At 46.8% G+C, this 288,358-nt stretch overlaps 2 protein-coding genes across 3 annotated transcripts in view; one reads left to right on the top strand and one right to left on the bottom strand.

The window, feature by feature from the left end:
* The window catches only part of LRRC30 (leucine rich repeat containing 30), a 9,029-nt gene extending 7,441 nt beyond the window's left edge, over window positions 1–1,588 (bottom strand). Inside the window, exon 1 of the mRNA XM_070050452.2 lies at window positions 1–1,588. This exon is cut by the window's left edge and continues 7,441 nt beyond it. The gene's annotated coding sequence lies outside the window, so the exon portion shown is untranslated.
* A 100,749-nt stretch (window positions 1,589–102,337) lies between these two features.
* LAMA1 (laminin subunit alpha 1) lies at window positions 102,338–279,340 on the top strand. 2 transcript variants are annotated; one of them, XM_051851430.3, is made up of 63 exons: window positions 102,471–102,681; window positions 138,047–138,217; window positions 138,410–138,522; window positions 169,167–169,409; window positions 170,570–170,749; window positions 175,321–175,410; window positions 176,285–176,402; window positions 177,506–177,684; window positions 178,343–178,448; window positions 180,698–180,858; window positions 181,719–181,859; window positions 183,129–183,302; window positions 184,610–184,711; window positions 185,600–185,811; window positions 186,920–187,031; window positions 191,471–191,581; window positions 198,353–198,480; window positions 200,561–200,647; window positions 201,301–201,512; window positions 207,322–207,428; window positions 207,667–207,847; window positions 208,431–208,567; window positions 209,555–209,791; window positions 210,979–211,122; window positions 211,706–211,885; window positions 213,265–213,450; window positions 214,511–214,638; window positions 215,772–215,892; window positions 216,841–216,978; window positions 220,246–220,367; window positions 222,523–222,609; window positions 222,894–223,087; window positions 224,005–224,147; window positions 227,960–228,049; window positions 229,720–229,831; window positions 231,558–231,720; window positions 233,452–233,662; window positions 233,857–233,973; window positions 234,099–234,262; window positions 236,401–236,536; window positions 237,481–237,574; window positions 239,564–239,680; window positions 242,547–242,729; window positions 243,062–243,216; window positions 244,548–244,691; window positions 245,683–245,816; window positions 246,988–247,138; window positions 248,143–248,267; window positions 256,095–256,245; window positions 257,098–257,242; window positions 258,444–258,585; window positions 260,988–261,102; window positions 261,622–261,792; window positions 264,143–264,294; window positions 265,343–265,528; window positions 266,509–266,644; window positions 269,229–269,341; window positions 271,192–271,381; window positions 271,928–272,086; window positions 272,616–272,769; window positions 274,221–274,354; window positions 277,772–277,994; window positions 278,854–279,340. In XM_051851430.3, exons 1-63 carry the CDS (start codon window positions 102,609–102,611, stop codon window positions 279,012–279,014), a joined length of 9,246 nt encoding a protein of 3,081 aa, XP_051707390.3. In that variant the 5' UTR covers window positions 102,471–102,608; the 3' UTR covers window positions 279,015–279,340. The 2 variants fall into 2 exon arrangements, with proteins under 2 accessions (XP_089161443.1, XP_051707390.3); XM_089305317.1 differs by lacking the exons at window positions 227,960–228,049; window positions 229,720–229,831; window positions 231,558–231,720; ... (25 more) ...; window positions 277,772–277,994; window positions 278,854–279,340 and adding an exon at window positions 224,300–224,748 and having other exon boundaries at window positions 102,338–102,681.
* The last annotated feature ends 9,018 nt before the right edge of the window (window positions 279,341–288,358 follow it).

Genomic DNA, 288,358 nt, shown 5'->3' with positions numbered 1-288,358 from the left:
GTCACCTGGAATCAAACTCTTAGGTGCCCCAGAATGACCCTGCTGACATTACGCTCAGGAAGAGAACCTGCACACAAGGCTGCTTCCTGTCTTTGGAATGGGAACATCGATAGCTCCAGCCCATCACCCAATGAGATGCAGAAATCACAGGACAAGTGCAACTCTACACTTGATCTTAGCCAAAAGGGTGAGAAGAGATGGGGGACAAGTGCAACTCTAAGAAAACATTGTGAGTTGGCGCCGTGGCTCAGTAGGCTAATCCTCCGCCTTGCGGCGCCGGCACACCGGATTCTAGTCCTGGTTGGGGTGCCAGATTCTCTCCCGGTTGCCCCTCTTCCAGGCCAGCTCTTTGCTGTGGCCAGGGAGTGCAGTGGAAGATGGCCCAAGTGCTTGGGCCCTGCACCCCATGGGAGACCAGGATAAGTACCTGGCTCCTGCCATCAGATCAGCATGGTGCGCCGGCCGCAGCGGCCATTGGAGGGTGAACCAACGGCAAAAGGAAGACCTTTCTCTCTATCTCTCTCTCTCACTGTCCACTCTGCCTGTCCAAAAAAAAAAAAAAGAAAACATTGTCTCTACTTTTTGCTGGCCAACATTTTACAAAATCACCTCAACAAATCCAAATTTGGCTTTTTAAAATGCTGCCTTCAGAGTGAGACCCATTGTGTTATTCTGCTGTGTGCAGTGAGGCCCATCACTTGAGCCATCTGAACCTCAGTTTTCCTCTCTGGGAAATGGGGATTTCTCTTGCAGTTTAAATAAGACGCGGCAGGTAAAGAGCTTAGCGTGGGCCCTGACACACAGTAAAATAACTCCTAAGTAGTAGTGGTGATGAGCTACTGTTATTATTATCCTACTAGGGCTGTGTGAGCTAACAAACGTGTATCTTTGTAGAAGCAAGAGGTAGGAACTGAGTTGTTCTGTGCATTTTCCTCCTGGGCCGACTCTGGAACTCCAGGCCTCAGTACTCCCTGCATCTCCTTGTTTGCCCTCCATGGAGCAGGTAACCAGTGAAGGCTCTCACAGTCCTGCTCATCTGGAACTGACCCATGAAGTGATCTTCATGCTTCATGCACTGAAGGAAAGGTGGAATAAACAGGTGCTTAGATAAAAAGTCAAGGGAGTCGTCAAATCCCAAATCGGCATTCTGAACCTTACATCTGTGTCAGAAAGCAAGGTCAGACTTCAAGAGCCGGGAGATTCTTTGTCACATCCTCAGCCCCCAGTTTCATTAAAGCTCCAATCTTCTTTAGAAAAGTTTTAAATTAGTGTAATAGTGGGGGCCAGCACCGCGGCGCAGTAGGTTAATCCTCCGCCTGCAGCACCAGCATCCCATATGGGCGCCGGTTCCAGTCCCAGCTGCTCCTTTTCTGATCCAGCTCTCTGCTGTGGTCTGGGAAAGCAGTAGAAGATGGCCCAAGTCCTGGGGCCCCTGCACCCACGTGGGTGACCCAGAAGAAGCACTTGGCTCCTGGCTTTAGATTTGCTCAGCTCCAGCCATTGCGGCCATTTGGGGAGTGAACCAGTGGGCGGAAGACCTCTCTCTCTGTCTCTCCCTCTCATTGTCTGTAACTCTACCTCTCAATAAATAAAATTTTCAAAAAAAAATATAGTGCAATAGTGTAGCTTAATCAATTGATAAATGTCTAAGAAAAAGAAAAATAGAGCAACTAAGTTCAGTCTAAGGAAGTATATAGTCTCTTGGGAAAAAAAAGTTTATTTGTTTGTTTTTGTTTGTTTATTTGCAAGACAGAGTGACAAAGTAAGAGAGAATTCCTATCCGCTGGTTCACTCCCCAAATGCTCAAAACAGCAAGGGCTGGGCCAGGCCACGGCCAGAAACCCAGAACACCATCTGAGTCTCCCACCTGGGAGGCAGGGCCCCTCGTACTTTGGCCATCATCGGCTGCCTTCTCAGGCTCATTAACAGGAAGCTGGCTCAGGAGCAGAGTAGCTGGGACTTGAACCAGGCACTCCGCTATGGGGTGTGGGTCAGCAGAGTGAGGGCTGCACACACTGTACCACAATGCACCCCCATACAGCCCCTCTCTGAGGGCCAGGCCTTTCTGATAGGAGGTCTAAACCATGCACAGTGTGTGTTTAATGTGTGTGCTGATAAATTATGATAAACAATAATCTCATTTCAGAGCTCCCCCAATCTACCTAGTACAGTTTCAATCTCACATTTGGTCTGATCTAAATGAATTCCCATCCCCCCATCGAAGAAGGGAGGCAGAGCAGCAAAGAGCCCAGACCCCAGTGTCAACAGAGATTCCACGCCCAGTTTCAAACCCTCGGTTAAGAGTTGGGTTTGCAGTGGAAAGAATGGGTCATCAAAGAAGGAGGTACCTTTCTCTGAAGGGAGGAGAGAACTTTTACTTTGACTATGACCTTGCCTAAATATGATAAGAGTCGGTGAACTCAAAAGGCTTCCATAGCCTTGGCAACTCATGACTGGAGCCTAGGGTGATTACTGATGCCATATACAAGAGTGTCAAATTGTTAAGTCAACAACAGGAGTCACTGTGCATTTACTCCTCATGTAGGATCTCTGTCCTTAGTGTGCTGTGCATTGTGATTTAATGCTATAACTAGTACTCAAACAGCATTTTTCACTTTGTGTTTCTATGGGGGTGCAAACTGTTGAAATCTTTACTTAATATATGCTAAACTGATCTTCTGTATATAAGAGAAATGAAAATGAATCTTGATGTGAATGGAAGGGGAGAGGGAACGGGAAAGGGGAGGGTTGCCGGTGGGAGGGAAGTTATGGGGGGGGAGCCATTGTAATCCATGAGCTGTACTTTGGAAATTTATATTCATTAAATAAAAGTTTAAAAAAAAAAAGAAAAAAAAGAGTTGGGTTTAGTCATTTTTTGCTTAGTCATTTGCTTAGTCATTCCTGGCTGTGTGGCCTTGGGCCCATCACCAGCCTCACTAAGCCTTTGGAATTGCTGTGATTTGGGCTTAAGCGAGATGAGGCAGGGTGACTGCCTTGCACCCTCCCAGCACACAGTGAAGTAACTGTTGAGTACCAGTGGTGATGACTTCTGTCATTATGGCTATCCTACCAGTCTTGTGACTTCAGGCAAATTTCAGCCTTGCTGAGCTTCTGTTTGCTTTGTGTTCGGAAATTAGAAATGGAACACAAGGACGGCGCTGCGGCTCACTAGGCTAATCCTCTGCCTGGGGCGCCAGTACCCTGGGTTCTAGTCCCAGTCAGGGCGCCGGATTCTGTCCCGGTTGCTCCTCTTCCAGTCCAGCTCTCTGCTGTGGCCCGCGAAGGCAGTGGAGGATGGCCCAGGTCCTTGGGCCCTGCACCCCATGGGAGACCAGGAGGAAGCACCTGGCTCCTGGCTTCAGATCGGCACAGCGCGCCAGCCATAGTGACCATTTGGGGGGTGAACCAACGGAAGGAAGACCTTTCTCTCTGTCTCTCTCTCTCACTGTCTAACTCTGCCTGTCAAAAAAAGAAAAAGAAAGAAAGAAAGAAAGAAAGAAAGAAAGAAAGAAAGAAAGAAAGAAAGAAAGAAAGAAAGAAAGAAAGAAAGAAAGAAAGAGGAACAACACTGGCCCAGAGTTGGAGCCCCGTAAGTGACACTGGATTTCATTGTCTTGGTGATTACTTGACTTTAAGTGACTGTTCTTTAGCTTAAAGAAAGGGAGTCAATGCTAAAAACGATAGAAATCCCCTGTGCATGTGAGAAAGGAATGGAAGAAAACAGAGAATAGAAACCACTTCGGGTGTCTAATATCGGGAATGAAGTTTAAAGTTGTGTTCTGTTTTGTTTTTTTCAAAGAGAGAGGTCTTCCATCAGCTGGTTTACCCCTCAAATGACCACAACAGCTGGAGCTGAGCTAATCCAAAGCCAGGAGCCTGCAGCTTTTTCTGGGTCTCCCATGTAGATGCAGGGGCAAAAGTACTTCATCCACTGCTTTCCTAGGCACATTAACAGGAAGCTGGATAAGAAGTGGAGCTGCAGGGACTCGAACAAATGCCAGTATGGGATGCCGGCACTGCAGGCAGCAGCTTTACCTACTATGCCAAAGTGCAGGCCCCTTGTGTTCTGTTTTGTTGATTTACTAATGCCATTATCATGTATAATAATGATGCTTAAATTATTTTATTATATAAAGAGTATAGTGAATGCCTATATACTTAACAGCTACCCTTAACAATTAATAATTACTTTCATCATGAATGAAGATTCCAGTCAGCACTGCTGCCAGTTATAACTTTCATGAATGAAGCTATCAAGCAGGTGAGGAGTATGAGATAGAAAATGATAGGATACGCTTGAGCTGGAAACTTCTGGCCGGTTCAGTATAATCAGGGGCGAAGCCAGGGGTGGTCACGCCACATGGCTCTGTTTATTCGCTCAATAGCATTTATGAGGCACTGGCTGGGTAGCAGGCCAGATGTCAGGTCCTAGGGATGCAAAGATGAGAAAGCCAGTTTGGAAACAGAGTAAGGTCAAGATCAAGTCCATACCCTTAGTGAATTCCTGCTGCTAAAGTCTAAACGCCTTCTTTCAGCATGAGGTTATGTGTGCGCTAACAGAAACATGCCCACTTTTTTTTTTTTTTTTTTTTTTTTGAAAGAAGCAGACAAAACAAGGGGAAGCTCTTTAAGGATCAGGCAGAGCGAAGACAGAGAAAGCGCATCCTCTCGATGTCAGGATATTGCATCTCTAAGGAGCCCTTTGGAGTTGGTTAATGACTTGGCTGCGTCTCACGGTCATGCTGCTCCACTTCTATTTGGAGCGAGTTTCACTGCTCTGGCTTCCTCCTTTCAGAAAATGCATGTCTTTGGCTTCGGATATCCAGGGGCTTAATGACGGTGATTTAGGCTCTTGCAAGACTGAATGATTAATACTGAACGGGATTTTAAAGATTACTTAAGGAAATCATTAAAAGGGCATGGAACAAAGTCGTGATGAAGTTAAAATGGCTGATGTCTAGTTAAGTCAACTCCATATCCTCATTACTGCACGTTTTCTCTGGTTGCAGATTCTCATCTCTTCTGCTCATTTCCCTGCAAGCTCTCCGGAGATCTCTGTGGTTTACCCAGCTGGGTCTGACTTGGGGGCCATTTTCTGTTGCTTGGAGTTCTTGTCTTGGGAAAGTCCCAGAGAAAGGTCGCTGTCACTGCCTGCCAGCCCAGCCAAGTTCCTAAGAGCGCAGCTTACATGGGAGACCGAGAAACGATGGATTCTCAACCACTTAGTCTGCAGATGGGATGTACAGGGCTGGCTTGCCCAGCTTTCTGCCTGGTTCCCTAGGAGGGAGAAATCCACAGAGCGTTCAGAGCTAAGCAGAGTGGGAAGGAGAACTTTTATATCCAGTTGCATTTAAACCGAAAAATACTGCAAAATCACTGAATTTAACTACATTTTAATGGATGTTTTCGTGTAAGTTTCTAGTTACCAGGTGACTGACTATGAGAGCTTGTGATAAATTTAAGTTTCATTGTAAGAAAACAAGATATTTTTTGCATAACTCAGTTCGGCTGAAAATCACACAGGCTGAATCTGCAGAGCTTTTTAAGATTCAAAAACAAAGCTAATGAAAACATTATGGGAAAGAAAGCAAAACATGTTTTTTTTTTTTTTTGAAAGGGAAAGAAAATCAACGTTTGCCATGGTTCGTGGCTCTCTAAAAATTTGTGTATTTGGGTTCAATTTGTTCTGCAGTTTAGTAAATTGGAGCAGTTTGTGTTGGCTTCGGTTCCTCTCACATCTCTGTAAATATATTTGCCCTTCAAGAAGCAAACCTGCCCTGCAGGAGGAAGTCTGGAAGGATGCTATGTCCTCTCCCTAAATCTTTGCTATCAGTTTGTAAGCAAATGCAATACCTACAATAGAGATAGTTTGTGCTCCAGAGGCTTCTGGTATTATGTGCATGGACTTGAGGCCATGCAGGAGCCCAGTCTCCATTCTCACCCATGAGATGTTTTTATGAACTCCTTTTCCAAACAAAAGGGGCTTACTGGAAGCTGACATGTGCTTCTGCCTTGAGAGGGATGTTCCCAAGGCACTTAGGGAGCCCCAGGTGATGTGTCCACTTGTGCATTTTAAAAAATAAGATGTTTGTAGACAAGGCATTTTAGTTGCAACCCACTTGTACTTCCTCTGTATCAGGTTAGAGGACATCATGTTGGCCGAGCCTTTTGGAGAGCTAGACGAGGGAACTATAGATAAGGAATGCATCTAGTTGGGGTTTGGTGGAGTTTATTTATGTGGTTCCCCATCACATCCATGAATTCCAAGTTATTCCTAGCCATTCATGTCAGGGCAGATCCCAGGGGATGGGCATTTGGTCTAGTGGTTAAGACGCTGTGTCTCATGTTGGAGTGCCTGGATTTGAGTCCTGGCTCCTCTCTCCATTCCAGCTTCCTGCTAATATGCATCCTTGGAGGCAGCAGTAGTTGGGTCCCGGCCACCCACGTGGAAGACCCGAATTGAGTTCCTGGCTCTTGGCTTTGGCCCCAGCCATACATCCCTGTGGACATTTTGGGGGTGAATTCTCTCTCTCTTTCTCTCTCTCTCTCTCCCTCCTCCCCTCCCTCCCTCCCTCTAAAATCAATAAAATAAACAACTTTTTACTTTTTTAAAAGATTTATTTATTTTATTTGAAAAGCAGAATTACAGAGAGGCAGAGGCAGAGAGAGAAAGAGAGGTCTTCCATCCGCTGACTCACTCCCCAGATGGCCACAACAGCCAGAGCTGTGCTGATCTGAAGCCAGGAGCCAGGAGCTTCTTCCAGGTCTCTTATGTGGGTGCAGGAGCCCAAGGACCTGGGCCATCTTCTACTGCTTTCCCAGGCCACAACAATGAGCCAGGAGTGGAACCGGTGCCCATATGGGATGCCGGCACTATAGGTGGCGGCTTTACCCGCTATGCCACAGCACCAGCCCCTTAAATAAATAAAGTTTAAAAAGAGAAAGAATAGATTCCAGGATAGCTTTTGCCACTCACTGTGTGTCTCAATTGGTGTCATGAGGTGAAAGAAAAAGAAAAACCAGAGGTCTTATTGGGATACAAACGCATCTTCGCCTTCCTGACACTAGAAGCCAGTCTCTGTGTTGGAAGGCTGGCTACCAGAACACCTCCAGCCAAGTACTCATTCTACTGCCGTGTGTCTCTGCTGCACTTCCCATCAAGAAGAGCTATCTATTTTCCCACACCTTGAATTGGAGCTGGTTGCGGGGGCTTGGCTTGGCCAATTTAACATTGCAGAAGTGATAAATTTGATTTTTTCTAATTGAGTCATGTATCTTTGGCCCGGGCTTACGAGGCCAGGTAGCTTCCACTCTCACCCTGTTTCTGCCATGAAGAAGTTCAGGCTAACACCCTCCCCGATGAGAGGCTGCGAGCAAAGAGATCCCACCTGACAGCCAGCACCAACCCCCAGATAAGTGAGCCAGGCCGCCTTAGCCCTTCCCGGTGAGCCACAGTGTCACGAGCTATCTCAAGTGAGAACAGCACAACCCCCCAGCTGAGCCCAACCCAACCTGCCAACTCACAGAATCCCGAACACATAGAATAGTTGTTTAAAGCCACTAAATGTGAGGATGGTTCATTATGCAGCAGATAACTTCTGTAGGCAGGCAAAGCTGTAAGCCCTGGCAAAGCTCTCAGCTCCTGGCTTTGGCCCGGCTCAGTTACGATATTTGGGTCGTGAACCAGCAAATGGGAGATCTCTGTCTGTCTGTCTCTTTGTGTCTCTCAACCTCTCAGATAAATTATTAAAAAAAGAAACCTAGAAAAAATAAGTTTAAAAAATAAACAAGTTGGAAGTTGGAATTATTCTGTCAGTGGAAAGCAAAGTAAAAAATAATCTCGCAATGCAGGGCTGGCACTGTGGTGCAGTAGGTTAAGCCACAGACTGCAGCACTGGCATCCTAGAGAATGCCACTTCAAGTCCTGGCCGCTCTACTTCCAATCCAGCCCCCTACTAAGGCACCTGAGAGAGCAGAGGAAGATGGCTCAAGTACTTGGGCCCCTGTTACACATGTGGGAGACCTGGATATAGTTCTAGGCTCTTGGCAGGCTGTTGTGGCCATTTGGGGAGTAAACCAGAGGATGGAAGATCTCTCTCTTTTTCTTCCTCTTTCTCTCTCTCTCACTCTTGCTCTCTCTCTCTCTAACTCTGCCTTTCAAATAAACAAAATAAATCTTTGAAAAAAGTCACACAGTCAGAGCAGGCATGTAGCCTAGCATTTAAAACAGTCACGTCATTAAGATATCTGTGTCTGCAGAGTGCCTTGGTTTGATTCTTGGCTCCAACTCCTGCCTCCATCTTCCTGACAATGAAACCCTGGGAGGCAGTTTGATGACTCAGCTAACTGGCTTTTCTCACCCATGTGGGAGACCTGGATTGACTTTCCAGCTCTAGGTTTAGTCTGGCCCAGCTCCAGCCTTTGTAGACTAAGAGAATGGAAGTGCAATCTCTGTCTACCCATCTCTCTCTCTCTCCCCACCCCCTCTGTGTATGTATGTTTGTGTGTGTGTGTCTCAAATGAATAAATAATTTTTATTTTTATTTTTTCTAACTTTTATTTAATGAATATAAATTTCCAAATCACAGCTCATGGATTACAATGGCTTTCCCCCCACCAATGACTTCCCTCTCACCCTCAACCCTCCCCTTTCCCTCTCCCTCCCCCCTTCCATTCACATCAAGATTCATTTTCAATTCTCTTTATATACAGAAGATCAGTTTAGCATACATTAAGTAAAGATTTCAACAGTTTGCACCCACATAGAAACACAAAGTGAAAAATACTGTTTGAGTACTAGTTATAGCATTAAATCTCAATGTACAGCACATTAAGGACAGAGATCCTACATGAGGAGTAAAGGCACAGTGACTCCTGTTGTTGACCTAACAAATCGACACTCTTGTCTATGGCATCAGCAATCACCCTAGGCTCTTGTCAAGAGTTGCCAAGGCTATGGAAGCCTTTTGAGTTCACCAACTCTGATCATATTTAGACAAGGTGGTAGTCAAAGTGGAAGTTGTCTCCTCCCTTCAGAGAAAGGTACCTCCTTCTTTGATGACCCGTTCCCTTCACTGGGATCTCACTCGTGGAGATCCCTCATTTAGGTTTTTTTTTTTTTTTTTTTTTTTTTTTTGCCAGAGTGTTTTGGCTTCCCATGCCTGTAACACTCTCATGGGCTTTTCAGCCAGATGCCTTAAGGGCTGATTCTGAGGCCAGAGTGCCATCTAGGACATCTGCCATTCTATGGCTCCACTGCGCATCTCGCCTCCCATGTTGGATCGCTCTCCCCCTTTTTGATTCTATCAGTTAGTATTTGCAGACACTAGTCTTGTTTATGTGCTCCTCTTGGCTCTTAGTCCTATCATTATGATCAATTGTGAACAGAAATTGATCACTGGGACTACTGAGATGGCATTGGTACATGCCACCTTGATGGGATTGAATTGGAATCCCCTGGTATGTTTCTAACTCTACCGTTTGAGGTAAGTCAGCTTGAGCATGTCCCGAATTGCACATCTCTTCCCTCTCTTATTCCCTCTCTTATATTTAACAGCAATCACTTTTCAGTTAAGTTTCAACACTTGAGAATAACTGTGTATTGATTACAGTATTCAACCAAAAGTATTAAGTAGAACAAACCAAAAAATACTAAGAGGGATAACGTATTAAGTTGCTCATCAACAGTCAGGGCAAGGGCTGACCAAGTCACCGTTTCTCATAGTGTTCATTTCACTTTAACAGGTTTCCTTTTTGGTGCTCAATTAGTTGTCACCGATCAGGGAGAACATATGGTATTTGTCCCTTTGGGACTGGCTTATTTCACTCAGCATAATGCTTTCCAAATTCCCAACAGGGATCACTTTTCAGTTAAAATTTAAACACCTAAGAATAATTGTGTGTTAATTACAGAGTTCAACCAATAGTACTAGAGCAAAAAAATACTAAAATGGATAAAGTATTACATTGTACATCAACAGTCAGGATAAGAGCTGATCAAGTCACCGTTTCTCATAGTGTCAATTTCACTTCAACAAGTTTCCCCTTTGGTGCTCAGTTAGTTGTTGCTGATCAGGGAGAACATATGATATTTGTCCCTTTGGGACTGGCTTAATTCACTCAGCATGATGTTTTCCAAATTCCTCCATCTTGTTGCAAATGACCGGGTTTCAGTGTTTTTGACTGCTGTATAGTATTCTATAGAGTACATGTCCCATAATTTCTTTATCCAGTCTACTGTTGATGGGCATTTGGGTTGGACCCTAGCATTCAACCCAGCCATCCCACTCCTTGGAATTTACCCAAAGGAAATTAAATTGGCAAACAAAAAAGCTGTCTGCACCTTAATGTTTATTGCAGCTCAATTCACAATAGCTAAGACCTCAAATGAATAAATAATTTTTTTTCTTTTTTTTTTTCTTTTTTTTATTTTTTTGACAGGCAGAGTGGACAGTGAGAGAGAGAGACAGAGAGAAAGGTCTTCCTTTGCCGTTGGTTCACCCTCCAATGGCTGCCGCGGCTGGCGCGCTGCGGCTGGCGCACCGCGCTGATCCGATGGCAGGAGCCAGGAGCCAGGTGCTTTTCCTGGTCTCCCATGGGGTGCAGGGCCCAAGCACTTGGGCCATCCTCCACTGCACTCCCTGGCCACAGCAGAGGGCTGGCCTGGAAGAGGGGCAACCGGGACAGAATCCGGCGCCCCGACCGGGACTAGAACCCGGTGTGCCGGCGCCGCTAGGCGGAGGATTAGCCTAGTGAGCCGCGGCGCCGGCCGAATAAATAATTTTTAAACGTTTTAAAAAGGACCATACCGGGAGGACAAGAGGATCGGAAACAAAAGCCTAAATTGGAATGAACTCTTCTGATCCCTAAAGTGAATGAAAGCTGAGGAATTACCCACGGTGTGTTTGAGAGATATAAAGCAGAAAGTACAGCCAGAGGCAGTAGTTGGATAAAATGAAAGGATTTCACTTTTGTGTCCCTAGTGCAGATTGTTTGGTACACAGAAATCGGGCTGGTGGAGCCCCACCTCCTGCTGGTGGGGCATGCATGTGTCATGTGCCTTGTCCCCACCCTCTCCTTGGGGGACCTCCCAAGCGGTTTCCATTTTCTTTCATTTTGAAGAATCTCCATTTAGGGCCCAACAGCCCCTTTTTCCTGGGAAATGCACCATCAAATTCAGGGAAGTCTTGATCAGATTCCTCCCTTATTTGTTATTTTATTTGGTGCATCAAACTTTGGCCATAAAACATGAAACCCCAGCAGAGGAAAGTACTAGAATGGGCAGAACTCTCTACTACCATCTAAACCCTTCATTTTTAGCCAAGGGGTTTGGACAGTAGAGAAACTAAGTGATGGCTCAAGGTTAAATGGTCCCTGGAGGAAAAGCTGGGTCGAGAGCCTAGTGTCTGAGAGTCTAGTCTGGCAATGTCACTCTTGATGTCACCCGATCTCCAGAATCTCACAAGTGCTACTTTTCCACATGGGGCCAGGGGGAATGAGGAAGACAGTGTACGAGGGACAGGGAGGGGATGGCAGGCAGACCCTGTCTCCGAGGTGGACAGTGCTGTTATCTCTCCATGCCACTCTCCAACTTGCTGCTGGTGGTGTCATTTCAGGTGCAACTCGAGACAAGCATCCACTTGAAAAAGGACTTGCATAAATTTATTTCTTCTATTGTTGTTTTAGCATGCTTTTTCCACAATACAACATTTTTGCTTTAAATTATAGGACTTTTTGTTTTTAAAAAAGAAAGATCAGACTTAAAATGACTCAATAGAACTCAGGTAGAGTGGGGAGTAGGGAAGAAGTCTGGGCCACATTTGTTCCCCTTGTGAACTGGAAGATTGATTTGCTGGGGGGGAGCAGGGAGCTGTACTGGAAAGTAGCACATTTCAGTGGTAAAATGTCAGGAAGTCTGGGAAGCTCAGACACAGAGCACATGACTAGCTGCATGTGGACTGTCCTTTAGACACTGCGGAAGTTGTCATTCTCGTTTATCTCATTCAATGAAAATCAGGAGGCAAGGAAGCAAAGTTAGCATCACAGGGATTGAATCAGTGAGAGTCTTCCCTTACTCTCCTTTCGTATCTGCCTGTATCTATTACTCTACACACCTGGTGTTCCTATCACTCTGTCTCTTATTCAGCCCAACACTACTGCTGTGTATAGGGCACCATGGCGTTTGCTGTTGGGGGAAGTACCAAGATACGGACACAGTCCTGAAACAGCTGCCAGGAGGAAGAGTGGAGGATGAGGAAGAGTAGGTGGAAATGGAGCTGTAATTTGAAGTGAGTAGGCTGACTTTGCAGAGCAGTGATTTTCACTAACTGATTGCACGGCTTACTATAATCCCAAGAATGACATTTTGTGGGTTTAATAGACTCAGCATTTCTATCAACTAGCTAGATTAGCCCCAATGACACAATAAAACTCTTATGCTTAGTGGAAGTCTATAAGACATTGAACCCTGGGCATTTTTCCAAAGAGTAGAATATACAGTGAAAAGAAGTAGAATAGAAAATAGATGGAGGGAGAGAGAAAGACAAAGAGGAGAGGAGAGGAGAGGAGAGGAGAGGAGAGGAGAGGAGAGGAGAGGAGAGGAGGGGAGGGGAGGGGAGAAAAGGGGAGAAGAGGGGGAGAGAAGAGAGGGAGGGGAAGAAGGAAGGAGAAGGAAAGGAGAGGAGGGGAGGGGAAGAGAGGAGAAGAAAGAGAAGGGAGGGAGAGGAGGAAAGGAGGGGGAGAGGATGAGAAGGGGAAGTGGAGCGAGGAGAGATGAAGGGAGGAGAGAGGGTAGAGAAGGGTGGGAACAAGAGAAGGAAGGAAGGAAAGTGGAAGGAAGGGAGGCAGGCAGGGGAGCAAGCCTGCAGTGTGTATGAAAAGAGCATGATGCTTGCTGATCTCCTGAGGCTAAGAGCTGAGGGGCGGGGCGGGGGAGGTTCTCGTCTTTGAGGGCCCTTGTAGGAGAGTGACAACTTCCAGAATCAAGTTGACCCGGCGCCATCTTCTTTTAGAAGAGTACTCAGGAAAGATTTTGTTTTCAGCAACTCCACAAGTATCCTTTGAAATGGGCTAACCACGGTCAAGCCTTGACAAGTTAAGCTCTGCCAAAACATTTCACAACCATCTTTTGGGAGCCAAGCAAATTATTTTTAACCAGCAGACACTAAAGGCTGGCTGTGTCATCAGACAAGCTCTGTGTTCTTCCACTGTTGATGCCAGGCTCCTAATTCCAACCAGCTGAAGTGGCTAAACATCAACAAAAAGCACACAGCGAAACCTCCCACAAACCGAGCAGACTGAGGAAGGCCACTCAGATCTCTGGTTTGCGCCTCTGAGACTCAATGCCGTGGAGTGGTGCCTGTGGAGATGCACAGCCAATGCCAAAGCCAGAGTCCACCTGAGTCCCCACATCCACTCCCAGCTCCTTATTCAGAGATGTGCTGCCCACTCCTGCCCCCTGCATACAGACCAACATTCTCAGGGCTATTTCATTTCAAGAAGAATCACTTTTCAAAGGAAAATGGATAAGGCTGTCACTGGCTGGCTGGCTTGCAGGTGTTAGTCGGTGGTTAAAAATATTCTGGTTATCAGTGCAACCTCCCTTGTGCCTCTGAGGTCACTCCCTGAAGAGAGATGGTTGCCTGCTTTCCGTGCAGCTAAGGTGGCGTTGGCAGGAGGAGGCGTTTGGCCTCATGGTTAGGATGCTGGCTAAGATCCCCGTATCCCATATGGGATGACTAGTTTCAATGCCCAGCTTTAACTCCCGACTCCAGCTTCTTGCTACTGTGGACCCTGGGGGCCACCAGGCCATGGTTCAAGTAAATAGGATTCTGCCACCCACACAGCAAGCCTGGATTGTGGCCCTGGCTCCCTACTGAAGCCTCAGCCATTTTGGGAATTGGGACAGTGAACCAGTGAATGGTGGCTCTGTGTGTTTGTGTGTGTGTGTGTGTGTGTACACACGCACCTATGTCTGACTGTTAAACAATTAAGTAGTTATTAATTTAAAAGACTATCACTTTGGGGAAGAAAAGGAGAATGGAGGTGACAAGAACTTTGTGTTGGGGCTGCGCTGTGGCACGGTAGGTTAATCTGCCTGAGGTGCCAGCATCCCATATGGGTGCCGGTTCTAGTCCCAGCTGCTCCTCTTCCAATCCAGCTCTCTGCTTTTGCCTGGGAAAGCAGTAGAAGATGGCCCAAGTCCTTGGGCCCCTGCACCCACATGGGAGACCTGGAAGAAGCACCTGGCTTCAGGCTTCGGATCGGCGCAGCGCCAGCCGTAGCAGCCATTTGGGGAGTGAACCAACAGAAGGAAGACCTTTCTCTCTGTCTCTCCCTCTCACTGTCTGTAACTCTACCTCTCAAATAAATAAATAAAATCTTAAAAAAAAAGAAAAAACATCGTGTCCCCCTGTCTCCTCACAGAATTAGAAAGAAGGCTCTTGGAATAGGTGTCATCATGACCTTGGGTGCTGGCTAGAGAACTTCTTGCAGTGGGGGAACTTGACTTTGAGGCCGGTTCCTTGGTGATAGCTGGGCGTTTTGCCTCTTGCTAAGCCTCTCTGAGGCTCAGGTTCCTCATCATAAAAATAGAGAAACCATCCCCATCTGTAGGCCATGGGTGGGCTAAGAGACAAGATCCCTGACTGTAAACCGGAATTCACCACACACATTTCAGTGACAGTCACTCATTGCTGCACTTTTTCAGAACTGATCCCCCTCCTGGCCCTTGCCACTTAGTTAGCAAACACCACAGAGCTCCCCAGTGGGACCAGGTTGGTAGAAAGCAGTGATTATGAGAAAGGGCTTTGGTGTTTGTCAGATCTGTTTCTTGACACTTGCTCAGCTATTTTCCCCCTTTGCGTATGTTGGGTGAGTTATTTGCTCTTTCTTAGCCCTGGTCTCCTCATGTGTGCAGGGCAGATGACAAAATCACCTATCTCGGGGTAAGCGTGGGGATTGAGTGACTTAGCGCAGGTGGGGCCTTAGTCAACACTTTACCCTAAAATGTTAACCAATCTTAACTGACATCAGCTAAATTCACGTAAACATTAAGTGGTAAATGTCATTTTTCTGAAAAGAATGTGTTTATTTACTTGAGAGGCAAACAGGCAGAGCTTGCATCCACTGGTTGACTTCCTGCATGCCCACACTAGAAAGCCAGTAACTCAGTGCAGGTCTCCCACGTGCTTGGCAGGGCCACGGCTACTTGAGCCATCACGTGCTGCCTTCTGGGATCCATACTGCAGGAAGCAGGAGTAGGACCTGGAGCAAGGAATTGAACATCGGGATGTTTATGTGGGATGTAGGCGTCTCACCACAAGGCTAAACACCATCTCCCGTAAATGTTAATTTGAAGTAACCTAAAAGAAGGTAAGATTTTCTTCTCAGTGGAACTAGCACAGTTGTGTTTTGCACAGTAGACAAGGTGAATGCCCGCAAAGGAGAAGTTTCTCTGGGCTGGTGAGAAGGCCAAGCAGACGGTGCCCTGGAGATGTTCTTGTGCCCCGAACTGAGCTGCTTCCAAGGCATTGCACAAAGGCTGCTGCTACTGCACGTGTTGGGAAAGTTGCAAGACCTAAGCATCACTAAGTCCCAGGAGCCCACTGTGAAGTCCCTCCCATGCTTCTCCCCACTCCACACAGAGCAGGGCTCAGAGGCCCTCGCTCAGGATAACTAGGGAATTCATGAAGCAAAATTAGGAATATAAATTGAGCTGTATTCATATCATTTAATTGGATGCATTCTTTTGCTTGAAGATGTATTATCTGGTGATTCTAATTTAAGTAGGAAGACATTCTTGTTTTTGAAGTTGGTTATTGTTGCAGTATTTTAAGATGAAGCACTATTCAGTGATTCACTATAAGTTAGTGCAACCCTAGTAGGGGGGATGGGGGTACAGATGTGGACTGTTCCATCTTGCCTATAGTCTGAATATTTTGAGCATTTGGTGCTAGGATAAGAAAGGAATCTTTGAGAAATGTTAACAGCTTGGTCATTTTTCTGGCGTGTGTGAGTGTCTGTGTGTTGGGGAGTGGGTGGCACTTTCACTTCATGTAAAAAAGGTGCTGTCATTTTTTCCTGGTGGCAATGTTAGTGTCATGTGACACTTATTAAAATGAAATGTGAGGGGCTGGCGCTGTGGCTCACTTGGCTAATCCTCCACCTGCGGTGCCAGCACCCCAGGTTCTAATCCTGGTTGGGGTGCCGGGTACTAGTCCCAGTTGCTCCTCTTCCAATCCAGCTCTCTGCTGTGGCCTGGGAGGGCAGTGGAGGATGGCCCAAGTGCTTGGGCCCTGCACCCCATGGGAGACCAGGAGAAGCACCTGGCTCCTGGCTTCGGATCGGTGCAGCACCAGCTGTAGCGGCCATTAGGGGAGTGAACCAATGGAAGGAAGACCTTTCTCTCTGTCTCTTTCTCACTGTCTCTCTCTCTCTCTCTCTCTCTCTCTCTCACTAACTCTGCCTGTCAAAAAAATTAATATTTAAATAAATAAATAAATAAAATGACATGTGAATGTGCAAGCGCAGCTCAGCTCTGCTCATCGGAAGGCTGCACCAGCTCCAGGGTGACGACGAAGCTCCGTGCCCTGCACTGCTGGCCCTTGCAGCCTTTCCATGGTCTCTTCTCTCTCACTGTCCTCACCCAGCTCTCCCACTGACCTGGCTTCCTCCCACCCCAGCACCCCAGACTCCTTGCTTTCCATCTCCCCCTCTGCCTGTGTAACTCCCACAAACTCCACACACAGGTCTCCCCTTGGACACATGTGGTCATGCTTTCCCTGACAATGAGATCTTTCCAGAGTGCCTAGCAGCTAGGTGAAGATTACTTTAGAAAGTCCTCATTGTGGGTCCGGCGCTGTGGTGTAGCGGGTAAAGCCGCTGCCTGCAGTGCCAGCATACCACGTGGGCGTCGGTTCAAGACCCAGTTGCCCCACTTCCAATTCAGCTCTCTGCTATGGCTTGGGAAGGCAATAGAAGATGGCCCCAAGTCCTTGGGCCCCTGTACCCTCGTGGGAGACCCAGAGGAAGTTCATGGCTCCTGGCTTAGGATCAGCACAGCTCCAGCCATTGTGGCCATCTGAGGAGTGAACCAGCAGATGGTTCTCTCTCTCTCTCTGCCTCTCCTTCTCTCTGTGTGTAACTGTGACTTTCAAGTAAAATAAAGAAATCTTAAAAAAAAAAAAAAAAGAAATTCCTCATTGTGACCTCTTTGGGTTTGGATGAAAAGTTGTAACACTTGGTACTGCTTACCGGATTACTCTTGGTATGTGGTTTTTATATCATGAGTTGGTGAGATTAGTGTTGATATTCTCCACAAGCTTCTTTTAAAAATAATTTAAAGGTTTTGGGATGGGAAACAGAGGCCAGAAGTCAAAATCCAGTATCCTAAAAATCTAGCCAATGGAAATGAGGGGGAAGTGCAGAAGCGCACAGTGGCAGGCCGTGCGAGGCTGGAAGTGAGATGGCTGAGGGGAGGCCCAGCAGAGCGCACCAAGGAAAAGCAGCGTCTCCACGCCCAAGTCTACTGACCTCGGATGAACATCCCTGCTGGACTGTAAATGCAGCTGCTGCATGTTCTGAGCCCCTCTTTGGCTACTGGTCTGATCTTCGCAAGACCCACGGCGGGCATGAGATCCATGTGGCCTTAGGTTGGTGCTCTCCGTCTGTGATCCCCCAGGCCCTGAGAACCCTGAGATTCTGTAAGTCTCTGCAGACAGGTAGCAAGAGGAGCCATCCTTCATTCTGTCCTCATGCGTTTCCTAGGCTTTCCTTCTCCTTGTGGAGACGATAAAATTGTGCCCACATGTTTGCTTCTAATACATCAGTATATTTGGGTTTCAACTCTGTAAACCTTCCAATTTTTCATCCAACTGAAATCTTTGTTTTTTTTTAAACCTGGTATGAGGTAAGGCTCCAACGTAGTTTTATTTGCTTATTTTCCCAATAGCTACCTGGTTATCCCAACACAACTATTAAGCAGAAAACACTTCCCCCTTGATTCAAAATGATCTGTGCTTTTAAAATCTCTTGGCAGCCCCAATCCGCATCCCAGAAAAGTTCATATAAACAAAAATTTTTGGACCTGGCCTCCTCCTCTGCCTGGTTGGTGTTTTTAGCTGGAATGGAGTGGGAGATGCTTGTCTTAACCAGGCAGGAATAGGCTGGACGAAATTTTGGGATACTCAGAGCAGACATTTTGGTGCAGTGGTTGAAACACTGCTTGAGATGTTCACATCACATATTGGAGGGTCTGGGTTCAGACCCTCTGGCTCTGCTCCCAATTCCAGCTTCCTGCTAATGCACACCCTAGAAGACAGCAAGCAATGGCTCAAATAAGTGGGTCCCTGCCACCCATGTGGGAGACCCAGATTGAGGTCCTAGCTCCGGGCTTCAGCCTGGTCCAGCTTGGGCCATTGCAGACATTTGAGAAGTATACCAGCAGATGGAAGAACTGTCTTTTCTACCTTTCAAATAAACCAATAAAATCTAAATAAAGAATATACTATATTTAAATCAATTAATGCCAGGACACTGTGCCAAAAGAAAGGAGAATAGGGCATGATGACTCAACACTTTTTGTATCTTTACTGTTCCAATGCTGGTGAGAAGCTTAGCCATGCTGGAAATATAGTGACGCCATATTACAATGTGCATGTGTGAGTTTATATATTATCTGGCTTACACATACAATTTTTACCCATGAACTACCTTTAGAATTTTATTCCCATATAAAATGTGGTTCTACCATACTACAATCTGAATGTTGGTATTCCTCCAAATTCAGTCCTGACCCACAATATGATGTATTAGGAGTGAGGCGTTTGGGAGCTGATTAGGGGATGAGGGTGGTGCGTTCATGAATGGGGTTAGTGCCCTTATAGAGGAGGCCCATAGGACCTCACTTGTCCTTTCCACCATCCAAGGACACCAAAATGGCACCATCTATGAGAACAGGCCCTTGTCAGACCTCAGATCTGCTGGAACCTTCATCTGGGACCTCCCAACCTCCAGAACTGGGAGAAATAAATGTCTATTCTTTAGAAGCAACCCAATCGAAAGGATTTTGTCACAGCAGCCTGAACAGACCAAGGCACGCAATACAGTAGCGTGATGGATGTGTTTTGGCATGGTTTGGCAAGATGGTAAGAGGCTTCTATTGACAGGGATGTGGAAGATTGAGCCAGACAACGAGTGGGGCAGAGCTTTCCCAGCAAAACCATGTCAAGATAACTTGAAGTGAGAGAATGTGTCGTGCTCTAGAAGTTGGGGAAGTCTTGGATGGCTGAGATACATGAATAACAGCAGTGGCTATCACAGAACAACCAATGTTTTCTGGCCTTCCCTCTCAGCCTGGGTCTTTCTTTGCATGTTTTGCCTAGTTCAGTCCTCACAATCCTTGTTATTCCAACAAGGAGACAGAGCAAGACGTAGAGAAATTAAGTAACCCTTCCTAGATGGCATAGACATTTACTGAAGAGTATATACTTTTCTTTTTTAAAAAAGATTTATTTTAGTTATTTGAAAGGCAGAGTTACAGAGAGAGAGAGACAGAGACAGACAGAGAGATTCCATCTGCTGGTTCACTCCCCAAATGGCTGCAATGGCTGGAGCTGGGCTGATCCAAAGCCAGGAGCCAGGAGCTTCTTCCCAGTCTCCCACATGGGTGCAGGGGCTCAAGCACTTGGGCCATCTTCCACTGCATTCCCAGGCACATTAGCAGGGAGCTGGATCAGAAGTGGAGCGGCTGGGTCTTAAACCAGCACCCATATGGTGTCTCAGGCAATGGTTTTATCCACTATGCTACAACCCCAGCCCCAAGTATTTATTATTTTTTATTTTTTTATTTATTTGAAAGTCAGAGTTACACAGAGAAGGAGAGGCAGAGAGAGAGAGACGTCTTCCATCCGCTGGTTCACTCCCCAGATGACTGCAACAGCCAGAACTGCACCAATCCAAAGCCAGGAGCCAGGAGCTTCTTCTGGGTCTCCCACGTGGGTGCAGGGGTCCAAGGACTAGGGCCATCTTCCACTGCTTTCCTAGGCCATGGCAGAGAGCTGGATCAGAAGTGGAACAGCCAGGTTTTGAACTGGGGCCCACATGGGATGCCAGCACTGCAGGCTGAGGCTTCACCTAGCACACCACAGCGCTGGCTCCCCCAAGTATTTATCTTTTAAAGATGAAATTAGTAATAAGTTTGTCAAATTCTGAAAGACACAGATCTGCCTTTGCCAGATTCTTTGTAACCAGGGGCAAGCCACTGCCTTCCTCCCCTATGGAAGGAATGTTTGGACAGGTGCTGGATTCTGTGAGTGCACATAGGATGGGTGCGGCTGCCTCTGACCACGCCAGCACACAGCTCTGCCTGCTGTGTGAAGAACAGTCCTTTCCCCTCTGACATTTCTTAGTTTCAGTCGGGGCTCCCTGCTGCTGTGGATGCCATTCCACTTGTCCCCTTCCGGTCCTGCTCAGCCGCCGGACTATTTAGCCTAAAGGCTGGCTCCATTTGCCCGGTTTTCTTACAGCTCACTTTCATCTGCCCCCTCCCCCCAGTTACTAAGCAACCCTATTGTTAGGCCACTCCCTTGACACCCTATCCAGTGGCCACTTTTTGGGATTTATACTCTGGAAACTGATACTCTAGATTCTCCCTTCTAGAAATGCAGCCTCCTTAGGCTCCCAGAACTATAACTGGCTGTCTTAACTCTGGAAATTCATTTTTCATGTAATTTTTTTGTTCCTCCCACCCCCATGTGGACCTCTGGAAACTTCCAGTCTTCACAGAGGTGCTCTTCCTTCCATGCTTCTCTCTCCAGGTTTCACCTCAGCGCTACCTGCACCACTCTGAAAGGCAGCCCCATCCCAGCCACTCCAAAGGTTTAAGGCCGCTTGAACTTCAGGAGAAATGTAGTTAGTACTGAACTTTTTACCTTCTCTCTCTATACCCAGATTTCTTCTATAAAATTATTATTAGTGTCACTCTACCAGGAAGGAAGGTCAGCATACCATGAACCATTCTCAACTCTTCCTCCATCCATTTAATCATCAAAATATTTAAGTCAGTCTTCCCTCCCTCTCCCCCTCTTCCTTCTATTCTTCCGTGTTCATTCTTTTCTTTTCATTCATTCATTCATTTCTGTCTTTCAGTCTTTTGATCGTTTTTTCTTTCTTCAACACACTGGTTCAGACATTTCCATTATCTCGTGTCTATGGCATTGCTATGGACTCCATCTAATATCCTTGCCCCTAATACTGAGACTATTCTATTCATGCTTCCCACAGCTGCCAAAGACATGTGTGTAAATCTCACAGGAATTCTGGTAAGTCCAAGAAGGTAGACACAAAGGAGAGCCTACTGTATGATTCCATTCCTAATGGAGACAAGAAGGCAGTGATCGAAAGCCAGTCAGTGACTGCCTGGGCCCAGGGTGTGGAGGAAGGAGATTGGCTATAATGCACAACTAAGAAGCATTTCTGCATCATAAAAATGTTTTGTATTGGGGCCAGCACTGTGGCGTAGCAGGTAAAGATGCCGCCTACAGTGCTGGCATCCTATACGGGCGCTGGTTCGAGTCCCAGCTGCTCCACTTCCGATCCAGCTCTCTGCTATGGCCTGAGAAAGCAGTAGAAGATGGCCCAAGTCCTTGGGCCCCTGCACCCCTGTGGGAGATCCAGAGGAAGCTCCTGGCTCCTGGCTTTGGATTGACACACTTCCGGCTGTTGCGGTCATCTGGGGAGTGAACCAGCGGATGGAAACATTCTCTTCTCTCTCTTCTCTCTCTCTCTCTCTCTCTCTCTCTGCCTCTCCTTCTCTCTGTGTGTAAATCTTTCAAATAAATAAATAAATATTTAAAAAATATTTTGTGTCATGATTGCGGTGGTGATTACATGATCATATACATTTGTCAACACTCATGGGCACTTGGTGAATTTTGCTTTATAACATTTACACTGTAGTGTATCTCAGCTGGGAAGTCTATGTATTACCTCCTTAACCAGAGATAATAATTATTTTTGCCTATGTTATTTTTACTTTAGTAATAACTGGTTTCACTGCTTGGCCTCTGTCTTACACCATTTCTTTTTTTTGCGATTTAAAAAATTTATTTTTGTTGTAAGATGTAATAATTTTCAACATTTTGCCAGTCACTTCATATGTAGATATTATATACATTCACATCCATACTACTACTTTCTCTTGAAAATGGAGATATTAATATCACACAATGTGGGGCTCATGACAGTGATCATAAAGCGAGGAAAGAAGAGCATATTGTCATCGACATGGTGCAATTCAGTAAAGCACTGTTTATAACCATATACCAAGTGGTAGGGCAGCCATATCATTTTTATGCTCTCTATATTAACTTCCATAAATAAAACAGGTAATCTTTGTCTTTCTGGGTCTGGATTATTTCACTTGGCAATAATGATCTGCAGTTTCATCCATTTTTTTTTGCACATGTCAGGATTTAATTCTCTTTTATGTAATATTCTATTGTATATATATTTTATATATACACACACTACTCTTTAGTCATCAGTTAAAGATTTATTTCTGGATTTATTTTAAAGTCAGAGTGACAGAGACAGACAGAGAAAACAGAGAGAATGAAAGAGAGAGAGAATATCTTCCATCCATTGTTCATTTCCCCAAATGGCCACCGCAGTCAGTTTTGGGCCAGGCTAAAGGCAGGAACCAAGAAATCCACCCGTATCAGTGGCAAGGACCCAGGCACTTGGGCCATCTTCCACTGTTTTCCTAGGCACATTAGCAGGCAGCTGGAATGGAAACAGGGTAGCTAGGTTTCAAACTGGCACTTCAGTATGAGATTCTGATTTCTCAAGGGGCAGCTTAACCAGCTGTGCCACAATGCCAACCCTTGTCTTTGTCTATGTTCTGTTGCTATAACAAAATATCTGAGATTGGGTACTTTATAAAAAGAAGAGATTTATTTAGCTGAGTTTGGGAGGTTAAAAGTCCAAGACTTGGTGGCGCTTTCTGTTCAGCCTCTGGCTACTGTCACAACATTGCAGAAAAGTAGAAAACGAAATTGCCCCATGCACAAAAGGCCTTGTTTCAAGACACCCACTCCGGTGAAAACCCACTCCTTCTGCAAAGCCAACATCGATCCCTTCTGAGGGTGGTGCTCCTGGGCCTCATTTTTAAAGGTTTGCCTATCTCCAAACCACCACACTAAGGACCAACTGCCAAAGGATGGCCTTTGGGGGACACACTTGACCCATATCCGATCCCCAGCAGCTGTTGTTAGGCAGCGTGCATCTGCCCCCTGCCCCCATGCCTGTCTCCAGTGTGTTCTACACCAGGTCCTCTCTAAAGCGCAGGGTTTGACATCTTCCTGAACAATTATAAAATTGTCAGCCCCGGCCCCCATGGGAATATGATGAGATTATGCGGCTCTTCTGTGGTGCTTCTACTTAGGAAGAGTTGACCTGTCAATAGCTTGGAAGTTCAGAAAATAGCTGGAAGTTGTCTCTCTTTTCCTCCAAACCCATTGAGCCTGCTCATGCATCAGGCTCCTCTCCACCCCTGGCTTCTCCTTAAAGCCTTCTCTGATTGGCCCATCTCTTGGTGATCTGTCCTTGCACCTTGAACTCTGATGGAAGTGATGGAGAAGATTCGTCCCACTAGAATTCCCATTGGGAAAGTCACTGCTTAGGTTTGAAAAGTATGCCTGGGTTGAAAATGAGACCCAAAGGAAATGAGCAAGTGACAAAAGATGACCGCCAGACTGCCTGCTCAGGATGGTGGCACCTGCCACCTGGAGAGCTCAACACACCACAGTGATTGCGATGTTTGGGGGAGGGGAGGAAGTATGTGCTAGTACAATGCAGAATGTCTCCCCACAATAGAAGGGAAAGGGATTTGCAGAAGTCCCAAAGGGAGGGGAAAAGCCAGAGGGGTTATGTGTTAATGGAAGGATGAGAAACGAGCCTCCAGTTAGCTCTGAGCCTGAGAAATGGCTTTGGTGGAAGTCGTGTCTGGACAGGAGCTTGGAGTTTCCTGAGGATCACGTGGCAGGGCTCCCCAACAACTCTACTTCCTCATCTTGGGGAAAGCTGACAGTGCTCACCGTGCTGCTGCCTGAACACAAAGGCAGCGTCTGAGTTGTCTCGGGGCACAGAGAGCACACGTGCACACAGAGGACCAGGGGATGTCATCTGGGTTACCCTGGAGCAATGCTGGGTAAGCATGTGTGTGCATGACTGGATGCGTGCTAATGTATAGTGTGTGTATACGTGTGTGTGTGCATATTGTGTGTGGCTGGACACGTGTGTGTGGTTCTATAGGTATGTGTTTATGTGCATGTGTGCTGCTGTGTGAGTATGTGTGTGTATGTGTCTTTGTGTGGGGGTATACATGTGTGTGTCTCTGTATGTGTAGAGGTGTGTGCATGGGTATATAGATTTATGTAGGTATGTCTATGTATGTCTCTGTGTTAGAGTGTTTATAAATGTTTGGTGTGAGTGCATGAGAATACATGTGCACCACCCCTCTCATAGCTCACCAGTTATATGAAGCTGCATATATGAGGGATAAGAGTCAGTGTTGGCCTCCAAGAGGAGGGACGTGCACGCAGGGAACACAAGTAAAGATCCCATCCTAACTGCAGCCCAGGATAAACAGAGGAGGGAGGGGAGAATTTCCTTCTCGGCACTTAGTGGGTTCTTTGTAACTGCATACTTGGTCACCCTTTCTGTCACTGGGCTTCTACTCAGGAGAAGCTTCTATTAGATTCGATTGGCAGCTTAAAAAATAAGATGTCATCTAAGATTGAACTTGGATCAGATTTGGAGTGCAAAGTGCCAGGGTCCCAGTGAAAGGTTGCTGACCCTTATGCTGGAACATTTATTAGGATTGCGATTTTGCAAAGGACACCCTGATGTAGAGCAGTGTTTGTTTGTTTGCTTGTTTGTTTGTTTTTTCTGGCAGGTGGAGAGCATGGCTGGGCCCCACACCTGTCCCAGGCTGACACTCCCTTGACCTCATAGCTTTAGTCTTTCCTTCTGTAGCAAATGTGTGATACAAGTGTGGAAGAACAGGATGCTTCCGAGATGGCACAAACTGCTCTATCAAGGCCAATGCCACAGCCAATGTGCCCGACATAAATAAAGCATGAGCAGCTCCAGGACAACACACGCGGGTTGAACCAAGATGAGGACAAGAGTCAGGATTTGCAAGAATATCGCAGAGTGGATGCAGCTAATGGCTTTATCACTTCTTTTTCTTTTTTAAAGATTTATTTATTTTATTTGAAAGTCACAGTTACACAGCAAGAGAGGTAAAGACAGAGAGAGGTCTTCCATCCGCTGGTTCACTCCCCAATTGGCTGCAACTACCGGAGCTGCGCCAATCCAAAGCCAGGAGCCAGGAGCTTCTTCCTGGTCTGCCATGAGGGTGCAGGGACTCAAGGACTTGGGCCATCTTCTACTGTTTTCCCAGGCCATAGCAGAGCACCAGATTGGAAGTGGAGCAGCCGGGACTCAAACTGGCGCCCACATGGGATGCCGACACTGCAGGTGGTGGCTTTTACCCGCTATACCACACCGCTGGCCCCGGCTTTATCATTTCTTGGCAAATCAGGTCTGGATGGGTGAGCAGGCAGCTGAGGAAGCAAGCAGCAATCGGGAGGAAAGCTCGTAGATGCAGAACAGTCCCACAGCCATCACAGGAGGTCTTGTTGGGGGAAACACTCTTCTGGACTGCTTGAGAAATGAATGGAGAGAAGAATAAAGCAGAAAAAGAAATGAGGTGGAGTTAACTTTGTTTTCATAGAGGAATCCTAAAATTTTGGAAAAGCTGTTTAGCAGAATAGCATCCGACCCTGTAGGTTGAGATGATGGCTGGTGCAAATGTGCAACACCTGCTTGGGGGCAAACACGGTACTTGAGAAGGCATTCAATGAAGGTGTGCTGAGTATTTTCATCTTCACTTATATTAATTTTTGTTCCTTCTTTCCTCCAAGTCCTTAATTTTCATTGATATGACTTTGGTTTATTATAATCCTGAGACCTGGAAGATGTGCTGTGGCATAGTGGGTAAGGCCACCTCCTGCAGTGCAGGCATCCCATATGGGCGCCAGTTCCAGTCCTGGATGCTCCACTTTTTTTTTTTTTTTTTTTGACAGAGTTAGACATGAGAGAGAGAGACAGAGAGAGAGGTCTTCCTTCCGTTGGTTCACTCCCCAAATGGTCGCCACGGCCGGTGCACTGCACTGAGCCAATCCAAAGCCAGGAGCCAAGTGCCTCCTCCTGGTCTCCCATGCGAGTGCAGGCACCCAAGCACTTGGCCATCCTCCACTGCCCTCTCGGGCCACAGCAGAGAGCTGAACTGGAAGAGGAGCAACCGGGACCAGAACCCTGCGCCCATATGGGATGCTGGTGCCGCAGGCGGAGGAGTAGCCAAGTGAGCCACGGCACTGGCCGATGCTCCACTTCTGATCCAGCTCTCTACTATGGCCTGGGAAAACAGTAGAAAATGGCCCAAGTCCTTGGGCCCCTGCACCCACGTCAGAGACCGGGAAGAAGCACCCGGCTCCTGGCTTCGGATCAGCTCAGCTCCGGCAGTTGTGGCCAATTGGGGAGTGAACCAGCAGATTGAAGACCTCTCTCTCTCTCTGCCTCTCCTTCTCTGTGTAACTCTGCCTTTCAAATAAATAAATAAATAAATAAATCTTTAAAAAGAAGAAAGAAATCCTGAGGCCTAATTAGAAGTGGAAGAGTGGGGCCAGCACTGTGGCTCACTTGGTTAATCCTCTGCCTGTGCTGCCAGCATCCCATATGGGTGCCAGGTTCTAGTCCTTGTTGCTCCTCTTCCAGGCCAGCTCTCTGCTGTGGCCCAGGAGTGCAGTGGAGGATGGCCCAAGTGCTTGGGCCCTGCACCCGCATGGGAGACCAGGAGAAGCACCTGGTTCCTGGCTTCAGATTGGCACAGCTCCAGTGGTGGCAGCCATTTGGTGGGTGAACCAACAGAAGGAAGACCTTTCTCTCTGTCTCTCTCTCTCTCACTGTCTGTAACTCTACTTGTCAAATAAATAAATAGAAAAAAAATTATAGTTAAAAAAAAAGAAGTGGAAGAGCAAACAGAAAAGATAGAAACACATGTAAAGCAAAATCAGTAGGGAGCATACATTTTAGACTCAATTCTAGTTAAGTTGGAACAGCGACACAATGGGTCAAAATACACGAAGGCATGGTTTTCAGATGTTTTGGATGTTGGACATCAGGCAGTGAAGGTTACTGGCTCCCGAGAAACAGGATGCGGACGAGGTGAGCCCTAGGCTTATGCTGTTTACTACCTGGAGAGAGGAAGCCTGGAGTAGCCGAGCCATCACCCTGAGCTCAGAAGACAATGCCGGGAGCAGGAGGAGGCCTAAGAGGATGGGGCTTGCAAGGGAGAGGGCCCACGAGGTGACAGCTGCAGGAGGAGAGCGTTGAGGGGCCCTCCAGTGTCCAGCTGAGCGCTAGGCCGTGTGCACATGCAAGGCCAGGAGAAGGACCTCTCAGGAGGGTGACATAGAACAAAGGCCTCGCCCCCCACAAGCCCAGCTGTAGCTTGTGATCCAGAGTGGAAGCTCTCATAACTCACATTCTACCAGGGGAGCATGGATGTGGCAGTGCCTGAGCGGTGGGAAGACTTTAAAATGAGGTCTGCTTAGACCCGCTCGATAAAACCTCAAAGCAAGTGACAAAAATCACACCTCTCTTCAAGTAATACAGTGCTTTTCCAGACAGGGCTCAAAAGCATTGTAGTAACACGAGCTACCTACCACTCAGCAGGATGACATTTATGGCACATTTATTTGTCATAGCCAGATATTGAAGACCACCCAAGTGTCTAACCACAGGCAAAGGGATAAGCAAATTGCAATGCACTCAGGGGACTAGTACTCAGCAAGAAACAGGGACAAAGTACTCATATGTGCTGTGATGTGGATAAACCATAGAACAGTTATGCTGATGAAAGACGTCAGATCAAAACAAAGCAAAAGTGCATGCTTTAGTATCCCATTTTAACATTATTATTGAGTATTCAAACTAGTCAATAGTACCGGAAAGTTGATTGTGGATTCTGGGGCCTTGGTGGCCAGAAGGCATCACCAGCACCATGAGAAAACTTTTTGGGATTTCAGAAATGTTGATTATGGTGACCATTTCCCACACACACACACACACACACACCCCACACGTGTGCGTGAGATTACTTCAAAAAGTTTTGGAAACATGACATTAAAAATATTTTGGGGAAAATTTTTGAAGTCCATGAGTAGTTTTTTTATAATACACAATTCTCATAAGCTTCTTGAAGATCCTTATATGCACGGATTTCAACTTTGCACCAAAATCAATTCATTCTTTTATTCCATTTTCTACAAACTTTTTTAATATGCTAAATATTATCATATTGTATAATTTAAACACTTTCAGTTTATTTTATTATGTCTCAGAAAAAAAATTTTTAAGATTTATTTGCTTATTTGAAAGTCAGAGTTACACGGAGAGAGAAGGAGAGGCAGAGAGAGAGAGAGAGGTCTTCCATCCACTGGTTCACTTCTCAACTGGCCAGAACAGCCGGAGCTGCACCAATCCGAAGCCAGGAGCTTCCTCAGAGTCTCCCATGTGGGTGTAGGGGCCCAAAGACCATGGCCGTCTTCTACTGCTTTCCCAGGCCACAGCAGAGAGCTGGATTGGAAGTGGAGCAGCCGGGACTGGTACCAGCGCCCAAATGGGATGCTGGCACTGCAAGATGGCAGCTTTACCTGCTATGCCACAGCGCCAGCCCCTCAGAAAAGGTTTTTAAAAACTGAATTCCCCTGCTAAATTGTTCAATTGGGAAAGCAAAACATTGCTTACAATTTTTTATAGAACCTACACATTTTCAAGCAAATACTGCTTTCATTTTCTGATTTTTCACATCAACCTTGTGGGTTCAGGAGGTGAAATGGCAGTGTTTCTGGTCTCAGGTGAGCTGGTTTGGGTTGACACAGCCAGTGGTGGTAGAAGCAGTTACAATCCTGGCTCTCTGACTACGGGGGCAGTCACAGTGGCTACTCTGCTTAGGGACAAACCTCATGGGAAACGTAATGGGGCTGTTGGAGATTCTGTTTTCAGCAGCCCAAGTTCAACCAATAAATCTTAAAGATTGGGGTCCTTTAATGGCTTATTGGATTTGAAATAAAATCAGATTACAAATGAGAGGTGAAGGGCCTGTCAATCACAAAATGCAAAGTATGCTGTGTTCCGGTCACCCTGAGTGAGTTATTGGCCGGCTTGCGGGTCCTGCTGGGTCATCACTGCAAATCCCTGGAGCTCTGGGACTGGGAGCGGGGTGATGGAGCACATGGAAGCCCCAGGGAAAGGAGGAGTTCAGAAAAGGAAGCTCTCTCGGTGAACAAGACTCTCCTTCCCTGTGACGGACGTGTGTGAGGAATGTGTCTTCTCTCCGTATTTTCCTCGGAGTTTTCCTTGGCCTGAAGTGTGTCTGGCAGCCAGTGAAGAACAGAGACAGCTCCGTCAGTTCAAGTTGGGCATCATAAGCTTTGAATACATTTTTAAAAATAAATACATAAAATCCCACGTCCTGCTTTCTGCTTCACCAGTCAGGGGTCCCGAACAAAACTTTAACTTGAGTGCCGATTTTCTTTTTTTTTTTTTTTAAAGATTTATTTATTTATTTGGAAGGAAGAGTAACAGAGAGGCAGAGAGAGAGAGTGAGAAAAAGAGAGGTCTTCCATCCGCTGGTTCACTCTCCAGATGGCCACAATGGCTGGAGTTGGGCTGATCCAAAGCCAGGAGCCAGGAGCTTCTTCCAGGTCTCCCATGTGGGCGCCATCCTCCACTGCCTTCCCAGGCCATAGCAGAGAGCTAGATTGGAAGAGGAGCAGCCGGGACTAGAACTGGCGTCCATATGGGATTCCGGCACTACAGGCAGCAGCTTTACCTGCTACACCACAGCACCTTCCATTTCATTGCATTCTTCCTGCAAGCTCCCTTTCGAATCCTGTGCAGTACTCCTCTCATCTCTCCCTGAGCCCCATTTAGCTCTCTGTCTTCTCCCTTCTCATGTTAGTTGATGTGTGTCTTGGTCTACTTTGTGTTGCTATTCTGTTATAACACAATACCACAGGTGGGTGATCAATAAAGAGAAGAAACTGACTTCTCATTCTTCTGAAGGCGTGGAAGTTCAATGTCAAGGTGCTAGCTTCTGGCAAGGGCTCTGGAAGGCAGAAGGGCAAGCACATGTGTCAAAGAGACCCAAAGAGCAAGAGGGGAATGCATTTCTAACAAGCACACCCTCGAGATAATGAACTTCCCCTTGCAACAACAATGTGAACCCACGCACGAAGGCAGGGCCCTCGTGACCTGATCACCTCTTAGTAGGTCCCGCCTCCCACCCTGTGGGGAGCAACTCGGACTAGACTAAGTTACTGGAATTAAGACTTATTCTATGCATCTGCTCTCCCACAATATGGCGCTGAGAAGGGAGAAGCAGCTTCTACACAGCTGCCTCCAGTTCAACCAATAAACTGTGGGACTTACTCCTGATTGGAGGAGAGCAGCGTACTCGGTGTGTGGGTAGCAGAGTTGGGATTGGTGGAAGAGGACTATAAAGGAGGAGAGAGACAACATGCACGAGGAACATCTAAGAGGAACATCTAAGGGGAACATCTATCTGAAGGAACACCTGTGCAGCCCCCGAGAGAGCCGGCCGGCGGTGTGCCGCTCCCCTGCGGAAGTGGGGAATGTGGCAGGGGGAACCGCCCTTCCACGGAGGTGGAAGGGTCGGTAGCCAACCTGGGAAGAACCAGCAGCAAACCCGGGGAGGGCCGAGCAGACGAAAGAACAGCGCAGGGTCCTGTGTCGTTCCTCCACGAAGACGGGGAGCGACATAATGGTGCCGTGACTCGGATATGAAGCCTAGGCAGGGTTTAGTGTCGTTCCTCCATGAAGAGGGGGAGCGACACCACCCCTGTTGCATTGAGGATTCCAGTGCCCACACGTGAACCTTGAGGGGCACCTTCAACCTGCAGCACCATCCAGGTTTTCTATTTGCTTGTCAATGTCTGTCTTCATTTAGGAACAGATCTGTTTTGTTCACTACAACTCAAGCACCTGAAGGCAGTATGCTGTTTGACTCAAGTGTATGGGTCATATAAAGCCTCTCATCTGGGCAACTGAACAGCACTGAGCAGATACAAAGAGGTGCACGGAAAAAAACAGGAAGCCAGGGGCCATTGCGGTGGTGCACAGTGGATTACAGCGCCCCTTGTGATGCCAGCATTCCATAGCAGAGTGCTGGCTCAGGCAGCTCCTTACCCCAGTCCAGCTTCCTGCTGGGAAATCAGCAGAGTATGGCCCAAGTCCTTGGGACACTGCCAATGACACAGGAGAACTGTATGGCCCTTTCTCTCTCTCTCTCTCTCTCTCTCTCTCTCTCTCTCTCTCTCTCTCTCTCATCACTCTGGCTTTCAAATAAATAAATAAACATTAAAGGGAGTGCAAGAGTTAGTATGCTCTGGTAATCAGACGGCACCTGACATGTGTCGCTACACTCTGACACTCCAGCATCCTGCTCTGAACTGCCCTCTGCTCCTTCTCACGTGGACGCTAACTGCCTCCTCATCTTCAATCACTGGCTCTCAAGACAGCTTCTCTTATAGTATCCTGGGGGAAGGTGTTCTGTTTTACAAAATACATTTAATTTCATTTTGAAAGGTTTATTTATGTATTTATTTGAAAGGCAGAGTAATGAGAGAGAGAGGGGTGACAATGAGAGAGATAGAGAAAGAGAGAGAGAGAGAGAGAGAGAGAGTTGTCTTCCACTGACTGGTTCATTCCCCAAATGCCTGCAACAACCAGGGCTGTGCCAGCCTGAAGCCAGGAGCCAGGAACTCCATCCTGGTCTCCACCTGCGTGTTAGAGGCCTAAATACTTGAGCCGTTCTTGTTCCACTGCCTTCCCAGTTGAATTAGCAGCAGATTAGAGTCCCAGCTGCTCCTCTTTCTATATAGGTCTCTGCTATGGCCTAGGAAATCAGTGGAAGTTGGCCCAGGTCCTTGGGCCCCTGCACCCACGTGGGAGACCCAGAAGAAGCTCCTGGCTCCTGGCTTCGGATCAGCGCAGCTCTCTGGTCATTGCGGCCATCTCAGGGGGAGGGGGGGGGTGAGCCAGAGGGTGGATGACCTCTCTCTCCCTCTGCCTGTGCCTCTCTATAACTCTGCTTTTAAAAGAAATAAATAAATCTTTAAAAAAAAAACAACCTAGGTCAAAGAAGAAGTCATGAAGAATCAGACAAAATTTTGAACTAAACACAAATAAGTATAATACACATCAATATTTGTGAGACATAGTTAAAACAACACTTAAAGGGAAACTTCTAGCCCGAAACAGATATATTATGAAAGAAGCATAAAATTTAATGAACTAGAAAGAGACGGGCAAAATAAATTCCGAAAGGCAAAGAAACGAACAAAGATCAGAGAAGAAATTATAAGATATTAGCAAATAATGGCTGAGATCAACATAGCCAAAAGCTGACTCCTTGAAAAGACTAATAAAGTCAAGGGAATCCGTGAAAACAAGAAAACCACCAGCAGAGTTGTCAAACTAGATGTCTTTGTCTGCATCCTCCGAGAACTGGGTGCCAAGGTGGGGTGTCTTTGTGTCCTCTGAGAACTGGGTGCCAAGGTGGGGTGTCTTTGTGTCCTCCGAGAACTGGGTGCCAAGGTGGGGTTCCCTGTGCCAGCACCTCATCAGAGGAGACACTGGGGAGAGAAACAGAGTGGAAGCTGGAAGCACAAGGTCACGGGCAGATCACAGAGAGAGACTTCCCCAGAACTGAGAGAGGGAAGGAAGGGATCTGGTGACCCCTGCAAGGCAGGTCTAAGGGACCCAGTGGGGAAGCCCCAGGCCGCAGCCACCACTCCAGGTGGCCCTCGGCTGCCGGCTGCTGAGAGGGTGCTTGCCTTAACAGCCTGGCCCGACTCCGTCACTGGTGAGAGCAGCCCGGGTGTCGGCAGCGATGGAGTTCAGAGCACAGGAAGGGCGGCGGCCTGCTGGCCAGTGGCAGCTGGGAGGGCATCCTTGGTGCAGTCCTGCTGCTACACAGACACTTGTCCACTCAGGTTCAGAAGCAGTGCACCTGTGTCCCCTGAGCCTAGAAGGATGAGCAGTGCACCTGTGTCCCCTGAGCCTAAAAGGATGAGCAGTGCACCTGTGTCCCCTGAGCCTAGAAGGATGAGCAGTGCACCTGTGGCTCCTCCTCAGGGGAAACTTAGAATACAGGGCCTGGTAGGCCAAGGCCTCCAGGGACTGAAGTTCATCTTGGAGTCATTGCTGGTGTTCAGCTGCTTGCGCTATCAATTCTCCATTCCTCTCGTCCTCAACTATCACCTCAGCCTATCTGCTGGCTTACTTGGGGCTGCGACCCAAACTCACTCCCAAGGAGACTGCACTCCTGCCAGTTCCCTCTTGTTAGTGCAGGGTTGCCCATGTATCGGTTCTCAGTTCTGACTCCATGTCCACTTGGATCGCCTGCATGCCCTCCATTGACCCTGCCCTGGCGCGTAACAGCCGCTCTCCCTCCTCTTGGCCATTAGGGGATTCCTCTACTTGCCTGTTGTCCAGAGCACCCTGGTGGCAACTCTGACCTGCACTCAATGTGAGCCTTTCTTTCTCTGTCCCCCAGTCTGAGTGGCCCACAGGTTCATGAACCTGCGCCTTGTCGCTCCCCGTCTTCGTGGAGGAACGACACAAGACCCTGCGCTGTTCTTTCGTCTGCTCGGCCCTCCCCGGGTTTGCTGCTGGTTCTTCCCGGGTTTGCTGCTGTCCCTTCCACCTCCGTGGAAGGGCAGTTCCCCCTGCCACATTCCCCACTTCCGCGGGGGAGCGGCACACCGCCGGCCGGCTCTCTCGGGGGCTGCACAGGTGTTCCCCTTAGATGTTCCCCTTAGATGTTCCTGGTGCATGCCATCTCTCTCCTCCTTTATAGTCCTCCTCCGCCAATCCTAACTCGGCTGCCCACACGCCGAGTACGCTGCTCTCCTCCAATCAGGAGCAGGATCAGCTCCTGGAGGTCATCACTCAAGTTGGCAAGAGGCAGCTGCGTAGAAGCTGTTTTCTCCTCTCCCAGCACCATATTGTGGGAGAGCAGATGCATAGAATAAGTCTTAATTCCAGTAACTTAATCCAGTCCGGGTTGCTCCCCACAGCGCCTGTATGGGATGCTGGCACTGCAGCCAGAGGTTTAGCCCACTACGCCACAGCACCAGCCCCGTGTTGTCATTTGTTCATGGGGGCTCTGAGCCACAGATGTGAATTGGATCCATATTAATTTTTTAAATATTTTATTTATTTATTTGAAAGGCAGAGTGACAGAAAGGGTGCTGAGGGGTTTAGCCAAGTGAGTGTATGAGAGAGGAGCTTTAAGGCAGCAGGAACATTCAAAGAACAGGATCACTAATTAAGGAAGCTGGTAGGGAGTGTAGGACGTGGAGTTGGAGAGGTGCTGGGAGGGCAGTGGGGGAGGCAGGAGGCAGCCTGGGGTGTAGTGGAAGGACCGTTGTAAGGACCCAGACTATGACTTTGGGTGAAATGAGAAGTGTTTTCAGATTTTTGAGCAGGGGGCAGACATTTTAAAAACCAATGTGGTTTATATCCACAATGGACTACTGTTCAGCCTTGAAATGGGTGGGATCTTGTAGTTTGTGACAACACGGATGGAACTGGAGGACATGATGTTAAATTAAGTCATCCAGGCGCCAAGGGACAAATAAATACCATGTGATCTCACTCAACAGAAGGGTGGACCTCATGGAAGAGGAGAGTATAGCAGCCACTAGAGGCTGGGAGGGGAGAGGAGCGGGAAGATAGGTTAGACAATGGCCACCAAATTGCAGTTAGATAGGAGCAATTCCCTATAGCACAGTTAGGTAAATATAGTGTACAACTTATGATATACTTCAAAATAATGAGAAAATTCAACATTTTCCAATTTACAAAAATGGTAAATATTTAAGTAGATGGAAATACTATTTATCCTGACTTGCTCATTACATATTGTATACATGTACTGAATTATAGTGTTCTTTCCTGTAAATATATAGAAATATTACATGTCAATCTAAAATGAAATTAAACAGGGGCTGGCATTGTGGTGCAGCAGATTAAGCTGCCTCTTGCAATGCCATCTTGTATCACAGTGCTGGTTTGGGTCCTGGCTGCTCCACTTCTGATCCAGCTTCCTGATAATGCACCTGGGAAAGCTGCAGAATATGTCACCCATGTGGAAGATCAGAATGGAATTCCTGGCTCCTGGTTTTGGCCTGACTCAGCCCTGGTTGTTGTAGGCACTTGGGAAATGCACCAGCAGATGGAAGTTCTATCTCTATCTCTATCTCTATCTCTATCTCTATCTCTATCTCTATCTCTATCTCTATCTCTCTCTTTCTCCATCATCCCTTTCTCTCTGTCACTCTGCTCTTTAAAGAAATAAATCTCTTTAAAAATAAAATGAAGCACATCTTATAAAAAAAGTATCACCCTGGACCCTATAAGAAAAATTGAGTCTTAAGAGCCAATGATTAAAGATGGAGAGGCAGATAGAGTCCAGGTGGGAAATGATGAATTGTGGCTCAGAGCAGGAGGCTGGAGGGTTAGGGTATGATAGGACATGGTCTGGAAAGAGTTTTAGGATAGTGTTACCTACACTTTCTAATGGATTGAAGAAAAGGTGTTTGTATAAAGCAACTGGAAAGATGGAGTTGCCAACAAATGAAACAGAAAAGCTTACAGGTGGGCCAGGTTTTGTTTGTTTTATTTGTTGTTTCTTTGTTTTTTGAGTATAGAGGTCACACCAGAAGTTCAAGACATACTAAGCTTGAATTGTCTGACGGACATGAAGTAGAGAAGTCAACCAAATAACTCAACACACAAGTGGACTTCAAAAAGTTCATGGACATAGGAGTAAAAGATAAAAATATGAACCTTATTTCTCATTATAACCTCCATCAAGTTCAAGAAACATGATAAGCAATGATATCAGTCATTTAGTCCACCCCAAAAGAAGTCTGTGTGCTGGGAATTTAATCATGTTCATGAAGTCTATTTTATTGGTGTTAACTAAAGAAAAATGGATGTTCTTAAGATTAGGGGGAAGCCAGGAGGAGACAAATAAAGACTGTCAGGTGGATACCTAATGCTTTCCAACTGAAGCTCACAAAATTGCCCTTGTTTGACGCAGGGAAGGAGCAGGAGCCTTGCCAGGACGGAGAAGAACTCTCTGGGGAAGGTTTTCCAAGTCTTTCACTGCTGAAGCTCTGCCAAAGTTTCTCAAAACATATTCATAAGCAGCAAACGCAGTGTTCTTTGCCACTCCAGAGAGTCAGCAGGAAACATGTCTTGAGCATCCCAGATGCCATGACCTTTGCCCTTGACCTGCTGCTTGAGCTTTGACCACACACGTCCACCTCTTGGTAGCCACTGCTTTGATCATGCTTTGTATCCAGGACCTTACTCGTAAAGCTACATTTTATCTCCTGCCACACTTCTTGAAAGAAATGCTTCAGGATCTCTGCCCTGCTTCTTTCAAATTTCCATGGAAATCTCAGCTCTTGTCTTAGGTGCCCTGGGGGCACTAGGATGTAGCCCTCTCAAGCAGAAGGTTTGCTCCATTTTAATTTTTCAATCAGAAGTGTGTAAGCTAAACTAACAGAGATGTCTGTGATGTTGGCTATTGTTCCAGCTGTTAATTGCTGGTCCTCTTCAACCAGTGCAAGAACAAGATTAATTTCTTCCTTGAACCAGTGGATGGAAGATCTCCCTCCCTATATCCCTCCACCCCTCCCTTTTCAAATAAATAAAATGAACTATTTTCAAAAAGAAAATGGATATGGGTGGCCTGCCACTGTGACCTGCATCTTTGACATTGCCTTGTGCCTTGTTCTTTCTAAAAATGAATTATCCATTTAAAAATGGCTGATGTCTTTGGAGCCTTGCACCCATAAGCTCTCTGCACAGCGTCAATGATCTCACCATTTTCCACCCACATTGCACTATAAATCTGATGTTTGTTCACACTCCAGTTTGAGCAGAATTCATGTCACCATGATAGTGGCTCTTTCTCAATTGATGTCTTATTCTTCTTAGTGCCTCAAACTAGATCCTGTTCAGACATGTTATAGCAGATCAGTATGAGTTCATTTTGGTGTAAAAAAATTGAAATCCATGTTTGAAGTTATTCTGCAACATATGTTTCCTATGAATCTTTCAAAGAACCCTTATATAGGTCTGGAGTTTATTAAGTCAGAGACCTTGAGGAAAGTCTCTAGCACATGAGTGACACGTCGTGGCCACCCCAGAACTCTTAACATGAGTGTGTAATTTAGCTAAGTTTAGAGTCCACCAATCTCTTTACACTTTTCCTGAGTGATGCAAGGAATCTGAAGCACTCTTAATCTGCTGACTCCTCCTTTGCACTGTGTTTTTGTGCTTCCTTGCCTTGTTTAATCCTACAGGATTCATTCACATTGTTCTGTAGTGAATACCAGCATGGAGCTATCCTTTCTCCACATCCATTCTTGCATTTCAGTCCCACATTTTGGACTCACCTTCCTTTTCTTTTTTTTTTTTTTTTAAGATTTATTTATTTTACTTGAAAGTCACAGTTATACTGAGAGGAGGAGAAGCAGAAAGAGAGATAGAGAGAGGTCTTCCATCCACTGGTTCACTCCCCAATTGGCTGCAGTGGCCGGAGCTGAGCCCATCTGAAGCCAGGAGCCAGGAGCTTCTTCCGGGTCTCCCATGTGGGTGCAGGGGCCCCAGGACCTGGGCCATCTTCTACTGCTTTCCCAGGCCATAGCAGAGAGCTGGACAGGAAGTAGAGCAGCCAGGTCTCAAACTGGCGCCTGTATGGGATGCAGGCACCAAAGGAGGCGACTTTATCTGCTACACCACAGCACTAGCCCCTCACCTTCCTTTTTGTGCGATGACACCCTTCAGAATTTCCTTAACAAATTTGGGTGACCGGAAATCTGTTTGTATTAATTTGAAAATGATTTCATTTTATACTCATCTCTAATAGGTATTTTCACCAAGAATATGGTTGTAAGTCTGCTTTTTTTAAGCACTTTGAAAATAAATCCTGTTTCAGGGACCTGGACCTCCCACTATTGCCAGTGAAAAGCAGATCTCAGATTACATGCCATTCTACTGTAGTGAATAGAGTTTTGAAAGATCTCTTCGCCTTGTTTCACTGTGATATAACTAAGCCTGGATTTCTCTTTCTTTTAGTTATGCTTAGAGACTGCTGGATTTAGTTCATCTGTGAACTGAAGCCTTTTATCCACAGCTCAAGCATTACCTTTGGCCCATTCATGTGCTGGTTTTTTTCCTCCAAGCTCTCACATCTCATAACCTCTCTGTCCTCCTTCCATTACTAGTCTCAGGTGTTGGAGTGTGGGTGATTTCTTTAGACTATCTTTCATTTTGCTAATCCTTTCTAAGTACTAGTGTGAAACTTTTCAACTTTTTTTTTAAGACTTAGTTATTTATTTGAAAGGCAGAGTTACAGAGTAAGAGAGAGACAGAGATCTTCCATCTGCTGGTTCACTTCCCAAATGGCCACAATGGCAGGAAATGGCCAAGGCCAAAGCCAGGAATCTAGAACTCCATTTGGGTCTCCCATGTAGGTGGCAGGTTCCCAGGTACTTGGGCCATCTTCCACTGCTTTCCCAGGCCATTAGCAGGGAGCTGGATGGGAAGTGCCTCAGCTGGGACTCGAACCTGCAGCCCTATGGGAAGCTACAGTCCCAGGCAGTGGCTTAACCTGCTACACCTGAATGCTGGCCCGTCAACCGTTTTATTGTCTTTTTTAAAAATAAGATTTATTTATTTATTTATTTATTTGAAAGGCAGAGTTACAGAAAGGAAGAGAGAGAGAGAGAGAGAGAGAGAGAGAGATCTTCCATCTGCTGGTTCACTTCCCAGATGGCCACAGTGGCCGAAACTGGGAGGAGCCAGGAGCGATTTCCGGGTCTCCCACATGGGTGCAAGGGCCTAAGCACTTGAGCCGTCTTCTGCTGCTTTCTCAAGCCATCAGCAGCGAGCTGGGTCAGAAGCAGAGCAGCCAGGATTAGAACTAGAGCCCATATGAAATACCGGCCCTGCGGGCAGCCTTACCTGCTATGCCACAGAGTCGGCCCCTTCTCATCTTAATCTTTCTTTTTAAGATTTATTTTATTTATTTGAAAGACAGAGTTATAGAGAGAGGTAGAGCCAGAGAGAAAGAGAGGTCTTTCATCTGCTGGTTCACTCTCCAAATACTGCAGCGGCCAGAGCTGAGCTGATCAGAAGCCAGGAGCCAGGAGCTTCTTCTGGGTCTCCCACATGGGTGCAGGGGCCCAAGGACTTGGGCCATCTTCTACTGCTTTCCCAGGCCACAGCAGAGAGCTGGATCAGAAGTGGAGCAGCAGAGACTCAAACTGGCACCCATATGCCTTGCCTGTTATATATTAATGTGGGGTGGAGCCTGGCTCAGGTAGCTGGGCCATGCGGCCACCTGGCTAAAACTGCGCCAGTTTCCTAACATTGCCAGCACGGCAGGTGGAGGCTTAACCTACCACACCACAGCACCAGCCCCTGTTGGGAAATTTGAGCCCGTTTACCCAAAGCTTTAACCCACTGTGCCGCAGCGTCAGTGCCTTATCTTAATCCTAACAGTTTTTATATTATGTCAGCAGAGGCTCATTTACAGTGATTGAAAAGAGGCTGCCTTTGGAAAACACTTCCTTTTCTCATCCTCATAGCTCAGTTTTTCAAAGCATACGTAACAAAACAAAAACAAAAACAAAAAAACAAAAAACCAGAATCAAAGAACCAAGGGCACGCTGAGGCACAGAAGGCTAGGTTGGGCTGAGTTGACCCTTGAGCCAAAATGGTGAGCTTTGCCCACCTTCTCTCTGGCTGGGACAGGAGCGTGGAAAAGGGCAGAGAAATAGCCTCAAACCACCACTGCTTCTGCTTGTCGTAGCCAGGACTCCAAAGGTAGATCCCATTCCAGAAGTTGTACACAGTACGGAGGGGAAGTTTCTTTCTTTCCTTTTTTTTTTTTTTTTTTATTTTTATTTTTTTTTTTTGACCCATCAGATTCAGTGAATGAAAACTAGTTGCTTTGAAACCCTTTTTGTTGGGTACTTATATGAGAAACTCTAGCAAGCCTGGGATTATTGGATTTCTATTTCTACTTGCAAATTTGAACAACTTTGAATGTTTCCCTCTCTGGTTCAAAGCTTGAGCTTCTCTTTGATCATTTGGTGGAGTGTGAAAAACGGGGGATTAATGCTACATGTGGACCAAGTCTCTGAGGCTTACATCCTTAAATTGACTTTGGTGATGGTTTGCCTCTAACGTGTTAAGTGAAGGCAATTAGGCTGTGAATGAATACCATTAACGCGCATTCATATTCAACTACCGCTGGAGTCTCAGGACTTGAATTCTTCTGAATTCTTCTCTGCCAAGCCTTTCCCAGTGCATTACCACATCTTTATTGATTTGATTTCTCTATGCAAGGTGTGGCTTAGTGTAATTTTAGCCTCTGGGTCTCTTTCACTGTAATTTTCAGTCTTTGGGGGGATTTTTCTTTCTCTTGTATTCTATTAACTCAGAATTATGCAGAATAATCTCCCATTTAGATGCATAAAGCAATGAGGAAAGACAGTAATGAATGCCACAAGTCTCTTCTAAGGATGGTTCAGACTTCCAGGAGGTTTTGAAAAGAAAAATTGTCCATGTGTTTCTTTCCTAGCATTTTAGCATCCCCTCTAAATGTATTGGGGGCTAACCATATGAACAAGGATACTTCAAAAGGTTCATGGAAAATGAAATTAAATATAAACTTTAATTGAGGTCTGGTACTGTGGCATAGTAGACAAAGCTACCACCTATGGAGCCGGCATCCCATAAGGATGCTGGTTCAAGTCCTAGCTGTTCCATTTCCAATCCAGCTCCCCGCTAATGAGCCTAGGAGGGCAGTAAAAGATGGCTCCTGTGCTTGAGCCCCTGCCCCTGTGTGGGAGACCTAGAGAAATCCCCTGGCTCTGGCTTCTGATTGGCCCAGCTCCAACTATTGCAGCCATTTGGGGAATGAACTAGCAGATGGTAGATCTCTCTGTCTCTCCTTCTCCCTCTGTAACTCTGCCTCTCAAATAAACAAATCTTAAAAAAAAAATTTTTTTTGAAATCCGTGCAGAGGAGGGGTCTTCAAAAAGTTCATTAAAATGCATAGTATGAAAAATATGGATTTCAAAATTATTTACACCAAAATAGTCACAAATTGTAAGTGTGTGTGTGTATAAAACTTTTATATTTAATTATTTCAGAGTCAGAGACAGAGAGACTGCCCATCTTCTGGTTCACTACCCAAATTCTGTAACAGCCAGGGCTGGGCAAGGCTGAAGCCAGGAGCCATGAACTCAACCATGTCTTCCACATGAGTGGTAGGAGACTACTTGAGCCATCACCACTTGGCCAAAAATTGGAATCAGTAGTGGAGCCAGGACTTGAACCCAGGTACTCCAATGTGGGACACGGGCATATTAACCAGTAGGTCAAATGTTTTTAATTCATTTTTCCATGAATGTCTTGAAATAGCCTCATATTAATTTCTCATGAAAATCCAGACAACATATTTTGGCCTTACCAGTAGTATATGAATATCTATAATTCTTTTAATAAGCACTGGTGATTATAGTTTTATAAGGTAAGGTGGGTGGTCTGAGGTTACTAAACTCATTTTCATCTTTTTTTCAGATTTAAGACAAACACATGTGGAACTGTAGTCTTCCGGTTACAAAAAGCATAGCTAATATATTGTTTCATTTTTTTCCTAATTGATCTTTAGAATTTCCCCTTATAGTTTTTTTATTCCGGTTATGAAAATCTGCAATACAGTGAAATTTAAACCAGAATTTGTGCTGACAATGGGACTCCTGCTGCTGGGATAAGCATTTAGTACTCTTGTTCTGTCGCTAGGGGGAGCTGTTGGTCCTTCATTGCATCATAAAGCAGCCATGGCGTCTGCGATGCTACTTTCTGATTAGGAGTGAGTGGGTCATTATCGCTTCGCATTTGGTACAGTCTTGAAAGGACTCTCTAATCATTCAGAGATGCGGGAGAGATGCACTAAAAAAGAAGTTGATAAACCCAATCAGATCCCTTGAAAGCTTCCAAGGACGGCTCCAGGCTCATCATCAAATACTGACAACTCTAACAGAGAAAGTAAAATTACAGACATTCCACACAAAAACCACATTTCATTAGAGTTGAAAGGGAGAGTAGATCAAGAGTTACATGATGAACGGCTCCTAAAAAACTGCTTATTAAAGAACAAACGGCCATGAAAATGTTGTCAATCAACCAGGTCTTACTGACTTTTCATCTTGTGAATCCCATCTAAGGAACATGGTTCTACCCAGCCCTGAAGGCAGACAGGAGGTGGAATTAGCACAGAGACCTGAGCATTTGTTAGCTCCTTTGTGTAACTGTGGTATCTCAGGCCTGGCCGGAAGCTCCGCCCCTGTTCTAGAACCCGGAGAACCCGCGAGGTCTCTCCCTTGGGGAAAAGCCAGTGTCTCTTCTGCTTCTTTTACAGGGACTGGGTGGTGACAGAGGGCAGGGAGCCAACCCTCTGAGCAGGTGCAGAGCCTCTGTTCCGCGGGAGGGAGCCCACTGCAGGGCCCAGGGAGGAAAGGCCGAGGGAGCCTGGAACCCTTCCGCGCCGTCACACGGGCCTTGCTCAAGGCACGTCCCTTCCAGATGCTGTTCCTCCACGTTGGGCTTCTGTTGATCTTCCCTCAGCTCTGCATTCCTGGCCCACCCAAAGGGTCCCCAACCTCCACATACAAGTAGGGGGGATGACGGCTAAGAAAATTCAATGAATGCATTGGTGTCCTCCCGGGTAGAGCAGGTCCCATGGTGGCCATTGTGCCCTATGGCAAGGAGGGAAGGCAGATCAGGAAGAGCGAATGGTAAGAAACCCGGCTCTAGAAAGGAAAAGAGAGCAGACGAATGGGGCTGTGGCTGCGGGACTGTGCAGGGAACAGGACCCGCACGCCCCCACCCGAGATCAGGTGGAGCAGCCCTGACTCCCAGCACCTCCGAAAGTGACTGTGTTTGCAGGCCGGGCCTTTGAAGAGGTGACTGAGGTAAGACAAAGAAGCCCTGAGGGTGAGCCTGGATAAAGGGGACACTGGGATCCAGAGACACACGGGGCCGGAAGACACGGGAGACCGCGGCTGCCTGTAGGCTGAGCACTGAGGCTCAGAAGGAACCACGTGGGAGCGCACTGTCCCTGGTGAGTCTGCACACTCTCAGAGGGACACTTGCGGGACCACCTGCTGAGCGGGACATCCAGAGGTGCTCCTCCTGTTGAGTTGGTCCCCTGGCCCGGGGGCTGCACAAGTACGGTCTGTTTTTGTCTTAGCCATCCGGGCAACCTTGCGCCATCCTTCGTTCTTTGTTCTTTATCTATGCATTCCCTCTTAAAAGTAATCAGTAGCCTTCTTCTCATACCTGTCTCTGGGGCTGCTTGTGTGATCTCCAGCCTGCTGGGAATATTTTAAAGATTTTATTTATTTATTTGAAAGGTAGAGTTACAGATGGCAAGAAGAAGAGAGAGAGAGAGAAAGGTCTTCCAGCTGCTGGTTCACTCCCCAAATGGCTGCAATAGCTGGAGCTGGGCCGATCCAAAGTCAGGAGCCAGGAGTTTCTCTGGGGCCTCCCGCTCAGGGTGCAGCAGCCCAAGCACTTGTCAGTCTTCCACTGCTTTCCCAGGCCACCGGGAGCTGGATCAGAGGAGGAGCAGCTGGGACTTGAACTGGTACCCATATGGGATGCCCTCACAGCAGATGAAGGCTTAACCTACCACACCACAGCACCAGCCCCTGTTGGGAAATTTGAGCCTGCTTACCCAAAGCCCACTTTTTCATGCCGAGCCAGTGTTTGTGTACTGTGTGAGAAGACAGGAAAGTTTACCCAAGCGGGATGCACGCACTCTGACAGCCATCTGACCACTTTGGAAGGCTGCCCAAGACTCCCTAAAAGCACCAGGCTTGTGCATCCCAGGCTTTGGGCATTCATGTTATTCCCTGCATAAGCCTGCTGTTCACCTTTGCACAGAGCCTGATGGTTCCCAGCCCTGCTCACACCTCGATCTTGCCCATAAAGCATCCCAGACTGTGAAGACCCTGATTTCTGTTGTTGAGGCCACACTGCTCGTCGGCTTCGCCACACCAGCCTGCTTCCCTTTGCAGGCTGTCCTCAGAGGAGGGCTGCCCACAGCTAGGTTGAAGGGATACAGAGAGCAGAGGTCTTGTCTCCTGTTTCCCACTGGCTTCGGGGAAGAAAATCCCCTGGAGCCCTGGGTGGACACACCTGTCCCATTTGCATGAGCACCTAGCAGAGCCAGAAGCAGAAAGCACACATGCTCAGCTCTCTAGAGCTCCCTTAGCTGCAGAGACACAGGTCAGGGCCACACGGAGTTCACAGAAAGTCGCTCACATGCGGGGAGATGCCCTGCACTGGGCAGGAGCTGCTGGCAGGAAACTCAGGATGCTTTAGGACAAGACAGCAGAACAGAACCCCAGCAACCGTTCACTGTTGTTCCTGGGAGAGCCAGGTGGGCCAGGCCAGCAGGGAGGACTCCAGGCCAGCTGGGCTGAGGGGGTGGGTCTCAGGCAGAGGACGGCAGCAGAGTGAGCAGTGACAAGGTGACGGCCACACTGCTGGCTGGTACCCGAATGGCAGCTCAGGGCCTCCAAGTGTGCGGCTGTGGCCCCCGGATTCCATGTCCACGGGGCTTTAATAAGCTCTCCGCATCCAGACATGGCCTTGGGCAGGTAGGAAAAGGTGAGTGGCTGTGAAATGCTGAAGCAAGCATTGCCCATCTGCCCAGGGGCCAGCCAGCTCCGTCTCCATGGAAGCAGCAAATGTAACCCTGGAATCTCAGGCCGCTGGCCACCGTGCCTCCTGCCGTGAACGCAGAGATGCCCTGTGCATGAGAGGGCCCTACACCCTGGACTGTCACTCCTGTAACAGGACATAGTCACCTGGGCCTGGAGAAAGGTCCCTATTGTCTCTCCTTTTGCTTTTGCCTCTCTTTTTTTCTCTCTCTCTCTTCTGTTTCTGCGTTATCTGACACTAGCACCCTGCCAACATCACAGAAACCTGTGCTGGCTGGCGCCGCGGCTCACTAGGCTAATCCTCCGCCTTGCAGCGCCAGCACACCGGGTTCTAGTCCCGGTCGGGGCACCAGATTCTGTCCCGGTTGCCTCTCTTCCAGGCCAGCTCTCTGCTGTGGCCCGGGAAGGCAGTGGAGGATGGCCAAAGTACTTGGGCCCTGCACCCCATGGGAGACCAGGAGAAGCACCTGGCTCCTGCCATCAGATCAGCGTGGTGCGCCGGCCGCGGTGGCCATTGGAGGGTGAACCAACGGCAAAGGAAGACCTTTCTCTGTGTCTCTCTCTCTCACTGTCCACTCTGCCTGTCAAAAAAAAAAAAAAAAAAAAAAAAGAAAGAAAGAAAGAAAGAAAGAAACCTGTGCTGATAAAGCCATGTCCAGGCGGGCGCAGGAGACTGCTGCCCAGGTTCCTACCGAGATGCCGAGGCCTGGCTTAAGTGCCTTGATTAGGACTAGATAAGGACAATGAGGTAATCTTTCGGGAATGCTGGACACAGTAAGGCGATGATGGAGTTGAAAGAGTCTTGAGAGTGTCTTTGATTTTTTCCATTGAAAAGCTGATGAGTCTTTCAGGAAGATTCTGGAAAGACAATGTTACAGATGCTCCCGGACTTACAATGGGTTGTGCTTAATCCATCGTAAACTGAAAATAACAAAAGCGAACAATGCTTTAAATCTATCCAAATCACCGAACATCTCAGCTCGGTGATGCAGCCCATTTTAGACCTGTGAGTGTTTCTTTCATGACCCTGGTGCTGCCACTGCTCAGCACCAGAAGGGAGGATTGGACCCCATATTGCTAAGGCAGGAGAAATCAAAGTTCAGAATTCTAGGGAGAGGCGCTGTGGCGCAATGGGTTAACGCGCTGACCTGAAGCGTCAGCATACCATATGGTCACCAGTTCTAGTCCTGGCTGCTCCTCTTCCAATCCAGCTCTCTGCTGTGGCCTGGGATAGCAGTAGAAGATGGCCCAAGTGCTTGGACCCCTGCACCCACATCGGAGACCTGGAAGAAGCTCCTGGCTCCTGGCTTTGGATCGGCGCAGCTCCAGCCGTTGTGGCCCTCTGGGGAGTAAACCAGTGGATGGAAGACCTCTCTCTCTCTCTCTCTCTCTCTACCTCTCTCTGCCTCTCCTCTCTTAGTGTAACTCTGACTTTTGAATAAATAAATAAATCTTAAAAAAAAAAAAAGCTCAGAATTCCATGTACGGCTTCTCCCAAATACATACTGCTTTCACACCATCCTGAAAGTTCAATCATAGAAGGTCAAGGACCACCTGTATTTACAACTTTTGGGCAAAAGTTTCCTGGAATGGTAAACTCAAGCCGAGGAAGACAATGGAAAAGTAGGGTCGAGTTGTTGTAGATGGTGAACTGGGTAGTGTAGATGGTGAACTGGATAATATAAACCCTCACAGTTCTCAGTGCTGTGTGGAGAAAGCCCTGGTTCAGAGACAAATGGGGCAGAACACAAGCCAGCAGGCTGGAACCTGTCCAGGCTGGCCAGGGCACTCTCACTTATCCTGAGCAGGATTTGAGGCTGCTTACCTAACCCGGATTCCTGGAAGATAGCAAGATCTTGCTGTTCAAGTTATCAAACGCTTTGCTCAACCCTCAGGGAGAATTCAGGTACACACAAAAGGCTGTGACAGAAAGTCAGATAGCAGAAGCCAGGACAGGGAGAGAATGGGAGTGGACGCTTAGCTGGGGTTTCCAGGAGACCCAGGAAGCAGCAGGGCCTTGAACGGAGCTTAAGAAAGTGAGTGGTGGATGCGGCTCGGGGTGGGGAGCATGAGAGGCCGGGGCGGTGTGGGAGATCTCACTGCCTCTCCTTCCTCCCTTCCTCCACGGCCCATCCCCAAGGGCCCTGGACGGAGCCTCAGAGGAACGCATGTCCCCAGCTAGGGGTCCCTTCCCACATGTGGTCATCACGCTGGGAAGCACCAAAGCTGAGAGAGCCAGGCTCACCTCCCAGCAGGTCTGCGCATCACAACTAATGACCTTGAACCCCGAGGCAAGCGGGTGGCTGAACACCCAGCCTGCAGCCCTCACCCTGCCGTGCATTCTGCTTCTCATTATTGCTGGGATTGAAGGGAAACTCTCACGGTCAACTCCAGAAAACACTCTAAGGGGCTTCCCCTTCCGTCTCCCCGCCATGTCTCTTAGATCCTCTCCACCCCATCTCTGTTCTGGGGCCAGCTCCTTCCTCTGTCCCTGACTGTGCCTCTGTTTGTCTCTTCTGTGCATCTTTGCTTTCTTTTTGCATAAAGCCCTTATGCCAGGCCTAATTGTCTCGTTTCAGTTGACTACACTAGATACGAATATCATATATTACAAAATCTCTGGAGAGTCCTCAGAACAGCTTGACTTTGGAGCTGAGTCCTAGGTTAATGCCTGGACTTGCACTCACCAGCTGTGCAGACTGAGGCACATTGCGTGGTGTGGTGTCTGTAGTTTTCTCACCTTATATCTGTGAGGGTGCCTGCTGATAGAGATGGGTTTCCACATGGGCCAGCACGGGGGAAAGAATGAATGCCTCAGGGCTAGCACTGTGGTGCAGTGAGTAAAGCCACCGTGTGCAGTGCCGGCATCCCATGTGGGCGCCAGTTCGAGTCCCGGCTGCTCCACTGCTGATTCAGCTCTCTGCTGTGGCCTGGGAAAACAGTAGAAGATGGCCCAAGTCCTTGGGCCCCTGCACCTGCATGAAAGACCTGGAAGAAGCTCCTGGCTCCTGTCTTTGGATTGGTGCAGCTCTGGCCATTGCATTCATTTGGGGAGTGAACCAGCAGATGGAAGACCTCTCTCTCTCTCTGCCTCTGCCTCTCTGTAACTCCTTTCAAATGGGTAAATAAATCTTTAAAAAAAAAAAAAAAAGAACGCCTCACTCACCTCTTCAGGTTTTCCAGAACAGTGGGAACTACCTCTCTGACCTACTGGGACAGGCTGTCTATGTCCAAATCCAATAGCCACCATTCAGGGCTGGGACAAGTAAGACAAGCGAGCACCTGGCACAGTTTAAGAGGGCACCAAGAGCCGGCGCCGTGGCTCAATAGGCTAATCCTCCACCTTGCGGCGCCGGCACACCGGGTTCTAGTCCCGGTCGGGGCGCCGGATTCTGTCCCGGTTGACCCTCTTCCAGGCCAGCTCTCTGCTATGGCCAGGGAGTGCAGTGGAGGATGGCCCAGGTGCTTGGGCCCTGCACCCCATGGGAGACCAGGAAAAGCACCTGGCTCCTGGCTCCTGCCATCGGATCAGCGCGGTGCGCCGGCTGCAGCGGCGGCCTTTGGAGGGTGATCCAACGGCAAAGGAAGACCTTTCTCTCTCTGTCTCTCTCTCTCACTGTCCACTCTGCCTGTCAAAAAAAAAAAAAAAAAAAAAAAAAAAAAAAAAAAAAAGAGGGCACCAAAAAAACTCCGTAATTGAGCTAGATCATCTCAATGCAATGTTTTCAAAAATCATATCCGCAAACTACAGCCTGCAGGTTGACCACCTGTTCTTATAAATCACATTATATTTCAGAACTGAGACTAGTCAGGCAAGGAGGCAATATTGTAAAGTGTGGGTTTATCTTGTCCTTTTTTAAAAGTTTGGAGGCAGGTGTTTGGCCCAGCATTAAGAGTTTGGTCAAGAGGCTGGCTGGCACCCCATATTAGATTAGATACTTAGCTCCGACTCTGAACTCCAGCTTCCTGCTGCTTTAACATGCACCCCAGGAGGCAGCACTGATGGCTTAAGTAGTTAGGCCCCACTGCCCATGTGGGAGACATGGATTGAGTTTCTGGTTCTGCCATCAGCTTGGCCCCGCCCAGCCATCCTGGGTATTTGAGAAGTGAACCAGTGAATGTGAGTGCCCTCCTTCTCTACCTCTCTCGGCCTCTCAAATGCATTTAAATTCTGGTCTTTAATCTGGTCACAGATTTTTGTGTTAATTGTGACTTTTAAAATTTTTATATTAAAATATTTTCTTTATCTTGCTGATGACATTTTTGGGCATTGCGTTACATTTTGCCACATCTCTACCACCGCTCACTTAGCTGTGTGGCCTTTGCTTTCGCATTTAAGCTCGGCTTCCTGGTGTATTTAAAGGGGATGCTAGGAACAGCACCTGTCTCACTGGGTTACTGTGAAGGTGGAATCAGCTGATGAATGCAATGCATATCAGTGTTCTTTCTTTCTTTTTTATTTTTAAAGATTTATTTATTTGAAAAGCAGAGTTACAGAGTGGCAGAAGCACACACACACACACACAGAGAGAGAGAGAGAAAGAGAAAGAGAGAGAGAGGTCTTCCATCTGCTGGTTCACTCCCTAGATGGCCGCAACAGCCGGAACTGAGCCAATCTGGAGCCAGGATCCAGGAGCTTCTTCCAGTTTTCCCACGTGGGTGCAGGGGCCCAAGCACTTGGGTCACCTTATGCTGCTTTCCTAGACCACAGCAGAGAGCTGGATTGGAAAAGGAGCAGCTGGGACTTGAACAGGTACCCACATGGTAGGCCAGCATTGTAGGCTGTGGCTTTATCCACTACGTCACTGTGGCAGCCCCGGATGTTATTTCTTCAATGCTTCTTCACAGAAAAGGACATCCAAGGCAGGTGCATCTAATCCAGAAGGTCAGCATCATCGGGCCCTGGTGTGGCCTCTCTATGCTATCTTTAGCCATCTCCTCGGGGTGACAAAGTGGCTGCTAAGCTTCCAGACAGCCTTGCTCAGCAACATGCAGAAGTAGGAGGAGGAGATGTGGTGCGTACTGTGTATTATGTGCAGGTCATCCATGTATCTTGTGTTATGTGCAGAACTTGTGTGTTATATGTGTTGTGTATGTGTTTTGTGCATGGCAGATGTGTTGTGTGCATGTGTGTGTGTGTATGCTGTGTGTGCATGTGTGTATGAGTGATGTGTACATGTGTGCACACTGGGATGGGAACAGACTGCCTTATTAGAGTCTCCTACTTATTAGGGAATTCGATCTCTCCCCAAACAGTGTCCTCCAGCCCAGCCCCGCCCAGCACTAACTGGGTCACTTGCCAAGGTCAGATTGAAGCCTGGCAGGGTAAAGCCACCTTCCCTGAGAGTATGGTGATGCCCGAGCAAAGTGAAGATTCCGCGGCTCAGGCGGGAGGCACAGGGCTGCTGGGAGGAGCTGCGTTTCCTCAGACGGGAAGGACTCCACTTCACTGTGCGTTTTCAGAATCTTCCAAAAGTCTATTGGTAGTGGCCTTCGGAGACTGATACAGGACTGCTGGAAGGTAAGGGAAGATTGCTTAGTTCGGTGTTTGATAGCTCTCAGACCTACTGGGGAGAGTGACGGGAGCAGGCATGGTAGGAGGGCAGGGGGCACATCCCTGTCTTTCCTGTCTCTCTGTTCTGTGGGGGCAGCCACGATGAACCCTGAACGCAGCACTGTTGAAGGCTCTTTGAACCTGGAAGAAGGACTGGTGGCTTCCAGGTGGAGCGACTATAGTTGGGTGGACTTGAGAGAGACAGGACACTGGGAATGCCCAAGGAGGCAGCCCAGAGAACACACAGCAGCCTGGAAGGGCAGGAATCAGTGCAGAATGTGTCTTTGCTGTGTTAATTTATTTATGTTTTTTAATTTACTTACTTGCAAGGCAGAAAAACACAGAGAGAGACAGACAAGCAGAGCTCACATTTGCTGGTTCAGTCCACAAGTTCCTGCAAAAACCAGAGCTGATCCAAGCTAAATCCGGGAGCCAGAAACTCAATCCAGGTCTCCCACATGTGTGGCAGAGGCCCAGTCACTTCTGCCTCCTGGGGTTTGCATGAGCAGGAAGCTGGAAACAGGACTGGAGCCGGGATGCAGGCATTTTAACCGGTCTTAGCTCCCAGCCTGTTATGTTATTGAATGACATTCAGCTCAGTTCAAGAAAATAAGAGAAACAAAGTTGAGTGATGAAATTCAACACAGAAGCCTGTAGGCTGAGGAGCCACGGATGCTGATGCAGTAAGTGGAACGTGTGTTTATCTGTGGACTAAGCAGGGATGGGACAGGATGGGAGGACCTAATGGACGCTCTGGGTCAGGGAGCTCATGGGAGCGAATTTGGGAGCAATTCTGTGTTCATGACGCCGAAATCACCTCTGCTGGGGAGCCCTCTCTGCCCCCACAGCTCTTCTGCCCAAGAAGTACAGGCGAGGTACACTTGAAAACATGAGTGTGAGTGTGTGTGTGTGTGTGTGTGTGTGTGTGGCTCCCACCTGCAACCCTTGCTCCCAGAACCACAGCAACACAGGGAGAGGTTGGCGGGGGTGGAAGTGGGAATGAGGGGAGGGGATGCTGTGAGTTTAAGTGGATTTGATAGCTGTGTGCCCCAAACACCTTAGTGGAGTGTGGGAGACTCTCTAGCCCTTGGATTCCTGACAGCTTTCCTGCCAATGGATTGGGAAGCCCCCACTGCGTCCATGTACTTCCTCCTCACAAGGGTTGGAGTTCTCCTCTGGTGTTCAGTGGAGTTTTTGGAGGTGAGCCTGGTAAACAGACCAAACACAGCACCATCAGAAAATGCATTGACTGAATGCTGAAACTTGGGAACACACACAGAAAAACACAGAAGCAAAGATTTAAAGGAAGAGGGGTGGGCCTTGGGCACAGCAGTTATGTGGCTTGAAGTCTCCATGTTCCATATTGGAGAGTGTGGATTCAAGTCTCAGCTCCACTTCCAACTCCAGTTTCCTGCTAATGCACACCCGGGGAGTCAGCAGATGACTTGGGTCCCTGCCACGCTGTGTGAGGCTCAGCTTGAGTTCTGGGCTCCTGGCTTCTACCTGGCCCAGCCTTGACCGTTACAGGTCTTTGAGGAGTGAACCACTGGACAAAAGATCTCTCTCCCTCTGTCTCTTTCTCTCTCTCTGTAACTCTCCTTTCAGATGAATAAATACAACTTTTAAAAAAAGTTAACAGAAAGGAATAGAAACTGTGATGGTAAATTACAAAAAAAGAAAAAAGTTAAGAGAAGGAGAATCCAAGTTCAGGGTCAGCCTGTAGGCACTAAGAGAAGTGGATACTGAGCTGTGTGTGCTCAAATTCAAGATAGGAGAAGTGGAGCACAGGTTCACACATAGAAACACATGTTCTAGTAGTTCTGTTTGAATTTTCCCAGCTGATCTAGTACTCAGATACTAGATGCCTTAGGTAGAAGAGCAAAGTCACCCATTAAATGGCCCCAGGTCACATCCATGAGGGACCTCCTACAAGACCCTGGGCAAGCTCCTCAACATTCCAGACTAAACAGCTTTAGGAACATCTTAGCCAGATCCAAGGCGGGTCCTCAGACTGGATCCGAGTTGGATTCAACCATAAAGGAAATTGAAGCACTCAAGGAAACTTGACTGGAGGAGAATGGTTCATTGAGGAGATGGGGACTGCTCATTGAAAAGGCACGTCACTGGGGTCAGTGCTGTGGTGTAGTGCGTAGCAATGCTTGCATCCTATATGGGCACTGGTTCGAGTCCCAGCTGCTCCACCTCCAATCCAGCTCCCTGCTAATGGGTTTGGGAAAGCAATAGAAGATGGTCCAAGTGCTTGGGTCCCTGCACTCATGTGGGAGACTGCGAGGAAACTCCTGCTACTGACTTCAGATGGGCCCAGCTCCAGCCCTTGTGACCATGTGGGGAGTGAACTAGGGGATGAAAGACCTTTCTCTCTCTCTATCTGTAACTCTGCCTTTCAAATAAATAAATAATAAATTACGGGACATGTACTCTATAGAATACTATACAGCAGTCAAAAACAATGAAATCCGGTCATTTGCAATAAGATGGAGGAATCTGGAAAACATTATGCTGAGTGAATTAAGCCAGTCCCAAAGGGACAAATATCATATGTTCTCCCTGATCAGTGACAACTAACTGAGTACCAAAGGGGAAACCTGTTGAAGTGAAATGGACACTATGAGAAACAGTAACTTGATCAGCTCTTGTCCTGACTGTTGATGTACAATGTAATACTTTATCCATTTTAGTATTTTTTTTTTGTTCTAGTACTATTGGTTGAACTCTGTAATTAACACACAATTATTCTTAGGTGTTTAAATTTTAACTGAAAAGTGATCCCTGTTAAATATAAGAGTGGGAATAAGAGAGGGAGGAGGCCAGCGCCACAGCTCAGTAGGCTAATCCTCCACCTTGCGGCGCCGGCACACCGGGTTCTAGTCCTGGTCGGGGCACCGGATTCTGTCCCGGTTGCCCCTCTTCCAGGCCAGCTCTCTGCTGTGGCTAGGGAGTGCAGTGGAGGATGGCCCAAGTACTTGGGCCCTGCACCCCATGGGAGACCAGGAGAAGTACCTGGCTCCTGCCATCGGATCAGCACGGTGCGCTGGTTGCAGCGCACCGGCCGCGGCGGCCATTGGAGTGTGAACCAACGGCAAAAAGGAAGACCTTTCTCTCTGTCTCTCTCTCTCACTGTCCACTCTGCCTGTCAAAAAATAAATAAATAAAAAAGAGAGAGGGAGGAGATGTACAATTTGAGACATGCTCAATTGGACTTGCCCCAAATGGTGGAGTTAGAAACGTGCCAGGGGATTCCAATACAATCCCATCAAGGTGTGGCATGTACCAATGCCATCTCACTAGTCCAAGTGGTCAATTTCAGTTCACAATTGATCACACTGATAGGTCTAAGAGTCAAAGGGATCGCACAAACAAGACTAGTGTCTGCTAATACTAACTGATGGAATCAAAAAGGGAGAGAACGATCCAACATGGGAAGCGGGATACACAGCAGACTCAGAATGGCAGATGTCCTAAATAGCACTCTGGCCTCAGAATCAGCCCTTAAGGCATTCAGATCTTGCTGAAAAGCCCATGAGAGTATTTCAGGCATGGAAAGCCAAGACACTCTGGAAAAACAAAACAAAAACAAAAACAAAAACAAAACAACTAAATGGAAGATATCTGCGAGTGAGATCCCAGTGGAAAGAATGGGGCCATCAAAGAAGGAGGTACCTTTCTCTGAAGGGAGGAGAGAACTTCCACTTTGACTATGACCCTGTCGGAATAAGATCGAAGTAGGCAAACTCAAAAGGCTTCCATAGCCTTGGCAACTCATGACTAGAGCCTAGGGAGATTACTGACGCCATAAACAAGAGTGTCAAATTGTTAAGTCAACAACAGGAGTCACTGTGTACTTACTTCTCATGTGGGATCTGTCCTTAGTGTGTTGTCCAATGTGAAGTAATGCTATAACTAGTACTGAAACAGTATTTTACACTTTGTGTTTCTGTGTGGGTGCAAACTGATGAAATCTTTACTTAATATAAACTAAATCAATCTTCTGTATATAAAGATAATTGAAAATGAATCTTGATGTGAATGGAATGGGAGAGGGAGCAGGAGATGGGAGGGGTGCTAGTGGGAGGGTGGTTATGGGTGGGGGAAGCCATTGTAATCCATAAACTGTATTTTGGAAATTTATATTTACTAAATAAAAAAAGAAATGAAGATAAATAAATAAGTAAATCTTCGAGAAGCAGGTCATAGCAGAATCATCTCTTTTGGTAAAAATATTAATGTCCACAGAAAGAATACACCCTGTATCAGCATGAAGTACATGCTTCTGTTTGTTTCTGTTTATCTGTGTTTTCTAATTCTGCTTCTCTAACAACAACAGATTGCCTTATTTAGATAAAATAATTTCCCGTAAGATATGCAGGCAGAAGACACTGTGGCAAAAAAAAAAAAAAAAAGACCTAAATGAAAGATCTCTGTGAGTGAGCTCCCAGCGGAAAGAATGGGCCATCAAAGTAGGAGGTACCTTTCTCTGAAGGGAGGAGAGAACTTCCACTTTGACTGTGGCCTTGTCTAAATAAGATCGGAGTTGGCGAACTCAAGAGTCTTCCATAGCCTTGGCAGCTCATGACAACAAGAACCTTGGGTGATTACTGACGCCATAAATAAGAGTGTCAATTGTTAAATCAACAGCAGGAGTCACTGTGCACCTGCTCCCCATGTAGGACCTCTGTCCTTAATGTGTTGTACTATGCAAATTAATGGTAAAACTACTACTCAAACAGTACTCTATACTTTGTGTGTCTGTGTGGGTCAATCTGTTGACATCTTTACTTAGTAAATACTAAATCGATCTTCTGTATATAAAGATAATTGAAAATGAATCTTGATGTGAATGGGATGGGAGAGGGAGTGGGAGATGGGAGGGTTGTGGGTGGGAGGGAGGTTATGGGGGAAAAAGCTGCTGTAATTCAAAAGTTGTACTTTGGGAATTTATATTTATTAAATAAAAGTTGAAAAAAATGAACCTTAAAAAAAAGAAACGCAGGCAGGTCCCTGCACCTGTGCGTCTGCTCTGAGACTGACTCGGAGACCTCCCCAGCCTCCTCCCTGCTCTCCCCTCACAACGCCTCCACTACTTCAGTCCAGAAATTGCTCCTGGGCTGCAATTTGAGCAGGTCACTGTACATTTCCTAAACCCCAAACAATCCAGCCGCCCTTCTCAGAGTGTGGGCTTACAAACCAGCTGATAACTATATTGTGGGGTTCCCTAGTACTACTATTCTCTTTTATTTTTGACCTCAAAGGTGAATCCCTAGTGTTAAAAATTCAGGCCATCAACTCATGACAAGAGCCTAGGGTGATTACTGATGCCATAAACAAGAGTGTCAATTGTTAAGTCAACAACAGGAGTCACTGTGCACTTACTCCCCATGTAGGAACTCTGTCCTTAATGTGTTGTACTATGTGAATTAATGCTATAACTAGTACTCAAACAGTATTTTATACTTTGTGTTTTGGTGTGGGTGCAAACTGTTGAAATCTTTACTTAATATATACTAAATTGATCTTCTGTATATAAAGAGAATTGAAAATGAATCTTGATGTGAATGGAATGGGAGAGGGAGCAGGAGATGGGATGGTTGCAGGTGGGAGGGTGGTTATGGGTGGGGGAAGCCACTGTAATCCAAAAGCTGTACTTTGGGAATTTATATTTATTAAATAAAAGTTAAAAAAAGAAAAAATTCAGGCCATCACACACATGTACACACACACGCACATACACACACGCATAAGCACACACATGCACATGCAACACACATGTGTATACATACATAACTCATATGCACACGTGTGCATATGTACACACACACACACACACATCTCTGTCAGTTGCACTGAGAGAGAACTCACCCCTGGAGCACTGGCTTGCGATCCTTCCACTCCACACACCTAAGCCACCCTCTGTTCACAGCCGTGCTGTAGATGCATATCCCCTGGTAGCTCAAATGACTTTTAAGCAGCTCCCCCATGTCCTTACCCAAGGCATCTAAGAAGTCAGTGCCTGGAAACCTACAGTTCAGCATCAGCACTAAGCCAGGGTTCACCCAGAGCACCCGGGCTTTGAAACAGTACACTACCTCCAAGGGCAACTTGGATTTGTCTTTGACCCAGAGCTGCTGGTCCCAGCGAAACACGAAACTGATGCACTTTAACTTCCCCCTGAACACACAGATGCACCTGCCCTTGCCACCCACAAGGGGCCACTTGCAGAGGGCAAGTCTTGCTCTGGTCAGCAAATGCTAGGCTGGAAAGCAGCGAGATTGTCCCAAGAAGTTGCTGGGGTCCCCTAGCCCTGTCTCGGCACAGCACGGAGTCTCATTGCCTGCAGCAAAGCCCTGGGCTGCTGGCTTCCGGGGGTGGGGGTACCTGGGTGTGGCCCCCATCACTGGGGCTCCTGAGCACCTGCCTTCTCCACCACAGAAAGGAGCTTGCTCTCTGCCCCAGCCTCCTAGCACCCTGGGGTGGGGGGAAACTGCTCCAGGAGAGCAATTACATGAGTGCCCTCATGGTGGCGATTTCTGGATGTGTCGCTGTTCCAGACCAGAATCCAGGGCAGCTGGGCCCAAGAGGCCCTGGCAGGGGGAGTACTGAGGGACCTACATGGGCCTGCTGGCCAAAGAGACCCTGGCACAAGGGGAGAGGCCCAGGCCATGGTGATCTGAGGGGGCATGGTTGGGGAGGCCAGGACCCTACCCACACCCCAACCCACACACACCCAGGGAGCTCTGAGACTTCCCTGGGCCTCCGATCACTGCAGGGCTGCAGCTCCAGAGCCTGAGTGTCCCACCCAGGGCAGCACCTGCAGGAGCAGCGGTTCCCAGCCTGAGATGGGGGCTTCCCCACCAGCACCTGATCCACTGGGTGTCTCCTGAATCCAGGTGAGCTCTGCCTGGCCTCAGTCACAGTCCCAATGTGCCCACAGTCACCCCCAGGCCACCTGACCCCAGAAAGTTCTGGAAAAGGCAAGTTGACATAAAAAGATGGGATGCACACAATCAATTACAGTGACATTGTCTTCATCTCTCCAATGTGATGAAAGCATATGACCACGTGAAACAGCGACAGGGTCCTTCCCGGGCCTCGGAAGGGACTCAGTGAGCGTAGAGCTGGGAGATGGTCCTGTTCCGGGTTAAGTCCTCCTCCACTGGGCAGGAGTAAAACATCAGAGGAAACGGGAAATGAAGCATTTTCCTCCCAGGTACATCTCTGCCCAATCCCATCTATTAAGCCCGAGCTGCAGTCTTCGGAGAGGATTCACTACCGTCTTTGAGAGAGAAAGCAGATAGTGAAAAGACACATATTCATGAATTAGAGCTTGCTTATAAAAGCCGCATCATCAAAAATGAGATTTGAGACAGATTAAAAAAGGGCAATTTATCCTCAAATGTTCCTTTGAAATTGCTGTGTGCAGAAACTGAGTGTTGATCTCCGAGGCCTTGGACTTGAAATTCCGAAGCGGGCTGTCGGTTGCCTGTTTGCTTGGGCTCCCCGACCTTTCATAGCTGAGTGGTTTATTGTGATAGGTTTTTGCTTTATGGTGTAGTTCGGTTTTCTTTTTAACTACCGCAGGGCAGCATATAGAGGATATCATATAATGGTTTCCAAGCACAATCTTGGCAAAATAGAGTCACTGCAGGTTAATTAAGAAATTTAGAAAACTCCTCCACAGAGAACTCTGTGCCCTGAGAGGAGAGGTTAGAATTAAGACAGCGGCTGTGTCATTGGGATCATTTAAAATGCCAGCTCTTCAAAAAATGGAGATAATAACATCAGCAGGGAGAAAACACTCGCTGTTGAACTGGTTTGCATGGACCGATCTTGTGAACAACAAAGAACAAGGAACTTGTTTTTCCCCAATGCAGCCTTCATTCCTGCTCTATCTGTGTTCCACTCTCAAGGCCCCAAAGATGTCCTTGTGGCTGTGCCTCTCCAGGTTGACATCAGTGACATTTTCGGATGTTTGAAAGCCCAGCACGGCCCATGTGCTTGGCACAGAGGCTTAAGTCACCGTTTGGGACATTGGCATGCCACATCGGAGCGCCTGCTTTGGGTCCCAGCTGCTCCACTTCCAAACCAGCTTCTTGCTAATGTGCAACCAGGGAGGCAATAGGTGATGGCTCAAGGATCCTTGCCGTGCATGTGAGACACCTGGATTGAGTTTCAGGCTCCTGACTTAGGTCCTGGCTGTTGTGGGCATTTGGGGAGTGAACCAGGGAATGGACCATCTTTCTCTCTGTGTGTGTCTGTCTGTCTTTCTAGATCCCTATCTGTCAAAGCGTAAGCCTTGCGTGGACTGGAGGCTCCCCACAGCTGAGGCCTGCCAGGTAAGCCTGTTTGTTCTGTGTGGACCCCCTCCAGGGCAGGCGTGGGGTACAGATGGACAGAGACGCCAGGCTCCCGGCACGAAGCTCTAAAACCTGGCATTGATGCCTCTGTCTGTGCGGCATTGTTTCTAGGGTGGTGGTCTCCTGGGCTGCACTTGCAGATTCTTCAGGCACACAGCAGGGGCAACCCTCCCTCTTGCAGGGAGCATACAGCTTACAGGGCCCTCTTCTCCGCCACAGCGCCCCCTATCTGTGGGATCCTCTCCCTCTGGACGGAACCTTCCTGTGCAGAGGTGTTGGCTGCATCTTGGCCACACTTCTCTCCCCTTGTCTCCATCAGTGCAGTTCCCTCTCTGTTCCTGGGGGCAGCTCCCTCTGTCTCTGCCTTCAGACTCTTCCAGGTGCGAACCAGGCACACCTGGTCCCTGGGGGTTCCTGGTCCCTGGGCACACCTGCAGCTCCCCAGGAAGCTGTCCAACATCTGGCTTGCTTGCCCCTCATAGCCCAGGGCCTAGGAGTTTTCCCTAGCAGCAAACAACCCAAGAGCAGAGCCCACACTTTGGCAGTGGACATGGGGGCTGGGGTCTTCTCTCTCACACTCACTGTGGCTTCCAAAGAAACCCTATTACACCCCCCCCCTTCTTCCTGTCATTCTCCTCCCTCTTAGACTAAAAGTGGATGATGGGCAGGGTTTGCCAAATGAGCTCTGGGCCAACCCTCAGTGCACTCTCTCCGGGCAGCCCAGCACCAATTTCTAGGTCATGGTCACTCATCACTCAGCTTTAGGGCCTTGCTTGAAATTCTTAGAAACAGAGAAAGTGCATTGTTCATGAAAATCCATGCTCTGTTAGGATCTGAGGGGAATTCTTCACAGTGCGAATTCCCACAATGCACATTGTTGTGTGCTAATGCCATTGAATGCAACAAATACAGCGAAGGGGAACCAGCCCTACTTCCCATCAACACGGCCATGACCCACCACGGGGCGGGCTCAGCCTTAACACAGGGTCCTCGGGAGACACTCAGCGCCCACAGCCTGCAGTGACAGAAGCAGTCTTCCGGAGGGGACAGGCTCAGCCACACCTCGTGACTTGCTCGGGTTAAGCAGCCTCTGCGTGGTGGAACTGCGATCGGAGCTCAGATCTGTGAGGTCTGGAGCTGATTGTCTCATTTGTCCTGGACTTACTATAGAAACAGCATTCACGCTAGTGCTTGCACCTGCTTTCACCCTGTCACCTACTTCTTCTAGTAACTTCCTGTGTTTTTGTCAGCTTTCTGCGGCTGTAACAACATACCCACGGCTGGGTGCATTATACAGAGAAGAGGTTTACGGAGTTCACAGTTTTGGGGGCTGGAAGTCCAAAGTCAGGCAGCCCCACCTGCTCAGCCTCTGGGGAAGGCCCCTTTGGCTGTGTCACAACATGGTGGAAGGGGGCCGGTGCTGTGATGTAGTGGGTAAAGCTGCCACCTGCAATGCCGGCATTCCATATGGGTGCCAGTTCGAGTCCCACCTGCTCTACTTCCTATCTAGCTCCCTGCTATGGCCTGGGAGAGCAGTAAAAGATGATCCAAGTCCTTGGGCCCCTGCACCTGCACGGGAGACCTGGAGGAAGCTCCTGGCTCCCGGCTTCAGATCAGCGAAACTCTGGCCGTTGCAGCCAATTGGGGAGTGAACCAGCAGATGGAAGACCTCTCTCTCTTTCTCTCTGCCTCTCCTTCTCTCTCTGTGTAACTCTAACTTTCAAATAAATAAATAAATCTTTAAAAAAATGTGGTGGAGGAGCAGGAAGAACACTGGCTTACAGAAGAGGCCCAGCGTATGGCGTGGCCTTGCTGTGTAACACCTGCTTTTCCAAGAACTCATGCAAAAGAGACCAGCGGCATTCTCTTAGGAGGGTGGGGCCCCTGGGGATCTAATCTTCCACTAGGCTCCACCTCTTAAAGGCCCCACACCTCCACACTGCCGCTGGGACCATGCTTCCAGCACATGAACCTTTAAGGGACACACTCAACCTGTATCCGAGCCACAGCACGTTGAAATGAATCAGCCAATCAACTGATGGGCCCATTACACACAGCTCCTGAACTTGGTGGTGGCATTCAAAGCCTTCAAGGCCCCTAGGATCTTGTTGGGAAGGCTGCCTAATGTCTGTGAGACAGTCAACAAGTGATGAAAGGGACAAGTGTGCAGTGGGGTCTGAAAGTGACAGGAGGGTCAGCCTCTGGGGCTGAGGGTGACATCAGGTCAAGTCAGCTGTAGACACACAGGGAGGGGGTGGGGGCAAAAATAAGTGAAGGAAGGTGGGATCTTCTACACCAGCTTCAGGTTGGCCAGCAAGGAGCAAGCAAAGGTTTGGGAGGGGCCTTGTGTTTCTCTCCCAGGGCTGCTGTGACAAAGTCCCACACACTGGGTGGCTGTCACAACAGGAATCCATCATCACATGGTCTGGAGGTCACAAGGCATCCACAGGCCCGAGCTCCCTCCAAAACCTCGGGGGAGCCCCTGGCGCCTCTTCCTCTGGGCTGCCTCCATCATTAGCGTCCCGTGGCCTGCAGCTGTGTCTTTCCAAATCGGCCTCACCGTCACGCGCTGTCCACCTCCCCTCGTGTGTCTTCTCTCCCCCTTCAGGGACCCCAGGCACATGGGGGCAGCAGCAGAGGCATGGCACACCTGTCCATCACAGACCTGGGCATGCTCCCCCGCCCCTCACAGCTCAGTGTGCCAAGTGTGAGTGTCGGCGTGGTCAGGGTCCCCTGAAGCCTGCCCTCCACCCATCTCCTCACCGCTGTCTCATGCATCCTGTGCGGCTTCCAAATCTCACAGTGAACCCTGGTTGTGGTAGGCTTCCGGCTCCCTCTTCCCTGTGACTCCCACTCCCCCCTCTGACTCCAAGCATCACCTGCCCCGCTGGGACCTCCGTCCGCCTCCACCACGGGAAGCATGAGTCTGCACGTGTTCTTCAGAGCCGCGCCAACCATTCAGCGTGGGGCGGGGCTCACTGGCTGTGATCTCTTTTTCACTCTGCCAATCACCCGCTGCAGGTTTGCTGCTCCGTAAGGCACAGGTGTTAGAATCAGTGGCTGCGCTCTCAGCCAGCTTCCCCCACCACCCCCCAGGAATTCTTAGTCTCCTTGTAGAAAAGGCTGCATTTGACAACAGACCAAACCGCGTGCATCTGGAAGAAGACACATGACCTCCCCACTTGACACACGAGGAACACGTCCTCTCCTATGTGGCAGTGGCAGAGGGTCAGAGCTTCAGCTCCTACAGGTGCTAGCAGGTGCAATCTGGCAGTCAGGAACCTGGGGTGAGAAGAGAGGCAGGTCCAGGTCTCGGGCTGGCTTCGGACAGCAGTAGGGTTGTGAGGAAGAGGGACAGAGGCCAAAGAGGGACAGAGACCAGAAAGAAGGACGGGAAATAATTCCGGTGTCTGCAAAGGAAGAGGCGCTCTTTCCACTCCTACTTTTTTCTGGCGGAAGCCCCAGAAAGACCTAGGATAGGAGGGATGTTTGGTGATTCAGAACGTTCTAAGTGTGCCTTGTGTAACGCAGAATAAGTTACACTCAGCAGAGTAATAACGCACTTGGTGAATGGTAGTCAGAGTATTGCCAAAGACAGAGGAAGTGACAGAATCACTGTGGTTTCATGCAGGAGTTCCCACTGTCACACTCAATCTCAAGTTAGAAAACCAGCTCTACCCACGCCGGCTTCTCTTGCTCTACAGATCAGCAGCGCCACCTAGTGGGGCTTGGAGCGCATCAGACCCAAATCCTCTTTCAGATGCAAGCCGGTACTCACTACATTTGTGTGTGTTCGGATACTTATTCCAGATTAGGGTGAAACTTCAGTGAGAAAGAACTCTCTGAATGGCTATAATGCCTTTCCTTTAAAAGGGTTGATGGGGTTAAGGAAGGAAATAGTGGGTGATCTTTAGCCCTTAGTAGCATTTTATCATTCAACAAATACTTTGAATGCACCAGAGTACAAGCCCTGCACACACGGGACACAGTAGAGCAAGGAATGCGATTCACATCACACACATTCTAAGAAGTTGTAGGAAGAGAACCTTGACATTATGCACTTCTCCCTGAACTCATCAGTCTGTTTCTCTTTCCTTTTGAGTGAACAGTATGTATTCTCTCTGCTCTCCCAGTGGTAGCTCGGTTTTGCTCCTCTCACCTCTCCTTGACTGTGGGTGCTCCCCTGAGAGCTGTCCTCAGCCCTCGTCCCTCTAGACCCTGGCCTCTGAGTGCCACCTGCATGGTGATGACACAGGCATCCACGTCCACTCACCTGATCACTCACCTCACCCCCAAGTGTCCAGATTGGTCATCTCACCTCAGGGGCCTGCAAGCACCTGAAACTCAACACATCTGAACCCAGTGCAGTTATTTCCATTAGAGCTGCTCCTCCTCCGATTTCCCCTTCTCTGGCTAACTGCAGATAGGCACCAGGTCGCCCACGCCGGAAATCCCAACGCAGAGCATCCTCGCTGTGTTTCTCTCCGCATCCACCACTGTTTCTATGTCATGCACAACAGTAGGACTACAGGGAGTTCAAAGGTTCAGGCCATTATTAAGATTCCAGTCATTGTATTTGCCAAGAAAAAAAATGGTGTCAAAATATGCATTGATAAATATGTGAAACCATCACCAAGCCTTATTAAGTCCAATAACTTCTGTATCTAGTAGGAGGATATTTCAAAAAGGTCATGGCAAAATGCAATTAAAATATGTTTGTTTTGGCACAAAATATTTTGAAATCCATGCAGATGAGGGGTCTTCATGATAAAGGATAAAGAAAGATAATTACAAGCCAATATTCCTTGTGAATATTCAAGGTTGAAAGGCCGAACTGACATTTAAAAAGCAATCAATCCTGTTCTTGGCGTTAGCAAAATAGAGGGAAAAAATCTGCATGACATTCTCCATACATGAAGAAAAATGATGTAATAAAATTCAAACTTTTTAAAGACAGAAATTCAAAGCAAATATAAAAGAGCTTCCTAAATCAGATAAAGGATATCCCCAAAATGCACCTTGCTGGCGGCACTATTAATAATTAATTTTCAACTTTTCCCCTGATTTCCAAAATAAGACAAGAATTTCCCTTGTTACCACTTCCATTCAACATTTTATTGGCATTCGTAGGCAATGTAATGAGCCAAGAAAGATGAATAAGAAAAATTAAAATTATCCCATGGGAAGGTCCCAATTCAAGTCCCAGCTGCTCCACTTTTATTCAGCTTCTCACTTAGGCACCTGGGAAGGCAGCAGAGAAAGGCTCAAGTACTTAGGTCCTTGCTACCCACATGGAAGATCAGAATTGAGTTTCTGGTTCCTGATTTCAACCTGGCTGTTGTGGTCATTTGAGAAGTGAGCCGGCGGATGAAGATTCTCTCTCTCTCTCTCTCTCTCTCTCCCTCATGTCTCTCTCCTCCTTCACCTCCTGTTGTTCTACCCTTAGAATAAATAAATATTTTAAAATAATAACTTGATGGAAAAGGAAGTAAAAAGCAATCCCATTTATCATAGCATCAAAAAACTGAAAAATGGGGCTGGCATTCTGGTGCAGAGAGTCAGACCGTCCGTAATACACTATTTTCATGATCAGAAGATTCCATGTTGACAAGATGTTAGTTCTCCCAGGCTGGTGTATAGATTTAACGCACCTCAAGCATAATCCAAACAAGATTTTTTGGAAGTTGGCAAGCTTTTCTAAAATTTGTTGAAAAAACATAAAGGACCTGGAATAACCAAGAAAAGAATAACAAAGTTAGAGGACATCTACTATTAGACTTACTATTAAGTTTATTAATCAATATTAGGTGTTGGTGCAATTGGCCCATATAGCAGAATAGAGTTCATTCACAGACATACACAACAAGTCCATCCGTACACGGAAATCATTAGATTTACATCAAGGGCAGATTAGCAAGTCAGTGGGTGAAGGATACACGCAGAAATTATATAGCTCTACCCATACTGACATCTGTGTCTGCCTGGATATATGTATCCATACCTATAATGAATCTTGACCTCTTACATTGTCTACAAATATGTAGCAGATCCTAAAGTTCAATGTGTAAATAAAGCAATAAATCTTCTAGAATACAACCTAAGAGTGTGTATAGGAGCTTGAGATTAGCAAAGGTCTCCTAAAGTTCAGAATCAAAAAAAATTCACTGTACAATTGGCTTGCATATATGATATGGAATCAGAGGGCTCCTATCCAGAAAAAATAAAGAACTTCCATAAATTAATAGCTAAACCTAAAAGAGGACACCTCAAAATCAATACACGCATAAAGAAGTACCAACCATGATTACTCATCAGGAAATCAAATTAAAACCACAATGCGATTTAAAAAATACTGCAATTAAAATATGTAAGAATAACAAATATTAGTGAGGATACATAGGACCTAGAACTCCTGACATGACTGATAAAGCTTAAATCAGGAAACTACTTGGCCACATCTCCTGCACTCAAACACACATCTACTTCATGACCCAGCAGTTCCACTTCTAGGTATTCACCCATGAAAACTGATGCATATGTCCACAGAAAGATGTGTATAAGAATAAGAATATCCATAATAACTTTATTCATACTGACCCAAAATCTGAAATAACCCATTTGCCTGTGAACAGGAGAATGAACAAATGAACAATGCGTACTCATACAGAAGACTGCTCCGCAGCAAGCAAGAGCAAACTCCTTATACACTCAACACAAAGCACAGACACTGTGTTGCGTGAAAGACACCTCAAAGCAAAGCAGACACAATATATGATTGTATGCATTCAAGGAAAAGCAAAATCAATCAATAGCGACGGATATCAGCAGAGTAGTCACGCCCTTTGGAGGAGGTCTTCACTGGGAGGGGTTCTCAGAATATCCGGATACTGGAAACATACGTCTTAATCAAGCCATGGTTACACAGGCTTGTAAGTATGAGAAAGAGAGAGGGAGAGAGAGAGAGAGAGAGAGAGAGAGAGAGAAACATCTTCCATCTGCTGGTTCACTTCTCAAATGACCACAACAGCCAGGACTGGGCATGTAAAAGCCAGGAGCCAAGAACTGCATCCTGATCTTCCACAAGGGTGCAGGGGCCCAAGGACTTGGACCGTCTTCTGCTGCTTTCCCTGGCACATTAGCAGGGAGCTGGATCAGAAGCAGAGCAGCTGCCGCTGGAACCATGCTCTGACACTAGATGCCAGCACTGTGAGGGGTGGCCCAACCCATTGTGCCACAGTGCAGGCCTCTCACCATAGAATTTTGTTCTGCCTTTGTTGCAAAGCATATCATAAGAAGAGAAACTAAACTAATCAGTTTTAATATTTTTTCATGATATTCTAAAAAAATTTACATACATTTAAAGAATTTTTTATCAATAATAAATTGCATTTTATTTTTTCATCATTATTTTGAATTAATACCCTCAATTTTTTAAAAATCATATTTAAGAATGTTTTAATTGGGACTGCAAAGAAAGTCAAATTTACTTCTGAAGGCCAGAACTCTTTCATTTGAACTCTTTTGATAAATGCCATTCTGAGTTATAAGCCATGAAATAACTACCTTTCTTGCGACGATTCAAAGGAATTCGTTTTGAAATCCAGAGCACAGGAAATAAGGCTGGTGTGTGCACGGTGGAGAAAGAAGGAAGAGTACGAGTGGCCAGTGACTGGGTGTGGGCCAGCAGGCCAACAGCCACTCTAAAAATGGTTCCACTATGAAGGCTCCAGCCCCCTCCCTCCCACCCCAGCACCCCAGCACCCCACACAGCCTTAGGCTCTGCCCCTGCGTTCGCCTGGTCTCTTCCTGGTTTGCATCATCATCTCTCACTCACATGCCACCCTCAACATGTCCACACCAACAGAGCCCTTCACACAAACCATCCCCTGACCCTTGCTTCTTTGAAGCCACCACTGGGCTTTCGCAGTTTGGGTAGAATTGTCGCAGGTCGGGGACAGCGGCAGGAAGCTATGAGACAGAGCAAGCTCTCTGAAATTGTCGCCCTTTCCAAGGTCAAGGGTAATATGTACACACAACAATTGCTCTTTCAGATGATGAGAAGGAAACAGCATGAAAGCCAGAGCTGGAGACCGTTTGAGAAATCAAAGGCATCAGCAGCTATGCAAAGCCCTCCTAGGGCCCCCTTGCCCCACCGGGTCCTCCTCCTAAGGTGGCTCAAGCTAAGCCCCTGGCTGTGAAGGGCCTGATAAAGCCAGTCGCGTCGTTGTCTTGAAGCACAAAGACTTTGGGCAGCTTTGCCTTGCAGTGCTTTCTTCTGCACGCACTGACAGGGGCAGGACAGGCAGGCAGCCTCCCCGGCACCTCCTTCCACTAGAAGTCAGGGGACCCTGTGCATTCCTCCTTCTTCTTCCTCTTCCTCCTTCTCTCTCCAGCCCTCGCTTTCAGATCCAAGCTGGCTCCTCCACAACACTCGCAGAAGATCGAGGAAGTGTTGCAGGCTTGGGCTGAAAATGAACTCTGCTGGGAGACGGAGCCCCCCAGAAGCGTGCTTGGTGGCTCCGTGAGACAGGGTCAGCCCCTCCCATTCTAACCGGCTCCTCCCACTCAGTTTGCCTTCACACCGTGCCCGCTTGCAAGGTGCCGCTTTGGCCATCAGATGAATACATTTAATTAAACCCCAGGCAGTGAAGGAGCTGGAGTCCCTTAAAGACCTCCGTCCCAATAAACGATGAAACACCCCTAATCCAGGAAAGCAAAGTTATTAAAGCAGGGATCATCTTATTTGCAGTATTAGCTTCAGTTCTTTCCTCACCTGACACTAAATAGCACTTTGATTAAAAGTCACTCTTGGGGGGCTGGCCTTGCGGCACAGTGAGTTAAGCTGTCACCCGTGATACCAGCATCCCTTATGGGAGGGCTGGTTCAAGTCATCGCTGCTCTGCTTCCTAGCCAGTGCCCTGGTAATGCCCTGAGAAAGCAGTGGAAGATGGTCCAAGTGCTTGGCCCCTGCCCCACACATGGGAGACTGGGTGGAGTTCCTGGTTCCTGGCTTTGGATTGGCTTAGCCCAGTCTTTGCGGCCATTTGGGTAGTGAACCAGCAGATCTCTCTCTCTCTCGCTCTCGCTCTCTCTCTCTCTCTCTGTATAGCTCTGCCTCTAAAATTAAAAAAATAATAATAATGAATAAAAGTCTTTGCTTTTCCCTAGTATATTTACAGTCATTTCAGATCACCAAGTGCCAGGGTCAGTATTTCACAGGACATCTTCGAGTTGTCTAATATGCTGCATGAGAAACTTAACCTTGAAAACAGGAATGTGAAACAATGTCTCCATCAATGTGCCGATCCCCCCTGCTGGCCACATACACACCAGAAAACCAGCAGGACCTAACTCGAGCTTTCCACCAGTCTGTCCTGGAATCTACAAAATCCTCATTCTTCCAGATCCCTCCGATTGTGTTCTTGTTGTATAAAATATCGCAGGGGAGAAGTGGCAAGCAGAGTTCAGTATTTAAATCAGCTCATCATTGGCTGTGGAAGAGGTCGCTCTCCACTCGCTCCTGCCTGCCATCGCCGGCCGGTCTCTGCCCTGCCTGCTCCATGCCCCTGAAGCTGCTCCCTGTCTGGTTTGCATTCAATGGATTCGCCCTTTAGAGGTTCCAGCAAGAGAATGAAAGGAGAGAGAGAGAAAGAGAGAGAAAGAGAGAGAGAGAGAGAGGGCGCGAGCCGCGGGGTCCTGCTTCCCGACTTCCTCCCAGGTGTGCGCCAAGGCTCTGGTGTGTTAACTCTGTCTTCCCATGACTGCACCTCCTTAACAAAACGGCCATTGTTTCGCCAGATGGGATGAGTAGCAGGAACTTACCACGCAAAAGAAAAATGAGCTAGACAGAAAAAACATATTGGGAAGCAACCAGAAGCCCATGTGGGCTAGAAGGTATCATATGCAGAGAGGCCCTGGGGAGCAACAGTGAAACAGGCAGCCTCATTGTGGAGGGCCAGAGCCAGGCAAGAGGGCTTGGCCTTCCTGGAATGTTCAATGAGATGCACCTGGCAACAGTTTGCAGGCACCATTGGAAGGGATGCCAATCACAAGACGTCGGAGGTGACGGCTGACACCTATCTTGCACAGAAACACTGGAGACAGGGTGTTGAGACAGAGACGGAGGAGCTAGCAAAAGATCCACAAGAAGTCCTGTGTTTACGAGTGGGGCAAGGTAACCAGGTTGTGGTGGAGACGCCTGTCCTGCAGTTATTCACCTTGAAATATTGCTTAGCTAAGGAACTTCGATTTCACTTGTGGTCAAAACGCCTCCCACCTACAAGGTTACGTTTCCCAGTTTCCCAGCCTCCCTTGCTGCCTGGCATGGCGTGTTCCAGCCAATGAGGTGCGAGTAAAAACGGGGGGGGGGGGGCTTGGAAGAAAGCTGATACCATAGGAGTCTGGGAGCTTTGCCTTTTGTTGTTGTCCTACCTGTGGGGAGCAACTCGGACTAGACTGTTACTGGAATTAAGACTTATTCTATGCATCTGCTCTCCCACAATATGGCACTGAGAGAGGAGGAAACAGCTTCTACACAGCTGCCTCCAGTTCAACCAATAAACAGCAGGACCTGCTCCTGATTGGAGGAGAGCAGCGTACTCGGCGTGTGGGTAGCAGAGTTGGGATTGGTGGAAGAGGACTATAAAGGAGGAGAGAGACAACATGCACCAGGAACATCTATCTGAAGGAACACCTGTGCAGCCCCCGAGAGAGCCGGCCGGCGGTGTGCCGCTCCCCTGCGGAAGTGGGGAAAGTGGCAGGGGGAACCGCCCTTCCACGGAGGTGGAAGGGTCGGTAGCCAACCCGGGAAGAACCAGCAGCAAACCCGGGGAAGGCCGAGCAGACGAAAGAACAGCGCAGGGTCCTGTGTCGTTCCTCCACAAAGAGGGGGAGCGACACTACCTGCTGCTTAGGTGGGGATGTGGACACGGAGGTGGAAGCTCCAGCAGTTGCACTGAGCCACAGAGGACCTTCAAGCAAGAAGTTCAAAGTGAGAATAACAGAGAAAGCAAGAAAGAAACATCCTAAGTTCCTGAAGACTTTCTGGAACCTCCATGGCAGTCCGAGACTAGTTAGCTTCGGAATGTTTCTGTGTGGAAAGGGAACGCTTGTGTGTCTAAGCCAGGAGCACTTTCAGTTTTCTGTTGCATGCAATTTATTTTTCTACGAACTGGTACAAGGCTGAATGGCATCGGTGACAGATAGAAATGAGAGCCCAGAAGGTGGGCTTGTCGACTGCGAAAAGGGCAAGGCAGAAATAGCAACCTGAGGGTTAAAGGCAAATAACGAGGGAAATGTCAGGGGCCTTCAAGACATTCATGGAAAATTCCTGTTCTGGAAAAAACTATGTATCAATGTCAAACATTTGCGTGCCAAAATTAACATATTTAATTCCAGGTTTTCCATGAACTTTTTTTTTTTTTTAATTTGACAGGGAGGGAGAAAGGGATGGAGGAGGGAGAGATGGAGGAGGGAGGCGAGAGAGAGAGGGAGAGGGAGAGAGAGAGAGAGAGAGAGGGAGAGGGAGAGAATCTTCCAGCTGCTGATTTACTCCCCAAATGCCCACAACAGCCAGGACTGGGCCAGGTGGAAGCCAGGAACCGACAGCTCCCATCCTCCCATGTGTGTGGCAGGAGCCCAAATACTTGAGCCATCGTTTGGTGCTTCAGGGGGACATTCACAGAAAGCTGGATCTGAAACAGAGGCAGGAGTCAAACACAGGCTGTGGTGTGTCAAGAACGGCGTGACCCACTGCACCACAACACCTCCTCCTTCACGTGAACTTGTTGAAGTACCCTCATTTTCCAGATATTCCATTAAGCATTTGTCACATTGTTGCCCTCAAGTTCTCTTTTCTTTTAAGCAGTTTTTCATCGAAGACTAAACTGAAACATTTGGGTCTCCACCCTGTCTACCCCATCTATAGGAAGTCCATGCCCTGCCATTTCTGGAACTTCTGGAAGCTTCCTTCATGGTCACTTGGTCGGTGCTCAGACTCCTCGGCTGTCCTACGTGTCAGACAGCTGCCTGCCGTGGTCTTCAGCCTCTTCCCCACCCAAGACACTACTTCTGCTTCCTCATTCCACAGAGCTTGTCCATGCTAGGCTGGGGGATGAGAAGGCAGATTCAATGCAGTGCTATTTGAAAATGTAATGTAATGGAACAAGGCAGTGTTCTACTGAAGATACTCCTGTTTTACAAACATTCCCTCCTGGCCCTGCCCACCACCATTTTGCTTGGACATCTTTCTCCCCGCTAAGACCCTCCTCTCCCCTTTCTCAGCTCTCCTGCCCACCTCAAAAACCTTGTCTCTTTAGCCTTGCTATTAAAGGAGGATTTAAAGATTACCTAATTGCCTTAACATGTTCTTGTGGGACTGGTGCTGTGATGTAGTAGGTTAAGCCTCCACAGGCGGCACTGGCATCCCATATGGGCTCCAGTTCATGTCCCAGATGCTCCTCTTCGGATCCAGCTCTCTGCTTATGGCCTGGGAAAGCAGTGGAAGATGGCCCCTGAACCCACGTGGGAGACCTGAAAGAAGTTCCTGGAGGCCGGCGCCTCGGCTCACTAGGCTAATCCTCCGCCTGCGGCACCGGCACACCGGGTTCTAGTTCCTGTTGGGGCACTGGATTCTGTCCCGGTTGCCCCTCTTCCAGGCCAGCTCTCTGCTGTGGCCAGGGAGTGCAGTGGAGGATGGCCCAAGTGCTTGGGCCCTGCATCCCATGGGAGACCAGGATAAGTACCTGGCTCCTGCCGTCGGATCAGCGTGGTGCACCGGCCGCAGCACACCGCTGAAGTGGCCATTAGGGGGTGAACCAATGGAAAAGGAAGACTTTTCTCTCTGTCTCTCTCTCTCTCTCTCTCTCTCTCTCTCTCACTGTCCACTTTGCCTGTAAAAAAAAAAAGTTCCTGGCTCCTGGCTTCAACTCAGCTTAGCTCAGCTCAGCTCTGGTCATTGCAGCCATTTGGAGAGTGAACCAGAAGATAGAAGATCTCTCTCTCTCTCTCTCTCTCTCTCTCTCTCTCTCTGTAGCTCTGCATCTCAAATAAATAAAGAAAATATTTTAAAAATATTCTTGCAAGTAAGGGGAAATTTAGTTTTATTTGATGCAACCCTCACCCATCAATAAACATCAAGGAGATCTCAGAACAGACAAAGGACTCATCTGGTGTTTTACAAATCAAAATGGACAGGAGTCACAGAGCACCATCCTAATGACACAGAGAACTGGCTGAAGCTTCGAAATTAAGATTTCCTTCTGACTTGGGGCAGATCAGACACTTGGGGAATTCACTCTCCCTGCAAATGGAAAGTGGCAGTAGAACGTTATTCTCTCATGGTTAGAACAAGGTTCCAAGACTCATGATTTCTTGTCTCTTCCTGAGACACACTACAAGTGCTCATTTTATAAAACCTGACATATTAATAAGTAATAAATACCCTAAGAGAACAATAAGCTAACAATTCTAAAAGAAGGATGAGCCATAAATGCGAACATACAGACAATAATTTTATTATTTGACATTTTTCAACATTATGTAATCCAAAATGCAAATAAAGATAATGACTTCATATGGTTGACCCTCATGTCAATTGACTTAACCCACCCACAGATGAAAAATATTCAGGGTGAGAAATCAGGTCTAATGAACTTGTACAGACGTCTTTTTTCTTTTTCTTTTATTTATTTAACAGGTAGAGTTATAGACAGAGAGAGAGAGACAGGGAGAAAGGTCTTCCTTCCGTTGGTTCACTCCCCACATGGCCACCATGGCCGGTGCTGCGCCGATCCGAAGCCAGGAGCCAGGTGCTTCCTCCTGGTCTCCCATGCGTGTGCAGGGCCCAAGCACTTGGGCCATCCTCCACTGCCCTCCCGGGCCACAGCAGAGAGCTGGACTAGAAGAGGAGCAACTGGGACTTGAACCGGGAGCCCATAAGGGATGTCGGTGCAGCAGGCAGAGAATTAACCAAGTGAGCCACAGCGCCAGCCCCCAGACTTCTTTTTTCTTTACATCCCCTGAACAATACAGTTTAGTACTATTTAATCATATTTATATTTATTAGGTTTTGTATCTAATCTAGATACGATTTAAAATGTATGAGGGGATTGTATAAATTATATACAAATACTACATCATTTGATATAAGGGACTTGAGCATCACAAATTTGGGTATACAAGGGGTAGTCAATGGCCCTGAAGATACCAAAGGACAACTGGATACTTTTTATTGCTACATTGCTAAACAACAGAAAAAGATGAATAACAAGGTTGGTGAGGCAGGGAGAAGTGGACAGCCTCCTATACCGATGGTAGGGCATGTCTACTTTTTGGCTTGTTCCCCTTCTACTCCCAGGCCTGACATTGCTTGCTCAATGGAAAGCTCCAGATGCTACAAGACTGGCCTATCGCTTAGCACTGCAGGTCATCGTGGCCTCCCCTATAGCGCAGGCCAAACTCTGGCATGGCTTTCATCACTCTTACAGCAATCCTGGCTCCAAACTCTCCTGGACCCAAAGTGGCTGCATCCTCCCATCGCTTCTGAACTCAGATCATGTTTATCAGGCATGGATCTAGCTTCCCCCAAAACTTTTTTCTACCTGCAAGAACCTGTTAGCATTCCCCAGTGGGCCAGTGAGAGACAGCAACTGGAAACTTCTCTCTTAGCCCTCTAATACAGTGGTTTAAGGAACCACATTTGAACTGTCTGCAATGTCCCTGGTGCAAAGCAACTGACTTTTTGCAGGAAGCTATGGTAGCACATCTCCTTCGTTTGCTTTCGTTCCTTCCTATTTCTTTTTAGACACCTTTCTTTCTCCCCTGAGATAGCATCCCTGTCCTGCTAGAGTACTCATATGTGTGCTTTGCTCAGATTCAGTTTCCTAGGAAACTCAAAAAGATGGTAAAGTAGTATAATCTCTTTTGGAGGGAAGTTTGGCAATGCAGATAAAATTATAAAAAAAAGTATATGCTTCTAAATTATGTTAGAATATACCACATCTTCCATAAAATTTACCACTTTAACTATTTTTATTGCACAGTTCAGTGCTAGTAAATACACACATTACTGTGCAACCATCACCAGAATCCCTCTCTAAAATTTGGTCAACATGTGAAGTGGACCCTCTGTCCACTCATTGAACCCTCCCTCCGGAAGCCTCCAATCTACTCTCTCACTCCATGACTTGGCTGCTCTACGTATCTCATGTGAGTGGAATTGTACAATCACTGTCATCCTGTGTCTGGCTTACTTCACGTGGCATACTGGCTTCAACATGTGTCCAAATTTCCTTCTTTGAAAAGCTGAATACAATTTATTTATCCAGTCATCCATCAGGGGACATCGAGGTGTGTCCCCCTTTAGGCTATTGTGAATAATGTTGATAGGAACATTGGTGCACAAGGCTTTGAGTTCTTGGGAATATATACGTAGAACTTGATTTGCTGAATCATTTATAATTCCATGTTTAATTTTTTCAATAACTACCATCCCACAGTGACTACTCCATGAAAAATGTATATACATACTGACATGGGAATCTCAAGTCTAGAAAATTATTCTCAGGAAATTAAAGATGTATCTGCAGGACTTTTGCCCAGTTAACACTTAAATATTTAATCTGCACTGACATTTTGTATTTCTCTGTTGATATACATATGTAATATAAATTGTACATTTATACACACACACACATACACAGCTCCATATGTTTCAAATGAAAGATATATGGTAAAAGTCTTGAGCAACATTACAAATACAGTTGGCAGAGAATCAGCATTCTGTGAAGGCATTTTCAAAGTCAAGGAGAGTATCAGCAAAGGTGCTACACATCACAGATGTTGTTTGGATTCAGTCATCAGAGAAAAACAGATGGCAAAATAGCTCTAGCTGGGGCTGGTGCTGTGGTATAGTGGGTAAAGCGCAGCTTGCAGTGCCAGCATCCCTTATGGGCACCGGTTCGAGTACCATCTGCTCCACTTCTGATCCAGCCCCTTGCTAATGTGCCTGGGAAAGCAGCAGAAGACAGCCCAAGTCCTTGGGCCCCTACACCCGTGTGCTCCAGGCTTCTGGCATCAGATCTGCCCAGCTCCAGCCGTTGCGGCCATCTGGGGAGTGAACCAGCAGATGGAAGACTCTCTTTCTCTCTCTCCCTGCTTCTGCCTCTCTGGAACTCTGCCTCTCAAATAAATAAATAAATCTTTAAAAAATAAACACAAAATAAAAACAGCTCTGTTCTTGAGCTCTCTTTAGAACATGATGATTGAAGTATTTTACATCTTACTCAAAGTATAATAGAGAATTTGCTTGGCCTTTGCCCCAGTCTCAGGGAGGTAGATGCTACATTCTTGAGATTTCCAGGATGACTGGAGTTTCTTTGTTGTTCTTAGTAGCTCCATGAGACCACATCTAATAGTTTCTTCTAACCAGGTGAATCAAAGTGGCGGCAGCTCCATCAGAGAGACAAAAGTGTGATTTGAGGCTTGGGGCTTGAGTCCCATCACACCTGTATGACCTCCTGGGGATGGCAGAGGGCAGAGACTGAGTCACAGGAACAAAGACCCAGAATGAAATGTTCTAAGATCTCTGGACACGGACATTCAGGCTGGCTTCCCATGGTACAACTACAGACGGCCCCCAACTTAGAAACTTAGAACTGCTGATCTTGGAATTTTTCCACTCTGTGATGGTACACAAGCAATGCATGTTCTCAGAAATGAATTATGAACTTCGATTTTCAATATTTTCCCAGGCAGGGGCAAAGTGCAGTGCAGTCTTTCCTGATGCTGGGCAGCTGCCGCAAGTGTGGCTCCCACTCAGCCCTGCAGGCCCAAGAAGGAACAACCGATGCTCTATGGTGGCCTGAGCGGCATAGTTGGGATGTTCAGTAGGCTGGGTGGATGAAGTGCAGTAATTCACTATAGGGTAGTTTCAACTTACACTGGGCTTGTTGGGACGTAGGTCCATCATCAGTGAGGGAGCATCTGTGCTTTGCCCATGTTGTCACATAGTGATGTGGGGGTGAGAAGTATCACTCTTTGAATACATTCATGTTGGAAGACCCCACAGAGATTATCTGGCTGGGCCTAATCTAATTACACAGATCCTCTCAATGTAGAAAGATTTATCAGGTTGGTCATAGAAGGGGAAGTCAGCAGATTTGAAATGTAAGAACACGGCACTGCTGCTAACTTGAAGATGGAAGAGACCATATCTCTTCCTGGACCAGAGTGCAGTTTCTAGAAGCTTCAGGAACCCCTAAGCCAACATTCAGTACGGAAACAGGGACTTTTGTCCTTGGTCATGTGGAACTGAATGCAGCCAATGAGCTGAATGAAGCTGAAAGTGGATCCACCCCTCTACCTCGCCTGGCTTTCAGATGAGCGTCCGGCTTGGTTAATACTTCAATTTCAGCCTTGAAGACCATAAGCAGAAAACAGAATTGATGCCGTGCAGACTTCTGATCTTGAGAACTCTGGGTTAGCAACTGAGCGTCTCTTTAAGCTGCTAGATTTGGGATCACCTGTGACGCAGCAGTCCAGTACTAATACAATGGGCTTGCTGGACGAAGAGCGCAAGGTACTGGAAGCCTGCTGAGTTCCATCTTCCCCATCTGTGAAAGCGGGACAGTCACACCCTATGGGTGTGTGTGGCTTAAATGAGATAATGAACGTGGAAGACATCTTCTATACCATGAAGTGCTAAAGAAAATGTGAAGCCCCTGTATTTTTGTTAACATTACCAATGGCCTCACTGCTCTGGCATCACCATTGCCTTCCAATTAAGAGTGGAGTCATGCGGAGTTTGTCATTAAGATGGGCACAGGGAAGAGGACATTAACCAAGTTGACAGCCTTGTAATTTGTGCCCAAGACCCACATTCAAGACCACTCATCCCATTTGCTTTTTTATTCTTCTTATTTAAGAGACACAGAGAGTGGGGTCCCATCCACTGGCTCATTCCCGAAATGCCCACAAGAGCTGGCCCTGGGCTAGGGTTGGATCCAGGAACTTTATCCAGGTCTCCCAGGCTGATGGCCAGAGCCCACGTACTTGAACCATCACTGCTACCTCCTATGGTCTACATGCGGGAACAGGGTCAGGTATTTTTTTTATTATTATTTGACAGAGTTAGTGAGAGAGAGAGAGAGAGAGAAAGGTCTTCCTTCTGTCGGTTCACCCCCCAAATGACCACTATGGTCCGAGCTTTGCTGATCTGAAGCCAGGAGCCAGGTGCTTCCTCCTGGTCTCCCATGAGGATGCAGGTGTCCAAGCACTTGGGCCATCCTCCCATGCCTTCCCGGGCCACAGCAGAGAGCTGGACTGGAAGAGGAGCAGCCGGGACTAGAACCCGGTGCCCATATGGGATGCCAGCACCACAGGCGGAGGATTAACCAGGTGAGCCACGGCACCAGCCCCATGGGTCAGGTATTGAACCCGGGTGAGACAGGACAGAAACCGGACTTACAAAAGCAAGTCCCTCCTGACCCGACCATGTCTGTCTCAGACCACAGTACAACACCCAACTATGAACAAGGCAGGAGCAGTGAACATCCAGACCCTAATCACTAAAGACCCCTTCCTACCTCACCAGGGGCCTTCCCAACCCTCATGCAGGCCCAAGAGACCCCAGTAAGACCCGTAACTGATCATTCTGGAGGTGGTGATATGATCAACACTGGCATTTTGAGTGTGTGGTGTGCAAAGGAAGCAACTGCACCAAAGAAGAGCACAAAAAATAGAGCTGGGTGCAAACCGAAGTGCTGGGAGCCAGAGACTGAGAGGACGTGGCCTCGCCACCCCTGCTGTCAGGAAGCCTCCTGTCGCTGTGCCGATGCTTTTGCACTTGAGCGTGGGCCCCCAGTACATTGTGAGTGGGTTGAACGTGGATCACCTGTCACCTTCCAGTACAAGTGAGTCAAGAACCTTAGGCTGCTATCCCAGGCACTCCGATATGGATACAGGCATGCTAACTGCAGTCTTAACCCCTCGGTCCACTGCCGGGCCTAACCAGCCCGTTTTCATCTTTTTTTCCTGATTCTAAAGGCAAGCAGCTCTTGGTACAGTATTTGAGAATATAGTTTATATGAGAGAGGGTTAGACCATCTGGGGGAAGCGTGCTGTGCTCCAGTGTTATGTCTTCTCCCCCCGAAAATACCAGAAGGAGATGGTCCTGCCCCTTGCTTTTGATTGTGTGGTTCAGGATGCGTTTCCATGGCCTCTACTTCCTTGCATCCCATTGGCATCACTGCCAAAGTTCCCCCTTTCTGCCATCCCCAGAGCTTCCTGTCTCCATCTGGGCCTGCCCGGATTTCATGGCCGTGTGGGTAACATTTTCTGCTTGCCCTCAGGTATCAGGACACAGTAACTCATGACTGGTGCCTTTTCTGTCACAGTTTCCACAGTATCTGAAGCCCAGCCACCGACATGTGTCAACCCGTTGGACTCATCACGGGAAGAGAAGGGCCATTGTTCGTGTTAGATTCTTGGGAAGAGCAATGTCCAGCTCTCAAGTGGACTTATTTTTTCCAAAAAGTTCCAGATTTTCTGAAAATGAGTCACTTATATTCTTGCCTGTAACCTTGTTTGGGAAACAATAGGGCCACAGTAATACCTTCTGAAATAAAATGTCGATCCTTGCTTCCAAAAAGCAAAGGTTGTCTTTAGGAATTTTCCATTAATTGAAAAAAAAATCGCAGCAGAATCCATCTGAGCTGACAATATCCATGCGTCTCCTGCCTCTATACCTGTATCTCTGCCTGTATCTCTATTTGTATATACCATTTTTTTAAAAAAATATTCTATTTATTTGAAAGAGTTACAGAGTGGTGAGGTAGAGACAGAGAGAGAGAGAGAGAGAGAGAGAGAGAGGTCTTCCATCCACTGGTTCACTCCCCAGATGGCTGCAAAGGCCGGAGCTTCACCGATCTGGAGCCAGGAGCCAGGAGCTTCTTCCAGTCTCCCATGTGGGTGCAGGGTTCCAAAGACTTGGGCCATCTTCCACTGCTTTCTCAGGCCACAGCGGAGAGATGGATGGGAAGAGGAGCAGCCAGGATTAGAACCAGCCGCCATATAAAATGCCAGCACTGCAGGCTAGGGCTTTAACTCACTGCGCCACAGCAATAGCCCCTCATGTATATCTCTGCCTATACAGATGTTTCACTCTATTACTAGCCTGATACATTGCTACTATGTCTAAACTTTGGTTTACTGTTGGGTGAGGTTTTTCATTTCTTTTTTATCCCTTATTACTTTACACATATGCATTATTTCATGGAATGTGCCAGATAACACAAAAGGAGGCACATGGGTAGCCAGCTCACTTCATGTCACCTGTTTTTTTTTTTTAAGATTTATTTATTGGCTGGCGCTGCGGCTCAATAGGCTAATCCTCCGCCTGCGGTGCTGGCACACAGGGTTCTAATCCCGGTTGGGGCGCCAGATTCTGTCCCGGTTGCTCCTCTTCTAGTCCAGCTCCCTGCTGTGACCCGGGAGTGCAGTGGAGGATGGCCCAAGTGCTTGGGCCCTGCACCCGCATGGGAGACCAGGAGAGGCACCTGGTTCCTGGCTTTGGATCAGCACGGTGCGCCAGCCACAGCAGCCATTGGGGGTGAACCAACGGAAAAGGAAGACCCTTCTGTCTCTCTCTCTCTCTCTCTCACTGTCTACTCTGCCTATCAACAACAACAACAACGACGACAAAAAGATTTATTTATTGTGGCTGGCGCTGTGGCACAGTGGGTTAACACCCTGGCCTGAAGCGCCAGCATCCCATATGGGCGCCGGTTCGAGACCCGGCTGCTCCACTTCCTGTCCAGCTCTCTGCTATGGCCTGGGATAGCAGTAGAAGATGGCCCAAGTCCTCAGGCCCTTGCACCCACGTGGGAAACCCAGAAGAAGCTCCTGGCTCCTGGCTTCAGATCGGCACAGCTCCGGCTGTTGCAGCCAATTGGGGAGTGAACCAGAGGATGGAAGACCTCTCTCTCTCTCTCTGCCTCTCCTCTCTCTAACTCTGCCTTTCAAATAAATAAATAAATATTTCTACCTTTTCAAATAAATAAATAAATCTCTTTTTAAAAGATTTTTAAAAATCTCTTTTTAAAAGATTTATTTATTTGAAAGGCAGAGTTAGAGAGAGACAGAGCCAGAGAGACACACAGAGAGAGAGGCAGAGAGAGAGAGGTCTTCCATCCTATGGTTCATTCCACAATTGGCTGCAATGGCCCAAGCTGTGCCAATCTGAAGCCAGGAGCCAGGAGCTTCTTCCAGATCTCCCACGTGGGTGCAGAGGCCTAAGGATTTGGGCCATCCTCTACTGCTTTCCCAGGCCATAGCAGAGGGCTGGACAGGAAGTGGAGCAGCCGGGAGTCAAACTGGTGCCCATATGGGATACCGATGCTGCAGGTGGCAGCTTTACTCACTATGCCATAGCACCGGCCCCTCACCTAACATTGTAACCCACACAGTGCTCCTAAAGATTCAGCTGGAGACATTTCATTCCATTATTTATTGACCACTTAATTTATTTCTTTTTCTTTTATAAAATATGTTCTATTCTCCCTTTAGTGTAGCTATTACTTTGAAACCTTGTTTTTCCTATGTAAGGGCAGAGACCATGTAATCCCTATCTCAGTATTTCCTATCATTCTTCAGACAGTATCTCCGTAGGTTTTTATTCAATTCAAATTTTAAAAATGTAAATGCCAAACAACCTAGAATAATCAAACTGTCGAAAACCTCGGGGGATGTATATTTGGAAGAATATGTCAGTCATTATGGAGTTGGCTACAAGTGACAGCAAATATAACTGAAATTTGCTTAAAGAATTTTTAAAAAATGCTTCTTACATAAAAGAAGGCTGAAAGCAGCTGGTGCCAGGCTGGCTAATTCACTGGCCCAGCAAGACCACCGAGGGCATGGATTCGTGGCTGCTTGCTTTTTGCCATCCTCAGTGGGTCAGCTACTCTCAATGTGGTTCCAGGAAGGCTGCACACTTCCAGGCAGCACATTCTCCACAAGGAAGCCTGGAAGCTGGGAAAGAGAGCATTGCTTGCTTCTGTCTCCTTTCTAAGACTAAGGAAAATCAGATTGAATCATCATGAGAATGAGGATAAATTGCTCGTGGACTGAACATTGCTTAGAAACTGCCTTTGCAAAGTTTGATCTGGTCAAACTGATCCCAAGAAACTTAACTACATGCCACAACCAACCCAAAGCAATGATGAAAAAGTTCACTGGGGCCGGGGCAGTGGCGTAGCGGGTAACATTCCAAATGGGCGCAGGTTCGAGTCCTGGCTGCTCCACTTCTGATCCAGCTCCCTGCTGTGGCCTGGGAAAGCAGTAAAAGGTGCCCCAAGTGTTTGGGCCCCTGCACCCAAGTGGGAAGACCTGGAGAAAGCTCCTGGCTCCTGGCTTTGGATTGGCGCAGCTCTGGCTATTGCAGCCAATTGGGGAGTGAACAAGCGGATGGAGGACCGCTCTCTCTCTCTCTCTCTCTCTCTCTCTCTCTCTCTCTGCCTCTCTCTCTCTCTCTCTGTGTAACTCTGCCTTTCAAATAAATAAATCAATCTTAAAAAAAAAAAAGAAAAAAGAGAAAGAAAAAAGTCACCAACATCTAGCACAAAACAAATACATAATATATCCATTAAACTTTAGTCAGGCTTGCAAAGAAAAAGGTAACTAAGACCCATAACAAACCGTAGAAAAAGATCCAGAAATGACAAAGTAGAAAAGGACATATAAAAAGGCCTCGTAGGGCTGGCGCTGTGGTGTAGTAAGTAAAGCCACCGCCTGCAACTGTGGCATTCCATATAGGTGCTGGTTCGTGTCCTGGCTGCTCCACTTCCCATTCAGCTCCCTTCTAATTTCCTGGGGAAAGCAGTGGAAGATGTCCCAAGTGTTTGGGCCCCAGCATCCATGTGGGAGACTCAGAAGAAGATCCTGGCTTCTGGCTTCAGCCTGGCCCAGCCTTGGCCGTTAAAGCCATTTTGGGAGTGAACCAGTGAACCAGTGAACTGTCTCTCCCTTTCCTTCTATAACTAATTTTCAAGTTAAATAAATAAATATTTTTAAAAATGCTTTGTGTGCTCAAAAAATGTAGTGGGAAAAAATGAATATGACAAAGATGGAAATGGAATACTTAAAATGACCCAAATGGAATTCCTACAGATGTAAAATACATGATCTAAAATGAAAAATACACTGCATGGTGTTGCCAGCAGATTAGATACTGCAGAAGGAAAGTTCAATAAACTTAAGGACAAAACAGCAGAAATTAAACAAAACTAAGAATGAAAACTGAAAATCATGAAGATTTTGTGACCAAACAATTTTAATCTGACCAACAATATCTGCTGAGAATATCAAGCTGTGTAACATATCTAATTTGAGTCCTAGAAAAGAAAACACACAGAGAATGTAAATATATTTGAATAAACGATGACCAAAATTCCTCCAATTGGTTGAAAACTGCACACAAACAAGTCTAAGAATCTCAATGAACCTCCAGAGAATAAATATATAAAGTAATTGCACCAAGATACGTCAAAATTGAACTGCTAACATCAGCAGAAAATAAGGCAGAAAAGCAAAATATATTACAAACAGAGGAACACAGATAAGAATTATGGCAGGCGCCTCATGAGAAAGTATTGAAGCCAGGACACAACAGTGCCACATCCTGATTAGTGCTGAAATAAGACAACTGTCAGCCTAGAGTTCTATTTCCAAAGAAAACATCTTTCAACAGTGAAAGTGAAATGAATTCTCCAAGCGTAAGCTGAAAAGCTTCATTCCCAGCAAATCTGCAAAACAAGACACATTAAAAGAAATTGTCCACACAAAAGCCAAATGAAACAAGATGAAAACTTGGATTTTCACAGCAGGTATATAACATCCGGTATGAAGCCAAATTTGTGAGAAAAATAAAGATTTTTTCTCAGCACTAAAATTTAATTTAAAAAATATGTGCCTACTTAAAGTCAACATGACGGCAATGTATTTGAGATTTATCATTTATATATAGGAAAAAAATATGGGGCAACAGTAACACAAAGGATTGAAGTCTTATGAACCTTAGTGCAAATTAAAGCTTAATTAAAAAAAAAGTGAAAAAGAAGTGGTGCCAGTAAGTAATTCTTTAGAGCTAAAACAGAGTAATAAAATATGTTGTTAATTTACAAAATGTCGGAAAAAAGGAAAAGAGAAACAGAGAACAGATTTGGCAAATAGAAAACAAACAAGAAATTGGTACAGTTAAACCCATCCACATTGATAATTACATTATTTTAAATTTCATAATCACCTGATTAAAAGGCAAAAACTGCTAAACTAGATAATGAAGTTAGATTCATCTGTAAACTGTCAACAAGGAGTTGTTTTGTTTTGTTTTGTTTTTGACAGGCAGAATGGACAGTGAGAGAGAGAGACAGAGAGAAAGGTCTTCCTTTCCCATTAGTTCACCCTCCAATGGCCGCTGCGGCTGGCACACTGTGGCCGGTGCACCGCGCTGATTCCAAGGCAGGAGCCAGGTGCTTCTCCTGGTCTCCCATGGGGTGCAGGGCCCAAGCACTTGGGCCATCCTCCACTGCACTCCCTGGCCACAGCAGAGAGCTGGCCTGGAAGAGGGGCAACCAGGACAGAATCCGGCGCCCCGGCCGGGAGTAGAACCCGGTGTGCCGGCGCTGCTAGGTGGAGGATTAGCCTAGTGAGCAGCGGCACCGGCAACAAGGAGCTTTTAAAATTCATTTATTTGAAAGTAGAAAGAGAGAGACAGAGGGAATCTCAATTGCTGGTTCATTCCCCACATGCCTATGATATTTGGGACTTGCCAAAGCCAGGAGCTGGGAACTTAATCTGGTCTCCCACATGGTTGGCAGGGACCCAACTATGTGAATCATCAGCTGCTGCCTTCCAAGGTACAATTAGTGAGAAACGGGAATCAGAAGTGGGACAAAGGGCCTGGCATTGTGGCTCAGTGGGTTAAGCCGCCACCTGCAATGCTGACATCTCATATGAGTGCCAGTTCAAGTCCTGGATGCTCCACTTCTGCCCTTGCCACTCAAATGGGAGACCTGGATGTAGTTCTAGGCTCCTGTCTTTGACCTGGCCCAGCCCTAACAGTTGTGGCCATTTGGAGAGTGATCTAGTGAATGAATGATCTCTCTCTCTCTCTCTCTCTCTCTCTCTCTGCGTGTGTGTGTGTGTGTGTGTGTATGTCTCCCTCTCTCTGTAGCTCTGGCTTTCAAATAAAAGAATAAATCTTAAAAAAGAAGAAGCAGAAGAGCCAAGCCTTGATGTACCATGCAGTTACTTCAAATACCACTACACCAAACACCTACCCCAGGAAGCTTATTTTACATATGAAGTATGGCCAGGTTAAAAGTAAAAGGATAGGGCGCTGACGCTGTGACACAGTAGGTTGTACCTCAGCCTGCAGCACCAGCATCCCATACAGGCGCCGATTTAAGATCTGGCTACTCTACTTCTGAGCCACCTCCCTGCTGATATCCTGGGGAGCAGTGGAGGATGGCCCAAATGCTTGGGCCCCTGCGTCCACGTGAGACACCTGTAAGAAGCTCCTGGATCCTGGATCCTGGCTTCAGGTCAGCCCAGCTCTGGCCAATAAGGCTATTTGGGGAGTGAACTGCGGGTGGAAGTCCTCTCTCTGTCTCTCCCTCTCTCGGTCTAACTCTGCCTCTCAAATGAATAAATCTTAAGAAAAGAGAAAGGATAGAATGAGGTATACCATGCAGACATAAATCAAATGGAAAGCAAGAATGTCCACATTAGTATTAGAGAAAGTAGATTTCAGAGCACAAATTTTCAGCAAGGATGAAGTGGGACACTTCCTAGAAATAAAGGGGTCAACTCATTAGGACAACATAACAACCACAGAGAGCTCTACGCCTAACAACAGAGTCACAGCACACACGAAGCAAAACCTGACAGAACTGGAAGGAAAAAGGGGCAAATCCACAAGCACAGTTGGATAGTTCAACATCCCCTTATCAGTAATTCACAGTGTAAGTATGTAATGAATGGAGACAAGAGGATATGACCAATACTGTCAACCAATTTGATTGAACTGGCAAGTACAAAATATCCTGCCCAACAACAGAATACACATTCTCTTTAAATGCACATACAGCATTCACCAAAATAGACCATACTCTGGGCCAAACAGCAAGTCCTGATAACTTTCAAAGAATTGAAGTTACACAAAATAGGTTCACTGAACACAACTGAAGTAGAAATAAGCAACAGAAAGATATGGAAAATGCCCAAGACACTCTTTTATCTTGTTGCATTGCTACATATTTCTACTCTCACATAAACTAGAGCAACCTGATTGCTGCAACTTGATTTTAAATATTGCAATCAGAAAGATTTGTTATAAATTTATTTTCTTTTTTCAGATTTTTTTGGTTATTGTAAATCCTTTGCATTTTCATATGTATTGTTAGTGCTTGTTGGTCAACTGCTACCAAAAACACAAATCCTACTATGGTTTTCATTGGGAATGCCTGGATCTAGAGATCAATTGTTAGAGAATTAATATAAAGTTAAATCTTCCAACCCATGAAATCCCTTGTATCTCTCCATTTTAAAGCTCTTCTCCGATGAATATTTTGTAGTTTTAGTGTAAAGTTTTGCACATATTGCTTTTTCTTTTTCTTTGTTATTATTATTTTAATTGACAAATCATGATATATATTTTACTATTTAAAATTTATCTCTAATCATGTCACAGCTTATCAATGCAATCATATTGCTGGATTTTCATATGTACAAAACAAACCTCAATCATGTTGATTAAGCAAATAATTCGGGGACAGTGTTGTGCGTGTCAGTATGAGACCTGGCTGCTCTGCTCTTGGTCCAGCTCCCTGCAAATACACCTGGGAAAGCAGCAGAAGATGGCCTAAAGTGCTCGTTGGGCCCCTGCACCCACATGGAGACCTGAACAGAGTTCCTGATTCCTGGCTTCAGCTGGGCCCAGCCCTGACAGTTGCTGCTATTTAAGGAGGGAAATAGCAGATGGAAGATTCTCTCTCCCTCTCTCTGTAAATTTGCCATTCAAATAAGTAAATAAATCTTAAAAAGAAAAAAAGAAAAGAATTGGGTCAGGAGCCTGTCACTCAGCCAGTCACTGACAAGTGGATAGAATTACCCTGATCCACTTCAGTTTACCAAGATGCTCTCCCTGGATGGGAAAGAGCCCTCTACTCTCCCTGAAGCATAGCCCACCTTAAACCTGGATTGAACTGGGACTTGTTGGCAATCAGGGAACTGGGGTTGCAGCCAGCAGTGTCTTCAGCCACGGTCATCTTGGTGCAGTCTTTGGAGAACACAAATGTCCTTATTAAACTTACATGATCATCATCTCAGACGTAAAACATAACCTTTCATCTACAGTAATTACCTACTGAACCCTTCCTAATAAGCAAAACTGAGTGGAATGCCAATGAGAACCAGCTCCTCAATGAAAAGCCACACATCAACAATTCCTCGTGTCCAACAAGCGGGCAGCCCGGGAAGAGGAGATTCTTTCCCCCAGGGCACATGTGACACCGTGACCAGCGCAGGTGGTGGGTGACCTCCCTTCAGCTTCTCTTTTCCTTCCTTCCATCTGGGTTATGTTATTTTCAACCCTTGGCTGCTCGACTTGCCCTTATGGCTTTGAAGGGGGGACATTTTTGGCCTAACTCTCAGAGAGGAAAGACATATGCTGCTTTGCTCTCGAAATGTTTATTTTTCCCCACTCCATATGTTTTGCTTCCTTCTCTAATGTCTGAAATTTAAGAAGTTGGCCTGATAGCAATGGTTCTCATTAAACTGGGCCTTGGCTAGTTCATACGTTTGTCTAGAGTTCTGGACCATAGCTCTTTATGGGTGAATTCAAGAGCCGTGCCTTGCTTCTACTCTGCTACTCTTGATCCATTACTGGTATTTGTTGAAGAATTCAGACATACATTAACTGAGATCTGTGATAGACTCACTGGAAACATCTGATATTTGAGAAAGACAACATAGAGGAACAATAATCAGACATTCCCCAAGATTCTTTAGGTCCTAAATACCTTAGGAATGTACGTAATCAAAAGACAAACAGGACTGGCCTCATTATCTCAGCCTCTTTCTTCACAAAGTCCTTGCTGAGTTAATGCAGATGGAGAGCAGTGTCCTTGGGCTCCAAAGAAGGTGAGCAGGAGAATCTGTTTTGGATAGCACTGGCTCTTAGGAACCTGCAACCAAAAATATTGGCCCATCTGTTGATAATTCACAAATAACAAATTCATTCTTGAATTTATTTTCACTGGAATGTTTGCCTCTGCAGATGTAAGTCCATGTTTTCTTTTAAAATTAGAAAATAAAAACTATGTTGTCCTTAGCACTTTTATTTTTGCCTTAGTTGTCAGGAAACATAAATGCTAGACCTCCTGAAGAATTGCAATGATGGATGTGGCTTAGATACAGATTAATAGGGGTTGGAGCTCTGTCCTTGTAGGCTAAGCCTTTGCCAGTGGTGCCGACATCCCTTATGAGTGCAGATTTGTGTCCCTGCTGCTCCTCTTCCAATCCAGCTCTCTGCATATGGCCTTAGAAAGCAGTGGAAGATGACCCAAGTACTTGGGCTCCTGCACCCAAGTGGGAGACCTGGTTCCCGGCTTCAGATCGGCTCAGCTCTGGCCATTGTGGCCATCTGGGGGGTAAACCAGCAGATGGAAGACCTTTCTGTCTCTCTCTCTCTGTAACTCTACCTCTCAAATAAAATAAATAAAATCTTTAAAAAAAAGATACAGATTGATAGCTGAACTATGTGCTTTCTTAAGTGTCTCCATCAGAGTCCCTGGTGAATGCCAGCTTCAGAGACCTGGGGCCCCGGATACCAGGGCTCAAGTCATTTCTTACCTGAGACACTTTTGCCCCTACTGAAGTTCCCATTCCAAACCTTCAGTTATTCATGCTCTGTCTCAGAACAGGCTTGTACAATGTCAGCAGATGGAAATGAACTTCGCCACCTTAACACAGACTGGTGTTTCCTGGATTGGAGGGGAGAACCCCCAAGCTGTCCTGATAATAAACTCCCTGTTTGCAGTGTCCTCCATCTGCCCAACTATGTTTCAGAGAGCGACCCTGGTAGTTCCTGCTGTGGTTTGATCAGGCCTGGCCCTGTCCCTCCTGCTCTCTGTTTCTTCTTCTGCATGCTCAGTGGGGCTTCTCACATGCAAGCATTTGATCTTCTGCAAATCCCTCACAAAGTTCATGGAAAATGTGCCTTATGAAAAAAACGCAATGAATTTCAACATTGTTTTGCATCAAAATAAATTCATCATTTAATTCCAGTTTTCCACGTACTTTTGGAAATCTATCTTGTGTGTCTCCCAAGTTTGTCATAGCATAGCCAACAAAAATTTCTCTAGGCTTGTCATTAACACTGACTCCCAGATATTGTTGGCTCTCTCCACTTACTATCACATGAAAGGCTTCCATTCTCATGTTTGCTTTATTTTTTTAAAAGATGTATTTATTTGAAAGGCAAAGCATCAGAGAGAGAAGGAGACACACACACACAGAGAGAGAGAGAGAGAGAGAGAGAGAGACAGAGACAGAGACAGAGAGAGACAGACAGACAGAGAGACAGAGAGATTCCATCCATTATTCACTTCCCAAATGGCCACAGTAGCTGTCTGGGCCAGGCAGAAGCTCCATCCTGATCTTGGACAGCAGAGGTTCAAGTACTTGGGGCATCATCCGCTGCTTTCCCAGGTGCATTAGCAGGATGCTGGATCAAAAGCAGAGCAGCCAGGATTTGAAACTGCACTCTGATATGAGATGTGGCTGTCCCGCATGGGGGTCCCACTCATGCTGAGTGATAGGAGAGAGTAAGAGAGGGAGAGATCTTCCAACTGCTAGTCCACTCCCCGAATGTCCACAATAGCCATGGTTGGGCCAGAGAGAAGCCATGAGCCTGGAACCTGGAACTCCATCTGAATCTTTCACATGGGCGGCAGGGACCCAAGAGCTTGGGCCATCATCTGCTGCTCTCCAGGTGCACTGGCAGGGAGCTGGATCACAAGCAGAGCAGCCAGGACTCCAACCGATACTTCCATATAGGATATTGGCATCCCCCACAAGTCGTAGCTTACCCCCACTGTACCACAGTGCCGGCCCCAACTCGCATGCTTTCTTGAGGTGAGGTGACTTGCCATGGCCAACGCTCTGGAAGCTGAGATTTGAACAACTAGTGTGCGTCTCTGGCTTTTCCTGACTTAGTAACTATGGATGCTTATGTGGAAATGCAACCTCTACCAGCCTGGGGGACAACAGTGAACATGACCTACTGCTGACTCACATTGACCAAGAACGTTGATGGTATCGCTCTCAGCTTCTGAGGTTTGGGAGCTGCTTGACTGAGTGTGTTTGACTTCACTTCTGTTTGAGTGTTGTGCAACCTTTTCATATCCAGTATTTCACTTGATCTTTCAGAACTTGCTTTTTCTTCCTGTTTTACTTGACACCTTATTATCCATCATCATCCTTAGACTTCCGTATCCAGGTTATTGACCTTCAGCACCTTGGGACACATTGTTCCTTGCCCTACTTACCCTTAGAACATTTTTCTTCATGTTGGTGAAATTGTTAAATCAAACCTCTCTTCCAAATTCCAAACTGCACACCCTTCTGCCTCCATGCATCTCAGTTGTGCCTTTCTTCTCCTTGGAAAACAATGTTCACAAACACCCCTATCTCATCAGGTTGCTCTGAGGATTCAACGAAAGAATGCACAAACACACTTAGGGCAGTGCACGGCACGCTGTGAAGTTCAGTAGCTGATAGCTCTCATAATTATTGTCACCATCATGTGTCACCACCAGCTGCTGTCCACCACTCTTGAAAGATTAACTCCCCATCTTGGCTTTTTGGAGTATTTTGTTCTCATTCACATTTCATTCTAATTTCTAATTCTCAGTCTGCTAGCTTCTTTTGACTGTGGTGGTCTCCTCTGTTTTAGCTCAACACAATCCAACCCAATTCTCCCAAAACCACAGAATTCCTTAACCCGGAGTTGACTGCAGACATGTGACTTAGCCCAAGAAAGTAGCAGAAAAGGTACCAGCTTGGCCCACCCAACTGCCAGCCCCCAGAGTCATCCTGGGGAAATAAATGATGGTTGCTCTGAGCCATTAAGGTTGGACATGGTTTGTGACATAGCAAAAATGAATACACTTTGTAGTTTTGCAACCTTGAGTGAGCCAGTTAACCTTTCCAAGCTACTGTTGTTTTCCCTGTAAAATGGGAGTGCTGTTTATCTTGTCTTTGGAGATTGAGCAGTGGGCCTCGTAAGGCTCAGTCCAACACATGTCACTCGTCTCCTCTATGAACACTCCTCTTTGTCCTTTATCATTCCTTAAATTTCCTCACTCCCCTCTCAGCTCTACTGACATCAGTAGATCAGGTCAGACTGGATCAGGTCCAGACCATTTTCCATGGAAGGCGGCTACCATCTGCCAGCAGTCTGCACTCTCCGCTGCTTCTCCCTCCATTGCCTTGCACAACTTCCCTCTGTGCAGATGCTCACACGGGCAGCTTTAGGATCATGCAAACTCTGAGCTCTCTATCTCTAGCCGTGACCTCCATCTGTCTTGAATTTCCCACTGTTGTTGGAACGATGCCATTTGACTATCTGGTAACGTCTAAAGGACAACAATCAGACTGCGCGTTACTTCTGAACCCATTGGCTCACCTTCCCATGGAACTGTTTTCATTCCCAGAAAAAAAAAAATTTCAGTCCCCAATTTCCTTTATCATCTGTATCCAATTAGTGCCTGAGTCCTGTTTCTTCTTTTGAACTCTCGCTGTCACTCTTCCGAGACTCCTTGCCTTGACCTGCGTGGCCAGCACACTCACCCATGTCAATGTCTCTTGAATTCACTCTGTTCACTGGGAGCAGACAGATCATCCTAGAGAGGGGTTTTCCTCTTGTTTCTCTGCCTAATACTCTATCATCATTTCACGTTGCTTGTGCTTCAAGTTCAAATTCCTCACCCTGGGTTTCTTCCCACCCAGTGCAGGAGCGTCATTGAGTTTCTATTTCCTACTTCTCACTAATTGCTCCATTCAGGAGACTCTCCTGAGTCTAATATCTCCATCAACAGATCCCAAGGCAAGGATGAAAAGCTCAGGCTGAATCTGAGAAGTACAAATCCACAACAGCAAAGAAGAAATGAGTGGAGGAAGGCAAGATGGGAAGCCACCTAGCGTTCTGTGTTTTGTCTTTGCGCTGCTTTCTGGTGAAACCCCGCGGGGGGCATGGCAGCTGTGTCCCCATGATGGTCGCCACAGGTGGGCTGCAAGGAGACACTGGCCTGGCAGCAGTGCCATGGCACAGAGAAGCAGGAGGAGTTTCTTAGTCTAACTCCTTCTGTTTTCCCTTTCTCATCGGCCAAATTTCTTCCACGGGGAGTAGGGGTCCCCTACTCATTGCTGCATGGGGAACACAACCTTGAACAGTGCCATGTTGTGTTTCATCCGAGCCCCAAAGCCTGGGGAGGAGGGGACACTCCACAGCTGTCAGGAGGGGGCCAAACGAAAGGACCCAACAGCAGCAGGAAGGTCACCCGGATGACCCAGCGCCAAGCAGGCCCATCAGATCTGCAGCCCAGAGACAGTCTGCCTGTGGCTCTGCCCTTCCAAACATTTCCAAGCTGGTCTATCTCCTTGCTTCTGGCTATTCCCCACATGTTTTATATATATATATATTTTTTGCCTTTCAGATTTGGGTTGTCCCTTCATATCCATGGGGGGTTGGTTCAGGACCACCAGAGGTTACCAAAAATCAGTGGAGGCTCAAGTCCCTTATATAAAATACATATGCACATCCTCCCGGACACTTGTACTCATCTCTACACTACTTCCAAGAGCTAGTGCAATGTACTTGCTGTGAAAGTAGGTGCTATGCTGTGTTATGTAGCGAATAATGACAGGGAAAATAAAGTCTGAACATGTGCAGTGTAGCTGCACCATCTTAGGTCCCACTACATAGCACAGGGCAGGGTAACATTTCTCATGCGCTATGGTTCTATCCACAGGTACACCCCAGATACAGAGGGCTGCCTGATACTCACTCTTCTGTTACCAGGTTTCACTCCCTTCATAACGCTCGGCCTGACAGCCTACACAACATATTCACTATGTTAGTTATTGTCCAGCTTCACTCCCCTCCTGTCAGCGCTTACTTCCTTCTCTGGGGAGAATTCTCCATTGAGTAAAAACTTGCTCCCCTCTTTCTTATGTTCAAATCCGGCTATGGGAGACTCAGAGTCCATGCTGCTCCTCCTCCAGCCTTGGCTACACATTTTAAGCTCAGCAGTCGGTGGCTGGATCCCCAGGCTCCTATCCTTGAGCCAGTGCAACAAAGATGCAAAAAACATCTGAAGGTCAGACGGCTCCCACTGCTGGACTCTGCTGCAGCTGTACTGTGTTTGATAGGTGACCTTGGCGGTGGAAACTGTTGCTTAGCATCTGTAACTTTCCCAACTCCTTCGTGTTTTCCAAGCCCTGTCCTCCAAGTTTCTGTGAACTTGATGAACCCATACTCTCTTCAATTGAATCGTTACTGTTTAAGATGGTCCGAATTAGCTTTCTTTCTTTTTTCTTTCTTTCTTTTTTTTTTTTTTTTTTTTTTGACAGGCAGAGTGGACAGTGAGAGAGAGAGAGAGAGAAAGGTCTTCCTTTGCTGTTAGTTCACCCTCCAATGGCCGCTGCGGCCGGCGCACCGCACTGATCCCAAGCCAGGAACCAGGTGCCTCTCCTGGTCTCCCATTCGGGTGCAGGGCCCAAGCACTTGGGTCATCCTCCACTGCACTCCCAGGCCACAGCAGAGAGCTGGCCTGGAAGAGGGGCAACCGGGACAGAATTTGGCGCCCCGACCGGGACTAGAACCTGGTGTGTCGGTGCCGCAGGCAGAGGATTAGCCTAGTGAGCCGCGGCGTTGGCCCCGAATTAGCTTTCATTGCTTGAAGAGCAGAACTGTTTATACTTTGGAGGTTCTAGTACTATCTGCCACCTTGGGGCTTTTATAACACTTGGAGATAGATTATGTAACATGGTGAACACAGCAAACATACAGGGACAACCACCAAATAAGGTGTTATCATACTCAACATATATTGTCAAGTTTCAGACGCACACGAGGTGTGGAGGCAAAATAAAATGAAAAGGAGTGTCCATTCCTTGTTGAACAGGAAAAATATGTTAACGAAATCAACAGACTTGTTACAACAGGGGTTCTGGTACAACATACAGGCGATAGCAGCATGTGGCTTGTGGGTCCTGGGACAGTTACGGAAGGCCTCCTGGGGGAGATGTTAGGCTTGGGTCTTGAAGAAAGACCAGGAATTCCAGGGTGGAGGAAGGAAGGGTGGGCAAAAAAGCAGAGGGAAATGCAGCTGTGCCCTAAAAGGATGGGCTTGCTCAATAGGAAGCCAACAGTTTATTTTATTTTTCAATTAAAGATTTATTTATTTATTTGAAAGGCAGAGTGACACAGAGAGAGAGGGAGAAACAGAAAAAGATTTTCCACCTTTTGGCTAACTCACCAAATGGCTGCAACAGCCAGAGCTGGGCCACGCTGAAGCCAGGAGCTGGGAACTCCATCCATGTCTCCCATATGAGTGGCAGGAGCCCAAGCACTTGGGGCATCTTCTGTTGCCTTCCTAGGCGCATTAGCAGGGAGCTGGATCAGAAGCAGAGTCACTGGAACCCAAACAAGTGCTCCCATATGTGATGCCAGTGTTGTAAGCTGTGGCTTAACCTGCTATGCCACCATGTCAGCCAGACCCTAACAGCTTAGAAGAAGTGGCACCAGGGCCAGGCAATTCTAAAGCCCCAGGTAAGATCTGTGGGCAGGAGGAGAAGTGAGCCAGACGTGTGTGGTTCTCACCCAAGTTCAACTGCCATGGCAGATGGGAGGGGCAGGTGCGGGGAGAGATATAAGCAGAATAAGTGGGACAATGGGAGTGGAGTATGGTTTTAAGATTCAGAACTTGATAGCTGTAATTATTATTGTCATTAGAGGTCGTGGCTACGACTTGCAGGAAGAGATGGTGATATTCAGATTTGACAGAGGAGGAAAACTGAGGCTCATAGAAGGTAACTACTCATCTGAGAGTCAAGTATCAGTAATATTCAGAGATGCAATGTGTTTTTTTTTTTTTTTTTTTTTTAATTTCGTCAGGGAAAAAGTGGCTTTGGTAAAATCGGGACATGTCTCTGCGTCAGAGAAGCAATGTTAATGTCGTCTGGCTTCCTATAGCCAATGTAGCACCTCAAGATCAAATATTCCCCGTATCCTATAAAAGAGCTTTGGGGGAAAGAATGCTGGCTATCCAGGCAACCAATTCTATGTCTTCATAACAGCATGCTCCTACAGTTTGGATATTCTCTTTGCCACTAGGTCGGGTTCACAAATGACTTGGCTATAAAGTCTAGAGGTCCTGAGAGTGGTCTCCAAGGCAAAGGTGAGGGTCCCGGGACAAGGATCCCTGGAGAACTAAAAGCGCAGCACATTGCGGAATATCTGCCCCCACGCGGAAATGAGAACTTAATCAAAGGCAGATGGAAGCCCCAAGAAGGGCAAGCAGCGTGATGGCGTACACGCATCTTCTCCCCTAACAGGGCAGATCAAAATGAGGCAATGTCAAGTATCTTTCTAAACATTTATTTCTGACTGTCCAATAACTGATGCCCAGCGATACATTTGCTGTGCTGCTCCCGCTGCAGGCTTTGATTTCAAAGTCTAGCTTTCCTGTGGAAGGGTTTTATTGTTCCAGATGCCCAGCAGGCAGCGACGTCCTGCAGAGTCCAGGGGACAATTGCTGTTTACATGTCCCTAGGAGCAGCTGGCTTCTAGGCGCCCCTCAATTTGGCTTCCTCTTCCCCAATAAAAGAAAAACACCCTTGCCAGGTTCCCTAATGACCATTTCCTTGCCAAGAAAAGTGTTTTCTTTTTTATTTTAACTTATTTTGGATTTTGATATCTCTGGCTGCTGTTTGATTGTAACTTCCATCCACCATTTGGCTTGCAGGGGGATGCTCTTTCCTGGCTTGCCTCTGCCCTGGGGGGTCTCTGGTGCTTCCTCCTATAGCAATAAGAAGGCAGATGCCATTTCTCCCTTTGCATGTTGTCCAGCTTCCTTTTGTGAGCATGTGCTGATAAATATACCCACCTTCATAGAGTCCCACATCATAGTCTTACAATATTGCTTTCTAATCCAGGGTGATGCTGATGATACAATAGAAGAAACAAATTACTGAGTGCTGATTTGAGGCAAAGGACAAGCCAATAACTTCTGTTCATTCTGTCACTGTATACTCACCTTTTCATGTAGGCCTTGTTTTTATTCCCAAGTTACAGATAAGGAAAATGAGGACAAGCAAGTGAAACCATTTCCTGGAGACCACGCTGTCAAACGAACATGGGGGCTGGCATTTGGTCCCAGGTTGTTTGATTTTTGTCCTTTTTTTTTTTTTTTTTTTTCACTGTTCTTTTTTTCTTTATTTTTTAACAACACATTTCATGTATTTTATATATACAGATTTAGGAGCATAGCGATACTGCCCATCTGATATACCCTCCCTCCCGCCATGCTCCCACCCTCCCTCCTCACTCCTTTCTTATTCTTTCTTTTACAATGATCCACTTCCAGTATACTTTATACTCATAAGATTAACTCTACACTAAGTAAAGAATTCAACAAATAGTGAGAAGGGAAAAAACAAACACTGTTCCTCAACAGTAGAGACAAGGGCTGTAAACAATCATCACATCTCAATGAAATCTTCGGTAAATTCCATGTAAGTGCATTTTTTAGAGCATACTCTGGAAAGTCCTGTGTGTAAAAGTAAAGTAGAATAAGTCCATTAAGAAATAATTAAGCATCAGGTAATAAATTCTACGTGATATTCTCTATGACTGTTTGTGGGAGGTTGGTATATTCATATAAAAAGGTGCATTAGGACTCAAATTCAAGTGACAAGAACCCAACTCAGAATAGTTACAGCATGTGGTTTACTGGCATATGGCCATAAGAAAGGGTTGGGGGGCTGGCACTATTGCATAGTGGGTAAAGCTGCCACCTGCAGGGCTGGCATTCCTTATGGGCGCCAGTTCGAGTCTCAGCTGCTCCACTTCTGATCCAGCTCTCTGCTATGGCAAAAGCACCAGAAGATGGCCTAAGTCCTGGGGCCCCTGTAGCCATGTGGGAGACCTAGAAGTAGCTTCTGGCTCCTGGCTTCAGATTGGCACAGCTGCGGCGGTTGCAGCCATCTGGTGAGTGAACCAGTGGGTGGAAGACCTCTCTCTCTGTCTCTCTGCCTCTGCCTCTCTGTAACTCTGCCTTTCAAATAAATAAGTAAATCTTAAAAAAAAAAAAATAAAAGGGCTGAAAATCTAAGATGGTGCCAGGCTCAGGAGCCCCTGGTTTAAGAAAGACCTCAGTTAATGCCTGGGATTTGGCAACCCACAGTGGTGGTAGCCGGAGTAGGATAGAATAAGGTCACATTGTGCACGTTGGATATTCTTCTGGTAACCACAGAGGCACGGAAGGATAATTCTCAGACAATATGTGGGGCTGTGGTTAGACCATGCCACAGATGTCCTGTACAATGGAAAAGCCAAAGAATTCCCTTAAGAAATGTTCTCTAAGAATTGTTGCCAAAGGTGAAGACCTCGGCCGGTGCCGCGGCTCACTAGGCTAATCCTCTGCCTGCAGCACTGGCACCTCGGGTTCTAGTCCCGGTCGGGGCGCCAGATTCTGTCCCGGTTGCTCCTCTTCTGGTCCATCTCTCTGCTGTGGCCTGGGAAGGCAGTGGAGGATGGCCCAAGTGCTTGGGCCCTGCACCCGCATGGGAGACCAGGAGGAAGCGCCTGGCTCCTGGCTTCGGATCGGTGCAGCACGCCGGCTGCAGTGTGCCAGCCACAGCGGCCACTGGGGAGTGAACCAATGGAAAAAGGAAGACCTTTCTCTCTCTCTCTCTCTCTCTCACTGTCCACTCTGCCTGTCAAAAAAAAAAAAAAAAAAAAAAAAAGGTGAAGACCTCAACAGAATGGTGAGAAATGTTCCCTTGCGATAGGCAAGTCTGGGAGGCAACGCAGGTGTCTCTGATGTGACTTGTCATTCCACTCATGTGGTTCTATACTCTTGCAAGCAGTAGTAGCTAAGGGATTTTAGGAGTAAACATTTCCCAGGCATTTCATAGAGTAAGAAGGCAGAGAGAGAACCACCATCAGAAACTGAGTCCTGCCAGAACTTGATGTGGGAGTTCCAGCCTCCGTAAGTGTAAGAAAATAAGTTCTTATTGCTTAAGTCACTTAGTGCCTGGTATTTTGTTACAGCAGCTTGAAAAGACTGATACAGATATACCTAGCTGCAAGGGAGGTGGGCAATTCAACTCCCACCTGGATGACCAAGTGTTTTGAAAGCGAGAAGCCTAGATTTCAAAAGGCAACTTAGCTGTCTGTCATCCAGGACTATGAGCAGAGTTCTGCTTGTTACTTGATAACTGCTTTGCCCAAATTATTCATAGAGTTTATGCCATTTCTTGCATGAAAAATCAAAGCTTATAAATCTCATGGTCCCTTGTCCCTCCCCAAGTCTGGAGTTCTCCACTGTTGTTCTCTAAGATCAGTCTTCTTTCTCTGTTCCCCAATAATTCTTGTAATTTCTTTTAACTCTTCCTTCTCCTGTCCTTTTTTTTTAATCATTGATACAAATGGCAGCTTCAGTCTCTAGTTAGATTCTGATGCAGTGACTCATATATTTTTCCCTCTATTTCTGGGACATAGCCTTTGCTGGGTGTATGGTATTATTTCTCTAACACTGCTGTAACAGGTGTCACATACCAAGTGCTAAAAAACCATACATTCATGATAGTATAGTTTTGGAGCTCAGCAGTCTGAAACGGGGGTCAGTTGGCCTAAGTCAAGGTGTCGGTTTCCTTAGAGCTGGTTCTTTCTGGGGGCCTTGGGGGAGAATCTTTTCGCTTGTCTTGGCAGCATCCAGCGACTGCCCAGTTCCTGGGTCCATGAGAAAGCAGCGATCCTCCATCTTCAAATCCAGAGTCAGCAAGTTGGGTTCTTCTCACTCCAAATCACCCAGAGTCTCAGCTTAGCTTCCCTCTTGCACTTACACGGGTCTTTATTGATCTGAGTAAGCTGAAAAAAATCTCCCCATCTGAGTTCCTTATTTAATCACATCTGCAAAGTCCCCTTTGTCATGTACTGTGGAACATTTCCAGGTCCAGCCACGGGGATGAGCACAATCTTTGGGGGTCTGTATTCTGTCTTCCACCCCCCTCCACCTTCTCTGTCTCCTAGACTTCTCACCCCTCTCCCTGCCTAAAGCTGAGTACATCAAGCACCTTACGCCGAGCCAAGAGAAGGCAGGGAGCTTCACCCACCCTCAGCTTCTCCAGCCTTGGCCCGTATCAGACTCCAGTGCTGTGGCTGATTTTAGTAATCGATCTCTCCTCTCTTTCCTGTAACCCGGACCCCAGTGTTCCACTCCAGGCCCAGGACCTAGGTCTTGGTGTGATGCTCCTGAGCCCAGGGCCTTGAACTGACCTCAGTTCCTTTGGCCTCACTTATACCAACCCTCCAAGAAATAGTCTTTCCCCCTATTCTGAGCATCGTGCCTAGGTCCCTGCAATGTGGGTGTCAGGACAGGAGGAAAAATGCCTGTTAAAAGGGGCTTCCTCTGGCCTCCTCATGTGGCTACCATCTTCTAGCGCTGACTGCCCTCAGCCTGCTCAGCCACAAGCGGCCAGAATGTGGGTGGATTGGATCTGGCGTGGCAGAAGCAGCATCTAACTATGTGTACCTTAGCATTACCCGGAGAGCTTTAAGAGATCGGGGTGTCCAACTGCACCCCATACTAATTGAATCACCATCGCTGTGGGTGAAAACCAGCACCAGTAAGCTTTCCATATCCATGGGTGCCAACTCTGTGGTGTGAACCACCATGGACTGAAAACATTTGGGGAAAAAAAAACTTTCTATGAAGATTCTCCACAGGTACACAATGCTTCCCTTGTCATTATCCCCTAAACAATACACTATGACACTAACATGTGCACAGCCTTTGCGTTGTATTGGGTGGTATCAACAAGCTAGAGAAGAACTAAAGTGCACAGAAGGAGGTGAGTAACTGAGATGCAAAGACTATGCAGAACACACAAGAAGAGCATCAGTATTCTGGTATCTTTGCGTGGAGTCTTGGAAACAATTCCCCGTGGACACTGAGGGGCGACTGAGCTTTGTGAAACTCCTCTGTGGATTTTCTGCAGAAATGCTTGGAGGACAAGCAGCAGCCACTGGCTGCTCCCAGTGCGCTTGGTGCAGCCACAGCAGCTCTGCGGGAGCTTGTCAGAAATGCAATGCCCAGGTCCACACAGACCCGCACTGCCACCATGTTCCCCAAGTGGTTTGGAAAAGCCCTGACCCAGCCCACCCCACTTTATCTGAGCCCTGGCATTGAAAATACTCAGCATCAAGTTTTTCTCTTCAATTGAAAAGCTATAACATTGGAGAAATTCTGGAAGAATTCATCTCCCTTGACTGATCGCCGAGCACCAGGCCGAGGGCTGGTGGTAATTGAGAACACGGGCCCATTTCATGGCTGCAGCAGAACCTTGCCATGTGGCCCAGCCACTATGGGGGCCTTCCACTCTGTATCTCAGCACCTTGCTGTTGCCTTTGTAGCAATGATTACCTTTATGATTTCTCTCTGCTTAATGTTTGCTACCGTAACCATCAGGTTGCGTGTTCCACACAGGTGGGGACCATTTGCTGGTAAATCGTTAGCACCTGGCACTTAGCCGCGACTCAAAAAATATTTGTTGAATGAATGAAGCAAGCTCTATTATTATGCCTTTTCTTTTAACAGATGAAGGAACTTGGAACTTGGCCAAGATGTGTCTGCCAATAAATTTGGAGGAAGGATGCGAGCCATCTCTGGGACCAAGCTCCACTTCCCTGCCCACAGTACCCCCGACACAACACTCCCTCGTATCAGCTGAACACAATTGTTCTCTTTTGTTTGCTGTCTTTAATTCCTTGCTTGCATATGTTCTTACTGTATTCGATTGCAATCCAAGTGCCCATATTATTGGGAATTTTGCTTTTCTAACTACCTGGGAAACATTTTTCCCCCAAATTGGAAGTCTCATACTTTAAAATAGCTACATAATAGCCTACCCATTGCTCTGTCAATTACTTAGCCACTTAAGTCTTGCTTGGCATTTAGGAATTTTCAATTGTTCGTGATTTACAGACAACTTTGAAGCATTGTGTGTGTGTGTGCGTGTGTGCCGGGTGGAACTGCATTTCTACCTTCTCACAAAACATGAACGTTCTTGAAGAAGCCTCTCCTACACTTTCCTGGTGTTGTGGGTCACTTTGATAATTTTCAAGCATGCTACGGATGGAAAGATTTGTATTGCAGGATCGTATAAGAAATGCAGAATTGTGACATTTTTCCAGCTCCATTTTATCGAAGTTTGGTTATACCAGCTTCTTAATTTGTCTTGCAGTGAAACTCTCTTGCTTAGTTCTGAGCAGTGATAAGCTGTGAGAAGTTGCGACTTTTCACACTTCCTGTCCACTCCGCAGACGAGCTGAGGACCACTCATTTCCCTTGAAATCAGAGCCTTGAACCAGTTCCTGGTCTGCACTTCCCAGATAAGGGCTGACTGACCTCCACACCGACATCCCAGGAACCCGGCGTTCCGTTCCGGGAGACTGACAGCCCCCTGACTCCTCCTGTTTGTCTTCGATTTCATCCTCTGTGATTTCAGGGTGGTGTGGGACAGCACTCGCCTGAAAGTCCCATCTGTGCCCTAGCCCGGAACTGGACGTGTGCTGACATTGGGGCCTTCACCCCTTGCACGCTCTTCCTCACCCCTCCCACAAGAGTAACTATCTGCCTGTGCTATCGATTTGTGAAGATCACGCGAGAGAATCTGTGTGAACATACTGCAAAACACTCTGAAAGACGGAGTCTAGTGAGCAAACGGCTGAGTGCACTTAGTGCAGTGCACAATACTGACACTTCTGCATTTTGACACCTAAATGCTTAATACTTTGATACTCATTACATACTTAATCATTATTTAATTATGTGTTACATAGCATTTTAATATTTTAGCAGCTAAGAATGTTTGTATTTTAAATTTAGTATTGGGTGAGTACTATCTCACCAAACTCTATTGCATCTTCTTCTTCTTTTTTAAAAAGATTTATTTATTTGAAAGAACCAGAGAGAGAGAGAGAGAGAGAGAGAGAGAGATCTTCCTTCCTCTGGTTCACTCCCCAAATGGCCACAGCAGCCAGGTTTGGGCCAGGTGATAGCCAATAGCCAGGAGCTCCATCCTGGTCTCCTATGTGGGTGGCAGGGACTCAAGTACGTGGGCCAAATTCTGCCGCCTGCCTAGGTGTGATAGCAGGGACTTTGTATCAGATGTGGAGTAGCAGGGACTGGAACCAGCACTCAGATATGGGATGTTGGAGCCACAATGCCTTATCACATCCTTTTAAGGGGGCCAAACTCTACCTTTTCCCCCATGTAGTTCCATGATTTTAAAAAATAATCGTTACATATTACAACTACATTTTACTGGTTAACTGTTTAAGAAAGGATCTTAAGAAAAAGGGGAATTTGTTGTCAAATTGATTTGCATAACTGAGATGAAATTACCTCCCTAATCAGGCTAAAGAAAAAGGACAAAATCAGAGTGTGAGACCAAGTAACCTTTGTTATGCAATATGTTTATATTGTGGAAATGTGAGATCTTCAAAGGGTTACGAATACTCTGACAGAAAAATAATTAGAGCTTAAAAATTCTTTAACAAAAATAAAGAGTGGCAACCTCGTCTTAACACTTGGCATCCAGAGAGATGAGTCTTTCTCCAGCACTTAAGGCTATGTAATAGTGATTACCAATAAAGTCCCAGAGACCCTTCCCACCTGCTTTAGAACCCAGCGGGAAACAAGCTACAACTCCTGGTCAGAAAAAATGCTCCGCCGAGAGCTAGGGGGAGGCTGCTCGGCGCAGCCGGGGTCGTGCGCGGGTGTCAGGCTGGCAGCCAGGTGCCGGACGCCTTCTGGGGACCGGGTGGCGGTGCGCAGAGCCCTGGGCCGTGTTCCGAGGGGCTGAGAGGCGGAGGCTTGCGGCGGCCCGGACCCGGGGGCCGGGCTGGGGCTGCAGAGCTGCCGCGGGGCGGGCAAGGTCAACAGGGCACATACTTTGTCCGAATCCACCCGCCCCGGGCCAACCTCGGCAGATTTCCTCCACCTTGGCAGCCCACCACCCCCTCCCACTCACAACTCGGACCCTGGGCTGCAGCAGAGGACCCCCCACCCCCAATGCCCCGCCTTGGGGGGTCTCAGTGCTCAATCCTGAGAGAGCGAGCTCAACTCTGAGTCCCCGCCGGGTAGTCCCTGGGGGAGGGGTCTGAGGCTGCAGGGCCGGGGGCGGGGAGGGGCAGGGCGCGGCGGAGGTCGGCGGGGGTGTGTCCGCGGCGCTGGCGGGCGGGACGCGGCTGCCCGCCCGGGAGGCTGCAGACTCGCGCCCTGCGCTGCGTCCGGAGCGTCCCCGCTGTTTCCTCCGGGCAGCGCACCGGGCAGCAGCGGCGGCAGCGGCGGCGAGATGCGCGGCGTTGGTGCTGGACGCGCGCTCTTGGCCGCGCTGCTTTGCGTGGCTGTCCAGGGCCAGCAGAGAGGTGAGCCCTGCGCGGGATCCCCGGGCCCCCGGAGGGCGGGCGGTCGCGGGACAAAGCCCGGCCTCTGGCGCTGCCGGAGTCCGTGCGTACGCCTTGGTTCGGCTTGGACCGGAGCCTCGGGCACGTGGGTGTCCCGCGGAGCCCCTGCAGAGGTCTCCGGTGCGTGGTGGGGTGGGAGGCGGCTGGCTGGGGCCACCACCCGGTTCTTCAGGAACCTTCTCGGACTTTCGCGGACAGGGCGGCGGGGGGGTGGGGTGGGGGAGCGGATCGCTCAGTCCTGCCGGAGCGCCGTCCAAGCGAACAGTGCTGGGGGTGGCGAGAGTGGGGCGCCGGGGCGGAACGGGGCTCCTTCGCCGCTGTCCCGGAAGATCAGTGCCCGGGCTGAATGAATGGGAGAGGCGTCCTCCGTTGCGCTCATTGTCCTGCGGTGCAAAGCCGGGTCCTGGCGGCCGTGGAAGGGCGGGCCGGTGGGAAGAGACCGGGGTGGCTGGCGCGCCCCCTCGCCCCTGTACCGGGTGGGTATCCCGTGGACAGCACGCGGGGCACGGACGCGCTTTGCAAAACCGCGTTCTTGGTGAAAGTCCCCCAAGTGGTCCAACTGGCCTTTCCGCGGTGCGGGTTTAGACCGTGGGCACAGCAGGCCGAGAATGTCCTCGCTCCGGAATCTCATGCCACCCAGAGTTCATTCTTCCCAGGATCGCTTCTTGATGGGAAAGCGTGACAGCGGCCATAGACCTACAGGTGCACATTTCGTCCAAAGGAGGGGGCGGAACGCCAGCCCCCCTCGTGGGAGCAGTGTGCGCTGGCGCCTTGTGCAGAGCCGGGAACTCTGCCGCGGGGAGTTCATCTCATTCATTCACGCATTCAAGGTGGGAGCCCTGACCGGGAGCTGGAATCGCCGCTCTGAACTGGCCGGCGTCTGTTCCGCACCGGGACACAGGGAATCTGCACAATTACCAGGGAACAAGAAAGGGAGCCGGGCTCCGGGGAGAGCAGCCTGGGACCGCAGACCGAGCTCCTCCAGCCTGCCAGGCTGCTGGAAGTTCCCCCTCAGCCCGGGCGCAGAGCGAGCCGCCTGCCTCCGCTTGCTGTGCCGGGAAAGTGGAAGTCTTAGGCCAAGGAGCCGGCCTGTGCGCCCTCCCTCCGCGCCCCTCGGCCTGGCCCAGCCCGGCCCTGGGTCTGGGTGATTGTGAGCGATGTGTGGACCAAGTGGGGCCGCCCGGGGCTTCCTTGCCTTGGGATGCTACGGAAAACCTCCGAGTCTTTCCAGGCCATTCTGGGTTTGCCGGCCCGCACCGCGTCAGGCGCCAGCGTCCACGAGGGAGCGTTGACTTTGTATTTTAAACTTAATGTTGTGCCCCGTGAATACGCATGATGGGTGAAATGCTGTGTCGTCATAGTGATGGACTCCTGACCCTCAGGTCATACGCTAAGGTAGCTGTCCGGCGCTTGTACGTTCCCTGTCACTCCACAGCCTCTCTGGGATGCGTTCGAACCCACGCAGTGGCCTCTCTTTCCTTAGAAATCAAACCTGTTCGAAGCGAGCCATCCCGGCGTAGTGAGTGAGGGGTGGGTATGTTTTGCAGAGTTTTGTGTTAACTTTGTAGCTGACAAAGGTAATTATTGCACAGGTTGGCTCATCAACTCTTCTGTTTTATTCCACTCTAAAAAAAAAGATTCCAGGTGTAGAAATCTGTGCGTGCAAGAAGATTGCATGTCATTGTCATACGTGACACAATATTCAGTTTTCGCAAGGATGAGCATCCTCCACAGTGAAGTGTGTGTGCCTGGATGGACTTCAAAGCTGCCTTTTTTTTTTTTAATTTCTGTAGCTGTATTCTCCAAATTAGGGCCAATGAAAAATATTGATTTTAGCAGTTGGAAACAAGGATATGTATAATAAAAACATCACTGCCCACCTCCTACATATCCTGTACTTTGGCCCCTTCCTTTTATCCCCCTTCCTCTTTTCCAGACATTAAACACAAAGCCTGCATCTGTAGTTAATCTCATGTGTGGAGAACTCATCTGGAGCAAGGAAGGGAGACACACAGGCACACACACATGGTTCCGAGTGCCCAGTGCCACTTCCAGAACGCACTACTTTATAAACCAGTGTCGTAAAATGTTTATGTGACCACTTATTTCAAGGTAATGAGCCTTGAAAAGCCCTGCCCATTTTATGAGACTTCATTTATGAAGCCCTATGAATGTTCATTATCATCTAGAGTAAACTTTTCCAGTGGGTGGGGGGAAATGGCATAAGACGGATCTTCAAACTGCAGGTGTTAATTCTCTGTGGCAAGCTTCTTACCCTCTCTTGGCTTCAGTTTCACCTTCAGCTAAATGGGAATAACCATGGCTATGTGGAAGGGGTGTTAATGATTAAATAAATTCATGCAAAAGAAGTTTTGCCTAGTTTATATAGAAGGGCTTAGTCCTCCATCAGCATTATCTGTAAACACTGTTATCACTATGTTATATAGAACTGTGTGATGGGAAGCCTTTTTCCAAGTTATCATCTTTGGGATACATAATCATGTAGAAATTCAGAGCCTGAATTTGGAATCAAACAATCTTGGGCTCAGAAGCCAAACCTGTCATTTTGATACATCTTGAAAATGGTTTAGTTGAGAGAGAGAAAGAGGGAGAGATCTTACATCTGCTGGTTCACCCCCCAAATGGCTGCAATGGCTGGGTCTAGGCCGAAGCCATGAGCCAGGAGCTTCCTCGGTCTCCCACATGGGTACAGGAACCCAAGCACTTGAGCCATCTTCTGCTGCTTTCCCAGGCTCATTAGCAGGGGTCTGGATCAGAAGTAGAGCAGCTGGATCCCAAACAGGTGCCCATTTGGGATGCAAGTGTCACAGGCAACCGCCTAACAGGTTATAAAGCAATGCTAGCCCCTGACCATGGTTTAGTGTCTTAACCTTCCTGAATGTTAGTTTTCCTATCTATAAGATGGGTGGGATGGATATGATTAAGCAATACATGAGCTCGGTGGGGATGTCACAGGCACTCGGTGTGTGATGGTTATTGCTGTTCGGACGATTGTGCTTGCTTCTCTTCCTTCTTTTGTTGCCCACATTTATTTGACCATCAAGATTTGTTGATTTCATACCCTAAAAATCTGTGCAGGCAGCCTTGCAGCTTTTGTTGCTTTTGCTGATTAGAATGGTGTCGGTAACTGGCTCACTTGTCTGTTACATTGGGTTAGGGATTGTCTATTTTTCTCGTAAAATACTGTAGCTAACCTATCAAGCCTCCTGCCTCGCTTCTTCTCCCTTCTCAGCGTTGCCAACTCATGAGTTTTGTAGAAACATATAGTTTTTTTTTTTTTTTTTTTTTTTTTTTTTTTTGACAGGCAGAGTGGACAGTGAGAGAGAGAGAGACAGAGAGAGAAAGGTCTTCCTTTTTGCCGTTGGTTCACCCTCCAATGGCCGCCGCTGCAGCCGGCGCACCGCGCTGATCCTGGCAGGAGCCAGGAGCCAGGTGCTTTTCCTGGTCTCCCATGGGGTGCAGGGCCCAAGCACCTGGGCCATCCTCCACTGCACTCCCTGGCCATAGCAGAGAGCTGGCCTGGAAGAGGGGCAACCGGGACAGAATCCGGCGCCCCAACCGGGACTCGAACCCGGTGTGCCGGCGCCGCAAGGTGGAGGATTAGCCTATTGAGCCACGGCGCCGGCTCAGAAACATATAGTTTTTTAAGGATTGATTTATTTATTTGAGAGGCAGAGTTACGGGGGGGGGGGGGGAGAGACAGAGAGAAAGATCTTCCATCTGCTGGTTCACTCTGCAGATGGCCACAACAGCTGGAGCTAGACCAATTGGAATCCAGGAGCCAGGAGCTTCATCCGGGTCTCCCATGTGGGTGCAAGGGCCCAAGCACCAAGCAGAGAGCTGGATGAGAAGAGGAACCGGAGCCCATATGGAATGCTGGCACTGCAGGTGGAGGCTTAGCCTACTATGCAGCAGTGTCAGCCCCAATAGAAACATTTTGATAACCATTCTAACCGTGATGTAAAATATTCTCATCCCTCACACTTCTTTATCAAACCACTTGACCTTCCCCAACATGACTCAGCTTCTCTTCCTTTGTGTCCGAGCAAGTGGTCTTCTTGCATGGTGCCCCCTTTCTGCACCCCCTTCCTAGTCTCCCACTGTAGGCATGGACTGGTAGGTTCCAGACCTTTCACTTTATAAGATGCACACACAAAATGATAAAGTCATATTGCATCACAGTGTGGGTAAACCAAGAAAGCTGGGACTCCCATGGCCACGTGTCCTAGAGCTGAGTGTCAGTATCTTGGGCACACCCATGCCTGTTTTCGTAGTTAACTAGTGTTTCCTGGGTAGGTGTTACGTGCTGGACACATCTCTCCTTTGGGTCCTAAAACCTTGGAAAACCTTCTGTCCTCTTGGTGCTGAAGGATTTGTTAGCTGCAGGTCCCTGGACTCTCAGTGCTGTCTCCAGCTCCTGCTGCTGAAGAGCTTATCATGGTGCAGCTCCCTTGTCTCTCTTGCCCACTAGCTTGGGCTTCTCAAGGACACGGCTGCTTCATTCCTGTCTGCCTGTTGTTGCTTTGCAGGGTTCTTGCCTGTTCACAGCCATTTCCCATCATGGAGCTAAATTGAAATTAGTATTTTTATTTAGAAATTAAATAATAAAACACTATTTTGAGTAGGTTACCAATGTCCATGATACAGAGTTCAAAAGGGGCTAAGGGCAAGATAGAAAAAAAGGCCTCAATTTCGTCAGTCCCTTTTGAGACAATGACTGCGTTTAGATCCTTGGGTCGCCTTCCATAGATTTTTTTTTTTTTTTTTTTTTTTGACAGGCAGAGTGGACAGTGAGAGAGAGAGAGAGAGAGAGAGAAAGGTCTTCCTTTGCTGTTGCTTCACCCTCCAATGGCCGCCACGGCCGGCGCACCGCACTGATCCGATGGCAGGAGCCAGGTGCTTCTCCTGGTCTCCCATGGGGTGCAGGGCCCAAGCACATGGGCCATCCTCCACTGCACTCCCTGGCCACAGCAGAGAGCTGGCCTGGAAGAGGGGCAACCGGGATAGAATCTGGCGCCCCGACCGGGACTAGAACCTGGTGTGGCGGTGCCGCAAGGCAGAGGATTAGCCTAGTGAGCCACGGCGCTGGCTTTCCATAGATGTTTCTTTATATAACTTTTAGAAACAGTGACTGCATGAAAATTTCTTCCTTAGTTCTTTAGGAGAATTGCCACCTACTTCCTCACAGAGCATGGATACCTGGATACAGGACCGATATCCCCCTGCACTGTGCCTCCCCTTCCCCCACTCCCACCTCCAAACACTAACTTCTTGGGTGTACTTGGTGAAGGCTGCAGAGCACTTAATGAGTGTATCCATGGACAGTCTGCAACCCAGAGATTTGCCAACTTTATTATGGGGCAGAAGGCATGCGCACTCAATAGGAGTGGCACTTGGAATTTTGAATTTCAGTCTTTTCCCAAGCCAGCTGTGTGTGGTCTGATGTTCTCTTGGCTGCTGGGTGGTAGCAGGAGTGCCCCCTGCCCCCCCACCCCCCACCCCCAGCAGCCCCATGGTCAGGAGTGGAACAAGCCCTGCTCAGCTGTGCCCTGTGCTGCTGAGGCAGCATGCCTGGTAGGTCAGGTGGATTCAGTGCATTTTTCTATTCCCTTATTTTCAGTTTACATTGGGTTTATTGGGACCTAACCACATTGGAAGGCAAGGAGCAACTGTGCTTGTAACCTTTGCACCTGCTAACTTGTCCCTTCCAGGTAGGTGTTTAGCAGATATTATTAGAGCAGTGTTTCCTAGATTCTTTGGGATTAAAACCTAGAAAATGAATTGCTTTCATGGTGTAGTATTACTTATAAAATATTTTAACAAGCTATTCCTTAAGCCATAAACAATTTTAAAAATTATATTCTTGGAGATTTATGATAGAGAAAAGTCAAGTTTGAGAATATTCTATTATAAGTTAAGGATAGTATATTAATAAGTTTATGTATAAGAATGCTTTATTTCTGGGACAGTATCACAGACACAGAAAAACTCAATTAAAAAATTCCTAATGAGTAATATTAGGCTGATACTTTGGGTACAAAAATTAATGGCAGGCAACCAGAGAGAATTCTGGAGCTTAGACCTTAGGTAAATTTTTAGTTACATTCCTCAGAAATGTCTGGATGCACAAGGTAAAGTATCGTCTCCTAAGAAAGATATTTGTCACTAAGTTACACGCTTGCAAAAACCTATTTTACTTGATTTCTGAAGTATGAATATGCATCCATAGCCAAGTGAGCAAATCAGTGCATTGCTAAATTAATGAGAAAAAAAATCCTTCACAGAAGTAATTTAGTTAAGGTCATGAACTTTGGTTCTGTTGGAACAAGCCTGTCAGGGAGCTATTTCAGCATAAAATACCACAGGCTAGCCTGGTTCATTGCATTTTCATATCCTTTATACTGGGGATGAGAGTCAGAGCCCAGAGTAACCATTTAAGTAGAAATAGCACTGAATCCTTCCCCCGTCTTTGTTTTCTCAGGGCTGGGGTAGGGGAGCTTTCTTTGGGTTAACTTGTTCCCAGTCTTGCTTGGGGGCAGGAGGCACACAATGCAAGCAGTGAGATTCCAAGTGAGTTTGGTGGACAACATTCTTGTCTAGGTAAGCATTTATCTCAAAGTGGGAATTCAGAAACGGTGGCGAAATCACCAATAGCGGTATCAGTGTGTGTGCACTTTTGATTTTTACGTCAGCCATTTGAAGTTGGAATCTCTTCATTCCAGAGGTTATCTTTGAAGTCTGAACTGTGGGGCCAGCAGGCAGTGAGACTGAAATCCTTGGGCCAGATGCCCTTCTGTGTTACTGTGGGAATGTCAAGTTTAGATCAATGAGTATTTATGGAAAGTGCCATCTTCCCTCATTCCTGACGGTGTTTCCTGCATTCTATCCCATTGCTCCATAACTTCCTGCCAGAACCTCAGGAAATTCTTTGCAACAATTATGATGCTCAAGAAGATGCATGTGTTCAGCAGATAGTTTTTAGTTAAGACAAAAAAAAAAAAAAGAACATTTAAAAATCACACCGTAATGCTGATGACTGTACCAGGATGTCTCAAAAAGTTCATGGCCACTGGAATGAAAAGATACCTTTTTCTGAAGCAAAGAATTCTGAAATCCATACGCAGGAGGGGCTTCAAAAAGTTTGTGGAAAATTCATAGACTGAAAAAAGCTATGCCTAGATTTCAAAATATCTTGCCACCAACATAGACTTATCCTGTAATTGCATTTTCCATGAACTTTTTGAAGTACTCTCAAACCCCCCACATTTCAATCTCCTGACCTTTTGGTTGTGACACACTTTTAGCAACCAAACGTGACTGAGTTGTTATCTCACGCCCTGGACAGGAATCCTTTCCTTTTCCTGGCTGTCCTTTGATTTCTGCCCGATCGTGGCTTTTTTTTTTTTTTCCGGTTATTTTGGCTTCCTTTTCCTTTTCTTTTCTTGTATCCCCTTATCCCAATTGTCTCTGAATTTTTAGTTCCTTCTTTAAAATTCTGTTTCTGTTTCTGTCACCATTGCAAAATGATCACCAGCTGTCTGACTACACCCAGCCAGCAGCTCTCCACAGGTTTCTGGTGCCGGCTGGTTCCTTTCACTTCATCTGGTCCCACGCTGCATTTAGACTAATCCTGCTAAAATGCTGCCTTCGTATTGTGCGCCCTCTGCCTCGTGGGATTCCAGCTCCTGCCCTCCGCCTACCGCCCTCCATAATCCCTCCTAATCAGCCCCAGATAAGCAGCCGACATCCACACCTTGCGTTGTCTGAGCTTTCGTGTCCACTGCACAGGTCTCCCTTCTGTCTCATTGCACGTGGCCATTGCCTTGCGGCTGCATGATTTGGTTGCATGACCTCCCTCACCAGAGATGCACCCCGCCACCCCCCACATTTCCTACCTGAGCCCAAACCTGGCCGTTCATGCACAGCCCGCGCCTTCCTGCCTGCAGACAGCCTTGTTATTATGGCCAGTATCAACTGCAAATTCATTTCTGAATTTGCAGTGCATTTTAAGATAAATTGAGGTTCTCACCAGCCAGAGCAGCCGGCTGGTCCTCTTTTGGATGCCGTGTCCAGAATGCTGTCAGCCAGCGTCACCAGGAAAGGACATTTCTTTTTCTGAGACCAGAACTGGAGCTGCCGGCATTTCTTTCAGTGCACAGATAACTTACTGGCATGCGGTTCTGGCTCTGAGATCCGGGTCCTTGGTAGTGAGATTCTCCAGAGGTGTCACGGTTGCCTTGGCAACCATAAAATCTGTTCCCAGTTTCTGGACCGCAAATCCCGTCCTGGGACCTGGCCCCGCTCTGGGTTGCCTATTACTCAAGGGGTTGAAGTTCACTACATCTGGGTAGGATCCAGAATCTGTGTGCCAAGAAATCTTAGTCCCATTTTGGCACCCAGAGGTGCAAGGAACCTTTCCAATTTAAGCCGACCGTACTGGATTTCTCATTTAAAAAAATTGTTCCCAGCAAAGTGTCCCTGCCACTCAGCTAGCTTTCTGTCCCTGTTGCTTTTGGGTTAGCACTTCTGTGCCTGCTCCACCCCCACCCCAATTCCCCAGCGTGTCCTTTCAGCCTTTTATTCTGGGTCTCTAACACTGGCATTTCTGTCTCTGCTTTTGTACAAACTAAGTTTTCCCAGCCTCTTACAGCTCCACCCCTGGCTGCATGGGCACAGTTTTGTTCCTTCTAGAAGCTTGGAACAGGGAGAATTGGAGACACTGAATCACATGTGAAATGCCTTGGGAATTACCTGCTGGCTTTCTTTAAGGGAGCAGGTATTTTGAAGAGTTAGCACCATCCTGGGGGAGGGAAATAATATTTCCATGCGAGAGTTCTTGTTTAATTTTTAGTTATTTACCTGGGAGGCGGACAGATGGTGACCGCTCACTTCCATTGGTTCACTCAGCACAGTTCACCATAGTTGGGGCTGGGCTGACGCAAAGCCAGCAGCAGAGAACTCAGTCCAGGTCTCCCTCCTGAGTGGCAGGGACCCTACTACTTGAGCCGACACCGCCAACCCCCCAGGATGTGCATTGGTGGAAAGCTAGAACAAGAAATCCAGCCCAGGTGCCCTGGTGTGGCACACAGGTGTCTTAACCACTACACTGAAGGCTTACCCCCTTCCATGAGATGCTTGTGCTTCTAGGGTTGTTCTTGTTTTGCTAGCATTCATTTCTCCACGCATGCATCCATGCCGCAAACACACCTTGGGACCTGCACGCTGCCCGGCACGAGTCAGGGATGCACAGAGGTCATTCCTGTGGAGCAGAAAGATCAGACTGCTTTCCTTGCTGTTAATTCAGGGCACATCTTGATGTTCTTGGTGGATTTCGTTTGAAGTCCAAGGACTGAAAAGTGCATAAGTGAAATGGAATTAATCTCCATAATAAATCGTAGTCAAGGAAGGAGTCCCCAATGGTGGAAATTATGGTGTGACTGTTGCTTTTTTTTATCCCTAAGTTCACAGTGAAATGAGTGGGTGCTGTCACTTGTGACAGCAGGGCAAAGAGGCTCAGCACTGGCTGGCAGCCATACAGGGAACCACAAAAAGTTCATTCATGAACAACGGAATTCAAAGAGAAGTTATTTTGGTGGCAAAAATTTGGAAATCCAGGTATACGCAGAGTCTTCCATAAGTTGATAAAAAATGTGTATTATGAAAAACACTATGCATGGATTTCTAATGTCTTTTGCAGCAAAATAAACTCCTCTTTTAATTCCATTCTCCACAAAGTTTTTGAAGTCCCCTCTTAATAGAGTTATGGAGTCATCTTTTTTTAAAAAAAGATTTAGTTTGGCACTGTGGCGCAGTAGGTTAATGCCCTGACCTGTAGTGCCGGCATCCCATATGGGTGCTGGTTCTAGTCCCGCCTGCTCCTCTTCCAATTTGGCTCTCTGCTATGGCCTGGGAAAGAAATGGAAGATGGCCCAAGTGCTTGGGCCCCTGCACCAACATGGAGGACCTGGAAGAAGTTCCTGGCTCCTGGCTTTGGATCAGCGCAGCTCTGGCCGTTGCAGCCAATTGGGGAGTGAACCAGCAGATGGAAGACCTCTCTCTCTCTCTCTACCTCTTTCTGTAACTCTGTCTTTCAAATAAATAAATCTTTTTTAAAAAAGAGATTTACTTATTTATTTGAAAAGTATTTATTATTGTTTATTTATTTGAAAGGCCAAGAGAGAGGGGGAGACAGAGAGACACTGGTTCACTCCTGATAGCCGCAACAGCCAGGCCTGGGCCAGTCCAAAGCCAGGAGCTTCATCCAGGTTTCCGACGTGGGTGCAGGGGCCCAAGCACTTAGGCCATCCTCTGCCATTTTCCCCGGCACATTAGCAGGGAGTTGTATTGGAAGTGGAGCAACTGGGACTCGAACTGACACCCACATGGAATGCTGGCTTTGTCCTAACCCCCTGTACCAGAATGCCAGCCCCTAGGGGTCAGTATCTGGGTGCTGGTGGTTTCCTTGGACTTCCTATCCTGCCTGGTGGCTCCAGGTGCACCTGTGTGGCTAGCTCTTTGTGCATCAGAGAGCAGGTTCTAAGTCACACAGACTTTAATCATATCCATGTCCAGGTCCCACCACCGGGGATTATAATTTGTTTAGTCTGGGATGAGGCCCCCATTTGCATTGTAAAGGTGTTACCCCTGTAGTTCCACTCTGCAGCCAGGATTGAGAACCACCCGGTTAATTTGCTGTGCTTGTGGATCCAGCTGCGCAGTGATGCACAGCTTGGGATAAGCAGACAGGACCTGCAGTATCCCCATCCTGTCTGTAGAATGCAGGTTGGAACATTGATCCCATTGTGCCCGCCGCAGCCTGCAGCTTAATGCTTTGCATGTAACAGGTGCCCCACAGTCAGATCAGACGCACTGCTCTCACTTGCTTTCTGTCTGTTTCATGCTATTCCCACTGCTCCACACTCAGATCTGGGTGTGATCCCTGCACGGAGAGCCTGGGTTGGTGACATCGCTCAGTAAATGTCTATTTATTCAGAGAATGTCTGTTCTTTCTTTGTGTCCCTGCAGCTCCTTGTGTGGTGTTTTCCAGTGAGTACTCAGTTGATGCTTAATTGTTGCACTTTCAATGAGCCCAGTTTCAGTCTTGCTTTGCTGACTTGGTCACTCACCAAGGCTGTTCTTTCTTTGGATCAAATATGACATTTAGGGGGCAGCACTATGGCATAGTAGGTTAAACCTCCACCTGCAGGGCTGACATCCCATATGGGTGCCGGTTCAAGCCCTGGCTGCTGCTCTTCAGATCCAGCTCTTCATGGCCTGGGAAAGCAGTGGAAGATGGCCCAGGTTCTTGGGCCCCTGCACCTATGTGGGAGACCCAGAAGAATCTCCTGGCTCCTGATTGGCTCAGCTCTGGCTGTTGTGGCCATTTGAAGAGTGAACCAGAGGATGGGATGCCTCTTTCTCTCGCTCCCTCTGTCTGTAACTCTGCCTCTCAAATAAATAAAGAAATATTTTTAAAAATGACATTTAGAGTCACTCATGTTTGAGAATGAGATCTGGGATCGCAGGGTTGATGGTTGATTGCATTGTTCATTCTTCAGTTCATCTCAAGTGTACAAAATGCCTTCCATATCCAGGCGTTACTGTGTGCTAAGTTCCTCCTTTCTCAGCACCTTTAAATGAACCACAAAAGCCCCCATAGTCTGTTCTCTTGGATAACCTGGGCTACCTCCTCCTCTCCTGATCTAGCCTGCTGACCTGCACTTGTGCCTTCAAGGGTCTGGTGACACCAGGGCCCAGCTGGCCTCATTCCCCCGCTGCTACTGTCCTCTGCTCTTTCCTTCCATTGAGCATTCACTGGGCACTTGCTTTGCCGACCTTGTTCAGAAGTTCCCATCAGGATTTAGCTCATTATTTCTCTTCTCGCTCCACCCAGTACACTAAGAGTGGAGTAGTTTCCCATTACCATAACTAAATGCCCGAGGCAGACTAACTTTACAATGAAAAGTGCTTTATTTTGACTCACAGCCCTGGAGGTTCATAGTCTAAGATCCAGCAGGGCCGGCCCCGCGGCTCAATAGGCTAATCTTCCGCCTAGCGGCACCAGCACACCGGGTTCTAGTTCCGGTTGGGGCGCCGGATTCTGTCCCGGTTGCCCCTCTTCCAAGCCAGCTCTCTGCTGTGGCCCGGGAGGGCAGTGGAGGATGGCCCAAGTCCTTGGGCCCTGCACCCATGGGAGACCAGGATAAGCAACTGGCTCTTGCCTTCGGATCAGTGCTGTGCGCCGGCCGCGGCGGCCATTGGAGGGTGAACCAACGGCAAAGGAAGACCTTTCTCTCTGTCTCTCTGTCTCTCTCTCTCTCACTGTCCACTCTGCCTGTCAAAAAAAAAAAAAAAAAAAAATCCAACAGGCCCCGTTGGTTTGGCCTATGTGGATGGTGTTACTGGCAGAGTCCCAAGGAGGCACAGGGCATCATGTGACAGGAGACAAGGGAGCATGCGTGTCTATCTGTGTCATCTCTCATAAATCAGTTCAGCCATGAGGGCCCCACCCTAGCGATCTAACCTAATCTAATCAATTTCCTAAGGCTCCATCTCTAAATAGCACGATTGGGTTAAGTTTCTACTTTCTTAGTCTGCTTATCATAAGACTTTGGGGCCTGAACTGCATGCATGAGGTGGGGGAATTCATATTCAGACTATTAGTAAAGAGCCATTCTTCTTTCTGTGTCCCTGTGGCGTGCGCCACACACCCTTGACCTTGCAGGCCCTTTCCCTCCCTGTCTGTGCTGCTCAGGGTACTTAGGGAGGTACTGCACTGACCAACCCCTGACTGAGCAGAGCCAGAGTCTGGAGGTTGGCCCATCTGCAGCTCTGCCGACTTCCAGCAATAGCTGGCATGAAGTCTAACATGGCCTGTGACCAGTTTTCAAGGAATGCAGGGAACCGTTGGCATCCAGAGCTCCCCAGGAGTGAATGAATGGCCTGCAGAGCTCATCATGTCATCCCATCCCCTGTTGAACTGCTTTTCTGGCTTCTCACTCTCTGCAGAACAGATGTGCCGGGTACTCTGTGATGGGATCCTTCTCAGACCTTCCGCAACTTTTTCCTGCATTGCTACCCATGTTGTGGCCCTTCTGTCACATCCCTGGTCCCCTAGTGTGAGCTGGTGGCAATCAAGGCCTGTGCACCTTTGCCCACACTCCTCCAACCTATTGAAAGCTCCTCGTCTCACCTGTTTTGTTCTGACTCATTCCCGTCTGCCCTGTCCTTACTCTCACTGCCTCCACAGTGATTTGTCTGAACATCTGAGCAGCATAGCATTTGGTGACTGCTAACCTGCCTGTCTGTCCTGGGGGGCAGAGACTTTTGCTCATATGTGTACTATCTAGCACAGTGCCTGGTATGCAGAGTCGACTCTGTAAGTATTTGCTGCACGAATGACTGTCCCAATACAGACGAGTGACAGGGGCAGGAAAAGAACCCAGTGGGCATTATTTAAAGATCCAGGCAGACAGACGGCTGGGATTAGAGAAGTCACTAATGAGGACATAGTCAAATAAACTCACAGAAAAGGGCAGAGGGCCAGCTCAGGACGGCTGGGAGGCCTCAGTGGGTCACGCAGACAGGGTTCGGGGACAGCAGACAAGGAGAATCAGGTAACCAGGTTAGGGCAGGGGGTGGACAGAAGTTTCTGAGGGTCTCAGCTCCTGGCCTAAACCAGAACCCGCCATCAGGGAGAACTTTGCAGCTGAACTAAGTTCAGAGACTTTCCTTTTTTTAATGATTTCTTTTTTTATTTGAAAGGCAGACAGAGTTACGGAGAGAGAGGGACACACACACACACACACACACACACCAAGAGAGAGAGATCTCCCATCTGTTGGCCCACTCCCCAAATGGCTGCAACAAGCCGGGCTGGGCCACCCTGAAGCTTGGAGCCAGGAACTGCATCCAGGTCTCCCATGTGGGTTCAGGGGCTCAAGCACTTAGGCCATCTTCTGCTTTTCCAGGCTGATTGACAGGGAACTAGATTGGAAGTGGAGCAGCCGGGACTTGAACCAGGCCCATGTGGGATGCCCGAGTCACAGGCAGTAGCTTAACCCGCTGCACAACAATGTTGACTCCAGTTCAGAGACTTTCTCTGCTCTTGGGTGGGATCCAAATGTAGACAAAGAAGAGACTCAGAATCTGGTAACCATGGGATGAGGGGCTGGATGTCTTGAAGGGATTATTTTTTAAATGATGTATTTTTTTTGAAAGGCAATGTCAGATAGATCATCTTCCATCTGCTGGTTTACTCCCCAAATGCCTGCAGGAGTCAGTGCTGGGCCAGGCTGAAGTCTGGAGCTGGATACTCCATCAGGGTCTCCTGCATGGGTGGCGGGGACTCAAGTATTTGAGCCTTATCTGCTGCCTCCCAGGATGCACCAGCAGGAAGCTGGAGTGGAGGTAGGGGAGCCAGACCAGAAGCCAGGCACGCCCATGTGGGATTGCCTGCGTCTGGAGCACCAGCTTAATCTGCATCACAGTGCCTAGCCCTAAAGAGATGATTCAACTTTATTTTCTATTTACCAATGCAATCCTCAGAAAAATGGCATTGTGCTTGAATTAATATTTACTGATGATACAGTTCCATTTTCCTTAAAACTCAGGTTGTATTCGACTAAAACTTACTTCAGGGTGTGGAGCCACTGATATCAGCAGTTCACTAACTCTGATAGTGAACAAGTATTTGTTGTGTTTCTAGAATGTACCGTATACTGGTGAAAAGTGGTCCTTCTATCCCCCAGTTCCAATATCAAGTAAGTATGAAAAAATGCCCAAGAATCCTACTGCGTGTGTTCGTCAGTGCAGATTCGGGAATAATTTCTGTTTCTGAACATAACCAACATAACTCCACTTGCTGAGGCCAAGCGGTGTCGTGGTCAACAGAAAGAGAATTCAAATTAAACCCCACATTGCCACTGCTTGGAATCGCCTTTTCATGTAAGGGGTTTCACTGCAGAATATCCCACTGTGTGTGACTTCAGACGTGTTGGCAATTGTTGACTAGCTTGTTGGCATTTTGCTGAGTTGTATTTTTCAAAGAAGTTTTTTTTTTTTTTTTCCAAAGGGAACTTTACCTGATTGGCTTTCAAGGACTTTGCCTAAGGGAGGGGGGAACAGCTGTTCTGCTGCAGGCATTCAGGACCAAGGCACACTCTACTTCTCAGAGAACAAAGGCACACAGAATTTATTTCACAGATGGATTTTTGTTTGATAAAAATCATTTATTACTGAATAAAAGAATGGCCTATTCTCTTTCAAAATGTGAACATAACATCTCCTGTGTCTTTCATGGTTTCTAACTCTGTTGGTTTAGTTTTAATTATTATAATTGACTGAATTCAAATGGGCTTCATTTTTATGTGCTCAAAACTTTCTCTGAAAAATTGTGTGTAGGATGGTTTTCTATAAACAGAATCTTTTGAAGTTCAGTATTAAAATAATTCCAGAACAATGTTGGAAGGAATCTGCTAGTTAAGAAAATAAACAATCTTTTGGTTACTGTGGTCTCTTGACCCTAGCCAGCTTGATTTTTCTGTATAGAACGTTGAGGGTCTTTGGTGGATAATGGTAACCCATGGGAGAAACTGGAGGGATGCAAGGATTGGTTATGCCCCTAAAGTTTGGCCACCAGCTCATCACAAAAGCATAACTTGGATCAAGCACCAGCTTGCACAGTACACATTATGAACATGTTTTTATTAGCAAGCAGGCCTGAAACTGTCATTGACTGTCTCCTTTAAGTTTGACAAGTGGGCGGGCATTGTAGTGCAGTGGCTAAGCCTGCATCCCTTTTTGCGGTGCCGGTTAGAGTCTTGGCTGCTCTGCTTCCAGTCCAGATCTCTGCTAGAGCGCGTGGGAGGCAGCAGATGATAGCTCAAATACTTGGGTCCCTGCCACCCACTTGGAGACCTGGATGGAGTTCCTGGCTCGTGGCTCCTGGTCGGCTCAGCCCTGGCTGGTGGAGCCATTTGTGGAGTGCCCAGTGCATGCAAGATCTCCTCTCTCCCTCTCCCTCTATCACTCTGCCTTTCAAATACATAAATAAATCTTCTCAGCAACTTGATAGAGTTGCAGCTTTTGGTCGTCTTGGATTTCAGACTTTTGAATCAGCGTCAGGCAGTTGCCAGCCATCGTCAGCCCATGGCAGGATACAAGCCGTTTTAGGGATCCAGCCTCAGTTGCCATCACCATCCTTCAGCACATAGATGCCAGGCTGCATGATTTTATACCTGCACTTACAGGGCAAATCTCCATGTGATAACAGTTTTTATTGCAGTGGAATTTACGTATCATAAACTTCTAGCAGTTTTCCAAGTATAGTTTAATGATTTTCTTAGTGAATTTAGATTATTGTAACTGTTCATGCTTTGTTTTTTTCCATAATACAGATTTCCTCTGAACCTTTGGGAGATCCCTGGTCTGCATGGATTTCAAAACTTTTGCACCAAAATAAACTTATCTTTTCATTCCATTTTTCCATAAACTGCTTTTTTTTTTTTTTAAAGGGAAGTCCCTGGATAGTTATAGAAACCAGGCATGATGTAATGCTTACCCCCTTCAGAAGGGCTGGCTGGTTTTTTTGGTTATGTTTTTAAGATTTATTTACTTGAAAGAGTTATGGAGAGAGGAAGAGAGAGAGAGAGCTGCTGGCTCAATCCCTTTATGGCGGCAATGGCCAGAGCTGGGCTGGTCCAAAGCCAGGAGCCAGGAGCTCCCTCGTGAGTGCAGGGGCCCAAGGATTTGGGTCATTCTCCACTGATCTTCCAAGCACATTAGTAGGGAGCTGGATCAGAAGTGGAGCGGGGGCCAGTGCTGTGGCATAGAGGGTAAAGTCTCTGCCTGCAGTGCCGGCATCTCATATGGGCGCTGGTTCAAGTCCTAGCTGCTCCACTTCAGTCCAGCTCTCTTCTCTGGCCTGGGAAAGCAGTAGAGGATGGCCCAATTCCTTGGGCTCCTGCAACTGCATAGGAGACCTGGAAAAAGCTCCTGGCTCCTGGCTTCGGATCAGTGCAGCTCCAGCGGATGGAAGACCTTTCTCTCTCTCTGTCTCCTTCTCTCTCTCTGTAATACTGCCTTTCAAATAAAGAAATAAATCTTTGAGAGAGAGAGAGAGAGAGAGAGAGAAAGTAGAGCAGCCAGGACTAGAACTGTTGCCTATATGGAATGCCAGCACTGCAGGCAGCGGCTTTACCTGCTATGTTACAGTGTTAGCCCTTCTACAAACATTTTTAATTACTCTGATAGAGTCATGACCACAAAATTCTGTGAAAAATTTCTAAGACTCCAAAAACTGTCCTCCTGCTCATATATACTCAGTCTCCACTCCCACCCTCTCCCCAGCCCCTGTCGCTCCCCGTCTTCGTGGGGGAACGACACAGGACCCTGCGCTGTTCTTTCGTCTGCTCGGCCCTCCCCGGGTTTGCTGCTGGTTCTTCCCGGGTTGGCTACTATCCCTTCCACCTCCGTGGAAGGGCAGTTCCCCCTGGCCGCATTCCCCACTTCCGCAGGGGAGCGGCACACCGCCGGCCGGTTCTCTCGGGGGCTGCACGGGTTCCCTTAGATGTTCCCCATAGATGTTCCTGGTGCATGCCGTCTCTCTCCTCCTTTATAGTCCTCCTCCGCCAATCCCAACTCGGCTGCCCACACGCCGAGTACGCTGCTCTCCAATCAGGAGCAAGTCCTACAGTTAATTGGTTGAACTGGAGGCAGCTGTGCGGAAGCTGTTTACTTCTCTCCCAACGCCACATTGTGGGAGAGCAGATGCATAGAATGTCTTAATTCCAGTAACTCAGTCTAGTCCGGCTTGCTCCCCACAGATCCCCCTTTCTTTTTATTTTTTAGCGTTGATACGCGCCTGTCTTCGGTGTCCCGCGGCACACACTCTGCTCTACTTGCTAGAGTTGCCACAGGCTCTTACAAGTCCTATCAGGCAAACCGAATCCGGGTCCTCTCTTCGCCATGTTGTGAGGAGGTCTTTAGGCGCTGATGCGTGCCTGTGTTCGGTGCCCTGCAGCGCATGCTCTGCTCTGCTAGAACTGCCTGCAGGTGTTTACAAAACTTATCAGGCAAACCGAATCCAAGCCTTCTCATTGCCTTTTTGTGGGGAAGACTTATTAGTGTTGGTTTGTGCCTATCTTCGGTGACCTGCGGCGCATAAGCTGCTAGCCGCCGCAGGTGCTCATCGTGCTCATCGCCTCACTTAATCAGGCAGACCGAATGCAAGCTTTCTCATTGCCATGTTGAGGGGAGGCCTTATTTTTCTCTATTTCTCTATCTCCGGGCATTCCTATTTCTCCCATTTTACTTCTATCTTCCAGCATTCCTATTTCTCTCACTTTACTTCTAAAACTTCTGTTTCTCTTATCCCCGCAGCTTCCCGGCGCCTCGCCCTGCCGGCAGGCTCCGCCCCGAGGCTATTTCTCCGCGGCTTTCCCGCCGAGCCGCTTCAGCCCGCGTCTCTCATCTGCGCGGTTTCCCGGCTTTGCGCGGCTTGGCTTCGTGCGCTCCGCAGTCTCCACGCTTAACCCTTTCGCGTCTGAACCACGGCCTACGCCAGCGTTCCCTATCTATTCACGCCCCGTGCTCTCTCTGCACGCGGCGGCTTCCGCGAGTAACACAGCGTAGCTTGCGTCTCCACCACTAGCATTCAATCCAAGTTCCCCGGGCTAGCCTGGCGAATTCAACCCAGCGTACGTCTCCGCCCCACGGTTTGGCTTCCCGTCCTTTGCTCCCCGGGCTAATCAGACGGATCCCAACCAGGCTCACGTTTCAGCTTCTAGTTTCAACTTTTCGCCTCCTATTCCCGGGCTAACTTGAGAATCCCAGAGTGGCTTTCGTATCCGCCTCGGCCTGCCCCCCGCGGCTTCAATTTCCCTAACATTTTTCTCTACCCGGTATGTTTCCCCAAGCTTTCCTCCAACAATACTCCTCCCTCATTTCTCCTGGCCTCTCCCCACAGTCCGCGTCCGAGTCTGTTTGTTCTAGCGTTCACTTTCACTTTCGACCTTAGAGATTTCTCCCAGCTTCCCCCCGTAGTCCGTATCTGAGTCTATGCCTAGGCTTTCAATAGCTTCTTCCGGCTCCTTTTTCGTCCGGCTTTTCCCTAGGCTGTTTGCTAGTCTCTCTCTCCGATATTTTCCCAATTCTTCCCGTTTCTTCCCTCCTAAGTTTGCTATCCGTCCTAGGTTTCCTATCCGAGTCACGGCACCATTATGTCGCTCCCCGTCTTCGTGGGGGAACGACACAGGACCCTGCGCTGTTCTTTCGTCTGCTCGGCCCTCCCCGGGTTTGCTGCTGGTTCTTCCCGGGTTGGCTACTATCCCTTCCACCTCCGTGGAAGGGCAGTTCCCCCTGGCCGCATTCCCCACTTCCGCAGGGGAGCGGCACACCGCCGGCCGGTTCTCTCGGGGGCTGCACGGGTTCCCTTAGATGTTCCCCATAGATGTTCCTGGTGCATGCCGTCTCTCTCCTCCTTTATAGTCCTCCTCCGCCAATCCCAACTCGGCTGCCCACACGCCGAGTACGCTGCTCTCCAATCAGGAGCAAGTCCTACAGTTAATTGGTTGAACTGGAGGCAGCTGTGCGGAAGCTGTTTACTTCTCTCCCAACGCCACATTGTGGGAGAGCAGATGCATAGAATAAGTCTTAATTCCAGTAACTCAGTCTAGTCCGGCTTGCTCCCCACAAGCCCCAGCAATCATCTGATTTCTGTGCTTGGATATTTGCCTTTTCTGGACATTTCATACACAGAGAATCATTTGGTATGTAGTCTCTCTCTTTCTTTGTAAATTTTTATTATTTATTTGGAAGGCAGACTTGCAGAGAGAGAGAGAGAGAGAGGCAGATCTTCCATCCACTGGTTCACTCCCCAGACGGCGACAACAGCCAGGGTTGGTGCAGGCTGAAGCCAAGAGCCAGGAGATTCATCCAGGTCTCCCATGTGGGTGGCAGGGGCCCAAACACTTAGACCATTTTTCACTGCTTTTCCCGGACCATTTGCAGGGAGTTGGATCGTAAGTGGAGCAGCCGGGACACAAACCGGTGCCCATATGGGATGCTGGCTAGAGCATGATGCTAGTCCCTAGTGTAGTCTTTTGTGTCTAGCCTCTCTCACATAATGTGATGTGTTCTAAGTCTGTGTTGCATGTGTCAGTAATTTGCACCACCTTTTTGGCTTAATAATTGTCCATGATGTAGATCCATCAATTTCGTTTAGTTAATCATCATTGATAGGTATTTTGATGGTTTCTAGTCTGAAGTTCTTAGGAAGCATGCTGTAAATATTCATGTGAATGTCTTTGGAGGTAGGTTTCATTTTTCTTGAGTGACATTTCTAGGAGCTGGATATGGATTCTACGGTAATCTTAGTTTAAGTTTTTAAAGAAATTCCCAGTGATTTCTAGAGTGACTGTGCTGTTTGCATTCCAGCCAGCAGTATATGAGCTTTCTGGTTTCTCTACATCCTGGTCAACATTATGCATTATCTTTTTAGGAAGACTTATTTATTATTTGAAAGGCAGAGCTACAAATATAGAGAGAGGGAGAGACAGAGAAAGAGATCTTCCATCCTCCGGTTCAGTCTCCCAGTGGTTGGGGCTGGCCCAGGAGAAATCCAGGAGCTAAGAATTCCATCCGGATCTCCCATGACAGTGGCAAGGTCCCAGGTACTTGGGCCATCTTCTCTTGCCTTCCCAAGGACATTAGCAGGGAGCTGGCTAGGAAGTGGGGCAGCCAGGACTGGAACTGGTACTCTATGGGATGCTGGCATTGCAGGAGACTTCTTAGCCTGCTGCCCCACAACGGTGGCCCATTGTCTCTGTGATGCTGGGCATTTTAATGGGTTTGAAGTCATATCTCATAGTTTTGACTTTCATTTCTCCAGTGATGAATGACATTGAGCATCTTTTCACATACTTGTTAGTTGTTCATCTGTTTTCACTGAAATTCCTGTTCAGATATTTTGCCCAACTTTAAATTAATTATTTATAGTCTTGGTATTGAGTGGTAAGAATTTTTAATATTTTCTCATTAAAAGTCTCTTATTAGAAATTTATTTTGAAACTTTTTTCCTCTGATGTGTGGCTTGTCTTTTCATTTGTGTTTCAAAATGCCATGTTTTTATTTGTTTTTATTTTGATGAAGTCTAATATATCAGTTTTTTTCTAGATTATTCCTTTGGTCATATCTAAGAATTCTTTGCCTAATCCAAAGTCATGGAAGTTTGAGCTTATGTTTCTTTTTTTTTCTAGAAGTTTTCTTGTTTAACTGTTACATTTAGTCTAGGATCCATTTTGCGTTAACTTTGTATATGGCGAGAAGGCAGGATCCCCATTCATGGTTTACATATGGATAGTCAAGGCTTCCAGCAGTATCTTTGCTATTTGTTGAAAAGACAAAACCCTTGGTACTTTCACCAAAAATCAGTTGACTTTAAATGTAAATGTATATTTCCATGCCCTGTGTATTTTGTTCCATTGAGTCAGATACTGGTTCTTCAGCTAATATTGGGCTTCGTGGCTTCCTTTGGCTGTATAACACATTTTGAAATTGGAAGTGTAGGTGATTCAGCTTCATTCACCTTTTCTAAACTGCTGTGATTCGTCTAGATCCTTTGCATTTCCATAGCATCTGCTTGCCAGTTTCTCCACAAAAGCTGGCTGAGCTTTGGATAGCAATTAGACTGAACCTATAAACCAATTTGGACAGAAGCGCTGTTTCACAATATTGCATTTTCCTATTTTTGAATAAGAATTATTGCTTCATTCACTTAGATCTGTAATTTTTCTCAAAAAATATGTATAATGTGTAGGCTTTCAGTGAATTGGTTTTGAGTCCTTTTTGGTTGTTGTGAAACGTTTTCATAAATATTTTCTTCTTGTCTTCCTCCTTCCTTCTCCATTTTCTTTTTTAAATAACAAAGCTTGGGGGCCTATGGAGATCTGATCAAGTCCTTCTGTAGCCCTTGTGTTTCCAGATCTCCTCCTTCCGTTGGCTGATCCAGCTGTCTGTCACTTGTCCCTGCTGGGAAAGGCACCTTAGGCAAGCCCAGAGATGAGCTTTCCTTGTGGATTTTCCACAGAGTGCGCTACTTTTGATGAGACCATCACTGGGTATGCCCGTCATCCGGAGCAAGCCAGACGTCCCTAGCGGTGACTCTGCTGATTGTCATGGTTAGCACCGCCATCGCAGGTACCAGCCCGTGGGCTGAGATGAGGGTGCCATAACCCCAGGAGGAAGGCAGATCTATTCCCCTACACTTACCTGAAACACTAGCAATCTGAAAAAAAATTTTTTTATGTTTATTTGAGAGGGAGAGAGACAGACAGGCACAGAGATCTCCCATCTACTGGTTCACTTCTCAAATGCGTGGAACGTATGGGAATGGGCGAGGAAGCTGGGAGCCAGGAGCTCAGTCCAGACCTTCTACTTCAATGGCAGGAACCCCATCATGTGGGCCATTGCTGTTGCCTCCGGGGGTGTGTGCAAGCAGCAAGGTAGAGTCAGGATCCAGAGCCAGGACGCAAACCCAGGTACTGCAATGTGGGATGTGGGTTCCTCACCAGCAGCTTAACGGCTTGGCTTGGCTAAACGCTTGCTCCTGGCAATTATTCACAAAGAAAATTTTCCCCCTTTGTTTTCATTTGATTTTCAAAGACCTGAAATGGTTGCTCTGAAAGTTTTATCCAGCGTCGTGGTGTTCTGGAGGGAGGCCTTGTCACACCCAGGACTCCGCCACGGGCAGAAGTCCCTCTAAAACATCTCAGTTGATGTAGTTGCTTTGATCCCATCAGGGTCTCCAGTGAAGATCCATTTCTATCCATCACACCGTTAACAGTTAACAACCCACTAATTTTACCCACAGTGCATTACTGGCGTTACCCTGCTAGTTAGCAAAGTGCTGGTGTCCTTGGAGACAGAATTAACAGGTGGCTGTGGCAGGGGGCTGTGTTCCTGAGTGGAACTTCAGCTGAGTCCCCCCGGGAGGTGCATCCCACATTGTACCACTAGTAGTTGTATATGAGTAGGGCAGCCCATGTCACATCACACACAGACACCTGCAAGCTAATTTCAGATACTGTCCTGGTTACCACTAATGTTTAATTGGATTTTCCTCTTGAGTCAACCTCAGTTTACATCCTCAGTTCAAATCCTTCTCAGCACCTCCCACGTGAGGAGCGCTGAGAAATTCAGTCCCTGAGAGGAAACACAGGCCAGACTGAAAGCAGTGCTGTGTTGGCTGCTGGGGACACTGGTGCCAGAAGCTGAAAGAAGGGCTGGCATTCTCCGGCAAGCAACTGAGGTCCCCCAACCTTGGCAGAGTTCTTCAGGGCTGAAGCCCGGGGCTTGGAGAAACAGCTGGGAGAGGTCAGAGTTCATGGGAAGAGGAGAAAGGGTAAGTGGGCAAGTGCCTGTTAGAACTGAATGGAAAAATCACACTCTTCTGTTTGTCAGGTGTGTAACAAGACAGGGCATTTGGTCTTGTTAGTTTTTTTTTTTTTTTTTTTTTGACAGGCAGAGTGGACAGTGAGAGAGAAAGAGAGACAGAGAGAAAGGTCTTCCTTTGCCGTTGGTTCACCCTCCAATGGCCTCCGCGGCCAGCGTGCTGTGCCGGCGCACTGTGCTGATCCAATGGCAGGAGCCAGGTACTTCTCCTGGTCTCCCATGGGGTGCAGGGCCCAAGCACCTGGGCCATCCTCCACTGCATTCCCTGGCCACAGCAGAGAGCTTGCCTGGAAGAGGGACAACCGGGACAGAATCCGGTGCCCCGACCGGGACTAGAACCCGGTGTGCTGGCGCCGCAAGGCGGAGGATTAGCCTAGTGAGCTGCGGCGCCGGCCTACTTGTTAGTTTTAAAAGTTGTGGGGCCGACAATGTGGCACAGCGGGTTAACGCCCTGGCCTGAAGAGCCGGCATCCCATAGGGGCACCGGTTCGAGACCCGGCTGCTCAACTTCCGATCCAGCTCTCTGCTATGGCCTGGGAAAGCAGTAGAGGATGGCCCAAGTCCTTGGGCCCCTGCACCCACGTGGGAGACCCAGAAAAACCTCCTGGCTCCTGGCTTCAGATCGGCACAGCTCTGGCCATTGCAGCCAGTTGGGGAGTAAACCATCGGATGGAAGACCTCTCTCTCTGCCTCTCCTTCTCTCTGTGTAATTCTGACTTTCAAACAAATAAATAAATAATAAAAAAAAAAGTTGTGTTAAAGAAGACGTACATAAGTGTGATTTAAGAAGGAATTTATTAGTGAGGTCCAGCCTGGATTTTGGGTTCTTTATTACTAAAATGTGGCAACTTGAGAAATCTCCGAAAAGTTCATGGAAAACTATATCTGATGAAAAAACTGCATGGATTTCAAACAAGTTAGTGGCAAACAAGCTCATCGTGTAGTTCATTTTTGCACACACTTTTGGGAGGCCCTCAGTACAGTGAATTTTCTCTCTGCCTGTATTACGATAATACAAATACAATATGGGGAAGAACCTAGAAAATAAAAGGGAAATCATTTTAAGTATCTGCTTTTAAAAAGAGCAAAAACAAAAAATAAATAAAGTGCTGGGGTTGGGGAGGGCTCAGGGACAAAGTGTGACCTTGACATTCCAGCTTCTCTGGGCAGGAAGCTGAGCCCACCTGTGTCAGTGTGCTTGTGCTGTCGGAGGTTATTTGAAAACTCACACCTGGACCTGCACCCTCCCTTGGCAGCTCAAATGCAAGGTCCAGTGGCGAGCAGACAACAGCTTGTCAGTGTCTACCACGCCGCCAGCCAGGAGCTCCCTGTCCGGATGCTTTGTGTCTGGGAGATTTGCTGTGTAAATGGTGTGGATGTTCCTATCTTTAATTTCCTTTGGAAAAAAATTTTGTTATGCAGCATATTGGTCTTGAATTTATTTTTAGATTTTTTTTAAACGATTTTATGCTTTTTGCGGAAAAAAGCCTTGAGACATCCATGCTTCTGGCTGTGGGCTGTGCCTGCATGGATGGGCCCTGAACTGCACAGGTTTGTTTTAATAGATTTCTGTTTGGTGCTCAGTTACTATGGCCATATGTTCTGTCTTTGACTTGGAGCCCTTGAAGATCTTCCCTCTTCAGAGTAAGCAAAAAACCGTTGCCTTCATAGAAGCACTGCTGTCCTCTAAAAATGGGGGGATCTGGAGTTCTGGTTAAATTAAACAGTGGCAGAATCTTTGCTGGAGGGAGCATCATTTAACTGGTCAGTCTGGTGACTTCTGTGCCAAGCTTGACTGAATTGGCTGCACCCAGAGTGCGAGAGCTGGAGAAAGCCTGAGAGATGAACTAATCCATTGAGCTCAAAGCAGGACCCCAGGGGCCTGTTAGACACGAAGCTTCTCAGCACCAGCCCAGGCCAGCAGAATCAGAAAGCATTTTAACAAAGTCCCCAGGCAGTTTGTGTGTGTTAAAGTCTGAGGAATTTTCAGTTCTCTCTACCTTGTGTGTAGTTCACTCATAGTTATCAAATCTGTGAGTGCTAAGGATCACTGTCCATTGTCCTTAATAATATAGCATTGCAACATTTTTAACATGAGTTTAGTAATTTTTGGAATTTTTATTTATGTATCTTACTTATTTGAAAGGCAAAGGCGGGGGGAGAGAGAAAGAGAGAGAAAGAGAGAGATCTCCCATCCACTAATTCGTCCCCAAATGATGCCAGGTCAAAGCCAGGAAGCAGTTCAGCCTGGGTCTGCCCTGTGGGCGGCAGGGGCCCAAGTACTTGAGCCATCACCTGCTGCCTCCTGGGGTGCACAGTATGAGGAAGTTGGAATCCAGAGCACAGCGGGGGCTTGAACCCAAGCACACCCACCTGGGATGGTGTCCCAAGTGGCATCTTATCTGCTATATGAAGTGTGTGCCTCCCTATTAACCTTTCTCATGGCACTGTTCTTACACTGTGCGTGGACCACAGGGAGCCATAACAGTGTTTCCTGCCTCTGGAAGGTCAGCTGTGCTTGTGAGAAAACTGACTCTGCTTTTATTTTCGCCACTGTTGAGTTTGCAGTCATTCCATGTGTAGTGTGTTCGTCTCTTTTCACATATTTGATGCCTTTTCACAACACGAGCTAGGTCAGCAACGAAAATATCTAACAAGGAAATGATGGACATGCAGGGTAGAAAACCCACACTTCCACCCCCCCACCCCCCCCAGTATACTTCCTGTTGCTTCTCACTGGCGCAGGGAGCATTTTGGGAAACTACACTCCTTCTCACCTTTCCCCACGTCTGGATGAGGCTGCACCGGCGCATGGCTGTGTCTCCATGACAGGGGGCCGGCACGACGGGTAGCAGTCTTCTACTTTCCATGGGAACTCAGTCCACAGGAGACCTCCAGGAAGGGAGCAGAAGAGACTGACGCCAAAGGGCTGTCACAGAGGCAGCAGTAGGAGTCTGGCCTGGTGTGTGATGTGCCTGTAGTGTGCGATATTGTATGGGAACCACAAAGGGTTCTAGACGGAGGGAAAGGTCACTTTGACCAAACCTACTGTGGGGCCAGGTCAGTGGAAAGTGAACTGCTAGTTGAGTTTGGCACGAAAGATGCTGATGGAGCCCTGAAATAGGGTGGCGTTAGTGATTCAAGGCAGTGGAGATCCAGCTGAAGTTGAGTGGAGAGAAGGTGAGACAAAACACTGGAGAGAGTGAACACTGTTCTTTTTTTTTTTTTTTTAAGATTTATTTTATTTATTTGAAAGACGGAATTATAGAGAGAGGTAGAGCCAGAAAGAGAGAGAGGTCTTCCCTCTGCTGGTTCACTCCCCAAATGGCTGCACGGCCAGAGCTGAGCTGATCTGAAGCCAGGAGCCAGGAGCCAGGAGCTTCTTTCGGGTCTCCTATGCGGGTGCAGAGGCTCAAGCACTTGGGCCATCTTCTACTGCTTTCCCAGGCCGTAGCAGAGAGCTGGATCGGTAGTGGAGCAACCAGGACTCAAACCAGAGCCCATATGGGATGCTGGTGCTGCAGGCCAGCGCTTTATTCTGCTGCACCAAAGCACCGGTGGCCCCAACACTGTTCTTTTTTTTTTTTTTTTTTTTTTTGACAGGCAGAGTTAGTGAGAGATCCATAAGGTGAAAGGCGTCTGAAGTGACTTCTTGGTGAGATGGCCTTCTAGATGTGCACTGGAATGAAATCTCTCATCTGGTGGATGCAACCCTCTCGGGGACACATTTGACACCTCGGGTGCGAAGCCATCTATCTCATCAGAGGGTCAGTGGACAGTTGTAAGGACACTCCCTTACTGAAGGTACTGCTAGGCACCTGCAGGACCAGGTACTTCATTTGAGGAGCCAGTGCAGGATGAGAATGGAGCCATCTTGGTTTAAATTTTCGAAAACTTTGAGACAATTTCAGCAGGGCACTGCGCCAAGGGGGGGCGCCACAAGTTGCACGCTCAGGACACAGAGCTCAGTAACACTTGAGATGAATTCCCAGGGCTGCGTAGGTTTCAAAATGTAACTGAATAACATGAGAAGTAGCAGAAGAAACAACAAAGGAAGAACGAAGACCTTGAAGCGTTTCTAGAAGAGTCCATGGTTTTTGGAAGCGAGTGGTGTGATTAGAAAATGCTGACTTAATGGGCATTTTGAGTATTTAATTAAACAAATGCCATAAGCATTCCAAGCATTGTAAATGACAGAAGCAAAGTGGCTGCAGGGTTGTCACGCAAAGTGACAGCCTTGTTACTCAAAGTCTGCATTTGTTTTTTAATTCCTCTAAGCCAAGGCCACTCCAGTTAAGGATTTGGAAGGAGAGAGGGGCAGCAACTTTTTCACCACATGGGGAATGACTGGAAGTTCTAAATGTATGTGCATGTAGCAGTGCCTTTGTGTTTTCTTTATGTGCAGTAACGATTTTGATCAGGTAGAGTATTTCAGTTGTCACCACTCCATGATGAGCGAATGACAGTGTTCTTCTCTGCAACCGTAAACGTGGAGGCCCAGTGAACACCCAGTGTCATTGAGTCTGAGTACGAAGCAGGCATCGAGGGGGAAGCCTGCACATCCTGATAACGCAGACGACGTTTGTACCCAGCTTCCTCCTCCTCCCGTTTGCTTATCTTGCAGTCAAACCCTCTCTCTCTGTCAAGGACACCGCGAGGACATGGGTGTGGATGTGGAACCCAGCAAAACCCTGCTGCCTCTTTTTGTTACTCACCACTCTCTTGTTTTCTACTCCTCTTCCTGTTCTCATGAGAGGGGAAAAAGTCAACTGTGTTAATCGCCAGCCTCTTAGGAGCCCAGGAATTTGGGTTTGCCTCTTCTCTGGCTGTGTGGCTCTCTCTCTCTCTGCCTCCCTCTCCCCCTTTCTCTCTCTCTCCCTCCTCTTTCTCTCTCCCTTGCCACCTTCTCCCTCTCCTTTTTTTCTGTAAGGGTATTGGAAAGGGCCCTGGTGCTCACCCAGTCAAATCTCTAGACTATCTTAAGCTTTTCTTTTACTCACAGCCATCAATGATTAAATTGGTTTAATCCAAAGACCAAGTCTTTGTATTGGGGGCAGAGGCAGAGGAGGGGGAGGGGAGCTCTCCTCTGTTTCAAGTTGAAAGGGCTCCTAAGCTGGAGGTGACTCGGATGGCCTTCATTTAAAGAATGCTCTGAGTGTTAACATATTTCTTTCTTTCAGTAATAAAATAAGGAATCGGTAACTCTTAGGAAAAATTCTCATTGGAAATAAGAGCCCTGTTTTACATTAAGCCAGCAAGAAATGTATAGCTTTGATGTTTGACTATTTCATTGTTTTGAGAATACTATAAAATCTAATATTAAATATTAAGTAATATTAAAAAGTTCATTTAGTGGCGATTAAAAATTATTTTTAATTTATAATGAATATAACTGGAAACAGAGTTCCTTTAAGGCCTGCACCAAGTTTTGGGTCACGGGTTTCTCAAGGGAAAAGGACAGTGAGAGGAGGGGGCTGGTGTTTCAGGAGCTGCTCCTGGCTGGCCAATCAGAAGCAGGGATAAGGCCTCTGAGAAATATGCAAGCCCAGGAAGGCATGTGGAGGAAAAACATAGTTTCCAATACACCCGCTTCACACCGTCCTGCTGTATTTGCACTGTTTTCTGGGGAGAAAATACTTTGGGTTCGGACGAAGTTTGCCGCAGCTTATAAGGAAGCCCTGAGCTTGCTGGGGTGTGCCCCGTGAGTAATTTCAGTTGCGCCCTTTCTTCCTCTCTCCCTCTCTCTCCTTTCCTATACGCCTGTGGTCCTCCATGGGGAGCCCTGGCCCTGTGCTGGAAGGCGAGGCACAAGAAAACGGATAGTAACTTATATTTTGGGAGGGTGATTTTATTCTGTGGAGGGAAGGGCTGAAGCTATTGTGTAACTTGCAATGGTTTTCTCTAGGCTGGTCCAAGCAACCTGGATGCCTTGAGGGCCCAGGTGGCAGCTGCTGCTCCAGACCTGCTGGTCAGGTCACTCACTGAGGACATCACTGAGCGTGATGTCAGCTCAGCTTGGCTGCAGGGGAGCCGCGCACTTACCACCGCTCACCTTCTCTATCCACCTGGGGCCATAGCTCTTGGGTCTCCTGGCTGCCCTTGGGCAGGGATGCATAGGTTCCTAGAGGAGGAGAGGGAAGGAGACCAACAGAGTCACCTCTGTCACCTCCTCACCTTCTTCCTCCACATCAACTCCTGCTCCCAATGCTTCAGTCAAAGCACCTTCCTACCAGGGTGCTTGAGCTTTTTGGTGCTACCGGATCCCTTGGGCAAAGCCTGTGGGCCAGTGCTCCGCCACCTGGCACTGTATCAAAGGAGAATTCTGGAATCACAGCATCTTAGGAAAAGAAGACTCAATAATTGAACAGTTGAGAAAACAGAGACTTGAGAGATTGTCTCGCGCTGAGACATTTGGTTATTTAGTAGTGGAACCAGGATGAGGGCCTACATTTTACACCTTGGGTTCTGTGCACTTCTTAGTGGTCCATGAGTAAGAGTAGTTCCTTCTGTCCTTCATTTATTCATTCTTGCATTCAGGCATTTTTGGGTATTCACATGGGCTGGATGCTGATCTAAGGCAAATGAGACTCACAGATTAGCCAACTGTTGTTATTATGTTTTGGAGAAGGCTACAGGCACTAGGATTTGGATGTGTCATTAGGATTTCATGTGCTGGAAGCTTCGTCCCTGGGGTTGATGGGCTGGGGACCTTTAAGAGATGGGGCCTAATGGGAGCAGGGGACATCACTCTTGGAAGTGATTGATGGAGTTTTGAGAGGCCCTGGTTAGTTTCCCTAAGAGCAGGTTGTTATAAAGAGAGCAAGCCTTGCTCCTGGATCTCTCTTGCTTCCTGTCTTGCCATTGGATCTCCCTCTTGCCTGCACTCGTACAGTGATGTCATCTGCCATGTTCTGACATAACCGGAAGGCCCTCACCAGAGCCAGGCAGATGGTGGCAGCATGCTCTTGAATCAATCACTAAGCCCGTTTTCCTTATCAGCAATGTAGTCTCAGATATTTTGTTACAGTAACAGAAAATGGCCTGATATGGGGTGTATGTTGGGGGGGTGGGAGGCAAAGACAGGGCTGAGAAATAAGGTGGTTTACTTCTAATTCCAGACTTCTCCAGGCACCCTATAGCTGTGCAGCTGGATTAGACACAGGTCGACAGGTTACTAGTCTCTGTGTGAGTGGTGGGCGCAGTGGTGGGGCGTGCTGACTTAGGCTAGGGTAAAAGAGGGATGTTGACCTTCGCCCGGGGTTCAGAGGCGATCTGGGCTTAGCTTGAAGGAGGAGTAGGGCGTGGGTGGATACATGGAAGGTGAAAAGGGAGGGCAATTGACCTTGGTCTGAAGAGCAGTGAACCGTTAAGAGTCTGGACCCACGCCTGTCAGGTCATGACCTTGTACTTTTGCGTGGATCACACCTTACTGGCTTTCTTACTCTAGAACCTCTCATCTAGTGTTTTTTAATATTGCTGCTGTTTAAAATGTTGTACTTAACAACACCTGAGAGTAGACCTCTCTCTTTCCTTCTTGACTGTGAGAGCCTTGGGGTCAGGAAGAACCGAGTCATTCATCTCAGCCTCCTTGGGAGGTGCCTGGCATGGTGCTGCACACCCAAGAGGCGCTCACTGAAATTGACTGCACATTCACACTGACACTGACTCAGGAGCATGCACTTCTAGTACTCTGAATTCTTGTATCCTCCTGCAAAACCCATTCCATGACACTACCTTAACATTATTAACCTGGAATATGTTATTAGAATACCTGGATACCATTGTCATCATTATCCTGGAATATTACTTAATGCTTCCAGTATTTTCACTAAATAATGCCATTGACCATGGTTCAAGGTTCTGTTTTTATTGTTTAATCAGGTGATTGTCATGTTTCAAAGAGTGCTGAGAAACAGGGGAGTTTGCTTCTAATTCTGGATTTCCTTCTCTAATCAGTTTGTAAATGTTTATGTGGATAAATGGTAAGACTTGGGAGGTGGGCATTGGGTAAACAGAAAAAATGCATGAATGTTTAGGAAAAACTCATCTGTTTCTCAGTGTAGAAACTTAAATTGCTACTTTGCCAAAGGTTTCCATAGATTGAATTAGAAGTTTGGTTGTTTTTCATAATAAAAACTCCAGACATCAGAAGCCTCTTTGATTATTTAACTATATAAAATATTTATGATCCTTCATTTCAGTCTGGGAAAAAATTGCCTTGAAAATATTGTCCCAGATCCCTTAGCTAAGAATTGAAAATCTTTTCAAAACATCACTTTGATTTTGAAGAAGGATTAGGAAATACACCATTTCATGGGGCTCAAACACTATTTTTTTTTTCAAAATGGAAAGAAACCTCACTTCTTTTACAAGTGAATTGAGGCTGTGAATCATTGACTCTGTATCATATACAAAGTATTGATGAAGAAGTTGTAACGAGTCTCGGCCTAATCTGATTGTTTTAGATGTTTTATGTTTAAGATGGAAAAAACACATTTGCTAAGGAAAAAACCCAGGAGCGTCTGACACTGAATTTTTAAACTATCTGAAACTGTCAGGTGAGAACCGTGGCAGTTGTGTGGTAGCCAGGGTGTCCTCCAGCACAGAACCACGTCGTCCGCTCGTGTTGTCAGGGGAACTTTCCAGTTGATGAGCAGGGCATGGAAATGCATTGCAGAAGGCCGTGAGAGGAGGGCACTGCAGACAAAAACTGCGGGTGAATAGAAGGAACTGACTGCACGCCTGGTGGAGTTTGGCGTACAAAGCCTTTAGCTGCTAGTTCAGTCCTGGAGGGAGGAAGACTCCAGTGTGCATCTTGGATGGCAGAAAAAAGTAGAAATTAGTGTTGTAGGCACAGTAACTAAAGTAAATGTTTCTAAAAAGATATGTCTATTTAAAAGGTAGAGAGAGAGGGAGAGAGAGAGAGAGAATCTGCTATCTACTGGTTCACTCCCCAAATGGCTACAGCAGCCAAGACTGGGCCAGGCTGAAGCCAAGAGCCAGGAGCTTCTTCTGGGTCTCCCACATGGTTGCAGGAGCCCAAAGCACTTGGGCCATCTTTCTCTTAACAAAAATGTGTAGTCTAACTATTGAGTACATGGCTAAGTAATGGGAAAATTGTCACATGTGTCATGCTTTGTTCTGCTTTTGATACATCTTTATGTGTAAAATCAAACTTTTATATTTGAGAAGGTGGGTATGTTTACCCTGATTGGAGCATTCCACAATGTCGCATCTGTCAAAACATCACACGGTTCCCCATAAATAGGTATAATTTTCATGTGCCAGTTTAAATAAATGCATAAATACACAGAATGCAACCATTCTTCTTGGTGGGGTCTTGACCCTAATGTCCTTTCTCAGTCTTTGATGTCCCTTTGTCTTGCTTGGCACTCATGTAGCTTCTTTTTATTGAAATATTTCAGCAATCTTTGAATGAGTCAGCAACCTGAGCAAGTTCTAAAAAAGAGCTTTTTACAACGTGCTTTCTCCAGGACGTAGTTCCAGTGCTCTTCATCTTCTAGCAGATGTGATCTGGTGCCACAGGGAATAATGTATATTCTGTAACCACAGAGTGAGAGTCAGTGTGTTATGCAAGGTGTAATCTTTAGTGAAGATTTTCTAAAAAAAAAAAAAAAAAAAAAGGGTTATCTGGAAAGGAAGTTTTAGTTTTAGTGATAAGCAACGTGGCTGTGTAAATATGTACAATTTTTATTTGCAAATTTTTAAAAAAGGAAAAAAAAACATGGAGTGTTTTGGGAAATGGATCCGTTCAAGGTTTGCACGGCTGTGCTAACGAAGCTTTTTGCCCGTCTTTTTATTATTCTTTTTAAATTAGAGTATATTTAGAGGATCAGCCAGGTAAGGGAAAACAAGTTCTCCATAGTCTGCCTGGCATGAAGAACCCCCTGATGCTGGTGACTGCAATGTAATCGGGTGTGACTGGCCCAGGTGACTGAAGTTCATGCTCAAGAGCTTCATGCTGCTTTTTCTGGATGACATAGGGCAAAGGCTCCAGGAGACGGAGTGTGGTGGCCCCAAGACTCCTACCCTTGCCCCCCAGGAGCACCAGGCCCTGTAGCTCCCCAGGGTGGGAAACGAGGAATTCTCTTGAATCTGGGCAACCTAGGGGCAAATAGGGAAAAGGGGGCCGTTTGTGAGCTGGTCAAGTGTGTGTTGTCCATGGACAAGCACATTATTAGATCCGTTCTTGCGACCTCGGTTTATTTTCCTTGTTTGACTCATCTCTGTGACAGCAATGGACAGAGTTGACTGTACTAAAAACCTAAATGCTTGTGTGAGAAGTAGAACCCAGGAAAATGTTGCTTTAGCTGCTTGGATAAAACATCACAGTTGAAAAGTGTGCTGTATTTTACCTTTTAAGCACGTAAGAAAGCTTAGAGCCAGATTATTAGAATATTGTCGGCATGAAGGGTGGACTTGATTCGTTCTCTCGGTGCCAAGCGATGAGCATCAGCTCCTGCTGCCGGGTAAGAGCCACTCCGGAGAGCTTACATTTCACATCCGCATCTGACTACCGGCTGATGAAAACAGTAATCTGGGGGGCTAAGTAATTACACATGCTGATTCATCTGATTCCTCATAGAGCATTTTTTACTCCTTTTCCATTAAAAAATAAATCCATTTAAAACATATGGTAAAGAATAACCTTAAAAACGAAAATAAGTTTGTTAAATATAAAATGTGATATAAGTCTGTTATGTTTCAAAATTAAGACTACTGCTCTAGAATACAAACATTAAATGACTTTTCTACTTAGGGACTGGGGGCTTGTTGGAGCGAATAGGGCCTTTCCGTCAGGGCACAACTGCTGATAGGAGTTCTGTCTCGTGTGTGGTGCCTTTGAAAGACTACCTAAGATGTTCCTCTGTTTAATGGGTGCATGGGGAGCTTTTTTTTTTTCTTTTAATGTAGCGGCCCTAACAAAAATAACTTTTCATTTTATGATTCAAAGTATTAAACATTAGTATGAGAAAATTTCATTGGGCATATTAGGCAGCACCTAAAGATAAAAATTGGAGGCCTGACTTCCTTCCATATAGCCACAGTTATACTGTGCTCTTTCAGATCTCACTGGAAGATAAACACTTCAGAAATGTTCTGTGCAAGGAAAAGATTCTATCCTGTGATCTCTGAAGATCAAGTGCTAGTAACTGGGAGAAACCCCACTATGCCAAGACCCCGCCCATACTCTCAGTTAACAGTGTCCCTTCCCCTGGGTGTCTCCTCAGTGTCCTGTCCACCACAACTTCCGGGTCTCTGTAGATTCTGCCCTGCTCTCGTCCTCTCTTACCAAGATACAATTAAACAGCTAAAGAGCCTAATGGAGATGCTTTTCTCACAGTCGCCCAAAATTATTTTCTGAATAATAGTTTGGATCTGGTACAGATCCCACCGCCACCCCCCCGCCCCCCGCTTAAATATAAAAATAATTCAAGACAAAGGAGTGGTACAAAGGGAAAGATTAGTAGTAAATTAAAGAGAATTTTCAAAATTGGATCTTTGTATCCTAAAGTTTTTTCACCAAAGAAAGCAGAAGGCGGGGGGGGGGGGGAGAGGGAGAGGGAGAGGGAGAGAGAGAGAGAGAGAGATGGAGGGAAAGAGAGAGAGAGAGATTTTAGATGAGAGGAAAGACCTCTTGCAGCCAGTGTTGGAGTCCCCTCCATGGAACAGTTTCACCGAGAGAAAACGCTGCTGAACAGCTCGCTTTGTGTGAGGCCTCCGCCATTAGCACAAGGATTTTATCACCTTTCTGAGTCCCCTGCAAAGTGTCGGGGGTGAGCCTCCTTTTGGATTCCAGGGCTCAGCTGATGCGGTGAATTGTGCCTTCCAGGTCTGTTTCCTGCCATCCTCAATCTCGCCAGCAATGCTCACATCAGCACCAACGCCACGTGCGGGGAGCGGGGGCCCGAGATGTTCTGTAAGCTGGTGGAGCACGTGCCGGGTCGGCCTCTGCGGAACGCCCAGTGCCGGATCTGCGACGGCAACAGCGCCAACCCCAAAGGCAAGCGCTGCCCCTTCCGCCCCGAAGCACGCGCGCGCAAACTCACACGTTCCGGAACTGCGATGAAGATGGCCGTGAGGGAGCCGTGAGCCGTGCACCTTCACTGCTGTCCGTTTCTACCAGTTTAGATGTTCGAAAATCTGAAGCCAGCCAGGCCTGAGAAAAATGCGTGTCTTTATTTTCTCTTGACAGAACGCCATCCCATCTCAAATGCGATCGATGGCACCAATAACTGGTGGCAAAGTCCCAGTATTCAAAACGGGAGAGAGTATCACTGGGTCACAATCACGCTGGACTTAAGACAGGTGGGTAAGGCCACTGCTGGCGAAGAGTGTGTGTGGTCCTTGTTTCAGAAAGTCTGGCTTGTATGTTGAAATGCTTGCATTCTGCGCACACAGGTGAAGTCCTGCTCCATGGCACCGTGCCTTGGCACATGTGCCCTTCCCAGGTGTTTCTCAGAAGTCGCTCCACAGGTGCTCCCCTGTGGTTGATGTCCTTTGCAGCTATGTCAGCAGGGCATCCTCATCTGTTGCAGGAGTCTTCAAAATGTTTGTGGAAAATGCATATCATGAAAAACCATGCAAGTGTTTCAAACACTTTTGAAAATAAGCTTATCTTTTACTTCCATCTGTCCACAGATTTTTTTCAAGTGCCCGTGTATGATGCCAGGTTGTGTGCTTGATGCTAGCAGGTGCACTGGGGAAGGCGAGAAAGGGCAAAACACATGCAGTCCTTACCTATCAGTCTTTTTTTTTTTTTTTTTGACAGGCAGAGTTAGATAGTGAGAGAGAAAGGTCTTCCTTTTGCCGTTGGTTCACCCTCCAATTGCTGCCGCGGCTGGCGCGTTGCTGCCGCGGCTGGCGCGTTGCAGCCGGCACATCACACTGATCCAAAGCCAGGAGCCAGGTGCTTCTCCTGGTTTCCCATGCGGGTGCAGGGCCCGAGTACTTGGGCCATCCTCCACTGCACTCCCGGGCCACAGCAGAGAGCTGGCCTGGAAGAGGGGCAACCGGGACAGAATCCGGCGCCCCGACCAGGACTAGAACCCGGTGTGCCGGTGCTGCAGGCGGAGGATTAGCCTAGTGAGCCGCGGCGCCGGCCTCTTACCTATCAGTCTTACCATCTTTGCTGTTGGCATTGTGCGGAGTAGTGTGAGTGTTACTCTGAGGTTGGGAATGATCGAGCGTAATGTTTAACCTCTGACTGTCTCACCACATGCTGTCCTTCAGGGCCATGTGTAAGCTGAAGCTCCCAGTGCTAAGGTGAGCAAAGTAAGGCAGAATTGGCTCCAGTGGCACCTGCCACGTCTGCGGCCTCTTATCTTGCTTCAGTGCCACGGGGGAGCCTGGAGGGAAATATGATTATGGGTCCTGGGTGCCCCAGGATTTCTGGGGGCAGGAAGGGGCAAGAAAGGGGAGTGAGTGGAAAGGGGAAAAAAAAAAGGAGATGTTTTGGAGCTTTTGTCACAATTTCTGATTTAAATTCTTCAGAAAAGTCATAGACATTCTTACTTATTTCTGTTCAATTTCTCCTGTGTTAGAATCCATAAGTTTTATGTAAAATTGTTGAATCATTTGAAAGAAACAAATAGTTGAAGCACACATTATAAAATTTTATATTATTGGTGGAGATTTAATTATGAATAAGCCTATATATTTGAGCAAGTGATAGTTTAAAAATGTGGGAGATTTTAAGTAAAACACAAGGCAGTACTGGGCAGAATGATGTACAAGGAACCTCTGATCTCTAATAATTACAGTGAGTGAAGTAGCAATATGCTGACCTAGCATCCAAGCTGACATTTTAGCACAGGACCACAGTATCATAAAAATAACATAACACCTCAGATAGTGTGACTTGTACTTATGTGGACCTCTTAATATTTCAAATACCCCTAAAGAAAATGAGAATACCCCCCCTTTTTTGCTCTGGTATTTGTATACCAGCAGCAAGAATGGTTATTTGGGAAATTTTAGTTTTCCCATCACCTTTCTGATTTATTTCCCTTTTTCTAAAGCAAGAAGTACAACTACAGTCTGGTGCCATTTGACAACATGTGCTGCAGAAATGCGTTATTAGATTTTTGTCACGGTTGGCATACATCTAGGTGGTGTAGCCTACTGTAACCTCACATGCATGATTGTCCGTGCAGCCCTTTTGTACAGCTGGCTACACAATAAACTCACCAGCATCATCACACACACATATGTGTGGTGTTGTGGGGAGCAACCCAGACTGGACTGAGTTACTGGAATTAAGACTTATTCTATGCATCTGCTCTCCCACAATATGGCGCTGGGAGAGGAGGCAACAGCTTCTACCCAGCTGCCTCTCACCAACTTGACAAGCTGCAGGACCTGCTCCTGATTGGAGGAGAGCAGCGTACTCGGCGTGTGGGCAGCCGAGTTAGGATTGGCGGAGGAGGACTATAAAGGAGGAGAGAGACGGCATGCACGAGGAACATCTAAGGGGAACATCTACCTGAGGAACACCTGTGCAGCCCCCGAGAGAGCCGGCCGGCGGTGTGCCGCTCCCCCGCGGAAGTGGGGAAGGTGGCAGGGGGAACCGCCCTTCCACGGAGGTGGAAGGGACGGTAGCCAACCCGGGAAGAACCAACAGCAAACCCGGGGAGGGCCGAGCAGACGAAAGAACAGTGCAGGGTCCTGTGTCGTTCCTCCACAAAGACGGGGAGCGACATAATGGTGCCGTGACTCGGATATGAAGCCTAGGCAGAGCTTAGTGTCATTCCTCCATGAAGAGGGGGAGCGACATAATGGTGCCGTGACTCGGATATGAAGCCTAGGCAGGGTTTAGTGTCGTTCCTCCACGAAGAGGGGGAGCGACAGGTGTTGTGTGTTACAGCATTATGAGGGATATGAGGTCTGTAGGTGATGAGATTTTTCAGTCCCATTGAAATCTATGGGATCACTGTGGAACAGGTCATCCATCGTGGACTGAAACCATGGGCACATAGCTGGATATGCATCATTAGACATGTGAGATTGTGTGTGCTTGGCCACATTAAGAACTGAATATTCTGCATGTAGATTTCAAACGCATTCTACTATCCATTGTCTTGTTGCTTAGCTTCATCTTTTGCTTTTGGTTGGAGGGAGCCAACTTGAAGAATTCTAGAAGAGAGCATCAGCTTTAGATCTTTTGAAGGCCTGTTTCAAAAACAAGCATGGACACACAGCTGTAGACTTCATTGGGTAATTTCTACTATTTGAGAGTAAGCCCCTAAAATAAGGTAACATAAAATAATTGGTACTCAGAGGTTTCTATATCTCTGACCCAGTATAAAAATTCCTCCAGGCCTTCAATAAAAAAGAGTCCATTATGCTTATATCTTAGCTAACCCGTCCCAGATGCTTTATTGAGCCTCTTATTATAAGCATTTTGAGTTTGCGGAAGGCATGTTTTAGTGAATACACACAGACTGAGATTCAGGATTCGCAAAGCATAGTGCCATGGTCGTTCAGGTGAATTGCAGTCATCACTACCTGTGCTTTTCCAATGCAGTTGGCCCGCCTCTCTGTAGGTTCCTTACCCTCACAGTTCACCAACAACAGCTGGAAGATATTTGGGGGAAAAAAATTGCATGTACTGAACATACATGGACTCATTTCCTTGTCCTTGTTCCCTCACAATTCAGTATAACAACTATTTGCATTGCATTTACCTTATATTAGGTATTCTAAGTAATCTAGGGATGATTTCCAGGTCACAGGAGAATGTGTGTAGGTTCCATGCAAGTACTTCACCATGTATAAAGGATTTGGACATCTGGGCTTTTTGTATCCACAAGGGTCCTGGGTCCAATCCTCCATGGATAGTGAGGGGACACTGTACTTCGGTTTTTAGCTTAAAAAAATAAAGACACTTTCTTTTTTTTTTTTTTTTAAAAAAAAGGAGGGGACATAGTGGAGTTAAACTATTGCCTATAGCACCAGCATCCAATATGGGCACTGGTTCAAGTCTCGGCTGCTCCGCTTGCCATACAGCTCCCTGCTAAAATGCCTGGGAAAACTGCAGATGATGCTCCAAGTCCTTAGGCCCCTGCATCCACATGGAAGACACAGAAGAAGCTCCTGGTTTCAGCCTGGCCCAGTCCTGGCCATCGCAGCCATTTTGGGGAGTGAGCCAATAGATGGAAGACCTCTCTCTGTCTCTGTCTCATCTCTCCCTCTCTCTCTCTCTCCGTGGGTGTGACTCTGCCTTTCAAATAAATAAAAGCTACCTCTTTAAAAAAAATGAAGACCTTTGCTTTGAATAGACACCATGTCACTAACCCACATAGCAACATTAACGATAATTTCCTGATAACTTTTGCCATCCATATCCACTTGTCCTAGTTTATCCACCAATGCCTTTTATAAATTTTTCTCGAATGAGGGTCTGATAAAGGCCACTAATTGCATTTGGTTGTTCCGCTTCCTGAATCCTTCCAGTCTGGATTGTTCTCCACAGTGTTTTAAGAGACTGTGTTTTTGTCTGGATCGTTCTCCACAGTGTTTTAAGAGACTGTGTTTTTGAATAAATCTGTTGTCTTGTAGAGTCTTGCACATTCTGGATTTGTCTGATTGTTTCATCGTGGCTGGATTTGATGTGTTCTTTTATGCCCTCAGCCTCCTGTGAATGAAATTCAGCTTTAAGGGTCTGATTAGATTCCATCTAAATGTGCCTGTCAGGCATACCTCACTGGTGATCCAGGCTAATCCGTGTTCCCTCCTCTCAGGAAGTTTTCCCACTGGGCATGGCAGAAATTTGAACCCTGTCTGGCTGTTGGTAGCCAGGTCTCTCCCTTGTCTTGAATTTCTTTTCCCTTTCACATCTCCCATCTCGTTTATTTTCATTATTATTATTTGCATGGAGGAGAGAGAGAGAGAGAGGAGATTCCCACCACATCTGGTTTCCTGGAAGATGCCCCAGGTGGGTACCACTGAGCTGAGGCTGAAGCAGGGATCTGAGAATTCAATCCAGGCCTTAGTGCCACGTGGGCGGCAGGATCCCAACTACCTGAGCCGTCATCTGCTGTCTCCCAGGACCTACAGTAAAAGGAAATTGGAATCTGAACACAGAGCCTGGTGTTGAACCTGGCTCCTTTAAGGTCCTGCTGACACTCGGATCTCAAGTCTGGCTCCACCTTCTGATGACTTCTACTGCCCAAGTCCACGTGTTTCCCTGTCATGCCAGCCATCAGCTAGCCACTGGTTTAATTTCCAGACTGTATACCGCACAGGAGCAAGGGACCACAGCTCCCTGCTTCCTCTTCCTTCTCTTCTTTCTCATCTCATTGCTTGCCCTGTTAACATTTATTGGTGTTGTGCTCACTCTTGCGAAACCAGACATTGGCACAGGCCAGGCACACACTGAACCACTGCAGTGTGGAGCAGTGCTTTCTCGTATTGCGCGCTTCCCTTTCTTGGTCACAGTCTCATTAAAATAAGACAATAAACAAATAAGCCTTTTTTTTTAAAAAATAAAGGTTTGATTTATTTATTTGGAAGACAGAGGCAAAGAGAGAAAGAGATGGCAAAAGGTCTTCTATCTGCTGGTTCACTCCCCAGATGGCCACAATGGCTGGAACTGGGCCCATCCGAAGCCAGGAGCCAGGAGTTTCTTCCTGCTTTCCCATGCAGTGCAGGGGCCCAAGAACTTGGGCCATCTTCTACTGCTTTCCCAGGCCATAGCAGAGAGCTGGATGAGAAGAGGAGCAGCCAGGACTCAAACTGGCTCCCAGATGGGATTCTGGTGCTGCAGCCGGATGCTTAGCACACTACGCCACAGCGCTGGCTCCACAAATAAGCCTTTTGACTGCTTTGTTTCACTTCTGCAAAAATGTAAAATCTAAAGTCTGTGAAGTAAAATTGTTGGGCTTTAATATTATCAGAAGTCGTAAAACCATATTGCAAATGTATCCATGTAACTTAATAAATATGTCAGGTCCTGAGGTTTTTATGGCCAAATTAGCTTCATTCCATGCTGGCAAATGCTAGATCCTGATGTTATTCATGATCCACTAGTTGATGACAGCTACTGAAATTTCATACAGCACTTTCAGCTTCTACATATAAATGATTGGTTATCTGGAAGGTAAACAGAGAAAAGATAAAAAGTGGTGTTATCAGAAACTCCATAAATGTTGTATGGTTTGCTGTAAGTTTTATCTTCAGAGTGTTTGTTTTAGTAGCATATTACAAGAGGGTTGATTAGATATATCTCTTTTCTTTAAAATAATGCTTGCTATTCCTTCTTTCATTGATTCATGATATTTTAGAAGCTGCATTGCTGGATATTTAGCAATGTCTTATTTTTTAAAAATCCATGGAAATGGAATGCATGATTTTTTTTAAAATAAAGCTTAACAGTCAACTTTAACAAATATAAAACTGGCATTTATGTGGTGGCCTCCATTTATAAAATGCTAGTTACTATCAAGTGATTTAGGAGCTCACTCGTTTTGTAGGACTAATGCTGAAATGAGACAGTCATCTTTTTGATAACTTTAAATGGAAGAGAGAAAGCATGAGCTTCATGTATTTTTAATTTTATGATCATCAAAATTCTTGCAGGGGCTGGCATTTGGTCTCTTGGGTGACAATTACGGAGAAAATTGCTGGTAGGGATGCCTTGCTTTGAATTTTGGGTCCTACTCCTGATCCCATCTTCCTGCTAATGCAGACCCTAGGATACAGCAGTGATGGCTCAAGTAGGTACATCCCTGCCTTCCATGTGGGAGAAGCTGGGTTTTGTATGGCTGCTAGCTTCAGCTTGGCTCAGCCTTGGTCTTTGCAGGCTTTTGGGGAGTGACCAGCAGACAGGAAATTTCTGTCTTTCTGTCTGCCTGCCTGTCTCCTCTGTCTCTCACATGAATAAAAATTGATAAAAATGTTTGAAAATTATTTTATGTTCTACTAATTAAATTAAAAGTTACTCCCTGAGTAGCATTTCCCAGTAGGACATAAGGATTTCCAGTTTGAGAAACATTGTATTAAAAGTTAATATGCTGGGTAGATGAAAAAGTGCTCTACATCTTTAGTGATTAAGGAAATAAAAAATTAAAATAAGACACTAATTTATACCCATTAAGATGCTTTTCATGAAAGAAGTGGAGTCCGACGCCATGGCTCAATAGGCTAATCCTCCGCCTTACGGCGCCGGCACACCAGGTTCTAGTCCCGGTCAGTCGGGGCGCCGGATTCTGTCCCAGTTGCCCCTCTTCTAGGCCAGCTCTCTGCTGTGGCCAGGGAGTGCAGTGGAGGATGGCCCAGGTGCTTGGGCCCTGCACCCCATGGGAGACCAGGAGAAGCACCTGGCGCTCCTGGTTTCGGATCAGCGTGGCGCGCCAGCCACTGGAGGGTGAACCAACAGCAAAAGGAAGACCTTTCTCTCTGTCTCTCTCTCTCACTGTCCACGCTGCCTGTCAAAATAAATAAATAAATAAATAAATAAATAAATAAATAAATAAATAAGAAAGAAAGAAAGAAAGAAGTGGAAACTTACAGGTGTTTGAGAGGATGTGAAACAATTGAGAACCCTGTGCATTGCCAGTGGGAATGGGAAAAGCTACAGCGCTGTGGAGAACAGTATGGCTGCTCCTCAGAAATCAAACCTAGCATTGCCAGGATGCGGCCACTGCACTCCCAGCTGCATGCCCAGGAGACTTGAAAGTGGGGACTCTGACAAGTATACTAATGTTCATCGCACAATTTTACCATAGCTAAAAGGCAGAAACCTCCCAAATGTCCACCAACGGAGGAACCGATGAACACATTGTGGTATCTCTATACAATAGGATATTTTTAAAAAGAGTGAAATTTTGCCACATTCTATATTGTGGATGAAATTTTGCCACATTCTATGTCATGGATATACCTTGAACACTTATGCTAAGTGAAATAAGCCAGATGGGAAAGAAGAATTGTAGGATTCTATTTAGGAGGGGTACCTAGGGCAGTCAGAGTCATAGAGACAGAGGGTAGAGGGTGCTCTCCAGGCACTGGAGGGAGGGCAATGGGGCATTGGAGTCCTGCAAACATGCTGGAGTTGAAGGGTGGTGATAATTGTACAATAATGTGAATATACTTAACACCACTGAATTGTACTCTTAAAAACCTCTGAAGTGGTCATTGTTATGTATAATACCTCAATTAAAAAATGCACTGTGATTCACATCCTACCTTTTATCAGCCAGGGGCCAGTGAGGACAGAAACCACACTGGTCATTAAGGGAATGTTAGTGTGGGGAATTGCTGCCACAGTGTTGGAGATCTGGAAAAGGGAACAGGAAGGTAACCCAGGCACAGGCTTGGAGGAGCGTCCCTTGTCGTTAATGGGGGACATGGGTGGCCCCTCTGGAGACGAGTCACCTGCTGTCGCCAGGCCAGGAGGCACAGGACGATCGCGAGGACACAACACCACAGTCCTTGTGAGGACACAATGCCACAGTCCTTGTGAGGACGCAACGCCACAGTCCTTGTGGACTGTGCTGGGTGAGGCTGGGACTGCAACACCAGGAGGGCTGCAGGCTGCTGCTCTGTCTACTGGCCATTCCTGTGGCATTGCGTCCTCCCAAGGACTGTGGCGTTGTGTCCTCGCGATCACCCTGTGCCTCTGGGGCTCTTATTTTCCCCTTTTGGCGCATGCTGAAGCTGGGGCTTAGAGAGTTTCAGTGACTTGCTGCAGGGCAGGACTCTCTGAGAGTCAAGGCCCTCCAGCTGAGACCGTGTGACATATATGCTTTGTTTAACATTTCAGCATGAACATTTCCCAGCGGAACTAAGACTCATTAGCAGGAATTGTTAAAGCTGCGTTAGTAAAGCCTTCTCTGTGGTTTGCCCAACTGTCGCATAACCACTTCTGCACTTGGCACTTGGGTGTTTTCCGTTATGGGGAATAACTTTAGTTTTCCATGAAGAAGGGTTACTCTCTACGTGTGTAATGCAGTGAACACAAATCATTTCATGGTTGGCTTTGCTTTGAGTATCCCTTTGCAAATAAACAGTCATTGCCTCATATCCATATAGGAAATGTATAGGTATAGTTATGGACTATTTCAGGATTATTTTTCCCCTCATCTGTATAATTTCATCCACCCTCCCCAACAATCCTGAAATAATCTCCTCTTTGAAGGAGCACAGGACAAGGGGTTTCCAAGTTTGCTTGGGTCACTTGGCTTGATGTGCTGGAGCTAGGATTGGAAACTCGGACTTCAAGGTCTTTGAGGCTGTGCCACGCTGCCTCACCTCACTGTCTCTGGTCTGCAGTTGCTGCCATTTTACAATGAGTCTGGTTTCTCCTGATGTTGGAGAGTCTGGATTCTGGCCCTTTCGCCCTTGTTCTGTTGACGGACTTTGCAGCTCAACAGGGTTCTCTTGCTTGTGAATGGGGCAGAGCATTCATGCTTGTTCCCCACTTTCACATCAGTACAGAGTGTTAACGCTTGTTTCTGCTTTTACATTGACACGGAATATTAAACTTGTTGCGTGGTTTTCATTTAATAGAATGTTAATGCTTGCTTCCTGCTTTTACATTAATGTAGAATATTAATACTGCTGCATGCTTTTCCATTATAGAATATTAATGCTTGTTCCCTGCTTTTACGTAATGCTGAGTATGAATGCATGTTTTTACATTAACACAGAGTATTAATACTTGTTGCATGCTTTTATATTAATACAGTATTAATATTTATTTCCTGCTTTGCATTAATGGAGTATTAATACTGGCTTCATGCTCTTACATTAACCTAGCGTATTAATACTTGTTCCCTGCTTCACAGTGTCTGATAGAATAGGGTGCTACCCAGCATGTGATTTTTTTGGCCAAGCAGCAAGAAAATGAATGCATATGTCTTACTGTCTTTTAAAAACATTTAAACCTGGGCAAAACTTTCACTAGGAAGGTCTGCGAGGTGAGTAAAGTTGTGTAATTTTCTTTAGAAGAAGGAATCTGTCTCCTACAGAAGGAAAGATTCCCCACAGCCTGGGGACTGACGCTGCCTGGAGGGGCAGTGCTTGATTTTCTGTGTAGGTTTAATGAGGAAGTGGCACTTTGTTGTGGGACCATGGTCACAGACGGGCCTTTGTTCCATGCAAACCTGTAGACAAGAGCTGCTTGTTTGCTGGGATTGGTGAGACCTCATTAATTCAGATGACTGTTGTGTTTTCTCCCCAAATTTCTGAAAAATTGACTGGGTTTATTACGATGTCAATCAAATATAAAATGTTGGCTAAGCACATTGACAAGGTCAATAAGAAAACAGGGAAATTTCACATTCTTCAGACACAATCTTTACAGACTTTTGGAACAAGAATTGCATATAAATCGGTGCCTCTTGCTACAAATGAGACTTGGCTGTTCATTAAAGGAGTTAGCCAGAGACATTCCTGGAAATGCTCTGATGAAACTGCTGTTCCTGGGTACTTGCACGCAGTCGAAGTGATCCAGTTTCAGTTTTCTATTACTACATGCTGACCTCAACCTGTTCTAAATACCGAGCTCTCTGAAATTGATCAGCTAAATGAATAGGTGGGCAGGACTCTCTTACATTATGATTTGGAAGTCAGCCACATCAGATTCCTGTCTGAAGACAAGTCTATCTTTTTTGTCATGTTCTCTGTGAAGCTCCTGGTCTCAGAAGTACACCCTTGTTTTGTGTTCACAAAGAAAGACATATTCTGTTATGTCACTTTATTTTCTCCTATGCAGCTTTTCTTCGGTTATCTGTTGCTTTGTAAGAAACCACTGCAAAACTTGATGGCTTGAAACAGAAACCTTCAGCTGATACCTTTCCTAGTTTCTGTGGGTCAGGATTTTAGGAAGAGCCTGAGTGAGCAGGGGTGTGCAAGGTGGCAGACCCTGGGCCGGGAGGGGGCAGCTTAAGGGAGAGGGTGCTGGGGCAGCTGGGGGAAGGGGACCTGCGGCAGCCCGAGGCGGGTCCGGTGACTGTCTTCATGTCATCTCAGGGTCCCTCTGTGTGGGCTGTCATGCAGGCTGGCATGTGCTTCCTACAGCATGGCTGCCCTGGGGCCCCTGGTCCTAGGGTGTACAGGACCCCATCATGACTGCTTCAGACCAAAAGGGAGAGGTTACTTTCTTCTGTACTTATTTAATTTTATCTAATTTGAAAGAGAGATGCAGAGACGGAGAGAGAAGGAATATCTCCCGTCCATTGGTTCATTCCCCCAAATGCACAAAGCCTGTGTCTAGGCCAGGCCAAAGCCAGAAACCAGGAACCCAGTCTAGGCCTATCACCCAGGTGGCAGGGCCCTAACTCCTTGAGCCACCACCTGCTGCCTCCCAGGGTGTGCATGGCCGGGAAGCTAGAATCGTGGAGCTCAGACTTGAACCTGAGCGCTCTGAGTAGGAACTCCCAGCAGCTCCTTTGCTGCTGCACGAAACCCCTGCTCCGGCCTTTCCCTTTATACCTGTCCTCCAGAGACACACGGCGCCAGTGCTCAGTGAGCTACCCTGTCACTGAGGCCGGCTGAAGAGTAGACCAGCCCCTGTCCACAGGAGGAGGGGAGAGAATTTGAGTGCTGTCGGCAAGCTACAGCTGCCGCCCACTTCTGGAAGGGTCTTTCTGCAGCAGAGGCTCCCATCCTGGCAGCTTTGGCAGCCTCGGCCATCTTGCCCATCATCTTCAGATGAAGTAAAGGCTGAAGGATGCCAATGGGGACACAGATATTGTACCCTAAGCTATTCGAGGTTAATAACAGATGAGCAGAATAAGTGAAAATAACCAGGGCCAGGCTCCAAGAGCTACATGGGGTCTTGTTTCCGGATGAAATTTATATTAGGTTTTCTCATTTGTGGATTAGCAGAGGTCAAGGGTAACCGTTTTGCCATTTGGCAGAGTTCTGTTCTCTTTCTCGCTTTGTGGCTTTGAGTGGCGGTGGTGGGGGCAGGGTTGGCCATGCCCTCCATCTCAGCATCTCTTGCTCTCGAGGGACCTGGGGAGGATTCTGGGAGACCCATGAGAACAGTTTTGTAAGATTCTGTCACAATATGCCTTTCATGTCCCTAACAGTTTTGGCATAGAAATAAAGCTTTTTGTGTATTTATGGAAAGAAAGGGAAGTTCATTCTGAAATCACTGTTTCGTCCTCTTGTGTTGAGGCAGAGAAAGAGATAAGTTTTGATTTCTGGAGAAATGTTTCTTTGAGTCAGTCAGGGCAACTTGGAATCCATTTTAGCATTTTCCCCCTTTTCTGTGCATGGACTTAGCTTCTACTCAGATTGTATAATTTCCATCTTTAAAAACAAAGCCGTAACAGATAAAGTGGTTTATGAATACCTCAGCTAGACACCCAGATAGCTCTTGTGTTTTTAATGTCTTCAATGAGATTTTTCTCTACACAGAGCTGCTTTTATTCTCACAAAGAAGTAACATTTGATAATAGAAGAACATTTCAAAAATATAGACAAGTCAGAGAAAAAGTTTTATAATTGACACAATAATTGTACTTATGTATGGGGTATAGTGTGATAGCTCCATACACGTAAAAGTGTGTGATGATCCAATCAGAGTGATTAGCATTGCCTCCCTTAAACATTGATCATTTCTTTGTGTTGGGGAGGTTTGAACTCCTGTCTCCAAGTTCTTTGTAAGATGCATAATAAGGCCGGTGCTGCGGCTCACTAGGCTAATACTCCGCCTTGTGGCACCGGCACACCTGGTTCTAGTCCCGCTCGAGGCGCTGGATTCTGTCCCGGTTGCCCCTCTTCCAGGCCAGCTCTCTGCTGTGGCCCAGGAGTGCAGTGGAGGATGGCCCAAGTGCCTGGGCCCTGCACCCCATGGGAGACCAGGAGAAGCACCTGGCCCCTGCCTTCGGATGGGTGCGGTGCACTGGCCGCGGCGGCCATTGGAGGGTGAACCAACGGTAAAGGAAGACCTTTCTCTCTGTCTGTCTCCCTTACTGTCCACTCTGCCTGTCAAAAAAAAAAAAAAGATGCATAATAAATTGATGTGAACTACAGTCACTCTGCTTGCTGTAGAGCATTAGAACTTGTGCCCTCTCTCCAACTGTGTTTTAAAAGCCTCCCTGTAATTCTAACAGCCAGGGATCACCTTGTGCTCAATTCTGCGATGTCTGAGAGTGCTGTGTGTAATTCTACATCTGACGCATGAATTCCCTGCCTGGGCCTGGGGTCTCAGATGAGCAAGACAATGATCACATCCACCTGGAGCCCTTAGCACACAGAGAGTAAGTTCCTCTGCTATGCTAACCGACACAGCAGGCTGCTACCATGGTAGTTTCTGGCAAAGCTGGCCCTCAAGGGGCTTTGGGTCTAGTGGGGAAGAAGGTGATTAAGCAGCAGGTTTCAGCTCCGTGGTGAGGGGTATGCAGGGCCGGGTCTGCGTGGAGAACACATAGGAAGGGCTCCTGAGTGTCGCTCCCCCTCTTCGTGGAGGAACGACACAGGACCCTGCGCTGTTCTTTTATCTGCTCGGCCCTCCCCGGGTTTGCTGCTGGTTCTTCCCGGGTTGGCTACTATCCCTTCCACCTCCGTGGAAGGGCAGTTCCCCCTGGCCACATTCCCCACTTCCGCAGGGGAGCGGCACACCGCCGGCCGGCTTTCTCGGGGGCTGCACAGGTGTTCCCCTTAGATGTTCCCCTTAGATGTTTCTGGTGCATGCCGTCTCTCTCCTCCTTTATAGTCCTCCTCCGCCACTCCCAACTCGGCTGCCCACACGCCGAGTACGCTGCTCTCCTCCAATCAGGAGCAAGTCCTACAGTTTATTGGTTGAACTGGAGGCAGCTGTGCAGAAGCTGTTTACTTCTCTCCCAGCGCCATATTGTGGGAGAGCAGATGCATAGAATAAGTCTTAATTCCAGTAACTCAGTCTAGTCCGGATTGCTCCCCACAGATCCCCCTTTCTTTTTATTTTTGGCGTTGATACGCGCCTGTCTTCGGTGCCCCATGGCACACACTCTGCTCTGCTTGCTAGAGTTGCCACAGGTTCTTACAAGTCCTATCAATCAGGCAAACCGAATCCGGGTCCTCTCTTCGCCATGTTGTGAGGAGGTTTTTAGGTGCTGATGCGTGCCTGTGTTTGGTGCCCTGCAGCACATGCTCTGCTCTGCCTGCAGGGGCTTACAAGCCCTAATAATCAGGCAAACCGAATCCAAGCCTTCTCATTGCCGTATTGTGGGGGAGACTTATTAGTGTTGGTTCGTGCCTATCTTCGGTGACCTGCAGCTCATACTCTGGTCGAGCTGCTTGCTGGTGCTTACCGCCTTAATCAGGCAGACCAAATCCAAGCCTCCTAATTGCTGTATTGTGGGGAGGCCTTACTGATGTTAATTCGTGCCTGTCTTCGGTGACCTGCGGCGCATAAGCTGCTAGCCGCCCGCAGGTGCTCATCGCCTCACTTAATCAGGCAGACCGAATCCAAGCTCTCACATTGCAGTGTTGTGGGGAGGCCTTTCTATTTCTCTACTTCTCTATCTCCGGGCATTCCTATTTCTCCCATTTTACTTCTATCTTCCAGCATTCCTATTTCTCTCATTTTACTTCTAAACTTCTGTTTCTCTTATCCCCGCAGCTTCCCGCTCTCATTTTACTTCTAAACTTCTGTTTCTCTTATCCCCGCGGCCTCCCGGCGCCCGCCCCGAGGCAGCTTCACGGCTCCGCGCGGCTTCCCGGCGCCTCGCCCCGCCAGCGGGCTCCCGGCTCTGCGCGGCTCGGCTTCGCGCGCACACTCTGCAGTCTCCACGCCTTTCGCGTCTGCACCACGGCCTCGCGCCAGCCCCGTTCCCTATCTATTCACGCCCCGTGCTCTCTCTGCACGCGGCGGCTTCCGCGAGTCACACAGCGTAGCTTGCGTCTCCACCACTAGCATTCAATCCAAGTTCCCCGGGCTAGCCTGGCGAATTCAACACAGCTTACGTCTCCGCCCCACGGTTTGGCTTCCCGTCCTTTGCTCCCCGGGCTAATCAGACGGATCCCAATCTGGCTTACGTTTCAGCTTCTGGTTTCAACTTTTCACCCCCTATTCCCGGGCTAACTTGAGAATCCCAAAGTGGCTTGTGTTTCCGCCTCGGCCTGCCCCCCGCGGCTTCAATTTCCCTAACATTTTTCTCTACCCGGTATGTTTCCCCAAGCTTTCCTCCAACAATACTCCTCCCTCATTTCTCCTGGCCTCTCCCCACAGTCCGCATCCGAGTCTGTTTGTTCTAGCTTTCACTTTCACTTTCGACCTTAGAGATTTCTCCCAGCTTCCCCCCGTAGTCCATATCTGAGTCTATGCCTAGGCTTTCAATAGCTTCTTCCGGCACCTTTTTCGTCCGGCTTTTCCCTAGGCTGTTTGCTAGTCTCTCTCTCCGATATTTTCCCTAGACTGTTTGCTAGTCTCTCTCTCCGATATTTTCCCAGTTCTTCCCGTTTCTTCCCTCCTAAGTTTGCTATCCGTCCTAGGTTTTCTATCCGAGTCACGGCACCATTATGTCGCTCCCCCTCTTCGTGGAGGAACGACACTAAACCCTGCCTAGGCTTCATATCCGAGTCACGGCACCATTATGTCGCTCCCCCTCTTCATGGAGGAACGACACAGGACCCTGCGCTGTTCTTTCGTCTGCTCGGCCCTCCCCGGGTTTGCTGCTGGTTCTTCCCGGGTTGGCTACTATCCCTTCCACCTCCGTGGAAGGGCAGTTCCCCCTGGCCACATTCCCCACTTCCGCAGGGGAGCGGCACACCGCCGGCCGGCTTTCTCGGGGGCTGCACAGGTGTTCCTTCAGCTAGATGTTCCCCTTAGATGTTCCTGGTGCATGCCGTCTCTCTCCTCCTTTATAGTCCTCCTCCGCCACTCCCAACTCGGCTGCCCACACGCTGAGTACGCTGCTCTCCTCCAATCAGGAGCAAGTCCTACAGTTTATTGGTTGAACTGGAGGCAGCTGTGCAGAAGCTGTTTACTTCTCTCCCAGCGCCATATTGTGGGAGAGCAGATGCATAGAATAAGTCTTAATTCCAGTAACTCAGTCTAGTCCGGATTGCTCCCCACACCTGAGGGGCTCAGGGGAGCAGCCGCAAGAAGACCCCCAAGAAGGACAGGAGAAAGAACAAGCAAGAGTGCGGCAGGAAGGAGCGGAACGGCGTGCGCCACAAGACCTGGCGTGGCTGTGGAGTTAATGTAGTACATGCAGTGCTGACTTTTCATTTTTTTCCTACTTACTGAAAAATAATTTGCATATAGTGGACTGCGTAGATGAGCGTGTGGGTGCAGGAGCTTTGGCAAATACAGATGCATGTATAAGGTACCCCCTTATCAAGCTATGGGACATTTCTGTCACCCCAGGAGGCTCCCCTCTGCCATCTCCTGCAGCCCGCCACAGTGCTCCTCTCTCCCCCTGGCCTGAGAAACCCCTGCTGACTTTTTCAGTTTATCTGAGTTTTGCCTGTTACATAACTTCCTTGCAGTGGAATCCTGTGATGTGTCCTTTTTTGTGGTCTGGCTTCTTTCTCTTAGCATGAACTCTGGGAGAGCCATCGGCTGTTGATTGAATTTGTGGCTGGTGCCTTTGACTTCTGAGTGGTATTTCACTTTGTGAATGTGCTCAGATGGGTCGAGCCAAGTTGGTTCCAAATTCTGTCAATTGTAAAAAAGCTGCTGTGAACATTCTCAGAAGAGTCTGTTTCTGGGTGTGTGTTTTCATTTCCGTAGGAGCGGAACTGGCCAAAGGATTGTGTATATTGAACTGTGTAAGACACTGACAAACCACAGCCCACAAAATGTGTGACCCCCTCCCTACCCTCTGACCCCAGGCAGGAAGCAGTGCGATCTCTGCTTTTCTGCTAGGGGCCACTCTGCCCTGGGCTTCCTGCTGCCCCGTATTTGAAACCATTCTTGCTGTAGTTTGCCCAGCTTTCTGGTTGTTCACTGCAGGAGAGCCACACAGTACCAGTTTCTTCTTTATGGCCAGCAGCTAAATTCCTGTAATATTTATAGTCTAAGATAAGTAATATTGCAAGATCTGAGCACACAATCGTGTATTTTATTTGCTCCCACTGTTGGACATTTAAGGTGTTTCCAAATTTTTGGCTGATACAAATTACACTGCAACAAATATTGGAATGTGTTTGTGACTGTGGTGTTGATTTCTTTTAGTATGGATTCCAAGAAATGGAATTATTGGATTAAAGGGCTTAAATAAGGGCGAGCATTGTGGAGCAGTGAGTGCCTGATTCAAGTCCAGGCTGTTCTGCTTCCAACTCAGCTTCCTGCCAATGTGTGTGGGAGGCAGCAGAGGATGGCTTGGCTTCCTGCCACCTACATTAGAGACCTGGATGAAGTTCCTAGCTCCTGGCTTTGTCCTAGCCCAGCTCTGGTTGTTGCAAGTATTTCGGTAATGAACCAGAGGATAAAAGATCTCATTCTCTCTCTCTCTCTCTGTTACTTCACCTTTCAAATAAATAAATCTTACAAATACAGTAAATAAAAAGCTTAAATATTTTTCAAATCTGATCTTCATTACCTTATTTTCAAAAGCAGTGCTCAATTTAAGTGTTTACTAGCAATGACTAGAAGTTTACATGGCAACTCCTTGGCCTCATGGAGACAATTATTGTTTTTTATTTTTCCTCTGCTACTTGAGCAGCAGATAATCTATTTATTGATGTACTGATTGGCCATATATTTGGGAACATTGGGCCAAATGCAGATACTTCATCAGCTTTCGGTCTTATTTATTATCTTCACTTGCTAAATTATGCTGTGAGTATTAACCTCTCTTAAGGCAGTCAGAATGCTTTGTAATATGGTGATGGCAGTTTTAGATGTTTGAATATTCGTGCCAAGAGCTGGATAGAATTTTCAAGTCATACTCTAACAAGATAGAAAAAAAATGGAATTTATGCTAAGTGTCATCCTTCTGAGATGTGCCAGTTGTTGGAGGAGGAGTAACTGCAGAACTTGGGGAAAGGGATTAAAAATCTGATTCCTTACACCTGTGGTGTGCATTTGATAAAGTGCTTCCCTGTTCAGTATTTCATCTTCTACATACATCTTAAAAAACAGATCCCCATTATTCATTGTGAGTCATTCACTGGGCATGTGAAGAGAACATCCTCTGGCTGAAAGTCTGGCTCTTCTAAGATTTCTCTTCTAAGTCTGAATCATGGAAGACTTTATAAATTTCACTTCAGACTTCTCTGGACCGTCACTGTCTTTTCACAGGCAGGAAAGTGTGACTGTGGAAGTCTGTCTAGGTCCAACAGCATTGGCTCTGGTGACATGACAAAGCTGCCACCGTGGTGATACAATTACCAACTTGTTAGTGACAAGGACAGCTGCTTGTTCATGCCAGTGCATCCTCTCGGACCTGTGAGCCCTTTGACGTTTGTACTCAGATACAGTTCCATGCACCGGAAGGATGCTTTGGTCAATGGTGGACCTCAGAATAATGTTGGTCCTTAAGATTGTTTGTTTATTTATTGGAAAGCTGGAGTTGAGGAGGGAGGAGAGATATTTCATCTGCTGGTTTTACTCTCCACATAGCTGCAATGGCCAGGGTTGGGCCAGGCCAAAGCCAGGAGCCTGGAACTCCATATGAGACTCCCATGTGGGTGGCAGGGGCCATCTTCTGCTGCTTTCCCGAGTGCATTGGCAGGAAGCTGGATTAGAAGCAGAGCAGCTGGAACGTGAACCAGTGCTGATAGGGCGTGCTGGCGTGCAGGAGGTGGCTTAACCTGCCGTGCCGCAGTGCTGGCCTAAGGCCCATTTATAATGAAGCTGAAAAATTCCTCTTATCTGTGTTTTTAGTGTATCTTTTCAAGGATTAGATGTGTGTCCATACACAAATTCTGACCATCGTCTTACAGGTTGCAGCAGTCGTCAGCACAGCCACTTGCTGCACAGGTTTATAGCCCAGAAGCACTAGGCTACGCCACGTGGCCTGCTGTGTGGCTGGCTGATCATCCAGGTCTGTGTAAGTAGGAAGATCCTCCAAGATGTTTGTGGAAAATGGAATTAAAAGATGTTTATTTTGGCACATGCACAGAAAAAGAAATTCGTGGGCAATTTTTTGGTAATAACACATTTCCGTGGACTTTTAAAAGACCCTTTTGTCCATGAATTTCAGAATTCTTTTTGCATCAAAGTACATTTACCTTTAATTCCATCTTCCACCAACTTTAAAATATTTTTAAGGGGGCTGGCGCCGTGGCTCACTTGGTTAATCCTCCGCCTGCGGCACCGGCATCCCATATGGGTGCTGGGTTCTAGTCCTGGTTGCTCCTCTTCTAGTCCAGCTCTCTGCTGTGGCCTGGGAGGGCAGTGGAGGATGGCCCAGGTGCTTGGGCCCCTGCACCCGCATGGGAGACCAGGCAGAAGTGCCTGGCTCCTGGCTTCAGATTGGTGCAGTGCCGGCCATGGCGGCCATTTGGGGAGTGAACCAATGGAAGGAAGACCTTTCTCTCTGTCTCTCTCTCTCACTGTCTATAACTCTACCTGTCAAATAAGAAAAAATTTTAATTTATTTTATTTGTTTGAAAGAAACAGAAAGAAAAATCTTCCATCCATTGTTTTACCCCCCAAATGCCCACAATATTCAGGACTGGGTAAGGTCAAAGCTAGGAGCCAAAAGCTCATTTAGAGTGTTCCATCTAGGTGTCAGGACTGAGTCCAGCTATCTGTTAAGGCAGACCCTGGGAGGAAGCAGATGTTGGTTCAAGTACACTCTTGTTGGATGTGGGCATCCCAAACAGTGTCCTAACCCTATACCAAACATCCATCCTCCCATGAACTTCTTGAAACACCCTCATATACTCAGTGATGTTTGGATAATGGTGAAATTGCCTAACGATGTTTTTCTCAGAATGCACCTGTTATTAAGTGATGCATGACTGTACTTAGCACTGACTTGCTCTCACTGCCCTTTATCCTTGATAAGGTACGGAAATGAAGCCTGGGAAAGCTGTGAGATCAAATTAAATCCTGCAAATAATTAGCTGGGATGGCACAGCTACTCAGACCCTCATATCCTGGGAAATTCAGGGAAGCCTTCAAACCACTTGCTAACTTCTCTGTAGCCACCTGGGATGCTTCAAGCTTTGTTGTCAATTAATAATCACTAGTATATGTGTACAATAGTTTTGGTTTTGTGTACTCTAAAAAAATTAACAGGCTATTTTTTAGCAAAGTTTTAAATTTACAAAACAATTGAGCAGAAATTACTGCTTACAATACACTCAAAAGTATATGTATATACTATATGTTCCCTCTGTAATAGTTTGTTAGTTAGATTTGAGCTTCTCTTAATCATCATTTTGTAAGTAAATCATAAAGTAACTGAGCTAATGCAGTTGCAACAGTTTCTAAAATCTTTTCCCCCATAGTATTTGGAAGGCAGTCTTGAGAATTGTCAGTAGTATAGTTACAAAATTCTGTTTCCCTACAGTTTGGTGATGTGGCATCACAGAATACTTATGTTTGTTCTCCATGGGATGGAAACACAGAAAGGCCAATGACATAGGCACTCTGCAGGCCTGCATTCAGCCGGCTGGCATTTAGGATCATTGCCTACTGGGCCAGGCAGGACACGGAGCTGCCGTGAGGTCAGCCGGTGACCAGGAAATGCCACTTGGGAAAGCGTTCCGTCTTCCGTCAGTCACCAGTGGGGCTTCCTCTTGCTGGGAAACTAGTCGTTTTGAGCGCTGAGTTTGTATGTTGTGAACTGTCATCATGCCTCGCCAGAGCTCAGTAGGAACCTGACAGAACGGGATCATGGGAAGACAGGGCTTCGGACATCCCCTGGGAGCGGGTGCCCTGGCCTCCAGCTGGGATCCCTGGCTGCTCAAGGTTGGCCCCTGCCTACAGAAAGGCTGTGTTTCACTGGTCAATGTGGACACCCAGTATTTCACAAAAATGCATCATTGTACCTGCCCTATTTTCATATCTCTTTTTATTTTTGTGAAATATCCATAATATAAACTGTACCATTTTAAGTCTTTTTGAGTATATAGTTTTGTGGCATTAAATGTATTCATGTCATGTGTGGCCTCACACTATCCATTCCCACAATGTTCTTCATCTTCCCAAATTGAAACTGGAGCCATTGAACAGCCACAATCCTCTCTCCCCAGGCCCTGATAACCTCCATTCACTTTCTGTCCATGAATTTGGGTGCTAGAGGTAGCTTACACAAGGTAACTCATAGTATATTTGTCCTTTTGTGTCTGACTTATTTCACTTGGTATAAAATACATCCACGTTATAGCATGTATCAAAATATAATTTCTTTTTCAGGCTGAATCATGTTCCATTGAATGCGTATCCCATTGTTCTGTCTAGCCGTTCAGCCATGGAAGGATGCTTGGTTTGTTTGTACCTGTTGGCTACTGTGAATAATGCTACTATAACCATTGGTGTACAAATGGTTACTGCTTCCACCATATACCTTTGGCATATACCCAGAAGTAGAACTGCTAGATGGTAGAGTAATTCTGTGTTCAATTTCTGGGGAACTACCATACTTCCACTGGGGCTAGCAAAACACCTTACTTTTTTTAAATAAACAAAAATCTTTATACATATATATCCTATGTATAATGATACTCCAGAAAGTTCACAGAAAAAGGAAATTAAAATATGTTATTTAATTGTTTGAACTCCATGCAGTTTTTCCATAATACATATTTCCCAGGAAGTTTTTAAAGATCCCTTGTATTTAGATTTTTAAAAAATGAGCTTTAAATGTAATGCTTTGTTGATTCAGAGCCTGACAAATGACAGAGACTCAGTGAAGGTAGATGTGGCTAAAAAAAAAAAAAAAAAAAAAAAGAGAGAGAATCTTGAAATAGGATTTAAGCCGTAGAATGTTGCACTCTCGCACACACACACAGAGAAATGCATTCTCAATTCCAGTCCCAACACTGTGAAGGATTCAGCTACCTTTAGTGCCCAACGGAATTAAAACATATAATTATTGTTTATGGGAGTTGTGAATGTGTAACTAATGGGTTAATGGTTAATGGAGTTGGTTATAGTCCGTTCAGTGCAGACTTGCCCAGCTTTCCCAGGCGGTGTCACCAGTTGCACTGTGAAGTTTAATGATTGAGAAGCCCTGTTAACTCTCCCTGGTGTGATGAGCACGTGTTTTCTCAGGACTGGGGATGAGAAGCAGGGATGTGACGCTGAGAGCCTTTCCCCGTTGCCGGAGCTACTGGGGAAGCACAGGTCCATTTGAGAGCTAGAGGAGATGTGAAGACAAGTCAGGATCTCTGATGTTTTCAGACAGGCATTCTCTGGGACTGGGACGGGAAGTGGGATGTGGGTGCTTGGGACCACGTGGGAGAGACTCTGCCACCTCCTTCCTGCTCAGAGTGGGAGCTGACCCAAGTCAGGCTACCCTGTAGGACCTCTCGTGTTTTCTTTCTCACTCAACATTTTGGCCTTCAAGAAAGCTCTTTAAGGCCTACTTGGTTTGATTTCCACTTTCCCTTGCAAAGTCAACACTGCTGTCTGGTGATTTCCAAGCCCCAACAACCAACTCCGTGAGCTTTCACCCCCAGTGACCCCAGAACTCCCTGCTTGCAGGTCCTGTGATGTCCAGGAGTCTTTTTTTCCCAAGATTTATTTTATTTATTTGAAAGGGTTACAGAGAGTTGTAGACACATACACACACACACAGAGAGAGAGAGAGAGAGAGAGAAAGAGAGAGAGAGATAGAGAGGTCTTCCATCCACTGGTTCACTCCTCAAATGGCCACAACAGCTGCAGCTGGGCCAGTCTGAATCCAAGAGCTAGGAGCTTTTTCCAGGTCTCCTGCGTGGGTGCAGGGGCCCAAGCACTTGGGCCATCCTCCACTGCACTCCCGGGCCACAGCAGAGAGCTGGATCAGAAGTAGAGGAGCAGGGACTTGAACCGGTGCCCATATGGGATGCCAGTACTACAAATCAGAGATTTAATCTGCTGTACCACAGCGCCGGCCCATCCAAGAGTCAAAGACCCCATGGTGGTCCTGGCTCCACCCAGTCCCTCTGGCTCCTGCAGTCGGTGTGGTCCTCTCTGTCTCTCTCCACCTGTGCTCCCCTTACCTAGACACCTGTCAATCAGTCTTCCTCTGTCTTCTGGGTGTCTGTGGAGAAGCTTCCTTGACTACCCACATTTCTATAGGCTACACCAACCTCCCTGCAACCCCCAAACTCCTGGCCTTCCTCCTGCTCCATGGCAAATTGGCAGCCTCTCTCTTTCCCATTGGGGCATCAAGTCCACACAGACCCCAGAGGCAGTGTCTTACTTTATGCAGTACTTGTGGCACCTGCCATCGTAACAAAGCAGTTGCTCCATCAAGATGGACTGACTTAAGGTTACATGGAAAGTTGTTAGGGCATGGCCCTTGTTCTCAGTCTCCACTGTGCATGTGGGGTGCTTCTCTGCCAGCCCTCCTCTGTTCCTCCTTAAGGAGGAGCAGTTATGTCCTTGTCTCTGCTCTCCTCTGCTGGGCAGGCTGCTATCAGAACACGCATGGTCCTGAGCCATAGGGTCGCTAACCCTGCACCTCTGCCTGCATCCCCTCAGCCAATGCACAGGAGGAAGTGAGACGGGCAGACCCTGACAGAACCCATCCAAGCTCCAGCCTCTGGCTTTGCTTTATTCTGGAATGTTGTTGGCTTGAACCCCCCCCTCCCCGCCGGCCCCATCTCCTTGACATAATTTTGGGCCAACTTGCACAGTTAGGAGGGGTACAAGGGGCCCTGTTTATTGCTACCTCTGTCCCAACCTGTTCAAAAGGAGGTTGCGTTTTGGAGAAAAGCCTAGAGTCATTTCAAAGTCTAAGTTGTTCACAGGTGAAAACTGAACAGCTGTGGCCAAGGCCATGGTTCTGAGCTGGGGACTGGAATGGCACGTATTGCATGTCCTGGGCCTGAGGATGTGCTGTGACCACATTCCACAGTGGGCTTCTTTAATTCTATGGGAGCGAGGCTGTTTCAGGGAGCTTAAAGGGGCAAGTCCCAGGGTGGGCATTCAGAGCCATCACTGGTTGTGCTCTTGCGGTAGTCCCAATGGATTTTCCACCAGTTTCTCAAAATTATTCCAGAACACTTGCTGCTGTCAAGCCATGGGGACATGGACATGGAGACTAGGAAGGGAAACTGGCCTCTTACGTCTGTTTCCACGTCTTCGACAAAGTGGCACAATCAGTTATCCTTGGATGGAAACCGTGACTGGGGACCATGGCGCAGCTTAGGGGTGTCTGTCTGGGAAACTGTCTTCCATGCTGATGGGGAACAGAACTCCTTCTGACAGGTGTTTTAACTCCTCTTCCCGCATCTTCAGACAACTGGTTACTCTTTACTTTGTAGATGGACTCAGGTCTTTATGCCCTTTGTCAGGCAGCGTCTCACTTTATCTCAATGTCAAATGTAAATGTCTCCGTATGGCTCAAAAATGAATACTTCTTGATTTTCCGACACATGAATCTGTAGGATTTTAAGGAAAGAAATCTGCTTCATTTATATTTATTGTTACTTGTAAACATCTTTGCCCACCATTAAAAGAAAAAGCAAAAAGATAATGAAGCAGGAGAATAAAAAGTTACCAGGCTTGGACATGTTTCTTGTATTCTTCTAGCGTCAATGCCAAATTTAAAGCAAAACAAATCTATTTGTATTCCAAAATTCTCTTCCCATCCATGAAATTATTTCTTTTTGCCTGTTAATTGTGTCTACTGGTCTTAAATGAGGGAACAGCAACAAAACAGTTAACTAAAATATATAAAATAAATGACATTTCAAGGAAAATTGTTCATTAAAGAATGAGTTTTTCATACTATGCACTTTCCATGGTTTTTTAAAAACCCGTCATATGCATGGGTTTCAAATATTGTTTGGAACCAGAATGCACTTAATCTTTTTCTTCCCTTTCCCACAAACCTTTTGAAGTGCTCCATTTTTATTTATCAAATATACTTAATTGTTAATCGAATCCCTTTTGTCTGCCAAAAATTCATTTCCCTCACGTGAGGGAGAAGGTGTACCTTCAGTCACTGCTCAGTGGCTGCCATGGTGGCAAGTCCATCTTTCCGTGGAGAATTCCAGAAGGGGGTCACGTGTGGTTTGGGCCCCTGTCGGTGCCGTGAGAGCTCAGTGTGCAGAGACTGCCTTCTCTGTGTGGAGGAGACAACAGTCGCCCTCACACGTGGGAAATGGACCTCTGACCTTGGAAAATAACCCTATCTGTACTTTTCAAACATCTGAGCCTGCTGTGGGTTTAACATATTTACGTTAAGACTGAAGCCCGCATGAAAATTCCTGTCTGGATTCCTCTGTAGACAGCAGTGTTTGATGTGAGCCTACTTTATTTATGTGACACTGTTTATGTGCATTCCAGTGATCATTAACGAGGGCCACTGGGTGGAAAACCACGATGAAAGTGGATTTGAAAACGGCTGGATCAGCTGCAGGGCTGGCAGCGCCGCCACGGTCGGGAGTCTGGGGAAAACCCCTACATCATCAGTTTGTGCTCAGCCAACCTTATATCCAGAGAAAAGACGGTTTAGCTAACCAGGCAAAAGAAGGGCAACAGAAATGCCATGGATTTGTTTGGACAAAAGGTTTACAATCGTACATCCTAATGGAGAGCCCCTCACTTCTCCACATGATCTAGAAGACTTGCTTGTCAGCACACAATTGGTGAATTCACATTTATATGAGTTTGCTGGGGAGGCCCTAACGAAGCCCGCATGTGGGTGGCTCCGATTAGAGACATTTACTCTCTCACAGTTCCAGAGGCTTGAAGTAGAAGATCAGGGTGTTCTGAGGCCGTTCTCTTTGGCTTATGCAGGGAATTCCAACCCCATGTGCCCCCACGGTCTTACCTCTGTGTGTGTGTGTATGTGTGTGTGACCCAATCTCCTGCCCTCACAAGGACACCAGTCACGTTGCCTCAGCCTCAGTTTACCTTGATGCCCCCCACAGTCGTGCCCTGCATATGGAGAGTTGGGGCTTCACCGTAGGAAGTTTGTGGGAGGTTCTTTAGTTCCTAACAGCGCTGAGCGGTACCTGGAGTCTCCATAGGAGCCTGCTGCTGTTTCTCACACTTCCAGATCACAGTCTCCTTCTCGGTTCTGGTTCCTCTGGTTGGAGACCTTGCCTGGGTCAAGATCAAGAAAAGGGTTCACCAGTTGCTCCCTGAGTCTGTCCATCACAGCTGTTCTTCCTCCTGACATCATTCCCTTGCAGGTCACTCAGTTTCAGTCTACAAGCTGGTATGGGTTGGAGACTGCCCTAGAACATGGTATTGAAATAAACGGTTGTGGTAAGAGGTTGGACAAAATGGGTTAGGACTCACCATTTGCTTCAGTATGTGAGTTCTGTCTCCCTTTTCCATAACCCGTAGCAGTGGTGCAGCATAGTGGCAAAGAGTACGGACTAGCTGGGTGGTGCAGACTACCTGTGGGTTGTAGTTCTGTGCTTCGGTCTCCACATCTGTAAAGTGTGTGTTTGGGGACTGATAGTCCTTGCTTCACAGGAATAATGTAGCCATGCAGATTCCAAGAGTTCGTAATTCTAATAACCCATGGTGCTCTATAAGCATTAACCGTCACTAACTTTTCTTTCTTCATCATTCTCCATCCTGTCCATCCTGGGTTTTCATGATGGAAACCAGAGAATTACCTGCAACAACTATCACTGTGCTTATCCTGGGGTGAACTTGGTTTCTAAGTGAATGTAGGAGTCTTTTAGCGGGAGGGGGCACTACAACAAGAAGGCTGTGTGACCGAAATTATGTGTGGATCTTGGAGGGCAGTGCTGTGGCAGGCAGTACTGTGATGGGTAAGTACTCTGGACAGGGACCACCCAGTTCCTCACAGGGACCTGCAGCCCAGTGACTGTTCCTTGACTTCTGTTTACATCATTTTCTAAGCCTGTAAAATGGGTACATAACAATGATGCTGTTGGTCGAGATTGAAAGTGAGGTGAGTGAAGTGCTTGCCACACTGGTAGGCCTGTTAGTTCGCTCCATTTTCAGATGTGAAACTGGAAAATAGAAGGTAGATGCATTCCGTTTCAGATGTCTTTGTAAATTACCCTGCCTTCTCTCTTGCTAGTTTATCCTATGCCACGTGGTGGGTGACCATGGCCCACATGCTCATAGAGCATTTTAGGGTAAAATCTGTGCAGAACAGTTGCATAGCAGTGAATAAATATGAGGATGTTCTCCCTTGTCCTTATTATCAAAACCCCGTACACAGTATTTTGCCTCTAATGCACTTGAGAAGCAGTGGCTGCCTTCCAGAGGGCATATGAACTTGGATGGCCTTATCACTGTGCACGTGTGTCACTTGCAGACTTAACTTGTTTGGGAACGTTTCTTGTGGGTGAATGACATTTTTATGAGATAGATTTGTCCTTCCTTAGGGATTCCCTACAGTAGCTGAATGCAGCATTTTTTTAGTTTGTGATGGGTCAGGTTTCAGGATCTCTTGTGGCCCTGAGATTGGTGGGGCCAAGTTGGGTAGAGGCTATAAGAAACCAACCTAAGAAAACCCCAAAAGTCAGGCTCAAAATTAGTGAACAACTCTTTTACCCAACACATGCACATATGTTTTATGTATATATATATGCACACATATAAGTATGTACACCTATATATACATATGGTATATAACTATTTACAAATATGAAGTACTGGACTTTGAAGATAAGCCCCTATGTCAGCCTGGGTAAGAGGAAGTCCGGAGTAAATGACAGTTCCCATGGAGAAAAGCATTTTTATTGTTGCTGTTGCTTGCAACCCCAGCCTGAGTTAGGAATTGTAGTTTACCTTCAGAAAAGCAGGTGCGTGCCAAGGCTGAATTACTGAGACAAGAGATGTGGCATTTTCAATTTGTCCTTTTCAATTCAGAAAACAGGTGTAGGAGAACCACATGTTAAGATAAGGTTGTGTTGGGGCCAGTGCTGTGGCTCACTTGGTTAATTCTCCGCCTGCGGCACCGGCATCCCAAATGGGCACTGGGTTCTAGCTCCAGTTGTTCCTCTTCCAGTCCAGCTCTCTGCTGTGGCCTGGGAAGGCTGTGGAGGAAGATAAGGTTGTGTCTAGAGTATCACAATGAGGTGATTTGGGGTGGGGAACTTTTTTTTTTGCCAAGGGCCATTAGGATATTTATAAAATCCTTCGCCAGCCATATGAAATTATTAACTTAAAAATGAGCCTGCTATAGATGTATTGAATTTTGAGTCCTGCCTGCAGTTGCCTTAGCAGGGCCAAATCGAATGATTTAATGAGCCTTATACAGCCTGTGGGCTGGACGCTCCCCACCCCTGGGTTAAAGGATGGGTGTTTTCAGGAAACCCCAAGGCTGAAGTTAAGAATGAGAAGACTTTGGGTTCTAGAGGTGATCAGTGTGATAGTTAAGTTCAAATACTTGATGGCCAGTTGCATAAGAAAGGGATTCAACATCTTTTTTTGGAGCTCCAGAATACAGAATCTATGGGGGACTTTGGATCAGTGTTAAAAACAAACAAACAAACAAACAAATAAATCCCTAGTGCATAGTTGTCATCAAACAGGGGATGGTCTCAGGAGCTAATGGATTTCCTGTCTCTGGAGGTGATCCTGGGGAGACTCAGTTGTTGGAGAGGTGGTTCCTTCTTAGTGCCACTTTGGGGCTTGGGATCAGCAAGTGTCTTCTCTGAATCTGATTTGTCTGGCTACTTTGCTATACTCTGAATCCTCTACATTTTCTTTTCCCCCACGTTGTTTCCTTCCTGCTCTGACTTTTAATTTTTTAATTATGACTCTTTTTTGGAAGCAGTTTTAGGTTACAGAAAACTGAGTGGAAAGTACAGATTTCCCATATACCTACTCTCTCCCCTGCCAGCTTCTCCTGTTAGTTGCATGTTGCATTTTAGTGGTGCATTTATTACCAGTGATGATCCAATATTGCCACTAATTAAGTCCATAGTTAATATCAGGGTCTATTCTTGATGTATATCGTAGGGGTGTTTTAAACATTTTAGTTACATACTTATTTATGTATTTAAATAAATCAGGAGTGACATAAGGTGCAGGGGAGAGAGAGAGAGAGAGAGAGAGAGAGAGAGAGAGGAGCTTTCACTTGCTGGTTCACTCCCCAGATGCTCACAACAGCCAGGTCTAGGCCAGGCTGAAAATAAAAGCCTGGCACTCCATCCAAGTCTCCCACATAGGGAATCATCACCTGCTGCCTCCCAGGGTGCGCACCATCAGGCAACTGGATTAGAAGTGGAGGTGGGACTCGATCCCAGGCATTCGATATGGAATGTGGGCGTCCCAAGCTGTGGTTTAACTTGCTGTTTCACAATGCCTATCCTTCTGTGGGTTTTTACAAATATGCAGCCTGTGTCCACCACTACAGTAGCATACAGGACGGTTGCACTGCCCTAAACATCTGCTGTGCCCCATCTCTTTGTCCTTCCTCTGTAATATTGCTACTGTCTCCATAGAATCGCCTTTTCCAGAATGTCAGACAGCTGGAATCATTCATATAGAGCCTTTCAAGAGTGTCTTCTTTCACTTAGTAATGTGCATTTAGGATGCCCTGTGGGTTTCTGTGGCTTGAGAACTCATTTTTTTAATCACTCAGTAACGCTCCATTGTCTGGGTATACCATAGTTTGTATGTTCGCCTGTGGAAGAACTTGGTGTTTGCTCCCAAGTTTTGACAGTTACAAATAAAGCTGCTATAAACACCCCCATGCAGGCTTTAAATGAACATACATTTTTAGCTCATTTGGTTGAATACTAAGGAGCCTAGTTGCTGGATCATAAGGTGAGTATGCTTGGTTTTGTGGGAAAATGCCAAACTGTCTCCCAAAATGTCTGGATCACTTTGCATTCACACCCGCAAGAGTGAGGGCTCCTGTTCTCCACATCCTGCTGGCATTTGGTGTGGTCAGTGTTTTGAAATTTAGCCATTCTGAAAGACATGTAGTGGGCTATTTTCTTCAGATATGCCATCTCCAAATCAATATGAGATATGCATTTAACACTACTAGTAGCAGAACTCATTTATTGTTACTATTGCCAATTAGAATTAATATGCAATTATGTTAATACTAATGCTGTTAATTCTATACAGATGTACTTGTGAGTACTTTTTAATGCTTATTCACTTATTTTATTTATTCAAAAGGCAGAAAGAAAGAGAGAGAAAGAAAGAGAGAGAGCCAGCCAGGCAGCCAGAGAGAGATCCCATCCACTGGTTCAATCCGCAGTTACCCACAATGGCTGGTGTTGGGGGCTGGGAACTCAGTCCAGTCTCCCTCGTGGGTGGCAGGTACCCAAGCAGTTGAGGCATCCCCAGCTGCGTCCCAGTGTGGGCATTGGCACAGAGCTGGTATTGGGAGTGGAGCTCGGACTCAGACCCAGGAATTCTATGCCAAACACGTGCTCCAGGAGGACTTTTTGAGTTAATCCTGAATATTTGGAAGACACATTTTTGAATAATATATACTTGCAGCTATACTGAAAAGCACACAAAAAATCGAAGTTGTCACATAAACAATCCTTTGAGTAAACACTTTGGTGTTTGAGCACCTGGCACTAATTCTATTTAAAAAGTTGTAACGTGTACAGCCTGATGACTTGACATACATGAATGCTGTGAAGTGATCACCACAATCCAGGTGATGAGCCTGTCCATCACTTCAGAGAGTTACCGTGTATGTGTGTATGTGCGTGCATGCGTGTGTGTGTGTGATGGTACTGTATTGTTCCGTATAGACACATTGCTCTAAGTAGATCCCTGGACAGCTCCTTTGTCCTACATAACCAAAGCTTTGTGCCCATCCACCAAAATCTCCCCATTTCCCCCTTTTCCCAACCTTTTTAACATCTGCTTCCTGCTCCTGTGAGTCCCACTGTTTCCGACTTCACATGAGAGAGAGATCACGCAGTGCTTGTCTTTCTGTGTCTGGCTTATCCTGATTCTGGGTTGACATCCTCCGCGGTCTTCATTCCAGGTCTTCCAAGTTGCCTATGTCATCATTAAAGCTGCCAACTCCCCTCGGCCTGGAAACTGGATTTTGGAGCGTTCTCTGGATGGCACCACGTTCAGCCCCTGGCAGTATTACGCAGTCAGTGACACGGAGTGTTTGACGCGCTATAATATAACTCCCACGCGGGGACCGCCCACATACAGGGCTGATGATGAAGTGATCTGCACCTCGTATTACTCTAGACTGGTGCCCTTGGAGCATGGGGAGGTATGTACACCTGGCTTTTCACAAGAGCCCCTTGGTCTCGGGTGTTCAGATAGCCATAGGTAGGAGCCGATGTTAAACACTCAAAATCGGTCTGGCCACACACACGCCTTTCATGTAATTCTCTAGCTCTGCTAAAAGTAGCCTCCAAGGTGTCTGCTATGGTGAATTTCACTGTGGATCCATTTTACCTTGTTGGTTTCTTCCCTTCTGGAACCTTCTTCAGAGGGGGTAGCACCCCTTACACCAGGGCCTGAAATATTAAGGGGAGAGTTAAAATGTCTCTAGAAGAAACACAGGTTATGTGTCCCTTACCTGCAACTCTCAGAACCAGAAATGTCTCTGATTTTTGGGGTATTTTTGGATTTTGGAATCTCTGCATGTATCTAATGAAATATGTTGGGAATGGGCCCCAAGTCTAAGCATGTTTTAGTGCACCTGCGTTTTGACTGCAACTCAGCACCTGAGGTCAGGTGTGGAATTTCCCACTTGTGGCTTCATGTCGGGGCTCAGAACATTGTGGAGTTTGAAGTTTGGAGTTTCATGTTAGAGACAGTCAACCCGTAGCTTCCCGTCTTCTCAGGGAAGTTCTCCCTTTTTGGTGGGTGTCAAGGACTGGTGTGACAGCTCAAGGCACAGCACCCCCAGATGGTACACATTCCTGTAAAAGTAGTGAAGAAAGAGCTTTTCCTTAGTAGCACCTGGCTTGGTGCTGTCTCTGGAGCGCTGTTCACGGCAGGAGTTCTGCAGAATTCCTGTGCTGTTCTAAGAGCAGAGGCAATCAAGAGAACCCACGTCATGAAGGCTTTTTAGCACTGTTTCTTAGTTCTCCCAGCCTCTCTATGTGTTCAGAATTTGCTTCAGGGATGGATATGAAAGTATCCTGCCCCACACTGGGAGAAGTGGCCTTGTTCAACGATGTCCATCCGTCTCTGGGATACTGCCATGGTTCGCTTTCAGTAGATTGAAGATGTGTTGAAATCATGCAGAGTCAGGAGTCGTCCACAAGTGTTGGAGAGATTTTTGCCAGCACCTAGCTGTCTTGTTTTAATTTGTAGATGGTATCTTTATAAAGGGGCTATCCCAGAGTTAATCATCCAGGGCCATAGTTTGCAGGCTTGAAACTGATATTTGCCTATTTTGATGTCTCCATCTTTATTCAGATTCACACATCATTAATCAATGGCAGACCGAGTGCTGACGATCTTTCCCCCAAGTTGTTGGAATTCACGTCGGCACGCTACATCCGCCTGCGCCTACAGCGCATTCGAACGCTCAACGCGGACCTTATGACCCTGAGCCACCGGGAACCTAAAGAACTTGATCCAATCGTTACAAGACGAGTGAGTACCGGCAGTGCTCAGATCGTGGGGAGAGTTCATTTTGTTGAAGGGAAATATTCTTTTCTGTTTCGTTATACATTTCCTCCCAGGTTGGCCTTTTCTGTCGCATCTGTTCTATCCTCATCAAGAGTCGTTATGTTTCATTTTGTTTATTTATTTTAAAAGATGTATTTTATTTATTTAAAAGGCAGAGTTACAGAGAGAGAGAGAGAGGAGAGACAGAGAGGTCTTCCACCCGCTGGTTCACTCCCCAGATGGTTGTAATGGCCTGGGCTGGGCCAGGCTGAAGCCAGGAGCCAGGCACTTGTGCCATCTTCCACTGCTTTCCCGGGCACGTTAGCAGGGAGCTGGAAGTGGAGCAGCCAGGAAAGAACTGGCTTAACCTGCTATGCCACAGCCCTGACCCCCATCTCATTTGTTTTGACTCTCCGTTTAAAGTAGATCGTAGTTGGGGTGGCTGTCTAGCACAGTGGTTAAGTCCCTGCCTGGTACACCCTCATCCCTTATCACAGTGTGTGTATTTCAGTCCACACCCTGTTTCCAATCCAACTTTCTGCTAATGCACACCCTGGGAGGCAGCAGGTAATGATCAAGTACTTGTGTCCCTACCGCACATGTAGGAGACTGGGACTGTGCTGGGTTCCTAGCTGTGGCTGTGGTGGGCATCTGGGGAGTGAACGAGCAGGTGGAAGATCTCTGTTCCTGTCTTTTTGCCTTTCAAATGAAGGCATAAATGAACATTATAAATAAATTAGTAAATCAAGTAGATGGTGGGCCAGATAGTACCCTCACGTCCCTGCAGCCCCACACTGTCCCCAGAGTACTCAGTGTGTTGAATGGAGTAGCCTTTGTTCTTCACTCTTCGAGTATAGTTCCACGTCTGATCCTCAGCAAGTGCGTGCTTTTAAATCTCAAATGTAAAAATTTGAGGTATAATTTATAATTAGGAAAATATACAGCTAAGTGTACAAAGCTTGCATGGAGAAATGTTTTTATATTCCCTCAGTAGCCCGGGGGTGGAATTCCTAGGTTATAGCGGTATGTTTAGCTTTTCAGGAAGCTGCTGAACTTTTATCCAAAGTAGCTTTGAGATTTTACATTCATTGTAACAACAGTGAGAGGCAGTCCTGGCTGCACCGCCTGACTCCAAGTATTTAGTTTTGTCGTTGTTCTGTTGGCTGTTCTCATCTGTGTGTACTCACGTCTCCTGTGATGTCATTTGTACTTCTCTGATGGACTCATGTGGAGATTGTGCTTAGCAGTATCTGCTCAGAGCTTTTGTTCTCCTTTTTACTGAGTTATACAAGATCTGTATTTTTTATACAAGTCCTTCATCAGATACGTATATGTTGCAAGGGTCTTCTCTTATTCATTCCCCTGTGACTTAGATAAGCAGGAGTTTTTTTTTTTTTTTTTTTTTTTTTTTTTTTTTTTATTTTTGACAGGCAGAGTGGACAGTGAGAGAGAGAGACAGAGAGAGAAAGGTCTTCCTTTGCCGTTGGTTCACCCTCCAATGGCCGCCGCTGCAGCCGGCGCACCGCGCTGATCCGATGGCAGGAGCCAGGATCCAGGTGCTTTTCCTGGTCTCCCATGGGGTGCAGGGCCCAAGCACCTGGGCCATCCTCCACTGCACTCCCTGGCCATAGCAGAGAGCTGGCCTGGAAGAGAGGCAACCGGGACAGAATCCGGCGCCCCGACCGGGACTAGAACCCGGTGTGCCGGCGCCGCTAGGCGGAGGATTAGCCTATTGAGCCACGGCGCCGGCTCTAAGCAGGAGTTTTAATTCTGATCAAGTCCAGTGTATCATTTTTCTTTGTTGTTTAATGTTTTCTGTGTCCTCTCAGAAAAATACTTGCTGATCTCATGTTTGCCAAGGTATTAGGCTTTATTTATTTATTTATTTTTTTGACAGGCAGAGTTAGACAGTGAGAGAGAGAGAGTTATAGACAGAGAGAGAGACAAACAGAAAGGTCTTCCTTCCATTGGTTCATCCCCCAAATGGCCATTACGGCCGGCGCTGTGCCGATCCGAAGGCAGGAGCCAGGTGCTTCTCCTGGTCTCCCATGCAGGTGCAGGGCCCAAGCACTTGAGCCATCCTCCACTGCCTTCCCAGGCCACAGCAGAGAGCTGGCCTGGAAGAGGAGCAACCGGGACAGAATCCAGCGCCCTGACTGAGACTAGAACCCGGTGTGCCAGTGCCGCAGGTGAGGATTAGCCTAGTGAGCTGTGGCACTGGCCCCATGCTTTCTTCTAGTAGCTTTGTAGTCTTAGCTTTCACTCTATGGTCTGTCTCAACATTTGTGTTTGTTGTGAGATAGGAGTCAAGGTTCTTTTTCCCCTGTGTGCATAGACAAGTGTTCTTGGACCATTTACTGAAAATACTTGACTTCCCTTCGTTAAATTGTTCTGATGCTTTTGTTGAAAACTGTGTGACCAGGGCCAGTGCTGTGGTGCAGTGGGTTAAGCTATCACCTGCATACCAGCATCCCATACAAGCACTGATTTGAGTCGGGGCTGCTGTGCTTCCAGTCCATATTCCTGCTAACACACCCGGGAAAGCAGCAGAAGATGGCCAAAGTACGTGGGCCTCTGCCACCCACTTGGGAGACCTAGATGGAATTCTGGGTTTCTGACTTAGGTCTGGCCCAGCCCTGCCATTACAGCCTTTTGGGAAATGAACCAGTGGATACAAGATTCTCTCTCTCTCTCTCTCTGTAACTATTTCAATAAATAAATATAAATAAATCTCTTTTTTTGACAGGCAGAGTGGACAGTGAGAGAGAGAGACAGAGAGAAAGGTCTTCCTTTTGCCGTTGGTTCACCCTCCAATGGCCGCTGTGGCCGGCGCGCTGTGGCCGATGCACCGCGCTGATCCGAAGGCAGGAGCCAGGTGCTTCTCCTGGTCTCCCATGGGGTGCAGGGCCCAAGCACTTGGGCCATCCTCCACTGCACTCCCGGGCCACAGCAGAGAGCTGGACTGGAAGAGGAGCGACTGGGACAGAATCTGGCGCCCCGACCGGGACTAGAATCCGGGGTGCTGGCACCACAGGCGGAGGATTAGCCTATTGAGCCATGGCACTGGCCATAAATAAATCTTAAAAACGGAAAACTATCTGACCTTGTTATTATGAATCTGTTTCTGGGCTCTCTGCTATGCCACTAAACTAACTTATGCTAACAACAAGCTTGCTTGATTGCTGTAGTTTTGCAGCATCTCTTCAGGTCAGGCACAATAATGCGCTAACATAGTTATTCTAGGTTCCTTATATTTTGTTCCATATTTTAGAATCAGTTTGTTGGCCGGCGCTGTGGCTCAATAGGCTAATCTTCCGCCTTGCGGCGCCGGCACCCCAGGTTCTAGTCCCAGTCGGGGCGCCGGATTCTGTCCCGGTTGCCCCTCTTCCAGGCCAGCTCTCTGCTATGGCCAGGGAGTGCAGTGGAGGATGGCCCAGGTGCTTGGGCCCTGCACCCCATGGGAGACCAGGAGGAAGCACCTGGTCCTGCCTTCGGATCAGTGCAGTGCGCGGGCCAAGGCATGCCGGCCACAGCGGCCATTGGAGTGTGAACCAACGGCAAAGGAAGACCTTTCTCTCTGTCTCTCTCTCTCTCTCACTGTCCACTCTGCCTGTCAAAAAATAAATAAATAAAATAAAAAATAACAGAATCAGTTTGTTAATTTTTACCAAAAAAAAAAAATCCTGCTCAAATTTTCATTGGGATTCCAGTGAATCTTTAGATCAATTTGGGAAGAATTTTGAAAGATGTTTTAACAAAAGTTAGTCATTTATTCCATTAGCATTGTATCTCTCTCTCTACTTGGATAGATCTTTTTTTATTCCTCTTGGAAATGTTTTATTATTTATTTATAAAGGTCTTCTTCAATAATACAAATAAGATAAAGGCAAACAGAATTCACAGTGAGACTAAACTGTCATTATTTGTGGATGACACGATCGTATAGCTAAGAAAATCTACAAAGCAACTACTAGAAAATACTAAGTGAATTTGGCAGTGTTGCAATTTATAAAATCAGTAAATAAAGTTGAATCAGATTTCTGAACACTAGCAGTGAATAATGGAAAATAAGATCTAAAAAGAAGTCTACCAACACTTCCATGCAAAACCATGAGGAAGTGTTGCATGCAGATCTTAAGCGCTGTATTTTACATTTATAAATTTTCGTGTGCTTGACTAACTTTACAAGCTGGGATAAATCTTGCTTGTGACATGTTTTAAGCAGTTTTAATCAATGCTATGTTCAATTCACCTATTTTTCTAGGGATGTCAGTAACAAGGATTTGAAGATGACTGAGTTAGTTTAAGATGCAGCCAAGTTGGAAAAAATATTTTGACTTCTTACATTCTGTTGATGAGTATTTGAGTATTATTTATTTTAATTGAAAACAAGGATTCTTGGTGCATGAAAAAACAGTTTTTAAATGTAATAGTATTTTATTTAAGTGATCAATAATGGTTCCTAAACCACCTGAGTTATTCATGGGCATGCTAGCATTTTTACATCACTGAAATAAAGGGGTTTCAACCTTTGTTGCTAACTTCTTTTTTCTTAGTATTACTATTCAATAAAAGACATTTCGGTTGGAGGAATGTGCATTTGCCACGGCCATGCGAGTAGCTGCCCATGGGATGAAACGACAAAGGTGAGCTCTGGCATTTGACATTTTACTAAAACTTCACAGTGGAAGCCGTACTGAAAATATTTGCATACTTCTTTTTCATTCAAGGCAAACATTGAAAGGTATACAATGGTGTGCCAAAAAATTTCAGATCGTTGGTTTCTTTCTTTAAACAATTTCATTTTGCATTGTTTGGAGTTTATGTTTCTGGTTAAGATCTTACTGTGATTTTGTGTGTGTGTGTGTGTGTGTGTGTGTGTGTGTGTGGTAAAACTTCCATCACATAGAACTTACCACTTTAAAGTGTATAATTCAATAGGTTGATGAATTTTGAAGCCCTCTTTTTCTGTGAGATGATCAAGCAAAATTATGTAGTTATTAAATGATATCTATACTTTTAAAAAGGATTCCCTTCTTCCTATTTTTTACCCTTCCATTTTTGTGATACTAAAACAAAATAAAGTTTTATTTGTTTTAGCATAATATTAAGTGAATGATACATCTCCTTTTAAAGCACTTATATGAAATGACTTCTTCATTTCTTTGCAATTCTGTATTCTTTGAATAGGACTGTTCTGTTTTTGGTGGTGAAAAATAGATGAACACCAAGAAAATCATCAATGAGAGCTCACAGCCCTTTAGAGTCAAGATGTCTTTTAGAAAATGACCTTGTTAGTTAACTCATGGCTGAGGCTGACTGCATGCCTCATCACTTGTGTTTATAACCAGGTTACGTGCCTGTGTTATTCCCCAAAAGGCAAATGCTGCATTGTTTGGTATAGTCCCTATTGTGAAGTGTGTCATCTCACTTGACTGTGCTAGCTTCTCTTCTGCGTAAAATTAGGAGAGCCGTGCAGGTAAGGTTTCCTGACCCAGTGCTGTGTCCCTTGTTGTGCAGAGGCTGCAGTGCCAGTGTGAACACAACACTTGTGGAGAGACCTGCAATGTGTGCTGTCCTGGGTTCCATCAGCAGCCCTGGAGGCCTGGGACAGTGTCTTCTGGAAACATGTGTGAAGGTAGGTGCACTTGCAACTTGAAGAGCAATATTTCTATTCTTGTAAAGCTAGCTCTTCTTCTTACTGCACTCAAGTTTTGGTATTTCAACATCTTTTATACTTGATTACTCGTTTTCTCAGAAATTCAAAATAGTTTTCCAAACAGCAGATTGCCTTAATAAAATTTAAGTGATTGAAGCCTAAATGTATTTTCATTGGCTTGCTTTTTAATGTTCCCATTTCCATATATCCCTTTATCCTTTATTAATTTGGATTCAACTTCATTGTCTTGGATGTGATAGACAATATAGTCACAAGAGTCCAAATCTAACAAGATAGAAATATGAAGAGTAAAAAACATTACATCCACTTCATGTCTATCCTTCCCAGTTTTTGTCATTTCCTAGAAGGTTCATCCTAAGTTTTTATGCAAATAAATCATTTAGCAACGTATGTGCACTCACAGTACAGTTCTCATACATGATGCAATATGCAATCCATTCTTTACACTTTTTCATATTTGGGCCATCCTCCACTGCACTCCCGGGCCACAGCAGAGAGCTGGCCTGGAAGAGGAGCAACCAGGACAGAATCCAGCGCCCCGACCAGGACTAGAACCCAGTGTGCCGGCGCTGCAGGCAAAGGATTAGCCTATTGAGCCACGGCACTGACCTCCACTTTTTCATATTTAATGACAAATCTGAAAATTCTTCCAGATCAGCAATTTATAGTGTTTTTAAAAACAGATGAACAAAGTTTCATTTTATGAGTGTAATATAATTTATTTAAACAGCTACCTGTTAATGGGTATTCTGACTCATAACAGTCTATTAACCCAAACAGTGGCGCACTGACTGACCCTGTATGTGCCGTTCATAAACACGCATGCATTTCTGCAAAAGATAATCCCCAGAGAGAGTTGTGAGTCAGCTGGGTGTGCACATTTATTATTTTGCCATCTCTTCCCAACTGTTCTCCATACTGTCATCTGTATCCTACTCAAAGAAGTTATTCCATAGTTTTAATTTAATTTGTAGTCATAGACACTTACTGGAGTAGGTAAAGGTCTACTCTACACAGGGCATCCTTTGTATATTAATGGAGATGTCAAAATATTCTCCTAGAATGTAATTGTCACAACAAAGCCACCGACTGTTACTATGATGAACATGTTGCACATCAGAAGAGAAGTCTGAACACTGAGGGCCAGTTCAGAGGAGGAGGGGTTTGCATCAACTGCCTGCAGAACACCATGGGCATCAACTGTGAGACCTGTGTCGACGGATACTACCGACCACACAAAGTAAGACTGGTTCTTAGCCACAGCTGAGCTCCATTGTCTTGGCACAGCTGGCAGGCGGCTTCTCCAAGCCTTAGTCTCTGTGTTGGAGACACATTTCTTTTTGTGATGTTTCTGTTCTTGTTGAGCTAGCTGTGTTCTTCAGCTGGCTGTCTCCTACTCTGTCCTGTGTGTTTTTGCTCAAAGTAGAATGAATGTTTACTGTTAAATGTGGGGGCTTCCTAGTAGTGTGATCTCTGGTAATACCAATGATAGATGTTGACAATTCAGCCAATAACTAACGTGGCTGCGTGTCGCTCACACACATGGGCAGTCATTCTTCCGATTGACTTGCCCTAGGTTGTTACCTAGGTGCTGGTGGTGCTCTGGTTATAGGTGTTGCTGAAGATGTGGCTCTGAGAGATGGAGTGAGCAGGGCTGGGTGGCAGTGGTGCTTGGAAAGGACGATGCTAACTGCTGTCACCATCACAGGTGTTTGGGGCTTCCTGGCTTGAGATCACTGTATTGGCTGGGTCCCACACCTGCTCAGTACACAGAATCACCAGAATTGTCTCAGCTGAAATAAAAAGCCAGTATCCTATCATGGATACTATGGTTGGCATTATTGCCAATATCATGGTGATTTCTAGTAAGCTAAACCCAGGCAACTTCTGTCTTTGAGGTTTCTCCTTATGAAGATGAGCCTTGCCATCCTTGTGACTGTGACCCTGTGGGCTCCCTCAGTTCTGTCTGTGTGAAGGATGATCTCCATTCTGATTTACACAATGGTAAGTACTTGATTTATTTTTGTGCTTTCAATTGATTTTTTTTGTTGGTGGAAAATGTATATTTAGTGGAACATTACCATTGTAGTGATAGGATTCTTTATTGATTCTTTATTTACCAAATATTTATCAGGTACCTACTATGTACCAGGGAGTTTCAATAGAATTGAGGAATATGTATTTGCACAGGATGGTCAAGGTCGCTGCTCACAGGTAGACACTAACCAAACAAATGCATGAGTGATATAATGCCAGGTGTCAGTAGTACACTAGGCATAAAGGAAAAATAGGAAGCATGATTGGAGAGGGAGAGACGGGGTGAGGAGGTGACCATGTTGGCCTGATGAAATGACATTTGAGCAGATAAGAAGTAAGGCTCAGTTTAAAGCCCTGTGTGCAACACAGTCAATAGCAATTGGTCTGGTTAGCTCTTAGAAGGCACACAGAGTTTCTGCATATGTCATCTTACAAAGCACACAAATCATCTGGTTAACTTTGTAAATATCAGTGTTCTTTGCATAAAACTGGACATGGACTTGTAAATAGCAGAGTGTCCTGAATAGGTCACATCTGTTCAGGGACTCCCGCAGCCCCAGCAGTCTCGGCCATGGGCAGGGAAAGTGGATGTTGACCAGCAGGGTCAGGTGTGCAGCCCTGGGGCCTGCCAGGAATGCAGAGGGTAAACTGAACACCTGAGTCAATTCTGTGCACCCAGTTCTGGGAGGATGATGAGGACTGTGGTGGCGTGGTGGTGGTGGTGACAATTGTCCTGATGGGGCTCATTTGAAAATCTATCACTTAAGCTTTTCAGTCATAGCAGATAGAAATTACTTAACCCATTTTACAGACAAGGAACCTGTAGCTCAGGACAGTAAAGTAATTTGGCCGAGGTCATACAATGGGAAAGTTTCAGAGCTGGTATGAAAAGTAAAGACACCTGTTGCCCATCACCATTTGTCTCTGTGCTTTTATTAACTTCTTCGGAAGGCAGAGTGGTGGAGAGACAGCCAGGGTGGGGAGAGAAAGAGCGAGAGCGAGAGAGAGAGAGAGAGAGAGAGATCTTCCATCTGCTGGTTTACTCTTCAAATGGCCACAATGGCTGGGACTGGATCAAGTCAAAGCCAGAGACCTAGAACTCCATCCATGTTTCCCACATGGGTGACAGGGGTCCAAGTACTTGGTCTGTCTTTTGCTGCTCTCCCATGCACATGAGCAGGGAGCTGGATTGGAAGTGGAGCAGCTGGAATGCAAACCAGCACTGAGATACGGAATGCTGGCATCACAAACAGTGGTTTAACCCCCTGTGTCGTGATGCTGGTCCTTCTGTGCCTTTTTGTTGTTGTTGTTAAGCTTTTATCATTTATTACCATACAGCTCTCCTATTTAAAGCATACAATTCCATATACTCATTGATGTGACCCTCACCGCAATCTAACAGTAGGACATTCTCATCATCCCATAAACAAACTCATTTCCCGTTAGTGGTCACTCCCTGTCTCTCTCCCCTTCCACTCCCGAGCCCTAGACAACCAGTTATCTACTGCCTTTCTTTAGAGTTGCTCATATTGACCATTACAAGTAAATGGAACCATATACTATGCAGAGTTTTGTGTGGTGGCAGGCCTTTTCCACGTGGTGTATGTTTCCAGGTCCGTCTCTGTTGCAGCATGAGTCAGCAAGCCATTCCTTTTTATTGCTGAGTCACCTTTCCGGGTGTGCGTCTACCCCTTGCACAGGTCTGTTCATCAATTGATGGACGTTGGGGTTGTTTCTGACTTTTGGCTGTTGTGAGTAGCACTGCTGTAAATCCTCATGGACAGATATTATTGTGGATGTATGTTTTCATTTTTCCTGGCATTTTCTTAGACATGGGGCAGCTGGATTGTGTGAGATATGTCAAACTTTTTCTAAAACCACTGAATTGTTTCACCTTTCCATCAAGTTCTGTGGACTTTATCTCCCTCCCTCTCTCTCTCTTTTGTTCCTTAAACCAGGTTTTGGCAAATGACAGCCCAGGGCCCAGATCTGTGCACTGGCTGTTTTTGTGAATAAAGTTTTATTGGCATCGAGCTGTGGCCATTTGCTTGTGCGCTCTCTGTGCTGTGTTTGGGCAATGGCAGCTGGTCTGAGATGCTTGGGCCTGAAAACCTAGGAGATGCACTTGCCGGCCCTTTATGGGAAAACGTTCCCTGACCCCTGCTTTCAGCCTCTTGCAGCTTGCTGTCGGGTCACTGTCGCTGTGTTCTCTCCAGGGAAATGGCCGGGGCAGTGTGCCTGTAAGGAAGGCTACGCGGGAGACAAATGTGATCGCTGCCAGTTTGGCTATAAGGGCTACCCCAGCTGCGTCCGCTGTGAATGCAGCCCGGCTGGCAGCGTGAATGACGACCCCTGCGCAGAGCCATGTCTCTGCAAGGTGAGTGTGCAGAGCAGAGATGCTCCCAGTTGCCTTGGGAGTTCTCTGAGACACGTGGGTGCCCATGAGCTCAGGTGATCAGTTCTCACGCAAGGCAGGAAGGTTCCACTCCCCTCGGCTCCCTGCCGGGAAGCAGGGCATGTCACAGGGAGTCGGCTGCCTTGGATGTCCTTGGACCTCCACGGGCACCTGGTTTTCTCTCTTGGTACCTCTTGGCGGCGGCCTTCCGCTCCAAGGCATTCCTGAGCCTTGCGGGATGAAGCAAACCCTGCATCCCGTTTCACAGGCCTTGGCTTCATTCTTCTGCAATGCACTTTTCCAGCTCTGTGTTTGCAAGAGTTCCAGGTGCCAATTCAAGGCAGACGCGTTCATTTGGATTCTCTTAAAAAAGGAATCAAGCGATAACAAGCAATTTGTGAATGGAGTAGCCGCCAGAGTTTTCATTGGGCCGTGTGATGGCAGTAGCAACCTCCCCATAATCCGTGGCATTTCCTGCCGCACCCTGCGTCGTTAAATCACACATCAGCAGAGTCTGAGACCTGTGTGGTTTGTGCTCAAAAAGAATCTCAAGAGTTGATGGGTAGGATGCACAATTGTACAGCCCTCTTCAGACTTTAAAATGGTTGTAATATCAGCAAAAATTGGAAGATTTAAACCAGAACGGAACAAGCTGTTTAAATGTTATGACCCGGCTCCAAGAGCACCAGCCCTGTTGTCGGCAGCACTAGCAAACCATGTTTATTTCACACTCTCTGATCTGTTCTGTCTTCGCAAGGCTTCGTGTGTGCGTTGAGCCTCCGTGGGTCACCAAATGCCTCGGCGTGCTGCTTCCCCAAAGCAATCTTTTCCCTCACTTGCAGGACAATGTCGAAGGGAAAGACTGCGACCGTTGCAAACCGGGATTCTACAACTTAAAGGAGAGAGACCCGCAGGGCTGCACCGAGTGCTTCTGCTTTGGCGTCTCCGATGTCTGCGACAGCCTGGCGTGGCCTGTTGGGCAGGTGGGAGGCGCCAGCCTGGAGTGGGATTGAAGAAGCGGCTCCTCTCACACCAGCTCTCTCTGAGCTGTGTGACCAAAGCCACGAGGCTGACTTGCCTGAGTCCCTCTTGTCCTTGTGGGATGACATTGTCGTGGATCAAGGCAGCCGGTTCCTAAGAGTGCTTCTAAATGTTCTATGTCAGGTGTCCGCTTCCATGTGCCTTTCCCTCTCAAAGTAGCAGGGTGGCATGGTGTGTGTACGTTTCTTCCATGAGGAAGTACATGGCTGGGGAAGGCCACTCTCACCTCCCTTTCCACCCCTAGGACCTGGGCGCATGTGACTGTGTCAGCTCAGAGAAGTGGCAGGGGCGGGATGGAATGTGCTCCAGTGACCAGGGCGGGAACAAGTGGCTGGGGATTCTGAGGTCAGGCAGGGTGTTTTAGGTACAGGGAGATAGGGGGGGTGGACTGAGTGGGGGGCCAAGGCAGGAAGTTAGGGAGGAGCTGTCCAACACAAGGCTTATACACTGATGATGGCAGAGAACACTGCCTGCCACCCTGGGGAGAAGACTTGTCACCTCCATGCAGGTGACAGATTGGGAGTAATAGGAGCTGCAGACTGTCGTCCATTTTCAGGGGAAAGCAGGAGGTGACAGAGAAGGGAGAGTGAGAGTTAGCAAAAGGCAGTTTGTTCAGTGCCTTCCCAGGTTGAACATCCGCTTTCTGATATACCTGGGACCAGACCTGTTTCAGACTTGGGATTTCCAAAGACTTGTGAATATGTGCATATGGAGAATGAGGTGTCTTGGGGAGGGGACCTAAGTCTAAACACACCATTCGTGTGTGTTTCCTACACGCCTTGTTCACATGGCCTGAAGGCAAGCGGATACCCTCGTTGTAGTGCACCTGCGTGGTGCCTGCCACCCATCACGTGAGTCAGCTGTGGAATTTTCCACTTGTGGGGTCATGTCAGTGCTGCAAATCTTTCCAGATCCGGAACATCTCAGATCGGGGGCTTATTAAGTTCTTTGATTTCTTAAATCTACAGAATCTATCCATGGGCTTTCTTTGGGGTTTGGGGTTTGCTGGACTTGCCCTCAGGTGTCTCCAGTCCTTTGGCGAGTGGAAGGGCCACAGGACGTGGAGTTCAACAATAACAGTGTGTTATGTGATAGCATCATTCCTGGCTTTCTGCATCTGGCTTTTCAGTGTGAACGTGTTCGCGTGGACTGGGGGAAGTCCCATATGATTTCTATTTCATCTTACAAACTTTTTGAATTTCATTTTTAAGGTGAAGGATATGTCTGGGTGGCTGGTCACAGACTTGATCAGTCCCAGTAAGATCCGCTCCCAGCAGGATGGGCTGGGCGGGCGGCATCAGGTCAGCATCAACAACACCATGGTCCTGAAGAGGCTGGCGCCACAGTACTACTGGTCAGCGCCTGAGGCCTACCTCGGAAATAAGGTACGTCCTGCCTGGTGACCTGGGAGCGCATCAAAGCCTGCTGCTGGCATTTGCAGTAGCCTCACCTGCCACTTGGGGGTGTGCGAGAGCATTTTGTAACCTTTGACTTTGCCTCTGCTGCACGAGATCTTGGCTGTGGACAGTCAAGGGCATCACTCGAATTTGAGCTTCTGTTCTTTGTGGCCCAGTTCCTTATGCCATGTGTTCTGTGAAGTCTGGCCCTCTTCTCCGTGACACACTTTCTGCTTGCCTTCTCTGAGTCCCTGGGTCACGCAGGCCTCCATGGAGTGGTAACCACAGCCATGCTCCATAGACTTGGCTTGGAGCCCCAGGGCTCCGTGGAGGGCCTGGCTCATGGCAGCTGCTCAGGGAAGGTTCCTCCTGCCAATGGGGCTGTTGTGCTGTTCCCTCGGTTTGGGGATCAGGACAGGTTGTTAATTACAGAAAATTCACATGTAGGGACAGATAGGATACTTTGTTTTCTATTTTAACAAAAATGTAGGCGATGATTCCTCAATGTGTAAAGTTGGTTTCTAGGACTGATGGTCTCTTCAACTTGGTGTTCCCAGTCCCCTTCTCCAGATCCTTGCCTGGGGGACCGTGTCTCAACACTGCAGCTCCCCAGTCGCCTCGGCCGGGCTGGGGCTTGTTTTGAAGGCGTGGTGTATTTTCAGAGCAGAGCACGCTCACATCAGGGTGCATCACCATTTAACTGAATGGCTGTCTCTTAATTTTGTAACTTGTCTTTTACTTTTTTCCAAAGTACCTCTTTTTGAAAATGCTAATTTTTCCAGCAAATTCTAATCCTAGATCTGTTTATAATGGTGCCACATTGAATTCTGAACATTCTATTGTCACACACCCATCGGAAAGAAAATCTCTATTTTATATGAAAGGATACCTGATTAGGAATTCGGACTTTCAGTCCTTCCTTGGACTAGCAGAAAAACTCGTTCCTTGTTCTCTTGCAAGCAGAGCAATGAAATCAAAATGCTGAGGTTGTCTTCCTGAATCAAAGTCCTCATCTCCTAAAATATTCAGGTGAAATAAGCGCCCATGGTGTGACCAACAGAAGTCTATAGGAACGTATTTACCTTGCGGGCTCTAAAAAGGAACACATGTTTTTTCTCCTGTGCATTTCATTGATGCCCTGCCTGCCTTTGGTGGTAGCAGTTAAGCAAAGGGTCCACCGGATATGCCCACGGACTGCTTGCTTCCAGACGGAGCCTAATGGCCACTTCCTCTTGTAGGGACAGTGATTGTTATTATATTCCCATCCGGTGTTCATTCTGCCTTAACCATTTCAGCTGACTGCTTTCGGCGGGTTCCTGAAATACACAGTCTCTTACGATATTCCCGTGGAGGCCATGGACAGTGACCTCATGTCTCACGCTGACGTCATCATTAAGGTAATTTCCCATGGCATTGCTTTCGCCTCAGAGCTTAAGGCTTGAAGAGGTGAGGTTAGTTTTGTGATCAAAAGTGGCTTGGGCGAGGCTGACCCCATGAGGTGGGCAAGGCCAGGGTGGCCCTTCAGCAGTGCTCGGCTTCTCTAGGCCCTGTCCAGGCCGCGTGAGTGTGGGCCCGTTTCTGGAGTTGCCTCTGGACGGCATGTGCTGCTTTTCCCGTCATCTCCAGGGTGCGCCCGCCTTTCCATGTTGAAAAGGGAGATGCTTTCTCACTCTGACCTTGAAGCTACTCTTCCACCTTGTCAGTCCTTGTATTCTCCATGATACCTTGCCTCCTCGGATGAGGGGATTAGGCAGTGTGTGGCTGTGTGGGTGCAGATCATTGCCATTGTGGTTCTAATCCCCATCCCTATTGGTGCATCCTCACTTCCCACAAAAACGCCCAGCTCAGGCTCACCCAGAGGGATGCCCAGGTGTGGCCCGTTTGGGTTCCAGTGTGTTGTGTTGTCTCATCGGGAGCCGTGTGCACCTGCTTTTGCAGCCTGTGGCAGGGAGAGCGCTGCTGTTAACAGCAATTCTGTGAAAGTTGGAGGCTCGTTCACTGTATGTGCTTTGTCTACTCCTGCCTTAAATGAAAGGGTAGGGATGTCACATGGGCGGCGTTGATGATAACTGCGGGCTCCTACGTGACTGGACCCCAGCGAAGTGGACTCTTGCCTTATTAACACAGTGAAACACCTTTTCACTGACAACTGTGGACCAAGAGTTTCATGCATCGCTGCCTGTTTGCTGTGAAAACCTAACCAGGTTGCTGGATTCCAATGTAATGTCACTTTTTGACAGCTCAATGGAATGACAGGCATATTTCATCTTGTTTTCAAATGTTAGGGGAATGGACTCACTGTCAGCACACAGGCGGAGGGCCTGTCACTGCAGCCCTACGAAGAGTACTTCAACGTGGTGAGACTGGTGCCCGAGAACTTCCGAGATTTTAATAACAAAAGGGAGATCGATCGTGACCAGCTGATGACCGTCCTGGCCAATGTGACACATCTCCTGATCAGGGCCAACTACAATTCTGCCAAAACAGCTCTTTACAGGTACGTGCTTGGAAGGGAAGAACTGGCTATGAAAGAATGCCACTCGTGTCCTCAGTGTGATGCATTTGAAGCTGAATATATTTACGTGTACTTTGGTTATTTCAAGGTCATAGTTAAAGGAACTGGATGTGTCTTGAAAACTGCTTTGATGCATATACGTTTACTGCAGATATAAAAATATCTTTCCAAGATGAGTATTTCTAGTAGGAGACAGATTGTGTTAGCATGAGACACTTCGAAGGGGGTTTCTGAGAAAAACCTAATGAATTAGCAGTTATCTGGATCTTGTTATATCTGGTTCTTATCCTCCTGATATTAATGGTCTTAGGATTTACACAGTCTATACGTCCATGCTTGGCCATTTTCTTACTTTGGGGCGGTCAGTTTCTAGCTCTACCTGGCAAAGCCTTAAGTGGGATGCAGCTAAGGCAAACATAGTCGGCCAGGGTCGAGGTGCAGCAGGTGAATGAAGCTGCTTCTTGTGACTCCTGCATCCCCTGGCTGAGTGCCAGTTTGAATCCCAGATGCTCTGTTTCCTATCCAGCTCCCTGCTAGTGTGTCTGGGAAGGCAGCAGGATGATAGCCCAAGTACTTGGGCCCTGGCCTCCTATGTGGGGACCCAGATGGAGTTTCTGGTTCCTGGCTCTGGCCATTGTGACCATTTGAGGAATGGGAATGAGCAGATGGAAGATCTCTGTTTCTCTCTCTCTTTGCTCTCTGTCTCTCCCTGTCTTCTGTCACTCTGCCTTTCAAACAAATAAATAAATCAGTCTTTAAAAGAAAATAAAGCAAGTGTGGTGTGATAGCTTGAAGGATAATCTCTGCATTTGTGATGAGATGGTTTCCTACTGGCTTCAGCTCTGAAGAGGTAACCTCGGACCCTGGCACCACGGTCCGTGGGCAACAGTGCATTTTTGCACCGACGTGGAGGGCTTTCCACACAAAGGCAATGGCTCCCCGCAAGCAGATTGCTGGAAAAGCATTGCTTATTGATAAAAATCTCATCACCGTGTTGCTTGTATTCCAACTACGAGGAACCGTCTTCCCCAGGATGTGAGCAGCTGTTTGCAAGTGTGTGTGTCCTGCAATGACCCCCCTCTGTTTGTAGGTTGGATTCTGTCTCTCTGGACACGGCGAGCCCGAATGCCATCGACCTGGCGGTAGCCACGGACGTGGAACATTGTGAATGTCCCCAGGGCTACACAGGCACCTCCTGTGAGGTACTGCTCCTCCTCTCTTCCTGCCGTCTTCCCTTCCTTCTGTGCTCTGAAGGTGACGTAATGCACGTTGGAGATTTAACTTTGGAATGCCCAAGTTCAGCTCACACTTTTTTAGGCTATAGGAATATTGGCAGTCACGTTCTTTGAAGAAATCGATGCCTCTGCCAAGGCTGGGCTGGGGCACTTGGAAACACCTGACTTTGTGCTGCTCCATTGCTTAGTCACTACGAAGCATGTCATACCTGTCCCACATTTTGCATTTCTAAAGATGATTAAACTTGGTTATAATTGAACGTTTACACATCACCTGCCCATGACCAAGATTTACTTATTTTAAGGATTTATTTATTTATAAGTCAGTTAGAGAGACAGATGGACAGATACACATACACACAGACACACACACAGAATCTTTGATCCACTGGCTCATTCCCCAAGTAGCCATAATGGCCAGGACTGAGCAGGGCCGAATCCAGGAGCCAGGAGCTTCATCCGGGTCTCCCACATGGGTGGCAGGAGCCCAAATACCTGGGTTATCCTCTCTTGCTTTCCCAGACCATTAACAGGAGCTGGATCAGAAGCGGAGCAGTGGATACAAATCGGCACCCTTATGGGATGCCAGCATCTCAGGGGTTAGCTTGACCGGCTATGCCACAGCACCAACCCAAGCCAGGTCCATTTTTAGAGACATTTTGTGAACGTTGGCCATCTTCCCACAGGAAGTCCAGTTGGCCCTCCACATCTGCTGGTGCGTTCGTGGATCAGAAATATTTGAGGGGAAAATTGTGTCTGTCGTGAACATGTACAGACTTTCTGTTCCTTGTCATTTTCCCCTAAACAATACAGTATAACAACCGTTTTCCTAACATTTACTTTTATTAGGCATCACAGGTAACCTGGAATGGTTTAAAGTACTTGGGGTGTTGTGCGTTTGCTCAGTGCGGGCACTACAGCATTTGCATAAATAACTTGAGCATCCATGGATTTTGGTATCTGCAGGAGTCCTGGAACCAATCCCTCTGCAGATCCTGAGGGATGGCTGCATGGGAAAACGCACATGCAGTTATCAGTGAAAATGATCTGTTGGTGAAAATATGTGGAAACTATTTGGTCAGAAGTACTCATGAGAACTGTCTCCCACAGAGAAGTCCCTGTGCCTTTGGCACTGTTCTAAGCTCTTCCTGTACAGTAGCCCATTTAATCCTGACAACAGCTGTGGTAGCAGGCACTCCAGACGCTTTCTGTTCTGAAGGTGAGGAAACTGAACAGTGAGAGTGAGTAACCTGACCACTGCCATGTTAGAACCAAATTCAGTTCCCCAAACACATGCAGAGGTTGAAAGCTCCCAGATTCTTAGGCTGGTGATTAGTAGGTTCATGTGGATCATTGATGGACTGACTCGATCTAATGATGGCATCCAGGAGGTGGGCTGAGTAGGAGTCTCTAGTCATGGGGGGGGGGTACCTCCAGTTCTGTCACAAGGGTCGGTCATACAAGTGCACCAGCTTCCTGTGTCTCTCTCCTTCCTGGCTCGCCACGAGATTGTTCCTGCACACCTGTTGTGCCATTGCCAGCCTCCATCAGATGCCAGGCTGCCTGATCTTGGCTGTGAAGCTCCAAACCATGAGCTAAAAAGGCCCTCTCTTCAGACATAACTTCTGTCAAGTGTTTTAGTGAAGTAATGGACAGCTGACTAACACACCCCACAGCTGGGAAGTGGACACATGGGGATTTGAACGTCATCATCCAGTTCACCACATGGGACCCTGCCTCCCACATGATGGTCATGGACATCTGTCATTGGCCCTTATTTCTTGGCAATCAATTTAAAAAGTAAAAAAATTTAGCCTATATTTTGTTTAATGAATTGTTATCACCCATAAAACTTTGCAATAAATAAAGTCAGACTAATGTCTTGATGTAGATATTTAATTAAATGCTTCCATTTTAGTGATTTTGAAGGGTTCTTTGTTTTTGCTATTTTAGAACCAGTTAAGTTTCCTTAGGCCTTAAACAACTATTTTCAGGGCTGGAAAATGTTTGTAGGTCCGGAGGATTGTGTGCATAGTGTTTAATGGGTCAAGACCCCAAGGTCACCTCAATATCTGGAATGTGAGAATAGGAGAGCAGGTGTGGCCGGCGCCGTGGCTCAATAGGCTAATCCTCCACCTTGCGGCGCCGGCACACCGGGTTCTAGTCCCGGTCGGGGCACCGGATTCTGTCCCGGTTGCCCCTCTTCCAGGCCAGCTTTCTGCTGTGGCCAGGGAGTGCAGTGGAGGATGGCCCAAGTGCTTGGGCCCTGCACCCCATGGGAGACCAGGAGAAGCACCTGGCTCCTGGCTTCGGATCAGCGCGGTGTGCCGGCCACAGCACACCGGCCACAGCGCACTGGCCGCGGCGGCCATTGGAGGGTGAACCAACAGCAAAAAGGAAGATTTTTCTCTCTGTCTCTCTCTCTCATTGTCCACTCTGCCTGTAAAAAAAAAAAAAAAAAAAAAAGGAGAGCAGGTGTATGGAGCAGCGAAATCTGGGCAGCAGAAGCCAGACTGGGAGGGGCACCAGTGAGCAGCCGCTTCCCAGGGCGCTCTGAGTGCGTGGGATTCTTGGAGGGAAATGGGGTGAAAGTGCAGGACTGATGGTGCAGGCAAACGCAGGTCAGCACAGTCCTCCCTCAGTGTTCATGGGAGGCTGATTCCAGAACCTTCTGCAGACACTGAAACCCAAGGATGCTTTAAGTCCCTTTTATAAAATGATGCAATGTTTGCTTAACCCACACACGTGCTCCCTTGTATTTTAAATCTCTAGATTCCTTGTAATACCTAGTGCAATATAAGTACTGTGTAAATAGTAGTTATACTTATTGTTTAGGGAATAATGACAAGAACGAAAGTCTATGTTTTCAGTGTAAATGCAATTTTTCTTTCAAACATTTCCAACTTACAAGTGCAGATTGTGGATCCAATAGTGACTGTACACATTTTCAAGTATTTTTGTTAAGCACAACAGCTCATTCTTTGATCAAACCCCGACTTAGAAGCTGACTTGAAGAATGAGCAGCTACAGGTAGGGAATGGAATTCTCTCAGCACTGTAAGTGCCATGCAGGTGTCTGGGCAGGTGCCTGCTCCATGCCCACCTGCACAGCAGCCCCCGTCCCAGCACTGCTTGGTGGAGGTCCTGGGGACTCTCACAGCGTATGCAAATTATATTTGTATAATCAAAATGCTCTTAGCAATTCTTGTAAGAATAAAGACCACATTCAGGCCCCCTCCTCCCATGCCCCCGTGAGGGTGTGCTGGCTTCAAATTAGTCATTCCCAAGTCTGCTCTCTGGAACCCTTGGCAGCTCACTGTGGACATGGCCTTGGCAGCACGCACACCTGACGATGAATGCTTCCAAGGCACACTGGGCATGGTGCTTCCTGTGCCCCACGTTCCCTGTCTGTAAGGAGAGGGGCTGCTTCTCAGTGTTGTCATGAGGATTCGATGGATTAGTGTGTGGGGGTGGCATCCTAGAATGCTCATATTCTCTCTCCAGACATGGCCCACAGAAAGCATGTCGGCCACTGTTACCTTTGCTCAATTAAAACTGAAGCAGTGGGGCTGGCGCTGTGGCTCATGGTTAATCCTCCACCTGCAGCGCCGGCATCCCATATGGGCGCCGTGTTCTAGTCCCAGTGCTCCTCTTCCAGGCCAGCTCTCTGCTGTGGCCTGGGAAGGCAGTGGAGGATGGCCCAGGTGCTTGGGCCCTGCACCCACATGGGAGACCAGGAAAAGCACCTGGCTCCTGGCTTTGGATCGGCGCAGCACTGGCCGTGGCGGCCATTTGGGGAGTGAACCAACGGAAGGGAAACCTTTCTCTCTGTCTCTGTCTCTCACTGTCTATAACTCTACCTGTCAAATAAATTAAAAAAAAAAACAACTGAAGCCGTTTGATACAGATCTGTAGTTGAATACTTTCTTGGCAACCTCTAACAAATTGTAGGCAAAGGAAGAAATATTAATTCAAGAGGGTAAAAAAAAAATCCCCTTTACTGAAACACTAGTTAAATGGCCAGGACACTGCCATGGAATACCATGAAGATGTGTGTCAAGCCTTTATAAATTAATTCATTTGCTATTCATTGCTGTGTGTATGCTTCTGCCTTTAAAAAGGTCTCTGAGTAAAGAAATGGAATCAGTGATGGTTGCCTAGCGCAGTAAGTTTACTGAAAAACAAAGACTGGTACGCTTACCAGGGGTGAAGTTTATGGCTTGTAGATGATACTTTGATAAAGACATTTAAAGCAAAAAAAAAAAAAAAAAAAAAAAAAAAAAAAACTCGCATTTCTCTGCTCATGGGAAATGGAGTGCTTTATTGTTCAGAATTATTAGCAAATGATGACCTGCGTCCTGCACGAGGTTGCGTCCACCAGCACAGTCACTCACCCTTCTTTTGCAGTCTTGCCTCTCTGGCTACTATCGTGTGGATGGAATCCTCTTCGGCGGCATTTGTCAGCCCTGTGAGTGCCATGGCCATGCGGCCGAGTGTGATGTTCATGGCGTTTGCTTGGTGAGTTTATTACTGAAACCATGAGGGCTCCCTCCTGCCTGCCCAGAGCCACTGTGAGTGCAGAAGTGATTTGCAAAAATGCTTCATCCACAGAATAGCCCTGCCCTTGTAGACTCTAAAGTTCACTTGCAGATTTAAGTTCACGTCTTGGGACATTTCCCGTGATAGAAGTTGAGCATCCCTAGTCCGAAAATTGGAAATCCAAAATGCTGCACCACCTGGAACTTTTGGAGTGTCGACGTGATTCCATAAGTGGCAAATTCCACACCTGACCTCATCAGGACAGGTCACAGTCAAAACACAGGTGCACTGAAGATAGTGTGAAATGACCTTCAGGCTATGTGTATTTGGTGCATTTGAAACACATGAATTTCATGTTTAGACTTGGGCCTTATCTCCAAGATAGCATTATGTGTACACAAATATTCCAAATTCCAAGCACACCCAAAACCAAAACACTTCTGATTCTCGTGGATTCTCAGCCTATAGCGGAAAGGGAATATATAGCTTTGTTCTAGTTTTTTTTTTGTTATTAGAACTATGAAAAATATTTAGCCAGTGCTCGCTTCGGCAGCACATATACTAAAATTGGAAAAATATTTAGCCAGATTATAAAGCAATATAATGGTAGAAAATGTTGTCCACTGATTGAGTATAATGGATGGGATCTTCTTAAGGAAAGTGCTGGTATTTTTAATATTGGGTACATGTGACACATTAGGAGAACTATAAAACTAGTAATCATGCTCATTGGCACAATGTTCAAGTTCTAGTTAGTTTGGATAAACACTGCAAACAAGTGCCTCTTCCACGCAATATGAGCTGAGGCGGAGCTGAGCAAGTACGCGATTAATCTTGAGAATGAACTTTGGGGCCTATACCGAGCCTTGAACCTCAATCAGGAATTCTCTTAGGCCTTTTTGCCTGGAAGCCAGGCCACCCTCTGGGTTCTGCTGGATTTCCTGCCCTCAGCTGGGCTGGGGGCAGATGCCAAGCAGCTGTGCTCTGTGCCCAGCCAGGGAAATGTACCTGCTGTGTCCTAGAGAGTGATCAAGCCACAGCGCTGGGCACAAGTCTTCACCAGACCTGTGCAGAACCTGATGTCCTGATGCCCGGGCTTGTGCCTGCTCTCTGTAGAAACTTCTCGTTCCTTAACTGAGTAAGCGAAGCCTCATTCTGTTCTTTGTTCATTTCCTTGTTCTGCAAGCAAAGGGGCTGTAGGAATTGCTGAAAGGGGTGGTGTGCGGGCACACATGGTCCCTCTGCGATGGGTTTCCTGGAGCACACAACTTCCGTGGGCTCGCAGAGGCTGTCGCTTTGTCACCTCTGTCCCTTTGCCATCTGGTTTTGCCAGGCCAGCTTCTCAGGGGCCTCCTGCCGTGTGTTTCAGGGGTTGTCGGCAGGCCATGGTTCTGCCAGCTGTAACTGGAGCTACAGCTGGTTTGAAAGAATAGATTTCTCATGCTGCTATGAACACACATTTACAAAAATGTATACTCATATCAAAGTGAAAATGCTAAGCAGTAATTGTGCTTAAAAGCCCTGCTTTTGATAAGCACTTATGATTTTCATAGTTTAATACACTTTGGGGGAAATAAGTTTAGGCTCATGGAAAAATTATGAAAATAGTAGAGGGAGTTCCTGGTAACCTTCACCCAGCATTCTGTAATGTAACATCGTGCATAACCAGAAGACAATTTCAAAACTAAGAAATTAATGCTTTAACTCAATTGCAAGCTACATTCTGATTCCATTAGTTTTTCCACTCATGTCCATTTTTGTTTCTAGGACCAAACCTGGGGCAACACGTGGCATTTCGTGGCTTGTCGCATTAGTCTGTCTCCTCTGATCTGTAACAGCTTTGCAACCTGCCCTTGGCCTTTGTGGCTCTGGAACTTTCCAAGAGCAGGAGGCAGGCTGTGGAGCTGTCCTTCAGCTAGAGCTGGCATCTTGGGGGAGAGGACATGGAGGTGACACGCCGTGGCTGGGCGTCCGGAGGTGCATGATGTCACTGTCTTCTCCTGGGGACGTTCACGGGGCACTCAGCTGAGACGTCTGCCACTTCTCTGCTGCAAAGCCACTGTTTTTTCCCTTTAAACAGTTGTAGGTTGAGCGGCCCTCATCCTGGCTTCTGATCTCAGACTTCTGTTTGTAGGGATGTTCAGCTGTAAATCCATGCAGATAAGAGGGGTCTTTGACCAGTTCATGGAAAATGCTTATTGTGAGAAAATGATGTGTGGATTTCACAAACTTTTTGGGCCAAAAGAAACTTAATTCCATTTTCCACAAACTTTTTTAAGTGCTTTGTGTTCCAAAATCTGAAAAAGTCCAAACCCTGAGATATAGAAATGTTACATATGAAATGAAACGTAGCAAGAGCCAAGCATTTTGGATAAAAGATAATCAGCATATAGTGTTCTTGGAGCAGGGGGTGAAGATAAAAAAAATTTAGAGGGGGATTTAAGGGAGAATAAAAATAGCACGTTTACGTGTTTAACTTTGCTTTTTTTTTCTGTTCTATTTAAAAAGAATCCTGGAATTCTTCCTTTTATGTGGTCGCGCAGAGTGCGGAGCAGAGCCCTAGGCCTTGGACTTGTCATCTGGCTTCCAGGAGTTAACTCCTTACTCACAGTTTGTTAGAAGGAAGCTGCCAGTAGCTCCTCATCTCAAATTCTTTCTGTGAGCTCTCCATGCTCTTTTTCCAATGAGAATCTGACTTCGTTTCCTGGTGGCTTAGCATCGCTTAGGAAAAAGAGGCAGGAACCATGGGGTCGTGCACGTTTTGGGCCCCAAGGTCTTTCTTTTTCAAACCCAGAGAAGATGTTCTTCCTCCATAATGGCTCAACCCTGTAGCCATTCACCAAGGCCGGCTGCATTTTGATGTAACTATCAAAGAGGTCATTTGGTGAGATGGGGGGAAAAAGGGCCCAAGATGTTGTTGCCCAAACTGTGGTGTGTGGACCAGCACCGTGGCCATGGTTGGGGAGCGCCTCAGGCCACATCGTAGACCTCCAGGGTCAGGGTCTGTCTCTGGTGGTCCCTATCCATGTGAGAGCCGAGAAGCGCTGGTCTAGAACTTCAGTAATGAAATCCCGTGTCAAGTGGATGTGATTGAGCAGTGCGTAGTCCTGAGTTAGCTCCACTCTATGGGGGAAGCTTTATCAAGCCCAGGAATACAGAAACCTATGTAGTTTAGAAACCGAGAAGACTGTCTAAATGCTGGGTGAAAGTGGTCAAACACATTGCCTAAAATGAACAGTTTTAAGGTAAGGGGTGTAAAGGGACTGACAGCGGAGGCAGACACCCAGAGGAGAGCACGCGCAGGTGGGTGCTCAGGGGTGAGTGCCGAGAGGGCCGGGGAGGGGTGGCTGCAGAGAGCTCTGTGGCATGGAGCACAGGGCTGGGCGCTGGGAAGGCTGAGTGAGGGAAGAAGGGGAACTTCAGGAGCGTGCACAGAATAGACCTGTGTCTCCGAGCCCTGCACCTGCCCAGACGCTCAGCACTGCACCCTCCCCCCCTTAGCACGCTCCTCCTGCGCACCTCCCAGCCACCTCACCCAGCCTCATTTTCCTTTCCAAAGAAATGTTTCCAACGCAGGGGAAAGTCTTCCATCTTGTGTGTGTGTGTTTGCCATTTCTGATGCTCTTCATTACTTAGCAGAAATGTGCATTTTGTTTGCTATATAAGTTGACCAGCCCTAGTCTGCAGACCCAAAATCCGAAACCCCAAATATTCCAAAACCTGAAACTTTTTGAGTACAAGCATGATGCCACAACAGGAAAACTCCACACCATGAAACTTTGTTTCATGCACAAAATTGTCAAAAGTATTGTATGAAATTATCTCCAGTTATATGTATAAGGTGTATATAAAACATGAATGAATTTTGTGCTAATACTTGGGTCTCATCCTCTAGATATCTCATTATGTATATGCAAATATTCCAAAATTTTTTAAAAAGTTGAACTCCAAAATGCTGTGGTCCAGGCATCTTGGATAAAGGGATATTCAACCTGTCCTGTCTTCCCGCAGCCTACAGAGCTGTTTTCTGCCTTTCTCTTGTGCGGGTCTGCTGCCTGACAAAGTCTCTTCTCTTTCGTGTACCTGAGAGTGGCCTGACTTTGCCTTCATTGTAAATTCCACTTCTGAAGGTTTTTCTTCTGGTACTTTAAAGTTCCACTGGTTGGGGCTTGCATGATTTCACGTGAGAAGTTGGTGGTCTGTGTTAGCTAAGTAATCCTTTGTGCTGTTCGGTCTTGTTTCACTGCCTACTTTTCGGATGTTCTCCTTGTCCTTGGCTTTGAACAAAGTGCCAGGGTGTGATTTTCTTTCTGCTCATCTTGCCTGGGGTTTGCTGAGTTTCTAGAATTTGCAGGTGTGTGGCTACCAGACCTGGGAAACTTTGGATCTGATGTCTTTTCTGCTTCTTCTCCTTTCCTTCTTTTCCTGGTGGTCCCACTGCACGTGACCTTGACCCACAGATGACTAAGGCTGGGTTCTCTTATCTCAGGTTTGGGTTTCTACTGCTGTCTTCAACTCCACTGGTCTTTGCTTCTGTGATAACTAATCTGATGCCAGGCTCCCCCTTTCAGTATTCATTCTGGATCTGTATTTTAGCTTGAGAAGCTCCATTGGTCCTGTTTATATCTTGCATTTCTCTCAGCACTGTGTTGATGCTTCCTGTCCATCTCTGAGTGTGTCTGTGATAGCTTTTAAAATGCCTGTGAGTTCCATCAGCTCTGTTATGTTTCCATCAGCTGGCTACGTTTCCATTAACTGATTTTTCTCCTGAAAATGGATGAAATTTGTATTATGCTTCTTCTCATGGTGTCTTGTAGTTTTTTCCCCTATGTTTTTTAATCCTGCTATTTGCAAATGATTTTAAATTGACCTAAAAGCTATAGCAGGAAGGATGGTATTTGGAACACCCAGAGTCCCTTGTTGTTAACATATCCCCTGTTTGCATTATTAGTTTCACTGTCTGTCTGTGGTTCTATCAAATCATAATAACTTTTTTTTTTTTCAGATTAAGTTGCATTCACTATTGCCACGTACCTGTAACTACTTCCCGGCGTGTATCCTGAGAATAAGCATGTTCTCTTTATAACCACGGTGCACTGATCAGCAGAAGGAAACTTGATGCCAACCTCTTCCTTGTCTAATCTGCCATCCACTTTTCATCACTTGGCCCACTTACGTCCTGTACAGCATTTTTCCCCTCCAGTGATGGGCCCCCATGTAGGATCAGATACTGCATTTTATCATCATTTCCTTTTAGGTTCCTTTCACCTGGAATATTTCCACAGCCTTTCTCTAGTTTTCACGACATTGGCATCTTGAAGAATACATTTTTTAATAGAACGTCTCTCATTTTGGCTTCTTTTGATGCTTTCTCCTGGGTAGAATTTCAGGCCAGAGTGTTTTGTTAGGGATGTGTCTTTCTCAGAGCACCTGTGGAATCCTCTGATGCCTATTGTCTCCTGCTGTGGCATTAATTCCGATTACACAGCCAAGGTCTTGGTCCATTTCTCCATGATACACTTGCTTTTCTTGCCTTTTACAATTAATAAGCTATCTAAGGAAGATCCTTGAAGATGCGCAAGTGTCTTATTCCTCCTCGGAACTTCCCCTTAGTTGGCTGTCATGGGTGATTCTTGCCTTACTAGTGCTACCATGTTTGTAAGTGGATGACCCTCCAAATCGAGGACCCCCCCCAACTTCTCAGTGGTCTGCAGCATCCTAATGTGAGCAAGAACCCCTCCTCCCACCCTTCTCCCCACAGGTTCATTTGTTTGCCTGCTTCTCATCGCTCTGGATCCAGGGATTCTCGATTTGCCCAGAAGTGGCCCCTGGAAGTCTATCCAGAAGTCTTTGATTGCGTGGGGAATGCTGTTCTATGCATGTTCTCCCGTCGAGGAGTTTCTGGGTTTTGTTGCTTTCCTTTAAAGCACTTGAAAGTTTGACCAGCAGTTCATTGAGTGCAGGTTTGCTAGATTGTTTCAAGGTGTGTTCTCAGCTTTGGGAGGGCAGGTCTCGTGAACCCTTTCCTGGGTGACAGATTGGACCCTAGTAGTAAGAGGTGTTTTCTGGGTCCGGGTATTTCTCACCACCTCCCCACATTGGCTGGTGGGTAATCCTAGAGTCCCTCAGCTCTGTATGATTCTGGGTTTCTCATTTTATTTCTTTATCTGGACATGTGGGGTTTATTCTGCACAAGAGCAGCTGAGTATTCAGTAGTTGTTCAAAAGGCTCCCCGTGTAGATTTCTGGAGCTTGAAGCTCCAGGACTCTGCCCCAAATCCACCTGATGCAGCCCCCTCAAACTCTGCCCTGTGTCTCCGCAACTCAGCAGAATCGCCCTGCTGCGTGTGGGCTTCCCTCGCCTGGCCAGTGTCTCCAGGCGGCAAGACATGCGGCCCTAGGACTCTGCTTTCTGGACTTCTCCACTCTCCAATGTCCAGTTTCTGAAACCAGATGCCTGATAGAATTTGCTCCAGTTTTCTAGCTGTTTACTCTGGGTGGGCAAATCTAGTGCCAGTGCCTCCAACATGGTCAGCGTGTGTGGTCTTCAGTGTCTCCACTATACAAATGGCATTTTTTTTCCTATTAGTTGCTCTGAAACAGGTACTGCCTCCTTCTAGAAGTTAGGGTGACGTGACTTGTTTTAGCGTTTCATCTTGGTTTAACACTTGAACTTCATATGGTCTGTACATGAGTCTGAAAATCCACAAAGGAAACTAAGCCGATGCCTCTTTCCCTGCCTGTTCCCTAGGCCTGTGCACACAACACCACTGGTGACCACTGTGAGCAGTGCCTGCCTGGCTTCTATGGGGAGCCGTCCCGAGGGACTCCTGGGGACTGCCAGCCTTGTGCCTGCCCTCTCTCCACCGCCTCCAACAAGTGAGCCTCGTACCTCCTCCCGGGAATGCTGCCCTGCATGGCCGAGATTCCCACTGGGATATGTTCTGGTGTCTCCAGACCAAGAAGTTGCGTGTAGCAAGAGTTACTTTGCATGGTGGTGATTGGGGTTCACGGCGGAGAGGCGGATTATCTTCTTTTAAAAAGTTTGTTGTGTTCAGCTATGCCAGAAAGGGTGTGTGGTGACCAGTCCGTAGGTGGGTTCTTTTCCTCTTAGTTAAATGTTGGGCTCCAGTTCTTTCAGAAGTACACATTGGGTCCTTCCAACAAGGAGGTGCAGAGAATACAGAGATAAATAAAACATCAACACTGGGGTTTTGAGGTTTTGATCTAATATCCAAACTCCACATATATGAGGCTAAATGAGAAAGATCTGTTCATTCATTAGTTCAACAACTATTTGTGTTTTTTTAAAGGTTTATTTACTTACATGAAAGTCAGAGTTACACAGAGGCGAGGCCGGGGGCGGGGGGGGGGGGTCCTTTCATCTGCTGGTTCACTCCCTAGTTGGCCGCAATGGCTGGAGCTTCTTCCAGGTCTCTCACGTGGGTGCAGGGGCCCAAGGACTTGGGCCATCTTCTACTGCTTTCCCAGGCCACAGCAGAGAGCTGGATTTGAAGTAGAGCAGCTGGGACTCGAACCGGTGCTGATATGGGATGCTGGCACTACAGGCAGTGGCTTTATCCGCTATGCCACAGCACTGGTCCTATTTGTTAAGTGCCTGCTTTGTTCTGAGTGTCACAGAAGGTGCTGTGTGCAGCCAATGATCTGTCCATGGCTGCTGGCCCTGGGCACTCCCAGTGAGGTCATGACCATGGGGAGACCTGTCCACCAGGTGCTGGGGACAGGACAAGCCTGGGCTGCTCCAAGGGTGACTCTGAGTGCACTGTCATCTCAGACTTGACTGCTGAGCAGCAGGGAAGGACATTCCAGGTGGAGGGAACAGGGTGCACCGTGCATGGCCTCGTGGGCTTGCCCATCCTGCTGGGGAACTGCAGATGGCCCTGAGCAAGTGGAAGGGGACATACTGTCCTTGCACGTCCTGCAGGCCAGTGATTTGAAAAACCTTTCTCTCTCTCTCTGGTTTAACCAGTTGGGCTTTTCCTCTGCTCTCTCTCCAGGAATTTCCCATAGGGATTTTTATTGGAAACTCCAGTGTATAAAAAGGATGTCATCAGGGTTACTCATGAGGAAATCCTGGGGTGCTGGTCTCCCCAAGACTCAGGAACAGGGGTGGGCATTTGGCATAGTGGTTAGACACTGTTTGTGATGGCCACATCCTCACAGCAGAGTTCTGGGCTCAATTCCCACCTCCAGCTCCAGAGTCCAGCTCCCTGTTAATGCAGACCATGGGAGGGAGGCAACAGTGACAGCTAAAGTAATTGGGTGCCACTATCTATGTGGGAGACCTGGATTAAGTTCTTGGCTCCCAGTGTCAGCCTGGCCCAGTCCCTGCTATTGCATTTGTTTTGGGAGTTAACTACTGGGAGGGCGCTCTCAGTGTCTGCCTCTCCATAATAATAATAGTAATAATATTAATAATAATACATTAATAATAATAATAATAGTAATAATAGTAATAGTGATAGAACCCTCAGGAGAAGGGAGATCAGGCAGCAGTTGGGGTCCTTATGGAGGGGTAGAGCCCCCTGATGGCAGGGTGTGGGAAGCGCTCCCTCTTGCTGCCATGTGGGCATGGCTCCTCAGAGGCAGGAGCATTAGCCCTATGGAACCTGAGCAGAGGAGCGCAGTGTGCCAGGAGCATCTAAGCAGACTTCCTGGAGGAAGCCACAGCTGAGCTGGGTGTGGATTAGCTCAGACAGAGGTGGGGAGAAGCACACAGGCAGTGGGACGAGGCTCGGAGCAGCAGCAGCAGTGAGTGTCGTGTGCCAGTGATGTGGATTGGGGGTGGGAGACACTCACAGCGGGTGCTGGTTGGCAGAGTCCTCAGGGTCTGGGCTAGGAGTTGCTTGTTGGGATGGTAGAAATGCAGCATTTACAAATATTTAGAAATCAGGCCCCACTCACTAGAACACGGTGGTCACTTCTAATGTTCTGACAGCTTCAGCCCCACCTGCCACCTTCATGACGGCGAGGACATGGTCTGTGACCAGTGTGCACTGGGCTACGCGGGAGACTGGTGTGAGAGGTACTGCCCCCACCCCCCAACCCCATCCTGCCCCAGGTTCTAAAGGCTGCATTGACACAGTTCAGAAATTCAATCCCGTGTGGTTATCGGTTAGAGTGAAGTGGAGTGTGGCTTGGTGTAATTATTTCACACATTCATAGAGAAGAACAGTGCACCTGTTTCACCTGGTGGGGAATTGGAGGACGCTGCTCTGTTTCCTGGAGCTGATAGGAACTGTCAGGAGCCACAGGAAGCCAGCCCTGATGCTCCCCCACACGCTTCCTCCAGCCTAGCAAAGGCCACGGCTGGTTGGATTTAGTAGTCCTCTTCTGGCGCCTGGAGGCTGGAGCTGTGCCTCCCTGGGTGTAAGTCTTAGCGGCCAGTCCTGGCTCAGCTTGGGAGAGAGTGACGTCCCAAGTGGCCAGGGCCGGTCAGAGCTGGCCCTGCCGCGGGTGGCTGATTTATGTCTCATTTTGGATGCTGTCCCAGTTCATCGCCACGGGTAGCGATCTGTGAGTAGCTGAGCGTGGGGTTTCGTCCTTTCACAGTCAGGCCCACAGAGCGGAGGCTGTCTGATTTATTAGCCACTCGGGGAGTCCCTGGATTGGGGGCAGGGTTGGGTAATGTCTTGAACAACTGCCTTTCTTTGATCCCACCCTCAATCTCCGGTACAGATGCGCAGACGGTTACTATGGAAACCCAACGGTGCCCGGGGAAGCCTGTGTGCCGTGTGACTGCAGTGGCAATGTGGATCCCTCAGAGCCTGGTCACTGTGACCCGGTCACTGGGGAATGCCTGAAGTGCATCGGGAACACAGCCGGCCCCCACTGTGAGCGGTGTGCAGATGGGTTCTATGGAGACGCTGTGACTGCCAAAAATTGCCGTGGTGAGTGCGAGCCCTGTGAAGTCAAGTTCGTTTTTTATCGCCATCTTCTAGGAAGTTCCCATGCACCCACTTAACACGTGTCATAAGGGGCTCAGCCTAGCAGACAGCCCCATCTTGGGTCTAATATAGACCCAATGTAGACTGCTCTGCATTGGCTGCATGAACTGCCCATCAAGGTCAATGGCCTGGCCGGTATGCACCTGCCACTCAAGGAGAAAGCATCACAGTACAGAGCACCAGCTCTGCTTCTGGTGTCAGAAATGGAGCGAGAGGTTCCAAGCCGATCGTACTGGTGAGGGAGATGCTGATGGGTTCTGTGAGGCGGAGGTGGAAACCCTGGAAGCTGCTAGTGGAGTGTGGGCCTTCCTTGTGGTCTGTGCCTTGAGCCCTGCACGGCTCTGCTGAGATCTGCTTGGAGCCCTGAAGGTAGAGATCATGAGGAACCTGTGAGAAGAGTCAGTTTTCATATGCCTGAAATGACCTAGACTTAGGGAGGGTTTACTCCGCAGGTTGTTTTTTTTTTTTTTTTTTTAAGATTTATTTTTTCATTTGAAAGTCAGAGTTACACAGAGAGAGGAGAGGCAGAGAGAAAGAGGGAGAGAGGTCTTCCATCCACTGGTTCACTCCCCAGTTGGCCGCGACAGCCGGAGCTGCGCCAATCCAAAGCCAGGAGCCAGGACCTTCATGCAGGTCTCCCACGTGGGTAGAGGGGCCCAAGGACTTGGGCCATCTTCTACTGCTTTCCCGGGCCATAGCAGAGAGCTCGATCAGAAGAGGAGCAGCCGGGACTCGAACCAGTGCCCATATGGGATGCCCCCTGCAAATATAAGTTATAAATATTCGTTAAGTTCATGTAAATGAAGCCCAAGTCTGATATTACAACATAGAACCACAAGAGGGTGCTAGTGGCACAGAAAAAAATATTTTCATACACCCACATTGAGAGATTGAAAAGGTTTTTTTTTTTTCTAATTTATTTGAGAGAGAGATTGAGAACCCATCTGCTGGTTCACTCTCCAAATGCCAGCAAAGGCCAAGGCTGAGCCGGAGGCAGAAGCCAGAGGCGGGGAACTCCAGCTGGGTCTCGCGTGTGGGTGACAGGGACCCAAGGAAAACCAAGCGTAGCTCTGAGACAGGCAGCCAGAGCTTCAGCGCTGTGAGCACCCTGCCTGGCTGTCAACAGCAGGCTCACGGTGGCAGCCAGAATGCACGGGAGATTTGCACGTTCTCATGTCGGCTCTTGTCCTTCACGCACGGGTCCCCCTTGTCCATGCCTTGCTGATGAAGTGCCTGTCATTTACCAGACACAGCACTAAGTTCTGTGACAAGTACAGTGGTTGGAAAATTAGGGTCCTGGTCTACAGGGAGACTGCATGATGGCTCAGGGGGAAGGCACCCTGTGGAGCCCCAGCCTTCATGTCTGCCTCATCTGGGTTTGATTCCAAGCTTGGTCACTGAGCAGCTGTGTGACATAGGCAAAACTGTTAACCTCTCTGAGCCACTGTTACCTCAAATATAAAATGGCCATTGTAGCTATTACAACTCCTATTTAAAAAAAAAAAAAAAGCATCTGCCAAGGGTCTTCAAAATGTTCTTGGAAAAATGCATATCAGGAAAAAGCTGTGTGGATTTCAGAATGTCTTTGCACCTAAATAAACCCATGTTTTGATTCCAGTTTTCAGATATTTTCCAGATATTTTTCTTTCTGCTTTAAAAAAAATATATATATATATATAGTCTTCAAACTTGAGTGTGCATTTTGTAGCCCATCTCAGTAAGGGTGAAATACTCGATTCAGCTACTCAAACATACTTCAAACAGGTTCAGGCAATTTCAGAAGCTTTCCAGTTCCCAGTACTGAGTCCTGGCTTGTCTATCTCTGCCTTTCAATAAAAACGAACAGAAAATAAATATTAGAAACTAGAGCCCTCCATGGGAGGTTCAGTCCTTTGTGGCATGAGTCATGTCTCAAGTGCACAGTAGACCTGAGGGTGAGTGGCCTCTGGACAGGAATGCTTTTCCCAGAGTGGGCACAGAGCCTGGCAGCATGGACAAAGGGCGTGTCCATCTGCCGGGGGACATCCAGGCTGCCACAGGAGACCCAATGGATGGGTGGAGGCGGCCTTGAGTGTCCCAGGGGTCTTGTGTGCAGTGCTGACAGGCCGAGGATGCGCCACCCCGCTGCTCTCACGACACAGGGGACAGGGCGGGACCAGATGTGAGGGTTGGAATGGGCTCACTGGGGAGAGAAGGGTGTCTGGAGAGGAGACAGGAGCAGAGGAGAATCCTGCTGGCAGGGGGCAGGGCCTCTACCACGGAGACAAACGAGAGGACTGAGCACAGATGGTGGGGAAGGAGGGCTAGCAAACGTGGGATTTGGGGCTGGATCCAGGCTGCCTAGGAACTAGCCCTGTCCAGGCTCTCTGTAGTTCCTGAGTATTTAGTTTTCATTCTTTTATTACCTCCCCTTCCCCATTCCATACCTTTAAAAAATACTTATTTGATTTTAAAGGGAGAGAGAGAGAGACACCTTCTATCCACTGGCTCACTCCCCATATGACCACAATGGTCAGGGCTGGGTGAGGTCAAAGCAGGAGCCAGAACTCCATCCAGGTCTCTCCTGGGGGTGGCAGGGACCCAGTGCCTTGAGCCACGACCGCTTCCTCCTAGTATATCCCTTAGCAGGAAGCTGGAGTAGAAAGCAGAGTCGGAACTCCAGGGAGGCACTCTGCTGTGTGATGTGGGAATCCTACGCAGCATCTTAACCACTGCACCGGGCACCTGCCCCTCTTCCCTAGCTGGAATGAGACAAGTACACTGGTCTTGGATATTTCACTAGAAATCACTCCATTCTTGTCCCTCTCATGGACTTCCCCTGGGTTCCTACTCTCTGATATCGTACTATATTTTATGAAGTCAAGTGAGAATACCAGTGTTCAAGATTATTGACCTGTAGCTCCATGCAGCATTTATCTGTTATGCACCTGTGTCCCCAGCGCATTTGCAGCCTGGTGAGAGAACCAACTGACCAGTCAAGTCCACCTTCTGCCCTGGTGCCCCTGGGCACTACAGATACAAGTTTGGAGCTTGTTTAGTCAAAGGCATGAGCGTGGCTGAGGGCACACAGGCCGGAGGGGAGGAGAGTGAGGCCAAGGGGAAGCCCGCAGAGCTGCTGGGAAGGCGTTTGGTTACGCAGGAGCACAGGAAGCAGGGAAGAAGTGGAGACTATGAGGAGGCTGAGAATTGAAGTAGCCGTGTGCGTGGTCCAGGGCAGAGTGGCGTGGAGGGAGGTAAGGGCTGTGGGAGGCCCTGCAGAGCTCCAGTGTCGAGGGGCCGGATATGAAATAATATGAAATAAAGAAGCTGAATGCCTATGATTTTTGTTTTGTAAAGGAACTTTATAGGAAATAAGCTAGGTAGATATAATTTTTAAATTGTAGGATTCTTTTGAGAATTAAAATATATTAAAATATCTGGCTACTCAGTAATTAGCAACTACTGTATTTTGTTAAGGTTTATTTATTTATCTGGAAGTCAGAGTGTGAGACAGAGCGAGATCTTAAATCTTCCGGTTCAATCCCCAAATGCCTGCAACAGCCAGCACTGGACCAGGCCAAACCCAGGAACCAAGGAAATCCATCTGGGTCTCCCACTTGGGTGGCAGGGACCCAAATACTTGAACCATCATCTGCTGCCTCCCAGGCACTTTAGCAGGGAGCTTGATCGAAAGCATGGAGCACTGGCTCGAACCCAGACACTTTGGTATGGGATGCAGGCATCCTAAGTGATGACTTAACCCACTGTGCTACCACGCTCACCTGCAGCTACTTCAAATTAGTATTGTTTATAATAATAGAGAAAGCTAAAGTCCTTCCCTCTTAAGTTTGATCTGAAGGTTCAAAGAAATGTTGACTGTGGTGTGCACAAGCTGGCACACACACTACATGATACGGATAGGATTTGTGTTATTATCCATGTTTTGGGATGCTCATGCTTGCATTGAACTGAGAATGTTGCCTGGAGGAAGAGGAGGCCGTCGATGCCGATGGGGAGACACAGAGGAAGAAGCATGAGGATTGGAAAGGAAACCTGGAGAGTGGGTGTCCTAGAAACCTCCGTCAGAGCCAAGTCCAAATGGGAGGGAGGCCAGTGGGTTGCACCCTACAGAAAGGTGCAGTGAGATGAAAACTGAAATCTGCTCCCAGAGTGTGGGACCTGGGACCTCCCTGGGGAATTTAAGAGCAATTTTTGGAGACCAGGGGCCAGGAGGACACAGTACAAGAGCTGGCTTGGGTGGACATGCGAGAGGAGAGGAGGCAGACGACAGGGTTTTGGGGAGACACTTCCTCTGATGGTCAGTGTGTGCATATGTGTGTGTGTGGGGGGGTGTTGATGGGAGACAGGCGAGGATGGGTGTGTGCCCGAGTCAGTAGTGGACTGTGCATAGTCAGGCTGCACAGATGGCTGAGCAAGTCCCCAGGGGGCAGCAGTGAGATCCCCGTAGTGTCCCAGTGACTTGGCTACACTGGGAGACTGGAAGATGAGCGAGAGGCCCAGGGTCTTGGGCAGGGTTGGCCTTGGTCAGTTCAGGAGGCAGGATTTGGTGACCACCAGCCTTCCAGTCCCCCAGGTCTGCATTGCACCTGCCACGCACATCATGCTTGGGCGGGCTTTCTGTTGTTTGTGATGCTTTTATTTTCTTATATCATCCTATAAGTTGAGCATCCCTTATCTGAAGTGCTTGGGATCAGAAATGTTTTGGAATCCAGACATTTTTCAAATTTGGGGATATTTGCATATATATAATGAGATATCTTGGGGATGGGACCCAAGTCTAAACAGAAAATGCATTTGTATTTCATATACACCTTGTGCACAGAGTCTGAAGATAGTCTTATCCTATAGTTTCAGTGTTCCTGTGTTTTGACTGGCAGGAGTGGAATTTTCCACCTGAACCATCATGCCGGTCCTCAAAAAGGTTTGGACTTTAGAGTATTCCAGAATTCAGATTTTCAGATTGAGGATGCTCAACCTGTATCATAGGAGAGACTGTGCCCATTTTCTGAATACAAGTCTAAATAGAGCCTATGTTTTTGTCAGTAAACATGGTAAGTATTTGAACTGAAGTATGAATTGATGGATGCCCTATGATGATAAAGCAGATATTTTCTGGACTCATTAAATTGCATCCCTTTGGAAAGCTGGGGGACTCCGTAGCTTTAACATCAGTGTTGTGACTGCAGAGGAACTGAAATGTGATGCCTGAAGCAACAAATCACACAGGACTGAGAGCAGGAAGAGTTTTCATTAAATCATGAAGTCTAATATTAATACATGCTGTCTCCTAGATAAGGGTATAACTGAGCTTTGACATCCTTTAAACACATGGGATTTGTGGTGGGAGTGACTGGCTAAACTGAATTCAAAATCTCTATGGCCTGTTTTTCACAGACATTTCCCAATACAGGTAGATAGCTCAGCTCTTGTACAAGGAATAAGTGAAATTGGTTAGGTTAGTTCGCAAAGTGTTACCTTAATAGCTTCAACATTGCCTGTTGCTCTGATGATTTCTTCCAGTAACTTTGGTTTGGTTTACTCTTGAGGAACATTCTAGAATTTTCAAGTTATTGCAATTATGTTTTATAGCTGTGTATTTGTCTATAATTTGCTTTGTGATGGGAAGCATTGAATGTTTACAATTGTTCCTTGGGGAGTTATAGGATCTTACTATAACCACAGCCAGAAGTGACCACTGATTTGTGTTTTGTGTCTCTCTGTGTGTGTGTGTGTGTGTGTGTGTGTGTTTTAGCCTGTGACTGCCATGAAAAAGGCTCACGTTCTGGCCTGTGCCATCCGGAGACTGGAGTCTGCAGCTGCAAACCCCATGTGACCGGCAAGCAGTGTGACCAGTGCCTGGTAAGGTGCTCGCCAGCACTGTGTGGGACCGGGGTGTTTGTGGGTGAGGTGTCTGTTCTTACATTCATGACAGCAGGAAGATCTTGCCCGTCCGGAGGGGGTGTGCTCCTTGTGCCAAGGAGTGGACTTGTGTCTTGCATTCTTGATGGGTCTGTGAATTTCCTGTGTGTGATTTGGAAAGCAGTCGTTGCATTTCACATATGTTGGCTCCCATCTCTCTTCCTCTCTCCTGCAACAGCCTGGCTACTATGGGCTGGACCTGGGCCATGGTTGCCTGCCCTGTAACTGCAGCGCGGCAGGCTCCACGTCGGATGACTGCTCGGATGAAGGCCGGTGTCACTGTGCACCGGGTGTGGCTGGGGACAAGTGTGACAGGTGCTCACATGGCTTCTATGCGTTCCAGGATGGTGGCTGCTCACGTAAGCTTTCCAACTCCTCGTTTGCGACTTTAGAGCAATTCCACGCTTCGCTTTGAGCCTGACCTGCACACCTGAGTCACTTCCGGTTAATCTCTTTACTTTCTCCTCCTCTTTACGGGTAGAATTTTAGACCTTTTGTTTCCATTTCCTGATCCCGGTCAGGGACCAAACGTGCATTTGTGTTCTGTCTCTACTGCCTACAGATTACTGTCTTTACTTTTTTTTGCCTTGGCTTCCTCATCTGTCAGAAGGAGAAACTAATTAGAATCTGCATCAAGGAGTTGGGGGAAAGGTTGTGTAACGTCCCTCCCACGGCATCTGCCAGGCGATACATGATCAATACCATCAGCTCTGTTCTCCCCACCCCTCAAGGCCTTTTCTCGTCTTACTCCTCCCACTCTGTCCTGGTCACCTCTCTCCAGCTGTGTCGCCTGACACAGGGCCTCCGGAGTCATGAAGTATCTTTGGGAAATAGGAGAATGACCTAGATGCAGAATAACACGGAAATCACTGTAGTGTCAGCTCCTACACTTCAGTAGCACCGATGGTCCAGACCCGTAACGAGCGCTTGTCTTTGTTCCAGCCTGTAACTGTGCGCATACACACAACACGTGCGACCCACAGACCGGAGAGTGCCTCTGCCCTCCCCACACCAGGGGCCTGAGATGTGAAGTGTGCGAGGATGGATACTGGGGCCACGACGTGGAGCGCGGGTGCCAGGTGCGCTCTCTTCTGTGCCTTTTCTGAGCCGTGGCAGGCCTTGCTTACCTGGCTTTCATCCATCACTTCACCCCATTGGAGAGCTTTGTGGTTTATACTGAAACGCCTCACAGCTTGAGGAAATCAAAGTGGAAGAGGCAGCACCAGAAAACCCGTTATTCTAGAATTTCATCAAGAACTTGATTATGACACGAATGGTTAGAAGATCTAAATTTCTTTCTCAGTGCCTTTCAGATGTGTTCTGCAATGCGTACTGTCTTCCAGGAGGAAGTCGTAAATCACTTTAGTCAGAGATCTTGTCACATCTTAGAGAGCTTAGAGTGCCACATAACTTTTCTTTCATTAAACAGATATATTTTGGATTTTGAAAACAGTGGGGAAATCCACTTGACTTCTAAAGTAGCTTTTTTTTTTTTTTTACAGATTTTATTGATTTTATTTGAAAGTCAAAGTTATACAGAGGGAAGGAGAGGCAGAGAGAGGTCTTCCACCCACTGGTTCACTCCCCAATTGGCCACAATGGCCGGAGCTGCACCAATCCAAAGCCAGGAGCCAGGAGCTTCTTCCGGGTTTTCCCACATGGGTGCAGGGACCCAAGGACTTGGGTCATCTTCTGTTGCTTTCCCAGGCCACAGCAGAGAGCTGGATTGGAAGTGGAATAGCTGGGGCTCGAACCGGCTCCCATATGGGATTCTGGCACCGCAGGCAGCGGCCTCACCCACTACACCACAGCACCGGCCCCTAAAGTAGTTTTGCTGCATGCTTTTCACCTCCATTTCTACTTTGGGCCCAAGGTGCACCTGTAACTAAGATATACAAATGCCCAGTAAGATACACAAATGTTCCCCTGTGGCGCATGACCAAGGGAATCCCCATAGCATCAGGGAGAGAGAGAGATGGGTTTTCCCGTAGTGTAAATCATGCGTGTACCCTGTGACATCCCAGGACCTCCTTCGCATTGGTTAAGGTTGCATTTTTCTCTCCCAGGCCTGCAATTGCAGTCGTGTGGGGTCGGCCACTCACCAGTGCGATGCGATCTCTGGCCAGTGCCCGTGCAGGTCCGCGTTCGGTGGACGCAGCTGTGATCAATGCTCCTTGGGGCACAGAGACTTCCCAGACTGCGTCCCCTGTGACTGTGACCTGAGGGGGACGTTGGCGGACACCTGCGACCTGGAACAGGGCCTCTGCAGCTGTGCGGAGGAAACCGCTGCCTGCTCTTGCAAGGTATTTGCCGTCAGCTCGCCACTTGCTATCTCTTTTGTTGCCATTATGACTCTCAGGCTTTTGACAATTTAAGTAAGCAGCTGGGGTTCCTATTGTTGTTTGGAGGCAGAGGGACAGGGACAGAGACCTCCCAGCCATTGGTCCGCTCCCCAGACGCCTGCCACAGTTGGGATGGTTACAACCAAAGCCAGGAGACAGGAACTCAGTCCAAGTCTCCCACATGTGTGGAAGGGACCCAGCACCACGCCTCCCACAGCCTGCAATAGCAGGGAGTTTTCGACCTCTCCCTCGAGGAGTTCATACTCCTGCATCTGAGATACAGTGTCTTGTGCTCTTCTAACATGAAAGATTCTGGAATTGCATTTGCTGCTGTGTGTTACAAGTGTTCAATGATGGGATCACTTTGAAAAACATGCTGAGTTTCCTAACATGTGCACCAGTCCCTACATGGCCGGTAGGTAGGCTACGTGGCACAGCACTTCAAGAAGATTTGTGATTTCATAGCTGTGGGGTAATTCAGCTTTTGTGTGTGCTGCTGGCCAAGACAGAAAGAAACTCGTGTTTGCTGTCTTTCCAGGAGGGAAGCTTTCAATTTCTTTTATTTTGTTCCAGTTCCCCCGTGTGCTTTCTCGGTGTGAGGCTACTGCTGCCGTCTGGTCTTTTCTCTGTGGTTGATGAGATGGGCACAGGAAGGCAATGGGTTGATGGGTGATGAGAGAGGAGGGAGGGAAACTCAGGCAGGTGTCATGGCTTGGGAGTCAGGGAGACATCCGTCTCCGTCTGCATGCCTTTGGCTTACCACGTCCTGTGGTGGCAGTAATCGCTACAGATGAGCACACCAGCAGGGTCACCCAGTCAGCAGATCTGCACCCTCGCTGGCCATCACAGCCACCTGGGACATTGAGGCCAATTCCGGGGCGGTCAGGAGACTCGCATCAGGGAGTCCAGATCTTCCAAAAGCTCCCAAGAGGAGTCTGAGAGTCAGCCACGTTCGGGGCTCAGCCGTGGAGTCTCAGAGAGAACGGACGTTCAGAGGGGCCTGGGACCTTGCCCAAGGAGACAGCGAGTTTCCACGGTGTTGTGGTTCGAAAATTGCATTTGTGTTTGCTTCTGTTTCGGTGCGTTCAGAAATCACGTCTCCTTACCTTCAAGGCAAAGGTGAGTGTGCGCTGTTCGTTCCCCTGTAGGAAAATGTGCTCGGCCTCCAGTGCAGCGAATGTCGGGCTGGCACCTTCGCCCTCCACAAAGACGACCCCCTGGGGTGCAGACCTTGCTTCTGCTTCGGGCTGTCCCACCTCTGCTCCGAGTTGGAGGGTTACGTAAGGATGCCAGTAAGTCACACTCACAGAAAATGTCCCATTGCAGCCTCTCTCGAGACACAACGTTCATATTATGCTTGTGGCATCAGAAACCATACCGGGGGCTTCAAAAAGTTCATGGAAAATGAATTAAAAGATAGGTTTCTTTTGGTGCAAAGAATTTTGAAATCTATACAGACAAGGAGTCTTCAAGAGGTTCGTGGGAAATGCATATTATGAAAAAACTGCATGGATTTCAAGAATTTGTGTGCCAACAATAAAAATCTCTTAATTTGATTTTTCACGAACTTGTGCAGTATTTCTGTACATGGAACAGCGTGCCACATCTTGCTCCCTTGCTAATCTTTCAAAGACATTAGTTGGGGAGATGATGAAAGTGCGGCATCTCAGCAGCCTCCTTCGTACAGTCAGACGTCACGCTGGTTGAGCAATCGTTTGACCCTAAATGCAGCAATTGAAGGCACTTTCAGTTCACTGTAAGCCAATGTTTGGTTTAAACGACCCAGTGTTTGCTTTTCCTGTCTTGGTCATGGTGAGATGATGGTGGAATGTGACCCAGCACCGTGGAGGGTAACTCACGTTCTCACGTGCCTAGGTGACGCTGGACCCCACTCAGCCTCTTCTGCGTGTGGTCTCCCAGAGTAACTTGAGGGGCACAACCGAGGGCGTCCATTACCAGGCCCCTGATATCCTGCTGGACGCTGTCACTGTCCGCCGCCATGTCCAGGCAGAGCCGTTTTACTGGCGGCTGTCGGAGCAGTTCCAGGGAGACCAGGTAAGCACACGCACAGCTGGAGCTGGGCCCCTGTCCTCCGCCATGTGCACATAATTTAAAACCCCAGTCGTCTGTGCTGTCCCCTCGCTGGAAGACATTTCTGTGGGGCTGGCATTTGGTCTAGCAGTCCATATGCTGGGTAGGAAGCCAGAATCTCATGTTGGAGTGATTTGGTTGGAAGTCGCCACTCCACTTCCAATTATACATTCCTGTGGGAGGCATAAGCGACGGCTCAAGTTCTTGGGTCCCTGCCACCCACATGGGAGACCTGGATGGAGTTCCAGGCTCCCAGCTTCAGCCTGATCCAGCCTCTTGTTGAAGATAAGACCAACAGATAAGGGCTCTCGCTCTCGCTCTCTCTCTCTTTCTCTCTCTCCTTCTCTGTCTCTGAGTATATTTGTCTAGAAGAAAACCCAACAAATAGAAGTGGTTACATATTTCTATGTGATGATGAAAAGATTTAACACTTATAAAATCCCCCCAGGGCGGCGCCGTGGCTCACTAGGCTAATCCTCCACCTGCGGCACTGGAACTCTGGGTTCTAGTCCCAGTTCTGTCCCAGTTGCTCCTTTTCCAGTCCAGCTCTCTGCTGTGGCCCGGGAAGGTGATGGAGGATGGCCCAAGTGTTTGGGCCCTGCACCCGCATGGGAGACCAGGAAGAAGCACCTGGCTCCTGCGCAGCACCGGCCGCAGCGGCCATTTGGGGGGTGAACCAACAGAAAAAGGAAGACCTTTCTCTCTGTCTCTCTCTCTTACTGTCTAACTCTGCCTGTCTAAAAAAATCTCCCCAAAATATATGAATCTTTGCATTTTCTCATTAATTTTTAAAGTCTTTAAAAGTTAAATCATGCTGTTTTTCTCCTTCCTAAAGCAATCACTCAAAAAATATACTTTATTTACTGACATCTGTTTGAGATATATCAGGAGCCATGGCCTAGGTGGCCCTTTTAAGAAAAATCTGTCATTCATTTGGAAAAAAAAGAGACATCCGTCATGAATTGAATTACTTGTATTTTTGTTTATTTAACACCAGAATCTGTGATTTCACTCTGATCTTTACAATTTGCAGCTATGCATCCCGTGTTCTTATAGATACAGATAATATTTAATTCAAAGAACCTTGAAAACCATGAGAATATCCAGTGCCACCCTGGTTTGTTATTAAGGAAATCAGCTTTGTTAGTATTATCAAGTAGAACCATGACATGGGTCAAGCTAATCATTAGATTAGAGTGAAGCAAATTCCAGACAACATATTTCACCCATGGGATGTATTTTTATGACACAAGATTTCTTTTGTATGATGATAGACTTAGAATGAAATGTGTTTAACCCAAGGCTGTGTCAGAGGAGTAAAGCAGCAATTTGTCATTTGATAGCTCCTGGCCTATGGTGGCAGACTGAAGTACAGTGTAGCTTTCTATGCTTCCGATGGCATCGGCACCTCCAACTTGGAGCCTCAAGTTCTCATCAAAGGAGGCCGGACCAGAAAGCACGTCATTTACATGGACGCACCTGCCCCGGAGAATGGAGTGAGACAGGAGCAAGAAGTAGAAATGAAAGAGGTAACAGTGTGGTCTTTCCTCCTGCATTCCTTAAAGGTACGAGCTTTCCTGTGCGTGTAGTGAAAGCACGAAGCTACCAACAAACAAAAGAACAGGAAGACTCTGGAATCAAATTTCCCATAGGTTTAGCAAGGTTGATGAAAACTGTTTGAATTTCATGTTCTCTGGTTGTCCATCCTAATCCTTGCTTTCCCTTTCTATGAGTTCAGTTACTGTTGGTCAACCCTGGTCCAAAGTGGAAAATTCTAGAAATAATCCAAGTGTTTTAAATTGCATTCTATTCTATGTAACATGATGACATTTCATACCATCCCACTCTGTGTTGCCTAGGATGTGACTCATACCTCTGTCCGGTGTATCCATGCTGTCTGTATACACTACCCACCCATTAGTCACTTAGTAGCCTGCTGGGTTATCAGTCTCACTGTCTCAATAACAGTCCTGTGTTCAAGTAGCACTTATTTTGCTAATAGCCCCAAAGTACAAGTGTGGTGGTACTGACAATTTTATTGCAGTACATTAGTCTATTATTATGTTATTGTTGTTAATCTACTCGTGACGAATTCTGAGTTAAGCTTTATCATAGGTATGCATGTATAGGGAAAAAAAAAACATAGCACATGTAGGGTTGGTATTACCATTGGTTTCAGACATGCACTTTGAAATGTAGCTCCTGCGGATAAGGAGGGAACACTTGTGCATTAAGCTTATGTTAATTTAGAGAGAATTGCATCTTCAATCCTTTCTCTTGGCACACTAGCGTCACCTGTATGGATGTGAAAGTGAGGTTGGTGGACTTGCTCCAGTCTGGGAAGTGTCTGTTCATCCACCCAGCAGATATTTATTGTGCGTTCACTGTGTGCCAGGCACTGCCTTAAGCGTTGTGCTATCTCTTGATAAATCAGACTGCCCTGGGGAAGTTCCAGGAGAACCTTGTGAGTGAAACAGAGCGAGGTTCATTTCTGGAGAGATTTATGACAAGGAAACACATTGTTTGTTAGAGCATATGCCTGTGAGAGTTTGTTCTCTGGATTTAATTGCATATGTTTCTCATCCACAGAATTTTTGGAAATATTTTAATTCCGTTTCTGAAAAACCTGTCACACGCTCAGATTTTATGTCTGTCCTTAGCAACATTGAATACATCCTCATCAAGGCTTCATATGGCCAAGGGCTACAGCAGAGCAGGTACTATGGAAGCTTCCAGAACTGTGAATGATTTTCTTATTTGAAGTGGGACTGAAAGGATTGGACTCACTTCCTTGTGTTTATTAATACATAAGTTGTTCTTGGAAAACTGGAATTAAAATACAAGTTTATTTTGTTTCAAAAACATTTGAGATCTACACATCCTTTTCTTTTTTCTTTTTTTTTTAATATTTATTTATTTGAAAGTCAGAGTTACACAGAGAGAGGAGAGGCAGAGAGAGAGAGAGAGAGAGAGGTCTTCCATCCACTGGTTCACTCCCTAGATGGCCGCAATGGCTGGAGCTGCACCGATCTGAAGCCAGGAACCAGGAGCTTCTTCCGGGTCTCCCACATGGGTGCAGGGGCCCAAGGACTTGGGCCATTTTCTACTGCTCTCCCAGGCCATAGCAGAGAGCTGGACAGGAAGTGGAGCAGCCGGGTCTCGAACCAGCGCCCATATGGGATGCTGGCGCTTCAGGCTAGGGCGTTAGCCCACTGCACCACAGTGCCAGCCCCACAACCTTTTCTTATGATACTCATTTTCTATGAATTTTTCAAAGACACCCCTCCTTGTGTATGTGGATTTAATTTTTTGTACCCAGATAAACTTAATCTTTTAATTCCAATTTCTATAAACCTTTTGAAGGCTTGAGCCTAGGAGTAATTCTGTTCCTTACTAAAAGTCTGAGTATCAGTATGGAATGGGTGAGTTATGATGTAGATTTTTCTACTGCCCATGCTAATGTGGCTATAAAATGAAGTACCTCAGAAGTACATATGAAAATAACAGGTAAAAAAGAAAAATGCTATTTTCTGTGCTTGAAAACCACGGTGGCCATTTCTTTGTGACGATGTATAAAGAATGCTGTTACCCGCCCATTTAATACTTCAGCCGTACAGAGAGCCGGTAAGTCTTAGCCAGACTAGTACTTGGAGAGCTCTTTCAGGTGTACTTTCAGTAGCATTGTTCTCATGTTGGCCGGGACCTCACTGTGGAATCATGGGTGGGAACTGCTCCAAACCGGAAGGCACGCTGGGGTTTAATAGAGATGCAAATGTTGTGTCCTGTGCCGTGTTTCTTGGAAGCTTTTCAAATGTCACTGTTTCCTTTTGCACTTCTCAACGCCGCACAGAATCTCAAATATCTCCCTGGAAGTTGGCAGGAAGGCTCAAGAGCTGCACCCAGAGACGGAGGTGGCGTCCTTTTTGGAGAACTGTGTCTGTCCTCCGGGCACAGCCGGCTTCTCTTGTCAGGTAAGGAAGAGTTCGGGTAGAATCTTCCTCGTACTTTGGAGTTAAAATGTGCTTGTGACAGCAATGCCAAGCAATCAGCAGAACAGGGGTGCATCTATCATATCATTTTTTCTCCATTTTGGAATTAATACCTAACATCGAATTTGACTTTGTTCTTACGTTCTGTTGTGCTAGGCACAGTCATTGTTGTACATTGTTGCACAGCCAGTCTTCAGAAAATTTTTCATCTTGCAAAACTGAAATTCTGGGGGTGGGCATTTGGCAGAGTTGTTAAGACACGGGTTAAGTTGCTTGCGTTTGACATCAGAGTACCTGGGTTTGATTCTTGGCTCTGATTCCCAATTCCAGCTTCCAGCTAATGCCAACCCCAGGAGGCAGCAGGTGATAGCTCAAGTGCTTGGGTCCTTCCCACCTACATGGGAGAGCAGGATTGTAGCAGAGTGCTTGAATGGAAAGACAAGACACTGATGCTTTAGCAGGAAACGGGTTTACTCATGCAGACATAAGGCTCAGTTGGATTCATATCCAAGAGACTGAGCCCTGGACAAAGAGGGGTGTGCATGCACATATATCTCTCTGAGTTCTGTGCTCAATTCTTTTGAATATGTACCTGGAAGTGGAATTGCGGAGTCATACAGTAATTTAGTTTTTTGAGGAGCCTGCATACTGGTTTTCGTAGTCATTGCACCAATTTATGTTCCCGCCAGTGGTACAAAGGGATCCAGCGTCTCCATGTCCCCACCAACTCTTGTGATTTTTCTGTTGTTTTGTTTGCAGCTGCTCTGCCATTGTGGTGAGACTTGCATTTTCCCAATGACAGTGATATTGAACTTCTCATGTGCTTCTTGGCCAATTGTGGGTCTTCTTTGAAGAACTGTGTATGCAAAGCCTTTGTCTGCATTTTAATCAGGTTGTTCGTTCATTTTTTCCCCTGTTGCGTTCCCTCAGGACTGTGCGCCCGGGTACCACCGAGGAAGACTCCCAGAAGGTGCTAGCAGGGGGCCCCGCCCCCTGCTTGCTCCCTGCGTGCCCTGCAATTGCAACAACCACAGTGATGCTTGTGACCCTGAAACTGGAAAGTGTCTGGTACGTTTGTGTGGGTGCTCACCTGAAATTTGCAGTAGACACTGAGTACTTGAACTTCTGGTCTAGGCACCCCACTGGCTTGCCTTAGTGAGAGGTTAGGTTTACCTACATACAGAAAAATCATATCTGGCAGGTGTTTGGTAGAATACTTGGGACACCCACATCCAATATTGGAGTGCCTGGGTTTGAGTTCTGGCTCCACTCCTGGTTCTGGCTGCTTATGTATGCACACCTTGAAAGCTTGAGTAGTTGGGTCCCTGTCACCCATGTGGGAGACCTGCAGTTAAGGTGCTTGCTCTCAGCTTTGACTTGGCTCAAACTTGACCACTATTGCAGTATCTGGGAAGGGAACCGGCAGATGGGATCTCATTCTCTTTCTCTCTTTCTCTGGCTCCTCCCTCCCTCCTTCTGAAATTGAAAAAAAAAAAAAAAAGAGATGAGAATTTTATGGGGGCTCACCTGAAGTTATGAAATAAGTTAATGCCAGTACTGGAAATATTTCTGTCTATGTAAAGTACTACCTTCTTGCATTTGTTTAAATGCACAGTCTTCTCGGGGAATGATAACACAGTACATTATTCAGGGGTATGCTTGTTAGCCACCTCCCAGTGAGCAGGATTAGTCTCAGAGATACAAGAATTGCTCTGCCCGCTGCAAAAGACCAAGTGACTGGACAGAAGCCTCTTGCCCTTGACCAAGGACCAACTCTCCCACCCATGACTTTGCTTAAGCCAACTAGGACTTTTGAGACTATAGAGTAGCCTGGTATTTATTCCTTGCTCCTGAAATCTCATTCTTTACAATCAGTCACGTGGAACCTGGGCTCCCAGCTGACTCTCAGCCCACTCCATCCATCTTCTGCTTTCAGTCAGGGGTGCCTTTTGTGTGGGGAGTTTATGGCCATTTCCCCTGAAAAAAACTGCTAAATTTCAGCAATGCACAGGTGAATTTAGAGCAAAGGAACCCCGTGGTTTTCCTCCATGAAAACAATAGATGTTAACCTTTGCTGCCTCTACCACATATGTGGAATAAAAGAATTATTCCAGCCAAACACGGTCAAATGGACTTAATAAAGATGCTAATTGCTGCAACACTATTAGAAAAAATCCGTTCACTCTAATCAGCTCACGCTCCAGGCAAAAGTGAAGCGCTAATGGAGAAAATGAGAAGATCTCATTTCAGGATTTAAGGAGAACGGATTTCAGGCAAATAAAATGGGATGTAATTAGCTGGGAAGGTCCCTTGACTGATCATGGGACTAGAGGTCACTTAGACAGTCAAGCTGCATTTTTCCTTGGTGTAGCCGTTTTAACGAGATTAGGTATTCCAAGGCCTTTCAATTACTGCCCTGGCTTTCCTGCCCCAAATCCACCCAGAGCTATGAGGTCACAGCTCATCTGTTGATTTGTACCCTAGAAATAACAGCCTGCCTAACCCAGTCCATGAATGACCGCCTCAGCTACACAAAGGCTGCTAGCTACCAACTAGCCCCTTGCTCTAGTGAGAATGGTTTGCCAGATGTTACCTGGTTGTTACCTGGACCCCATCAGAAACCTCACGGAGTGTTTCTGTACACCAGTGGCTGTGCAGGTCACCGGGGAACAGGGTGACGATTCTGCTTTTTGACTACTGTCCCCCAGTCTCCTGGCACTCGGCAGAACACATGTTGATTCGGGTTTTCCCTCCTTTTTGCAGCTCTGTGTTCTGCGATTGCTCCTAGTGGCTGCTTCATTCTTGGTTACCGCTTACTGCCCAATCCTATCTCCAAAACCTTTCTAGAGAGAAAATCGAGCCTGAGCTTAGAGGGGAGAATTTCAGGGCTATGGTGACCCCTTCTGTTCTTATCAGAGACCCTGCAAATTTTTGGTGTGAATGACAGCATCCATGCCAAGTGGTTACCTAATACATTTACAGGCCGTCAATAGCAGCGAGCTCACTGCCAGAGCAGCCCAGCTTACTATGGGCAGCTCTGAATTTTCTTGAGACTGCTACCCCCTGGATCATGCACCTGTTGGTGCAGTTTTATTCTTTGGAGCCATTGAGATAATCCACTTGTTCAGGTTTAGTTATGAAAAGTAGTAGTCGCTTCACAAGAGTACTTTTGGATAACTTGTCTTCAATTCTTTAGTATCTGGAAAACCAGGAAGCCCACAGTCCATTGCATGTTAGGGAAACTTATTAACGCTGGAACTGGTATTAGCAATGGGAAACCTGAAAAATCGGCCTTAATTCTCTCTCATCATCTAGCATCCGTTCCAGGTCAGTTTCATACTGTCAGTAAAACAAACATTTAACAATATCTTTTAAGAAAAGAGGTTGCTGTTTTTACTTCCAAACAGAGATGGATTTTTAGGGGTCAAGTGGATCCCAGTGAAATCTATTTTCATCCTATGAAATAGGAACACAATTTTAAAATGAGAAATACTGATTTTTTTTTTTTACTTAAAAGGGACTTAAAAGTAGTGTTTTTAAGCAGTTGAAAAGATTTCTCGCTGCATCATCCGTCTCTGCTGAGGATGAAAGTGTGAGGAGGCTGAGTTGGTTCGCAAGTTTGCAGGAGGATCCTCTCACTAGTTCCATCCCAGCTGCACCAGACCTGAGCCAGGTGCACTGGGCCAGAGTGCAAAGCAGCTTTTAAATCGATTCGGGGTGGCAAGAATCGCTTGTCCTTTATACTCAAAAAATATGTACTCTTGAATAGAAAGACCACAGGTCCTAATGACGGTTTGTAATTCCACTGGGATTTATTTGGTCATTGCAAGGGTCTGCCAGTGGTGTCCAGGACCACGAGTTTTCTCCCCTTGTTGTCTGTTACCTTTGTCATCTGTCCATTCACTTCTGCCCTTCCAACTCCCTGGCTGTGATCATTGAACTCTGATTATGTGCAAAACCGCTGTTACAAATCGTTTTGGGAGTCACTGTGCATTTTAGATCCATATTTGAAGTTGCTGAATGCTGACTGCTTTTAGGGGCCCTGTGTGTTTTTCCCTTGAGAAGAACGTCCTAGAAATTTGTAGGCTGGGCTAGAGAAATGCAGTCTTGCAATGCATGAAGGCCACAGGGATAGAAATGTTTCCAGGATATATATATATATATATATATAGAGAGAGAGAGAGAGAGAGAGAGAGAGAGAGAGAGACAGACAGACACTGCCCCTTCCTCAGGCATTTTATTGTGAACATTAGCTAATATGAAACACGGCACTGCTTAGCTGTTACCAGGAGTGATTTCTAACAGCTGTTTCCCTCTCTTTTTCTGGGGCCCCAGAACTGCAGCGATCATACGGCTGGAGACCACTGTGACGTGTGTGCGCCCGGCTATTTTGGGAAGGTGATTGGCTTGGCCAACGACTGTTCTCCGTGCACCTGTCCCTACCACTACCCTGCCAGGTGAGTCCACACAGGTGCAGCCTGGCCCGCCAGCTCCTCAGTGCCCGGGGCCCCTTCTGTTCTCAGCCTCCTTTTCCAGGTTCTCTGCGACATCTGTACTAGTGACTATTCCCCATGTGTTGAGAAAGACTGGTTTTGAGAGACAGCTTTCACTCTTGTAAGCATTTGAAGAGAATCTTTGAACATTAAAGCATCTTGTTGGTACTCAGAGTTAGAATGAACCCATTGGAGAAAGGATTTTAGGTTTTGTTTGTTTAAAACTAATTGTCCCAACTTAGGGGCCCCAACTCAGTGTGCATAGAGATAAATTGTTATCAATTTTCTGAATAATGATGCAAAAGTATTCACTTTCTATTTAAGGAAATGGGTTTAGAGCTTATATATGTTTGGTCCTTAATTAGGTTCTGTAATGTTACACAGTGATAAAATTGGGACTAGTTTCCACCTTGTGCGGCTAGAATCATCTGAATGCAGAAAAGGACTAGAGATTTGAATACCAATGGGTTCTCTTTGGTGATTCATAAGTAACTTTTTTTATTGCTTAGAATATTTGGGAAGGCGTTGAACACAAACAGACCAGATGCCAACTCTTTAGAGTGCTAAAATGAAGGCTTCTTTTCAATATTTTTTTGACTCTCCTGTTTTATTGTCCCCAGTAACTCCTGTTTGGTTGTGAATCCCAAAGGAAAGACACCATGGACACACCGCACTTGAAAACGATCAAAATCCTAAAACTTATTGTTTCCATTGCTTTTTGTGTGTGTGTCAAATCTCTATATAAATTTAGACTTCATTTCATTTCCCCGGTCTGTGCTATTGAAATATTTGTATGTGGGTATAAAAATGAGTGTGTTCTAGCATTGCTTGTACTCATAAGAAATTGGGGTAAAACTGAAAAAAATCTACTTGGAGAGGATTGGTTATATACGTTGTGATATGTTCCTAAAATGAAATGTCCAAACACAGAGAAAGGAGCATGGTGCATCTGTCAGTTCAGAGCTGTAGAAAAGGCCAATGGAGGCATGTGATTGACCATGCCATGTTGGAGAAAATCGTATCCATGTAGCTCTCCATATCCTTAACTATGCTTGAGAAATGTTGGGGATAATATTGCACATCTCTCACTGATTGACTGTTTTACCTAATTCATCAAAGAAAGGTTATACTCCTCCCCAGAGCCCACATTAGTAAGTTAAGAGTTGCACTAGAGATTGTGGGGGTGTGTGCTCTGGATCAGAGAGGCCATAAAACACCTTTGCCCCCCCCCCCCACACCTTTTTTTTGTTTGTTTCCACTGAAGTCTGAACCTTTATTGTTTTAGGAGGGAAAAAGTCCTCCATGGCATGGGGCTGACAACCATGCTAGAAGCCTCTCCCTACTAGCTGCATAGGAACTCTATGACTCCAGTAGGGTTTTGGTGTTTTTCCTGTAGTTTGCAGGTACCCGGCTTAGCCTCTAGATGGTGCCTTAAGAATTTAAAATGTGGAGGCAGAAGGTGCTAAAAAGAAAAGAAGCAAGCTGAAGCCTGCGAATCCGCATCCTAGTCCATTGTTGAACTTCCAGTGGCTGTCACTTTGCATCTTCCAGCCTGCCACGGCTCCCTTCCTACCTTTAGGTCTAGTTGCACCTGCCTCCTGGCTTTCCTTGCCCTGGCTGTCTTCCTTGCCACTCTCAGCAGTTGGTTAAATTCTGTTCGTCTGCCTCTGCTCAGCCCTCTTCTCCCTGCTGTTTCTCATATTGGCGCAAGCTCAGGCCCCTTACCACCCGCTCGGCCAGGTGATTGTCTGTGTACATCCCAGAACAAGAGCTTTTCTAGCTGGGAAGCTTTCTTTGGGAGACTAAATGAGTTACAGTCCTCAGGGTTGCCTTTCAGTGAGGGGTTCACATGGCTGTCACTGGCCAGGGGTCTCATGAAGATCTTTGGCATTCATGATAGGTTCGTAATCATACTGATTTCATGGTCGTTTTCCGTCTTGATGTCCAACAGGTTGTAAACTCTTAAAAAGCTTGTCTGATCATCCAGTGTAATCCCACAACTTCGGGAGTAGTATCCTAATAACTTTGGGTGTATCTTAAGAGTAATAAGTAGTAAATAATTAAGAAAGGCTTGAAGTTTTAGATCTGAAAATGCAAATAAAAAAGTTTTTTCTTCCAGTTTCAGTCCCACGTGCGTCTTGGAAGGTGATGGTGACCTGCGCTGTGATGCCTGTGCCCCAGGCTATGAAGGGCAGTATTGTGAGAGGTATGTCGTGGAGTCATCACAGGGACACGGTAGGCACGTCCGCCTTTATAAAGCAGCAGGCATACTTACTATAATGATTTGGGAGTCCTTATCCATTTGGATGCACACGACAGATCTGGGACCTTGGTACTCTTCCTAAACCAGATCTCCTGATCTGAATGGACTTGTGTGCTTTGTGGGACAAATGGCAGAAATGGTCGGATTCTTAGGGTAAAAGCTAGTTTGTGTATTTGCTCGCCGGTGTGGATGCCTCTGTCTATACCCGCTTCTCTTCCTTCCTGCAGGTGCTCCTCGGGCTACCACGGAAACCCTCGGATGTTGGGTGGCAGGTGCCGGAAGTGTGACTGCAGCCTGCATGGCTCTGTTCACAGCGACTGTGACCGCGAGTCGGGGCAGTGCGTCTGCCGGCCGGGGGCCACCGGGCTGCGATGCGAGCAGTGCGAACCCCGGCACGTGGTGCTGGAGAGCAGCTGTGTCTGTGGGTTTCTCCCTGAATATCTGAAGACAGATTTTCATAATCCCATGTGTTTTCTTTTTTGGGGAAAGAAGTGGTTATGACAGCAGAAGCTCCTATTGCATTTGATATTTTATTATTTTAACTGAGCCCAGGTTGCTAGTGCTTGTACCAAGCTGAGCCTGCAGTGGTGTCTTTTCAGGCTGAGGCTGAAGGTTCTGGAAAGCCAGACCTTATTTCTCCGGTGCTAAGTACAGGAACTCCAATGTCATAGGTTAGCTGTGTTCGTGTCTCCCTTATCCGAGCCAAGGACCAATCAGCACTGGGGAGCAAACAGCACAGTGGGGTTGTCGATTGTGTGGCCCACATTTCAGCATGGCTTCAGCTCCTGACTGTCATGGAATTTTTGCTTCTCAGTGGTTCGTGGAGAAGACAGGAAGGAGCGTGAGGACCGTGGCATTGGCAAGCTTCTTTGCTATTGTTTTTGCATTTGTTACAAAGCCCCCCAAAATCTGCTGTTCTCCCCAGTGTCCCTCGTTTGTCCCTTGCTGAGGATGTGTCTGCAGACTCTCTGAGGAGGTGACAGACCAGGCTGGGATCCAGTGCAGTTGCTATGAGTTAAAGATGGGCTGAGGCTCCTAAGGGTTGCAGCGGGATAATGGAGCGTGCCAAACCGGGGCCCCTCTTGGGCTCGGCTGGGACCAGGGACGTCAGCCCTCTGGTATGAGTCAGCATCCTCATTTGGTAATAGGGGCTGAGCATTTTCTTGTCCTATCACCCATCACTCAGTGGAAGTGAGGATGCCATCAGGGCTGGTCCATGGGGGTCATGGAACGTTCTCTGCCCATCTGGGTCGTGGTGATGAAGTGGCTCACGGAGCCCTGTGGGACCATGGGCAGGCGGCTCTGTGTTAACTCAGATTCTGTTTTCCTTGTCTCTAGCTTGCGATGATGAATGTACAGGCGTGCTGCTGGATGACTTGGATAATGTTGGTGACGCCATTCTTTCCGTGAACCTCAGCAGCATCATTTCTCTCCCACACGGAATTTTGTCAAACCTGGAAAATACAACTCAGGATCTCCGGGTAGGTGCTGGGGGTATGGAGGTGGCTGGAAGCGTGTGTCATGGAGAGGTAGGGTCGAGGGCATGGGGTTAGGAGCCGTGCTGTCGGTCTGCCTCACTTCCCTCTTGCCCGCTGGGAAGTTTCAAGTCTTGAAACCTCTCCTCTCACCCAAGGTTTCCCTGTGAAATTGCACGGACTACTGAAGAGCTGCTCCGTAGAGGCCCTCCTGTATGGGGGTGTTTCATAAAGTTCATGGAACATGGAATTAAAAGATAATGTGGGGTATAGCGGGTTAAGCCGCTGCTTGCAATGCCGTCATCCCGTATCTGAGTGCTGCTTGGAGTCCTAGCTGCTGTGCTTCTGATCCAGCTCCCTGCTAGTGAACCCAGAAGGCAGCAGTAGATAGCCCAAGTGCTTGGGCCCCTGCCACCCATGTGGGAAACCAGATGGAGTTCCTGGCTCCTGGTTTCAGTATGGCCTAGCACTGGCTGTTGTGGCCATTTAGGGAGTGAGCCAGCAGATGTAACATCTCTCTGTCTCTCTGTGATTCTCTCTCCCTCTCCCTCTCCCTCTCCCTGTCTCTCTCTGTGTGTGTGTGTGTGTGTTACACTGCCTTTCAAATAAATAAACAAGTCTTTTGCAGAAAAGAGATAATGTGCATTTTTCTGTGAACCTTATGAAGACCCCTTGTATATTCCACCCCTTGCCCCTTGTTCTGCCTTTTGGAATAATGCAGCATCCACTCTCATTCCTCATTAAGACAGACCTTTATGTATTTGGAAACAGCTGTCCTAATACGATACCAGAAAATAAGTCTGGACGGTAATGTCGGCGTATAAGGGTCAGCATTGTAGTACAATAGGTTATCTGCCAATTGTGATGCTGGCATCCCATTTTTTTTTAAAGATTTATTTATTTACTTGAAGGAGTTACACAGAGCGAGAAGGAGAGAGAGAGAGAGAGAGAGGTCTTCCATCTGCTGGTTCACTCCCCAGTTGGCTGCAATAGCTGGAGCTGCGCCGATCCAAAACCAGGAGCCAGGAGCTTCTTCTGGGTCTTCCACATGCGTGCAGGGACCCAAGTACTTGGGCCATCTTCTACTGCTTTCCCAGGACTTAGCGGAGAGCTGGATCTGAAGAGGAGCAGCCAGGACTCGAACCAGCACCCATATGGAATGCCGGCACTGCAGGCAGCGGTTTTATCCATTATGCCACAGCGTCAGCCCCAGGCATCCCATTTTGGAGCACCAGTTTGAGTCTCAGCTGCTCAAGTTCTGATCCAGCTCCCTGCTAATGTGCCTGGGAAATAGGCAGAAGAAGATGGCCCAAGTACTTGGACCCCTGCCATCCACGTGGGAGACCAGCATGGAATTCCTAGTTCCTGGCTTCAGCAGCCACTGGGAAGTAGAAGATTCTCTCTCTCTCTCTGCCTTTCAAATAAATAAAAATTAATTTTTTTAACTTTTATTTAATGAATATAGATTTCCAAAGTACAGTTTATGGATTACAATGGCTTCCCCCCCATAACTTCCCTCCCACCCGCAACCCTCCCCTTTCCCTCTCCCTCCCCGCTTCCATTCACATCAAGATTCATTTTCAATTCTCTTTATGTACAGAAGATCAGTTTAGCATATATTAAGTAAAGATTTCAACAGTTTGCACCCACATAGAAACACAAAGTGAAAAATACTGTTTGAGTACTAGTTATAGCATTAAATCACAATGTATAGCACATTAAGGACAGAGATCCTACATGAGGAGTAAGTGCACAGTGACTCCTGTTGTTGACTTAACAGATTGACACTCTTGTTTATGGCATCAGTAATCGCCCTAGGCTCTTGTCATGAGTTGCCAAGGCTATGGAAGCCTTTTGAGTTCACCAACTCTGATCATATTTAGACAAGGTCATAGTCAAAGTGGAAGTTCTCTCCTCCCTTCAGAGAAAGGTACCTCCTTCTTTGATGACCTGTTCTTTTCACTGGGATCTCACTCACAGAGATCTTTCATGTAAGTTTGTTTTTTTTTTGTTTTGTTTTGTTTTGTTTTGTTTTTTTGGCCAGAGTGTTTTGGCTTTCCATGCCTGTAATACTCTCATGGGCTTTTCAGCCAGATCCGCGTGCCTTAAGGGCTAATTCTGAGGCCAGAGTGCTGTTTAGGACATCTGCCATTCAATGGGTATGCTATGTATCTCGCTTCCCATGTTGGATTGTTCTCTCCCTTTTTTATTCTATCAGCTAGTATTTGCAGACACTAGTCTTGTTTATGTGCTCCCTTTGGCTCTTAGTCCTATCATTATGATCAGTTGTGAACAGAAATTGATCACTGGGACTAGTGAGATGGCCTTGGTACATGCCACCTTGATGGGATTGAATTGGAATCCCCTGGTATGTTTCTAACTCTACCGTTTGAGGTAAGTCAGCTTGAGCATGTCCCGAATTGCACATCTCTTCCCTCTCTTACTCCCACTCTTATATTTAACAGCCATCACTTAATAAAAATTAATTTTTAAAAAACCAATAAAAGTCAATGGTATGTGGTGTGGGTAGGTGTGCATTGTGGTGTGTGTATTTTGTGTGTAGGTGTGCCCAATGTCTCTAGTTGTGTGGTATGTGTGTGTGGTGTATGCGGTGTGTGTGTTGGGTGGGGCTGGCTCAGTGATCCAGTCTTGCTGACTGTGGTCCTTTCTCTATAATGGCAGAGGAGGAAGGTTATGAAATCCCAAGGGATATTTTTATGTTACTTCTACTCCAATGGCAAGCAAGTTTTTGAAAGATGAGAGGTCATGTTTAGCTTATGTTATACTCCTGTGGAACTGTAGTCTTCTTACTGTTTATTTGTTGAATATCATGATTAGTGGTGAATTAACCCTGGGAATCAAGAGTGGATTAAAATTGTGTCTTTGTAAAAACTGCTGACGAGAGGGAGGGAGGGAGGGGGGATGGAGGGGAGCAGGGGACTGAGGGAAGTGTGGCTGTCTGCTTGGAACTGTACCCATGGAATGCATCAAATCTGTTCTCTTTATATTAATACAAAATTCAAAAAATGAAGCAATTAGAAAAATAAATTTCTGTTTATACTGAAAATTTTTTTAAATAAAGGAAATATTTAAATGTATTTTCCGATTGTTGCATACACAATAAATAAATACTATTTACTGGCAAATTGGGCCTTAGGCATGTAACTGTATTTTAGATGTATTGAGTGGGATAAATACTTGATTTAAACTAATTTTGTATGATTTTCTGTCATTTAAATTACTTTTCCATTCCTTTATGTAACATTTTGTGTTTATATAAGGTATTCCTCAGAGGTTAGGGGTGTGGACTCTGTTATTTCTCATTATTTACCAACACCGTGACTTTGGGCAAGTTATCCTAAACAGCAGTGTAACCACTCCATAGACTTGTTATAAGGTTTAAATAAGTCAAATAAGAAAAGAAATTAGAAAAGTGTTGGCAAAAATTAAGCACTAAATTAATACTTTTAAAGGCCTTTATTAAGTACTATTGTATGCTGGCCTGATATGTGTTTTTTAGGTGCTGGTGATTATAATTAAAATTTATATGACTCTAAGAATTGCAGCAGTCTCAGATTCTGCTTAACACACCAGATTTTAAATTGATGTCTCTATAGGAAATGTAATGCAACCGATGACAGTGTGGAATCAGGTAGCTGCAGTCAGAATTTAAGTAAATATCATCTGTTTTATTTTTTAATGGCAATTTCCAGGAAAGAATCTTTTATGTGAGCCACAAAGGCAATACCAAGTGGTTCTTGGTTAAGAACCAGAACATTTTACTTTTAAGTGTTGAAATCGGTGTCCTTTCTTCTCAGAAATCTTTATTAAAAGAAAATGCTCAGAAGGAACTGGCCAACAGTGAACTTGAAGATGTTGCACAACACACGGACGACCTGCAAGCGGAGGTAAATTCTTTCCATAGAGGCTGTTCCCGAGCCCAGCCCCGTGAGCCACTGCCGGGGTGGCCCGGAGCTCCACTCCCATCAGATCTGGCGGACCCAGGCTCCAGGAGCTGGGCTCCCACTTCTTTATCTCAGGTTAGCTGCAGCACGGCCAGCTTCTGTGGTTTCCAGGGAAAAGGCATCTGTAATGAGGAATCAGCCATTCGCTTTGCTGTCTTCCATTGTCTGCTCCGAACCGAGGGGTAGGGCCAGGATGAAAAGATGGCTGAGTTGTGGGCCTGAGTCCAGCTGTTAAGCCAGGGGTGGGGAACTTTCTTTCTGCCCAGGGCCATGTGGGCATTCATAACATCACTCACTCGCAGGCCATACCAAGTTATCAACTTAAAAATGAACCTGCTATATACTTATTGAATTTCGAATTCCTCTTGTGGTTGATGTGGCAGGGCCAGAATGAATGATTTCACAGGCCTTATACGGCCCCTGAGCTGGACTTCCCTACTCCTGTGTCAAACCTTGGTTGGGACAACCCTGGCCCACTTCAAAGTGCCTGCGTTTGACTCCCCAGATTCTCATCAGCCATACAAATGAGTAAGGTTTGACTTCTGTATTCAGTATGTAGTCATGCACTGCCTAAAGATGTGTTAGAATGACAGGCCACCTGACTGACTCTGGTCCCACAAGATTACAATGGAGCTGAAAAAATGCTATGGCCTGGTGACAAAATGTCCCAGCACAGTGCATACCTCACATGACTGCCCTGCACTGCCCGGTGTATAACAGTCTAATAACATATGGTACATTGTACTTGATTCCATGTGACTAGGTTACTGGCTTATGTGTTCACTGTATTGCGCCTTTATCATTATTTGGGGGTTACTGTAAAATAGCCTACCATGCTGTGCCGTCAGCAGCCTCATGCATCTCATGAGTCCCGAGTGCTGATGGCTGGAATAATTTAATTGTGTGTAGTTTAATCTCATGTTGTTTTGTTTGCCATGATCCTAGGAGAAATAGGCCTATTCTATACCCGAGTGAGCGTCCAAAAGTTCATGGAAAATGGAATTAAAAGATAAATTTATTTTTGTGCCAAAGAAGTTGCAAATCCAAGTGTATAAATGAGGGCTCTTCAGAAAGTTCACAGAAAATGCATATTCTGAAAAAACAACACATAGATTTCAAGATTTTGGGCACCAAGATGAATTTTTAATTCTGCTTTCCATGAACTTTTGGAAACGCCTCTATTTATAGTGTATTCCAGGTGTACAGGAAGCGGGCTGTGGCATGGAGGTTTGTTTAAGGCACTGTGTATGACAATCACACAATGGCAGCATCTCCTAACGTGTTTCTCAATGTGCCCCTGACTGCCTGTGACTCCTGACGTGAACGGAGGCCTTCACAATGTAGATGCTGGGAGAATCATCCCTTTGGTGGTGGTCCGTTAGGCTGCGCTTGGGGGAAAACCGCATCCTTTCTCACTCTGGGTGAACCATGTATTATTTCATTAGCCACTTAGTCAATTTCCAACCTAGAAATATTAACCTTGGTGTGCATGAGTGTGCATATTTACTCTGCATTCTGAATCATATTCTGTTGCTTAGCAGAGATAACAGCTGGAATACCAAGGCTTGCATATTATTTGAAGTCACTAACCTGAGGCCTGATTTTTCTGGCAGCTCACCAGAGTGTTAACAAGTAGCCAGCAGGTGAACAGGGCAACTGAGAGAATCCTCAACGCCAGTCAGGACCTGACCACGTTCATTGAGAGGCTGCAGATGGACGTCACAGGTAGTGTGGGAGGGGCCTGGGCTTAATTGGTAGAGTCACGTTCACTTTACTAAATGTACAACTAAATGTGTCTTGCACTGGGCTTCGTAGAACCAAGTGGCTGGAGTATTTCATAGTTTAAGGATCCTGAAATGTGCAAGCCATAGACTTTAAAAAAAAGATTTATTTATGTATTTGAAAGGCTGAATTACAAAGAGAGAGAGAGAGGTCTTCCATCCACTGGTTCACTCCCCCAAATGACTGCAATCACTGGAACTGGGCTGATCCAAAGCCAGGACCCAGGAGCCAGGAGCTTCCTCCAGGTCTCCTACCTGGGTACAAGGGCCTAAGTAATTGGACCATCCTCTGCTGCTTTCCCAGGTACATTAGCAGGGAGCTGGATGGAAAGTGGAACAGAGGGGACTCGAACTAGCCCACATGTGGAATGCCAGGATCGCAGGTGGTGTTTTTACCCACTGTGCCACAGCACTGGCCCCAGGCCATAGACTTTTACTGAGAGCTTTATGTATCGTATTTATGTATCTGTTTACTTTTTAATCTCTCTGTTATGTCTATCACTTGAATCCTTACTTCCCAAAGCACGCTGTGATAAAGCTGATGTGGTACCCCACAATGCATTGGCTCAGAGTAGGTGCTGGTGGGATCTGGGGCTGCAGTTTGGTGCCAGAGAATATCCACAGTACAGGGGGCCTACAGGGGGCCTTCAACCACTTCATGGAAAGTGCGGATTTTTTTTTTTTTTTTTTTTTTTTTTGACAGGCAGAGTGAACAGTGAGAGAGAGAGACAGAGAGAAAGGTCTTCCTTTGCCGTTGGTTCACCCTCCAATGGCTGCCGCAGCCGGCGTGCTGCGGCCGGTGCACCACACTGATCCGATGGCAGGAGCCAGGTACTTATCCTGGTCTCCCATACGGGTGCAGGGCCCAAGGACTTGTGCCATCCTCCACTGCCTTCCCGGGCCACAGCAGAGAACTGGCCTGGAAGAGGGGCAACTGGGACAGAATCTGGTGCCCTGACCGGGACTAGAACCCGGTGTGCCGGCGCCACAAGGTGGAGGATTAGCCTAGTGAGCCGCGGCGCCGGCCAAGGAAAGTGCGGATTTTGATAAAACTATGCATGGACTTCAAAAGGTATTGCACCAAAATGGACGACTTTAATTCCATTTATCCTCAGACTTTTTAAGTCCCCTCTTTTTAGAGCACTTATGGCTTTTAGTGTACTATTTTCAGTTTTCTGGCTATCAGAAACAGATTCTTCCTTTTCTTTATGGATTGTAGTATAAGGATTTAAACAGTACAGAATCCAATGCTAATCAGATTTTATAGAGCAAAAGATAAAAGATTATTGGGGAAAATGTTTAATCTAAGAGTAGTATCAAGTACTAGTGGTTTAGTCAGGCAGTGAGTCTTTATTGAGAAACTTCAATGTGCAAATGTCTACAAAGTACAAGGGAACACTCGGGTAATCCTGATGGACCCAGTCCGTGACCTTTTGGAGTTTAGGGAACCTGGAGAGATTGACCTTGAATCAAGCCATACTGCCAGGTTGGTGAGTGTTTTGTTAGAAGATGTCCAGAGTGCACTGGGATGCAGAGGGTGGCCTGGCCTTGAGGTCCAGTCCAGCTTAGGTGGCCAGAACAACCCTCACCAAAGAAGGTTCTAGGTTTTTCCCTCGAGTACTGTCCACTTATGAGAGACTGACTAACTGACTGATGGGTTTTCTCCATAGAAATTCTTAAGAAGGCAACAAATTTAAATCAGACCTGGGACGAGGACCTCCAGCTCCCCAATTCTACCCTTCAGAGTATGCAGCGGGACTTGACGTCCTTGCTGGAAGCCATTTGGAGAAGACACTTCACGCACTTGCACCAAAATGCCACCCTGGAACTCAAGTAAGTTCCCAGCACCACCAGGAAGAGGGCGCTGCAAGAGAGAAAGTGCTCCCCCTGGGATGGCATGTCCTAAGAGAGGGGGCGGGACCCTGCTGTCAGGTGAACATCGGGTGCTGTCCCTCCCCCCGCAACTGCAGACCAGCGTGATCTGTGCAGTCAGTATCATTTGTCTTCATGCTCTCGTGCAGGGGTTTCTGCTTTCTTTGTGTGATTCTGGAACACTTCCACCCAGCACAAACAAAAGAGCCTCATGGTACTGTATCTGTTATAGATCAAGTATAAGGCAGTTAACTTTCGTAGAAGAAATGTGGTCCGTGGCTACTGATGCCATGAACTGTAAGACAGGTGGACATTTTGCCAGAATCACTCAGCTCACCTCTTCAATCCCTTGTTGAAAGCTGTGATGTGAAATGACACAGAAATGACACACAAGAATGGTGACATAAAAGGAGCTTGGAATTCCCTGTCAGGGCTTTTTCTTAGTATTTTCACATAGTTCTTACTGGGGGTAATAATACACACTGCCTTTCTGCTACGTTGTGATGAATGTCTTAAGTATTATCTTATTTTCATTCATTTAAGAAGGGGGGAGAGAGAGAGAGAGAGCACTTCCATCTGCTGATTCACTCCCCAAATGCTTGCAGCCTACATGGTCACAGGCCTACACAGGCCAAAGCCAAGAGCCAGGAACTCCATCTCAGTTTCCCATGTGGGTGGCAGGGACCCAGCTACATAAGCCATCACCTGCTGCCTCCCAGGGTGAAGGTTAGCAGGAGCAGAGCCTGGACCTGAACCCAGGCATGCCAAAATGGGATGTGGGCATCCCACAGAGCATTCTAACTGCTGGGCCAGACACCTGCTCCCCAAAATGATTTAAATAAGCAATTTGATAGCATAAAAGTATATAGGAAAATACTTGATTTTCTAAAAATTGCCTCTATCAAATTCTATCTTTTGGCGATTTGAAAGTTTTACAAAATCTATATCTTAATTAGCTGCATACACCCTATATATCATGCAGATAAATTGATGAACTCATAGCAAATCACTGAGTAGCCTCTTTACACTTTCTTACCATATCATCATGAAAGATTGTAGGGCCTGTGCTTAAGTACAGAAGGTAGCTCCGATTTTCTGAATCCAGTTTCACTGAGATGCAATCCTTTTAATTCCATGGCTAAAATGCATTAGAAGTTTGTGAACAAATACAATTTGTTAAGGATAAAATATAAATCTGCTATACCTGTAGACTTCCTTGAAAAATTGTTTCTATTCTTAAAACATTATAACATAGCATGAATGATTTCAAGAAGAAACTAAGGGAGGACACTTGGTACAGCAGTTAAGATGCTGTCTGGGATCCCATACGGGAGTGGCTGCGTTCCAGTCCCAGCTCCCCTCCACGACTCCAGCTTCTGGGTAATGCAAAGGATGGCTCAGGCAGTGAAGTCGCGGCCACCCACTGGTGAGATGTGTGTTATGTTCCTGGCTCCTGGCTTCCTCCTGGCTCCGTCCCAATCATTGTGATCATTTAGCAAGTGAACCAGTGAATGGGAAATCCTTTTGTCTGCTCGTGTCTTCCTCTCTTTCTCTCAGATTCTTTAATAAATAAATGCATAAAAATAAACGAGAAACTAGGTATGCCTAAGTGAAAATTCCTTCCGTTATCATGTCAGAGAGCTGAGCTTTGGTGTTCATTAACATACTGTGTGAACCATTTGTATTTATCAGGGCTGCTGAAAGTTTACTGTCCCAAATTCAGAAAGCTTTCCAAAAGCCACAGGAGGAGTTGGAGGCGTTAAAAGCAGCAGCCAGCCGCGTCCTTACAAAGCACCACAATGAACTGCAGGTGGCAGAAGACCTTGTGCAAGATGCAGAGGCCAAGACCAAGGAAAGCAGCCACCTGCTGCTCATTGTCAAGGCCAACCTGAGAGAATTCAAGGTGAGTCTGACTAGCTCTCCCCTGCACAGTTAGAGCTGGCAGCCCACTTCTCCAGTGTAGGAAGTATCACACTTCTTACAGTGTGAGGTGTGAGTACTCATGAGTGCTAACCTCCGCATGTAGCAACAGGCACCCAAGTTCAGCAGCTGACTTGCTTTTGCGAAGCATCCTCCCTATGTGATTATTTGCTACAGGATAAAAAGCGACATGTCCGAGAAGAACAAAACTTGACCTCAAAGCTAACTGCCCAAGGAAGAACACTGATAGATGCTGCCACTGCACATGCAGACACTATGCAAAATACTCTAGCCGTAAGTTACAACTTGCATGGCCGCGTTACATCTTCCAAAGAATCCTCACACACTTCGTCTACGTGTACACACATGTGTTATGAGAGCAGTGCGCCTATATTTACAATATTAATTCCTCCATGCAGCAATTAGAGAATCTGCAGGATGAGCTACTTCTGTGGACTGCTAAAATCAGGCACCATGTTGATGATCTGGTCATGCAGATGTCCCAAAGGAAAGCCCTTGACCTTGTCTACAGAGCTGAGGACCATGCAGCTGAGCTCCAGAGACGAGCAGGTGCTCTGGCCAGGTTAGTGCACAGGCGTGTGGGAATTGGAGAGGCTGTGATCTCTCGATGGGAGCTCGGCAGGACAGCTGTTTTCATCTCTGTGTTGAGTCACTGCTCATCCTTTGTGTAAAAATGGGGACTTCTGTATTGGGATCAGGCAAATCGATTCTTCCCTTGTCTGCTACATAATTTACCATTGGGCCTGAGTATGTGCTGGGAAAATGCATCTGGCGCTGGATAGGAATTAAAGCAAAGAGTGTGCTACAGTCTCAAGCCATCAAGGCTTAAGTATCGACTGAGTGCTCTGCACCCTGATAGGTTGCATGTAGGGTAGAACAAGGAGATTGTCTCGTTACAGATCATGCTTTTTTGGAGCTTATGACCTGGGTGGGGGATGGTTGATATTATAATGATTATTCTTTGATATTATTAATTTTGGCTCCGATTCATTGGAAGCACCTTTAAACAGGAATCAAACTTTAAGCCAGTGCTTCCCAAACTCATCTGCACATTGATTGGAATGACCAGAAGAACCCTAGTGAGCACTGATGATCCTGTCTCCTCATCTCCTGCCCTGACTCAATGTTGAGACTTAGTTGGCCTAGGATGTAGCCTAGACTTGGCAATTTTTCCGAAAAACTTCTAGCTGATACTGATTTGCAGCAAATATGGGAAACATGGTTTTAGGTATTATCAGTGATTTACACAATTCTGAGTTAAGTGGTAAATTTATTTTTAAAATGTGTTATAAATGATGGCTGGAAGAAGTGAGAATATGCTGACATGAGTGGTTTTTGTGTGGGTATGTGTTATAGAAGGGAAACAGTAAATATCTCTCCTTTTGAGAAATGCTGCCATGAAGGATTAACTCATACAACAAAAGCAATTAAAATTATATGAGACAGAATATTGCATAAATTACTTGCTGAGTTGAATACTGACAGGTACATACACCATAGGGATCAGTCATATGAAATGGAGTTAGGTACTCAGCTTCTCTCTTTTCATCATTCACCAAAAAAGACAATGATATTTGGCTCTACATAGAGCTAGACAAAAATCTTTATTACTTAGTGTAAGAGTAGTAAAAGCAATTTGGTGTGAAACACAAAGTTAAATCATATTATTATATTTTATTTCTGGCTCACCAACTTTTTCCAATCAAGTAGGCAAGTACACAAGCAGTAACTGCTGATGTGTGGTCTGGGAAGGGCTTGACTTAATAACCTTGGAAAGAAAACGAAGTGAGTTACTCAGCAGGCAAACATGTGCCAACTGTCAGATTTCATTTTCAAGATAGTGAGAGCTGGATGAAATTGGGCCATTACCAGTGGGCAAGTTCCTGGGTGATTTGCCCACTTGTTAGAATGAGGTTAGGCTGATTGAAATATTATCTGTTCCTCTACAGAATCTCTAGTGAATTTCATCAACTTATGTATTCCAGTTGAGGGATAAGATCCAGCATTCTTATGGTGCATAGGAAAGCCTTTTGCAAAGTAACGACTGTGTTTCAGAGAGATTATAACCTGTGTAGACATGCATGAGTACCCCAACGTATGCAGGGAATTTGAACAGAAATCAGGAGATGTTGACTGTGGCAGGTAGAAAGTGATGTATGACTATCTAAGGTACATAGCATAGCTTCTACTCTTAGTATTAGACGGCCATTCTGGGTATTATCATGATAAGCTTTTAGATTTAGAGAGCAAGCCGCAGGTTATTATTCATTGGTGGTGTTCCTTTTTATAAAAGAGGGTTAATTTTTTAATTTAAAAGACAGATAGAGAACTCTCATTTGCTAGTTCACTCTCCAAATGCCCACAACATGGAAGCTGAGAGCCAGGAACTCCATCCAGGTGTCCCACATGGGTAACAAGGGACCCAACTACTTGAGTCATTACTGCTGCCTCCCAGGGTCTGCATGAGCAGGAAGCAGGAAGCAGGAGCCAGAGCAGAAAAATGAACCCAGGTACTCCGTTGTGGGTTGCAAGCACCCTAACTGGTGACCCAGCACTAGGCCAGACACTTGCCCCTGGTGTGAGTTTTCTAGAGAGAAATTGGGAGGCTTTCAAGACTAGTAAGTACGTAAAATGTTCATGAGTGGAACTGCAAGTTTGATTTTGTTGATCATAAAATCTCTAACTATGCTGATTTGACAGTGGCCTTGAGAAAGTCACACACGTGTCCTTGAATGCAACCAGTGCAGTCCACGTCCATTCCAACATTCAGAGAATGATTGAAGAAGCAGACAAACTGGCCAGCGATGCCCATGAGACTGTCAATAAGACAAGCCTGGTAAGCAATGTCCCTGGCTTTGGTATATGCCTTCCTTTTCTGGGCACTGTGGGAGGTTATTCTAGAAGGTGCTTGAGTAAAGATTCGGGGGTTCAAATATATGCTCATTCACTTTCTTTTCTGGTAGAATCTGTGTGAATGGTGTCTGTTATCATGTGGTACAAGAGGACTTCAAAAACTCCTCAAAAATGGGATTAAATGATAATGTGTATTTTCCACTAACTTTGAAGATACCTGATATATGTTTTAGTTTCCTAAAGTCCTAACTACTTTTTTTAAAAAAAATATATGCATTTTTTACCTATTTATTTGAGAGGTAGAGTTACAGACAGTGAGAGGAAGAGACAGAAGGGAAGGTCTTCCTTCCGCTGGTTCACTCCCCAAATGGCCGCAACGGTCGGAGCTGTGCCAGTCTGAAGCCAGGAGCCAGGTGCTTCTTCCTGGTCTCCCACGTGGGTGCAGGGACCCAAGCACTCGGGCCATCTTCTACTGCTCTCCCAGGCCATAGCAGAGAGCTGTATTGGAAGAGGAGCAGCTGGGACTAGAACCGGCACCCATTTGGGATGCTGACGCCACAGGCGGAGGATTAACCTCCTGCATCACAGAGCCAGCCCCGTACTTTTTTTTTTTTTTTTAATTAAGACTAAGGGTTGGTGTTGTAGGGATGAAGAAGTTCTCAAAAGCTCCTTGGCATGTAGTAGAGACATTTGTCTTTACCCGCGACGGGAATCTTTCTCTGATGGCTGGTTCCCTTTAGATGCGTGTAAACATGTCTTCCTGTTCCTTCTCCTTGGACATAGTAAGCTGTCCCCCTGTTATCTGGTTGGCTTTCTTGTCTGGAACGTGACTGGAGGCTGTTCCATAGAGTTGCTTTCTCTGCCCCCAGCAGGATTCCACTCTGCCCTCCCACCCACCCGTCTTGCTTAAGTCCTTGTGTTTTTCAGTTCTCAGAGTCCCTTGTTTCCAGTGGGAAAGTGGCTCTGCAGCGAAGCTCCAAATTTCTCAAAGAAGGCAACAACCTTAGCCGGAAGCACCAAGGTCAGTGTGTGGCTTGGCCTGAGCTGATAACGAACCCCTCTCTGAGAATGTTCTTTCCTGGAGCAGCTGGACGCTTCTCATTTTTCTGTCACACAAACAGTCCAATTTTCTACCATATCAACCTCGTGTGAGGGGACTTCAGAATGCGGTGAGAAAATGAAACCAAACAATGTTGATCTTGATTGTAAGAATTTTCACATCCAATCCACATATACACAGGGTCCTCAAAAAGTTCAGAGATGAAGAAAATGAAGCTTGTATGAAGAAACTGTGCATGGTTTCAATTTTTTTGCACTCATATAAACTTGCCTCTTGAAGTTCATTTTCCCACCCATTTCTTGAAGTGCCCTTGTGTGGTTTCACATTTTCTTCTGGTGTTGTGCCCTACTGGGCAGTCGTATCTATCTTCAAGCCCTCCTGAAGACCAGACTCTCCTCTCACTGCTGTAGTTGGAGCCATCACCATTCTTCATGGTGTCTGTTGCGTTGTCTTTGAGTGCACGTGCTCTGTAGTGTTCTCATCATTTCATGGTTCCTTGAAGAGATAGATTGTGTTTGGTATTTCTTTTACCTTTCTTACAGGACTGGTTTCATGGTAGACCCATGGTATACTCATGTTACATATTATTGGATTAAATCATAATATTGACTTTATCCATTTTTTTAAAAAAAAATAGCTATGCTGTTTAGTTTCTTCCTTGAGTTTCAGGTATCCATTACTTGGCACATGTAACAACTATCCAATAAGCATAACAAAATGGTGGCAGGAATCCAGTGTGTAAGAGAAACTACATAGGCATACAGTTCTTCCTGAGACATACTATGCTTTTCACCTTACTATATTATTTTTTCTAAGATGTATTTATTTATTTGAGAGAGAGAGGGAGAGACAGAAGAGAGAGAGGTCTTCCATCTGCTGTTTCAGTCCCCAAATGGCCACAACAGCCAGAGTTAGGCCAATCTGAAGCCAGGAACTTCTTCTGGGTCTCCCATGCAGGTGAAGGTGCCCCAGCACTTGGGCTGTCTTCTACTGCTTTCTCAGGCTATGGCAGAGAGCTGGGCCAGGAAAGGAGCAGCTGGCACATGAACTGTGCCCATACAGGATGCTGGCACCACAGGTGGAAGCTTAGCCCACTACGCCACAGCGCCAGCTCTAATATATCCTAATATATCAAAAATCAAAACTTGTTCTGTAGGACTAACTAGTGAATCATACACAGAGCTTGTAGCCTTTTCAGGCTGCTTCTGGGTAGTACTGGCTCTTCCCCCAGCTCTCTGAACCAAGGGGTTGGATATGTCATATTTATTTTTGCTTCTATGTCAGTGATATATTTTAGAATTTATGTTATCATCTCACAGTATAGAAAATGCTTAATGCTCATAAAGCATTAAAAACAAGCTTAAATGCTTAAAGTAATAAAGTGTTAAAAACAAGCTCTGACATCAGGGCTGATAGGCTGTGGTTTTAGCTAACATGTATCCTAGGCCATGACATTGTGAACTTTCTGGCAGTTAACATTTCGTGTTTTAACCATGCATTCAAAATCCAGATGTGAATTTGTATGATGAGCAGAAATTTTAAAAGTGAAACAGCTTTAACCAAACTTGAAGGAGGTTGAGGTTTAACAACCCAGAGGAGAAATATGCCTAGATTCAGGGTGGCTAGGAAGTTAGGAGAGATTAAGACTAGGTGATCTAAACAGTTCTGCACTTTTGAGCCCTAATAAAACTGGACATGAAATTTAAGAAGAAATATTAATGAGAAGGGCAACAAGCAAAGTAGAAAAATGGATTATGCACACTGAAAATGCAGTCTTAATTTCTGTAATGAATGGCGCTGAGTCTTGCTTGGAAAACTTTCAACATTAGGGTGTCTATAGAAAGCCATCATTCTGACAGATGAGTCAGAAGTGATAAAGAAGCTGTTGCCTAGGTGATGTTGTGGAGGAACTTACCTGAAAGGGAGCACTTCTTTCCCTCCTTTAAATAGGTATGGCGTTGAAACTGAGCGAACTGAAAAATACGGCAAACAGATTTCACGAGCGTGCAGATAACATCACGGGGCAAACCAGTGGATTACTGCTGAAGCTTAGAGCAATTCCTGAAAGTAAGTAGAAGGTGTTTCTTGATGTGATTGATCTCATTGTAGAAGCCTTACACAGAGCCTGAGGAAGTCCTGCCTCAGGTCTGATTAAGAGCCCTAGTCAGGGTGGAAAATGACACCGACATCAAAGAAGATTTGACTTGCAAAGAATTAGGATTTGGATGTAAAGATCACATTTTTTTTATATTAACCTCAGAGCACCTGCGTTGAAATACTACAGTTATTCTCCCTCAAACACAGAAGCGTTAGAGACTTCATGCTGCCATCTTGATTGCTTACTTTTAAAATAGGCTTGACACAAGGCATCAAAGGAACAGGGCCACTCAAAGAGGCCAACAGAGGAAGAAGATAGAACATGCTTTACCTGCCTTCAGGGGAGACGCCAGATTCATTGTAAAAGTGAGAATTAAACACTCTTGCTTGGTAAACTTCCTTCCTGAGGCAATAAAGTGTTTTAAAATAGGCCCATTGGTCACTTTAATATTGATGATTTGGAAATGCGGTATTCATTAAAATACTAAATAGGGTAATTCGTTAAAGTGTAACACAAATGAATTGTGCTGAGATGTTATTTACATTGCTTCAAGCTTCGCCTTCCTTTTTCCAGAGAGTGTCTGTAAAAGTCTTAGAGATGCGGGCCCCAGCTCCCAGGTCCTCTCTGCGGGCCCTGCTCCCAGGTCCTCTCTCCCCCGGGAGAGTTTCCAGGGGAAGCTGGATTTTGAGCGCATTCAGCATACTTCTTACCTGGAATCAATGGAGCATTTTCTGACCTGGAAGTTTCTTTTCCTTTTTTTTTTTTTTTTAAAGTAGGGTCTGTTTTGATAAAATACATAACTTTACTTTTTTTAAGATTTATTTATTTATTTATTTGAAAGGCAGTTACACAGAGAGAGAAGGAGAGAGAGGGATGAAGGGAGAGAGAGAAAGAGAGAATGAGAGAGAGAGTCTTCCATCTGCTAGTTCACTCTCCAAGTGGGTGCAACGGCCAGAGCTGCGCTAATCCGAAGCCAGGAACCAGGAGCTTCTGCCGGGTCTCCCACGTGGGTGCAGGGGCCCCTTGGGCCATCTTCTACTGCTTTCCCAGGCCATAGCAGAGCGCTGGATTGGAAGTGGAGCAGTGGAGACTTGAACTGGCGCCCATATGGGATGCCAGCCCTGCAGGCAGCGGCTTTACCCGCTATGCCACAGAGCCGGCTCCAAATACATAGCTTTTTGTTTGAAAGTCATTTCAGACTTAGAGAATTGCAAGAAGAGTAAGAAGAGCACATGTATACCCTTTATCCAGCTTCTGGTGTTAGTGTTTTCTCCATTCGTGAGTAAATACTTTAAAAATGAAAAATCATACCTTTTAAAAAAAATCCACACCCAGATCTGGAATAATTGGGTCTCAGTTTACCCTTTGTGGCTCTTTAGTCTCCATTCTGCTGTGGTTTCCAGCTGCCGATAGAGACTGTAAGCAAACAGGACTTCCTCTAGCCAAGGAGACTTCCATCGCGACTACAGACTTAAAGTGCCAGCACCTTCGTCCCGACGTGGCATGATGTGCAGATTGTGTTAATGAAGAAGAGAAAGAGGCCCCAATATAGAAGTTTAGCTTGTTAATGAGCACTTAGTAATTGGGGCATTTCTTTTAATAAAGTCTGATTAAGACTGAACAATTTATGGGTTTATAGTTTTCATAAAATTCGGAAAGTTTTCAGCAGTTATTCCAATAATGTTTGAAAATAGATGAAAGGGAATACTTAAAAATTTATTCATTTTATTTATTTGAAAGGCAGAGAGAAGGAGAGAGACAGGGGCAGGGGGCAAACTCACATCAGCTGGTTCACTTCCCAAATGCCTCCAGACAGCTGGGGCTGGGCAAGCCTAAGCCAGTCCCAGGGGATGAGGTGTCCTGAGCAGAGTCCCAACTGCCCCACCAAATGCTGTACCTTCTTCCTGCAGTCTTTCTGCCCCCTGTCCTGACACACTGCATGCATGCACTTTTCATTCTTCCCAGTTGCATCACCAATTAATGAAACCCTCTTCATTTTTTAAGACTCCTGTAAAATTTTTTGTATTTCACTTAGTATATTTTCTCTTGCTATTTTGTCACTTTAAATAGTTCTTCACCCTCAAGCCCTAAGAAAATTGAGCATGAAGGGGCAGGCATTTGACATGAGTGAAGATGCTACTTGGACACGCAAGTCCTATATCAGAGAGCCTGGGTTCACGTCTTGGCTCTGCTCCTGATTCCAACTTCCTGTTAATGTGACTCCTGGGAGGCAGCAGGTGATGGCTCAAGTAGTTAGGTCCCTGCTGCCCACATGGAAACCCCCGCAGAGTTCCCAGCTCCTGGCCCAGTCTTAGCTGTGGCAAGCATTTGGGGAATGAACAAGTGGATGGATGGAAGATCTGTCTCTTTTTGCCTTTGAATAAATAAATAAGTTTAAAATTAGACATGCAATTTAAGAAAAATATCAGCAAGAAGGACTACAAGCAAATAAAAGACTGCAAGCAATCTAAATAATACTTTTAATTTCTGTAATGAGTGGCACTAAATCTTAGTGGAAAACTTTCATTATAGAAACTCTGTAGAAAGCTGTTAATTCTGCAGGTGGGTCAGGAGTATAAAGCTTTTGTTTTTATGGTCTTCTTATGCATTGAAATCATATTCCAGAGAATTGCTACCAAAAGTATTTCATTTGTCCCTAAAAGGAGACAGATGAGCATATAGTCTGTAGCCTTAATAATATCTTTGAAAACAAGGAGCTCCATTTTGCATTCAACAATCAATAAAATTACTGTAACGTGTGTCTGTATAAAATCACTCCTGGTGCAATCTTGTGTTTTTATTGTGTGTGATTGCCATCATTTGCATTTGTTTTAGGTGTGAGAGACAAAGGAACCAAAACCAAAGAGCTGGCCTCATCTGCCAACCAGACAGCAGTGAGCACACTGAAGGATGTTGTGGGATTGAGCCAGAAGGTGTTTAATACGTCAACTGACCTGTCCCGAGTGAATGCTACCCTACAGGAGACACATGAACTTCTACGGGACTCCACCGTGACCAGTATGCCAGAGTCTTCCCTCCAACCCTAGAAATCTATGTAGTGAAGATGGGGGCTCGCTCACTCTACAGTGTTTGCAAACAATGTCACTAAAAAACCAACATGCTGAATTAGCATTTATATATCAACATATCTGAATTAGCATTTATAAAGAAGAAGGGCCTTGATAATGCATGCTGCTGGCGTATTTTTCATGTATTCACTACAGTTTCGAGGATTTGAGGATTAGATGATTCTGTTTTATTGGTGTATTAGTAGTAAGCAATTATTTATCTTATTTCTCTCCCTCTCCCCAACTTCCCTACCACCCCCTTGCCTCCTTGTATTTGTTTAGCTCTGTTGGCTGGAAGAAAAGTTAAAGATGTGGAAAAACAAGCCAACCTGTTATTCGATCGGTTGAAGCCTTTGAAGCTCTTAGAAGAGAACCTGAGCAGAAACCTGTCGGAAATCAAGCTGCTGATCAGTCAGGCCCGGAAACAAGCAGCCTCTGTGAGTTTGGGGGTCCCAGGGAATCCCCTGTAGTAACTTGGGTCCCCTAAAAGGTTTGCAGACCAGATGGCAATCACCCCAGGTTTCCCATGGTCTTGTCTTGCATTTATAGCCAATAAGTAGCCTCATTTCCTGAGTTCTTCTTTTTCTCATTGTGTCTCAAAATGTAAGCAAAGAGATCTTTATCCCTTTAGAGATATAATTATAGCCTACATTTATAAATACAAGGATACTTTGAAAAGTTAGTGGAAAATTGGAATTAAAAGATCCTTATTGTGGTGTGAACATTTTTTAAATCCATGAGTGTAGGTGTTAACCTCACTCTGAGCTTCATTGTTTACACATGTGATTATTCCTTCCTTTTTTGCCAATTCACCTTTAACAATCCAAGTACTCTGCAGGACGTCTGTGCATTCTCAAAGAGTCTGAGAAAAGTTTGTATACACTCACTTGCTGCACTAATCCATGCCACAAAATGCATAAATCACTTGAAACCTGGACAAGCTCCATCGAGAGAAATGTTTTATGGCCACCTGTGCACACGGCACGTGGTGCTGGCTGCACTTGTTAGGAGAGGAGTTTCAGGGAAATAAGAAGACTTTCAGGAGCACATGCAGTTGTCATGGTTCTGGGCACTTAGGGTGAACAAAGCCTTTGATGAAGAAAGCTTCATTCTTTCATCTGCATGAAGCTTTCTAGGTAATCAAATAAATAAATAAGTTCCAGAGTCTATTCACCACCATGCATCCTCGCATTAGAAAAGAAATGAGGCTTTACATGGTCTCTGACCTCCATCGGTTTCGGTACAGTCACTAAATAAATGGAAGCCCAAGAGCTGGTCTCAAATACTACGGTTAATACTAATATATAATCTTTCATATTAATGTAAGACACATATGCAAATTATTACTAATTGAAGAGATGAGTGATAATGCAATAACTGCTCTATAAGTACTTACTGAGTAAACACAAGTGTATTACCCCTCCATTTATGGGCCACGTGACCATCACATAGCCTCTCTGAGTCAGGTTGGAAGATTCCAAGGTGATGAGGTCCTTTGTCTTTAAGGAATTAAACCTCCTGTGAGCCAGTTTCCAATGTCAATAACCTGTTGAAAAGGAAGACAAATTTTCCCCATGTTTAAACACTTTACCAGATAAAACCACGTTTCTCACATCGGACTTCTCACTTTATGGAATACATTCCCTATGTATCATGCAGAGAAGAAACCTACCTCTCAGGGGAAATGCCTTAGGGAATAGCGCTGGGCACTCCTGGGGAGCTGCCCAGTGCGTCACTCAGAGGGGCGGTGGGGCTTTTCCTTCCGCAGATTAAGGTCGCCGTATCTGCAGACAGAGACTGCATCCGGGCCTACCAGCCTCCCATCTCTTCCACGAACTATAACAGCTTAACGCTGAATGTGAAGACAAGCGAGCCCGATAACCTTCTCTTCTACCTTGGAAGCAGCACCAGCGTAAGTGGAAGCACCAGTGGGTCTTTCGTAAACGTGTAGATTTTCCAAACGGACACTTGTTTGATGAGACACGAATAGTAGAGCCTTGGGGACATCACTGGTGTGTGACCCCAGAGGTGACAGGGCAGCAGAGTTGTCAGGCTTCACCTAGGCTCGTCCTGCCTACCAGGTGCTGATAGCTCTGGAGACCAGCGATCGCTGGCTGTGTCCTGGAGTCTGTTAGGAAGGAAGATGCTAGCAAGTACATGTGTTATCTGAAATGCATGCCAGAGACAAGAATCAGAACCTGTACAAGGCCGTGGTGTGGGTCCCTGGCGTCTGTCTTACTGTGTTTCTCACATCCATTTGCTGCCTCCTGAGACTAGAGCCTTCCCTCACACTGCTTGTGGACTATTGGGGGTCCCCCAGTACTCACTGGGGGGCATCATGGAGGGCCAGGCCAGGTGAGGACTGGGGGACACCCCAGTCTGGCCACCATCCCCTGGACTCTGAGTTATGGCTCAGCTCCTGGAAGGCCTTTACAGACAAAAGAAGATAGCCTTTTGTGTCTGCTCTTGGCTTTTTTAGGATTTGTTTACTTATATGAAAAGCAGAGTTATGGGGAGCAGGGAGGTGGGGAAACAGAGCTTCCATCTGTTGCTTCACTCTAAATGGCCACTTCAGTCTAGGCCAGACTGAAGCCAAGGAGACAGGAACCCTACCAGGTCTCCCCTGTGGGTAGCAGGGGCCCAAGCACTTGGGCCATCTTCTGTTGCCTTCCCAGGTGCATTAGCAGGGAGCTGGATCGGAAGTGGAGCAGCTGGCACTCCAGCTGGCACTCAAATGGGACGCTGGCGTTGCAGGCACTTTAACCCACTGTGCCACCACAGCAGACCCTGTGCATTTTTGTTTAACATAAGGAAACTATTGTGAGGGCTACTTTTAAAGTGTTTTTGGTAGCTGTGCAGACAACTCAGTGTGTACTCGTCTCCATTTATGCCCTGCGCCCCAGGCTGACTTCCTTGCGGTGGAGATGCGGCGAGGGAAGGTGGCCTTCCTCTGGGATATGGGCTCTGGGTCCACACGCCTGGAATTTCCTGACTTCCCCATTGACAACAACGAATGGCACAGCATCCGTGCAACCAGGTAGCAAAGAATACACGCTCAGAGCATCTCCCCTTTTTAAACTGCAGTGTCTGATAAGTAATTATATGCTTGTAACACTGTATAAATTTCTGTAGTAGAAACTTCTAGAAAGTCAAAGTATAATCAATGAATACTTGGATTAGATTAATTCAAAAAGTAGAGGTTTGGGTTTTTTTCTCCACTACAGAAGAAAGAAACTTCCAACTACCACTGACCACCATATCAATAATCAAAAGATAAAAAGCATAAAAGCTTGGTTTACTTTAATTAATTAATTAATTATCATTTTATTTGAAAGGCAGTGAGATAGAGACAGAAAGAGTTCTTCCATCTGCTGGTTCACTTACCAAATGCCTGCATTAGCCAGGACTAGGCTGGGCCAAAGCCGGGAGCCCGGAAATCAATCCAGGTCTCCCTCATGGGTGGCAAGAGATGCAAGTACTTTGGCTGTCACTGCTGCCTTCCCAGGGTGTGCATTAGTAGGAAGCTGGTTTGGAAGTAGAGCTGGGACTCACACCAGGCCTTCCAATATGGAATTCAGGACTCAGTTTGGCGTCTTAACCACTGCCCAAGCACCTGCCTACTAGGTTCCCTTCAGAATATGACCTTTAGAAAGTCCCAGATCTGAGATAGAAAACCTGGTAAAATGTTTATTCCTCCCCCCAGGATTGAGGAGTAGCAGGCATCCTGGTAGCAATTCCATGTGGCTGGCAGTCTGTGCAGATAGGATGGAATAGAAAATAATGCAAGTGGGAAATGCATTTTCTTACAATTCAGGCACAAAGCACAATTCTTCCTTTCAGAGCCCCTCTCCAGAGTTAACCACTTGCAAGCAGCTGTAGAAACAGCTGTGGTATAGCTTTCTTTTTGCTTTTCTGTAGTCTTGATGTTGTGCTCCTGGGAATACTTTCTCTTTGCTATAGACAAAAATGTGGTAATACTGAAAGCGGTAGGCTTTACTGTTTGGCTATTAGTTTTACTCATTATCTGTAACTTTTACCAGGAGATAATATGATGAAATGTATATTTGGGGGGGGTGGGCAAGAGAGTGTGGGGCTCCTGTTGGGTCCATAGGGAAAAGCAAACAGAGCTGTGTGTGGAATGGGGATGGATAAATGAGTACTGCCTTGGAATTCTGGAAGTTCCTCTTGCAATTCCTTCTGATCCCTAGGTTTGGAAACGTTGGTTTATTGAGTGTAAAGGAATTGAGCTCAAGTCAGAAGCCACCGGTGAAAACAAGTAAATCCCCTGGAACAGCTAATGTTCTAGATATAAACAACTCGACATTGATGTTTGTCGGAGGGCTCGGAGGACAAATCAAGGTAACATGGCGAAGGCACTTATTGGTTGATTTTTACCTTCATAGAAAACTAATATGCTTAAAATATTGGCCGGTGCCGCGGCTCACTAGGCTAATCCTCCGCCTAGCAGCGCCGGCACACCGGGTTCTAGTCCCAGTTGGGGCGCCGGATTCTGTCCCGGTTGCCCCTCTTCCAGGCCAGCTCTCTGCTGTGGCCAGGGAGTGCAGTGGAGGATGGCCCAGGTGCTTGGGCCCTGTACCCCATGGGAGACCAGGAAAAGCACCTGGCTCCTGGCTCCTGCCATCGGACCAGCGCAGTGCGCCGGCCGCAGCGCGCCAGCCGCGGCGGCCATTGGAGGGTGAACCAACGGCAAAGGAAGACCTTTCTCTCTGTCTCTCTCTCTCACTGTCCACTCTGCCTGTCAAAAAAAAAAAAAAATATTGACTTTACTATAGAGTAAAGGCTCAGCCTTAGTAAGTAGATGAACGAAGAAGGAGCCAGTGGTTCCATTGGTTATTTGGGTTTCTTGAAGATGATCCAAGAACTTTAAGACTCCATATTGTTTTCTGTAAATGTCCTTTGTCAGTATTCTAATTCCACTGGGTGACTGATAGTAATTAGTGCTTAACAAAGCCCATTATTTCATTGTGTCGGTGATCGCCTACCCACATACAGTTGAGTTCCTTGGACTTGATTCAGTGACTGCAGGAGCATGAGGGACTCATCCAGCAGGGCCCTCACTGCTGACCCTATTCTCTTTTCCTCACCTGGGAAAGGGACTTCTATCCAACGACCCTGGTAACTGAGCTGATCACTTAAGATCCCACCCAGCTGTCATTCATTCTGGGACTCCACTGCCTAACTAGAGGGAATCCAGTGATGACAGCTGGGCCATTTTCCTGAATGTTGCTCTCTCAAAATTCGGATCTGTTAGATTTGAGCTCCCAGAGAAAAGTTTTGTGCATTTAGAGAATTCCTTCCTCTTGGCCAACTGAATGTGGGTTATGTTTGTCTGTTTGCATTAGAAATCTCCCGCTGTGAAGGTTACTCATTTTAAAGGCTGCATGGGTGAGGCTTTCTTCAATGGAAAATCCATTGGCCTTTGGAACTACATTGAAAGGGAGGGCCAGTGCCAAGGCTGCTTCGGAAGGTGAGATGTCCCCACAATCTAACCTGCACTGCCTTATTCCTTTGATGTCTGAGAGCTGCTTAAAGATATGACATGTGCATCAAGTATGCATAGTGTTTGTGATAATGGTCATCTTATTACGAAGGATGTGATGTGGGTTGGTTTACTAATAGGACTATAGATATCATTTGTAATGCTTTAAAAAGTGCCCTTTTTACTGTGTCTCTCGTTGTATGCTTTGATCATGGATCATAAAATTTAGAAGCTTCAGAATCTTCTCAAGTAACCTCTGTCTCACACAGCAACAGTTAAGTCTTGAGATTTATGGCCTATTTTTGTTTTGAAGGTATCTCCAAGGATGAGAGTGTGTTTGGGTATGAGGCCAGTATTTGTGGGTAAAGTACTTCCCTAATCCTAACCAAGTTCTGTAAATCTAGAAAGGAAAGACTTTTCAAAATGGAGAGCAGCTAACATTCTTTTTGCATGAATTGATATGACAGAAGGCTATTAATAACTTAATCTCACCAAGTTCCACACTCCGTCGTTATGACAAAATAACTGCAGCTCCTGTAATGTAAGGAGTGTTTTCTAGCACTTTAGTAATTACAACAGTCGATTGTTTTTTGCCATTAGAGAAATATAACATCTGACATAAATTTTTTCCCACATAACGGCTGCTCTTTCCAGATGGATGCCTGTAATTAACTTTGAGCATGGCAAGGTCGGTTAGAAGCAACTCTAATTACAGTTAGAAGCTCATGGGTGGGCCGGCGCCGCAGCTCACTAGGCTAATCCTCCACCTTGCAGCACCAGCACACCGGGTTCTAGTCCTGGTCGGGGTGCTGGATTCTGTCCCGGTTGCCCCTCTTCCAGGCCAGCTCTCTGCTGTGGCCAGGGAGTGCAGTGGAGGATGGCCCAAGTGCTTGAGTCCTGCACCCCATGGGAGACCAAGATAAGTACCTGGCTTCTGCTGTCGGATCGGCACAGTGCGCTGGCCGCAGCACGCTGGCCACGGCGGCCATTGGAGGGTGAACCAACGGCAAAGGAAGACCTTTCTCCCTGTCTCTCCCTCTCACTGTCCACTCTGCCTGTCAAAAAAAAAAAAAAAAAAGAAGAAGCTCATGGGTGGTCCTCATTGTGCCATTGTCAGATTTGCTTTCCCACCTGGCTCAAAGCTTAGTATTTTGTAGGTTAAGCCTTTTAGTTGCTACTTTCCCTTTTCTTAGCTTGTTGTAAAAGTTACAACTAGATGCCAAGTATTGCATTGCAACCTGAGGACTAAAAAGAATACAGTGTGCCGAGTGTGTTTCTTGGGCTCCTGGTCCAGGTCTCTACCACATGTCCTTCAGTACTTTGGGTAGTGAGTCTCCTCTCCTCCTTGAGGTTTGGGGTAGTTCTTCCAGAAAAGGGGAACAGTAATTGTGTTTGTCTTACCCTCCTCCCTGAACTATCATGATGAACACATACCATGAAGACTGTGAACATACTTTTTATAAATGTGAAGCACTACACCCATATCCACTGCTCGTCTTTCTGCAGTGATGTGATATTGCTTTCTAGGTAACGGTCTCAGGATTATGTTCCTGATGATAGACATGGAGAAAGCAAAGTTTTGTAACTGGCAAATATGATAAAAAAAAAAAAATGTTGGGACCCTGTGAAGTCTCAACACTAGAACTTGAGGAGATTGAACACATGCATTACTGCCACCTTTTTCTTATGCTATGAACTCTTCCAGTAATTTAGCAATTCTAACATGAAAAATTCCCTGACCCCGGCCTCCATCCCCTCCATGACTCCAGATTTTTAGCCTTAATGTTAGAAAGGAAAATTGTTAACAGAAATTGAATATTTCCAGTATGGAAAATGTCCCTGAACTGTAGTCATTGTAATATTCTGTATTTTATCCATCACTTTCATATTTTTAAAAAAAATATATATTTTTATTCTTAATTGGTACCTAGTGACTGTACACATCTATGGGCTCCAGTGTGACATTTAATGCATGTGTACAGAGTGAATGATTGGCAGGGTAACTGGCTTATCCATTGCCTTGAATGCTTTCAGCGCCATCTTAAAGCCAAAGACCTCAGCCTACAGCTGGATGAGGAAGTTGGTTGTCTATGTGGCCATTGGGTTTTGTGTCCATGTGGCCATTGGGTTTTGTTCTTGGGACTGCCCTCCCATCAGATTTCCACTACCTTTGGCCTCGGACTGAAAGATGAGGAGGAGGTTGGCAGCATCTGTTAATTCAAGGACAACTTCCAGGTCAAGTTTTCAAAAGGCTGTAGGGCCAAAGTGTCTCATGAGTTCAGTCACCCTGTGGTTTGATTAATGTGCTTTTCTACATACTGAGCAAATCAGCTGCTTTTCTTGTTTTGTGTTGAACAATATTTCCAAAAATGTGCTGGTAAAGAAAACTAGTTTGGTAAGATGCTCATAAAGAAATGCAGCAGTAGACAATGGTTGCTGATCGTAAATGTCTGGGAAACACTGAGTTAAACAAATTAAACGTATTGATTGTGAGAGGCTAAAGCCCTTAACTAGCATTGATAGCTAGTATGCATGGTGACCCCATCCTGGGGAGAGGCTGGGGTTGCAGCATTTCCCACTCAGTTGACCCCAAACCCCTTATAAACAAGCACACCCAGAGGTGCTTATGTTGCGTAGCAGATACTTGGAGAGCTCTGATGGAAGCACAGGTGGAGCTCTATGTGTCCGTTTGTAAACTTGAACTGTCTCATTTTAGCTATCATTTTAGTTAAAGCTAAAACTTTAACTTGGAGAGTTAATAAGGTAATTCTAGTAACAATCCATTTTTGTGGATTTAGATGGGAAGTCATGATGCCTTCTACTTGGTATCATTTGCCATTATCAGATCATTAGTATGATCTGTTGATTTTTTAAAAAAAAAGATTTATTTAGTTATTTGAGAGGCACGGTTACAGACAGAGAGAGGGAGGGACAGAGAGATTTTACATCCTCTGATTCACTTCCCACGTGGTCACAACAGCCCTAGAGCTGGACCAATTCAAAGCCAGGAGCCAGGAGCTTCATCTGGGTTTCCCACACCAGTGATAAGTACCCAGGCACTTGGGCCATCTTCCACTGCTTTCTCAGGCCATTAGCAGGGAGCTGGATTGGTAGTGGAGCAGCCAGGACTTGAACCAACACCTAAATGGGATGCCAGTGCTGCAGGCGGAGGGTTAACCTACTATGCCACAGGGCTGGCCCCGTTCTTTAGAGTGTTTTAAAAAAATTATAGGAGTGCTTAACTTGACTTTCTTTGCCAAGTAAATTAATTGAAATTTTATATTCTTCTTTGAATATCTTAAATGTTTTTTACATAGTACCAGCATGTCTATACATTCTTAAAGGATATTACAGAGTTAACCCATGGTCCTAACAGTTCTTATCAAGATAAATATGGAAAAAACTTTGGATTTAATTAACAGATATAATCCGCATGTTAGAGAGTCAACTGGCCATAGGCATGGGTCAGTGTTTGGTGTTGCAGGCCTTCTGCTGGCTACAGTCACAGGAGTTTATCTCCTCAGATATTTCATGGTCTGGGGAGAAGTACTCCGACAGAAACAAAAGTGCTATGCACCATGGCCACAGGGCAACCATAGGAGCAGCAGCCTAGGCCTGCAGCCCTGGCCTTAACCTCAGGCGCATGCGTAACTGCTGCGCGGGCGTGGGGACGGGTAAATAGGGATCCTGCAGTGTCAGCCATGAGATCTGGGAGGCTCACGGAGGTCTGCAGGTTCTTCCAGGCTTACCGGGCCGAGAGCTGTGAGGGCTGAGGGATCCTGAGTGTACCCTGGAGTGAGGGCAGTCTTTTCAAGGATGGACTAGAGCTGTCAGCGAAGTGCCTTGCTGAACCAACTCCTTGTTTGTCTTGGGGCCTTCAACTAGGCCAACTCAGAGCCATCTTCCTGTGGCCGCCTGGGGACCGGCCCCAGAGCTGACTGGAGAAGCATGTGAGCCCCGTGGGCTGGAATGAAGCCTGCGGGGGCTCCGGGAGAACAGCTCAGGGGAGTGACAAGGGGCAAGCCCCCATGTATGCCATTGGCACTCTGCATGAGCTCTCCCAGGAGAATCGCTTTCCGTCAGTTTCATTGCAGCCCATCCCTCCTCCTGGCTGCCACCCCAGCTCATGAGCAGCGGGTGCATCAGCTCAGGGGGTGGGGGCGGGGCATGCACACTGGATGAGGCAGATTGCTGGAGTTTGCTTTGAAACCTGGCTTCACCGTTTTCTTGGTGTGTGCTCTTGGTGGGGTAGCTCATCTCAGTGGCTCAGCTTTTGATAAGCAACATGTTAGCCCACTGAGGATCTGTGGACACAGCAGAACAACGCGAGTTAACATGGAGCTCCCCGCTGCCTGTGTGCCAGGCACTGTTCTAAGAGCATGTGGCCCTCCCAAAGTGGATCTGTCATTCTATGTTGATGAGGACAGCGTTGCCTACTGGGATAGGTCACTTCTCCAAGTTCCTGCGGCTAGTGGGTTGGGGAACTAGGATTTGAACCTGAGAAGTCTGGCTCTAGGGTCTGTGTCCTTGACACTGCAGTCAGCCAGGAGGTAGAAGAGTAGGGTGGGCTTCTAGGAAGACTGCAGGTTTCAGAGTCAGACTTAAAAGTAAACCATGGTTTAAACATTTATTCCGAGTTCATTATTTACTAAAACTTATTCAGAGTTCATTTACTTCCTAGAAGAATCACAAGACAGAGACGTTTAGGAAAAGCAGGACGGTGGGCAGCTCAACATTTGAAACCTTGAGTTTCCCAAGCTGCTGCACTTTTGGTTTTTTCGTTAGTGGAAACAAAATCGCTGTTTGTTTATACGGTGGACTTCCCACCCCCAGCTGCGGCGGATGCATTCCCAGACCCACAGGGAAGCCGGAAACTGGGACAGCACCAAACCCTATCCATGCAGTGTCACATCACTGTCAAGGACATGGCTGAGAAATGCCTCGTCAGGTGACTTTTTTTTTTTTCTTGTTAAAGATTCATTTTGTTTATTTGAAAGTCATAGTTACATAGAGGCAGAAGGAGAGGCAGAGAGAGAGAGAGAGAGAGAGAGAGGTCTTCCATCCACTGGTTTACTCCCCAATTGGCCTCAACGGCTGGAACTGTGCCGATCCCAAGCCAGGAGCCAGGACCTTCTTCCAGGTCAACCATGCAGGTGCAGGGGCCCAAAGATGTGGGCCATCTTTCACTGCTTTCCCAGGCCATAGCAGAGAGCTGGATCAGAACTGGAGCAGCCAAGACTCAAACTGGTGCCCATATGGGATGCTGGCACTGCAGGCAGTGGTTTTACCCAGTACACCACAGCACCGGCCCCGTCAGGTGATTTCATTGTTGCGCAAATATTCTGGAGCTATGATGTTATTAGTCGATATGATTTAAAAAAAAAATAAGATTTATTTATTTATTTAAAAGAGTTACATAGAAAGAGGAGAAGAGGGTGGGAGAGAGAGAGAGAGAGAGATCTTACATCCAGGGGTCCACTCCCTGGATGGCTCAATGGCCAGGGCTGGGCCAGGCCAACGCCAGGAACCAGAAGTTTCATCCAGGTCTCCCACGTGGGTGGCAGGGATGTAAACACTTGGGCTATCTTCTGCTGCCTTTCCCAGGCTGTTTGCAGGGAGCTGAATGGCAAGTAGACACGAACCAGCACTCATACGGGATGCTGGCATCACAGGTGGCTGCTTTATCTGCTGCGCTGCAGTGTGGCCCTAGTCAGTAGAATCTTCTGGAGCCACCATCCTGTATGTGCTCCCCCAGGGTTGGAGATGTTATGCAGCACCTGACTGTACTGCTACTTCCTGTACATACATGCTTACGATAGATTCTAATTTCTGAACTGGATACAGTAAGAGATTAACAACAGTAACTAATAATAAATACAAGTTATAGCTATATACTGTAATGAAACTTAGATGAATGTGGCTTCTCTCTGAAAATATCCTGTGCTCCAGACCTTAGCGACATCAGCCTAGGTGTTTTTTCTTCCCTTGTGGAGAACTTCCATCTTTTCACTGAAAGAAAACGTTTTGTGGTTTCTCTTTGGCATCCTGAATTGTCATCATCACTGCTCTCGCACTTCGGGGCCGTTATTATGGGAAACAAAGGTTATTTGAGCACAAACTCTGGGGCCCCATGATAGCTGGTCTAAGGGAAATGGATGCTGACATGACTGTTGGTGAGGAGCACATGCAGCGTGGACATGCTGCACAGCAGAGGATCCCATCCTAGTCCCAGGCAGAACGGAAGCGGACGGCTTGCGATTTCATCACACGGGTCGGGACAGTGTGCGATCTAAAACACACGGAATTATTTCTAGAATATTCCATTTCACGTGTTCAGAACACAGTGGAGTGAGGGTAACTGAAATCCTGGGGAGTGAAACCAAACCTGCTGTGCTGTGTGTGTACATTTAGATTGCTGTGAGTTGACATGGAGACATGTCATTGATTTTGTTGTTGCACCTTCCTCTGGAAGAAGGCTGAATTCATAGCCCAGAACCACCCTCGTGCAAGCCTGGTGCTATTCCAGAGAAGTCTTTCTGAAACATGATTATATATATATCTTCCAGGTGAATTCTTTATAATTGAGCGGTGGGTGAGGTCAGCCTTCTGGCGTCTGCGGCGGAGATCAGCAGACACACTTACCTGATAGGTGCTCTGGGCTGTGTTGTCACAGCCAGGCCTCTCTCTCAGCATAAGACGCAGGTCTTTAAACTCACCTGCAGATTTTTGAGGACATCAGGTTTTCATTCATTCATTTGTTTATTTTGAAAAGTGATCTTTCTGGTAGCATGTGTTTGCTTTCCATTGTAACTCCAGCATGCCTGGTGGATTGGTGAGTAGCAGAAGCTGATAAATACTAATATAAAAATCATCCTGAAAGCATTGGCCTTAAGAAACACAGTTGCATTAAAGGAAATTGGAATAAATTAACAAACAAGTCTATCTGATAAGTAGAAATATCTATTTCTGTGAAAAAATTCCCTTTTACTGCAACAACCACTGCCTGTGTTCACTTCCTCCTCTGTATGAAGCAGCTGGGCATTTGGCTTCCAAATCTCATGGCAAGTGTATTTTAAAGATTTATTTATTTGAAAGACAGAGTGATGAGATTAGTTAGAAGAGGTCTCCCATTCGATGTTTCACTCCCCAAATGGCCACAACTGCCGGGGCTGGGCCACACTGAAGCTTGGGGCCTGGAGCTCCATCCAGGTCTCCCACATGGGTGGCAGGGGCTCAAGTTCTGGGCCATCATCTTCTGCTGTCTTCCCAGGCACATTAGCAGGGAGCTGGAAACAGAGCAGCTTCGACTCAAACCATCACTCCCATTTGGGATGCCAGTGATGTAGGCAGCAGTGTGCGTAGCTCACTGTGTCCCAGAGCCGGCCTGGCAAGTGTACGTTCAAATATAGATGAGTATCCATTATCTGAATTGCATGGGACCAGAAGTGATTTAGATTCCAGATTTTTCTGACCTGTAGATACACAATGAGATATCTTAGGTGTGGGACCACAGTGGACACACAGAATTTATTTGTGTCTCATACACACCTTACACATAGACACTGAAAGTAATTTTATCCAACAGTTCTCAGTCATTTTGTGCATAAAGTAAACCTGCATAGTGTGGGAATCTTTGTCTCTGGCATCACGTCTGACTCAGAGCGTTTCTCGTGGTCATATTAGAGCAGTCCAACCTGTGTTGTGGGTTGCACTCGTGCTCAGATGAAGGGGCTAGTTGAGGCAGAGTGCAGGACATGGCTCGCCGGCTCTCTGTGTCCTCTGACAGTGGCTGGTGCATCCTCTCCTCTGTTGCAGCCCCCAGAGTGAAGACTCTTCCTTCTATTTCGAGGGGAGTGGGTATTCCGTCGTGGAGAAGACGCTGCGGGCCACCGTGACACAGGTCGTGATGCTCTTCAGCACCTTCTCGCCTAACGGGCTGCTCCTCTACCTGGCTTCCAACGGCACCGTAAGAGCCTCCCCGGGCCACTAGGCCCTACTGTGTGTGTACATTTAGATTGCTGTGAGTTGACTAACACTGAATGAGGATTTACTGACAGGACATATACATATGAGGGCACTTCATAGAAATGGAATGGAAAGATTAGTGTATTTTGGTGCAAAAAATTTTTTTAAAACCCATGTAGAGTATTTTAATCATAAGCATTTTCCATGAGCTTTCTGGAGACTCCTTGTATGTATTCTGTACTATTTTCTGAGCACATGCTAATGTCACACATATAGATGCCGTACAGCTGCCCATCAAAAAATCATTTATTTATTATATTAACCCAAATTCATTGAAGAGCCTTTGGAAAATACAGAAGAGCACCAAGTAGAAACTAGCCTCCCAGTCACTGTGGAAATCAACTGAACGTTTATTTTTACATTTTGAGCTCAAATACTATGTCTTGTGCTATGTTCATGGTGACCACAAATAGTCTTTTATTTGAATTCTATCCAGAAGAAATTCATGTTCCCATTTTAATCTCATGTGTGGGTGATTTCTGTCTAATCCTCTACTTTCATTTTTTTTGGACTGGCCCATTTGTCAGTCTAAATGAAAAAGATACAGAAATTCTACTTCTTTTACTAATCATAGATTTTTGCTAACGCTGAGTAGTGCTCCAGTTATATTTGGGTAGAGTTCTAGAAAACTTTCATGGCCATTGTTAAGTTCACAGCATAGACCCCTGGCTGTGGGGCCAGATTCTGTTTTCCCAGTTTGACTTTGGAAGGATCCTATCATCCCTGACTTGATGGGAAAAGAAATCTTGGAATCAAGATGGCGCCATGGGGAATCATGTTCTCTTCTTTACAGAAAGACTTTTTATCCATCGAGCTGGTGCATGGCAGAGTGAAAGTCACAGTCGACCTGGGTTCAGGGCCCCTTGCTCTTACTACAGACAGGCGGTATAACAATGGAACCTGGTACAAAATTGCTTTCCAGCGAAACCGGAAGCAAGGTAGGTCCATGGCTGGACTCACCTGATATTGGTGACCCTCAGAGTCAGAAATCTTTCCAAGTCAGCAGACTGTTCTACTCTGGTTTCTGAATGGCATTCTAATTGAAAGCTCTTGTTACCGTTGGAATACTAAGCAACATCAGCCACATTTTTCTAGAGGAATGTTATAATTCTATTTGTGGTTTGCAACTGCGTTATTTCATATTAAATGCTGAATTGGAATTGAGAATCCAATCCATGCTGTTTTCTTTTATTATTATTTATTTGAAAGGCAGAGTTACAGAGAGAAAGGAGATAGAGATGGAGAGAGAGAGAGAGAGAGAGAGAGAGAGAGAGAATTTTCCATATGCTGGGTTACTCCCCAAATGGGCGCAACAGCTGAGGCTGGTGCTGGGCCAGGCTGAAACCAGGAGCCTGAAACTGCATGCAGGTCTCCCACAAGAGAAGTAGGGGCCCAAGTATTCAGGCCATCTCCTACTGCTTCCTCAGGCACATTAGTAGGGAGTAGGGTTGGAAGTGGAGCAGCCAGGACTCTTAGCTGCGCCTATATGGGATGCTGGCATCGCAGGTGACAACTTAACCCGCTGCACCACAACGCTGGCCCACATAATGTTTTCTTCCACACACACGCTGTTTTCATAAAACAATATGTTTTCTGCATTTGTTGACTTGTTCAGACAGGATTTTTATTTGTCCTTTGATGGTCCAGAAAATTAGCTAATTGGATCTGCAGAATTTAAAAGCCTATATCTTGGAGTTGGCGCTGTGTTTGTGGTGTAACAGTTTAAGCCACCGCCTGCGGTGTTGGCATCCCACATGGGCGCTGCTCCACTTCCAATCCAGCTCCTTGTTAATGTGCCTGGGAAGGCAGTGGAAAATGGCACAAGTGCTTGGGGTCCCGTACTCATGTGGGATACTCAGATGAAGCTCCTGGCTCCTGGCTTTGGACTGGCCCAACCCCAGCTGTTAGGTTCATTTGGGGAGTGAACCAGTAGATGGAAGCTCTCTCTCTCTCTCTCTCTCTTTCTCTCTCTGTGTCTCTCCCTCTCTCTAACTTTGCCTTTCAAATAAATAAATAAATCTTTTAAAAACAAGAGCCTGTGTCTTTGTAAATGAATATGGTTGGCAGGAATTAGTGTTTTTAGTTAAATGTAGAAAGTAATTTTCTTTATCTTACCTCTTTCTCTCCCTCTGCTTTCAGGACTGCTGGCAGTCATTGATGCCTACAACAGCAGTGATAAGGAAACCAAGCAGGGCGAGGCTCCGGGAGTATCCTCAGACCTCAATCGTCTAGACAAGGATCCCATCTATGTGGGGGGAGTACCGAGGTCAAGAGTTGTAAGGTATGGTGTTAAACTCAGAGATTTCCTGTCTCCAGCTACCAACTGTGAAGATTCTTCCCTGCTGCTCCCAAGGACCACAAGCCAGAGCCTTAAAACAACAGAAATTTGTTCTCTCCCAATTTTCGAAGCCGCAAGTCTGAAATCCAGATGTAAGCAGAGTTGCCTCCCAGTGAGTGCTGTGAGAATCTGTCCCCAGCTTCTGAGAGCTTCAGGCATTCCCTGGCTTGCAGGTGGCATTGTCCCCGTAGCTTTGCACCCACCCTCTTCCCTGCATACCCTTGTCACTGTGTCCGAATGTCCCATTTCTGTAAGGACACCAGTCATACTGCATTAGGGCCTATTCCAAGCATCTTGTCTGAGCATGATTACCTCCACAGAGATCCTATTTCCATAGCAGGCCACATTCACGGGCGAGGATTGAGGCCTCTTTAGGAGGGGACATAGATCAACTCATGACATCCACTTCGATTCCAAGTACCATTTGCCATATTCATTGCGAAGTGATGCAGACCTCTGCAGAAAAACGAATGGTTTTGTATCTGTTGCCTTTAGAAGATACAAAAAATGTTAATGTGCAACATTTGAAGAGCCTGCTTTGTCACCCTCCATCCTGCTTCCTTGACACTTTAATCATGGAATTTCTTTAAAAGCCCCCCTTCCAAAAAAAAAAAAAGTGCTTTCTGAAGACGTATCTGCATTCCTCTTGGTGTAATTAGGATGAATAGTGGATGTGTAGGCTGAAAGACCAGCATCAGGAAGTTGGACAAATGATGGCAGGGGAGAGAGACAATGAGGTTCGTTTATAACAGAGATTCCTGTTTAGCTTTCTGATTTTATGATTTGCATAAACTTTTAGTGGCTTCTTTGCTCTCTGTTTTATGATTTTGGCTTGGGCAAAGTAAACACCAACATTTTTCCATATCGTTAAAAAAAACAGAAGTCACATATGAAAGGTCAGCAATCAAGGCCTATCTGTCTCCAGGGAGTGGCATCCCCAAGTGTCCAAACTGAGCCTTCCAGTCCAGGGTTTCCCAGCGTACATCTGTAGCCATACCCATCTTTAAGCCAAGTTCTTCTATGGAATCCTAATGTGTGGCACAGAAGCACAGTCAGTCCAGCTACTATGGGAAGCGTCCAGATCCACTCTCTCCGCCTCCTCTGCTCTTTGCCAGCAATCAATGAAAGTTGCAAGGAACATAGTTTGTAGCTGCAGGCACCCCCCTCCCAGTCTTGGAAATGAATATGTTTAAACCTCAGGAGAGTGGGTCACCTCCAAGCCAGCCAGGATTGAAAGCCTGTCTTCTAATCCCCATCCCAGCACCAGGGCCTGCTCTCAGAGCACCAGGGGTCTTCCTGCAGCCACCAGCTGTGTCTTGGTTCCTGCGCTCTTTGCCTGAATGGTACACAGTATAGACTCTGGAAAATAGAACAGAAGTCCAAATCACAGACTGTCCCAGGAGAAAGGACTTTGGGCATCCCCAGGGTCAGCCTCCTCATTTACACTGGAAGAATTAGAGATCCAGAAAGATTAAATACACCTTAGATCATGTAGCTGCCTAACAGACCAAAGCTCATTGGTCAACATGGAGAAGGACCATCTTTCTACACGGCTCTCCTGTGACTTGCGGATGCATAAGAGTGGAAGATGCTAAGTAGTCTCCATACTTGGGGAACAAGAGCCTGCACACTTAACAGCCTGATGCCAGCCAGTTGTGGGGTACCTTCTGGTTGAAAAAAATCCCTCTCTGTTCCTGTACTGTATTTATTGACTTGGAGGCTGAAGTAAAGGATTTGGGGTAATCCTATACTTCAAAATGTAACGATTCCTTTAGGACGAAGTTCATGAATATACAGTATGGACAGCAGCCAGTGGCTTCTCTGGCCACCTGGCCTTGGAAGATAGTCTCTCACACTTGCCTCCAAGAGAAGTGAATGTTCTGCAATACATGGAGACTAGATAGTTATAATTGGCTTGTGTTGTGATGAGTGTATTTAAACTGTAATGACACTGAGTTCTCTAAAAAATAATAAACATATTTGGTTACCTAGGTGGCGATCTAAGTAGCTAAAGTGAGTCTGATCCCTTTCTCTAGGGAGACCACAGTCACGTGTCTCCAACTACAGGGACACGTTCTGAGAGACGTGTGATTAGGTGATTTTGCTGTTGTGCAGACCTCACCCATGGAGTGTACTTAGACCAACTGAGATGGCTGCCATGTCAGTAGGTGACTGCATAGGGCTGTATTTGTGTAGCTTTGGTTCTCACTGTGCTTCTTAGAGGGAGGCCTGGATACTTCTGCAGAGTGACTCACAGAAACAGGTATTCTGTATGTGTGGGTCCATTTATATTTCTTCTCCGAAAACCAGAATTATAATGTCTGAATCGATGTCCTCCCCTACAGAAAAGGCGTCACCAGCAAAAACTATGTGGGCTGCATCAAGAACCTGGAAATATCCAGATCAACCTTCGATTTGCTCAGAAATTCCTATGGAGTGAGAAAAGGCTGTGTGCTAGAGGTGGGAAGCGTTGTTATTAATACTGGAGTTTCTAAAAATGCTCAGTAATTGGCCGGCGCTGCGGCGTACTAGGCTAATCCTCCGCCTGCGGCACCGGCGCACTGGGTTCTAGTCCCGGTCGGGGCGCCGGATTCTGTCCCGGTTGCTCCTCTTCCAGTCCAGCTCTCTGCTGTGACCCGGGAAGGCAGTGGAGGATGGCCCAAGTGCTTGGGCCCTGCACCCCATGGAGACCAGGAGAAGCACCTGGCTCCTGGCTTCGAATCAGCACAGTGTGCCAGCCGTAGCGGCCATTTGGGGGGTGAACCAATGGAAGGAAGACCTTTCTCTCTGTCTCTCTAACTCTGCCTGTCAGAAAAAAAAATTGCTCAGTGATTGATAACATAATAATGTGCCAGGATATAAACTACTGGGGGGTGGGGATGGGAAAGAGATGATGGGGAAAGCGAGCTGTACCCCAGCAGTGGGAGATCCAGCCTTCAACGGGAACTTCACGTGCGTTTTCACTTCCTGTGTGACCAGCCTATCCACAGCGTGAGCTTCTTGAGAGGCGGCTACATTCAGTTGCCCCCCAAGTCTTTGTCTCCAGAATCGGAATTATTGGTCACATTCGCCACCACCAACAGCAGCGGCATCATCCTGGCTGCCCTTGGCAAGGAGGCACAGAAGCAGGGCCCCTTGCAGATGCACGTGGTGAGTAGCTGTGGTGTCCTGGAGCCACCAGCTCAGGAAAGAAGTGACAATGGGAAGTGCTGATTGGACAGTTACTGACTCATAGATAATTCTTGTAGCTGCTTGTGTATGGATAAGCGTTTTTATTAAGTGAAAGTTACTATTGCTGAAAATCTTTCCCCATGAATCAGTGATTTCTTATGCTGCATAATCCATCTCTGTTGCTCGGCTACTGATAAGAAAGCTATTGGCCATCTACCTCTAATTACAACTCATTGAGAAAGCATAAACTGAGCTTTCTCCTGCATACTATGGCCATTGCTCTTCATCCTAAGGCTAAAAGTGCAAACCCTTAAGTTTGGATCAGGTCAGGACTTTCTCTGTGATGTGATTGGCAAGGAGCTGAAAGCAAGGTGGGCTGTCCAACAAGCCCAGGGGGCCAGCAGCAGGTGAGGAGAGCAGGGTAACAGTTACTCATATTTATACCCCATTCAAGAGTATGAGTGATACCTTCCCTTCGCTGTGGCCTGGGTTGGCGTGTGTCCTGTGGTTTGAAGTGACTTCAGACTGCTCCTGTATGGTCTTAGTGAAGCGGAGCCCATTCAGCAGTAGATTGTGGAGAACGGCCCTCTGCTGTGGCAGACGCTGTGCAGATGTAGCTGTCGCATCAGCACAGACAGGCGGCCAGGGAATCCTGCTCCCCTAAAAAGCCAGGTTAACATGCTCAAGGTCACACAGCCCTTCCAAGTCAGAGGCAGAATGGGACACCGGTCTGCAGAGCCCAGATACGTCAGGAGATGCTCAGTGAAGGGCTGATGATGACTTTCAGTCTGTGGGGTCCACTGGTCTTTTTTTTTTTCCCCATGGAGGTGAAATTCATATAAAATTAGCCATTTTCCAGTGAAATTATTATTTTCCAGTAAATTATGGATTCAGTGCATTCTCTAAATTGTGAGGCTATTTTTTCCATCTACTTCCAAATATTTCATCCCTCAAATTAAAAGTCTACACCCAGTAAGGATCCACTCCTCACCCGCCTGTCCCTAGTCCTGGCAGCTGCCAATATGCTTTCTGTCTCTATGGATGCTTCTTAGTGTATGCAATCAGTATGATATGTGATCTTTTCTGTCTTCTGCACAGCATATCGGAGCATTAGCCACACTGTAGCATGTACTTCATTCCTTTTTGTGACTGAATAAAATTCCACACTGTGTTCATGCTACAATTTTGTCTGTCTGTTAGTTATTTGACAGACCTTGGGTTATTTCTGTCTTTTTTAACCTATTTGAATAATGCTTCTATGAACATTAGTGAACAGGTATGTGTGGAAGGTCCCTGTTTTTACTTCTTCGGAGACATACCTAGGCATGGAATAGCTGGCTACATGGCAATCCTATGTTTAATTTTGGAGGAACTGCCAAATTATTTGCCTCTACTGATCTTAATAGGGTTATTGGAAAAATCCAAGTTTGCTTGCTAAGCCAGCAAAAGCGAATGGCAGCGTTCACTGCTGGCAAAGCTACCCTGGAACGCTCACTTTCCATTTCTGCTGGTGGTGTCATTCATTGTTGTGCCTCTTTTCAATGTGGCAAAAAAAATTTTTAAGAGCTTTAAACATTTTCAAACCCTTTAATCCCACATTAGAAATGTTAAAAACCATTTCATTGCCAGCGCCATGGCTCAATAGGCTAATCCTCCGCCTTGCAGCACCGGCACACCGGGTTCTAGTCCCGGTTGCCCCTCTTCCAGGCCAGCCCTCTGCTGTGGCCAGGGAGTGCAGTGGAGGATGGCCCGAGTACTTGGGCCCTGCACCCCATGGGAGACCAGGAGAAGCACCTGGCTCCTGCCGTCGGATCAGTGTGGTACGCCGGCCGCAGCGCGGCGGCCATTGGAGGGTAAACCAACGGCAAAAGGAGGACCTTTCTCTCTGTCTCTCTCTCTCTCACTGTCCACTCTGCCTGTCAAAAAAAAAAAAAAAAAAACATTTCACAGGAAAAAAATAGATTTCAATAATTATATATGTGATAATAAGAATTAGAAACTACTTAAAATTTCATTAATGAAAGACAAATGACAATATATCAAGTTGTTGGTACATTGGGGTAATACATAATAAATAAGAAGGCAATGTGAAAATGGAAATTTGTGATATGTTTAGTGATAATAGCATATGCAGAACATAACTTTTATGAACAGATATTAGAAAATACTGTAGAAATCATAAAATAGTTGCATTACATGATGGTATTCTTCAGGTTGCTTAATTGATGGTAATATTCCCACATTAAGATGACAACTTTTAAAAGACAATAACTTTTAAATCAAGTAGTAACACGTTTTGTATGGGAACTTCTGTATGCCACCTTCCCAGCCATTCTTTGCCATCATGCTGGTTGATGGCCATGTGGAAGTGCACGTCAATTCTGGGGACGGAACCAGCCTGAGAAAAGCGCTCCTGCACGCTCCCACGGGCACCTACAGTGACGGACAAGACCATTCCATCTCCTTGGTCAGGAATCACAGGTACTGTGTGCAGGGCGAGGCATTGGTGCCGGGAGGTTCACTGGCCTCCTGAGAGTTCCCCAGGAGGAACACCCTTAGGGAACCCTGTGCTGCTGAATGATCGGGATAATTGCTGTGCATCGGCGAGCATTCGGAGTCTCTGTTGTTTCAAAATAATTCCAGAGCCTTGCTAGAATTTCTTCTTGGGAATCCATTTCATCTGTTCGCAATAAGATCTTTGGGGAATTTTTATAATTGAACAACTTTAATCGTGCCCCTTTCCAGGGCCTAATATAAATTATCTTTACAAAAGATTAATTCTGTGATAAATAGTGTGATAATAGTAACAAACTGTATTTTATTAATACCAAATAGTAAAATAGTGAGTAGTGTTATATCAACATTACTGATTATATGTTTCCCAAACCTTAGACCAAATATTTCAAAAGTACACTGAACGTTTTCATCATCGGTAAAAAGGTAAAAGCAAAATCCTCTCCAAAAACTGATCAAATTCAATATTTTCTAGCATTCTGTTCATTGCTGGAGAATGTTCAATTCCAAGCTTTAATTTTTGAAAGTCAGCTGTTCATTTGTGTACAATGTCATGTTAACATTTATCTTCTGGAGCTGGCGCCATACCGTGGCTCACTTGGCTAATCCTCCGCCTGCGGCGCCGGCATCCCATATGGGCGCCGGGTTCTAGTCCTGGTTGCTCCTCTTCCAGTCCAGCTCTCTGCTGTGGCCTGGGGAAGGCAGAGGAGGATGGCCCAAGTGCTTGTGTCACTGCACCCACATGGGAGACCAGGGGGAGGCACCTGGCTCCTGGCTTCGGATCAGCGCAGTTCTGGCCATAGCGGCCACTTGCGGGTGAACCAATGGAAGGAAGACCTTTCTCTCTGTCTCTCTCTCTCACTAACTCTATCTGTCAAATAGAAAAAATAAAAAAATAAAATGTATCTTCCAGAAACTGTCATTATTCAGTAAGAATTTGGTGGAACTAGGTATAAAAATGGAGTTATTGTTTCATGATGTTGAAAAGCTCATATGGCCTTTTTTGATCTTTTAGAATCATCACTGTCCAACTGGATGAGGCCCATCCTGTAGAAATGAAGTTGGGCCCCTTAGCAGAAAGCAGGACAATGAATCTGTCCAACCTGTACATAGGGGGCGCTCCAGAGGCCGAGGGGGCAGCGGTGCTCAAAGTGAGGAGCTCATTCCACGGCTGCATCAGGAACCTGGTCTTTGACATGGAGTAAGTGACCTGTGCTCTCAGTTTGTTTCTGAACTTTCTGAATGGGTCTGCGAGTCCCTGAACAAAAAATGAGCCCCATTGTTCTTTCATGAAAATTCCCTCCGTATAGATCAAGTCATTGTAAATAAATAGCCAAGCTTGAAATATGTTTTTGACATGCATTTTTAAAATGTAGACATTTTCATGATTTCAAATTTCTGGCTATTTCTGGCAAATTTCTGGCAGCTGATTTGAAGGAGCCTTTGCAACTGGGCTACCAGGAGCTTCCGATTCCTTAAGGTTCCCCTTAGAATGAGTATAGGCGCCTCCTCCCCTACCTCTGCCTTGGTCAGCTGCTAATGGGACAGAAGCTGTGCTCTGCCCTGTGGGGCCAGAGTCTGCCCAAGAGAAACTGAAAAGCTCTCAGTATCAAGAGATGGAGGCTCCATCAAGGCTACAGCCCTGACTGCCCTTGCCCTGTGACCTCGAGCAAGGACTCGGGTCATTCATGGTCACGGTGTCTGTCTCTGTGAAGTCACCTCTTAGAATAAAGCATAGCAATGGGTTTCAACACAAGGACACTATCAGAGCCCTGATTCAGTCAGTTGTAGAATCTTACAGTACATTGGTTCACCCGGTTGTCTCTTCATTTATTAACTAATTATTAGGCATTGTCATGCTCCTGAAGCTGTGAACCTGCTAGGGTAAAACTTTCTCTGTGTGGTTCACAGCTGTGTCCTGGGGAAGTACCTGTGGGATCCGTGCAGGCACAGGACAGAAAAGCCACACCATTGTGTAAAGGGTAGCTCAGCACCTCCGGGAAGGGGAGACCCCTAAATAAGAAATCAGTGAAGATATCAGAGAAATATATTAATGACGAATAATGATGATGAGAGAAACATAATTTAATGGATTTTAACTGTACAGTAATCCCACCACATGGGTTCTAGTATTGGTTTATACTACTTTAATTTTGAAAACATTTTCTTGTTTGTATCTAGACTTTTGGATTTCACTGGTGCGGTTGGCTACGAACAAGTGGACTTGGACACCTGCTTGCTGTCAGAAAGCCCTCTGCTGACTCTTCATGGAGGGGACAGCGAGCTCTTGCCAGAGTCCCTGCCTTTATTTAGTCCAGTAAGAGTGACTTTCTTCAATGATATCGGTCAGGCCTGGGCAGAAAGAGAATTCACGCCTGAAGAGACTGAAATGGGAAGTAGTCGTAGAGGTGGTGGGAGCTGAAACCAGAGCCAGGAAACAAAGAGGGGGAGCTGTCAGCAGTGCCCAGGAGCCGGGGTGGCCTGAGGGAGAAGAGATGGAGCAGAGCAGCCTCCTGGGGGCAAACAGAACCACAGGGGGGTCACTGGGTGCTGGAGAAGAGGGAGGAACACTCCCACCTCCTCCCCCCACCCACCCTCAGCCCTCACAGCCATGCTTTTGCTGGCAGAACATCCAGAAGCCAGTTTTCATAGAAGCCTGCAAAAGTGGTTCAAGGGGGTCATCCTCCCATGGTCAAAAGCACAGGGCCAGGATATGTTTCATGGCAGAGCTGGGAGCCGCTGTTGGCAGCAGCCATCGCACAAAGAGCAGCAGCAGGCTGTCCACCTGTGTGGGCCCCTTCCTTGGACAGCCTCACCATCAGGACTTGGGTTGCAGGAAAGGCTTCATTGAAACAACCACAGTGGGAAAGTTGAAGGTTTTTCTCTACCCGCAGATGGCGGGAGAGAGATACAGTGTGCCCAGAAGTGAGAGTGCCCAGAGAGAAAGGGGAAGTGGGCACCTGGGTCGAAGCCTTTGTTGGGTCCAGGGCATCCTTCAAACAGGTTTAACTGTGGGTAGCTTGAACTAGTGGGTGCAAGTAAGCAGGCGTGGGTTCCAGGGCAGGCTGTGACCTCGCAGTGCTCACCTTAGATGCCAGGGCAGAAGTCTGAACGGCCCATTTAAAGGAGCCTCCCCAGCAAGGCAGGAGAAATGGCTCTGACTTTTCACCTCTGGCTGCCACCTAGAGCCATTCAGGTGGGGACAGTGTTGGAAACTCTGTCGGGGTGACTGAGCCCTGCTTCTGGTATGAGAAAGTTAAACTTGTATTTGCTTTTCTACAAGATTTATTTATTTGAGAGGCAGAGTGGTGGTGGGGTGGGGGAAGACAAAGAAGAGAGATCTTCCATCTATTGTTTCACTCCCTAAATGCCTGCAACAGCCAGCCTGGGCCAGGCCAAAGCCGGGAGCCAGGAACTCTGTCCCACATGAGTGGCAGGGGTCCAAGCACTTGAGCCTTCACCTGCTGCTTCCTAGGCTGCGTTAGCAGAAGGCTGGGAGCAGAGGAGCAGACTCCAGGTGGCACTCTGATACAGGATGTAGGCTCACTCAGCAGCTGCTTAACCTGCGGCACCACGACATCCACCTCGAAATGTCTAGTTAAAAGTAGCTGCGGAGGCAACATAAACTGGCTGATGCTCCCTGCAAAGCAGGGGGTGGTTCTCTGAGCAAACCTGCAGACAAAGGGCCCTGCATGCAAGGATCACAGGCCCCGATAGCGATAGCCTGGATCCACGGAGACAGCTTGTTTGCCATTGCACACGTCACTGTTGCCTACAAACAAAAGATCCCTTTAGGAACAGCCAGCGTGGGCCACATGTTTTTAACAGCGGTTCTGTTTCCTGTCCTCCCCTCAGGTTTCTCTTTTTGCTCTGCCACAAGTGTGCACGCCAATAACGCAGATAATGGCACTGGCATCCAGAAACAGCGCCTTCTAAGCAGGGCCCAGCTCGGACTCAGGACAGTTTCCTTCGTCACGTCTGTCCGCTGTCTGCCACCCCTTGCCCCAAGCCACAAAATTGAGAATTGGGAGTCTCACTTAACTCAGGGTCACTGTGCAAAGCATCGTTGCAAAGCAGCCTGCAGGCGGCCCAGCATCTGCCCTGGACTCCCAGTCTCTGGAGGTCCCTCCAGCCCAGCTTCTCTGTGTACACCTTGCTCTGGTCCATATGGACACAAAGACCTCAGACTCCGAGGCCTGTGAGACCCATCACGCATGGGGGCTTCTCTTTTCTGGTGCCTGTGCTGCAGCTGCTCTTTGCCACAGGAATCCTGGCCATTCCCAGAGCCTGGGGTCCTGGCAGGGACCTAGGGGAGACAGCAAGGACTTTGCCCCTGGTGAAAATTCATAGGAAGCAGGCATTGCGGTGCAGCAGGTTAAGCCACTGCCTGCATCCCAGATGTGTGCCAGTTCAAGTCCCGGCTGCTCTGCTTCCTAACCAGCCCCCTGCTACTGCACCTGGGAAAGCAGCAGAAGACAGCTCAAGTGTTTGTGCACCTGCCGTCTACATGGGGGACCCTGAGGGAGTTCCAGGCTCCTGGCCTTGGCCTGGCCCAGCCCCAGCTGTTAAGGCCATTTAAGGAGTGAACCAGCTGGTTTAAGGTCTCTGTCTCTCCATCTCTGTGACTCTACCTTTCAAATAAATACAGAAATCTATGAAAAAAATTGTAGGAGGGACTCAAGTGTCCATAGGAACTCAAATGAGCTTGAGAGGGATCAGGTGGAAGGAAGAGGGCCTCACGGCCTTCTTAGGGAGACACGGGGCCCAATGAGTGCAGGACTGAAACCAAACACGAGTGAGTGCAGTGCTGCTTGCTGAGATGCTGCTTCATGGAGGAACGTGTGTGTGCTTCAGCGGGGTCTTAGCAGCGGTAGCTGAGTGTCCCCATGTGTCTCTTCCAGGGACAGTGCGTGGAGGACACGCCTCCAGAGTATGTCACCGATGCGCACCAGTTTGGCCTCTCACAAAGCAGCCATTTCATCTTGCCTTTTGATCAGTCGGCTGTCAGAAAGAGGTGGGTGCAGTTCTGGGGTCCGTGAGCGAGGCGTGCTGCAGTCGCGGGTCTTTTCCAGTGGAGGAAGCTCTCGCTGTAGGATGGGATGTGCGGCTTTCAGCCACAGGGCTGCGGGAGAAGGCAGAGAGACAGGAGCGGAGCACAGCGCTGGCACAAATCACACACTCAGTGTGTGGCTGCGTGGGGGCCGAGAGTTTGTCTTTCCCCTCTTGATGGTGGCTCATTGCCACCTCTCCATGTGTACATCCAGCCCTCCATCTCCACATGGATCCAGCCATGGTTGGAAAGCATTTTTTTTTAAATGGCATCTATACTGAACACCTACAGATGTTTCTTGTCATGAATCCATAAACTGTATAGTATAACAGTGATTTATACAACACTGGCATTGCATTAAGCATTGTAAGTCATCCAGAAATGATTGAAAGTATACAGGAGACCGTGCATAGGTTCTATGCAAAGTCTACATCATTTTATGCAAGGGACTTGAGCAGGCACACATTTGGGTATTGCAGGGAGTCCTGGATGCAATCCTCCTCAGATACTGAGGGGTGACGACAGACACACAGGAGAGCATGTGGGTATCTGTCTAAATCCAGCTTGATCCTGGATTTTAAGACCCCTGCATCTGTCATCATCTGGACTTCCGACCCCACAGCAAGTGAACACTCACGGACCTGGTGTAGCTGTCTACCCAAACTTTTCTACTATGCCCCTGCCCCCTACTTCCTCATGCCATGCCCACTGCAATCTGCACGGTCCCTCTGGCCATCACACATCTGCCTGTCCCCCAGGACCCTTCCATGAAGATCTCAAGGCCTGGAGACCTACTTCAAGCCACACTCCCCCAGACTCCACATTCATTGCTCCTCTTTCCAGCCTTCCAACCTCATCAGAAGCTCAGACCTTCAGACGGGACACTGCCCTGTTGCTTTTGTTGCCATCAGCTGGGGTCCCTGCCCTTGTCACCCGGCCTCAGACCTTGGCTCACTGCCGTCTCTGTAGAGCCCTGCCATTGCTCTCGGTGCATCCAGCAGCCATGCAGCCCCTGACTTCCAGGGCTCCAGTACCTCGAAGATCCCCTCTTCCTTCTTCCTGGAACACCCTTCACAGCGGTCACAGCCTTGACTTCTTCATTAGCATCCCTCCCAGTGCACAGTCGCAATTTGCAATGCATCCTACTAGCTCACCTCTTCCCCTATTCTCTACTCTGTCACTTCCCGCTCCAGCCATCCTTCGAGTGCCCTGAGACATCTGACCCTAACACCTTCCCACACTGCCTCCCCACATTGCAGAGTATCCTGTGCCCAGGTGGTTTTGCTGCACCTGCGCTGGCTTCTACTCCCACATAGCCGTGGGGGAGGTTCCTGACTCCCCGCCATAGTCAAGCCCCTCATGTTAATATTCTCTGTGTGGTTCTGAAACAGAATGCAGGCATTTCCTAGGCAGCTCAGCGAGGGCTTGTTCCTTCTGCCACTCAGAGCTTGGCTGAAAGTTCATCTTTTCAGGGTTGCTTATGCTGAGTGCACTGCTGAGTGAGGCCACCAGTTAGCCCTTCCACGGCCCAGTTTTGTATCCCTCTAGGTGTATTTCTGATGTTAGCACCAGGAGAAAGGCCTCCTCCTTTTTGTGCACACTCCTTCCTCGTCTCCCAGGACAGTAACTGGCAGACGGAGATGGGAAGTAGCCGCTCATTAAATGGATACATGCACATAGGAACGAAGGATGCTTCTGTCTCCCGCGTATTGAATGTCAATGCTGGAAAGGTTACTGGGTTCCCCTGGGGAGATTCCTTTTACCTTTGGGAGGGTAACATGTTCTTTGAGTGATGAGGTCTTGCTCTCACCCAGGCTCTTGGTCCAGCTGAGCATCCGGACATTTGCGTCCAGCGGTCTGATTTACTACATGGCTCACCAGAACCAAGTGGACTATGCCACGCTCCAGCTGCACGAGGGCCGCCTCCAGTTCATGTTTGATCTCGGTAAAGGCCGAACCAAGGTCTCTCACCCGGCGCTGCTCAACGACGGCAAGTGGCACACGGTACAGTCTCGAGCTTTATCCCGTCCGCCCTGGATGCTCACTCCACTGCCCTGAAGGAATGTGATTCGCTTCGATCTCTGGCTTACCTTGGGACTGGCATCTCCCCCTGACAATGCAATCTCCTTGGAGGCAGAGGGAGCTCTTCCCTGCTTCCCAAAATACTCCTAGGGCCTTGCTCAGTTCCTGGCACCTGGTAGGCACTCAGCAAACATTAGCAGAATGGATGGAAGGTGCTAGAAATACTCTCAACTTGACAGGAAGTGAATCAAGCCCATGGTGTGAAAAGACTAATGTTCCATCCGGGTCTCTAATTTCTAATACCAGAGCTCTGGGACCCTTCTGGTCCATAGGGAGCTTGCCCTGTGGCCACTTCTGACCTGTGTCAGGTGCGATCTCTCTTCTTCACCAACTCTGTGAAAATCTGAGCCCTCCTTCAGGGTTTCATCCAGGTTGTTATAGCTGTAAAGAGCGCGTGTTGCAAACGTAACTGTAATGTTGACACTTTCTGATTCCTTAAAAGTGATGGATGTTTTTGTCTTGCTGCAGGTCAAGACAGAGTACATTAAAAGAAAAGGTATCGTGACTGTTGATGGCCAAGAGTCACCCGGGGTGACCACGGTGGGAGACGGGACCACGCTGGATGTGGAAGGGAGGATGTACCTGGGAGGCCTTCCCTCCGAGTACCGGGCCAGGAACATTGGAAACGTAAGCAGCAGTCTCTAAACAGGGTCCTTGCCTCTGCTGTGGCTGTGTTTGCTTTGCAGAGGAATGTAGTTCTCCATGTGTTTCTGGCCACATTATCTCATGTGCACCTGGGGCTCAGGTACAAGACACAGATGTGTCAGGGCACGTCCACTGAAGGGGGTTGGGGCTTCCCCTGGGAACCTGCCTAACTCTTCCAGCTGTTAGTAATGAACAGTGCCCCTCTGCAGCCCCTGAGCCCCAGCAGAGTTCAGCAAAGTCCAGAAAATTTGTGCCTGCACATTGGTAAATACAGCATTCTTGATTTATACAGTGTCTCACTGAAATACTGGAAAACACTTTTGCTGTATTATTTTCAGAAAAAAAGACTGGCTCAGAGTTCAATGTGCCTGCGAACTGTTGTGACAAATTATAGAAACCAGAAAGCATCTTAATGCATGGAGACAAATTTGATGAAGGATAGGGAAAATCTGTACCTGCCAGCCTCTTGTGATAATCAGCCCTGACCGCTCTCACGTGTCATCTGGTTTAGATCACCCACAGCATCCCTGCCTGCATCGGGGAGGTGACACTCAACAGCAAACAGCTGGACAAGGACAGCCCAGTGTCTGCCTTTGCAGTAAACAGGTGCTATGCTGTGGCCCAGGAAGGAACTTTCTTTGAAGGAAGTGGATACGCAGCTCTTGGTATGTATCACCAACAATCTGGAAAGACAGCCTTGGGATTAACCTACACTCTTAAGATAATTCAGCTCCAAGAAATATAAGCAGGGCCCACTGGTCATGGCTTCAGTTTAACTCCTTGACTCTTTTTGTTAAGGATTTCATTTATTTAGTTATTTGAAAGGCACAGTTACAGAGACAAAGGAAGAGAGACCAACAGAGAGATCTTCCATCCCCTGGTTCACTCCACAGATGGCCAAAACAGCCATATCTGGGCAAGGCCGAAGCCAGGAGCCAGGAGCTTCACTGGGGTCTCCCATGGGTTGCAGGGGTCCCAGTACTTGGGCCATCTTCTGCTGCTTTCCCAGGTGCATTAGTGGGACCTGGATCAGAAGTGGCGCAGCCAGGACCTGAACCGATATCCATATGGGATGCAAGAGTCTCAGGCAGCGGTTTAACCCACTGTGCATAACACCGGCCCCGACTCCTTGACTCTTAATGTAAAAAGCCTTCTTTCCTCTTGTGCTAATCAGATAGCCACCAGGAATGGTGTGACTCCTGACAGGCCAAACACGAGGCACTGGTTTCTTCCATCTTTTCAGCAATGCTGTCCCCACTATCCATGTTAACAATGACCTTTGGGGTAATGATCAGCAGCATAGACTGTCAAGACCAAGGACAGGCCTTTGACCTAACAGTTAAGGCACCTAATGACGTCCTAATGACGCCCATGTCCCATATTGGATGGGAAGCCTCGGTTCTTATTCCAGCTCCCCTCCCAATTCCTGCTTCCCACTAATGCACATGCTGAGAGGTAATGGCATGGATGGTTGGGTCCCTACCACCCACATGAGAGACCCAGATTGAGTCCCTGCTTCCTGACTTCTGCCCCACTCAGCTCAGCTATTGTGGGCATTTGGGGGAGTAAACCAAAGGGTAGGAGCCTTTTCTCTCTCTCTCTCTCTCTCTCTCTCTCTCTCTCTCTCAACCTTCCCCTTTTCCTCCTCCTCCCCCCATTCTCAAACATATAAATATGAGAGTTTATGCATCACATGAATAAAAAAAAATCAGCCAATCCAATCCTCATTTTAAAAAAACTCTGGTGTGGACTCTGATGCCCTCAGTAAATGATAGGATGCCCAGAACATAGGTACTGGAACAAGTAGACCATCCCTGGATGATGAGAGGATCACTGGGATTGAATCTGAGCAGTATGGGAACAGCCGCTATGTGATGGCCAGGTCCACGGAGTACGGGACACCAAGTGTCCCACAGCGACAGATGATGGCTGCACATTCCCTGCGGTAATGATCGTCAGGGTGGAGCTGGGTCCAGGAAGAGCTGCAGGCAGGTGCTCAACATCACAGCGTGGAGCCCAAATGCACAGGCAGCCCAGGCCTGCACCTCTCTGCACCTGCGCTGGCCCGGGCCCGCCAGAGCTCACCAATGACTCGGGATCGCCCTGTGTTTTTCAGTTAAGGAAGGCTACAGAGTCCGATCGGATTTAAACATCACACTGGAGTTCCGTACCTCCTCAGAGAATGGCGTCCTCCTGGGGATCAGCAGTGCCAAAGTGGACGCCATCGGCCTGGAGATTGTAAATGGCAAGGTGGGTGCTTCATCTCTCCGGGGTCCCCTGTTTCCATGTGAGAGACAGAGCAGATGAGAAACAGTAGACACAGCCACATCCACATAGCCACACATTTAAAAGACTATTTAAAAATGCCTTCTTTTACGTATTTGAAGTTAAACTTAGAGCATAATTGTATGGGCAACACAAAGAGCTTTCCTTTCCTGAACCACCTGGGCATTGGCTGCCCACCTGATGCCCTGTCCTTTCTACTGAGTTTTTAACTTATTATTGGGAAGCAGTCCTAGCTGAGTAGGACGTTGTTGCGTGAAACGTACAGGGAAGTCCCCTTGCACCCTGGAGCCAGGCTTCCCAGAAATGCCATCACGCACAACATTGTACATAGAACAGCAGCAACTTCATGCCCTGGGCATTTAGCACAATCGAGAGCTTGCACAATTGTGTGTGTGTGTGTGTAGGTTTATACAATCTCATCACATGTGGCTTGTGAGAAGTATGATAAGCACACCACAACCAAGACACCTACTTGTACTATTATCACAGGCTTCCTGGAGTGACCCCTTTACTGCCACCCCCACGCCTGCCCACCCCCCACCTCCTGGCCCCTAATGGCTACGAATCCGTCCTCCATGGCTCTAGCTGTTATTTCACGAGTGTTATACAAATTCATGCAGTAAGTGTCCTCTCGAGACTGGCTTTCCACAGTCAGCCCGATTGCCTGGAGGCTCCTGCAGGAGGCTGTGTGTATCGATAGCTCATTTCTTTTTACTGCTCACTGTGACTCCGAGAAATGAATGTTCTACACCCTACTTAATTTTTGATGCCAAAAAATGTGGCTTTTTTTTCCCCCAATAGCATTCTGCTCTTGCCTCTGAGCTTCTCTTGCCCTGCATTTTGAGAATAAAATAAACTTACAGTGCTTCCACCTCTTATGTGGAACGTCCTTCTGCAAAATTGCTTCCAGCTGCCCATTGCCTGCCTCTCTCCCTCCTGGAGCCATCTGGGCACAGGCGAAGGGAAGCCTGGTCGCTGGTGTCTTTTCTGCAGCTCTGCCCTTGGTGTCAGGTGAGGGTAGCTCACCCTCCTGACCCTCTGTACACCCTGGCTGGCTGGAGTGGGTGGGTGGTCTGGGGATTCAGTGTCACCACTGCCTGGGGACTGCTCCTGGAGGGTTTGGCAAACAGCCCTTGTAGCTCAGGCTTCCTATGCCGGGTGTCAGGGGCACTGCTGCCTGTTCATCTTCAGCCCCTGCCCCACTCTCTCCTGGGTGCGTTTGAGGACTTGAATGTCTGCCATGCCACAGCCAGGCCCCTGGAAATCAGCAGCGATGGTAGCCTCTCGGTTCTGCTCTCTACCTGACACTGTTTCTGCTGCACCGTGGTGGACCTGTGTTTCTGTAGGACTAAAGTGCTTGAATTTGCCAGGGCAGCTGCCTCCTGCAAAGCACAGAACAGTCTCTATGCTCTACACTCTCCTACTTAATTCCGTTTCTAGAATTTCACTACTTACTCACTGCCAAGCTTTGGACCCGCAGGATGTCGAGGGGTGGAGAGGATCCAAGATCGTCCTGTCTGACCTGCTTCTCCTCCTCTGTGTCACATTGCTGCTGCTTTGGGCTCTGGCTTTTGCCCAACTTTCCCCCCTGGTCTCTACTTCCAAAGAATTTTGAAAAACTTTGCATCTCTTCATATATTTCTGTGTGGCATCTACAAACGTGTTATCAGAAAAATAATAACTGCAAAAAAATAACTTCTAGTACATTGTATATTTTGTCTCTATCACTGCCTATTATATTTTTGCTCTTTTTTTTAAAAGATTTATTTATTTATTTGAAAGGCAGAGTTACAAAGAAGCAGAGACAGAGAGAGACAGAGAAAGAGAGAGAGAGAGAGGTCTTCCATCCTCTGTTTCATTTCCTAAATGGCTGCAATGGCTAGAGCTGGGCTGATCTGAAGCCAGGAGCCAGGAACTTCTTCCAGGTCTCCCACACAGGTGCAGGGGTCCAAAGACTTGGGCCCTCTTCCATTGCTTTCCCAGGCCATAGCAGAGAGCTGGATCGGAAGTGGAGCAGCCAGGACTCGAACCAGTGCCCATATGGGATGCTGGCACTGCAGGCGATGACTTTACCCGCTATGCCACAGTGCTAGCCCCCTATTTTTGTTCTTTTCAGACTTTGTTTAGTGGTTTCCCAAGGGATTGTAATATTACATCTTCGATTTGTCACAATCTACCTTGAAATAACATTGAAGAGTTCATATGAAGCATAAGAATGTCACGGGAGTGCACTTGAACTTCTGCCCTCGTGTCTTAGTCTGCTTGGGCTGCCACACAGACTGGATGGGTTAAGCAGCAGACACTGATTTTCCCACAGTGTGGAGAGCACGGTCAGGGTGTGGGCAGAGCCGTTTCCCCTGCAGCCTCTCCTTGGGCTCACAGATGGTTGTCTTCTCTGTGTCTTTCCACGATCTTTCCTGTGTGTCTGTGTCCTCATCACCTCTTCCTATAAGGACACAGTAAGATTGCATTAGGGCCAGCCCTGGTGAACTCATTTCAGGGCTTTAAAGATCTTGGCATTTAAAAATCCCAGGGGTGGGCACTGTGGCACAGTGAGTGAAGCCCCAACTTGGGCTACCTGCATCCTGTATCTGAGCACCGGTTCAAGTCCCACCTACTCCACTCCTGATCCAGCTCCCTGCTGATGCACCTGGGAAGGAGGGAAGATAGCTCAAGTACTGGGGCCCCTGCCAACCACATGGGAGACCCCAGCGGAGTTCCTGGCTGCTGATTTCAGCCTGCTTCAGCCCCAGCTGTTGGGAGCATTTGGGGAGTTAACCGGCAGACGGAAGGTCTCTGTCACTTTCACTCTCACTCTGTCGCTGTCTCTGTCTTTCTGTGTGTGTCATTCTGCCTTTCAAATAAGTAAATACATCATTAAAAAAAAAAAAGGCTCCAAATCTAGTCATGTTCTTTGGTCCTGGGGTCAGGACTTCAGCATGTGAATTTCGGAGACCCTACTCAGGTCAAAATACCTCCCATCTGGGGCAAAGCTTTCGATTCTGTTGCTACTTGCCACGGCAGAGCATCTACAGCCTGTAAGAAAGGAGTAGGTAGATGTTCCTGCCTAGGAGCTGTCGGCTGGTAGCAACTGACACCCTCAGGAGGCCTATTAACTCCCGCAAAGTCCTGAAAATCAGGCACTGGTTCGAGGATGCAGTGTGGCTCAGGCCCGTTGCCATGGAAGTGACCCTCTGCCCGCCTGAAACTTGAGGACTACGATAGCATCTGAATCCTCTAAGAGTCTGTTTGTGAAAATCATTTTTTTTTGGTTGTTTTTCATAGTGAGCCCTCCTTAACAGAGTGCTGCGATTTTCCCCAGTCTAAGAGCATTACGCAAATGGACTGTGTTCCTTAATTGTGGATCTTTGCTTTGCTCAGCTCCTGTTCCATGTGAACAATGGCGCCGGGAGGATTACAGCCGCCTACGAGCCCAGAGCTGGCAGCACTCTGTGTGATGGAAAGTGGCACACCCTACAAGCCAACAAGAGCAAGCACCGCCTCGCGCTCACTGTGGACGGGAACACAGTTGCTGCTCAGAGTCCACACACCCAGTCCACCTCGGCCGACACCAACAACCCCATTTACGTGGGGGGCTATCCAGGTACGTGTGCGCCCTTGCCTGCTCACCGCATTGAAGACGGCCACCATCAGGGGGGAAGTGTTAGTTCACGTGGCTGTAGACTAGGTATTGAGAGAGCTATGGGCTGGATGACAGATCCTTTACCATTTTAGAAAGGCTATTTCAGGGCCGCTGCCGTGGCTCACTAGGCTAATCCTCTGCCTGCGGTGCCGGCACACTGGGTTCTAGTCCCAGTCGAGGTGCTGGTTCTGTCCCGGATGCACCTCTTCCAGTCCAGCTCTCTGCTGTGGCCAGGGAATGCAGTGGAGGATGGCCCACGTGCTTGGGCCCTGCACCTGCATGGGAGACCAGGAGGAAGTGCCTGGCTCCTGGCTTTGGATCAGTGCAGTGCACTGGCCATGGCAGCCATTTCGGGGGTGAACCACTGGAACAGTTTAAGTCGCGTATCCACACACACACACACGCACACACACTTCATGCAGTAAGACAGGGAGAACACTGGATCTGAAACAAAGTAAGCGGAATAACTTTCCTGAGATCAGTCATCGTAGCTGATTCTCAGAGATGGGGATCATTTTAGGGGAAAAACTTGATTTATCTCCTCACATGCTTTTGGATTAGAATTATGCATTGTGAGTGTTCCAAAGAATTGTTAAAAACGTAAACATCGATTGTGTGTCTTTAAAGTCACCATTGTGCCTTGAAATTATTACATAGTCAAAGTGTTCTATGAACTCTAGTCACGGAAGGCACACATGTGGCAAAATAGTTTCCGGATTCTGGTGGAGTCCACTTGAGAATCATTCGGTTCTGTTGTGCCCCCCAGCTCATCTCAACAAAGTTAAGCCAGTCTTGTCTCTGTCTTCTGTTTCCTGAACAGCTGATGTCAAGCAAAACTGCCTGAGCAGCCAGACCTCGTTCCGGGGCTGTTTGAGGAGGCTCTGGCTGAGTAAGGGCGCGCAGGTGCAGTCCCTCGACTTCAGCAGAGCATTCGATCTTCAAGGCGTCTTCCCTCATTCCTGTCCTGGGACTGAGCCCTGAACTGCTGGCAGAAACCCTCAGTCGGAATCATTGCTGATGTCTTGGGAAATTTATTTGTGAATGAAAATCTCATCAGTTCACATTTCCTTGCCAACTCAGGTTGTTTCCAGGGAGAAATGTGTGGATGTTAAAATGAAACCACGTATACAACAAATACCTCTATTAAATGGTCTAAAATGTAAAATGAATTCCTTGGCTCTTTTTTGTAAAGTTTTTGTCTTAATCTTTGTAAGCATTTTTAAATGTCCTGTTGATAACCTGACAGTATTTTATGTTTTGCATTTTTGAGCTTTAAAAAAAAATAAAATATCACTAACAGACTATAATAGATTAGAGCAGAGTATGCATTCTTTCATTTATTACAAATAAATACCTTAAGCTGGGATTTGTACAACTGACAAGCCGTGTCCCTGGTTACTTCCAGCAGAGGGCGCCAACTGCTTGCCACAACCGCCTTTAAGGAGGTCACAGTAGGAAAAGGGGGCAGAGAGAGGAGGCGGAGCTTCTTTTTAGTCAGATGTCCTTGTTCTATCAGGACCTTATACAGCATCTTTTGCAGGACAAGGAACAAAAGCGACTTCAGAACAATTAGTACTTCCTTTATTGTCAGTTTCATTTTCACTCCTTGGAATCAGACACTGTGCCTTGATCAGCTACATTTTCTGGAACAACACGCGTGAGTAACTTGCAAAGAAGGAAACATGAAGCTATGCAGGTGTGCCCCTTTAATGGACCGCACGGCCGCATGCCCAGATTCCAAAGTTCCTTTGTCTCCACCAAATGTATTTTAGTTCTGCACTGGGGTCATGGCTGCTGTCCCATATGCTTTAGAAAAGTGATTTTATTTCTCTAACTCTTCATCGTGGCCTACTCTCCCAGTACGGAAGAGGATCAAGTCAGTGTCCATGTGACAGATTCCAGTCTGAGCAACAAGGCAGGCCACTGTGGTCCTGACCTCTCCGCAGTGTCTTACAGTCAAGGTTTCTGGAACCTTGACTCGATATACAAGGAGGCATGTGTGTTTTTACCTCAGAAAAGTATAATCATGGGCTAATCTGCAGCATGACAGACAAAGCATGACCCAGCCCAGTTAACAAAGGTTAACAGCTGTGTTTTGAATGGAGAAGGGGAAAGTATGGGAGCAAGGCACATGGATGCAAACTGCCCAGTTCAAGGCAGGGCTGATGTAAGGGATAGAGAGCAGGGTGGGGCTTGATCCTGGAGATCTCAGAAAAGTCAAGCAGGAAGAAAGGAGACCAGACATGGTGCGTCCGCAAAGCGTCAGGGTTTTCCATTGGGGCACTCTGATGAAGCCATGAACTCCCTGGCGAGTAGAGTCTGAGTCAGCGGGCTGAGCAAGATGAATGGAGTGGCGGCTGCTCTCCAGGGCAATGGTAGGGATGGGGTTACTATTGAGGAATGCAGGGAGTCCCTGGGACATGGTAGCTTGGGCAGTGAGGATCCTGTGGCTCAGAAGGGAGGTTGGAGCAGTCAGAATAGTGATTCCCTTAACAGGAGAGGAAATCTATTTTTTATTGTTTTACCATAATACCAAGACTGGGTCATTTATAAAGGAAAGAAGTGGATTTGGCTCCAGGTCCTGCATGCTGGGAAGTCCAAGGGCATGGTGCTGGCATCTGCCCAGCTTCTGGTGAGAGTCTTTTGTGCAAGGATAAGCACATGTGTGTAGAACAGAAAGCAGGAGGAAGCTGAGGAAGCCAAACTTGCCTTTATTAAAGTCCCCTTATTGCAATAACAATCGAGTCTTCCATAGTTAACCCGGTCCCATGCCATAGGAAAGGCATTAGCCCTCCTCTTAGGGACCTAATCACGTCTTAAAGGAGCCACTCTGCAACATTTCCACAACGACCATCAAATTTCAACATGAGTTTCGAAGAGGACAGTCCATAGCACATGTAACTTTCAACATTTCAAAAATGTCACAAATTTCATGTGTGTGTGTTCATGTCTGCAGTCTACTGGGTCAAGTCACATCTTTTCCTTTTATTGTGTTTGAGGAGTCTTCCCAGGTACCCCCCATAACACCCTGTCCACTCTGTTGGGAATCTATTAGAGTTCTTGGTTGCTCTTAGTTATGCTAAGTTTCCTCCTTAGATTGGACATCCTCTTCAGTTATTTCGTAGCTCATTGAAGGTCTGTATTATGTTGAATATTTCATTGGCATTTCTCCCAGAACTGACATAATGAGGACCTCAGGGAGGTTATTAGTAAATAACAATTGAGTTGAATATTCATTTATTATTTTTTCCTAAAAATACTTCGGCAATAAAGTTCTTCCTATAAATTTCAAAAGTTCTCTGCAAGTGTAATTCCTCAGAGTCATCTAATAAACACAAAACAAATGGCAAAATAAGCCTCTTCTGCAAAATATTCCCAAAAGAAGTTCTAAGATTTAGCAGTTTTCATAATATGCAGTGAAATTTTCAGTTTAATATATTCTGAAATGTCAAAACTATCAGGATTTTTTCACAGGGAGACAAAGGCATAACTCATATTCCTTTCAAACTCCTTCAGTGTCTAGCAATGTGACCATAGCAAGTCTGAATGTAGGGCTTGGATGAGAACATTTGAGAGATCATTTCTTTTCTGAGTAACACAATTTTTAAATTTTGTTGTTTTCTCACAGTATATTTAGTGGATAATGATCAATTATAAGGTACTAAAATATGAATTTCAGTGTGAATATTGAAGAGCTCTGGCTTTTGTTTACATAATTAGAAGAATTTCATCGCTACAAAAGAATGAAGTTTATGACAATTCATTTCAGCCAGAACCCTTACATGCACCAAGCATCTCATCACTTAATGCTTAGCATGCGTTCAAATTCCAAATGTGGTCATCTATTACGAATAAAAATGGCAAACGCTTTATAAAAATTGAAGAACGCTGAGTCGCATCACTGCTCTGTGGCCCAAAGAGAACAACTGGGAAAGGAATATCCATCGAGTAAGCGGATCAGACATTGTGAAGAAGAGACACACGTATAGCAGAGGCCACATTTGTGGCTTTACCAGCCAAAGTAAAAGGTGAGCAGGATTTAGGTAAGAAAAGGAAGTCAGTAAGGCTAACACTAGGTGATTTCGATGGAATCCTATACCCTTGAGATCTGATTAAGTTGATAGTTGATAGAATTTAAAAAGAAATATGAGCTAGAAGGACAAAAGAAAATAGCCTGACAGGCTGAACTCATTAAGTTTTGCTGGGGAAAAAAAATAAAAAGATTGAACTCAAAAAAGATTCTATGAGAAGTGTTTGATCTAGAGAGATCAGGAGTGAAGTAAAGAAAGCATTTCTTGGGCGACCACCCAAAAATGGAACACTTTTCCACCTTTGGAAAATGTTGTTTATTCGAGAAGCAGAGGAACAGAGACAGAGATCCTCTCCATTTGGTTCATTCCTTAAAGGCCCTCACTAGCTGGGTCTGAGCTGAGCTGATGCTGGGGAGCCAGGAACCCAATCCAGGTGTCCCACATGGGTGGCAAGGATCTGACTACGTGTGCTGCCACCTGCTGCCTTCCAGAGTGCACATTAACTGGAAGCTGGAATTGGGAGCAGAACTGGGATTCAGACCCAGGCACTCTGATTAAGGATGCGGGTGTTCCAACCCAACACCTTCACTGTTGAGGCGAGCACTCCCTTTCCCTCCTTTCACTAGTGAGTGAATTAGGGGGGAAAGGAGCAAGGAATTCTCAACTGACAAAATGACCAGGTAAATCGCTGAATTACTGCTGATTCTTATAGCGATTTCGGAAGATATGTTAAAGGCATGTGTGCGTGTGCGTGTGTGTGTGTGTGTGTGTTTAAATTGATATAACCATAGAAAGTGAACTTATATTCTAACCATAGGCTGGTTGATTTCTTACTAAAGCAGAAAACATCAGCATTCTTCAGAGGCTTATAACTGGACTCATAATCTGGAAAATGTAACATTCACAATGTCCAAATACAGTTCAAATCCTCTCAACATGCAAACAAGCAGAAAAAATAGGACTGATTCTCAAGGCAACAAAACAATACACAAGTGCCAGTCTCAAGAGGGAATTATCATAGACTTTAAAGCAGCTGTTTTGTCTATGCTTCATAAAGTCAAGGAAAACACATTTAAAGTGAATGCAATAATAAAAAGTCTTAACAGAGAAATGGAAAATATAAAAAGGTACCAAATAAAAGTTATCAAACTGAAAAATACAATATTTAAGTTGAAAAAGCAATCACTGGATAACTCAATAGCAGAATGGAGATGATAATACCAGGGACCCAAGAATTTGAAAGCAATGAAAATCATTGAAAGATAAATTGAGAGATAAAGATTTTTAAAAATACATAAGCCCAGAATGTCAGGCACCTGTGTATTAACACCTAAATACCTAACAGTGTAGCAGTCCCACCAGAAGGAGAAGAGGAAGAGATTGGACTAGAAAAAAATATTTTCAGCAAGAATGGCCAAAAGCTCACCTATTTTAGTAAAACATATAAATTTATATATTTGAGACACTTAGTAAATTCAAAATAGAATCATTTCAAAGATAATAATGCCCATGCATATAATATTCAAACTTCTAAATCCAACATAACTGAACAATTGAAAGCAGCAATACGGGGACAGAAGCACACACCACCTAGAGGGAACTCATGAGTCAATGTCCACGGATTTCTCAGCAGAAACCATGCAGGCAAGAGGACAGCAGGATTATACCTTTAAAGTACTGAGAGAAAAGAGTTGATCAGCTCCAAGTACTCATCCGGTGAAAATGTGTTTCAGGAATTAAATACATTCTCAGGCAAAAGACAATGAAGTGAATTCATTACTAACAGTCCTGCTCTTGTGCCCAGAACACAGAAAAAACTCTTATATCACGAGACAAAGAAGCCAATTAAACATGAGCGAGAGAAGAGAACATTTTCACAAAAGAAGAAACATGAATGTTCATTGAACCCAAGAACATTCCAGATGTCCTTAAATAGAAGAATCAACTAGTAAACACTACGTAGCAACAAGGAAGAAGCTGCTGATACACTCAACATGGAGGGAGGATCTCAGAAGTATGTTGAATGAAAAAAAAAAAAAATAAAAAAAAAGCCTTACACAAAGATGCATACTGCCTGGTAATATCACTAGAAAATTCTGGAAAACACCTGGGGACATAGTGGTGGGAGAAATGGGTTTCAAAACCCACACAGAAGCTTTCTAGGGATGTGCTGGAGCTGACAGGGGTGATGGCTTCATGGTTGTAAATGTATATCAAGCCCAATCATTCATTTTAAATAATGTTTAATTATTCCTTTTTCTCAACAAAGATGTAAAGCATGATTTTAAAATGTGGCTTCCCCAAGTCCTGTCTCTTGAATGAATGGCTGTTTAATAGGAGACCCATGATAAATTCAGCATGGGCATTTGAATTTGATACCTCAAAGCACACTGACAAAACTGCAGAGTTGGGGCCGGTGCTGTGGTGCAGTGGGTTAAAGCCCTGGCCTAAAGCGCCGGCATCCCATAAGGGCACCAGTTCTAGTCCCGGCTGCTCCTCTTCTGATCCAGCTCTCTGCTACAGCCTGGGAAAGCAGTAGAAGATGGCCCAAGTCCTTGGGCCCCACACCCATGTGGGAGACCTGGAAGAAGCTCCTGGCTCCTGGCTTCGGATCAGCGCAGCTCCAGCTATTGCGGCCAATTAAGGAGTGAACCAGCAGATGGAAGACCTCTCTCTCTCTCTCTGTGTCTCTACCTCTCTATGTAACTCTTTCAAATAAATCTTAAAAAAAAAAAAAAAAAAAACAACTGCAGAGTGTGGACAGTGTGTGAAGGGGGTGCCTCTGCCTTCCTACGAAATGACTGACCAGGGACTCAGGGCTTCAGAGTGCCCCAGCAAGTGGACGTGTCTGTACTGGTGCTGCAAAGGTGCAGCATCAGCTAGAAATTCTACGTGTTCCAGGTTTCTCCAATTAATCTACCACCTATGAGGCGATGAGAAATGGATTTTTAATGGATTGAGGACTTGGCTGGGCCTCAGCGGTGTCATTTTAAACCTTCACACAAAGCATGTAAAGGCAGATAGAAGGCTTCTGTATTTTTGATACAAAATACCCTGGAAGGAATTTTTTTAAGCACTTTTTTTTTTCTGGATCTAAGAGGCCATGACAGAACCAAGGAGACTACCGTGTGCCTGGGGATGGAGCTTGAGGATTTTGGAAGGGGCAACCTTGGGGGAGGGTGACTAAAAGGCTGTTTATTGCTATGTGGATAATTCCCACGGGAAAATAAATATGGTTCTTGATTTTACTTCTATACCATTTCTCTTACCAGTCTGAACTTAAATCATTGAGAACTAATTTCCACTATTTCACATCATCAATCACTACCGCCCTTCACATCAGATGTTTTTAAATATTCATAGGATAGTCTTTAAATCTTAAAATTGTGTATTTGCTATGATTTAACACTCAAGATATGTTTGTGGACTCATTTTGCGAAGTCCACACTGCAGAGGAGAGCGGGGTGACGGTGAACATGTCCGTCTTTATTCACAGCAGGCGGAAGGGGTATAACTAACTCAGGGGAACACTAACTCCATAGGACAGAACCGACACTGGTGCCAATATGCCTCTCCAACCAGCTTAAAGGTCACGTAGCTAGGGTAGCTTTCCAGGGGGTCCTGGGCCATACCCAGGAGCAGTTTACCTGATTGGCAGTAGGTGGGGGTGGGGGAAATGTGCCTGGGGGTCGGTCCCGCTGCCTGCCAGCAGTCAGGCTAACTGCATGGGCTAGGCAGGCAACCTCACAGGATCGCCCACATCTGTTGTCCCCCCCCCCCCCACTCAGGTAAGTTTTAATGAATTTCACTTCTAATCCCTTAAAGATGAAGGCTTCTCCTCTTCCAGGCCAGCTCTCTGCTGTGGCCCGGGAGTGCAGTGGAGGATGGCCCAAGTGCTTGGGCCCTGCACCCACGTGGGAGACCAGGGAGAAGCTCCTGGCTCCCGGCTTTGGATCGGCGCAGTGCCAGTCATAGTGGCCATTTGGGGAGTGAACCAGTGGAAGGAAGACCTCTCTCTCTCTCTGTCTCTCTGTCTCTCTGTCTCTCTGTCTCTCTCTCTCACTGTCTATAACTCTACATGTCAAAAAATTTTTAAAAAATGAGGGCTTAATTTCCTGCATTAATTTTTGTTATTATATATTTCTTGTATTTAACTTTCATTTCATCTATATCTAAGGAGTAAAATATATACCTACATACAAAATATTTCAAAAATCAATATTCAAAGCCCCAACTTTTCTTGCCAAATCTAGTTCCTGTGATCTCTGGAGCCCGTCACCCATTGCCTCACACTCACCTTGTCTAAACGCATCTCTATTCTCCCCTCCTCCAGCCACTGAACTGGGTTCATCCCTAGATCTCCCTGTTTCTAAGGCTTCATTACCCAATGGAAACATCAAATAAACACCTAGGGACTGATTAATAACTTATAGGAGCTCTGGAAACCAGTCAAACATCCACAGCAACCGAGAAAATATCCTACGAAGAAAAAGTGACATTCAAAATGGTAAGAAGTCCTTCTGGGTGCAGCAGGCGTGGTGAGGAGGACGTGGCCCTCAGCACAGAAACAGCAGGCTGGGGCTTGTTTGTATCGTGGTGCCGGTCTCGGAGACACCTGAGGGACTGTTTTCTGTCTCCCTGACTTCAAGCTCAGACTGAGAATGCAGCACTCTTTGGATCTCGGGCTGAAAGCTGTGAAAGACAGTGGCAGGACACATGGTTAGTGAGAATTGGACGGGGCTGCAGATCTGCAGATGTCTGGGGGCAAAGGAGTACAGGAGAGGTGGTACAGCGGAACCCTAAAGCCTCAAGAAGAAACCGAGATGAGGACACTGGAAAACTGAGGCAAGTATGTGTATGAATATGGCAACCACGCTGCACACTAACACTGTGGTCAGCAAGGGAGCCCATGTACCAGATGGTCTCCTAAGATCCTAACAAAGCTAAAAGATTCCTGTCATCGGGACCAGCCTGTGGTAGAGCGGATACAGCTGCAGCCTGCAACACCAGCAATTCCATATGAGCGCTGGTTCAATCCCAGCTGCTCCACTTCCTATTCAGCACCTTGCTAATGGCCCGGGAAAAGCAGTGGAAGATGGCCCAAGTATCTGGGCCCCTGCAGCTCATGTGGGAGACCCAGAGGAAGCTCCTGGCTCCTGGCAGCTGCCTGGCCCAGCCCAGGCTATTGCAGTCATCTGGGGAGTGAACCAGCAGATGGCAGCTCGCTCGCTCACTCGCTCTCTCGCTCTCTCTCTCCTTCCTTCTCCCTGTATAATTCCAATTTTTAAATAAATAAGAAACCCTAAAAAATTCCTATCATCTAGTGACATTGTAGCCATGATACAACACATCAGTGAAATGAACACATTTCACCTCTGCTGATGCTCACACAGAGCAGCTTCCGGTGCTGTGAGCTCCATTCACGGCTAGTGCTGCACACAGATGTACCAGTTGTTATGTTTCATACCAAAATTTTACTTTCTTACATTTAGGCATGTATAGATACACAGATACTCATCGCTGTATTACAACTGCCTATAGTATTCAGTACCATAACAGTGCACACACACACCCCTCCAGCCCTAAGTTGTTTAGGGACTGACGAGCTCACCTGTTTTTCTTTTTCTTTTTTTAAGATTTATTTATTTATTTGAAAGTCAGAGTTACACAGAGAGAGGAGAGGCAGAGAGGGAGAGAGAGAGAGAGAGGGAGAGAGAGGTCTTCCATCCACTGGTTCACTCCCTAATTGGCAGCAATGGCAGGAACTGTGCCGATCAGAAGTGCCAGGAGCCAGGAGTCTCTTCCAGGTCTCCCACGCCAGTGCAGTGGCCCAAGGAGTTGAGTCATCTTCCACTGCTTTCCCAGCCCTTAGCAGAGAGATGGATTGGAATTAGAGCAGCCGGGACTAGAACCAGCAGCCATATGGGATGCCGGCGCTTCAGGCCAGGGCATTTACCCACTGCGCCACAGCGCCGGCCCCTCACCTGTTTTTCTCTGGAACATTCCAGCTGGCCAGTCTCCAGCCCGGGATCGAGACAAAGAAGTTGACACACTTGCCAGTATTTACACAGGTGGTGGCAGCTGGGATGAAAAGTTGAATGAAATACTTCTCTTAGCATACCTCGCCTGACTGGCTTGCTCTTCACCACCTCAGTGAGTAAGGTATTGGTACTGATATCCATTTACGAATGATTATAAAGGCCGGGAACATCCTGGGTTCTCACCCAGGGATGCCTACACGACGGCGGAGGAGCCAGGTATGGCTTCCTTTGTGGCCCTGCACAGAGGGCAGGA

The sequence above is a fragment of the Oryctolagus cuniculus genome, chromosome 10, assembly GCF_051225735.1.
Source record: "Oryctolagus cuniculus isolate XC-2025 breed Fujian yellow rabbit chromosome 10, ASM5122573v1, whole genome shotgun sequence".
NCBI classification, from domain to species: domain Eukaryota; kingdom Metazoa; phylum Chordata; class Mammalia; order Lagomorpha; family Leporidae; genus Oryctolagus; species Oryctolagus cuniculus.
The sequence above is the reverse complement of the archived record's forward strand: the minus strand, read 5'-3'. Positions and strand labels throughout refer to the sequence as shown.

Excerpts from the sequence above, each read along its gene's own strand:
- LAMA1 (XM_051851430.3), top strand. The coding sequence starts at position 102,609 with ATGCGCGGCGTTGGTGCTGGACGCGCGCTCTTGGCCGCGCTGCTTTGC. Across the intron at positions 183,303-184,609 it reads AGGCCTACCTCGGAAATAAG|CTGACTGCTTTCGGCGGGTT; the intron begins GTACGTCCTGCC and ends TAACCATTTCAG. Across the intron at positions 207,429-207,666 it reads AGCAGTGTGACCAGTGCCTG|CCTGGCTACTATGGGCTGGA; the intron begins GTAAGGTGCTCG and ends CTCCTGCAACAG.